Raw genomic sequence first — 274,620 nt, forward strand, 5'->3', positions numbered from 1 at the left:
CTCCCTGCCGGATTCAGTGGCGAGAAAAGGGGAGGGAAATAAAAAGGGCAGGAAAATAAAAATGAGGAATAACTCAGCATTTGGGGCCCAATAAAAACAGGGAATCTTAAAGCAAAAAGAAAAAAAAAAAATGGAAAAGGTTTACGGGTGTTGGAGGAAAGGTCAGATTTTGTTGGATTTCCTCCCAAGAAAGGTCGGAATTTCAAAAGATTGATCTACAAATGGTCCCTGCCTGGTTCTGCTGAGCAAAAAGTGGAAGTTGTGGGGTGTAGAAGTGGCGACAAATCCCATGAATTTTGTGGGGATGTTGGGATGGGGCTCCAGCTTGGGGCAGTCTCAAGACATCCATAAATAATTGGAATTAGGAATCGATTTTGCAGGTCCGGCTCCTTGGGGATGTGATGGGAAAATGGAAACACCAGTCTGGGGACAGGACCTGCAAGGCTTCCTCATCCCAAACATTCCTGAGGGGGATTGTTCCTGCTGTTATCTGGATTCTCCGTTTGGAGATCGTCGTGTCTCCGGCAGAAAAACCACTTCAGTCCGATCCAGTTTGTTCTTGATCCCTCCAAACCAAATCCAAAAATCCCATCTCATGTGGAATCATGGAACGATTCGGGTGGGAAGGGACACTGAGAATCATCCAGTGCCACCCCCTGCCATGGGCAGGGACACCTTCCACTGTCCCAGGCTGCTCCAAGCCCTGTCCAGCCTGGCCTTGGACACTTCCAGGGATCCAGGGGCAGCCACAGCTGCTCTGGGAATTCCAGCACTGGAATCCTCTCCCTTCTGGCAAAGCCCTGCTGAGCTCAAACACCTGGTCCAGCACATCCCAGCAGCTCCAGGAGCCCCTCCAGGCAAACCTCACCACAGGGAGAGGCAGGAGAGGGAATTCTGGGCTGCTAAAAATATTCCTGGGGGGAAGATCCCACCTGGGCCCTTTTGGTGACACGATCCCAACTCTGCACTTCAGCTCCTGCCAAAGGCTGAGCTGGAGCTCCCGCTTTGTGCTCCGCCTCTGACTTTTGCTGGTTTTCCTTGGGAGCAATCGGGATTTGCACGTTCAGACAACCTCCTGATGCTCATCTGGCAGCAGGCAGGCCTGGATGCAGCGTAGGAAAGTTCCTTTGTCTCCTGTTTCCATTTTTCTTGGAAGAGAGGGCAGCGTGAGAGGCGGCGGCCGAGGAACAACGGGCTCGGATCCGCCGGCCAGATTCCTGCATCCAGCAGCTGAAAGCAGGGAAAGGGATTTATCCCTGATTGGAGCTTTGGCCTGGAGGCCACAGCTCTGCTGGGTGCTGGCTGGAAAACTCCAGGGAGGATTCCCCTCCAGTGGCTGGATCCAGACCAGGATGGGGAGAGGGATGGAGCAGTGGGATGAGCACGGGAAGCAGCTGCCAGCAGGAATTCAGGTCTCCAGCTGGGACATGGCACCCCAAATCCTGGGACATGGCACCCCAAATCCTGGGACATGACATCCCAAATCCTGGGACATGACACCCCAAATCCTGGGACAATGCACCCCAAGTCCTGGTGCAGTGACACCCCAAGTCCTGGGACAGTGGCACCCCAAATCCTGGGACAGTGGCACCCCAAATCCTGGGACAGTGGTACCCCAAATCCTGGGACAATGGCACCCCAAATCCTGGAGCACTGGCACCCCAAATCCTGGGACAGTGGCACTCCAAATCCTGGGACATGACACCCCAAATCCTGGGACATGACACCCCAAATCCTGGGACATGGCACCCCAAATCCTGGAGCAGTGGCACCCTAAATCCTGGGACAATGACACCCCAAATCCTGGGACATGGCACCCCAAATCCCGTGGTACTCATTGGCTTCCTCCAATCCCCAGCTGCCAGAGATTCCTGGAGATTCCCAGGTTCATTTGGACTAAAAATGATGGAACTGGAAGCCCAAGGAAACGCTGTCAGAGTGAGGAGAGAATAGAAAATCCACCCTTTTTTCCCCAGTGGAATTATTCTGAAGGCAGCATCCCTTTGCCTGGCGAAATCTGACTCAGGAATTTTGCCTCCTTGAGGCTGGCAGGGCTGGCAGCGGGACAGAAACGTTTGCTCCAAGCAAACTTGGCAGAAAGCGAGATTTCCAAAAAAAAAAACCAAAAAAAAACCCAACCCAAACAAGAAATTGAGTTAATCCCTTCATTTTCTCCATAGCTTTTCCCTCCCGAGCCGCCTCTCGGGTGTGTTTCGGATCCCAGGTGCCTCCCAGCAATTAAAGGAGTTAAAATTCCTTCCTGACCTTGGGTTTATCAAGCGCAGCGCTCAGGTTTGGCATCTGTCAGGCTGCTAAAAACAACATCCCGCGTGCCGGGGCTCGCTCCCGAAGCCTGGGGGCACAGGAGGATCGGGAGCAGGTGGGACTGGGAACAATGGTGGAGGAGGGAGATGCTCCCGTGGAAGCGCCGAGCTGCAGGCTGCTGGAAAATCCAGCGGGAGGAGGAGGAGGAGGAGGAGGAGGAGGAGGAGGAGGAGGAGGAGGAGGAGGAGTTGGCAGGCAGCCACCCCAACAGACACTCCCAGGGGGTACCTGTCCCTCTGGCTCTGCCTTTGGAATTCGTCATCCCAAGGGAAGTCCATAGGTGGGGCAGCCATAGAATCATGGAATGGTTTGGGATTGGGAGGGATCTTAAAGCTCATCCCATTCCACCTTCCATGGGACACCTTCCACCGTCCCAGGTTGCTCCAAGCGCTGTCCAGCCTGGCCTTGGACACTTCCAGGGATCCAGGGGCAGCCACAGGAAAATGAAAAACTTCTGCCAGGGTCTCCCCACTCTCTCAGGTGTCCATTTGTCCTGGGAGACAAATCTTCATCCCAAATATTCCCCTGGCGGTGTTTCTGGTGGTGACTGGGACGGGTTTGCCCATGTGGGGAAGTGGAAAATGGGATTTTCCAGATGCCTGTGGTCAATGCCCATGTCAATCCCAATGGGATGACACCCGGAGGCTCGGGTGGGATGAACATCTCAGCTTTGTACGGCTCAAATAATCTTTAGATCTGGAAAAAGTGAAAGAAGCTGGGACAGTGCTCTGGGATTTGGCTGTAAAATCAAGGAGCTGCTTTAGATCCCCGTGTCCCACCTGATCCTCATGGCAGGTGGCTTCTTGTAAGGGAAGAGGGAGATATTTATCAGGAATAAAATAACCAGGCAGCAGAGGATGCAAAATTGGCCCGGATTCCTGGAATCCATGTAAGCCTGGAATTTTTTAGACTATGTGTGTGGGAAATGTCCTCTGCTCACGTGAGGGAATGGATCCTCTTCTCCCACTCCACAAAACCCAGCTGAGGTGGGATTTGTAAGCGAAAACCTCCTCTGACCAAACTCCACGTTTTCTTTTCCTCTGTAAAAACTGGGAAATCACCACATTTTTATCGGGAATCAACTGTTCTGCCCCAGCTTGGAGCAGAGAGTTCTCCCTCGGCAGAGCTGCTGCTCCATCCAAAGGGAGCAAAAATCCCAACCCAAACCTTTCCAAAATATCCCAGAAATGGCTTGTTTTGGCTGGATCACTCCCGTGAACTTGCTCCAAGCTGGCAGGGAAGCAGGGAAGATCTGCTGGAGCAGGGTGGATGTGGGCGAGCGCTGGAGCAAGGAGAAGCCCTGGAAAGTTTGGGTGGATTTGGAGGAGAGCGGCTTTTTTGGGTGGTGTGTGGAGGGAAAAGCCACTTTTCCATGGATCCAGCTGGATCTGAAGGCTCCTAAAGCCAACAGACCAAGATGCCACTTAAGGAATTCTCCAGTTCCTCCTGCCTTAGTGGATAATAATCCCATAGATAAACCCCTTTCCCTCCATGGGAAGCAAAGCAAATATCTTGAAAAAACACATTTTGTGCTGAAAGATTTCAATTCTCCAGCTTGGGCCAGCCCCAGAAAATCCTTTTTTTTTCCCCACTTTTTCCTTGATTCCTGTTCTTCCACAAGGCTTTTAAAGGAGATGATACCAGCAGCGGGAGAGGAGCCGAGCGGATCGTGCCAAGCCCTATCCAAACAACCCCACAGCCTCGAGCTGCTCCCGGCTGGATCCTGGAATTCTCTCCCGCTGGCTGATAACGTGAGCGTGATTCACGCTCTGGCAGATCACGGTGTCAGCTCCACTCGCGCCCTCACAGCTCCTCTGTAATGCAATTCCCTTGGGTTTTCACCGGAGTTGTTGGGAAAGCTGCCGGGAAAAGAGGAACGGGAGGGTGGGAGAGGCTGGTGGGGGTTGGAAACGCTCCGGGGTCGCTTTTTTGGGGTGGCTCTTTGCCATCCAAGGTCTCTCGGACAGCACTGGGATGCAGGAATGACGCCTTGGATGCAGCACTTCCCTGCACAGTGGCGTTTCCCACCTGGGGGAGACAGATTTTCCTTGGATGTCACGGTTAGGAAGAGTTTTAAAGCCGTGCAGGGACAGAGGAACCGCAAAAAATTGGCTTTTCCCAAAGTGTTGCTGCTGTGCTCCGATCCCATCGCTGGCTCCGGAGACTCCAGCAGGAATTCTGCGTCTGCTCAGGGCTGTGGCTTTGCAAAGCTGGGGCTGGCTGGCACCAGGGTCCCTCCTGCTTCCAAGGAAATGGATTTCAGAGAGCAGAGCTGGGAGTGGAGGTGCTCCCTGGGTTGTTTTATAAAGGTCACATGGCTCCAGCTGCCTGCAGGAAATTATTGTGCCCCAACTCCAGGAGTTAAGACAGGGGAAGGAGAAATCCCTGGGAAACAAAACAAAGGGAAAGATGAGAGTCCTGAGAAATCCAGGCTGTCCCTTAGCGAGGCAGCGTGGATGGAAGGGAAATTCTGGTCAGAACAGTTTTGTTGAAGGGAAAAGGAAGGACACAGATCCTCTGCTGCTTCCCTCAGGCACTGAAGGGAAAAATACCCTAAAATACCTGGATCATCACAGAATTCCTCTGGGGAATGGGAGCACCCTTGGTTTCCTTTGAAAAGGTCAAAATACCACAATAATTGAGATGGATTCGGGCTGGGTGAGGCTCTGTGTTCCCCAAAACAGGTTTTTCCCGTGGATTTTCAGCTCATCCAGCTTCCAGTTTATTCTCGGAGCTGCCCTCAGAGCTTTCCTCCCTCCAAGTTCACAGGAATTTGCAGTGAACCAAAAAAAATCCGTTTTTCCAGCCCCCCACCTGAGACTGGGATGATTTACTGTGAGTCTGGATTAGCAAAGTGCTGAGTGGTGATTTTCCTTCTGGAAAAGTCCCCTTTTTCCACGGGAATTGGGCTTCTAAGCAGGAATTGTTGGGAACAGCAAATCTTCCGTGGTTTATTGGTCTGTGCTGGGTTTGGCATCTCCTTGGCTGCTCCTGGGGGTTGTGCTGGGTCCCAGAGCTTGGAGATGATATTTCCTTGAACGAGGCATAAATAAAATAAAATTTAAAAAAATAAAATAAACCAAAACAGAACAAAATAGCCGAAGCAAATCTGGAACTATACTGTGCAAAACAAAACCTACAGCTTTTCCAAGCATTTCCCCATTCCAGAGTGATTCCAGACAAACCTCAGCAGCATCCCTACATCTTAGGTGATGGGAGAAAGTGAACCCTGGCATGGAAAAAGCAGGGGGAAAAAAGGCATTTCCAGCTTCCAAAGGGTGATGGATATCCAAAGAAAATTGGGCTGTGGCTGCTGAAATCGTGCTGGGAAAGTTGACGTGACCTGGCTGGGTCGTGGTCTAATCCTGTCCTTTCTCAGCCCCCATTGAAGGAATTGGAGATGCTTGGACAACATCCTGGGAAGGGGCTGGATCTGTTCCTCCATGGGGTTTGTTTACTTTAGTCTGGGGCGAAGCTTCTGGAGAGCTTTGGAAGCGTTTCCCAGCGCGTCCGTCAGCTGCTCCTCACGGAATCTGCATTTTTCCTGCTGACCCTCTGTACTGTCCGTGGCCTCCCCTCGTTCCCTCGTCCCCCTCCCCTTGGCAGCAACAAAACTCTGCTCCCAAAAATGCAGCCTGACCCTTTTCTGCCCGGTTTTGGGAGTGGCTTTTCCTCGGCTGCTGTCCCAAGTCGATGGATGATCGATGGATGATGGATGATGGATGGATGGATGATGGATGATGGATGGATGGATGGATGGATGGATGGATGGATGGATGATGGATGGATGGATGATGGATGGATGGATGGATGGATGGATGGATGGATGGATGGATGGATGATGGATGAATGGATGGGTGATGGATGATGGATGGATGGACGATGGATGGATGGAGGGATGGATGGATGGATGGATGATGGATGGATGGATGATGGATGGATGGATGGATGGATGGATGGATGGATGGATGATGGATGGATGGATGGATGGATGGATGATGGATGGATGGATGGATGGATGATGGATGGATGGATGGATGGATGGATGGATGGATGATGGATGGATGGATGGATGGATGGATGGATGGATGGATGATGGATGGATGGATGGATGGATGATGGATGGATGATGGATGATGGATGATGGATGATGGATGATGGATGGATGGATGATGGATGGATGATGGATGGATGGATGATGGATGGATGGATGGATGGATGATGGATGGATGATGGATGGATGGATGGATGGATGATGGATGGATGGATGGATGGATGATGGATGGATGATGGATGGATGGATGGATGGATGATGGATGGATGGATGATGGATGGATGGATGGATGATGGATGGATGATGGATGGATGGATGGATGGATGGATGGATGATGGATGGATGATGGATGGATGATGGATGGATGATGGATGGATGATGGATGGATGATGGATGATGGATGGATGGATGGATGGATGGATGATGGATGGATGGATGATGGATGGATGGATGGATGGATGATGGATGGATGATGGATGATGGATGATGGATGGATGATGGATGGATGGATGGATGATGGATGGATGATGGATGGATGATGGATGGATGATGGATGATGGATGATGGATGGATGATGGATGGATGGATGGATGGATGGATGATGGATGGATGGATGGATGGATGGATGGATGGATGATGGATGGATGATGGATGGATGGATGGATGGATGATGGATGGATGATGGATGATGGATGGATGGATGGATGGATGGATGGATGGATGATGGATGGATGGATGGATGGATGGATGATGGATGGATGGATCCCACTGGTGGAAAGCTGGGGTCAACAGCTGGAGCTGCTCCCCCTCAGCAGGGCTGTGCCACACGTGGGGAGAAGGGAGCTGCTGCCAGAAAAATTCCTCAAGGAATTCTCTCTGAGGTGGAGAGAATGAGGCTGGATGGGAGGACTGCGCTTTGAGGTCAGATCCCTGGCTTTGGGGTGGAGCTCCTGGATTACTTGGGAATGTTCCTGGATTATGTGGGAATGCTCCATGTGATGCTCCAACCTGCTCTTCTCTATGTGTTTGGATGATATTGGAGCATTCCCACAGGGATTTCCTTGGAGAAGCAAAGCTCAGCCTCTCAGTGATGGGCTCCCTGTCCATGTCCAAGGTTCCACCAGCTCCTTATGGCTGCCCTGGAAGGCAGCTCCACCACAGCATTCCCAAGGATCCTTCCATCAATCCAAGGATAAGGAGAACGGATGAGGGGTGGAGGCAGCGGATCCAGGCTCTCTCTGCTCCGGAATGACGGCATTGGTTGTGGGATTGAGAGGATGAGAACTGGGATGAACTCTTTCCAAGAGGGTGGAGGGAATGCCCAGGGGATGGTGGCAGAGATTTGGCTTTCCCCAAACAGCTGGGAGCAGCCAGCTCCACACACTCCAAATTATCCTGCTGGGCGACTTCCAGCACTCGGTTCCCATTGAATTCCTGGCCCTGGAGCGTTATTGTCAGGATGCTTTTGTCTGACTCAGGCCACTCCAATCCCACCCCAAAGTGTCTCCCAGCCTCTTCCCAGCCAGGAGCGCAGTGGCCGCTGGGTTTCGAGGAAGTCTCCTGCTTCTCTGTCCCTTCTCTGTCAGCTTTTCCTCACCCTCCCGCCTTTGGGGCAGGCTGGAGCCCATCCATAGGATCTTGGAGCCCATCCATGGGATCTGCTGGACTATTGTTTGACTGCTTCCTAACCAGCTTTCGTCTGGTTGCTCAGGCTCAGTGAGAGCTGTTCTCAAGGAGACACTCGGAGAATCCCAGAAAATCAGGAAAATGTGGCTGCTGGAAGTGCCAGAGCCCATTAACAGTGCCAGACGTGCCCTTTCTGCTCCCTCTCCTTCGCTATTCCGCTCGTGCTGGGTTGGTTTTTCCAGGAATTCTTGGAGCTTTAAATAACAATTGCAGAATGGCATCAGCTGGTGAGGAGCTGAGTCCACTCTCCATCACCCAACCCGGCTGCACTCCGTGGGAATCCCTGCAAGAGGCTCTTTGGGAAGGGCAGAGCTGCTGGAGAGCCACCAAGGAGCCCAAAGCCACCCCAGCCCTCCCCACCCACCAAGAGATTCCCAGCTTTAAAACTGGGAGGGTTGGTAGTTCCAAACATCCCTGAGGCTCACGGGTTCACCAAGGTTAGAAAAGAGCTCCAAATCACTGGATCCAACCTGGGACCGATCCCCACCTTGTCACCAGGAGACGCCACGGAAGGAATTCCTGCGGGAATGACTGGACCATGGAGTCCTCACAAGTGGCAGCAGAGGAATTTGCTCCTGGCCTCTCATGCCTGCCCCTCTCCATCTGCTCCCCCAGGAGACGGGACACTGGTCTTGCTGGGACAGAGGCTGTGTCCAGGAGGAACCCAGGATCCATCGTTTCCCAGCTTTGGGAAGGAGCAGAGGGCTCGCAGCTCCTCTGCAGACAACCCTTTGGAACCCAGGATTGAAAGGAGACACAAGGAGAACAGGCTGTGTGATGTCTCCTGCAGCCAGGCAGGATTTGTTCCATAAATTTTCACGTGGAAGGAGCCCTTGTGGAAGTGCTGGCACCACCGCAGAGCTCTGGGGGAAATGCAGAGGCAGTGACGAGACCAAGACCCCTCTGCAAGGTGTCACCTCCTTGGGACGCCCTGGAAGTTGTCCCTAAAACATTCCTGAGGATGGATTTTAGGGGAAGGGCTGGATGTGCTCCAAGACCTTGAAGGGATTTCAGCCACTGCTGCCCCGAGCTCACACATCTGGAGGGAGCAGCCCCAAACTGCAGAAGCCCTTCACCCTCCCAGGTGCCACCTTGCCCTTTTTTGGGGTCATCCACCCCAAATCCCAAGGCTGGGGTTTCTCCCGTGCCCTCTTCAGAGGGATGAAGCTCCCAGATGAGAAACCTCCAAGCTTTCCTGCAGTTTTCCAGCGCCACTGGGAGGCCGTGGCCGCCCAAAAAGGAGCGGCCAGTATCAAACATCTGGGTCTGATATCTCTGTTTACCACAGGCTCATTGGGAGCCACATTCATGGCACGTGAAGTCATCTGGCGTCCTCCGGAGATGCTTCCCTGCAGCACCAAGCGGCTCCCTCGGATCCGCAGCGTTCCCGCCCCTCATCCCACTCAGTCTTTGCATCCCTTTGGCTGCGAGGAGACGGAGGGGGAAAAAAAAAACCAACTGTGTTGATTTGAGCATTGTGTGAAAGTATTTTCCCATCGTTTTCCATGAAAAGCATGATTTAATTAACATTTTTAGCTGTTTGTTATTGAAGAAAGCCTGTGCTGCTGCTGTCGCCGCCATCGCCTGGGTTGGTTTTTTTCGCTTCCCTCGGTTTTCCCCAACTTGTGTTTGCTATGAAAGAGTTGAGTCACATTCCATGGGATAGCTGGGAGGGAGGGGGAGGGATGGATGGATGGATGGATGGATGGATGGATGGATGGATGGATGGATGGATGGATGGATGGATGGATGGATGATGGATGGATGGATGGATGATGGATGATGGATGGATGATGGATGGATGGATGGATGGATGGATGATGGATGGATGGATGATGGATGATGGATGGATGATGGATGATGGATGGATGGATGGATGGATGGATGATGGATGGATGATGGATGGATGGATGGATGGATGGATGGATGGATGGATGGATGGATGATGGATGGATGGATGATGGATGATGGATGGATGATGGATGATGGATGGATGGATGATGGATGGATGGATGGATGATGGATGATGGATGGATGGATGGATGGATGGATGGATGGATGATGGATGGATGGATGATGGATGATGGATGGATGATGGATGATGGATGGATGGATGATGGATGGATGGATGATGGATGGATGGATGGATGGATGATGGATGATGGATGGATGGATGGATGGATGGATGGATGGATGGATGATGGATGATGGATGGATGGATGGATGATGGATGATGGATGATGGATGGATGGATGGATGGATGGATGGGTGGATGATGGATGGATGATGGATGGATGGATGGATGGATGATGGATGGATGGATGGATGGATGGATGGATGGATGGATGATGGATGATGGATGATGGATGATGGATGATGGATGGATGGATGGATGATGGATGGATGATGGATGGATGGATGGATGATGGATGGATGGATGGATGGATGGATGGATGGATGGATGGATGGATGATGGATGGATGGAGAGCACCCACCCATCCCAACCTGCTCCAGCTGGGAATTTGTGGGGTGTCAGCTTGGTGTGGTTGGTGTCCATGCATGGAATAAGTCAGGAATAGCTTTAAATGCCCTGCAAATTCCCAGACCGGCATTTTTTTGGTCCATATTTTATGGTCCATAGACCTTCTTCCCATGGTTATCATGGAATCTGAGAATAGTCCAGACTGGAAGAGACCTTTCTGATCTGACACCTCTGGTTTAAGCAGCATTTCTTGGGATTAATGGTTTTTAAATCACTGATGCTTGACTTTAGGAAAAGGAACTGTTAGGGTACACGCTTCCAAAGGGAGATCACCCAAACCCAGGAGAGGAATCGAGGTCATGGTGAGGGATCTGATGTCCTCACCTCAGCAGAGCTGCTGGGAAAAGGAGATTTTTAAGAGATTTGGGACTGTAAGGGAGAGTGCCAGCCTGGTTCCTGATGGGATGTGAAAATCCAGTGGACAAACCCCTTCCATCCATCCATCCATCCATCCATCCATCCATCCATCCATCCATCCATCCATCCATCAATCCCAGCAGGATGAACTGAGGTGTCACCAGTGCCTTGGCAGTGGAGGTGGATCTCAGGATGCCAGGAGATCTGTCCTAGCTCCTAGGAGTTGTTTCCCAGTTTTACAGAAGGAACGAAAGGTCAGAGGAGGCGTTCTCACCTAAAAATCCCACCCAACCCAGCTTCCTGGGAAAGCCCCTGTGGATTTCATGGAGAGGGAGAAGGGAGTCCATTTGCAATCTTCTCTGAGTAGGACTTGACCTGATTTTGAGGGTCCACAAAACCCCATTCAGGTCCCTTTTGAGGGCCCAGCAAACCCTGTCCAGGCTCCTGACTCAGTTCTTCTGGAGACCCCTTGGTCTCTGAGGAGGTTGGTGACAGATTTTGTGCCAGTGTCTGGCCTAAAAGACACAAACTTGGGTATCGGCTCTTGAAACCAAGTAACATCTTCAGGTGAAAGGCTTCAGGTCTGGATCGGGGCTGTTTAGGGCCAAAAAAATCCAACACTGAGGTCCAAAGTCCATTTTTGTCTGTAGGGCTCTGCCCAAGGAGGGGGTGGTGGTGGTTGTGGGGTTGCCCTCATGTACCAGTCCCAGGGATGGGTTTTTTGCTGCTTTGTGGCTTTGCTTTAAAAAAAAAGGAAAAAAAAAAGGAGAAAAGAAAGAAAGAAAATCCATTTTTAGCCCTTTAAGCACATCCTTAACCTCACACCAGCTCCGGAGGCTCCCCCGCACCAGCGCCGGGGCTTTACTCATCAGGAAAGTAAACATGGGCTTTAGGGCTCTGAAACAGCTTAAATCCCAAAAAACCCGCCCTGGAGGACAGGGATAAACAGTGCTCCAATGTTATCGTTTGTGCAGGGGGTGCTGGACGCGGCCACGACCACAAGAGGTTCCTCCCCAGCCCGGGAAAGCGCCTGGGAGTTTGGCTGGGAGCAGCTGGAGCAGGGAGGGGATTTGTTTGGTATCGTCTGCCCTAACGGACAGCCCCCCATCTTCTGGGGGGCCCCATCTCAGGGCTGACTGCAGGGTGGGTGCTGGTGGCTCCATCAGCAAGACGGGTTTGGAAAACTCCCTCTCCCAATGCCCTGATCCTCCTCAGCTGGCGCTGTTCCCAGAGGGTCCCAAAAATGGGTCACAATCAGATCTGGCCAGGTGGGAGCCAATCCTGAGGAGGATCTTGGACTCCATGTGGGATTTTGTGCTGGTTAATGGTAGGGCTGGATGATCTTGGAGGTCTTTCCCAGCAGGAATGACTCTGGGATTCTCCTCTGTGCATCAATCCTGCGCCGGGAGCTTGCGCCGCTCTGCTGCGGGAGACGCCGTAGCAAGGAGGGAAGGTGTGTACACATATTTATATCCCAGAAAAATCCCTGCCCTTGGAGGCTGGGATTGCAGAGGGGCCCTCTCCTCGTCTCTCTCTGGGGCTAAAGATAGCCCTGAGTGCAGCTGAGCCGTGAATCAGGAGGAAAAAATGTGGGTCAGCTCCTGAACGGAGCAGGGAACGCTCCGAGACTCGGCTGCTCCCGACCTCACTGTGCCGGGGAGGAATCAGGGCTCAGCCCCGCAGATCCCACAGCTGCTCCCAATCCCACCCTGGAGGCTTCTGGAAAGGCTCCCAAACCCCCAGGACTGATGGATTGTGTGGCTGGGGTCTCAGCAGGGTTAACTGGGGGCTGTTCCCCAGGGATGCAGTTGGTGTTTGGAGCAGGGATCCGAGTGGTCAAACCCAGAATTCCCAATCCACGCCTGTGCTTGGTGTGACATCTGCATGTGCCGGGACATGGTGACCACTGGATGGACACACTGATGGTCACTTGTGTCCATGGACACATAGATGGACACACTGATGGTCACTCATGTCCATGGACACACTGATGGTCACTCGTGTCCATGGACACACAGATGGACACACATGTCATGGACACATGTGTCTGTGTGTGCCCTCTGGCCATGGGAGCGGGTCCCTCTTTGAATTCACTCTTTTTCCGATCCCACTGTTGAAAAACCCACTCCCGTTTTTCCTTGTCAAAGAAAAACCTGAGCTGGCCTCAGAACCAGGCAGAATCCCACAGGACAGGCAGGAAGCTGGAGCTGGGAGCCCTGGAAGTGTCCCTGTCCCTGTCACACACTCCAGGTGTGCTCACGGAGGAGTTGCTCCATTTTTCCCTGCTTTGCTTTCCCTCTCTCCTCTCCCAGGAGTGGGTTTCCCTCTTGAAGGCAGCTCTGCTCCCAAAATTCATGAGGAAGAGGGTGAAGGCAGCTGTGGTGTTTCTGGAGGGTGGCATCACCCGGGACCCGGCTGGGTCACAAAACCATGGAAGGAGTTGGGTTGGAGGGGACTTTTAGCTCGTCCCATTCCCTGAGCCACGGACAGGGATGCATCCCACCATCCCAGGCTGCTCCAAGCCCTGTCCAGCCTGGAATCACACCTCCCTACATGGGAAGGGACATTTGGTGCCGTGCCACAGGTTAATCTGCGCCTCAACCGCTTCACCCTCTCCCAAAACCCAACAATTTCGGGCTGGGAATCCCATCCCCGCTTTCCCTCCGTGGCCGCTGGACGGTCCCGACAGAGCTCGGGGGTTAAGGAGATAAAACTGGGACGAGCTCGGAGCCATGACCTGCAAATCCTGGGAGCAGGAATTGCCGTGGGTGAGCCGGCGCTCCTGCTCGGCTGTCCCGAGGATTTCCATCTTCCCGAAGCCCCGGCGCCAGGAAATAGTTAACCACTCCAGGATTTTGATTAGCAGAGCCTTAAAGTCAGTAAAAAAGACAGTCGGGGAGAACTCTCAGGAGCATGCTAATGAAGTGAAGTCATCCGCGCACACCAGAGGAGTATCCATGCCTGCTCCACGCCGGAGGATTCCCGGAGCCCGGCGCAGGTGGAGCGGGGCTGGCGGGGACCCGCGGCTCGCCCGTCCCGGCACCTTCGCTCTCCTCCCTTTGGATATTGCCACGCTTGCCCTGGGATTTTTTTTTTTCGCCTCACTGGAGCTTAATGATATTTCCAGCTCAGCGGGAGCTGCGGGAAGACTGGAGATAGTGCAGAGAGAGGCTTGGAAAGGCAGCGGAGGCAGCTCCCGGCTCTGCGGGAAAGGTGAGGGCATTCTCTTGGAAAATCCCTTTTTCTCCTGGAAAATCCCTCGGGTTTCTCGCTATCGCCGGCGCTTGGGCTGTGGCACTGCTGGGGGTGGGGAAAGGGGGAAGCAATCGGTGCTGGCGGTGCAGCTGCAAAGTTTGGGAAGCGGGGTCTGGGGGACGGAGATGTCCCGGCGGGTCCGGCGGTGTCCAGGTACGGAGCTGCTCGGAGCAGGAGCAGCCGCCTTAATCCCGCTTGGAAAAGTCTGTGGGCAGTTTTTAGAGCATTAAAAAAACATCTTTCTCCTCCTGTGGGGTTTTGCAAAGAAACTGTGCAAAGGTTGGATCTTTCCTCTCGGGATCGGCGCCTCACAGGTCCTACCTCTGCTGTAAAAATTGGATTTCTGGGAATAGCTCAGAAATTTAGGACAGAGCAAAGTTTTACTTAAGCCTGGGGGCTAAACCCGGTAACTCCAGCGTGGCCAAATCCACGGTGGAGCTGATGAGTCGCCAGGGCTGTTTAATTTATAAGCAGTCCCCCCACGAAAACATTGCAGTTTTGTTTATGGGAAATGCAAGAAAAATATGCAGACGAGGTTTTGCTCCTAAACAGCCGAGGTTAACCCGTTCAGGATGATGATTCCAGGATTGTTCCTGGGATAAGCTGAGCACAGATCACTTTGCAGTGGTTAGAAACGAGCTGGTGACTCAGTGGCTGCCTCGGGTTTAGCACTGTGCAGATCCTCAGTCTGGCTGTTCCCAAATTTTGTGTTTTCTGGCTCATGGAATTTTAATTTTCCTTTCGGAGAAGTGTCCAAGCTTGTGGCACTGCGAGGATTTCGAGGCAGGCAGACATGCAGGGTTTCAGAGATCTCCTGGAATATCCCGCTCCTCGCTGCAAAAAGGCATCTGTGGAAAACAAAATCTCCCGATTTTATCCATATGGGGTTTACGGGATATCAGCATTCACTGGATTTTTGGGCCTAGGGACTCCAAGCAGGGCTGGTGACAGGATTACATTTTTAATCCTCTGTGGAAGCACCGTTTCCTCAAATCCCAAAAAAGTGAGAGTCACTCTAAAAGCAGCATCTCTGTCCCAAAGCAGAGCCCTGCAAACCCCATCCCTGGAAAACAGCTCAGTGCCTGTGGGATCACCTTCCTGGGAAGTTTGTCCCTTTTCAGGATCCCTGTGCTCCCAGGAAAGGCACCTTGTCCATGTGCATGGCACGTTTAGGTGACATCTCTGCAACCCTGTGGTGGCAGGCCCAGGTGACTGGATTTGAGGAAGGAATTCCTCCCTGGAAGGGTGGAAAGCCCTGGCACAGGTGTCCAGAGGAGCTGTGGCTGCCCCTGGATCCCTGGAAGTGCCCAAGGCCAGGCTGGACAGGGCTTGGAGCAGCCTGGGGTGGTGGAAAGTGTCCAAGGTGGGACTGGATCTTCAGTGTCCCTTCCAATCCCATTCTGGGATTCTGGAATTCCCCAACCCTTGGTGATGTGTCCCATCTCCGCGCCACCTTCCCAGCCCAACTCCCCTCTCCCAGCTCTCGGGGTGATCCTGGCATTGCCCAAATCTGAGATTCCCCTGGTATGTCCTGCCTGATTTGGGCTCGTGGCTGTAGCGAGCTGCCCAAGGAATGAGCTAAAATTCCCAATTCCTCCTTTTTTCACATGGGTAGGAGCTGATCTCCACACTCAGCAGCGGGTCCAGATGTGGCCAGCTGTGGGTGGCAAAGCCCGAGCGCAGGGTCAGCTCTGGCTGCCTCGGGAGGGAGATGGGAGCACGTTTCAGAACCTGGAATGCTGGAATGCTCCTCTTCCCAACCAGCACATGGATTTTGTCCACCTCCCAAGCCCCGTTTTCAGCTGGAACTGCTCCATAACCTTCTGCTTGTGCAAATCCCATGCAAATATCCCGGCCACTCCTTGTGCTGTTGGGATTTTTCCTGCAGATTTCAGGGGGTTGCAGGACTCTGAGACCCAAAACTCAGCCGGGGGTGGGTGGGGAGCGCTTCCCGTGGGCTCCAAACTCTCTTGGAATGTCCCCCATCCCTTTTGGCTGGGAGAGCCTGGAGCAGAAAGGTGTTAAAGGGCCCGTGGCCACTACTAAGCAACAGTTACCAACAACCTCAGGCAAATAAAGTGCGGGAGATGATGGAAACAGGGAACAGCGGCCGCTTCCCAGCGGCTCCGCTGGGTGAGTCAGGAGCGGGTGGCTGCTGCTCCCTGCCCCTTCCTCGATGACAGCATCCACACATCCAGCCCTTGGAGACCGCAGATCCTGGGATATTTGTGATGATTTCACGTAGCGAGCGTTTCTCTGGCTGCCGGCAGAGCGGGAGTGAGGAGCTGGGATTTGCACGTTCCCGTCCTTTGGGCTGGGTTTTGCAGGCTGTTATGGGGTGTTCCTGATGCCATGTGCTCTTCTCCTGGGAATTTGGGGCTCCTTGGAGGTCATCGAGCCTTGACTCGGCACCAGCCGAGAGGGAAATCCGAGTGTGGAAGGAAAGGCGTTATCCCGGTGGTGCTCGACACAGATTCTCAAGGAATGGATCGCTCTGGGATAATTCTGGGGAGGCCCTGGCACAGGTTTTCCAGAGAAGCTGTGGCTGCTCCATCCCTGAGAGTGTCCTAGGCCGGACTGGAGCTAGTGGAAGGTGTCCCTGCCCATGGCAGGGGTGGAATGGGATGAGCTCTAAAAAAAGGCACATCCCACCCAAACCATTCCCTGATTCTATTCCACAGAATTCCCCCCACAGGGCTGAGCATTCCCAGGGAAATGCCTGGGCTCCATCCAAAGGTGGGAAATCATGAATCACTTTTGGAGGTGCCCATCCCACCGCTGATTCCCATTCAAGGGAATTCCAGGTAATTTACTCAAAACCTTGAAAAATCAGTGATGCTGTTCCCAAGGCAGCTTTCCCAGGATGGCCCTGCTGCTGCTGCTGCTGCTGCTGGAAGGGCTGGAAGCTTCTGGAAAGGCATTTTCCACATGGAGGTGGATTTATTTCAGCTCTGAGCTGCCATTCCCTAGCTCCATACAAATAACACCCATGGACATCGGTCCATCTGTCCGAGCCCACTTGCAGAGGCATTCCCTGGATTTCCTGGTGTCTTGTGCTCCCAGAATCTCCCAGGATTTGGAGACAGCAAAGGGAAGTTGCTGCAAGAAAAGTGTCCATGTCAGGGATGCTTTCCCGTCCCATGGGCTGTGTTGCAGGCTCTGACTTCCCAGCGATCCCAGCTGTGGAAAAAGGATGGGCTTTGGGGTGGTGGAGGGAACCTGGCTCCTGCAGTGGTGTGGTTGTGACCTTCCATGACTCCTGTGCCCTCTCCCAGACGGGAATTTTGGGCTATGCAGAGCCCAGCTCCTGCAGGAGAGGCACGGAAAAGCAGCAGAAGGTCAGGAAATCCCTGGGAGCAGGGAAGTGCAGCCGCTTTTCCCAACACATCCCACCACAGGGCCCGTTCCTCCTCACCCTGGGAATTGCTTTCACCGCTGCTTCATTCCCATCATTTCTCATCCTGCCGCTCCTCACCTGTCACCTGGATGCTCCCTCACCTTCCCAGCCTCTGTTGTCCCAAGAACTGCTGAGGATCCCCTGGAATTTGCGGCTGCCACCTCCAGCTTTCCCTGGGCAAAGGATGGAGATCCTTATCCAGGTGCCTCTGGAGCCGCTGTGCCTTTGCCCTCCATCCTCTGGCATCTCCCAGGAGCTGCAGGGACGGTCACCAGGGCTCGGTGACATCCCTGCCCGATGTCCTGCGGCGTGGGCAGGGCTTGGGAGCCTCTCCCGGAGCTTCTTCCACCTTTCCCTTGGAAGGATGGCGAGTAGGAGACAGATCCAGCGTGGGGATTTGGTTCAGAGATTGACCCCAGCGCCTTCAGGTTTGCTCCTCTGGGAAATCGGGATGAGGGGATGCAAAACCCTCGGAAGCTTCTGGTTTTGTGGGAATTTGGGGTCGCGGCTCTCTGCAAGGAATGTGAGGGCAGAGGTGGCGCTGTCCCCTCCGTGCTGCGTCCCTTGGGATCATCCTGGGAACATCCAGCACATCACAGGAGCTTCCTTCTCTCCAAGATGAGGAATTCCCCCGATGCCACAGGTCCGCGGGAGATCCCTCCATCCCCGGTTATATTCCCGCTGCTCCAAAGCCTCGGTGCACACGGATCCTGCCGAATTCCAGCCTGGGAAGGGCAGGTCCATGCTGTGGATGGGATCATCTTACAGGATGGATCTCTGCTTCCCTGCGGGAATTTTTCCCTCTGCTCGACACCCCCGTGTGTCCCGTCTTTGCATCCTAAACACAATTCCTGTGTCTGCATCCATGGGATGATGCACCTTTCCCAGAGCATCCTGACTTTCCTCTTCGCTTCCAGGCTCAAGGGGAAAATGCACTTTCAGGAGATTTCATGGAATTCTATCCCATGCCTTGATTAAAAGGGAATGGAAGGAGAGGCTTTAGCTTGAGTTTATCCAAATCAAAGTGCAGGATAAAGCTTGGGATCACCGCGGCACCGCTCTCCTTGCTTCCTAAAGGATTCCTGGGGGGAAGATGGGCCGGGGAGGCTCCGGAGCAGGTTTCGGACAGCAGCCGGCGTTTTGGGGCTGGAAGCTGAAATCCTGGAGTACAACATCGCCACCTGTTTGCCGCGCGCGAACGTACAGCGGGAAAAATCCCTGGGGATGGATCCCGGCGGGATGAGCTCCAGCGGGCAGAACCCGTCAGGATACAGCCCGCCGGGATAAATCCCTTCGGACAGCCCCAAATCAGGATGAGACTTCTCGGGATGAGAACATCGGGATATATTCCAGTGAGATGCAGCTCCAGCTGGATGCACCCATTGAACAACCCTCCACCAGGCTCTATCCCATCAGGATGTATCCCATCAGGATGCAATCCCAACAATGAGCCCCATAGCAGGATGCAGCCCATTGGAAAGTCCCAAATCAGACGTATCCCACCCCACTGGGGTATATCCCAGCAGGATGCATTCCATGGGACAGCTCTCCATCAGGAGGGCGTCAGGATGCAAACCCGAAGTTCAGGGTCACCCTCGTGTCGTGTGGAGTCGCTGAAAGCCCTCAGAGCCTCCAGATAAAATCCCGGGATTATTTGTGTTGGATGGATCTTAAAGCTGATCCCATCCCACCCCTGCCAGGGCACCTTCCCCTATCCCAGGCTGCTCCCAGCCCTGTCCAGCCTGGCCTTGGGCACTTCCAGGGATCCAGGGGCATCCACAGCTGCTCTGGGCACCTGTGCCTGGGCCTGCCCACCCTCACAGGGAAGGAATTCCTTCCCAAAATCCCATCCATCCCTGCCTTCAGGTAGTGGGAAGCCATTCCGTGTCCTTTTGGAACCCTGCTAAAAGCTCGGGATTTTTTGGATAGGTGGCAATAAACTGAGGATTGCTCCCATGCTGGGTTTATCCTCCTTCCCCCCGGAGCTCAAAGCTGTTCCGTGCCGGCACAGCACGTGTGGGATATCCCAACCCTTGGGATAAACAGCCCGTGTTCCCCCCGTTTCCATGGATAACGTGCTCATGGATTAAGTGTCGGGCTTTTGTTTGAAAGGAGCCTTCAGGAAAGTGACTCCACGAGACCTCCGTGTGTTTAAATTTGTCGGGATTTGAAACATTTGGATTCCGTGGATGAGTCCGGACGTTTAATGGGCAGCCCTTGAATGGAAAGCTCTGGCTGCTGCTGCTGGAGGGGGCTGTGTGCCCACTCCCACAGACCTCTCCCCCCTCTGGAAAACGGGAATGAGCCAATGGGGATTGTGCATTAATGGGGATTTATGGCACAAATCCGCTACTGTTTGGTCGGGACAAACAGCCCTAAGTGGGATTTTAGTGCTGGAAAATCGGCCCTGGGGCTGGGGCTGCTTCCCAGCCGCTCACAGAGGGCTGAATTCCCTCTTCAGGGGAGCACAGGGAATAACTGGAGCCAAGAACCACCGGGATTTGGTGTAGGAAGCAGAAATAAGGTCAGGTTCATGGACTGGGGTCCTTCACCTGCTCTGTGTTTTCTCCTGGGAAGTTTTGGTTGGGGAAGTCGCTCCTGGCATCTCCCCTTTGCTGTTTTCACTCCAAAGATGTGTCAGTGTTTATCCAAACACAAATTGCTCCGTGCCTGGGGTGGTCCTGGACCCAGCTGCTGAGGGATGGAGATCCCCCTCTCCTGGGCTCTCCTGGTGCTCTCCAGAAACATCTCAGGAGGGGCTGGGCTCTGGGGCTGGGCTCTGGGGCTGGGTGGCCCAGGCTGGTGGCACCCTGGGGGAGGACAGGGCAGGTTGGGGCCTTGGTCATGGAGAGACTTTGGGGCAACCCAAAAGTGGCTCAGTCTCCACCACCTGCAGATTCCCAAGTGGATTTTGGGTAGCTGGAACAACCTGGTCTTCATCCGTTTAGATGGATCCGTAGGTTTGTTCTCTCTTGGTTTGGAAGTCCAGGAATGTTGGCCAAAGCTGTGTTCCAAATGGTTTTCCCTACATTTGTGCTGGGATTGTGTCTGTGCCAGAGGAAATGGGGCATTTCTGGGCAAAGCAGCACCAAATCCCTTCCTCTTCCCACCGCCGAAGGGAAGGGACCTTAAAGCTCATCCAGTTCCAAACCTGGCACCTTCCCCTGTCCCAGCTCCAAGCCCCATCCAGCCTGGCCTGGGACACTTCCAGGGATGGGAATTCCAAACCTCCCTGGGCAGTTCCAAGGCCTGCCCACCCTTCCCATGCATTCTGGAGCAGCTGGGGGCATGTCCCTCCATCCCGAGCACCTCAGGATGGGAATGTAGAGCAAAGACCCAGACCAGGGCAGAAACCTCCTCCTCCTCCTCCTGTTTTTATGATTTTTTAACCCTCCAGCAGCTCAAAACCCTCTGAAAAGCTGCTTTTGATTCATGTACTCCAAAAAAAATTCAGGCTGAGCCACTGCAGCTCCAATAAAACTTTAAAGAGGGTCTAGACTTGTTGGTGGGAAGGAGCTGGGATGGAAATGGGAATGAAGGAAAGCCTGGTTGGTGTTAGGAGAAGTTTGGGAAAGCTCCTGGCTGTGGTGACACTGGGGGATGAAGCAGGATTGGATAGAGTATCCCAAATCCCCAGAGCATCCTTGTTCCAGCTCTGGATCAGCCATGATCCATCCAGAGTAGCTCTGGGATGATCCCTGTGGGACTGGAGCACAGCCAGCTCCAGGATAGGAGGAAGAGGAAGGTGCTGCTCCCTCCTCATTGCTCTTGTTCAACTCAAAAAAAAAAAAAAAAAGAAAGGGAAAGGATTGAATTCCAGCCAGGATTGGAGGGGCTGGAAGCAGGAATGGGCTCGGGGCTGCTCCAGCCTCTGCAGGTGACATCCAGGAGGTTTGGCTGGAAATGATGGAGCTGGAAAAATCTGGGATTAAGTGGGTTGATTGGAAATGGAAAAGGATAATGAGTCCTGTTGCTGTGCCAAGCACAGTCTGTGGAATCAAGGACTCTGGCAGCTGCCCCCGGGGTGGCCGGAGGGTGCCAGGACACCCTGCCTCACTCCTGGAACATTCCCAGCTTTTCTTTCCCAAGGACACTCCGAGATCTCCCTCGGGAATCCCAGGGTAGAGATGGAAATCCCACCTGGGATTCCTGCTATGGAATCCATGCTAAACCCTTGGGAAAGGTGGTTCCTGCTCCTGCCAGTGCCTGGAGCCACCTCTGGCCCAGGATCTGCATCCCAGCAGCCCTGGTGGCACGGGAAGGGAGCAGGAGCCGGCTCTGGCTGAGCCCCATCCCAGCTGGATGCTCCAGAGCATCCCTTCAACCCCAAGGGCACAGGAAAGGGGCACGATCCCAACCTTCCTGCATCCAAATAGCCGGGAAGTTGAGCCCTGGAGTTTGACATCTGCGAGGTCAGAGCGGCCCCGGAGCCCCGGGTGTGTGGTGGATTCCTGGAGGGAAGGGGGTGGCAGCCTGGGAGCAGGGAATGGGGACTGGAATTCGCCTCCTGGGTGGCATCGGGCACCAGCAGGATCCCACATCCCTCCAAACCAAACTGGAGCCCCGGGAATGGGGCAGAGCCACCCCCAGTGACCCCCAGAGTGCCACCAATTCCCCAGAGCCGCGTTGCCCTCCTGCCCATTCCCAGCTCCACTCCCGGCACAGGGTTGGAGTTTTTTGGCTCAGCAGGAGCAGAGGCCGGGCGAGCTTTGGTTGTTTTGATTCCAGTTCAAGAGGAAGCTCGAAAGCAGCCGTGGCTCCGTGTCCCAATCCCAAATCCGCACGTCCCAGCCGGGCCGGCACAGCCAACAGCAAAATCCTCACATCAGTGGAGCCGCTCCAGCTGGGGAGAGCCCGGGGGAGAGCAGCCAGATCCCAAACCCTGGGGCATCCAGCAGCCAGATCCCAAACCCTGGACATCCAGCAGCCAGATCCCAATCCTGGGGCATCCAGCAGCCAGATCCCAATCCTGGGGCATCCAGCAGCCAGATCCCAAACCCAGGACATCCAGCAGCCAGATCCCAAACCCAGGACATCCAGCAGCCAGATCCCAATCCTGGGGCATCCAGCAGCCAGATCCCAAACCCTGGGGCATCCAGCAGCCAGATCCCAAACCCTGGGGCATCCAGCAGCCAGATCCCAATCCTGGGGCATCCAGCAGCCAGATCCCAAACCCTGGGGCATCCAGCAGCCAGATGCCAAACCCTGGGGCATCCAGCAGCCAGATCCCAAACCCAGGACATCCAGCAGCCAGATCCCAAACCCAGGACATCCAGCAGCCAGATCCCAATCCTGGGACATCCAGCAGCCAGATCCCAAACCCAGGACATCCAGCAGCCAGATCCCAAATCCTGGGGCATCCAGCAGCCAGATCCCAATCCTGGGACATCCAGCAGCCAGATCCCAATCCTGGGGCATCCAGCAGCCAGATCCCAATCCTGTGCCAAGGGGCACTTTGGGAGCAGCCCCATCCCAGAGCTATCTAAGCCTGGGGCTCCCCTTTAGCCTTCAGCAGCTCCCTGGGATGGGAAGCTGGCCAGGGATTTTCCTGGATCCGTGCCTTGGGTCACCGTGAGCTGCTCCCAGTGTCTGGAAGGAGCAGCAGGAATGTGCCCCTGTTTAATCCCGTATCCCAACCCAGGCTGGGAGATCCCAGCCAGCTCCAGGAGGGATTGGTGGCTCATGGTTAATGTTGTGGATCCATCTTTCACCAATCCTGCCCTTTTTCCATGCAAACGTGCCCATTTCCAGGGGAATGTGGGGATGGGGAGCCATCAGCCTGTCCACATCTGGCCCCAGAAAACATCTCACAGGCGGGAGCTGCAGATGTTGAGCAGGGAGAAACATCTGGGCTGCTTTGAGAGAGGGAGCCAGAAATTCATGAGTGGGAGACAGTGCCCAGCAGAGCCAGGGAGCTTCCATGGGGCAAAATCCCACCCCAGAGCTGCTCTCCTCCCTGGAATCACCCTGCTCCGAGCTTCCTTTGCCATCCAAAAGCTGCTGAAGGCCCAGGATTGGCTCCCACAAAGATTCCTGAAGGACAAATCCGCAAGGATCCAAATCCTGGATGGCCACGGATATTCCAAACTGCAACTCTGGCATGGGACCCTCCACCCAACCCCCCCTGTCCAGAGCTGGCCCCCAATCCCAGGGCATCCCCAGCACAGCTCCTAAGAGCCTCGTGCCTCAGTTTCCCCTTCCGCAAACTGGGAATGTTGGGTCTGGCACATCCCCACTCTTGTGCCTCAGTTTCCCCTTCCACAAAGTGGGAATGCTGGGTCTGGCACATCCCTGGCCTCATGCCTCAGCTTCCTCATCCATAAATTTGGAATGCTGAGTCCAAAGCCAGCCTGGCTGGCACATCCTTGACCTTCTGCCTCAATTTCCCCACCCATAAATTTGGAATGTTGGATCTGGCACATCCTTGGCCTTGTGCCTCAGTTTCCCCCTCCAAAAATTGGGAACGTTGGATCTGGCACATCCTTGGCCTTGTGCCTCAGTTTCCCTGTCCATAAACTGGGGATGCTGTGTTCTCACCCAGCCAGGCTGGCACATTCCCGGCCATGCTGCTCCATCCAGGACTGACCTACTTCCCTCCAGCAGAACTTTCTGCTCCACTTATCTGACCCAGCACCTTCCTTGTTTGCCTAAAGCCGGGAGCGTTTCCCCTCTGCCGGGCCGGGCACGCACGGGGAATGTTTGCTGGAGACACACAAACCGCTGCTCTGTGCATCCCTGGAGGAATCCAGACCCCTTTCCCCACGGCGAAATCCACCCTGGAAAGCTGCCACCTTTGCCTTTGCCCCCTTTTCCCCCATCCCTCTGGTCCTGCCGGGGACAGGGAGGAGAAAGGTGACATTGTTCCGTCCTGGAAGGGGCAGCAGCATCCCAGCTCCTGGCCTCTGTGGCTGCCTCACTCATGGATGTTTGCATATGTTAAAAATATTTAGTCCGGTGCTAAAAAAAATATTATCCCCGAGCTTTTGGGGCCAGCAGAGCATAATGGCACCTATGTGTCCGTGGGGCAGCATTCCGGAGGCACACAGGGCTCCTCTTTGCCTCTGGAGCCATCCCGGGCTGCAGCAGGGATGCTGGGAGCCATCCCCATCCCGGAATGATGCTCTCCCCCTCGGAGAGGGGTTTGGACCAAGGGGAGCCCTGTCGGGATGTGGGGCAGGAGGGATGAAAGGTCAAACAAAGGTGTTTGTTTGTTTGTTTGTTTGTTTGTTTGTTTGTTTGTTTGTTTGTTGGCTCCAGGAAAAGGTAATAAAAGCTGGGATAAGCCTGTATTCTCAGCTGGTGGCACTGGGATGAGCAGGGAATGGCCCTGCTCCCCGAATCCATGGATTCAGGCCATGCAGGGGAGGGCTGAGACCTCCCCAGCTCCTTCCACCTCCTCCCAGCCTCATCCAGGCTTTGCCCGCGGTCTGGAGGTACCCAGAACTTCTGGGAATGGGGAGAAGCTTCCAGCTGAGCTCCACAGAAAGAATTCCAAGACGGGTGAGAGTGTGGGACGGAAAACATTTCCCTGGAGCAATCTCCCCGTGAGGAGCAGGAGAAAGGAGCGTGGAGTTTGTTCTGGCTGTAGGAGGAGGACAACGGCGAGCGAGGCCGCGGGATTTTTGTGCAGGAGCACTAAAGAATCATTTCCTCGGCTTTTTTCCCCCTCACATATTTATTTTTCAAGCGGGAAAAGGAGCTGGAGGAGGGCGTGGAGGTGAAATAATCCCGGCTGGAGAGCGTGAAGGGATCATTATACCCCGTCCTTGGGCTTTTTTGGAGCTTTCTTTCCCCCCTTTTCCGAGGGTTCTGGGAGCAGCCTGTGGACACTGCTGCCATTCATGGCTCGGCTGGGGGTGTGTGGGGCGCGTGGCCGGCCGGGAGACGGGAATAATTCCCGCACAATATGGAGCAGGGAAAAATAGGCCGGTTGTCTGAGGTGGATGGAGCTGGATGTATGGAAGTGTGAGAGCATCAATGCAGCCATTTATGAGCAGAGCTTTTTCCCCCCGCTGAATAAACTCCACAGCTCCGAGAAAAATGTAAATGTTCGGGAGCCCTCGGAGACAGGATTTCAGGAAAAAATAAGGACAGCTTTCAGGGCTGGGAGAGCAGCCCCCTGCAGCCCCCCACTGCTGCTCCAGGGATTATTTTTCCCCCCTTCCTGCAGCTCCTCCGTGCTTCTCCCTGTCCCCACTTCAAGGGATTTGTGTCCCGGTGTCCCACGGAACGTTCCCCGCCCGCTTTGGAGCTCGGGAATTCCTCCGGCTCCGGTGCCACCGGCTCCCCTGGAGCAGAGTGAAAGGTTCCATTCATCCCTGCCCTGCTTCCCTCTGGAGTCACCACACCCTGGGCCTCTGCCCCGCTGCTCCTCTGCGCTCCTTTCCACAGCAGCATTCCCGGGTGGAAGGCTGGGAAGGGCTGGGAAGGGCTGGGAAGGGCTGGGAAGGGCTGGGAAGGGCTGGGAAGGGCTGGGAAGGGCTGGGAAGGGCTGGGAAGGGCTGGGAAGGGATGCTCCAACACTGTGTTGGCGCAGGGATAATCCCCCCTGCCTTGGTCTCTGATTTCCAGCCCAGAGCTGCTTGGATTGGGGGTTTGAGGAGCCTGAAGGAACAGGAAAATGAGGAAGATGAGTGGTGCTGCCTCCAAAATTCCCATCCCTGACTGGATGGGCATGGAGCAGCCCGGGATAGTGGAAGGTGTCCCTGTCCATGGAATGGGATGAGCTTTTTTTTCCAGCCCAAACCATCCTGGAATTCCATAAATGAACCCCTGGCTGCTCTCTGGGATTGGATCCTCATCCCCTTCCTTGGAACCATCTCACTCCAGTGATGGGAACATCCTGGAGGAGCAGAGAAACCAGGAAGCCAAATCCTGATCTCTTGGCAATGATTCCCTGCAAATTCCCTGTCCTGGAGCAGCAGGATGCTGGGAGCCTCTGGAGAAAAGGGATCAAATCAGGGGGGAAATGTTCCGTGTGAACCAGCACTGCAGTGCAACAATGGTGGAGAATTAATATGTAATTATAATTAATTAAAAATAACACATCCAGCTGTACCTGGAAAATATTTTTAAGGATAAGATGAACATGGATTGGAGCCCACCTGATCCCCAGACAATTCCCATTTGTCACGGAAGAAATTCCGTGTGCCAGAGACCAGGGCACTTCTGTCCTGCATCCAAAGCTGATGGGATCGTCACCCCTTTGGGGGGAAAACCACAATTCCTTGGGAAACAGGGAATTCTGAGGTCTCCAGAGGATGGTGTGGGGGTTCTTTGAGTGCAGTTTTTAAGGAATATCGATTGGGAAGGTGAATTTCGGATCCATGAGGAGCGTCCTGGCAGAGGGAGCAGGGCTGGGAAGGGGGGACCCAGCCCAGGGGTTTTGTTGTGCGTGATCAGAAGCTGCTCTGGGATGATTCCATGAGGAATCAACCCAAATCCATGGATCCAGTGGGAATTCTAAATTGCGTCGTTTTGCCCTCGGAATGAGGCTTCCAAAAATCTCCAGAAGCTGGAGCCAAGAGCCAGGGCAGCTCCAAAATTCTTCTGGATTTACCTCAGGAACGTTTTTCCCTCCTCCATCCCCGCTCCTGGATGGGAGTGCCCCATCCCAGGGATCCCTGTGGAAGCTGAAATGCAGCACAGGGCACCCTTTTCCCTGGAATATCTGTGATGGATGCATGGATTTGCTCTTCAGGGCATGGATTGGGGTGTTTCCCTCAAGGAAAAATCAGGGAAAGAGCCCCACGAGTGTTGAACTTGGAAAAGAAGCAGCTAAACAAGTGCAGCACTGGGAGGGGACTGGGAGAACTGGGATGGCAGCAGCACGGAGAGCTCGGGATTGTTGGGATGTGCTGGAGGCAAAGTGGGGGGAAAAAATAAAAACCAATATTTTAGTTCTGGGTTTCATCCCAAATAGGCCTCGGATGGAATTGCAGAGGTTTGGGAGGGCTTTGGATCTGGAAAAGTGGCTCTTATTTTATGGATTTATTTATAAATGTATATATTTATATTTATATTATTTATTTATTTTATATATATATACACACCTTATGTATAATATATATTATATTATATTATATTATATTATATTATATTATATTATATTATATTATATTATATTATATTATATTATATTATATTATATTATATTATATTATATTATATTATATTATATTATATTATATTATATTATATTATATTATATTATATTATATTATATTATATCCCATATATATATATACACCATATTATATATATATTTCTTTACACATCACAGATTATATTCACCATCTTTTTCTGTGTACCCACACATCATTTATCTGTTATCTGTGTCTTCTCTTTTTAATATATTTAAATATATTATGTGTATTTTTAATATATTTAATATATTATGTGTATTTACACACTCCCCGTATTTCTGGAGGAGATTGGAGAGCGGGATTGGAGATTTTCCATGTCCCAGACATATCCCAGGAAATGTTTGCTCTCTTCTGGGGCTGGAAAAACGCGAATTAATAAGGGGGAAAAAAGTTGTTAAACTCCCAATAATTAAATGTGAGCAATTCAAACTCGGTCAGGAGTTGGTGCATCCCGGTTATCACCATCAAAAACGCCTTTTCCAAGGATCTCCAAGGGTTTCCAAGGATTTCCAAGGATTTCCAAGGATTTCCAAGGATTTCCAAGGGTTTCCAAGGGTTCCCAAGGGTCTCCAAGGATCTCTAAGGATTTCCAAGGGTTTCCAAGGATTTCCAAGGATTTCCAAGGATCTCCAAGGATCTCCAAGGATCTCCAAGGATCTCCAAGGATCTCCAAGGGTTTCCAAGGATCTCCAAGGATCTCCAAGGGTTTCCAAGGGTTTCCAAGAGTTTCTGCAGCTGCTGCTATAAATAGGGACCTACTCTTCCAGGAGCTTGGATGGACTCCAGGCCAGGGGTTTGATTGCAATTCCACTCGATTACCGGGATTGAAGGAGGGCTCTCCTGAGCTCTGGGAATTCTCCTGGGAGCCCCGGGAATTCTCCTGGGAGCCCCAGGAAGGTGGCACTGGGAAATGCGCTGACCCCGGCGTTGAACATTCCATCATTCCAGAATTATTTCATTCATTTCCCCTGAGCCACGAGCAGCAATGGGAGAGGGAGAAACCTCCCAAATCCTCCTGCCCGGAGAGGGAGCGTTTCCCAGAGTTTCCCCAGGTCTGGATCCGCTCCCCACATCAGCAGCAGCTTCCAGAGGTGGCTCTGGATCGACTCCGGAGCGCGGGATGAGCTCCTTTGATATCGGAACCCGAACCTGGCAGCGCTCCCTGCGCTGGCAGCGCTTTGGAAGCGTTGCCAGCAGAGCCGCTTTTCCAGAGGGGCCTGGAAATGCAATCCATTATCTGATAGTTGGGAGCAGCTTTTTTAATTAAGGCTCTGGCCAAGGGCTGATTGAAGAGGTGTGGGGGGGGTTGTCCCCAGGGATTTGGCACATCCCGGCCTCTGGCACCCTGGGCTGCTCCAGGGCTCGTTTTCCCTCCGGTGTCACATTTAGAATGAAGCCTTTTTGCCCCTTTCTGTCCCCGGTTTTTACCCTTTTCTATTTCCCCCCACCCCTTTATGCCCTTTTGATCCCCCTTCCTTTTTCCCCTCTCTGTACCATCTCCCCACCTTTCTATTCCTATTTGCCCCCTTTCTTTCATTTCTCTTTCCCCCTTTGTATCCCACTTCCCTCCCTTTCTATCACCTTGATTTCCCTTTCCACTCTCTCTCTGTCTACCCCCATTTCACTTTTTCCCTTTTTCTACCCATTTTTTCTTTCCCATTCCCTTCCCCCCCTTTCTACCCTTTTCCCTTTCCCCCTTTCCCTTTCCTACCCAATTTTTCTTGCCCGTTCCCTTTTGCCCCATTCCCACCCCTTCCCCCCTTTCCTACCCCGTTTCTCTTTCCCTTTTCCTTCCCTTCCTACCTTTTCCCTTTTCCCCTCCGTTTTCCCTTTTCTTCCCAATTTCTCTTTCCCGTTCCCTTTTTTTTTACCCCTTTTATCCTTTCCCTTTTCCCCCTTTCCCCCCCTCCCCGGTGCCGGCGGAGCGCAGCATTCCCGGTTTCCTGCGCTCCTCTCCTTCTCCCGTATCCCAACTTCTGTGCGCTACTGGCTGGTGCCGCTCGAGGGGCGTGAGCAGCTCCGTGCCTGTGGTCAGTGATGAAGACTTTCTGCTCTTTTCATCCCCACAGCACGGAGCCACCGCTCAGGGCCAGCCGGCAGCTCCTAATTCCCGACTTTCGCCTTTTCCAGCCCCTTTCCAGGAGAATGCACTCTTCCCCTCCGGCCGGCTTATGATGAGGTGAGTAAATTCCCTTTTCCAGCGCCGCTTTGCTGCCTGATGTCATAAAAGTGGGATTTTTTTGATTTTTTTTTTTTCCTGGGGGAAGCCTGGGGGGAAGGAGAATGTGCTGATTTCCTCACGCCGCTGCTGGGGGTTCACTCCAGCGCTTTCCCAGGGTTTCTTCCCCTCGGCATTCCCGGCTGGAAGCTCCTGCATTTCCCTCTGCAGACACAACTTTCCCCCCCACCCCTTTCCCCTCACCCCCCTCTCCGGCTCATTCAATGACTCAACGAGCTTTGTCAGAGTTAAAAAATGATGCTCTTCGCTCAAACTATTCGGGATATTTGTGTCATCCCAGAACTTTCAGAGGAAAATCGTTGTGATTCCCATTCCTCCCTCCCGAGGCCGAAGCTGCCCCCGGGCCCCCTCTCGGGGCTGCTCCTGCTCCGGGCCCCCCCGGCTGCTCTCTGCTGTCACCGCCCGCCACTGAGGTGCCACCTCTGCCGGGAAAGTGTCGCCGGTGCCCCGGCGGAGCCACCCCTGGCACAGCAGGAGTTAATCCAGCCCCCCCTTTCCCCCCCTCTTTCGACTTCAGCTGCAAAAAATATGAAGTGAGGATGGATCCGCTCATCTGCTGAGCAGAGGAGTTGCTTTGATGTCGGTCCTGCTGTCGGTCCTTCCTTTCCTCCTTCCCCTCCTTCCCCCCTTAACCCTTCTGCCGGTGCCTGCCTGGAATTGCGGCCCCCCCGCCCCGGGAATTCCGTGTGCGTGGCACACGCGGGGAGCTGGAATTTCCTTTTTATTTGTGCCCCACTTCCAGCCCCATTCCCGGGATGCGCATCCCCCCGGGGCTGGGGGGGACACCGGCGACAGGGGAGGGGGTGGCGAGCGCGTTGTCACCTGTGGTGGCCCGGGAGGGCTGAGCTTGGACGTGCTGGGAGTTGTCGGGATGGGATTTTCTCCATTTAAGGGGGTTTTAACCCCATTTTTCCGCCGCTGGAGAAAAGCGCCGCTGCCGCTTTAAGGCAGAAGTGTCCCTTTAAGTGACTTTCCATTTGCTGTTCTGGAGAGCCGAGAATTCGGTTTCCCAGATTTCCTCTGAATTGTGTGCAGGAGGCAGAGGGAGTTAAAAATGACTCGGGGAACCCTCAGCCACTGCACGGCAGAGAAAAGGAAAAAAACGGGGGGGTTGGAAATGAGATTATGGGGGGGAAATATGTGTAGGGCAAAAACTGAGATTTATGAGGGGAAAGATTTAGGGAAGGGGGGGAAAAAGAGGGATTTAGGGAAGAAAAAAGGTATCTGCTACTGTTTCGCTTTGGCTTCCTGGTGCTGTTCCCAAATCCCTGCCTTGGGGAGTGGAGAAATGGGATGGTGGGGAATACGGGGAGCTGAGAGGATGCAGCACCCCGGGCACCCAGGGGTTAACAGCCCTCACCAGCTGGGGAGCATCATAAACTGCAGCGAAATTAATTCGCACTTTCTTTTCCTGATGTTTGCCCCGGGACGAGTGAAAAAAAAAAATTGAAAAAGAAGGAAAAGAAGAGGAAGGGGAAAAAAAAAAAAGCCCCTAAATAAATAATCGGCCTGGAAGGGGCTGGGGAAGGCTCTGGTTCCTCAATTAGCTGGGAATTGCCTTCTCCCGACCAACGGAAGGCAGCAGCGTGTTGGAGCCTCTGGATTTGTGGAGCTTTCTCCAAGTGCCAAGTCTGGTTGTGCGGGACTTTGGAGGGGTTTAGGTGGAGGAATCCGAGCGGCTCGGCTCCCTTAACTCCTTCGGAGCCGAGCGGGTTTGGGAAGGCGGATTTGGGAAGGTGGATTTGGGAAGGTGGATTTGGGAAGGTGGATTTGGGAAGGTGGATTTGGGGATGCGGGTTTGGGAATGCGGATTTGGGAGCGCTGGCTCCGGAAGGAGGGAGGGTTTGGACAGCGGAGAGCTCGGGAGAGGAGATTCCTGAAGCTCTGGGAATTCACCTGCGCTGCTGGAGGAATGCCGGGAGGGATCAGTGACCTGGGGATGAGCTGAGCTGATTGTCGCGGTCGTTAATTGGGGACATTGTGTCATTAACGTGGGGCTGTGGTGACAGGCGGATTTGGGAATGTGCGGGAGGTGGGGGGGTATCCATGAAACGAAAGGGGAAGCTCAGGGATTTGGGAATGTGCAGAATTTCAGGGGGTATCTGTGATCCTCGTGTCTGGGATGGGGAGCTGGGGATTGTGCTGTCCACATCTATGTGGTCCACATCCCAGACTTTGGCAAATGTGGGATAATCATGGCAGGAATTGCTTTGGGAATTTTAAATTCCCCATTTAGGCATGGGAAGGGATTTTCCTGTCTCTCCCGAGGAAGGGCTGATGGGAAGAGGAGCTGGATGAGTCCTGGAGGGAATGGCCAGCGCTGTTCCCAAACACAGCAGGGATTGGTGCCTGTGGAGAGGGAACAGCCTGGCCAGGAGACCCTGCAGGGTTGTTTGGGGTTTCCCTCTGAATCCCAGCTGCTGGAATGTGGGAATTCCAGGGACTCCCTGTGGTCAGGTCAACACCCAGGAATCTGTGTCCCCCCTCTGCACATCCCGGAGGAGCTGGAAAAGCAACATCCAAGCCCAGGTGTGGTGATCCAGAGCCAGGATTCTGGGAAACCTCCTGGACAGCAGAATGGCTGGGAGATGGTCTGGATCACGTCAGGATTGCCTGGAGTGCTTTCCCAGGACAGCAGCCACCAGGGATGGGTTTCCCTTTGGAGCATCTCCTGATGCCTCAGACTTCAGAACAGAGAATCCATGGATGAAACCACTGTGGAAGAGGCTGAAACCCAGAACCTGAAGTATCCCAGAAGAGGATGGGTCCTTCACTTCCAGGAAAACCATCCAGATTTATCCCAACTCCAGCAGCAAAGGGAGTATCCAGCCCAGAGCTTTAGGATGCAGTTAGTGATGAGCATTCCCACGAGCAGGGTCCTGCCTGGAGCTCTTCCCACACAATTCCCTGTGGGATGCGCTCAGAGACACCGAGACAGACAAACCCAACGTGGGATGAGCTCTGCTCCGTGGGGACGCTCATCCCCTTCTCCAAGATCCTGCTCCAGAGGGATGGGATCCAGCAGGGCCTGGCCCTGTCCCCTGTGTTTTCCTTTGGGTTTGAAGCTGTTTTCTTTGGGTTGAAGCGTTGGTTGCTGTCACTGCGCCGGCGGGAAGCAGGATCCGGAATGTGGCACTTCTCCGGGAATGTGGCACTTCTCCGGGAATGTGGCACTTCTCCGGGAATGTGGCACTTCTCCGGGAATGTGACACTCCAGGAATGTGGCTCAGGAGCTGGCAGGGCCACGGACAGCAGCCTGCACTCCCACCTGCATTCCAGGTGGGCACAGGAGCAGCTCCGAGCCTTCCTCGGGATGCAGAGGAAATGGGAATCACGGCAGGGATGGTCGGAAGAGGGAAAATCACCCTCCTTCCCAAGGAGGATCAGCGGGGTGGGAGCAAGGCCATGGATGTGGGAATTGCCTGCCCCATCCAGCCCCTCCATCCCCGGCTCACAGGGATGCACAGGCAGGTTCAGGGATGCTCCAGCTCCTTCCAGCCCTTCCCTGCAAGCTTCCCTTCTTCCCTTCTCCTGCTCTTTTCCAGCCCTGTGTGGACAGGAAGGGGCTGGGCATGGATGCAGCTCCTCGAGGGAGAGGAGCTTCTCCAGAGGCTCCTGGAAAATGCAGCACCCATGTTCCCTTCAAAACCCAACCTCTTCTGGGGCTGAACCTGCTGCTTTTTAATTAAGGGGAGCTGCCTGTCCCTCCCTCTCCTGTGGATGTGTGCAGCTGCCAGGAGAAATGGGATGGCAGGAATTATTTAAGGAATTATTTAAGGAATTGTTTAAGAAATTAATTAAGGAATTCATTAAGGCCCCTTCCAGTCAAGCTGTGATGTTTGATGAGCATCTTCCCATCCCTGAGATCCAGCCAGGCTGGAATAGCACCCAAGGCTGGCCCAAACAGCTCCCTGGGAGGGACATTCCTCCTGGAATTCCAGAGAACCATGGAATGACAGAATGGTTTGACCCTGGCTGGGAATGTGTGGAAGTGCCCAGCTGAGCCTGAAGCGCTGCTTGGGAGTCAGGGATGGATCAGCTGGGAAGCTCTAACTGGAGCATCCATGGCAGGGAAAAGTTTGGAGGGAAAGTGAGGCAGCACTGATTCAGATCCAGGTGTTCTCCCATCCCTTTTCCATCTTTCCTGGGATCCTTTTGGCTTCCTTCAGCCCAACCTTGGCCAGGTGTCCTCAGCCTGGTGGCTGGGCCAGTTGTGCTTTTGGGTATTTTTTCCTCTAAACCAGGGAATTTGGCTTCCCTGGATGTTTTCCTGAGCTTTGCTGGAGTTCATTCCACCCTCACCCTTTAGTGATGGATCAAATGACAAACCCAGAGCGGGATTTCCACTGAGATCCCAATTCCCACTGCGATTATCGGGGATAAACACAAATCCCTGCCATGCCCTGGCTTGGAGCACCCTCAGCACTTCCTGACCTCCCTCAGAGGCAGGGATTTAGGCTGGGGATGCATCCCTGGAGCTTGCAGGGAAGGGCTGGAAGGAGCTGGAACCTGCCTGTGCATCTCTGTGAGCTGGGGATGGAGGGGCTGGATGTGGGATGAATTCCCACATCCATGGCCTTGCTCCCATCCCGCTGATCCTCCTTGGGAAGGAGGGTGATTTTCCCTCTTCCGACCATCCCTGCCGTGATTCCCATTTCCTCTGCATCCCGAGGAAGGCTCGGAGCTGCTCCTGTGCCCCGGTGCCTGAGGGACACAAAGAGCCGCTGTTCCTCCCTCGCTGGCTCCGGCTGCTCCCGGGGTTTTCCTTGGCCGGAGTCCAGAGGGAGAAGGTGACAGGGAGGATTCCCACATTTTCCAATTCCACATTTTCCCAATGTGCCCAACTCGGTGACGCTGCTGCCGAGCCCATCCTGGGTGCTGGAGCTCCTGGGAAGGGGTTGGGATGTGGGAGATATGGGAAGTGGGGTCTGTGTGTGCTGGGTCTCTGCCTCATCCATCCCGTTGCCATCCTCTTGGGAATTACAAAAATCCTGGATTTAGGGATGGAGCATTGATATGGAAAATTTGGGAATTTCTGTCCATCTCCTCTGGTATTAATCCATGAATTCCTCCAGCATTTGGGAGGAATAATCCTTTTTTCCATAATATTCTCCCCCCAACTGTAGCAGAGCAGCAAGTGGTGCTTCCCAATTGCATTCCCAGGAACACCAGGAGTTTATTCCACGTGCAAAATCCTTCTAAACAGGTGCCAGAGGCTTCTTCTCCCTCTGGCACAGGGAAGTTTCCTGGACATTCATTGTGATGCACTGGAGGACTGGGAATTGCAGGCAAGGAATTCTGAGCAGGGAATTCTGAGCAGGGAATTACAGGCAAGGAATTGTGAGTGGGGAATTCTGAGCAGGGAATTGCAGACAAGGAATTTTGAGTTGGGAATTTCCAGCAAGGAATTGTGAGTAGGGAATTACAAGTAAGGAATTGTGAATGATCCAGTTGGAAGCACGGAATTTCAAGTAAGGAACAGAGAGTGTGGTGGGTGTTCCCTGGAGATTCCTGGAGGGATCCCTTCCTCCAGCTCACAGCTTTTCCCGCTCCAGTGTATTTCTGGAAGCAGCACAAGCAGTGCTAGGGATGCCTAATAACTAATGGTTCTGGATCCTGGGAGTATCCATGGAAAATATCCAAGGAAAAAGCACCCAGGTGGCACCTGAGCCACAGCAGTGAGCCCAGGGCTTGTCATTCCCAGAGGAGCTGGGAGAGATCCTGTCAGGAGCTTAAATCCTGTTCTAGTGCAAAAACTGGGAGCCTCCGGTCCAGGATCCCTGCTGGGGGAAGATTCCTGGAGGAAGCGGCATTCCCATAACTCCAGCTCCAAGTGGAGCACGCGGGGAGGGCTTGGGGAGCAGGGATGAGGAATTTGGGAAGAGGTTATGAAATCCAGGGTGAAATCCCTGTCCTGTGGAGAGCCCAGAGCAGCCTGTGGCCACCGGTGCCAAATCCCTGCTTCCATCCAGGAATGGGAGCCATCCGGGATGAGGCCAGGAGCCCTCGGCCTGGCCAGCGCCGTGCCTGGAATTCATCCCATCCTGTCCATCCCAAAGCACCTCCCTGGCCCGGGCAATCCCAGCTGCAATCCCTTCCCTCTGTGGGATGATTCCTGATGGCAGCGGGAGGCAGGGGCAGGTTCCTCTGGAAAATCTCCTTTTCCAGCAGGGAGGAATCCTGGCTGGGGGATGCGGCCAGAGCTCCCCGGATGGGTTGGGAATGTGGGCCAGGGAAAGTTTCCCAGCTTGGAGTTCAGCCTGAGCTCCTTGGGAGGGTTACAGGGCTCCGACCCAGGCTGAATCCCGAGGGATTTTTCAATGGAATATCCCTCCCCCAGCTGTCAGGGTGTCACCACCGGCAGCACTGGAGCCATCCAGGGAATTTTGGAGCATCCAAAGGCAGCAGGAGCTTCCCTGAGCACCAGAGAGCAGCAGGAGCCGTGTGAGGGCTTGGCTTGTGGGGAATATCTCCATGGAGTCCTGCATCCCGGTGGGATGGCTCCAGGATAAACCCTGGAGGCAGGAATGGCTGGATACACATCCCAGTGTGTGCTGGATGTGGGAATGCACATCCCAATGGGAACTGGATGTGAGGGATGAAATCCCAACAGGAACTGGATGTGAGGGATGAAATCCCAATGGGAACTGGATGTGAGGGATGAAATCCCAACAGGAACTGGATGTGAGGGATGAAATCCCAATGGGAACTGGATGTGAGGGATGAAATCCCAACAGGAACTGGATGTGGAGGATGAAATCCCAACAGGAACTGGATGTGAGGGATGAAATCCCAATGGGAACTGGATGTGAGGGATGAAATCCCAGTGGAACTGGATGTGAGGGATGAAATCCCAGTGGAACTGGATGTGAGGGATGAAATCCCAGTGGAACTGGATGTGAGGGATGAAATCCCAATGGAACTGGATGTGAGGGATGAAATCCCAATGGAACTGGATGTGAGGGATGAAATCCCAATGGAACTGGATGTGAGGGATGAAATCCCAATGGGAACTGGATGTGAGGGATGAAATCCAAATGGGAACTGGATGTGAGGGATGAAATCCCAATGGAACTGGATGTGAGGGATGAAATCCCAATGGGAACTGGATGTGAGGGATGAAATCCCAATGGGAACTGGATGTGAGGGATGAAATCCCAATGGGAACTGGATGTGAGGGATGAAATCCCAGTGGAACTGGATGTGGAGGATGAAATCCCAATGGAACTGGATGTGAGGGATGAAATCCCAATGGGAACTGGATGTGAGGGATGCACATCCCAATCCAACACGTTCCATCAGAGCAGCACAGCTGAGCATCCCCTCGGATTTTGACCCAAGGGCTGAATTTCCCTGCAGCAGCAGCAGCAGCAGCTGATTTCCAGCAGCCGGGAATGCTCCAGAGGAAGCGATTTCATTTTCCCTTCCCCTGCTGGATTTCCGAGGACGCTGCCTTTGATCCCGGCTCCCGACGTTATCGAAGAGGAAGCTGCGGCTCTTTGAAGCGGGCCTGGAACCTCGGGCGGGTTTCAACCTTTGGCATCAGGGTTGGATCACCCCAGCTCCGTATCCAGGGATTGTGGCCACCGAGGGGTGTCTAGGGCACTGCTCACATCCCATTTTGGGAGGAAAGCAGAGGATTTAATGCCTGGAGGAGCCCAGATGTGGCTGGCTGGGATTTGGGTGTGCTGCTGCTCTTGGGAACATCTGGCCTTGCCTCTGCGTGTCCCGGGGCGCTGGAAATGGGTCACATCCTGATTCCAGAGGAGCTGCCCGGCTTTGGGATGAGGTTTTCAGGGCTGGGCCTGTCTGGGTCATTGTAAAACTCCTTTGTGCTTTGGGGCTGTGGCTGCCTGCCCTAAAATTCACCCCAAAAGGCGCCTTCTTCTTTTGGAGCTGCGTGGATGCGGCTGGGAGCTGCAGGAAGGACTCCGTGATGGGACCGGCCCTGAGGAATCATCACTGGGACCCTGGACTGGAATAATGGGAATGTGGAGGGGTTTGGGTCAGTTCCCAAACGAGTCCCACACCATGGAATGTGGGGCAGGCAGAGGCAGGGACAGAAGAGCCCCCATGGGTCTGTTTGGAGCCTTTTTGTTCCTTATTCCATTAAAAACTGAGGATGTTGTTGCAGAGGCTGCACAGAGCTTTGGGGGAGCCCCCCACAGCATCCCCCTGCCTGCCAGGCCTGGGAACTTCCCCCAGATCCCCGACTCCTGGGACACCTTTCCATCAGAGCTGTCCCCAGAGAGCTCCAGCAGGATGTCCCCAGGATCCCCCAGCAGAGGAACATCCCTGGGAAGTCATTCCCATCCCAGCCAGCTGCTCCCTCCTCCCACAGACCCAGCTCCCTGGGAGCCACCTCAGAGCGGCACAGAGCAAGGAGGAGCCCAGGACACTCAGGAATGGCCCCTCCAGCCCTTGGAGATTTGCTGTGCCAGGGAATTCTGCAGATGAGGAGCTCCCGAGGAGCCCCAGCAGGACCTGAGGAGTCCTCAGGGGACACAGGAGGTGCCCAGAGCGTGACACAGCTCAGGGCCAGCTCCAGGGATGCTGTGGGATGCTCCCAGCCCCAGGAGGAGCTCTGTGCCTCGGGAATCCTCACCCAGCACCAAGCACCGTCCGTCAGTCCTGCTCCATCCCGCTCCAGGGAGACTGCAAAGGCTGCAGGAGCTCTGGAGGAGAGGATTGATCCAGATCCAGTCCCTGGAATGCTGGAGCCACAGTGGAGGGAGTGATGGGCACCCAGAATTCCGGGGGCTCCCTCCCGGGAGCCATCACAAACCTTCCCCTGTGCCTCCCATGGGCTCCGAGGGATGCTCCAGGAGGAGCTCCCAGGAATGCTGGCCCAGCAGTGGGATTGGTGTCCTGGGAAGGGCAGGATCTGCTCCAGAGGATCGCCCAAACACCTGCCAGCATTGATTCCATGCCAAGGTTCCGTGATCCCGTCACCTCTGCCTTGCTCCCTGGGAGAATTCCCTCTGCTGGTGGAAGGATGCTGGACACATCCATGAGCCCACATCACTGCTGCTGGATTCCAGTCCCAGATTTAAAGCTCCAGGTGGTTTTTCAGCCCAGAAAATCCCGACTTTTCCCTCACTCCCAGCACCCTCAGCTCTGTCTGGGGCTGAACTTTTGCCCTGCAGACAGAGCCGGATTTAATTGTGCCCCACAAAGCAGCTCCAGCTCTTCCCTCCAGGAAGGTCCAGGAGGAAGATGGAAAATAGGCCCTTAATGCCCTAAGAATTCACTTCTCTTCCCCATCTTCCCTTCCATGAACCTCTAAGCTCATCCCAAACGCTCCACACATTGATGGCAGGGCCGGGATGTTGCAGCTTTGCCAGGAGGGCAGGATTTCCATGGAGTTCTAAGTGGAAGCAAATGGTTTTAAAGGAAATTAAATTTATGGCTCTATAAAAAAAAAGACATTTTATTGCTTTGCTTTGCCTGTCGGTCAGGAGAGGCAGGGGATAAAGGAACACTCAGAGGCTGGAGGCAAAGAGGAGCCGTGGATCACCAGGTGGATGGATTTGGCCCCTGGAAAATCCTGGATGCTTGGAAGTGATGCTTAGGATGCTTCATGGTCCTCAGTGCTGGCAGACACAGCAGCACCTCAGGGTTTATTTATGGGGGGAAATAGCAAATGCCTTGGATTTATTAATTAATCTCTTCATTGATTGGAGAGCTTGGAGTCAACAGGAATAAAACATGGATTAAATAATAATTAAATAAAAAATTGGATACCCATGGAAGCCAACAGGAATGGAAGGGCGAGGAGGGCTTGGTGCCTTCATGTTCCAGGCAGGAGAATCCTGTGGGATCCATCTGGATCTGTCTGTGCCGCGCCCAGAGGAGCTGGGACGATCCCGTGGGACAGGGGAAGGTGACAGCCAGCCTGGTGCCCATCCCTGGGGATGGCAGGAGCATCCCTGCTCCGGGATCCCTGCCTGTGGCTGGGTGCAGGAGGAGCTGAGGGCTCAGCTGGGCTCATTTTCCACCCTCAGCCGCAGATTTGGGGCTCACATCCCCCCTCCTTCCAGGCGGATCCTTCCCAGGGCTCCCCGCAGGGTGACACCTGCCCGCTGTCCCCGGGCTCAGGGGACGCTGTGGCTGTGCCCAGCCCAGGTGGATCAGGGGTTTTTCCTCTTCCCGAGCTCCAGAGCAGGAAACTCTCCCGGCTCCAGCGCTCCCAGCTGTGTCAATAGAGCAGGAACAAAGGGGCTCTGTCCTGGCCTCTGTTTGTGCAGGGGGACAGTGGCAGTGGCACGGGGACAGCAGCAGCGGGATGGAATCAGGGGGTCCAGGGGCTGTTTGTATCTTTACATCCATTATTATTTTATTATTATATAATATTTTCTATTTATAAAATATTTATAGTATTTTATTATATATATATAATGTAAATTATTATATATACCAAATTATTGCTTATTATGGGAGGTTTACATATAGATATATCTTTATATAATCATGGGAGAGTTAAGTCACAGCATCCCTGGAAGTGTCCCAGGCCAGGCTGGATGGGGCTTGGAGCAGCCTGGGGCACTGGAAGGTGTCCCTGCCATGGAATGAGATGAGCTTTGAGGTCCCTTCCCTCCTGTGATATTTATTCATATATATAAATATATATTTATTCATATATATAAATATATATTTATTAATATATATAAATATTGATTTTTTTTTGGGGCTTTACCGATTTCTTTTTGGGGCTTTAAGGTCCCTTCCCTCCTGTGATTCCGTGATATTTATTCATATATATAAATATATATTTATTAATATATAAATATATATTTATTAATATATAAATATATATTTATTAATATATATGAATATTGATTTCCTTTTGGGGCTTTACCAATTTCTTTTTGGGGCTTTAAGGTCCCTTCCCTCCTGTGATTCCGTGATATTTATTCATATATATAAATATATACTTATTGATATCCATATAAACAGATATTTATTAATATATAAATATGGATTGCCATTTGGGGATTTAAAGTCCCTTCCCTCCTGTGATTCTGTGATATTTTTATTTATTTATTAATATAAATATAGACAGACGTTTATTAATATATATAAATATGGATTTCCTTTTGGGCCTTTACCGATTTCTTTTTGGGGCTTTAAAATACCTTCCCTCCTGTGATTCCATGATATTTATTAATATATATACATATGTATTTATTGATATAAATATAAACAGATATTTATTAATATATATAAATATTGATTTCCTCTTGGGCCTTTACCGATTTCTTTTTGGGGCTTTAAGGTCCCTTCCCTCCTGTGATTCTGTGATATTTTTATTTATTTATTAATATAAATATAGACATACATTTTTTAATATATATAAATATGGATTTCCTTTTGGGCTTCACTGAGAGCAGATCACTGAAGGAAGGGAAGAGCTGTCTCTGGAGCCAGGATTTTTCCCAAATATTGTCCTCGTTGCCAGCAGGAGCTGGGGTGGCCGCACACTCCTGGCTCTGCTGGTCCATCCCACATTCTCTCCATCCCAACCTCCAAGGAACCTCCGGGACGAGGGACTGGGGGACACCACGGGGACAATGCCAGGCTCTGGCTGCTGCTCTCCCACCAAGTGATCCTGCAGGAGCTTCTGGAGAGCTTTGCAGGACTCCAGCAGCTCTCCCTGTGGATGCTCTCCAGAGCATCTTCCAAGGATGCTGCCGTTCCTGCCGGAGCTCCGCGGGGCTTTGGAGCCGATCCCTGGAAACCTCCAGTGCCCTCCCTGTGCCCTCCCTGTGCCCTCCCTGTGCCCTCCCTGTGCCCCCCAGCCCAGCTGCAGCAGCCTTGGGGGTTCCTGAGCTGCGCTTCCTCCTCCTCGGAGCTCCGGGAATCCTCTCCAGCGCCGCTGTCAGCTGTGAAAACAAGAGGAGCCCCTTCCTGGGGAGTGTCCGGCCCCTCCGGCACAGCCTCGGCTCCGGGTGAGGAGCTGAGGGGTCCCGGCACTGGGAGCACCGGGAAGCTCGGCTTTGGCCACTGGAGGATGCCCGGCCTCGTTGGCAGCTCCCAGATAGCGGATTCTGGGATTGAAGCGATGGAATGGCAGAGCTGGGTCGCTGTATCCATGCATTTGGAAGGAGAGGCTCGGACAACACCCCAGTCCTGGTGGGAACACGGAGCTTCTCCCGTTTTTCTCCTCAAATCTGTTCCCGCATTTTAAAGCGCAAATTTCAGGATCTCGTCCCTGTCCTTGGCTCTGCTGTCATCCTGGAGCTGTCCTGCTGGAGATCCCGACTGTGTTTTCCACCAGCCAGGCTCTGGACACAGGGAATGCGCTCCAGACCTGCTGCTCCCTTCTGCCGGCGGATAAATCCACGGAAGAGCTGCTGGGAATCTCGGGAAGCTTTGCTCCATCTGGAGCCCAAGGATGCGGCAGGAGGCTCTGCCCGAGCCAGTGCGCACCTGCCGGTGTCAGAGACCGGGAACAACCGGGATCCTTCCCTTTGGATCCCCCTTTCCTCCATCACCAGCGCTGGATTTGGTGGTGGCAGCGTTCCCGTGCTGTGACCCCCCTGCTGGGACCCCCCTGCTGGGACACCAGGCTGCTGCCTGTGACTTCCATCCCTTTTCCACGGGATTCCCAGCGCTCCGAGGATGAGTCAGGCAGGGAGGGGATGGAGCCGGGGGATGGAGCCGCTCCCGTTCCCGCCTGGCCTTGGGGAGCAGTGGATTTATGGGAGCATCCATGGGGATATAAATCAGCAGCTCTTCCATGTCCTCTCCACGCCTGCTGCTGATTCCCACACACAGATCCATGGAAATCTCGGGGCTGACAGGGACAATCATTCCTGGCTGCTCCAGAGGCAGAAGGGGAGTCCCAGGGAGAGGAGAACGTTTATTCCTCCAAAAATCCTCCTTGCATGGAGCAGAGATGGGTTTTGGCGGCTCCTTCCCCATCTGGATGCTCTGGATGCTCCGTCTTTGGCCCAGGGGTCACCTTTGGGGACAAACCTGTTGTCCCCCGAGCTCCGAGGACGCCGTGGATCCGCAATTCCCGGGATTCCGCCGCGGCTCCCGGTGCGCAGCCGCTCGGGCAGAAGAAAACAATGCTCTGCAATTAAAGAACCTCTTAATTGCAGCGCTACACGCGGCTCTTCCGCTGCTTTCTAAGTTTGGGGCCGTAATTACAGCAGCGGGGAGAGGCAGCAGCTGCGGCCCCGCCGCGCCAAGCCCTGCCTTCCAGGGATTCTTGGATTTGACCGTCTAAATCCTGGGCTGAAGTCTGGCATGGGATGAAAAGGCAAAAGCAACCCCCAGGCTCTGCCTGGGCAGAGCCCTCGCAGCCCTGCAGCCCCCGCCGGGCTCCCGGGGCAGCGTTTGTTCCTCTTTTTCCTCTTTTTCCCTCTTTTTAATGTTTTTTTGTTGTTGTTGTTTTATTTTTTGCAAAGAAGCTTTGAAAGAAAAAAAAAAAAAAAAAACAACTCAGGGAGGTCCTGCCCTGGTCAATCCTTGCAAGTCTCAGTTTGGAAACAGCGGCCAGGAAGATTAAAGGGTGCCTGGGAAGCCGGGCTGGGTGTCAGGATGCTGGGATGTGCTGGGAGCCAGGAGGGAGTTGTCCTGTCCTTGGCTGTTTTTGGGGAGAACCCACTCTGGTGAATCCGTTTCCCTCTGGCTTGTAGGGTCGGTTTATTTGGGATCATCCCTCAGCGCTGATCGCTCCAGCGCCGCTTCTGTGCCCGGAGCGGTGGGAAGTGCGGGCACAGCCACGGCAGGCAGACACCCACACCCAAATTTAATGGTTTCCTCATTTTTTTTTCTTTTCACCCCGTGGCTTTGAGGAATTCCGGGATAAACGCCACTCTCTGTGGCAAAAGGAGGATGTCTTGGGAGCAGGGGAGGGGCAGCTGAATCCAGGCTGTGTTTTCGGCTGGAGATGTGTCCCAGATCCCGAATGTTTTCCATCACACAGGTTTGTGTGGGATCACCTGGGCAGGAAGCAGCGGGGAAAAGCGATACCCCATGGGGAGGCCCTTCTCCAACACCCCCTTTCCCAAAATCCAGCGGCAGCCGGGGGTTTTAATGGAAGAAGCAGCCACTTTACAGCAGCTCCATGTGGGAAAATTATTACTTGCAACGTTTGTCTGGGGAAGGGAGGAAAAGGAGCAGCACAGATGAGAGATGCACAAAGTTATTCCTTATCCCACGTGACTTTTCCCTGCAAAAATCTCATCCCGGAGCTTTAAATCTCCAGGTGAAGGAAAAAATGCTCTTGGTCTGTGAAGTCACCGGGAAAATATGTGGGGTTTGGTGGCATTGCTAAAGGGCTGAGGGAAAGGAATCCGTGTCCATGGGATTAGGTATTGTCTGGGATTCTTTCTGTGGACAGGAAAAATATTCCTGGGATGAGTGTGGCCCTTCAGACAGGGAGTGATGTCCTGACCCCCTTCCCTCTCCTCCCAGCCTTGCTGGGAGTGGAGAGAAACCATTAATGAGTGGTTTTCACCTTTTTTTATTTTAATGTTTATTTTTTTTTAATTGTTGCTGTTGGGAAGAATTCCGTTTTCCAGCCAGGATATAAAAATATCCCTTTTTCTCCAGACTCCCAGCGGGTTGGGTTGTTTCATTCCTCCTTCAGTGGCTGAAGATGAGGAAAGGGATGAGTCACATGGATGGGCTGCCCACCCCAGGCCGGGGGAAATTCCCAAATTCCCTCATTTCTGTGCTCCCCAGCACCTTTTCCCATCCAGCATCCCTCAGCACTGGGATTCAGCTCTGGGAGCTGTGGGAAGAGCAGCAGCATCGCTGCCTCAGACCTCTGAGACAACACTTTAAAATCTCCCTGTTCTGCCTGAAAAGCACATCCCGAAGCAGAGGGGAAATCCCCAACCCTCGCTTTGCATCCCCAAAGAGGGATGTTGTCCTGGAGCAGCACCTGGAGCAGCACAGCAGGAACCGGCTCGGACTCCAAGAGCTTTTCCAGCTCATTCAGCACCAGCAAAAGGAAAATATTGACAGGATGCCATTCTTCAGCCCTCGGCTCGTTTTTATTTTTGCCTGATGAAAGAAGAACCCAGCAGCGTGAGGAAGGGGATTTTGTCGCTTGGAGTGTCTCTGGAGAAAACATTCCTGGGAGCAAACAGAGCCTGGATTTGTCTGGGCCGTGAGTATTGGCATTATTCGGCCTCGCTCGTGCAGGGATGGGGCCTGGGGAGGCGGAAAAGCAGGAAAAGCAGGAAAAGCAGCAGGAGAAGCGGCTCGGAGGGGTTTCTCCAGCTCGGGATGGCTCGTGCTGCAGCTGGAGCACGGGGCCCGTGTCCCACATCTGCCACCCAGCAGCTGGAGCAGCAGGAAGGGCTGGAAATCCCTGGGCGGGATGGTTTTCATTCCTGGCCCTTTGAAGTTCCGGGCATGTGCCGGGCTCGTGTTCGGCACCTGCGGACAAACCTGACCCGGCTTCGGGGCTGGAGGGAAAACCCACGGAAAACCGATGGAAAACCGATGGAAAACCGATTTAAAACACGCCGGGATTGAGCGCAGCTCCTCCCCACCCCAAACCCGGGATGCACCAGCGGGGGATGTGAACCCATCCCGCTTTGCCATGGCCTTGGCACTGCCCGGGGCTGGAGCCGTCCCGCTGCTCCCTCCTGGGGCTGCTCCCTGGATCCCGCCCGGCTGCAGCGGCATCCTTGAAGTTGTCCATGAATGTGTCTCTGTTCCCCAGACTTTTTATAGCTGCGGGCGTTTTTCTTGGCCCCGGGCTCTGCTGCTCCCGTGGAGAACAGAGAGCATCGCTCAGCGCCGGCGGCTGCGGCCAGCGGGGCCGCGGGGGCTGCAGCAGGACAGGTTTTTTGGGATTCTGCTTCCCAAAATTCAGCTTTCCCCCCCTGTGGCTCTGCCCTGGCACTGGTTTGGTTTGGGTTTTTTGGCTCAGATGTGGCAGCGTCCTGGTTTGTTTATCCATCCCTTTCCTCCACTTTTCCCTGCGTGGCACATCCCTCCTGCCTCCCAAGAGCCGGGGATTCCAGGGAATCACCGCGCAAGGTGATGGCAAACTTGGCTTCAGGCAGCAGCTCCAGCTGGAGGGAGCCAAACCAGGTCCTTCTCCATCAAAATCCCGACAGCTCCACTCCCGTCCCGGTGGCTGCAAATCCGCACGGGATGCGGCAAATCCCAAATCTGGGCTTAGCTCTACTTCTCCTTCGCTTCCAGAGCCAAGGGGAGCAGTGGGGCTTTGCAGGGACAGGCCGGGGTTAAAGCCGGGGTTAAAGCCGGGGTTAAAGCCGGGATTAAAGCCCAGCAGGGGACTGGGCCGGGGGTGTTTCCCAGCAAAGCCCCGCCTGGGGCTGCTCCCCCGGCCCCGCTCTCCTCTGAAATCGGAGCCGGCCCCCAGCAAGCGAGGGTTTGTCCTCGCAGCATTTTCGGAATGTTTCGAATTCGGGAGACACCCGAGGAATGTCTGCTGGGGAGGGGACAGAGCCCCTTCTCCAGGGCTGGTCCTGCTCGGGTCCGGCTGCAAAAGGCGCTCGTTCCCTGAAAAGAGCGACTGTGGCTTCTTCCAACGCCTTCCCAGTGGGATTGATATCCCCCGGAGCATCTCCTGATATCCCCCGGAGCCTCTCCCGGCTTCTGAACCTGCGTTATTTGGGAGAAGGAGCGGCATCCCCTGCTCTCCCCATCCCCATCCTCCTCCTCCTCCCCGAACCCCTCGCCCAAAGTTGGCACCGCGCGGGCGGCTCCTTTCAGACACCTTTGCTTCCCTCTGCAGGAAAACTCCATAAATTACAAGTTGGCCTCTCTGAATCCCGTTATCCCAAAAAAACTGGACCCCAGCAGGGATGGAAGTGCTGCCGGGGGGGCCCCAAGTTCATGTCTCCACAACTTGGCCCGCCAAAGCCACCGGCTACTTTTATCTCCATCACTTGACTATTATACTTAATCAGGAAAGGGGGGATATTATATTTTTATTTGAAATCCACTTTTCTTTTATAGAGAGCAAATTATAATCACTTTTAATTGAAAAAAAAAAAAAAAGAAAAAGAAAAGCTGATAATATTCTGCACCAAATTTCTGGCAGAGAATAATTAACAGTGCAATAAATCCCCAAAGGAAATGCTCATTAATCTTGTCTTTCCGAAGCAAATTTCAGAGGAGAACTGATTGAAAACATTGCTAATAATTATAGGAAAGTTGACAGCTTAAGAGCCCCCAAATCTGGCAGCAGCCTCCTCCTATCAGATCCTGTGGGAACTGGTTCAGGCTGGACGGGAGCATCCCCTGGGATGGGGACGGGCGGGATGTGAGGGATCTGAGTCTGCAGGGATGGGCTCTGGCTCATCCCGGGATTCTGGGGTGATGGGATCATCCAAAGCAGTTGGGTGGGTGGGCTCAGAGCATCCATGCTGGGGCTGCTGCTCTGGGCTGTGATGGTCCGTGGGCTTCCCATGGTCCGTGTGCTTCCCATGGTCCTTGTTCTTCTCATGGTCCTTCTACTTCCCATGGTCCGTGTGCTTCCCATGGTCCTTCTGCTTCCCATGGTCCGTGTTCTTCCCATGGTCCATGTGCCATTCATGGTCCTTGTCCCACCAAGAATCCTTGTGTTTCCCATGGTCCATGTGATTCCCATGGTTCTTGTGATTCCCGTGGTCCTTGTGATTCCCGTGGTCCTGGTGCCATCCTTGGTCCTTGTTCCTCTCGTGGTCCTTGCGCCCTTGTGCTTTCCACGGTTCCTGTGCCACCCCTGGTCCTCGTGCCATCCATGATCCTTGTGCTTCCCATGGTCCATCCAAGCCCCGGGTGAGATCCTGCCTCTCCATCACCCCAATCCCAGCTGTGTCCGGGTCTCTGGGCCTCTGGATCCCTTCAGCCAGAGCAGTTTGGGAAGGAGCACCAGGATTTCCCTGCCCTGGCTGATCCTTCTGTGCCTGTCGGGGCCCAGCAGAGACCACATCCCTGGGAACACCAGGATGAGACCTGCAGGGAAGTGGCTCCTTCTGTCCCTCTCCCACTCCAGGGGCTCACAGCATCCAAAAGAATTCCTGGATTTGTAATCCCATTCATCCCCTGACCCCATCTGAAGCCTGGGATGTTTAATTGCTGGGAGTCAATTAATTTCAGCGCTCGGTGTGTGCCCAAAGGCAGAACCACGCCCATCCCTGAGCAGCCCAAGGAGAGGAGCGGGATGCCAGAAGGACAAGGAGCTAAATGAGGCTTGGGTGAAAATCCCGGGATGTGCTCATCGCTCTCGGGTTTCCTGTCCCCGTTTGACCAGGGCTGGGAGCTTGGAGCAGACCCAGGCTCTGCCGGCAGGAAGGAAATGTGAGATTGGCCTGGGAATGCAAGCCTGGGATTTTTGGCTTTCTTCTCCCTTTTTTGGGGGGTCACGGGAGGCTGGGAGGGAAATGCAGAGCGGGGCCTGATCCTGGGATAATGGGTGAGGGAATGTGGGATCACGGGACACTGCTCATGCCCTGGTGATGCCCAGGGGCCAGGATTTGGATGGTCCTGGTGTGGCCTCTGAGCTCCCCTTCTCCCAAATCCATCCTTGATCCCCATCTCCAGCAGCACTGAATAATTTCTCCCCTCAGCATCCCGTGCACAGGGATTTCCAGATTTTCCTCACATCCAAAACAAAAGCGAAGCAGAGGGAGGAAAACCCTCCCTTTTGGCTTCAGCAAATTCCCTCCAGGATAGGGAATGTGCCCAGGTCAGGCAGCCCTGGGGATGAGGACGTTTCCCATCAGGAATGTTTAATACCTGTGCGAGGCCCAGGGAATGGGAGCACTTCAAGCTCCGTTTCATTTCAGTTCTGGGCCCTCAAATCCTGAGGGATGTGCTCGTCTCGGAGCCAGGGCCTGCTCAGGCACACTGCCCTTGTCCAGATACGCAGGAAATTTGGGGGAAACCTTGAACAGAGAGCCCTGCACTGCCCCTGCACCCTGAGGGACACCGAGCCCTCCAGATTTATCAGGGAATCCTGGAATGGGTTGGGTTGGAAGGGATCTTAAAGCTCATCTCGTTCCACCCCTTGTCTTCCATTACCCCAGGTTGCTCCCATCCAAGCTGGCCTTGGACACTCCCAGGGATCCAGGGGCAGCCACAGCAGCTCTGGGAATTCCATCCCAATCCCTCCCCACCCTCCCAGCCAAGAATTCCTTCCCAATATCCCATCTAAACCTCCTCTTTTTCAGTTTAGAGCTCCCATCCTGCCTCTGCACTCTCTGCAAAACTCTTTCATCACCCAACCGCGCATCTGAGGAGTTCATTGGGATTTTTTGGGATATTTTTGCCGGGGTTCCACCTGCTCCAGGCAGGTTCTGCCATCTCAGGGACCCCGGGGTCCCCTCCCAGCTGCTCTTTGTCACCCAGAGCCATCATTTCCATGAGGCAGCTGCTCTGCCCCTGGCTGCCCCTTTTATCTGGGCTCTGTTAAATGATCTCAAATATGTGATATGATAAAGACAAACAAACACCCGCTCAATTTAGTCCACCCTAATGCCAGACTCTACTTTTACCCAAGTAATTAAGATTAATGCAGTTGATAATTTAGGAAGTATTCTTAAATGTACCCTTCTGGCAGCATCTAACATGTAATTTTACCTTCGAAGATTTATCGGAGCACTTAGGTAACAGATAGGTCCTTAGCAAACAGGAGCATTTAGAAGGAAAATGAAAGATTAATATTCCTTAAATAAATGGCAGAAGAAGTCAGGCTTTATTCCAGCCCCACAAAGATGCTGCTGTCAGCCCCAGCCCCGCTGCTGATCCCCGGGGAGATTAAACCCAGCGCAGCCTCGGGCTCGGGAGCTCTCAGATGTCCGATGCCTCTGGATTTTTAGGGATGCAGACGCTCTGAAGGGCACTGAAAGGCAGCAGCCCTCATTTAGCGGGGATTTGGGAGCTGCCTCTCCCTCGGAAGCAGCAGCTCCTGGCTCTGCCCTTGCTCCCCCACGGAGGATCCAACCCGGATTTCCCTGGGGTGGCTCCACCTGGCAGCTCCGGCCCCTCCCGGCACATCCCAGCTGCTTTTCCCACTCCGTGCTGGGCCAGGAGAAGCGGAGCCGCCCCTTGGGAGAGCCTCCCCTCTCCCCATCTCCATCCATCCCATTTCCTTTGGAGAACGCCCCGGTGCTGCTGGCCAGGGATGGGATGGGACCGGAGCGAGCGTTCGTAGCTGACACCCAGCTTGGAGATCAGGGAATTGCCTGAGAGCTGGGATTGGGATCCATCCATCCTCGGGATCGGGATGGCCTCCAGCTGGGGCTGAGCCCTATCTGGTGTCTCCTCCTCTCCCCCCATCCCAGCCACCCCCGCCGTGCCGGATCCCAGACGTGCAACCTCCCCTGGAAGCGCCTCGGGGCTGGGAAGGGACCCTGGGCATGGAGCCGAGACGGTGGCTTGTGACAGCAGCCGGTGACACCCCTACCCCCCGTGGGGTGTCCCGAGAGCTGCCAGGCTCAGCCTGCCCTCCTCCTCCTCCTCCTCCTCCTGCTCCTCCCAGTCTGTGCATGACAAACCGAGGGAGGATCTCTGCAAAATCTGCATCCCCACTGAAAGCTGGATCCTCACCAGTCTGGACATTCAGAGCTGCTCCTCACATCCAGCCCATCAATTCTGGATCATCGTGAGCAGGAAAGAAGCTTTCTGAACAACCTCCCGATTTCCCTGGATCAGGACAATCCACTGGAAATCACTTCCTACCCCAACACAGCCCGACCAGAGCATCCAGGATAGTGTCCCTATGTCTCCCTGCCCCACTTTGTCCCTGTGTGTCCCTGGGTGGCTCTGCATCCCCAAAATCTTTCCCAGCCTGTCTTCCAAGGTCCTTCCCAAGCTCTCAGCACCAAGGCTTGGCTCCTTCCCACTGTGGTTTCTTCCCAAGGGATGCTCCAGCCCAGCCACCCCCCAGGTTTTCCGTCCCTTTGGGGAGCAGTCCCCACTCCCAGCTTCTCTCCTTGGGACCGAGCAGGGCTGGCAAGGACGGTGTCCCCACCCCCTGGATGTGATGCTCCCACTGCTGCCTCGTGTCCTGGCAGGAAGCAGAGCCCTGATCCTGCTTTTCTCTGTCTGCCTGGGAAGTGGGTTTGATGTGTCAGGATATGATCCACGGTTTCTTCTTCAGACAGGGGTCAACTCCAGGCTGGAGCTGAGGCTGGCAGGGAGGGAACAGTGAGCCTTTGAAATCCCCACTTTACCCACACTCGGGGAAAAGCTGCCTCTGGGGGCAGGGAGGGTTGGGAATGGCAGCAGCAGGAACGTGGGATCGAGCCCAGCTGGGAGAGGCTGGCAGCTCCCTGTGCCCAGAGCGTGCCCAGGTCTGGGATTTGGGATTTGGCCATCCTCAATTCCCCTTTCCTCCTCCTCCATCATTTCCTGCCTCCCAGGGCCGTATCCTGACCATGGATAGGATGAACCCCAAAGGCTCTGCAGGAGCTCTGCAGGACCCCAGCAGGATGCAGGGATGGAGCTGGGATGCAGCAGAGGTGGAGATGGGATCCCATCTCCTCCATTTCCTCATCCCCACGGCACCCAGTCAAAGCCACCCACCAGGGGGACCCGGCTGGGGGTGCCCAGGATGGGAATTTTGGGGTGGAATCCCCCCTTTTGGCACTGAGTGCTCCCCACACGCCGCAGCACCACAGCCGAGCCAAACACGGATTCCTGACATATTTTTCTCTTTCCTTCGCAGCCAAGAAATTCATTTTTCATGGGAGGTGAAAGTGAGACCCGGCAGTAGCTGAGCACGGAGGGTGCCAAGGTAGGGCCCAGCTGACAGCACGGGCTCAGGTGCTATTTTTGGGAGGCAGATTCTCTCCTCCCCATCCCAGATGGGCTCTGGGAATGCCTCTGGCTGCAGGGACACTCAGGGACCTTCTCTGGCCCTGCAGCTGCTCAGGGGAGGGAGGGAGGGAGGGAGTGCAGAAGGGGTCAGTTCACAAGGGAAGGGATTTTTTCCCAGCTCCAGACAAAGCCGTGCTGGTTTGGATCGATCATCTGGGTGGGATTTCAACCCTCTAGGCAGGGGTTAAAAGCCTCTTTTTGGGGACAGAGTGTGTTCAGAGTCAGCCTTGTGCCATGGGGAGCCTCTGAAAGCCCACAGAGCCAGGGGGTTCCATGTGGGATCACCTCATGGAATCCCAGAATTGTTCAGGTTGGGAGGGACCCTAAAACTCCTCCACCCCTGTCCTGGGCAGGGACACCTCCCACTGTCCCAGGCTGCTCCAAACCCTGTCCAGCCCGGTGTTGGACACTTCCAGGGATCCAGGGGCAGCCACAGCTTCTCTGGGCACCTGTGCCAGGGCCTGCCCACCCTCACAGGGAGGAATTCCTTCCCAATATCCCATCTAAATCCACCCTCTGGCAGTGGGAAGCCATTCCCTGTGCCCTGTCCCTCCATCCCTTGCCCTAAGTCCCTCTCCAGCTCTCTTGGAGCCCCTTGAGGCCCTGGAATGCTGCCCCCACCCATCTCCCTCCTGCCAGCACAGCAAAGGACATTTCCCTGGCAGTTGCCACCCAGCTGGCATCCTGAGTTTTTTCCAGCCACCCACTCCCACGCCTGTCCCTGATCCCTGAGCCTAACTGTGAGAGCAGCAGCTCCATGGAATCATGGAATATCCTGAGTTGGGAGGCACCCACAGGGGTCATCGATCCAACCCCTGGCCCAAACAACCACCCCTGGAGCTCTGTCCAAACTCTCCTGGAGCTCTGGCAGCCTCGGGACCATTCCCTGGGCAGTGCCAGCACCCTCTGGGGGAAGAACCTCTTCTGATATCCACCCTAAACCTCCCCTGACAGCTCCAGCCCTTCCCTGGGTCCTGTCCCTGTCCCAGAGCCCCATCCCAGGCTGGTTCACTCCCCTTGCAGGAGCAGCCCCTGAGCTCAGCTGCACCAAACCTCAACCGGAGCCCCTCACCCCGACCCCTGCCCGTGTGCCAACCCCGGCAGGGCTCCCTGGGCACTGTCCAGAGGCAGAGCAGGAACAGTCCCTGCCCGTCTAATCAGCTCTGGCGATAGGGGAGCGTTATCGGGCTGATTTCCAGATGGAGCTGAGTCACCGCGAGTAACCGACTCGCCAAGGTCAGGCAGGGGAGAGGCCGAGCCCAGCGCTGAGCCCGGCTCTGCCGGGCCCCGTCCCCCCTCTGCCTGCCATGGGGAGGAGAAATTCATCCCCTTTGTCGGAGCCTGGCGTTACCCGCTGGGATTCCGGCTTTTTCCCGTTCTGTTCGCTGGTTCCGCCAGAACGGGGCTTTTCCCTGGGGAGGTGCTTCCCCTGTCCTGCCCTGCTCGTGGTGGGCACCTGCAGGGTGTCCCACGGGAATGGCATCCCAGCTTTTCCCTCTCATGGAAAAGGAGCCTTTCCCCGTGCCCGGCGTGCTGTGCTCGCCCGGGATTCGCGTCCTGCGGGGGGATTGGGAAGCTCCGAGGTGCTGAGGGACCCTGAGCTCAGCCCTGCCCCGTGGGCACAGCGAGCTCCGGAGGCAGCGGGTGAATCACAACCCGCCTGGCACGTCGGGCTCCCGGCAGGACCGGACCTGCCCCGCCGAGCTCCAGGCACGGCTCTGCCCTGCCAGCCAGGCTGCTGCCACCGCTGCTGGCCCTGTCCCCTGTCCCCGAGCCGCAGAGGGGCTGCGGGAGGCCCCGGGTGAGCCCCGCAGAGCGAGGATGCTCCAAGCCCCCCGGCAGGGCACACAAATGCAGCTGGGGATGGCTCTCCCTGCAGCCTGGCGATAACCACGAGGGGTTTTTAAAATGCCAAACTCCCTCTGCCTCCGCTCCATCCCCTTCCACCCCTTCTCTTCCAGGAGCTGAAATGTCAAAATCCAAGAGGTGATGCCAGTGGTAACCCCTGGAGGAGCCTGGTGCTGAGGGCAGGCTGGGGCTGTAAAAACCAGCGGGAATACTTCCCAATTTTCATTTCTCCCTGGCTTTCCCATCCCACGGGGGGTGAACCGTGCTTGTGCCAGATCCATAACCCTCCAGGGGATGGATGCAGGAGCTGCCTGGGGAATATCACTTTAACTCAACACGCCCAGCCCTCCTTATCCATCGCCCCATCGGAGCCGCATGAGGCCCCGGATTTCCCTGCTCCCAGGGCTGCTGGGCCACCCCAGAGCGGTGCCCCGTGGCCACAGCCAGCAGGAGGGACCGCCAGGCAGGGACAGGGGACCCCCAAGCCCTGACCGGGGGGATTTTGGCGAGCAAATCCCCAATTTACACCTTGCCCTTATATCTGTGCACCATCTCTGATTTGCGTGCAGTAAATTCACACCCATTTCCTGCCCGGGCTCTGCCACCGGCAGCAGTGGGACAGTCCTGCGTGCCACCAGCCCTGCTGTCCCCACGGCCATCCCTCTGCCAGCACAGGGCTGTTTGTGTCTCCTGGCGCTCAGCATCGGCCCCCCAGCCCTTGCCATGCAAATCCCGCAGCTTTCCAGCCACACCGACGAGCCTTTCCCTCGCAAAAACAACAAAAAAGGCTCCTTTATGTGGCTGAAAAGCCCGACTGTGATAATGTAGCGAGCGCTGGCCTTGGGTATTTTATCTTGGCAAGGAGCCTTTGCAAATTTAAACAGGAGCGAGCGGGCTCTGGAGTTGTGGCTGGCTGAGGCATAAGTGGGGCATTGTTTTCCCAGCAGAGCCCTTTGTGCCAAAGGGCCGCGTGTGAGCTTTGGCCGCGGAGCCGGCACGCTCGGCCCCGACCCCATCGGGCCCGGATCCGTTTCACTCGGCAGGGTGTGAAATTGGGGAGGAATTCAGGCCTGCCAGCTCGAAGCAGAGAGGGGAGCGCTGCTGCATCCCTGCAGCCGCCTCTCTCTAGCCAGATTATTGGTGTTAGTGCAGCATTGGGGGTGCTGGGAGCTCATCCAGACAGATTCCAGGTGGGAATGGAGAAATGACCCACTGAGACCCTGGAGAGGTGCAGGGTGCTCCTCTTTTCCTTGGAAAATTTCCTTTTCTGCGCAGGTCGCTCGTGGGCAGGATGGGTGAACCCTGGGGGTTGGGATCTGTGGGGATTACACCCAGAAGGAGAGGAATAAACTGAATTTCCTGCTCCTCAACCTCTCCCAGCAGTGCCGTGCCTTGACCCACTGCAGCAGACGGTGAAAAAACATTTCCAGTGAGGGAGGAGAAAAAACCCCTCACTGTTTCCAGCAGACTTCTCTTAAAAAAAGGACTCTTTAAAGCAAAACTTCACCCTTCTTTTCATTAAAACCTTCTTCGTATAAAATCCTGGTGGCGCCTTTTAAGAGGCTGCTCTTGACTTGTGCTCCGTGCCCAACGCCCCGAGGTCTGGGTTGTAAAATCAGCTGGGAAATTTGGGACTCAGCTTTTCTGGTTTCGCCTCCTTAATAACACCTAAAATTGCCAGGGCGGTTCGCAGGGAGGGCGGTGAAGCCCTTCCCGCAGGGATTTCAGCTCCGCGGGGAAAGTGGTGGAACAAAAACCTTTCCCTTCGTCTTCCCTGCAGCAGCGGGGAGCTGGGAGCACGGGAACATGAGGACACAGGCACACGGGGACACGGGGACAGAGAGCCCTCCCCAGGATGCCTCTCCCAGCCCATCCCGACAGCCCTTCCCACTAATCCGTAGGTGGAGCTCTTCTGTCATCTTTTTCTGCTTATGTTGCTAAGAAGTAACCCAGAAATAGCTTTCCCGGGAGGGCAAAAGGAAAAAGTGCTTCCTCAGCGGCTTTTGCCAGAGGTGAACTGCTCCGAGCATCCTTTGAAGCTGCAGGGCTTCACCCCGGGGGGCTGCGCTGCCGCTTCCTCAGTGCAAGAAAAAGGGCTAAAACCCCTCCCGTGCCTCCCCCGACTGACATCCAGCCTTCCCCTCTTCTCTCCCGTTCCCTGCAGGTCTGAAAGGATGCGGCAGAGCCCCGCCGGCCCTCGGGACCCGCCCGCAGCCCGGCCCCGGGGAGCTGCTGCCCCGGTGCCCCTCGGCGGAGGAGGATGCCCATGAGCGGGCCACGGCAGCTCGCAGCGGGACGGGACAGAGGGGCTCTGTAGCCTTGTCCCCTCCTCGGTATCATGACTGGAGAGAGCCAGCATGTTTACACCATCGGCGATACTGAGGCCGGCCCCAAAGAGCCCGACAAGGACTTCGGCTGTGAAGGCTGCGGGGACGAGGATGGGAGGGCGCAGGGCGGGGAGGGGACATCGCCCTTCCCCGGCCACAAGGACAAGGAGCCCCACAGCCAGCGGGAAGCCGTGATCCGGCCGCAGCAAGCGGGGAAGATCGACTTCAAATCCCTGCAGTGCAAGCCCAAGTTCGGCAATGACAGCGCCTGGGGAGAGGTCAAGGGCGGCCCCCTGTCCCCGCCGGGGAAGGGGCGAGCCCGGGAGCGCAGCCGGCGCTCGGGGAAGGGCGAGCGGGGCCAGCAGCAGCTCTACCGGCTCAGCATCGCCGGCACCCGGCCCAGCCCCACCATCGGCATCGCCTACCCCCAGCAGAAGGTGACGCCGCCGAAGAAGCCGGAGGTGGCCCCCGCGGCCGGCAGCCACCGCTTCCACGTGCCCGGCATCCCCCAGCGCGACGCCGAGCTCCGGCCAGAAGAGCTCGGCTTCGGCCGCTGCTTCCCCGATGCTGGCCGGACCTCCACCAGTTATACCTCACAACCCGGCCCCAAGGGGCAGCCCCCCGCCGCCGGCATCCCCCTCAAGAGCCCCGGCACCCATGGGCAGCTACATTATTTAGAGTTCCAGGCAAACCGGGCCGAGTCCTGGCCTTCCCCGGAGAAGAGCTTTGCCGGTGCTACCTACGGGATCTCGGTGCAGAAGCCCAGCTCTTTCTCCGAGGGTGGCAAAGCCGCGGTGCACGGCCTGGGGGCTTTGCCGTGCCAGTTTCCCTTCCAGCTGCTGCACGATGCGGGCAAGGAGCCGTTCCAGGAGTACCTGGAGGTGGGAATCGCCAGCGCCGCTCCCACCGCCTTCGCCTTCCACTCGTCCCCCAGAGAGTGGCCGGAGGAGCCGCTGAGCGGGGGCTCCTACGAGGCCGTGTCCCCCGAGGGGAGGGGGCTGTACGGGCTGCCCCCGCCGCCTCCGCCCTTCCTGCACCCGCCGCCGCCGCCCGCCCTGCACCACGGCCCCTTGTCCTGCTGCAAGGGCAGGGCCGAGCATCCCGCCGACCCCCCTGGTGCTCTCCCCTCGTCTGGTGCTATCGACCAAAACCCAAGCACTTTCCAAGAAAACCAAGCTGTTTTTCCGTCTAGTTTACACTCGCCTACCATGCCAAAGCCGGTGGGGAAGAGGCAAGCCTCAGCCAAGGACGGCGTCCCCAGCCCGCGGCTGCTGGTGCAGAGCAGCCCCCTGAGAAGGACAGTGCCACCAAAGTCCCTGTCCCAAGTGCACTTTCAGAGCAAGGCCTATTGCAGCTCCCCCGCGGGCAGCAGCGGCGCGGGAGCCGTGCCTTTCGAGACGAGCGTTCCCACTACGGCACCCACCCACCCCAGGCTTGTGCAAGCTTGGGAAGGTGCCACGAAGGCGTTTTCTCCCATGGACCAGAATTCAGCACCTTATTCAAACCCTGTTGGAAACCAGTTCTCATTCGAGTGCCAGCCTGGCCCCGAGCAGAGGCAGCACAGGCAGAAAAATGCCAGGCTGCCTTGGCAGCAGATGCACCTCCCTTCTGCGGTGCCCGGTGCCAACAGGCTGGAGCTGTCGAGACACATCACCAGCCAGAAGCTCCCCTTCCCCCTGGGCACGTCGGACTGGCAGGGCAGCGGGAAAGCCCAGAAAGGGCCCCCCATAAGCAACTCTCCAGGGTATCACAGCAAAAAGCTGTTACCTGGAGAGAGCCTCCAGAGGGGAGATCCCGGCGTGACAGGAGCTTTCTCCTTTGAGAGCGGGAAGGAACCAGGGTCTCCTGCCTGCGACTCGAGAAGCAAAGCCCTGTTCTATAGTATGGCTCAAGCAGCTCCTCCTCCTCCTCCCTCAAGGAGCTCGTCGGGCTCAGGGCTGGTCCTGCCCCCATCAGCCTTGGTGGCTGCCTCCCCTGGCGAGTCCCCACTGCCGTCCCCCGTCCCCAACCCCACGTGTGGCAGCAGCTGCTCGTCGCTGTCCCCCATGTCCAGCAGCCCACTCAACCCCGGCTTTGAGGACAGCCAGATGTCCGGAGCGCTGACCCCCTCGCCCTTCTTCCAGCACCCCTGCCATGCCAAGGATGCCAACAAAGCCTTCCACCCCTCCGAGGTTCTGAGTCCCAGCCCCCTTCATTACCACCCTCCGGACTCTGTCAAGTCCTTCAGCTTCCCCCCGGATGCTCTGAAAGACGACAGCCTCCTGAAATGTGCCCCGGCCAGCCCGTTCCACAAACCCAGCGGGGAGGTGGCCAAAGGCTGCTCGGATGGGCTGGACGGGGAGCAGCCTCCACCACCGTACTCCTCCCATCACCTGCTGGCCACTTCCCTGAGCAGCGCCAGCCTGGACCAGCTGGACGTGCTGCTGACCTGCAGACAATGTGACCAGAACTACAGCAACCTGTCCTCCTTCCTGCAGCACCGCCAGTTCTGCGCCTCCCACCCCGCGGCCCAGGCAGAGCCCAAGGACGCTCCCCGGGCAGCCGAGGGGCGGAAGGTGCTCCCGCCGGAGCCCCCCAAAGCCCCCAGCCTGGCGCTCTCTCCAGACCCCCCGGGACATCTGCTGGCATTAAGCAAGAGCGACGACTTCTTGCTGGACGGGGAAGGCAAAAGCGAGGGCAAGGAGGATGCTCTGAAGGGCGGCCTCTTCCACGGCCTGGCCACCAGCTCCCTCCCGCTCAGCGCCTCTGACCTGGACATCGACGATGCCAAGCTGGACAGCCTGATCACCGAGGCCCTCAACGGCCTGGGATACCAGTCGGATAACCCAGAGATCGACAGCAGCTTCATCGATGTGTTCGCTGATGAGGAGCTGCCGGGAGTGAAGGCGGCTGGCGGGGGGACGGCTCACAAGGCCAAGGAGAGCCTGGCCCCGGAGAGTAAATCCAAGCAGGCAGCAGAGGGGAAGGCAGCAGGAGAGGCCAAGGCTGGCTGTTTTGGTGAAGATGGCAGCCCAGGTGGGGAGCAGGTGAAGAGGAGGGCAGGAAAGCAGCACCTCCACAAAGGGAGGGTGGCACGGAGGGTGGCACCGCAGGAGCCGGATCCCGCAGCAGAGGGAGCGGAGAGGACAGCCAGGCTGAGGGCAGGCAGGAAGAACAGCGTCCCACCAGCCACCACCTCCAGCCAAAAGCATCCCAGGAGGCTCAGCCAAGACCCTCTGATGAAGAGCGAGGTGGGGCCAGGCATCACCAGCAAGAGCTCCAAGCCACCGCGGTTCTCCACGAAGGACGCGAAGAAGCGGAAGCCCCGAAGCGGGACGTGGAGCAAGGAGCTCATCCACAAGATCGTGCAGCAGAAGAACAAACTCCACAAACTGCAGGTGAAGAGCAGCAAGCAGGCCCAGCTCCCCCAGGCCACCGAGAGGCTGCTGGCAGGCACCAAGGACGGCGGGCTGCGGGAATACGACTACGTGTCCGACTCGGACGAGGAGGGGACAGAGTGCAGCAAGCCCCGGGGCAGGAGGAAGCGTGGCACGGGGTTCATGGGGAGGAACAAGTACAGCTTCAGCAAGAAACGCCTGGGCAGAGGTGAGAGAGCCAGAGAGAAAGACCCAGCCTGGAGCTACAGCCGGAAAAGGGACAGTCAGAAAAGGGAGGCACAGGAGGACGGGGATGTCCCAAATCAGGAGGATGCTGAGAAAGAGGATTGTGCTGCCAGAGCCCGAAGGCGGAGCAGCCACCCATCTGCTGGCAGCAACCACAGCATGCCCAGAGAGATGGGCAGGAGCTCGCCCTGCGCTGCTGGGGTTGGTGACAAGGGTGGCACCCAGAGGAGGAGGCGCTCGGGCAGCCCAGCCCATGTGCCAAGGACTCCCCTGAGCCCTCCCCAGGACAGCAGCCCAAAGACGAGCCAGGAGAGCAAAGAGGACATTCCCAGGGGGAGCAGGAGGTTTGGCTCAGCCAAACCTTTGCTGGCAGGCTCCGGGACACGGCCGAGTACTGAACCAGATGTTGCTGCCATGGGCTGTGCACAGGAGGAGCCGTCACTGCAGCCCCAGGAAAGGCAAATGCCCAGCACGGCCACCCCAGGCAGGAGCCCTGCCAGCTTCTCCTCTAAGGAGGGGCTGGATGAGCCCAGAGGAGCAGCAAAGCTCCCAGCTGAGGCAGGAGAGCCCACCCTGCCGGCTCAGGGCTCTCCTGAGCTCACCATGGACCACCAGAGGCACCAGTTTTCCCCTTTCCCAAATGAAGGGCTGAAATACCACACAGAGGAGGTGATTGCCCCACACCCCAGCGGTAACAAATTGAGTCCTGGCCGTGGGAATGCCACCTGCTCAGAAGCAGGAATCAAATACGTGAAGGGACAGGGGCTCTGTGACGGTCAGAAGGATTATCCCACACCAGCTCCCACCTACGGGGGGGATGCAGTGGGAATGATGCTTGCTGCCAAGGCACCTGATCCATATGTCAGCAGTGACAATGCATTTTTTGATCCCAAAGGCCTTCCCAGTCACTACGAGGACAATCTCTTCCCAAAGCCCCCAGCCCTGGGCTCCTCCCACATGGACGACATGTACCTGTGCCGAGATGACATCAGCACCAGCTCCTTCGAGCAGAAACCCTCCAGCATCTCCCCTTTTGCCACGGAAATGCCGCAGGGCAAAGCGTCCTCCCCTCTCAGCTTTGACTCCTCGTCGATATTTGGAGAGCTCCCCGTCTCCGAGTTCGATCCGTACGAGAGCAAGGATGGATACGGGACAACGTTCCCGTGTCCCGGGAACGCCTCCCGCAAGCCGCTGCCGTTCGAGCAACCGTACCCACCCTTCCTGCCGGAGAAAGACTGGTCTCTCATGGAGGAGGTGGCTCCCATGCTGCCAGAAGACATGACTCAGTTCCACAGCCTCTCCGTGGAGAAGCCACCAGCCAAGAAATTCCCCGAGGAGGGAGCTGTCCCCAGCAGCCAGCTCTCCCTGCCGCTGCCAGACAGGATGGCGGATTACAACGTGACTTTCATGAGCAACATCTCAGATGACGAGCTGGAGATCAAGCGCCTGGTCACGGAGCTGGAAAGCCAACTGCAAACCAGCAAGTTGGACTCTGAGGTGTCCGTCAGCCTCCAGAAACCCGAGCCAAACGTGGCTGTCCACCTGCGAGCGCAGGGCGCCGAGCGGTTCCCAGTGCTGCCGGCAGAGCCAGAGGCAGGTCAGGAGAAAGGGCTGTTTTTGGCAGGTGAGCTGGGCAGATCGAGCCTCTGTGCTGGGGAGAGGCTGGCAGGGGAGAAGCCAGACATGGTGACCGCCCCTGAGGACTACGAGAGACCCAGGGAGGCCTGGCTGGAGCTGGGCTCGCTGGAAACCGGGATGTGCGTCCCAGCCCCGCTGGCCACAGATCATTTCTGCTCCAAAGACAAGAGCGAGCAGCTCCAGTCTGATGCGGCCACTGAGGAAAGAGACCTCAGGAAGATGGAAAATGGGTCTTCTTCCAACAGTTTACCTGGCTTAAGCACAACTGACCAAACAGAGGTTCCCATCTACACCGACCCTGTGGCTAAAAGCCCTCCTGTTGTCACCGACTCCGTGTTCCCCGAGACCATGGATGTGACAGAAATAACCAAAGATCCCCTGCCATCCCTGCCATGCCAGTGCGGTGCCAAGGGCTTCCCTGTGCCGGGGAAAGCAGACGCTGATGCTGCAGAGCTGGAGAAGTTTGATGCCCATCTTCCAAACCCTAAGCCTCCATTTGGCTTCCAGCAGGGTCCCACCCCAGCCTTGGATCTCGCCTTTTCACCTCATGTCAAAGAGGTCCCAGATACAGAAGAAAAACCCTTAAGCAGGACTGAGCCCCCCAAAACAGTGAAAAATGCTGTGGATCTCAAAGGGGGTGGCGGTGGGCCTCCAGTGGAGGAAAGGGAGGAGAGGAAGAGTCCCAACACCTATCAAAGCCCTGGACCCGGTGACAAAGCCAGCAAGCCCAAAGTGCTGCTGTTTGAGATGCTGAGCGTGCCCAAGGAGAGCGACCGCCCTTCCCAGGAGATGACGGTGGCATCCCAAGAGACCTCTGCCAACCCTCTGCAGCAGCTCCAGCTCTTCGTTGCCCGGACAGTGAAGAACAACGAGGAGGAGCTGTTGATGCCGTGCTTCCCCGGGCTGCTGGCTCCCAGCCACCCCTCTGCCACCACCCACGTCCACACGGAGCACAAGGAGCAGAGCGGTGATGCCTTGGAAGGGGAAGATCAGACCCAAGGGGAAGGGGATATCCCCATTGGAAGCAGCACTGGAAGTATCGCTGCTCCAGGGAAAGAGGCGCTTTCTCCCGGTGGATGCGAGCAGCTGGAGTCACTGGATGCAGAGGGCTCTTACCGTGCTAAACAATCCACATCGGCAAAGCCAGAGCTGCAAAATAATGTAACAGAGCCGCAGCACTTAGCAAATGAAGCCCCGGAGCCGAGGGACATTAATATCCCTGCAGATGGTGCTTCCCAGGAGCGTGATGACCTCTCACCACCCAGCAGCACCGCGGTGACCTCGCTGCCAGGGCAGGGAAGGAAAGCTGATCAGCTCAGGGAAGAGCAGGAGGGAGATAACACAACGGCCTTGGCATTTAGGAAACATGAGCAATCCCAGCCCAGCCGTGGTTCACTCGAGGAAGAAACGCTGGGCAGAGAAGAGGGAGAGAGGCTGGAAAGGAGTCGGGTGGGGAAGGGGGCGCAGCACCCGGGCAGTGCTCCCACAAGTCCTGTCAGCCCCCTTGGTCCCTCTGAGGGGGATCTCCACCAGGATCCCAGCTTGGGGACAGAGCTGAAAGCCACCACAGACAGTGCAGATGTTCCCAGAGAAGGGAACGGCAAGCTGTCCCTCAATGGCTGTCATTACATGGGCGAATCTCCAGCCAGCCTGCTCTTGCCAGCCAAATATCCCGACCTCAAATGCTTGCAGAGCAGTGGTGCTGAGGGGGGAGATGTCCCCAGCTTTGGCACTCAGCTCTCGGATGAGAAGAAACACGGCTCCTCCCTGCCTGCGACACCAAGTTCATTCGTCACAAAGAGTTGTCCTCCCGAGGCCAGCAGCCATCACATCCATCAGCCCATGAGCCCAGCAGAGCAAGGGACATGGGAAAAGGCACCCACCTTCCCTCCCTCACTGCACCACTGCGGGGCTGTGCCGATGGAAGCGGCTGAGGAGCATCCTCATCACCTCCCTGACGGTGTTCTGGGTAACTATGAATCACCTGGAAGAGAGGGGCCAGTGAGACCCTGCGCTCTGCGGCATGGTGATGCTCTGGTGGGCTCTGCCTTGGAGATGGGTGGTCCCCAAGAACCGCCAGGGGAGGACTGTTCTCTTCCCTGCTCGCCGCCTTTCCACCACAAGGGTGTTGGGAAAGTGGTCCCCGAAAACGCTGGTGCTGTGCTGCCAAATTTTAAAGGAAACCAAGGATGTGCCATCGCAGACACAGTCGTTAACTCCACCCCTCCAGAAACCCAGGATTATCCAACCCAGCCCACAGCGGATCTTCTGCCCGTGGAAGAAAGGGAGGTCAACCTGAACCAAGAGAACAAGCTTGAAAACTGCTCCCATGTCAGGAATAAGCATCAAAGTGAACCAGAGGCTTTGTCCAATGGTTTTGCTGTTCAGGACATGACAGCTGCCATCAGCAGAGGTCTTACAAGGGCTGGAGATCTTGGTCCTGCTGAACTAAATGGCCATGAGTTTTCAGGGGCAGCAGAGGTGAGACTTGGTCTTTCCAAAACCACAGAGAGTGAAGGAAAGGGTTTAAAAGGGGAGAAATCCAATAGCCATGGGACTGCAGAAGCTGGGGGTTGTGTGTTAAACAGCGTGGGCCAAGGAGAGGACTACACACCCAGCAGCACTCCAGAGCCATCCCAGAATGAACTCTGCAAAGGAAAAAAGCCCAACGGGCTCCCGGTGACCTGTGACATTTGTTCAGCCACTTTCCGGTCCAAGCCCGGCCTGACCAGGCACAAAGCTGTCAAGCACCAGGTGAAGAATGGTGGTTTGCCACAGCCCAGCAAGACTCTCAGGTCCCCTCTGATTCCTGCACACAAGACATCAAAAGCATCCCAGAAGGTGCCCAGGAGGAGCCTGAAGGCATCAGTCAAAGACAAAACCTGCAGCTCACAGGTGCCCACCTCCGTTGCTGAACACGTTCCCAAGAAAGCATTCCCAGAGCTGGAGAAAGAGCCCAGCACACCGATGCAGGAGGTGGTCAGCAGAGTGCTCAGCGACCTCAGCGTGATCTCCTTGGAGATGTCCCAGGAGCTGCACCGCACCCGCATCCTGCAGAGGGAGGTGAAGGCCAAGGGACCGCGCCCGGAGATGAGGGGATCGGGAGAGGCAGCATCTGGGAAGCTGGATTCGGGATGGCAGGTCAGGAAAGGAGAAAAAGGCAGAAGGAGACAAAGCAAAGATCTTGGAGAGGAGAGCAGCAATTCTGAGAAGCAGCTCAACAGGAAAGTGAGGCGAAGGAAAGCGAAGGTGTTTCCCAGTGGGAATGAGCCCGATGGTCCCTGTGAGCTGGGGAAGAACACAGGTCCTGCTGCCCTCAGCTCCAGCCTGCCCGGGATCATGGAGGGCTTGCACGAGCCGGATGGTTGCATCTCCACAGAGGAACAAAACAGGACCAGCACAGCCCAGCAGTCCCAGAAAGCCAACGAGTCCTCCTGTGCAGCTGAGCTTGCAGAAGACCTGGGCAGCAGGATGGGGTGTCTAAAGGAGATGGTCAGCACGGAGATGGGCACGGTCACCTGTCCTGGGGAGGTGGAAGATCCAGATGCGGTGGAAGATGCGCAGGCTTGCAAAAAATGGATTAGCGGGTTTGTGGAGCCAGTGACAAAGAGATGGGGCAAGGTGGGCACAGAGCAGCATTGCGATGCTGATGGCACAGAGGACGTGAATGCTGGGACAGGGGACAGTCCTGCAGCAGACAATGACACCAGGAGCTGGAGTGGTGCCCTGCAGGGTCCCACAGCTCCTGCCGAAGGGGCGTTGCTGCTGGAGAACCGTGACTTGGGAGCCACCCAAAGCGTTTCTGGGCATGGTGCTCTGCAGACCACGCCGGGGACCAGCCCCTCTCGTGCAGAGCCAAAGCGGTGGGTGAAGGCAGATGTGCCACCAGGCAGGGAGCACTGTGGGGACAGCACGGCCCCCTCAGACCTCCAGAGCTTTTTCGACGATGATTCCACATTCTCCCAGCTGTTCCCCAGGGATGACCAGTTTGTCCGGAGGAAGTGCACGCGGGTGTATGGCAAGCGCAGCAAGAAACCCAAACCTGTCCCCGAGGTCAGCCTGCAGCCAGCGGGGGCCATCGACCTCTTCACCATCCGCCTGGCTTCTGACCTCAGCGACACCAGCTCCTTCTGTGTCACCAGGCAGGACCCTTGCGAGTACGAGACCATCTCCGTTGACGATGCCCTGATGCTGAACATGTGCCAAGGCAGCAAGGCAAAGAGCGGAGATGCTGCTCCAAACGGATCTAACAGCATCGAGCTGAGGCTGGACCAGGAGGAGACCGACCAAGGGAAGGAGGACATTGACCTGGAGGACAACATGCTGACCTTCTTGTGCCAAAACAGCCACGCGGACAATGTCCCCAGCTTGAGCATCTGGGGCAGTCTGGAGAAGGAGGGGGAAAGCCTCTCTGCCGAGGACATGTTTGAGCCTCTGATGGACCTTGAGGATGAGCACTCGCTCCAAGTAGTAAACTCCGAGCCCCCCAACCTGGCAGAGGAGTCCTACAATGCCAAGGATAATGGGGATTCGGACTCCCCCGAATTTCACACCCTCGACGTTGAGATGCTTAACACAAAGCTGAAAATGAGAGACATGTGCTTCCTCAGCCCTTGCAAGGATCTTCCTGGCCATGGTGAGGACAGCGCTGTGAGTTTGAAGCCAAAGTCAGGCAAGCACAGGAGCAGGCTGGAAGATGGGAAATTGGGGAAAAACCGCGGGGAGATAACCATCAAAACCAAAGACAAGCAGTACAAATGCAAAGTCTGCTTCCAGTGGTTCCTGACACTGGGGGAGCTGGACTTCCACAAGCTGTCCCACAACCCTTCCCCTCCTCCTACCTGCTACATGTGTGTCCAGCGCAAATTCAGCTCCCGGGAGCAGCTCCGGGACCACCTGAAGGAGAAGCACGCCAGGAACAAAGCTGGGCTGTGGGCATGCGGGATGTGCCTGAAGGAGATCTCCGACGTCTGGATGTACAACGAGCACCTGCGGGAACACGCCACCCAGTTCGCGCGCAAGGGGCAGGCGCAGAAGTCGGTGATGGGCCTGCCCGGCTGCTTCGGTGAGGACAATGCCGCTGTCACCCACTTCCTCAACACCATCATGTATCGGAAACCCAGCAGGTCCTCCCGGCACGGCGACCCCGGCGGCCGGCATGGGGTCAGCAGAGAGAGCAGGAGCCCCAAGGAGTTGCCCCTTGAGCAGGAGAAGGTGATGAAAGACCCCTTGGAGAGCAATGTCAAAGTGAAGCCACCTGCAACCAGCTCCTCCAAAGCATCCTCCAGCCCATCTCCAGAGCACACTGCAAAAAGTGAAAGCACCCCAAAATCTGTCCCCATGCACCCAGACTGCAAGGATCCTTCCCGGGACTGCCATCACTGTGGCAAGCAGTTCCCCAAACCCTTCAAGCTCCAGCGGCACTTGGTCGTGCACAGCTTGCAGAAGATCTACTTGTGCCACAAGTGCCCCATGTTCTACCAGGAGACCAAAGAGCTGCGGAGCCACCTGAGCCAGGAGCACGGCGTGGTGGAGGAGCAGGAGATCAAGCACACCACCCTGTACGCCTGCGAGCTCTGCGCCGACGTCATGCACGTCATCAAGAAGTCCTTCATCTGCAGCATGTGCAACTACACCTTCTCCAAGAAGGAGCAGTACGACCGGCACATGGAGAAGCACCTGGCGGGCAGCAACAAGACTTTCAAATTCCGAGGGGTCATGAGGCCTGGCGCTGCCTGCAGGGAGAAGGTGAAGGAGGGCGGATCTCTCCGGGAGGGAATGCCACCGAGCAAGAAGCGGAAGGTGGCTCACCATGGCAGCTCAGTCCCACACAGGTCACCAGTCCACCTGGACCCCACAAGTGACCTTCAGCTAGTAGAAGCCAGAAGCCCCAGCCTGCAGGTTCCCACTGAGTCCTTCCCAACAGCACCTGGTGACCTGGGAGCACCCCAACCCTCCATGAAAGCAGAAGTGCTGGTGGGTGACTTCTCAGAGCTCCTGGCAGAGATAGAGAAGTCCCCATTTGACCCCTTGCCACCACCACCCTGCCTGTCCCCATCTCTGCCAGCGGCTGCTGCGGGCAGCCCTGAGCTCGGCCACATCGCTGGCCTGTCCATCGAGGAGCTGGAGAAAGGAGCCTTTGATGGGAAACCACTTCCTTTCTTGGACTCGCCCGAGTTTCCCATGGACCTTGCTGGCTTGGCTTGTCACCAGGCCACCAACCAAAAACTGTCCCCTCCCCTCCTGACCCAGAAACATGGCTGTGCCGATGGCCACAAAAAAACAAGCGCAGACAACAAAGATGAATACAGGGCCTGTATCCTGGGAAATCCCAGCGCAGACACCAACGCCGTGGATGGGATCCCTTTTCTCCAGCTTGCCAAGAAGGTCTCAGAGCTTCCTTCCCCTAAGGCAGAGTCTCCACAAACCACAGAGACCCACAGCTGGGGCAACCCCGGTGCCAGCGATGCCTGGGAAGGTGCAGCCAAGCCTGTGTCTCCAGAAGGTCCCCAGCAGCCCCTGCCCCCAAAGGACAGGACAGCATCACCCACACTCAGCAGAGCTTCCAAGGATTCGGTGCCACCAAAGAAGACCGTGGGCAGTGAGGCTGCTCCCGGTGCAGGCAGGCCTGGCAGCAGCACCGAGGAGGGTCAGCAGCCCATCTCAGGGAAGGAGAAATCTGTGCCTGAGGCTAAGGACAGCAGCACCAACGCCAAGGACCAAGGCAGCAACCCAGGCAAATCCAGCGGCCACCAGCCCAGAGGTGAGGTGGCCAGCAACACCACGAGACACGGCCATGTGGAGCCAGCCAGAGCCACCGGCAAGCTTCACCCCAAGAGGAGGAAAGAACACAAATCCTTGGGCCACCGGAGCAGCTCCGGCTCCCGGGAGAACATGGAAGGAGACGGGAAGAAGAAGAAAGCCCGGCCTCCTTGCCCGGCGAGGAGCGAGAGCAGCGCTGAGCTCAAACGTGGCAGCTGGAGCAGCGCCGAGGCTCCCGCCCTGTCCCCCGGCAGGAGGGACACGCACTGCAGCAAGCTGGGGCCCAAGCCCAGAACGGGCCCCCAGCTGAAGAAGATGGTCCTGGACCCTTACAACCAGAAGAAAGGGGAGCTCCGCCACGCCAACGGGGACGTGAAGCGCAGGAAAGCCATTCTGGGAAAGAGCCTCCACCAAGTGTTGGCCAAGGGGCCAGCGCCGTCCCCACGTGGCTCCTGGCACGGTCCCCGCGCCGCCCGCGCGGCCAAGGCGGCCGGCCCGGCCAGCTACCGCAGTGCCGAGTCCCAGAACAACCTGCTCAGCCAACTCTTTGGGCAAAAATTAACCAGCTTTAAAATTCCTTTAAGAAGAGATACTTCAGAATAATTTATGGAAGTGACTTATGGTGATCCTCAGCTGCTTTCATGGGGTTTGCAAGGGAAAAATTATCAAAGCATTAAATTCGTTTGTGTAGCATGATTTCTCTGTCTAGCTTAAATGAACTTGCACTGCAGCCTCTGTGAAATAGTTTGCTTTGTGTCTACTAATCTACTTTAATTCACCTGATTTATCATGCAAATGCTAGAACTTTGATGTTGCTGATGATTTTCATGAACTGAAATTGTAATCGCTTTGGGCAGACTGAATCGTCGAGAGCAATTGCTTTATTGCAGAAGTGCTGAGGTTATAAGGATACTTGCAAATCTCAGACCCTTTTGAGTCTGTGTCTGTGTTATCTTTGTACAAAGTACTTGAAGAGATGAACTTCATTCCGTAGACGTCTTATTCATAAGGTGCAGTACACTGTAGAAAGCAAATTTTTTTTTTTTTTTTTTTTTTTTTGTTGAAGATTTTGCACAAATAATCCCGTACAATTCATTTAATTGGGAGCTGGCCTAAGCGATGATACAATTTAAAAAATTAAATTAAGACCCAAGTGTCCTATATTTTGACAGCCATCCCTAAGAATTTTGTTTCTACATCGTCAAGAGAAGAACGACCCAGCTCTGGGGTTCTGGGGCTGTCGGAGCCCTCCAGAGGATGCTGCCACTCTTTGACCACTGTAGACGATGGGACTGGAGGAGAAGCGTCCCCGCGAGCAAACTGCACCTTGACACTTGTGACAAACTCTGATTTTTTTAGGGTTTTTGGGGTTTTTTTTTTCCTCTGTGTGTGTGTGTGTGTGCGTGCGTGGGGTTTTTTTTCTTTTTGTTTGTGGGGTTTGGGTTTTGGGGTTTTTTTTTTGTGCAACGAGAAAACTGTGCCAATTTACCGCAGCGAAAACCGGTACTGTCCAAGTGCCCTCAACGGTATCACTCCTAAACTCTCTTACTGTACTGAGGTAGTGGCTCTATAGGTATCCGCTTGTACTATGCAGTTACTGGTGCTATTCTTCATTTGTAATGTGAATACAGACTTCCTTGATTGCCAAAAAAAAAACAAACAAAAGGAGAATTGGTAGGAAGAAGCCGTTACCTGTCAAAAAAAAAACGGAGCAGGAAAAGAGAATTTAAAAAAAAAAAAAGCCAATTTGAGGGGAAAAACGTTTAGCTTTAGGGAGAAAAATTAACTTTAGGGAAGAAATCTAACTTGGGGAGAAAACACAATTTAGGGGGGAAATACAGCTTTAGGAAAAAAAAAAAACTTTAGGGAAAAAAATACAATTTTAGGGGAAAAACTCCTCTATGCTGGTACTCCATAGTGTCGAAAAGGTTACGTCACATTAAACGAGCACGTTCTACAACCAAACTTTTGGATCCAGAAAGAAATCTCAGGTGCAAATGAGGACATGGAAAGATTTTATTGAAATACTCCCAAGTCAAGGAGGTGAAGTAATGCACTGATGTGATATGAACAGTCAGAGTACTTTGCGTCTGTCCTGCAATGATTTTTTGTTTTGTTTTGTTTTAGAGTTAAAAGGAAAAAAAAAAAAAAAAAAGAGGCTTTATTCTGTTAATATGTATCTTTACAATTCTTTGTATTGTATAAAAAACTATTGTAGGTAATTTACCTTGGGTGCAATGTGTTCTGTCAAAAGTTTTTATTTTGATATTTTGTCCAGAGAAGCAGAGAGAGAGCAGAAAACGCCGTTTTATGATGTTGTCCATGTGCTTTTAAAGTGCCTCTTTAATATTGTTAAATAAAGTATGAGATAAAAATATGGGGTGGTACTTTAAGGTCATCCATGATTAATCTTTTCAAATATATTCCAATATTTTCACAGAAAATCCCTGTCTGCGTGATGTTTGTGGGATGTTTGAGGTGTCCTCTGTAAAGGGGCTGAGGAGGAGCTTGGTGCCACTGCTGTCACCTCAAGGGTTTGCAAAGTGTTGGAGCTTCTCTACAGTGAAGGTGCTCCTGCAGCTCCTCTTCCTCACAGGTCTTGTCCGAGTGCTGCTCATGGCAGGACAGACTTGTCCATGAGGGGAGAAACCCAAGGTGATGGTGATGGTGATGGTGGTGATGGTGATAGTGGTGATGGTGATGGTGGTGATAGTGGTGATGGTGATGGTGTTGGTGATGGTGGTGATGGTGGTGATGGTAGTGATGGTGGTGACCTGGTTTGGTGGTTATCAGCTGGTGATGGTGGTGATAGTGGTGATGGTGATGGTGGTGATGGTGATGGTGGTGATGGTGTTGGTGTTGGTGATGGTAGTGATGGTGATGGTGGTGATGGTGTTGGTGATGATGATGGCCCAGTTTAACCATCCCCCGTTTTTGATGGTGATGGTGATAATGATGGTGATGATGGTGACAGCCCAGTTTGGTCATCACCCATTTGTGACGGTGATAACGATGGTGGTGGTGATGGTGACGACTGTGACAGTGACAGCCCAGTTTGTTCATTCCCAATTGACGATGATGGTGATGATGGTCATGATGATGATGATGATGATGATGATGATGATGATGATGATGATGATGATGATGATAATGATGATGATGGTGAGGGCCCATTTTGCTCATCCCCGTTTGATGATGATGGTGATGATGACAGTATTGGTGATGGTGATGCTGCTGCCACCGCTGGTGATGATGAGGATGATGAGGATGATGATGATGGTACTGGTGATGACCCATTTTGCTCATCCCCATTTGATGATGATGGTGATGATGACAGTGTTGATGATGATGATGATGATGATGATGATGATGATGATGATGATGATGATGATGATGATGATGATGATGATGATGATGATGATGGTGCTGGTGAGGGCCCATTTTGGTCATCCCCATTTGATGATGGTGATGATGACAGTGTTGATGATGGCGATGCTGCTGCCGCCACTGGTGATGACAATGGTGATGATGATGATGATGACGGTGGTGATGATGATGATGATGATGATGATGATGATGATGATGATGATGATGATGATGATGGCGATGATGATGATGATGACGGTGCTGGTGAAAGCCCAGTTCTCCCATCCCCACTTTGTCCTCGAGCTGACCTCTGCGGCCCCGCTGGGCTGGGGTAGGAGCCGCCACAAAGGCGGTGTATTCCATCCTTTAATTACTGCCGCAATCACAACACGGAGCCGCTGTCAGTGAGAGATAGCTCGGCACCGCCGGCTGGGATCCTCGCCACTCGGGGCTTGTAACTAAAACTGCAGGATTAATTTGATTAATTGATAGAATTATTTTCCAAACTACTCTTTTGTTTATGGAGGCTTAAAATGCTTGCCGCCTGCACCCTCCTGGTGTGTTGCAGAGTGGAGATAAAGTGGCTGAAAATAATTAGTATGGCTTAATTTAGGGAAAAAAATAACCTCAAAAGAATTTTGCAGAAAATTTAAGGCGGCACATTTTACTTTGTTTTGGCAGGAAATATTATGGAGCTGGAAATGGGACTTTTATGTTTTCCCCGTGCTATATTTCACCAGGGCAGCAAACCTGCGGGGCGGAGGAGGAGAATTTCACGCCTGGTTGTTGCCAGAGCTCTCCCACACCTCCAGATCCATCACCTGGGCACCTGGAAATGAGTCTCCTGAGAGCCAGGGGAATGCTGCAGGGATGGGACCCGTCCCCAGGGCCCCAGGATGGGTGCAGAGACTTCTTCCCAAAGCTGCACCCAATTTATGAAAGCCCAGGGCATGAGTGACACCCACCTGGGGCTCTGCTCCCTCTGGAATGTCGGCATCGTCCCCACATCTCTGGGGGCTGAATTATTTAATTAATTAGTTCATTAATAATTCCTTTCCCCTCAAAATGTGAGTAGTTTTCCCCCCCATTCTTTCCCCCTGTTCTCACCCACCTCCCACCCCCTCAGTCTCCCCCAGCCCTCGGCTCCTCTGAGCTCCCTAAAGCCCCCGGGTTTGCTGAGTCCTGCATTATCCGGCAGCGTTTGTCACTTGGAAGATTGCAGGCCCCTGTCACTGTAATTCCAGTGAGGATGCAAAGCCAGGCAGCTTCTCCTGGCTGGGGATTAACTCCCTGCTTGGGGGGGCACAGGGGGGCTCCAGTGGGACCCAGCACAGGATCCAGGGGTCCCAGCCCTGCACCCCATGGGATATGGGGCCAATCTGCACCGTCCCCAGTCCGGATCCACATCCTCAGGGATGGGATAACTCCACAGCCGGCCCCAGGGGTCACAGGGAGGGTCTGACGGGAGGTGCCTGGCGTTGACGGAGCCCCTCGGGGGATTTCTTGGCTTTTTGCCACCACCCTGAATTTTCCTCAAGCTGTTTGCTCCTCAGCTCCCCCCCTCAAAATCCAGCCAGCCTTTCTTCCCTCAGCCCCACATCCAAGTTTCTGAGCCGGAGGTGCTTTAAGCCTCTCCATAAAGCCTGGAGGATAACGGGATCCACCATGGTTGTCACGCTGCAAGCAGGGGCTGAAGATTTAGAATTTTTTTTTTTCTTGCTTTTGAGACAAATCTGGCCGTTCCTTGCACAGCAGGAATTTAAAGCCCAGCTCCCACCTTCCTCCCCGGGGTGTGTGACAGGGACCACACCACACCAGCAGCATCCTGCACCCCTGATGCTGACTTCATGCAGGAAAATCTGGAGCCCTGAGGGCTGTGAAGGGTGGGAACAGGAGCACAGGAGCCATGCAGCCCCCAGGGATGCCATCCTGCCAGCAGTGATGCTCCTGAAGCCCAGGAATTGGTTGGATTGCTCCTTCTGGGAGTTAGAACATCATTCCTACACAAGGAGTTCGATAAGAGGGAGGGGGAAATAAGCACTGGGAAATCCCAGCCTTGGATTTGGGATGTGGGGGCTGCTCATCCACACATCCCCACCTGGTTTCAGGAGCATCCAGCATCATTTGTGCCAGGGGAGGTTTAGGATGGATATTGGGAAAATTTCTTCATGGAAAGGTTTGTCCAGCCCTGGCACAGCTGCTGAAGGCAGTGGCAGAGTCCCCATCCCTGGAGGGATTTAAAAGCCACGTGGTTGTGGCACCTGGGGACATGGGTCAGTGGTGGCCTTGGCAGTGCTGGGGCTCGATGATCTTGGAGGCTTTTCAAACCTAAATAATTCCACGGCTGTGATTTGTTTTAATCCCAAACCCTTCTACGCTGCCACCGCAGCTCCAGGGAGCGTGGAATTCCTCAGCAGCGTCTGTGCACAGGACGTGCCCAAACCGTGCCCAAGTCATGGAGGGACATGCCCAAACTGTGCCCAAACCGTGCCCAAACCGTGCCCAAACTGTGCCCAAACCGTGCCCAAACCGTGCCCAGTTTTCTTCTGCCGTGTCCAAGCCATGTCACATCCCTGCCCAAGCCGTGCCCAAGCCACAGAGGACCCGGGGCTGTGGCCACAGGCAGGTGACAAGTGGCACCCGGGGCCGGGTTCTCCTGCCAGCAGGTGGCAGGGCCCTTCTGCAGGTGGGGCACCGTCATGCCAGTCCTCCCTCTTGGGACAAAAAAACCCTAAAATAGGATATTTTGAGCTGGAAAAAAATCTGGTTTTGGAGCTTTGGCAGACCGTGCCAGCGGGCACTCAGCCCCCTCGGGGGGATCAGCACAGCCCCCCAAGATCCGCCCCAGCCATCCCAGAGCCCTGAAATCCGGCAGAGGCAGCGCCTCGGCTCTTCCCATTGACATTCCTGCGCCGCCACCTCCTCTCGCCGCGTCTCTAATAATATCAGGCCAGATTAATTGGCACTAATACAAATGTACACAGCTCCATAAAAAGATGTCACCTCGCTCACAATGGGGGGAACGGCTGCTCCCGCATTATCTCTGCTCTGCAGGCGTGTAATTCACTCCTCGGGAAAACACGCTATTTATTCGGCTCCCCTATAACAATCTCTCTGCAAACACCGCGGCATCGGGAAGGGAGCAGGGAGACACCCAGCCCTGCCGCTGGCACCGCCACCGTGACGCCTGTCCCCGCTCAGGGTCCCCCCAGGGGATGGGACAGCGGGATGAGGGATTTGGGGACATCCCCGAGCAAGGATCCGGCCCTTGGCTGGTGGCTGACACCGAGAATTGTCACACCTGGAGGGGTCTAAGTGGCTCTGGGATGGTGCCAAAGAGGGAATTAAAGGAACATTGGCAAAGAATGTGCCAGGGGAAGGATTGCAACCTGTTTACTTCGCTCCCCAGGGCAGGGCGGCAGCACCCACCGGCTCCAGAGAGGCTTTGGGGGCGGTTTTTTGGGGGGGAGGATGGAACCCCCGGTGGGTGTGACAATGTCCCCTCGCCCCCTCGAGATGCTGCGGCTGCTTCTTCCAGCACAAAGGGCCGGGGACAGCCCCCATTCCCTGCAGAGAGGAAATTTGGGCACCTCGTCGGTGTTCGATCACCCCCAGCCCCTCAAATCCACGCAATTAATGGTGCTGTGTTTAATTAAATGGTTGTCTAATTATCCTGGCATAAGCAAACACGCCGGGTGAATACCATGGGAGCTGCGGTGCCGGTGGGGATCCGTGGATGTGGAACCGGCTGGATCTGCGGTGCCCCCTGCCCCAAAACCCCTGGAGCCAAGCCGGAGGGAGGCTGGAGACCCCCGAAAGAATCGGGGTGGATTTTGGCTCCCCATCAGCAGCCCCCGATGGAGTCAGAGGCACAGAGGCCACTCCGGGCTCCTCGGGCCAAGCCGGGCTGGGAAGGAAGGGAAAGGCTCTGGAAGCGGAGCTGCTCCCCAGGGGGGTTTGGTCTCCAGGAAGGCGGCGATTCGAGGCCATTCGAGGTGAAAGGCGCCGCCAGGATCGTTTTGGGGGGTGGTCAGCCAAGGGGGGGCCAGCAGAGCCTTGTCCTCAGCAGCATCTCCCTCTTCCCATAGGGTTTTTTTTTTTCTCCCCTGGATCTTTTCTTAATTCCTAACTTAATTTCTTTTGACATCCTCATTGCCGGTTTGACCTCTTTACTGGAATCATGTGCTGCTTAAAACTCATTATCCCACCATTGAAACAGGAAGTTAATTAAAAACCCTTCAAAAGAAGAAAAAGAAAAGGGGGGACAAAAGCACATCCCGTGTCCGGGGATAGATGGAGAAGGGATATGAGCGAGCTGTGCCGTGTCCCCACAGCCCACCAGCCCCCTCCATTGATCCAAAAACCCCATCATCGTTTGGGGACCACCAGCCATCCCCACTGGCAAATCCCCCTGATCCAAACCAAGCATGGGCAAGGTCCGGTTTGGGAGAAATTGTTATTTTTCACAGGAAAATATTCCTGTCATGGATTCAAAATCTAAGTGGCTCCTGCTTAACCCACGTGTCACCCCAAAATGCTTTCATGCTCACAGGTCACCTGGCTGGGATGATGGCAAGGGGGGACCCCAGGACCCCTCCATCATCCCCAGGGTGTCCTGGGCTGTCCCCACCCTGAGCCAGGGTCACGGTGGCCATGGAAGTCACAAGTGGGAGGTTTGGGACAATTCATCTGGAAATGAGTGGGGTTCTAAGGGATCCAAAAGAGAGCCCCTGGGGACCCCACAGAAAGGTTTGGGGGGCCACATAAGAGCCTTTGGGGCTCTGCAAAAAGTGAATTTGCACCCGGTGAGGGCACTGAGGTCCCAGCGGAGGGAATGTTGTGAGTGTAGGAGCTTCCAGAGAGGTCACAGGGGATCCCAAAGGGGAGTTTGGGGACCACAAGGAAGGATTGAGAACCCCAAAGGGAGGGTTTGAGCTGCTGCTGATGAGATGCGGAACCCAAAAGAGGGGTCCGACCTAACGGGGTGGGCTCAGAGACCCAAAGCTGCGGGCGGAGCCTCCCGGGGCTCCCGGGGTGGGGCTGGGGACACATTTGGGGACACATTTGGGGACACATTTGGGGACCCCTTTGGGGGGGAGCGGGGCGCGGAGCCCCCGCAGGGATCGAGCCCCGAGGCCACGCCCCCTTCGCCGTTATCCCCGCCCCCTTTGCGGCCCCGCCCCTCCGCGCGCGCCATCCGGTGGGCGTGGCCTGCGGGGGGCGGGGGCCTATGGGCGGCCGCGGCGGCGCTGCTGGCCCCGCCCCCCGGAGCGCTCGGCGGGTTTGATCCGGCGCGGCGCCCATTGAGAAAATCCCGCGGCGGCGGCGGCGGCGGCGGCTTCGCTCCGCCGAGCACGGCCCGGCCCCGGCCCGGCCCCGGCCCCGGCCCCGGCCCCGGCCCCGGCCCCGGCCCCGGCCCGGCCCCGCGGGCGGGCGGGCGGGCATGCGAGCAGCCGGGGGCCCGCCCGCCGCCACCCACCTGCCGCCCGCCCAGCCGCCAGCCGGGGCGCCGGGCTCGCCCCTCGCCGAGCGATGTCCAGGAGGAAACAGAGCAACCCACGGCAGATCAAACGTGAGTCGCCGCTACCGGCACCCTCTCCCCTGTTCTGTGCTGGACGCACCGCCCCCTCCCCCCCCCTATTTTTTTTTTTTTTTTGTACCACCCTTTTGTCGGCAGCGCTCCCGCACCCCCCTCCCGCGGTCCCCCGGTACTCCCGGGACACACCCGGGACCCACCCGGGACGGCCGCCGTGGGTGCCCGTTCCGGCTGCCGGCAGCTCGCCCGCCTTGGTCTCTGTCCCCGCCGCTCCCCCTCCCGCGCCGCCTCCCCCCCGCCAGCGCGGTGGCTCCGGTACCGGCTCCCGATGGGGGCCCCGATAAGGCTTTAAAATATTCCGTTCTGCAAGTCCCGTCCTGATAACATCGCTCTGTCGGGACGGCCTGAAATTGTGATCTTATCTCCCCCGCCTGCCTCCCATCCAGCGCCGGCAGCCGGGGCCAGGGGCTCCCCAAACCCCCTCGGGGCTCCCCATCGCCGCCGGGCCCCGCCAGCCCCGCCTCGGGCTCCTCACGCCGCCTACGGGCCCCTCACCCTGCCAGGGGGTCTCCGACCTCCTCCCGGGGCTTCCCATCCACCCTGGGGCATCCCAGCCCTGCGGGGGGCTCCTCACCGCGGGGACAGCACCCTGACCCTGCCGGGGGCTCCCCTTCCCGCATGGGGACCCCCATTCGCCTGGGCGCCGCTGGACCCGCCGTGCCACCGTCCCCGTGTGCCACCGTCCCCATGTGCCACCGTCCCCATGTGCCACCGTCCCCACCGGCCGCGCTGTCCTTGTCCCTCCGCCCTGCCCAGTTCCCCCAAGTCCCGCTTTGCATCCCAGCCCAGGCTGGACGTGGCCATAAGGAACCCACGGGACTTTGGCCACATCCCTGTCCCTCCCTGTGGAATGGTGATTCCAGAGGGTCGCGCTGCCCACGATCCAGCCGGGCTCTTGTTTTGCTCCAGCGAGGATGTTCCAGCAAGGCACAGAAATCCTGCAAAGTGCTGGAAGTTTTTCGGTGCCGGGCTCAGCTTGGCTTTTCTCCTTCCTCCCCGGTGTGTGTGTGTGTGTGTTTTTCTTTCCCCCTCGAGTCGATGGAAGCTGGTGATAAGAGGGAGATGGGAGGATAGGGAAGGCTGGCCACCATGTGATAATCTACCTTTATCTTTCTCCTGAAATAATTGCAAGGCTGAGTTGCACCTACCTGTTTCCCTGCCTGGGGTGATTGCTGTGGTGATAACGCTCAGCTAGACTTTTACCCGGGGAGAGTTAAAAATAGTCCCAGCTGCCTCTCTTTTTTTTTTTTTTTCTGGGTTTTTTTTTTTTTTCGGGATACTTTTCTCCTTTGGCTTTATCCAACTTCCGCGGCTTTATTTCGGCAAAAAAGCCCTGCGAGCCGTGCCTGGGTAACTCCAGCTCGTTCATCCGGGAGCGGAGCGGTAGCGCTGGAATGACGCTGCTCCCTGCGGGAGCCTCGCCGCCGGTGGGATGCCCGACCCCAGCACCCACCAGAATGGACTTTTTGGGCCAAACTGGGGCAGGACGAGGCCGTGGCAGCTCGGCCGGGCGGCGGCGGCTCCTCGTATCTCCTTCCTCTGCTGCTTTTCTGCAGAGATGTGAAGAAATGATAAAAGTGGGAGGCTGATCTCAGGCCGCCGGCGATGGCCAAAACTGATTAAAAGCTGAGAGCTTGGAAGCCTTCCTGTATGTGTCAACATGAAAACAGTCATTAGAGGCGGCGAGCGCGGCGAGAGCGCCCTGCCGCTGCTCCATCAGGGAAGGTATGCATGAATCAGGGCTCCGGTAACCAGACTCCTCTCATGTACAGACCGGACCTGTTTCCACAAAGTCTATCCTCCTTATCATCTCGGCTGGAGCATTAAAAACCTCCTCCAGATTGCTATCTGCTGATTTTATTTTCCTGGGTGACGCGATGTTCTCGCTCTGGCTTCGCCTTCTCTTGTGGGGTTGGGGTTTTGTTGTTTTTTGGGGTTTTTTTTTGAAGCCCGATGCGAGGCGCAGATTAAGGCTCGCGGGGAGATCGCCGGGAGAGCGGGCGATCGCCAGCGCAGATAAGACAAACATCAGACACCGGACTATATTTAACCAGCTGCTTTAACCTTCCTCTTCTCCGTGCCTTTCCGGGCTGGGGCTGGAGGGGCCGGGGGAGCCGCTCCTCCCTCCGAGCCCCCCCGGCAGCGGCGCTGGGGAGGCTTTGAAAACCGATTGCATCGCGATGGTGGCTTTTGATAGCGGAGAAAACACCCCGAGCATCTCTCCCTTTCATTTTTGGGGGCTCCTGCCCGCAGAGGACAGTTTCTTTCCATCCCTGCCTCTAGCACCAACCTCCCTGCAGCTGCTGCTGCTGCTTTATGGGGCGGTTTATTTTTTTTCCCGTCTTTTTTATTTTTTATAATTTTTTTTGTGTGTGTGTGTGTGTGTCTGTCTTTTGTTCTGCTGGTAGATAGATGTGAGGGGCTGATAGGGAGCAGGAGCTGATCTCCAACCCAGATAGCCTGTTATATTTATTAACTTCAAACATGGGAGCGCGGGCGCCCAGCTGATGAGCGAGGCTCTGGCAGCTGCCGGTGCTTTCGCAGCGCCGGGTCCTGCGATGGGGGAACCTGATAAACGGGAGATTGATCTCATCGCGCTGATGTGCCTCCCCCTCCCTTCTTCTTTTAATACAGATATTTTTTATTATTTTATTTATTTTTTTGTTGTTGTTTCTAAGCGAGCTGGAAGCAAATGTTTTGTCATAGTTGCAGGGGCCTGTTAGTGGTTATTATTTTTTCTTTTTATGGTGTGGGGTTTTTTTGGTTTGGGTTTTTTTTTCCTTTTCCCTTTTTATTCTGCGCTCAGCTACAGTAGATCTGAGCTGCTGATAAACGCCGAGCCCCGATCTCCATCCTGATAGAGATTGCCAGGGCTGATAAGGACCACTTATCTCTCCCCACCAGACCGGAGCAGGATTCGCTACAACAACAAACACAGCAAAGAGGGGCAAAAGGGCTCCAACAATTTGTTCCATTGCAAATGTGATTAACGCAGGCACTTTAATTATCTGATGGGGGGCAGCTGCATGTGTGTTTTTATTTCTCAAGGTGCTAGGGTGGTTTTGCCCCCCTCCACGTGCTCTGTGAAACGAGCTGGGTTGAGAAGCCGAGCTCTCCCAGCTCCTGTTATCGGCTGCAGATGTTGCATTAGTTTGATGAGAGCTTTGACTTTTTTTGATGATTATCTCCCATTCTGCTCCGCCGAGCGAACGCACGGGCTGGGGTGGGGGCAGGGGGGGGGGGGTGTGAAAACACCGTCATATTTTTGCATGTGGATTTTCTCTAATTGCTATTAGATGGTGTCAGATAACGAGCCTGATCTGCGCTGCTCAAGCCGCCGTCTCTCGATGGGGTGTGTTGGGCTCGGTGGTTTTATTTTATTTTTTTTTATATTTTTTTTTTCCTTTCCTCCTGCACGCTCGGCTGCTCCGCGGTCCCGCGTGGGCTCGGAGGCGATGCCGGGAGGGGATCGTGGAGCCGGGCAGGGGGTGGCCGGCCCGTGGGAGCCGTCCTTCCCGGGAGCTTGGAAAATTGCGTTTCTTGTAAAGATGACAGTGGCCAACCCAGCTTCTATTTTTAGCGGCGGCGTGGTGAGCCGGTGGCGTGGGATGCTCCCGGCACGCCTCCTGCCCGCTCCTTCCCTCCCTGAGTCGCTCCTTCCCTTTCAGGTGACTCTGTTTCAACCTCCTCTGCTGGCTGCTTTTTTTTTTTTTTTTCCTTTTTTTTATTTTAATATTTTTTTCTGCTTGTTTTTCCCCCTGCTCTCTGATGCAGCTGCACTTTTCCATCCCCGCCACCTCCGTGCCTCAGTTTCCCCATCCGTGCCTCCGGGCCGGGGTGGGCGGGGGGTGTTTGGGGAGGTGTTCCGTGGGGTGGGAAGGGCTTGCTCCCGGGATCGGCCGGGTGCCGGCAGAGCCTCCCAGCTCCGCTCCCAAAACCGGAATTTTCTGCGGATCCCGGGGCTCCCTCAGCCTGGCAGCCCCTCCTGTACCCCACTCCTGGCATCCCGAGGGTGGCATCCCCGTGTCCCACATGTCTGCTACACCCACGGGCGCTGCCTGCCTGCCAACCCCTCCCCTCTTGTGCAAACACCCCGAGGCCTTTGCCAGTCCTGGCGCGGTGGCATCCGAGCGGCTCCCCGGAGCTGGCAGGGGTGAGGGTGGCAAAGCCCTGTGGCACCGCTGCCCCCGCAGCGGCTCTGCCCATCCCGGCTGGCACCGGCCCCTCGGGATGCTCCCAGGGCTGGGGACACATCGTGGTCCCCACGGGTGGGGTGGGTGAGTGACCGTGGGATACCGGTTGGATACTGGTGGGATACCGGTTGGATACCAGTGGGATGCACCTGGCAGAGCTCTCCCAGCCGTCCCCAGGTGTTTCCCACAAGCCATGTTCCTGCTCAGTAGGAGGGTCTGCACCTGCCTCAGGTGATGCTGGGAGAAGTTTCCCTCCTCTTCCCCAGGCTCCATGTGTGAGCATCCCTGCAGGCTCCAGGAGAAGGGCTGGCAGCTGGTGGCCGAGGGGACAGCTGGGAGCAGGAGATCCATTCCCCATGGGTAACGGAGAAATAGCGCTGGTGGCCAGTGCCACCAGCCCCGTGCCCTGCTGTGGCAGCCGTGGGCCACTTCATCCCTCGATGCCAGGGAACCCTGCGAGCCCTGGTGGCACCGTGCTGGGGGCATGTCCCAGGATGGCTCCTCCTGGCCATCCCCATCTGCACAGCGGGCAGGGAGGATGAGGGGGATGCTCGGGGAGCGAGGGCTGGAGCCGGGCTGGCCATGGCTGAACCAGTTGTGCTGAGAGCCCGGTGCACGGCCCTGCCGGGGCCGCGGGGTGGGAAAACGGCGCTGGAGCCGCACTGGCGAGGGAGGCTCTGGAGGCTTTGTCAGGCGGCTGCTTCCAGGGCCCATGGGTTGGTTTTGTGTCTGAGGCTGCTCTTCTGCCTCCTGAGCCCCCGGGGGATGCCCCCATGCCATGCCCAGCCCAGTGATGGACTGTCCCCAGCATCCTGGGGAAGCCACCTCCAGCCAGGATTTACACCTCGGCATCCGAAGTGGCGAGGTTGGGCAAGGTCTTATTTTCCATGGTGAATCACGAGGCCACCTAGCAAGCTGCAGCTTTCCCTTTGGCCAAGTTGTGATGCGGCCAGCTCGGCAATCAGGGCTTGGGAAGAAAGCAATCCTTTCCCCACGGGTGTTGCAGGAATTGTGCAAGGAAGCAGCGCCTCGGCACAGGTGATCCGAGGTTCCTGGAGAGGGGCGGCACCCCAAGGCATCACCGTGTCCGCATCCATCCCAGAGTGGGAATCTCTGTGCCCTGGGGTGTTCCCAGCCCTGAGGAGACACCTGGGAAAGGAAAGAACAGCGCTGCCCAAGCTGGGAGCAGCGGGGCTGGTGGATTTGGGGTCAAACGCAGCTGTGCTGGCCAAAGGAAGAGGATGTTTTGAGGATGTTTTCCATGCGTGCCGTCCATCCTGCTGCAAAGAAAACAACGTGATCCGCCTTGGAAAACACTGGATGGGGCGTTGGTGTGGAGGGAAAACCAGCCCAGACCTTCCAAAGAGACACAGCCAGGGCTGGGAGTCGATGCTGCCCGGAGAGAGGGATGTGAGCAACGGGGCCACGGCCGGAGCGACGAACCTGGAGCTTCTCAGAATCCAGCATTTAAGAAGATAAATTGGAAAAGGCCTCTGTGCCAGCCCTGCACCGAGCTCCACCTCTGCTCCATGCTGAGGGCACAGATTTTTCTCCCTGTGGGGCCAAGAAATCAGCTCCCCCGCTTTGGAGAAGAGCGGGAATGGGAGCAGGAGGCCAACATCTCCTATTTTTTTTCTGCGCCACATCCCATGACTGCTTTTGCTGCCTGACTCAGGGCTTTTGGCCGGGCTGTGTCCTGCTGCTCCTTTTATCAGGAAAGTTCAAGTGTTTCGGGGGTAATACAGTTCCCTCTTCCGATGGCTGCCCGGCAAAGGCTCCACATTGTTCCTGCAGCAACATGTTTTTTTGGAAGGGCTGAAATGCCGAAAGGAATGCAACTGCTGACCTTGGGCTGCAGTGGGGTTAAGGAGTGTGTGCCTATGAGTCACTCCAGATAAGAGCCTTCCACGGCTTTTTTCCTCCAAAATAATTCTTTATCTCCTCTTTCTCACATCAACATATTTTCTTGACATCTCCCATTCGATAGCGCGTGGAGGAAATGTGCTCCTCTAATTTGTTCATCTGATGAAATGTAGATCCATTGTTTTCCCTCGGCCTTGGCCGGCCGGGAGCGTGACCCCGGAATTTGGGGATGCGCCTCCGAGTCAGTGCCCAGGGCTTGGGGATGCTCGGTGGGGTCGGTGTCCCAGAGCTTTGGGAATGCTCAGTGAGGTCAAGGCCTGGAGATTTTGGGGTGAGTGCGTGGGGTTTTGGGATGTTCGATGGGGTCGGTGCCTGGAGCTTTGGCAGTATTTAGGATTGGTACCTGTGTTTGGGGATGTTCAGTGGGGTCAGTGCCTGGACATTTTGGGGATGTTCAGTGGGGTCAGTGCCTGGACATTTTGGGGATGTTCAGTGGGGTCAGTGCCTGGACATTTTGGGATGTTCAGTGGGGTCAGTGCCTGGAGATTTTGGGGATGTTCAGTGGGGTCAGTGCCTGGAGATTTTGGGGATGTTCAGTGGGGTCAGTGCCTGGAGATTTTGGGATATTCAGTGGAGTCAGTGCCTGGACATTTTAGGGATATTTAGGAATGGTGCCTGCAGTTTTGGGAATGCAAACCCAGGGTTTGGGGATGTTTGGTGGGGTCAGTACCCCTTGCTTTAGGGATGGGCTCGGTGCCCAGGATTTGGGGAATGTTTGGACTTTGGGGATGCCAAACAGATTCGGTGCCTGGGGCTTTAAGGATGCGCCTTGGGGTCAGTGGCCAGGAATTTATGGATGCTTGAAGGAGTTTGGGGGTGCACCTTAAGGCTGTGCCTGAGGCTTTGGGGATGCTCAGCAGGGTCAGTCCCTGTAGCTTTGGGATGGTACCCAGGGGTTTGGGATGCTCGATGAGACTGGTGCCTGCTGTTTTGGCGATGCTTCTCTGGGTCAGTGCCTGGGATTTGGGAATGTGTTTTAGGGTCGATACCCAGAGCTTCAGGGATTCTCGATGGGGTCAGTCCCAAGGCTTTACAGATATTCCTCCAGGACAACACCCGGGACCTTCCCAAACGCGAGACCGGGAGCAGCGGCGAGAGCATCCCCAACTCATCCGGGCACGGCGGGGAGACAAAACCGCTGTTCCCCCTCCCCTCCTCTCCCCGCTCCGCCGGGAAGTTTGGCCGCTCGCTCTCTTCTCCGTCTCCCAGCCGAGGCCTCTCATGCTACTCGCAGCTCCTATGATAATGCGGAAAGTTGAACTGGCCCCATTACTGCGCTGCGATGGTTGCCGCGATAAGGGCCCGATAATGGCAGCGATAGCGGCAGCTCGGTAGCCAATGGCTCCGCCGCTCCTCCCATTAACATTCCCCACCACGGCCGGGCTCGGAGCTGCCTATCTGCTCTCCATTTCCACTCCTCCGCTAGATAAGAATGGAAATACTGACTTCATAGCTCACTGATTAAAGTGTCTGGATTTCTTGATAATACACAGATAAATTATGTTTTTCAAAAAGAAGGTAGGGAAGGGAGTGCGAGGGGAGGGAAAAACCTCCAGTCCATTTTTATTATTATTTTTTTTTCTTCCTTCCCTCTTTCTGGCCGTGCCCTGGGAGTTTGGGTTTGTGCTGCTCCAAAATGCCCTTCCCAGCAAGGAAGGCAGAGCCCTGTGAGGTGCCCTCAGGAATTGGGGGGAGACAAAGGATTTTTGGGAGCTACGTGGGTGGGGTGTCGGGCACGTCCAGCCGCCTCCCTGTGCTGGGATGGAGATGCTGTTCCTGCTCCTTGGGCTTTGCCAGCTGTGCCACACCTGGGGCATCTCAGCTGGGATCTGTCCCCAAGCTGGCAGGACCCAGGGATGCTCGGGAAGCATCTCCATATCCATATATCCATATCCATCTATCCATATCCATATATCCATATCCACCTCCAGCCTGAGCCTCCCTGGTCCTGCTGCCCTGGGTATTTGGAGCAGCCTCATCCCACTGCCCCATCCATACTCAACTCCTTGACTTTCCTCACTCATCCCCGCTTGGAGCAAACACAGCTTCCAGACTTTTTGGTTTGGAAAAAGGTATCGACCACGAGCATCTGAGTTTGTTTCATCTAAATATAAAACTAAAGAGCAAACAGTATAAAGTTCATTTTTTAATGTGCTGCCCCATTCCAGTTGGGCTGCTCTCTTTATTTTTTTTTTTTAGGGGAACTGTGATAAAAAGCAGAGATAAAGGCAGGACTGTTTTGTGTAGGAGTCGGTATCTGCGTTATCTATCTCCCTTTTTCACTCTCCGAGCAGCTCTGTTGTTTTTCGCTCTTATCTCGCTCCACCAAAATGCCAAGAACAGGAAAAAAAAAAAAATTAGAAAAAAGAAAGAGAGAGAGGCAGCACAGGCACGTTTGCACGGAGCAAACTCAGCGTCCACAGAGCTGGGCAGGAGAAGGGCCTGGAGTTGGAGGAAGAGGAGGGTTGGGGTGCTGGGGAAGGCAGGGAAGGATTTTGGGAGCAGCGTTGTCCCAGGGATCTCCATGTGCCAGGATCGGTGCCTGCTGCTCTGGGATGGGCCACCCGGCCTGGCTGTGCCCACTGAGGGTCCTTCCCTGCCCCTGGAGCCCCCACAGTTCCTGTTTGTTGCCCTGGAGTGCTCCAGGATGGCTCTGGGAGCTGGGATCAGGCATCCTGTGGGATTGGGAGCAGCAGGGACATCCCAGCCAGAGCATCTTTGCTGATGTCCCCTTGTGTCCATCCCTTCAGACTGGCCTCACCCAGGGCTATCACAGATGGGAAGGCTTGGGGTGGACACTGGAAGCCATCCCTGTTCCCTTTCCATCGCTTTTGGGAGTGGGATGGAGCTGGCAGGACCCGGAGCTGCTGCCCACAGGAAGGGGATGGCTCCAGCTCGGCACCTCCGGGGTAATTTGTCTCTGGATTAGGCCAGAGCGTGACCTCTGTCCTCGCTGTCACCTGGCACTGATGTGCTCCCAGTGCTGCCTGAGCATCCCCACCCCGCCCGATCCTGCCTGGAATGTCTTTATTCCAGGTGGGAGAGGAAGGATGTGAACTGAGGGGCTTTCCCCCAGTTCCACCCTTTGGCAGGGATCAGGGAGCCTGATCTTCCCGGATGGAATTTCTTTGCCGTGTTGTTGCGTGTCCAGCTGCTCCCGAAGCGCCCACATCCTGGATCACCATGGAGACAAACACCTCCAACTGCTCTCGGATGGGGTTTGGATGGAGACAGCTGCAGGCCCCCCAGGAAGGACTGCTCCTTCTCCCCCAGTCTCAGCAGGTGCCTCAGTTTCCCTGCCGTGCTCTGAGCAGGCTCTGGCGGCTCCGTGCGCTCTCCAGCCGGGCGGGCAGGCCCACGTTCAGCGCATCCCTTCTCCCGGAGCAATCCCATCCATCTGCTGCGCCAGGGACGGCTCCATTCCACTCTCTCCTCTCTCCAAATCTATCAGGCCCTTATCGACCCCATCTGAAACCTAAAGTCACTCCATTGTCATTGTCCCTGGATTTCTTCCCTCCCTCGCGCGCGGTTGATCCGCCGGCCGTTCCTATTGGGAATGGCGGCCCCCAGAGCGCCCCAATCTCCCGGAATCTCTCGGTGGTTTATCGGCCCATCGGAGCCGGGGCTGGCGGGGCCGGCGCTGGCGCCGCTCGCTGCTGATAAAGTTTCAGAGTTCAGGCAGTGATGAATGTTCAGTAACTGCACCCGCCGCGATCCCGCCTGGGCTTGGCAGCGCGAGCAGCTCCGGCTGAAACCAATCCCTCCCCTATCAGCAGCGCTGCTTTTTCTCAGGCTCGGCCTCTCCCCGGGTCTGCTCTTCCCTGGGGGGCTCCCCTGGGGCACCACAGCACCCAGGGATGCTCCAGGGGGCTCCGTCCCAGGGGGGCTTTCTGGATTTCACCCTGCAATGATTTGGGTTGGGAAGGAACTTAAAGCTCATTTTGTTCCAGGGCAGGAACCTTGCAGCAGACCAGGCTGTGGTGGTTGGGATGGAGCAGCTCCCCAGCAGTGACTGGAGCATCCCAATCCCCATCCCCGTTCCCATCCCCATTCCTGTTCCCATTCCCATCCCTGTTCGTTCTCATCCTTGTCCCCATTCCCATCCCCATTCCCAATCCCCATTCTCTTCCCCATCCCATGATAAGAAATCCCAGCCTTTCCAACACCTCCATTCCCTCTCTATCCATTGTTTCCCTCCTGGAAAAACTAGGCCTAAGCATATTATAAATGTAATCGTTATTATAAATGTAATCATCATTATAAATTTAACAATTGTTGTAAATACCATCCCATGAGCAATGGCAGCATCACTTACCCCCTCCATGCCCCCCCATCGCTGTTCCCCTCCTGGTATCAATTAGGCCTAATAGATTATAAATGTAATAATATTAATCATTGTAAAACCCCTCTTGAGCAGCTGGAGCATCTCCCCATCAAGAATTACAGCATCACCCAGTTCCTCTATCCCCTGTTCCCCTCCTAGATAAATTAGGCCTAAATACAGAAATGTAATAAGTCAATGAATTTAAGGTATAAATTATTATAAATACCCCCCATCAGCAATCCCAGCATCCCTACCATCTCCTGGATAAACCAGTAATAATTTAATATCAAATTCTAATCAATACATTATAACCCCCCCCACCCCTGCATCTTCCAATCCTCCCACCATTCTTTTTTTTCCTTGCCCTTTTCCCCCAGGGCTCCATAGGCCGGGTCAGGGTGAGTTTTATCTGGAGGTGATGGAGAAGGGCCCCAAATTTGAGATAAAGCCCCCCGGGGCCGGCCCCAGCCGCTATCGGCTCCATGCACGGGGCCGATCTTTCATGGGGAGATATCCATGGGAAGAGCCCTGCCTGGGATGCTGCAGCCAGGCTGATAGGGGAGAGGGCTGATTTGTACTCAAAAAAGCCCCTTTTCCTCCCAAACTGGATCCCAGGCTATTGGAATTTAGCGCAGCATCACCGAGGGGAGATCTCCCGTTACCGAAACCTCGTTTGTCCCGGCTTGGCGTTCCCCATCCGCAGGGAACGGGCTCGGGAGCAGCCGAGGTCGCTGGTAAAACAAACATTGGTAGGGCCCAGGGAGGAATTGGGTGAGAAGAGCGGGCGGGTGGCCCATCAGATACCGGGATTTGCAGCCCGGGTTGTTCTCCGGGTGTTCCTGGCAGCGGGGCGGGCACGGCACAGCCCCGCCACCGGACCCTGGACGCTCCAGACCCCACCAAACCTCCTTGGCTACAAGGGCAGCTGGGACTGGCTCCAGGAGCATCTTTCCCTGAGGGATACCGGTCTGTTCCTGCAGCCTTTTGCTCTTTCCATAATTCAGGGGGAAATCAGGTGATTTAGGGGCAGGGAGGAAGTGATGCCTGAGTGGAATTCCTGCGTTTCCAGTATGAGGTGGTGGATGAGCATGCTGGTGTTGCTTTGTGCATCCTAAAACCTCGTATGGAGCCTTGCCCACCTGCTTTTTTGTTGGTTTTCATCATCATCATCAATATTATTATTATTATTATTATTATTATTATTATTATTATCATCATTATTAATGGTTTTTTAATTGGAAGAGGATGCTTCCAGCGCAGGGATGAGGAGGAGCTGGAAGGCTGTAGAAGGGATCCTCCATTATGTTGCCTGCCTGGTGGAGCTGGAATATCCCCCAGGATGCCCTGGCACAGCCGGGATGTCCCCACTGTCCCCCCCAGTGACACCCAGAGCCAAGGCTGAGCTGTGAGGTGCTGGAGAGGTTTGGGATGTGGTGGCTTCCAGCTCTGTCCCTCATTCCCTGGCTCTTGGAGCCTTCCTTGGACTCATCCCCTGCCCACTGGGGCTTGGAGGAATTTTTATTTTTAGAAATGAGGATTGTGGATTCCCAGGACGCTTTGGGTTGGAAGGACCTTAAAGCTCATCTCCTTCCTCCCCCTCCACGGGCAGGGACACATTCCACTGAGCCCAGGTTGCTCCGAGCCTCATCCAACCTGGCCTTGAACGCTTCCAGAGATGGGAATTGGAAGGAGTCGGATGGGAAATTTTATTTAAATTCGTATTTAAAAATAAACACTTGGACCTGACAGCAGCACCGAGCGCCAGCCGGCAAAGGCAGGTTGCCACCAGCCTGCACGTGTTCCCGATCCAGGACCTGCTTTCCACCACGGGAACTCCTCCTCCTCTTCCTCCTCCTCCTCCTCCTCCTCCCTGCTCCAGAGCCGGTGGGAAAGTCTGTGGCTGTTGCTATTTTCTATCTCTTATCAAGGCCTCTTATCACTTTGCTCTTGTCTCCGTGCCGGCTCTCCGAGCGCCCAGGGTCTCGCTCTTGGCAGCCTGGAAAAGTCCCTCCACCTCCTCCTCGATTCCCTATATTCTCTGGCCTTTTATTTAATTTACCAGCTAAGCACAAAGAATCAAGAAAAGCTTTATTGTTCCTGCGCTGGGAGAACCTTAATTGGAGCACAGTGATCAAATCATTACCTGGATAACGCCGGGTTTCCCTGGGAATGCCGACCCTGGGCCCAGCCCTGGTGACAGGGGCACATCGCCTCAGCTTCCTGCAAGTTTTTAGAGTTGCTATCTTTTTTTTTTCCTTCTTTTTTTTTGAGGAAAAAAGGAAGAAAAATAATTTTAAAAAAAAATAAAAATCCTTGCTCGTTATCAATAAAAAAAAAAAAAGGAGGGAGAAGGAGGGAGGGAGAAGAGTTAATCGTCGAAGCGGAGTATCTTGGAAGGGAGCGTTTTTTGGCTCTTCCCCTCTCTGTAAAACCAGCCTCAGTAATTCAGTTTTAAAGCATGAAAAAAGGGAGTTGATGAAATTCCACTATCAGCACTGAACCAATATGCAAAATATCTCGCCGAGAATCAAATAGCTATTATGTTTTCATTTCCATTTCAGCGTATTTGCTTAATGAAGAATAGACAGATCAGGCCAGCCGAGGGAGGCTGTGTGCGGTGATAACTGTGCAGGGCTCCCAGCAATCCCGGGCAAGTGACGCTCCGCTCCTGCTCTGCGCTCCCTCTCCCTCCCTCGCTTTTTTTTCTTTTTGCCTTTTCTCCCCTTTTTTTTGATTTTTCTTTCTTTTTCCCCCAGTGGTTCGTTTAACCCACACAGATGGTGGGGAGTGGGGTGCTGCAGTGGGGTTGGGATGCAGCCAAGGACACGATTTTGGGATGGTCCCCGTGGGCACTGGGTGACACCGTGGTCCCCAAAGCCCTGGTTTCACATGGTTGGGTTTATCTGGAGCATCCCCATCTCCCTTGTGCTTGGAGGTGTTGTGGGGTGGGGTGTGGGATGCGTCCAGGGACTGTGGGAGATGATTCCAGGATGCTGTTGGCCACCAATCATCCCCCATTCCAGGTTGGATTTGCGTGGAGCATCCTCATCTTCCTCACGGCTGGGCCTCGGTGTTTTGGGCTGGGATGTGGGTGGTCCCAGGATGCATCCAGGGACCGCAGTGACGGGATTCTGGGATTGCTGATTCCCCATCATCCCTGTGGGTGCCCAAACCCCAGCTGGATTTACGTGGAGCATCCCCATCTCCTTCCTGATGGGGATGGATATTTCAGGGCGGGATGTGGCCACCCCAGGATGCATCCAGGGACCCCAGGGATGTGGCATTGGGATGCTGCTGGCCACCCATCGTCCCAATAGGAATTTGGTGACACCACAGGACTCAGTTTTATGTGGGGATTTATGTGGGGCATCCAGTTGGATTGATATGGGATGTCCAGTTGAATTTATATGGGATATCCAGTTGGATTGATATGGGATATCCAGCTGGATTTATATGGGATATCCAGTTGAATTTATATGGGATATCCAGCTGGATTGATATGGGATATCCAGTTGGATTTATGTGGGATATCCAGTTGGATTTATGTGGGATATCCAGTTGGATTGATATGGGATATCCAGTTGGATTGATATGGGATATCCAGTTGGATTGATATGGGATATCCAGTTGGATTTATGTGGGATATCCAGTTGGGTTTATATGGGATATCCAGCTGGATTGGTATGGGATATCCAGTTGGATTTATATGGGATATCCGGTTGGATTGATATGGGATATCCAGCTGGATTGATATGGGATATCCAGTTGGACTGATGTGGGATATCCAGTTGGATTGATATGGGATATCCAGTTGGGTTTATATGGGATATCCAGTTGGGTTTATATGGGATATCCAGCTGGATTGGTATGGGATATCCAGTTGGATTTATGTAGGGCATCCCCATTTCCCTCCTGGCTGGGGATGGGTATTTTGGGGTGGGCTATGGGATGCACCCAGGGCCCATGGACGGTTGGCTGCCACCATCCCTGTTAGGCCATAGTGCTGCGGTACCCAAAGCCATCCCCATCCTCCTCCTGCTTCCCGCTGTTCCCGGGCAGGACCTGGGTGGTCTCAGCACCCTTGGGTGGGTGCCAGGTGCCCTCCTGGTCCCACCCATCCCTTCCCAGCCCCATCCACCCCTCCCTGGGCAGGCTGGAGGTGCCAAACCCCGGCGCAGGCGAGCGTCGGGTTAACTTTATCAGAAGCCCGAGAGCCGTGAAGGCGTGAAGGAAGAAATTAGCCTAACAATGTTTCATTTACAGCGGGAGAAACGATTTGTTAGCCGGCGATTGTTTCTGAATATTATCAGAGCCTTTTTAATTGTGCTGGAACTGAAATTAGCAGAATTAGAATAAATTGCCTTCCCTTCTCCGGCAGCCTCTTTATTCACGCTCATTGTTGTGTGCTTTGTATAGATTATGGGCTCTTTGTTCTGCTGCTGTAAATATACATGCCTGGAGTCACGGCGAGCAGCTGAGGTCTGCAGACGGGCTGGCCCCGCTCCGATCCCCCCTGTGATGCCCCGATCCCGGTTCCGGTAGCCCCCGGTAGCCCCCAGTAGCCCCCGGGCTCGCGGCGTCGTGCGGCGCCAGCCACATGTGCCACCGCTGCCAGGCCTTGCTGGGGCCGCTGCGTTGTCATGGCAACGGCCAAAAGAGCTGGCAGTCCTGAGGGGTGTCCCCTGTGTCCCCCCTGTGCAGTGTCACCCCCGTGGGGCTCTGTCAGAGAAGGGGCGGTGGGGACCATTTCTGGGGTCTCTTTTGGGGTCACGTCTGTGCGCACAGGACCTCCCTTGCTGCCCACGGTGCCCCAGGGAGGGGACACTGCAGCCAGACGTGGCCACCTCGGCAAGGTGACCCTGTGCCCCAGGGACACTGCACCACAGGGGCGGCCGGACTCTCCCTTCCTTCCCTGGGGGGCATTTCCTCCCAGCACCCTGATTTCCCAACTGGGAAAACGCCACCCCCCTGGCATCTTTTCCCTCTGGTTGTCCCCTCCTAACCTCCTGTCCGTGACCCCACAGGTTCCCTGGCAGCGATGGAGGAAGGCGAGGATGCCCCGGTGGGGGACAGGAGCCCCTCGGAGAGGGACGGGGCCACCTCGGACTGCGAGGGCTCTGCCGAGCGCGACACCTCCAGCCCCCCCGGCAGTGAAGGTGAGCCCTGGGGCTGTCCCCGCTGTCCCCTCCCCACCGGAGCAGCCTGCAGGGCGGTGTCTCTGCTCCAGGGGCAGGGTGTTCGTTAGCTAAGGAAGCAGCCTGGCCACCCCTCGGTGGGTCAGTGACACCCCTGTGTCCCTGGGGGGTTCCATCCCTCTGGCCGGTGGCAGGACACCCTGGGGACAGCCCAGATTGCAGAGTCGTGTCCCTTGGGGTATGGAGTGACCCCCTTGGGGTGTAGAATCACATAGGTGGGGGATAAAGTGACCCCTCAGAGGGCTGCAAAGTGACCCTTTGGGATATAAAGTGACCCCTTAGGTGCAAAATGACCCTTCCTCCTACCTTAGGGTGCAGAGTGTCCCATCCCAGGGATGCAGAGTGACCTCCTGGGGTACAAGGTCACATCCTTCAGAATACAAAGTTCCCCTCCCCACCCAAAATCAATGTCACCTCCCTCGGGGTGCAAAGTTCCCCCGCTCAGGGGGACCAAGTCACATCCCTCAGTGTACCAAGTGACTCTCCCAGGGTGCCAAACAGCCCCAGAGGCCACAGGTGGTGGCCCTGGCCGTGCCACAGCTGGGCTGGGGGCACAGGGCCGTTGGTGCCACCGTGCCACCCACGCAGCCGCCGTGCCGAGCCGTGCCGCGCCCCAAAGGTGGCTGCGACTCAGGGCCGGGCTGAAAAAGTCCCAGATATCCTTTAAGTTCCTTCCTGTGGAGGTGGGGGCAAATCCCAATCAGTTAATGTTTGCAGTGCCCTTTGAGATAACGGCGCCGGGGCAAGGCTGCGCCGGCTCCCGGCAAACCCCGCTGCCTCCAGCTGCCGGACCTGGGGGAAAAGTGTCCCCAAAACCAGGGCAGCCAGGCCACCATGCACCAGCTGGGGCAGGGAAGGGATCCTGATAGTGGGGATAGGGAAGGGACCCCAGAATTTGGGGCAGGGAACAGACCCTGATAGCCCCAAGAGACGAGGCAGGGAGGGGGACCCCGATAATGAGGGCAAGGAAGGGACCTCACTAGCTGGGGCAGGGAGGGGACCCCAGCATTTGGGACAGGCCAGGGACCCCAATAGCCAGGACAGGGAATGGACCCTGATAGCTGGAGCAAGGAGAGACCCCAGTTTCAGGGAAAGGACCCCAACAGCCAGAGCAGGGAAGGAATCCTACAGCAAAGCAGGGAAGGGAGCCTGATAATTGGAACAGGGAGGGGACCTGATAACCAGAGCAGGGAAGGGACCCCGGTGTCTGAGTCAGGGAGGTCTCCCAGGCAAACTTTGCTCGGTGGTGGAGGGAAGAGAGGGCTCTTATCTGATGGGGGAGCCGGGCTGGGGGCGAGGAGCCGGAGCTGGGGCGCGGAGCTGCACCTGGCACTGGCCTGCCTCGATAAAGAGGTGATAGCAGAGATAAGGCCGAGCAGCAATAACGGCCACTAAAGCTTTCAGCGCGATGGATAAAAATCGATATGCCAGGCACTTTGATTTATAGCCAAAAATAATAGGACTTTTATACCCGGTGATTGATTTATTTGATGTTAATCATTGCGCTTATCACCTGTATTAATAATCTCCAATGGCGGTGACGTCACCCCTGGGCGGCCGCGGTGGCGCCGATCGATTGGGCTCCGCGCTGCTCGATCCGCCCGGGACGCCAAGGCAAACATGTACTTTGGGCACTAATCTGCCACACTGTCATATGCAGATTGGCTTTATCAGCCCATCTCCAGCAGCAGTTAATGGAGAAAATAATTGTTATCAAGTTGCTATGAATACGCCACAAATAGAGCCGTGAGGGGAGCGGGGCTCGGCGCGCCGACGTGGGATGGCACGGGTGTGCCGGGGGTTTGGGGTGGCTTGGGAGGTCTGTGGGGTGGAGGGGCTTGGCTGGACTGGTGGGACGTTCCCAGGGGGATGGGGGCTCTGGGCACAGGGATGTGGATCCCCTCCCTGTGCCCGGCCCCCGTGGAATGCTGCCTCTGGAATTCCCTGCTCGTGACCTGCTGCCTTCCCCCTCCTGCTGCAGAGTCCAGAGATGCTCTGGAGAGCCCGAAGGAGCTGGAGAAGCCGGATCCTGGAGAAAACCCCCAGGAACCAGAGATCTGGAATGGGCCAGGTGAGTCTGTGGTGTGGGGCCGGTCATCCCGCTCCATCCCAGTGTCCTGACTGGATCTGCTGGAGCAGCTCCCAAGCACTCGCCTCCTTTTTGCAGCACCAGTATGAGGAGGACTGGTAGCACTGGGAGCTGGGCAGGCTGCAAACCCCAGAACTCCTGGTGGAGGGGAGGTGTGAGGTGATGGTTGTCAGCCCCAGCGTCTCTGGGGTGCTGTTGGGATGGTAAAACCTTGGATTTGGGAGCAGCAGGGATGCCATCCTCACAGCTGGCACCACACCCCCTGGCACTGGCAGGGTTTGGGCCCGTCCTGCGTCGCACCAGGGCACTTCAGCAACATCCTGGCAACCACAAGAGCGACGCTGGGGTGGTTTGGTGATGGTTATCAAAACCCCAAGGAGCGAATTCAGCCTCTATCTCCCCCTGGTATCTTCACACCGGGGCTGCGGGCACCGGGGCACCGGCGGGGCCGGGCTGGCCCTGTGGGCACCCCCAGCCCTATCACCCACTATCTCCAAAGCCACGGGGTTACAGACGTGTGCCACACGGATTCACAGCATGTCTGGGCTTGGAAGGGAGCTCTGGAGATCATCCAGCCCAAGGCAGGGGCACCTGGAGCAGGTGGCACAGGAACACGTCCAGGTGGGTTTGGAATGGCTCCAGAGACCCCAGACCCTCCCTGGGCAGTTCTGCCACCCTCCATGGGAAGAAGTTCTTCTTCATGTTGAGGTGAAACTTCCCGTGGTTTGGTTCATGGCCATCACTCCTTGATTGGGGTTGTGGATTGTTCCACTGGGAGCAGCTCCTGGCAGGTGGATGGGGATGGGACCAGGGCCACCTGAGACCCCCAGTGTGCCACATTTCGGGTCCTGTCGGTGCTGCCCACACCCTGCTCCTGCCAGGGGAGCTCCCAGAGTGTGGGGCAGTGGTGGCCCCGCTGGAGGAGAGCCATGAGTCACCCTTTGGGGATGGATGCACCGGGCAGGTCCCGCTGCGTCCCCAAGGCCGCGGGAGCGCTGGGAAGCGGCGGCTGCCAGCGCACGTGCTCCTGCAGCTGCCCAAATCCCCACGGCCCCGCGGGAACCCCGCTCCCCCTCCCCGCCCCGGCCGAGGGGAAGCTCCTGCCGACCCCGCTGATATCCCGGCCCTTCCTGCGTGCTGGGCAGGAAGAGCTGCGAGGCCACCCCCGGCTCCTCCTTATCTGCTCCCAGCCCTTTGCCCCCGGCGCTCCCGGGATGCCGGGGCAGGGCAGGATGGGACCGCAGCTCCAACCCCACAGATCCCCCCATTCCCTCTGGGGTCGCCCCACGCCGCATCCCCTCATCCTCCGGAACGGAGCCCGGCTGAGGCCGTGCCTCCCCTTCCCCCTCCCCTCTCCCAGCGGGTTATTTGCATTCTTTATGTAAAAGAGATTTTATTATCGGCCCCTGGCAGCCCATCTCTATTCTGGTAATTGGAGTGGTATTAATTTCGGTGTGGCTGGGAGTTGCTGGCGGTCCGGCGATGCCGCGCCGATAGGGTGTTCCTCTCGCACCAACCGCCGCGATAGCCCCGGCTATCAGGAGCTCTGCAGGCTCGGCACTTATCAGGGATGGAGCTGGCGAAAAGGGAAGCTCGGAGCAGCCTGAATTTTCTGCTTTATCTGGCAGGATCCGCCGGGTGTCAGCGATGGCGGCCGCGAGGATGCGCCGCGCCGGGGGGGCCTTTGTTCGCGCCCCACGGTGCCTCCCCATCCCCCAGGGAGTTTTGGGGGGTCACTGGGTCACCCCCGCTGGGGGTTGGTGTTCCCAAAGGTCGTCCCGCTGTTCCAGAGGGGATGTGGCCTGCCAGGACCTCACCCTGGGGCTCCCTGGCCCAGGAGGGAGAAGGAGGATTTGGGTTTGTCTTGTTCCCTGGAGGGGGCTGCAGCTCGTCCAGCTGCTGGGCAAGTTCTCAGGAGCTGGAGGCTGAAATCCTGAACTTGGGAGCCTTTATGGATGTGCCACCCCTTCATCCAGGGTGCTGAGACACCCTGGCTCCGGTCTGCTTCCCAGTGGGATCACGGGATGGAGCACGGCCACGCTTTGTGCTCACTCCATCCTCTGGTGGGGCTGGAGACAGGATGTCCATCCCAAATTCCCCCCAACCCTTCCATCCATGCCTCAGCTTTCCATCTTCCCCACTCATTTTGGTTTGCTCTGGAGAAGGGTGGGTAGCAGAGAATTTTGGGAGCACCCACAGCCTCCAACTCCCATCCCAGGGCTGTCCCATCCCTGCCCGGCCAACCTCAGCAATCCCAGCCGGATTTCCAAGAGGATAAGATGAAAAACTCTGGCAAAAGTCAGCTGGAGCTGGGGCAGGAATGCAGCAGAGGAGAGCCCTGCTGAGGGACAGGCTGCCCAAGCTGGTGATGAGCCACCAGAGAATTCCCAGCGGGAGCTGCCGGGAGGCTGCAGCCCCTGGGAATCCTGGATTCTCACCTTTCCACCAGGGGATGAAGCTGTTTGCTTTTGTCCTTGTGGGAGCACCGCAGGCAGGGACAGGATTGGAGGAGCTGTGACCAAACCCAGGGTGGCTTTTGCGTTATCCCAGCCAGTTGTGTCCTGCTTGGGAATTCCCAGGGAATTCTCCATCCCCTTCCCTACATTAGCATCACTGTTTGCAGCTCCACCTTGCTGAACCCCGAGCCCTGCTGCTGTTTTGCCTGTTTGGGCTTTATTTAATAATTAATTACTAACTATTCAATATTAATTTAATGTTTCCTCTGTGGTAATGATGGCTCTGGGTTGATGACAGAGCTCAGGCTCCTCTCCCAATCCCCCAAACCCATCCTCACCCCCCATCCTCCATATCAGGATGGCACAGAGCAACTCCTCATTCTTTTTTTTTTGGTGCATCTAATTAAAACTCTTGAGTCTTTTTTTTTTTCCCCCTTTTTTCCTCCCAGCTCCCCCTTCCCTCGTGCTCCCTCTCCCCTTCAGTTGTGTTTATCTCCCGCCTCAATAATCTCCAGCTGCCCAGAGTTTGTCTGGAAACCTCAGGGTTTATTATCGGGGTGAGCAGGACACAATGGGGGGGACAGCTGGTCCGGGGGGGCACACACGGCCCCATCCCTCCCCCTCTGCCCTGGTATGTGTGGGTGGGAAAAATTATCCCAGCTATTCCATTTTATCGCTGGGAGTGGAGCAGCAGGGAGTTGTGTCTGTGGGAGATCGCTGGGGGATGGGGGAGTTGGGATTCAGGGAATTGGCATCCCCATCATCCCAAATCAGGGGGTGCCCAGCAGCCTGGAATCACCCCCCTGGCCGGTCTGTGTCCAAAGGCAGCGGGGTGGGGACGATCCCAGCAGGGACAGTGGCTCCTGTCCTGGGTTTGGGACATGGATGAGTACCTGTCCCACGTGTCCCTGTGTCTGGGGACACTGCAGGGTGGAGGGGACAGCTTGGGGACACTGATGTGGTGAAGGGATGCTCTGACTGCTCTGGGGGATGTTGCTGAGTGGAAGGAGGACCAGACTGATTTGGAGACACAGCTGGGGTGGAGGGATGCTCAGGGATTTTGGGGACAGGGGCAGTGTGGAGGGATGCTCAGGGATTTTGGGGACAGTGACAGTGTGGAGAGATGCTCAGGGATTTTGGGGACAGTGACAGTGTGGAGAGATGCTCAGGGATTTTGGGGACAGGGACAGTGTGGAGGGATGCTCAGGGATTTTGGGGACAGGGGTAGTGTGGAGGGATGCTCAGGGATTCTCGAGACAGGGACAGTGTGGAGGGATTCTCAGGGATTTTTGGGGACAGTGACAGTGTGGAGGGATGCTCAGGGATTTTGGGGACAGTGACAGTGTGAAGGGATGCTCAGGGATTTTGGGGACAGTGACAGTGTGAAGGGATGCTCAGGGATTTTGGGGACAGGGACAGTGTGGAGGGATGCTCAGGGATTTTGGGGACAGGGGCAGTGTGGAGGGATGCTCAGGCATCTGTTCCCATTTTCCCTTGGGAAGGAGAGCAATGGTCCTCTTGTGGTGAGAGCCCTGAGGGCAGTGCTGCCAGGCCGGTGCTGATTGACAGCTGTCAATCACTCACCTTGCTGCCCTGGCTGAATTGGAGGACTGGTGGGGATTTGGGGCTTGGACCTCTGGGTACCCCCTCCCGAGGGTTCTCCCACCCCCACAGACCCCCCTGCAGTCCCCTCCCCTTTCCGGACGGGATATCTTCCCTCTGCATCGGCTCCGGGGCCCCTGCATTCCCCTTCCTCCCCCTCTCCGGCTTCCTGCCCCCCTCGGGCACAGCCAGGGGTCCCAGCAGCCCCAGGAGAGGGGACAGGGCAGGGACACGGTGTCCCTGGCACAGGGGTCCCGCCACCTTGGCAGCCCTGGGCAAGCCAGGAAGTTTTCCTCCTTCCCATCCTTCCTGAGTGCTTTCTGGTGTTTTTCCCAGTGTTTATTCCTGTCCCCTGCCCTGTGGTCACAGGTCCCGTGTGTTTCCTGGTTGTCCCTTGTGAGGAGGAGCCCTGGGAACAGGGATGGCAGCACCCCGGGCATGGGAACCCCTTGGGATGGGGTCCATGAGTGGGGACAGAGCAGGGACAGGGCACCCCTGGCACAGAGGTCCTGGCAGCTCTAGGAAAGCCAGGAAGTTTTCCTGCTTCCCATCCTCCCTGAGCCTTTTCTGATCTTATTCCCAGTGTTTATACCCACATCCCTGCAGGAACAGGTCCCAGTTACTCCCCGTGTCATGAGGGATGACACCCCTGGCGATGGCAGCACCTCAGGGATGGGAACCCCTTGGGATGGGAACCCTCTGGAGACAGGGACCCCCTCCCAGCCCCATCCCAGCGAGGCACAGCAACACCCCAAAGGCAAATGTCCCGGGAACGCTTATCAGCCCATCCTGCTGGGGCAGGGCGTCCGTGGGCCGATCCCGGGGAACGCGCGGCACGGCCGGCGCCTGCCAGCTGTGCCCCACAGCTGGCGAGCAGGGAGCGGGTCCTTTCGGGGTGCAGCCCCTGCTGGGTGCCCAGCCCCCTGTGCAGCCCCCCCGGGTGCTGGCTGGTGCCCGCTCCGGGCACGGGGCAGGGCCTGGCTGCTCCATTATCCAGGGGCAGGGTTCAGCCCGATAAGGAGTCGCTTTTGGACTCGGGCAGCAAACAATCAATAAGTGGCAAGCGATGGGCAGGAGAGATAAAGGCAGAAATCCCCCTTTGGCTCCTGCCCCACCGGGGCGTCCCCAGCGCCCCAAACCAGGGGGCAGAGCCCAGCTCTGCCACAGCAGTCCCCTCTCCATCTGCAGAGCAAGCCCAGGCTGAGCCCAAGCAGGCGCAGCCCAGCAAGGCTCGATTTAAACCCTCCTCACTCCTTTGTCATCCCCAAGGCTGCCCTGATTACTCGAGCACCCGGGACGGCAAAGCCGGGATAATCTCCTTAGCCCCTTTGGAGAGATTTCCCTTTGTGAGCGGAGGTGAAGAGTGGAGATGCTGCGTGTTCACAGCTTAAGACTCTTCCCAATCGGCTCCCTCCATCTTATCGGAGCGGTGCCATCACATCATTGCAGTAGTTGAGTTGTCAGGATTTATTCCTTCCGCCGCGCTCTCGCCGCTTCTAAAAACAGCAGCTGGGGCTGGGATGGGACTGCTGGGGGGGAACTGGGGGGAACTGGGGCTTCTCCAGCTCAGATTTCCCTGGGCAGGAGTGGGAGAGCCATGGGATGTTGGGTACCCATTGATGGATCCATCCATCCATCCATCCATCCATCCATCCATCCATCCATCCATCCCTCCCTCCCTCCATCCATCCATCCATCCACCCATCATCCATCCATCCATCCATCATCCATCCATCCCCATTTCCCAGTCTTTCCATCAGCCATCCATCCATCCATCCGTCCATCATCCATCCATCCATCCCTCCATCCCACTGCCAGGCCAGCTCCTGCCACCACCCACGTTTGCTCCTGGATGTTCCAGAGGTGCAGCCACATCCAGGCACCCACATTTGCTTTCCTTGCAGGAGGGAAGGGCAGAGGGGCCCCAGACAAACCCATCCCACCCCATCCCATTCCAAACTGCTCCTGCATCCCTTTGCCTCAACTACATCCACAGGACTCGAATCATATCCAAAGTGTTCGGCCCCTTGGCAGGGGTCTGGGCTTGGAGATCCATCCATCCATCCATCATCCATCCATCCATCCATCCATCCATCCATCCATCCATCCATCCATCCATCATCCATCCATCCATCCATCATCCATCCATCCATCATCCATCCATCCATCCATCCATCCATCATCCATCCATCCATCCATCCATCATCCCCCATCCCCATTTCCCAGTCTCCCCATCAGCAGGGCTGGTGCTGGGGCTGGATCTGGCCCGTGGCCCCCCAGGCTGGCACAGGGAGCTGAATTTAATGGGAGCAGGGCGGCTGATCCCGGGATGTGATCCCATGACACGCCGATAGCGGTATTTATCCTGATAGTATCCAGGCAGCTGCAAACACTGCGGGGACCTCCGGGCCCGGGTACCCACTGAGGGGCAGGGCGCTTGGCTTGGAGGTGGTTCAAGTCCTCTGGATGCAGCTGAGGCAAAGGGATGTGGGATCAGCTTGGAATGGGATGAGTGGATTGTCATCCCTCTGCCTTCGCCCCTGCTCGCTCCCACAAGGAAAGCAAATGGCGCTGCCTGGATGTGGTGGCATCTCCAGAGCTTCCAGGAGGAGCTGGCCCAGCTCCAGGCTGCTCCCAGCGGTGCCGTTCCTTTCCCTGGCCGTGGGAATGCTGTGGTCACCCGTGGGCTCTGGCTGTTCATCTCCATCACACCCCGTGCCTGAGGAAGGCTCAGTGATGCCCCCCTGGAACTGTGCATCCCCTCTGGCTTCCTCCCTGCCCTGTGCCCACCTGGATTCTCGGGATGGGCAGGAATGCGGGTGCCTGCCCGCCCGTGGGGTGGTGACAGGATTAATCTTTGCTCTGGGCACAGCTCAGCCGATTCCTTTGGAATCTCTCGATGGGAAGATAAGCCGGGAGCAGCCCTGTGTTCCCGGGGTCTGTGTCACACCAGGCAGGTGCACCTGGCTCTTCAGGGGCTTTTCCCTTCTTCCTTCTCCCCTCCCTTCCTCCCTCCCTTCCTTCCTGCTGCTTTTCTCTGCGCCCAGAGCAAACAGGCCGGTCCCTGCCCAATTTGGTTAATGAGCTGGCAGATAAGCCCTGCTCCGTGATAACGAGGGACCGATGGCCAGGTGAGATACCCGGGGGGTGTTCACCTGCCGGGGGATCCCACAGGGAGCTGCAGCTCCCGGACTTTGCTCCAGGACACCCCGGGGGCTGGCAGCAGCTCTGCCCAGCCTCGGGCAGTGGGATGTGGCTGATCCATGGTGGGATCGCTCCCTGCAGCCCGGTGGTCTCCACGTGCTGCCTTTGAGCTTTGTTCCCAATGTGGGACACGCAGCATCTCCCAGCTCTCCCCATCGTTTTCCCTGTTCCCACTCAGCACTGCTGCGTGTTTAGCTGGGAAAAATCATCTTTTCCCTCCTTTCTTCCCTCGCTGTGTGGAGGTGGGTGCAGCGCAGGGGCTCTGTCAGCATCCCCGGCTGGCACAGGGATGCTCATCCTGCTGGAGGAGCTCTCAGCACCACCAAGCAGGGGTTCAGCACCGTCGGTGGGGTTCCAGCACCCCATTTTTGGGTGGGTGGAGGCCGCGGGGCGCTGGCGGGAGCGGGGCCGGCTCCAGCAGCACTATTTTTGTCCCCCTGTCTGGAACGGTTTTCTCTTTATCAGCGCCTGCGTGTTTTCTCTGCTGGGGATTGATACACACAAGATGAAGTGCTCTGACATGGGAAGTGTCAGGCGAATGCTCTTATCTCGGAGACATGGTCTCCTGACCCAAACGCCGCTGATTACCAGTGAGACGGGGAAGGGGGGGCACCGAGGGGGGGCACCCACAGCGGGACGTGGCCGTTGGGCTCCGGTCCCCAAAAGCAGCCGGGAAATTCGGGGTGCCAGAGCCAGAGGGGAGCCAGCACTGCTGGGGCTCTCCTGGGGGCTCAGGGGTGGAAGGGAGGGGGCGCAGCTCGGGGATGCTGAGGCCGGAGGGAGTCCAGCAGCCCGGCAGCACTTTGGGAATCAGCTGGGAGGTGCTGGAAGTGTGGAACGGTGTGAGGGTCCGAGTGCTCCACTCAGCCCCGAGGCCACTCTGGTAGTCTCTCTGCTCCCTGCCTGCCTCCGGTCCTGCCGCTGCCCTTCCTCAGGCTCAGTTTGGGCCAGGGAATAAATCCCAACAGCTCCTCAAAGGCCCCATCCCTCCTCCTCCTCCTCCTCCTCCTCCTCCTCCTCCTCCTGGAGCTGCTGAGGACACGGGCAGGGGGCTGCAGGACCCGAGGATGGCAGGAATGTGAGGGATGCAGGGTGGGAGGATGCCAGGGATGCAGGGCAGGCACAGCCCGTGCCATGCTCACTCCCAAAACCCCTTTGAAGGGATGAAATCCCAGCTAGAAACAGCGCCGGGGTCTCCATGGCCAGGGTGGCTTTGGGAGCGCTCCAAGGGCTCTGGGAATGGGGAGGCAGGACAGGGCAGCTGAGGAGAGCCCAGAGCACTGCTGGGGCTGTGGCACAGGGATGGAGAGTGGCAGGGACCAGCCTGGTGACCCCAAACACCTCGGGGAGCCTGGACACCCCAGCGGGCAGCGGGTTTTGCCGGGTGCTCCCCCGGGATGTGCTCCAAGCAGTCCCAGGTGGCCCGGGCTGGACAGAGGGGACCCGTGGGTGGCAGTGGCACCTGGGCCACGGCAGGTGACACCACCCAGCGCTCCCAGTCGCTCACCTCAGCTCACCCCAGCGCCGGGAGGATCCAGATGTCAGCCCTGCTAATAAACACATCAGATTTCAATCTCCGCAGCCATGGGATCGCTTTATCCTCCCCGCGCTCCCGGCTCCAAAGGCAATTTTGCCTTCAGCCAGCGCAGCCTCCTCCCTGCCCAGGGCACCCGGGACCGGCCGCATCCCCTCGGGGCTTTAGGGGGCTCCTTGTGCTGCAGTGCCGGGGCGGGGGATGCTCCCGCCGTGCTCGGGCTCCGCGCACGGGCTGGCTTTGGCTCGCTGTCCCCCCGGAGCAGCTCGGTTTTGGGGGGCAGCAGCCGGCGAGGGGCAGGCAGCACATCCATCTGGGTATTGGTTACCTGCCATCTTATCTGCGCTCGCAAAGACAAAGGCACAGTTAAAACATTTTCGAGCAGCCTTCATAGCGTATTCACATGTTATCTAACCCATTAAACCGGAGCCTTATCAGATAATCAAAGCCATTAAGCCCTGAAGCTGCTGCGACTTTGGGTTCGGGGATGGGAAACGCTCCTTCCTCTCCGCCGAGCCGGGACCCCCGGGAAGGGGAGGGATCCCCCCTCGGGACAGCCAGGAGCAGCCCCCGGCCCCAGCCGGGTGCCCACATCCCCCAGGATTTGAGGTGCTGCAGGCCAGGGGGGTTTGGGGGCGCACCCCGCTGATGCTGTGCGTGTCCCCCCGCAGATGAGCTGGATCTGGAGGTGCGGGACGGGCAGAGACGGGTGCGGACCCGCAGGAGCCTCCCCGAGGGCTTCTCCTGGGGCCCCTTCCAGGGCAGCATCCACAGCGAGCCGGCATCGCCGGGGCACGGCGACACGGTAAGGAGCACCCCGAGGGGATGGTGGCGGGGCAAGTCCTGAGGAAATAAATTCGTTTAAGTCCCTGCTTGATCTCCTCAGCGCCGGGAATCTCCCGGTTTGAGCGGCCGGGAGGTTTCCCTGCCAGCCCAGAGCATTCCCACAAACCGGGGACGGGATGTTGCGATCCCTGTGCACGGGCAGAGGTGGCACCTGTCTCCTCACACGGGAGATGGGCTCTGGCTTCCCCAGCCCGGGGCTGCTCCCTGGGGACTCTGGATGTGCCTGGAAAGCACCAGCAGCGTGGCAAGGGGCAGGAGGGGAGAGCCGAGGGGACACCGGGGGGCTGTTGGTGGCCGTGGGTGCCATCACCAGGGGGAGCAGCAGAGGAGGGAGGTGTCCACGAGTGGCCACGAGTGTCCACGAGTGTCACTCTGGGTGCTTTTAGGCTCTGCATCCTTCATTCCAGCCACATCCTTCCCCCCACATCCCCCCCCCAGCCGCACACAGACAGCTCCAGCCCAGGATCCTCAAGCCCTGGCTCCATCCCCACCTCTTCCTCCTCCTCTCTCCTTTGCTCTCTTTTTTTTCTTTTCTTTTTTTTTTTTTTTTTAAGCTCAGGCCCGTTTATCTTTGCTGAATTAAATCCTTGATTAACCCTTATCTGCCCAGTTTGGCTCCCTATCTCCCGGTTGGCGCCGTGTGTCCAGACACCCGGTACAGGATGATTGATTTCCCGAAGATATGCGCAGCTTTTTTCTGATACTTCATTTATTGTCTAAATATTTTTGCTCCCATTTCAGCAGCTCCCTTATCGAGCCCGGCTGATGATTCCCAGCCCTGCTCTCCTCTGCCACTCTCCTCCTTCCCTATCTCTGCTCAGGGAAGGGAGGAAGGAATTGCAGCCCCATCCCTGATAGGGGCTGTCACCCTCAGGTCCCTTCCTCTTTGTTGCTGGCGGCGGTGGGGGGGTGTGCAGGGGGTCTCCCCCAAATCCTGCCCGGCTCTGCTCTTCATCTCCACGTGGGAGATGATCCCAGCCTGGATCCTTTTTTAGTGGGAGCTGGGAGCACTGGGTGGCTTTAATATTCCGTGGCGTGGAGCACCGTGTGTCCCCATCGCCTGCTGGTGGAGAAGGAGAAAGGAGGGAAAGGAGGAGGAGGAGAAAACGGAGTAGGAAGATTCCTACCCGCCCCTGCCTGATCCTACAGGGTTCTCCCAAAAGATCCTTGCTCGGGAAGGTGTGGAAACCCTCTGGCAGACAGCCCAGGGGTGCCGAGGGATGGTGAAGCCCCTGTGGGACTGCGCCCCCCCTGTCCCGCGGTGTCTCCCCGTGTCCCCCCGTGCCCGGCTGCCCGCGGGCAGGGCCGTGCGGATGCGGATGCAGAGCAGATAGGGTTTCCGATGGTTATCGGCTGCCGTGCAGCCCAGACAGCGACCTCTTTGTTCAGGGAGAACAAGGAAGGGCTTCAGGCCGGGCTGGGGCCGCCCTGGGGAGCGGGGTGCGCGCCCCGGGGTGCCGGGAGCACCTTGGGGTGCTGCGGGATCCTGCAGGGCAGCCAAATTCCGAAGGGATCCTCCTCTCCCGGGGGTGCTCTGCCCATGTGGCACCAGCAGTGCCCATCCCTGTGTCCTGTGTGAGGGTCCCAAAAGGGTCCCAAAGCCCCCAGCCCCATTTCCCGTGGCCATAGGGGCACCACTGTGAGAGGTGCACATGCATGTGCCAGTGTCACACCCCTGTGCCAGTGTCACACCCCTGTGCCAGTGTCACCCCCCCGTGCCAGTGTCACACACCCCTCTGTGCCAGTGTCACACCCCTGTGCCAGTGTCACACCCCTGTGCCAGTGTCACACACCCCTGTGCCAGTGTCACACACCCCTCTGTGCCAGTGTCACACCCCTCTGTGCCAGTGTCACACACCCCTGTGCCAGTGTCACACACCCCTGTGCCAGTGTCACACACCCCTCTGTGCCAGTGTCACACCCCCCTGTGCCAGTGTCACACACCCCTGTGCCAGTGTCACACACCCCTCTGTGCCAGTGTCACACACCCCTCTGTGCCAGTGTCACACACCCCTGTGCCAGTGTCACCCCCCTGTGCCAGTGTCACACACCCCTCTGTGCCAGTGTCACCCCTGTGCCAGTGGCACACACCCCTGTGCCAGTGTCACACACCCCTCTGTGCCAGTGTCACCCCTGTGCCAGTGTCACACACCCCTCTGTGCCAGTGTCACACACCCCTCTGTGCCAGTGTCACACACCCCTGTGCCAGTGTCACACACCCCTCTGTGCCAGTGTCACACACCCCTGTGCCAGTGTCACACACCCCTCTGTGCCAGTGTCACACACCCCTGTGCCAGTGTCACACACCCCTCTGTGCCAGTGTCACACACCTCTGTGCCAGTGTCACACACCCCTGTGCCAGTGTCACACACCCCTGTGCCACTGTCACCCCTGTGCCAGTGTCACACACCTCTGTGCCAGTGTCACCCACGTGTTGGGGACTTTATCACGCTGCCAGCACTCGGCTCCTGGCAGTGATAAGGCCCCAACTGGCTGCGACTGTCAGGCTGACTTGGAGGGGTTGGAAATATTGGGATGGATAATTAGATTTCATATCGTTACTGCAGCAGCCATCGGAGGATCAGGGAGATTAATTTCCCCCCCCTTGTGCTCATTAATATTCATTAGAATGCAGGGAGGCTGAGCTGGGCATGGGCTGAGTGGGGAGCGCTGTGACCCCCCTGGCAGCCCCTCAGTGTGACCCCCGTGCTGACCCCCTGTCCCTGCCCCACAGAGCCCCCCCGTGACGCTGGTGCTGGGGGACGAGAGCTGCTGGCTGTCCCGCCTGCCCCTCGTGCCCGGAGAGCCCGATGCCAACGCCGTCATCTACAGGAAGGGTTGGTACCGGGGGCAGTGGGAGGGGAGGGGTCCCCAGCAGTGTCCCCTGTCCCCTGTCCCACTGCTGTCCCTGGGCTTGTCCCTGTCCCTGCTTCCCTGGCTGGCTGCTGCCAACAGGGATGGGCACAGGGATGGGAGCAAGGATGGACACAGGGATGGTAAAGATGAGCACAAAGGCTCAGGGATGGGCACAAGGATGGGCACAGGGATGAGTGCAGAGATGGATGTAAGGATGGATGGAGGCAGGGATGGACACGAGGATGGGTGCAGAGATAGGTACAGGGATGGATGCAGAGGTGGGCACAGGGATGGGCACAGCGATGTTGCAGGGATGAGCACTGGGGATGGATACAGGGATGGGCACAGGAATGTCGCAGGGATGGATGCAGGGATGGGCACAGGGATGTCGCAGGGATGGATACAGGGATGGGCACAGGAATGTCGCAGGGATGGATGCAGGGATGGGCACAGGGATGTCGCAGGGATGGATGCAGGGATGGGCACAGGAATGTCGCAGGGATGGATACAGGGATGTCGCAGGGATGGATGCAGGGATGGGCACAGGGATGGGCACAGCGATGTCGCAGGGATGAGCACTGGGATAAGTGCAGGGATGGGCACAAGCCGGAGCGGCGGCTCCGGGCGGGCTCCGCGGGGCTCAGCACGGGCAGACACCGCCATCTCCAGGCCGTGGCCGGGAGGAAGCAGCGGCCGCTGCCGGGACGGCGGGGACAAGGCGGGACAGAGGGGACGGGCCAGGCCGGCGGCAGGGCGGGATCCAGCGATCCCCGCTCACCGCTGTCCCCCTTTCCAGACGAAGCCCTGTGGTGCCGCACGACGCGCCCGCTGCGGGAGGACGAGCCCCTGAGCGCCTTCGTGGTGGCAGAGCCACCAGCTGTCCCCAACCACGGGGTGAAAGCGGAGCCCGGCGAGTCCCCGTACCCCGCGGCGCTGCACTCGGACATCCAGCTGCTGCCGCAGCAGGCAGGCATGGCCGCCATCCTGGCCACCGCCGTGGTCAACAGTGAGTCCAGGGACACGCGGGGAGGGCGGCCCTGCCGGGGCTCCCCAGCCCGTCACACGAGCCACGTCCCTGTCCCTCGCTCTCCACAGAGGACGTGTTCCCCTGCAAGGACTGCGGCATCTGGTACCGGAGCGAGCGCAACCTCCAGGCCCACCTGATGTACTACTGTGCCAGCCGGCAGAGCGCCGGCGCCGGCTCCCCGGCCCTGGACGAGAAGCCCAAGGAGACGTATCCCAACGAGAGGGTCTGCCCCTTCCCACAGTGCAAGAAGAGCTGTCCCAGTGCCAGCTCCCTGGAGATCCACATGCGGAGCCACAGTGGTACGGCACAGCACGGCACGGGATGGCATGGCACCCCTCCTCTGCAGGCTTTGGGGTGGCAGTACCAGTTAGAGGAGGTTCAGCGCAGCTGAGGGGCAGGGAGGATGGAGGGAGGGAGGATGCAGGGCTGAGCACATTGAGCAGCGGGATGAGGTTCTCCCCAGCTGGGTCACTGGTTTGGCACAGCTCACTTGTAGGTCTTCCCCCGTCTCAGACATGGAGAGACAGAGGGAGTTTGGCCCTGTGGGGTGGCCCTTTGGGTGTCCCCATAGTCCCTGTCCCCCTCCCCTCAGCACTGAGTGTCCGTCTGTCCGGCAGGAGAGCGGCCGTTCGTCTGCCTCATCTGCCTGTCCGCCTTCACCACCAAAGCCAACTGTGAGCGGCACCTGAAGGTGCACACGGACACCTTGAACGGTGAGTGTCCCGTGGGGACAGCCCCGGCCCCTCCAGCACTTCCAGGGATGGGCGCTTGTCCTTCCTGCCCTGCCCGCTCATCCCTGTGCCCTGTCCCGTCCCCTCAGGTGTCTGCCACAGCTGTGGCTTCATCTCCACCACGAGGGACATCCTGTACAGCCACCTGGTCACCAACCACATGATCTGCCAGCCGGGCTCCAAGGGCGAGGTGTTCTCACCTGGATCAGCCCTTCCTGCTGCCAAACCCCTCGCTCCTGGTAGGTGCTGGGGCTGTGGGTGACCCGGGATGGCATTGTCACCAGGGCTTGGGTCTGCTGGTGGGAAGGGAGCAGGGCATGGTACAGTGTCCCTGTGCCAGGACACCGGGAATGGAGATCAGAGCAGGATCCCTGTGCCAGAGCAGGACGTGGCAAGCATCCCTGTGCAAGGATTCACAGAACAGGGCACGGGGTGAGGATCCCTGCCCTGGGGGTGTCAGTACCAGGGGGACAGGGCAGCATCCCCGTGCCGGTGTTCTCAGTGATCAGCACCGATCATCCCTGTGCAGCCGGGGCTGTCGGTGACACTGTGGCCTCTGTCCCCCCGCAGGGCTGAGCCAGCCGAACAACTCGTCCCTGCGGAAGTGCAGCCTGAGCGCGTTCCTGCCCGAGGCGCTGCCGGCGCTGCCGCAGCATGTGGTGCTGCCCGGCCCCGACCCCGCACCGCTACCGGCACCGCCCGCCTCGCCCCCCGACCCCAGGGCCGGAAAACTCTCACCCCCAGCCCAGCCGCAGAACGGGGAAGGGCCTTCATCGGCGTCCTCCTCCTCCTCTTCCTCCTCCTCCACGTCCGGCGAGCCCGTGCGCATCAAGGAGGAGCCGGCCGGCAGCCCGGGCAGCGAGGCGGAGGCGCCCAAGAGCGGGGAGGGGGCCGGCAGCCCCGACGCCGGCTCCCGGACCTCGTCCCCCCGCAGCCTGTCCTCGGCCAAGGTCAAGTCGGAGCTCGCCAGCCCCACGCCGGGCTCCAGCCCCGTGCCCAGCGAGCCGGGGACGGGCACGGCGGGCGGCACCGTCTTCCTCCCGCAGTACGTGTTCGGCCACGAGGCCGCGGTGGTGCCGCAGGCGTCGGAGATCCTGGCGAAGATGTCGGAGCTGGTGCACAGCCGGCTGAAGCAGGGCCACGGGGGCGCGGTGCCACCCGCCATCTACACGGGCACGCCGGTGCCCAAGGGGGCCACCTGCTTCGAGTGCGAGATCACCTTCAACAACATCAACAACTACTACGTGCACAAGCGCCTGTACTGCTCCAGCCGGCACCTGGCCGAGGACAGTCCCCCCGGGGCACGCAAGCTCAAAGCTGCCCCCGGGGCGTCCAAGGGGCCGCTGCTGTCCCCCCCGGCGGGGAACGGGCAGGGCCCGGCAGCGGGGGACGGGGACGCCGGGCGCGATGCCACCCCGCCTGCCGCCGCGCCGGAGGGCAAGGCTGAAGAGGGGGGCACCAAAGCGGGGTCCCCTGAGGCGGAGGGGGGGTCGGGGCGGTGCAGCGAGGACAGCCAGAGCCCCGGCAGCTCGGCGGGGGACGACGGGGACGAGGACCCCAGCAAGACGCTGTGCGAGGCGTGCAACATCCGCTTCAGCCGCCACGAGACCTACGTGGTGCACAAGCGCTTCTACTGCGCCTCCCGGCACGACCCCCCCGTGCGCCGCCCCGCCGCCCCCAAAGTGCCCTTCGTGCCGCAGCCGCTGCGCACCCGCAAGCGCCGCAAGCTCTACGAGATCCACGGCGCCGCTCGCCGCCCCGCCGAGCCCCCGCCCGCACCGGAGCCCCCGCCCGCGGAGCCGCCCGCCGCCGAGCCCCGCGCCAGCCCCGACGCCGAGGGACCCATCGACCTGAGCAAGAAGCCGCGGTGGCAGAGCGAGCCGGCATCGGCACCGGTACCGGTACCGGCACCGGCACCGCCTCCGCTGCTGCCCCTCGCCGATTACCACGAGTGCACCGCGTGCCGCATCAGCTTCAACAGCCTGGACGCGTACCTGGCGCACAAGAAGTACCAGTGCCCGGCCACGCCGCTGCAGCCCCGCACCCTCGAGCACCTGCAGAAGATGAAGGGGGCCATGGGCGCCCCCCTCAAGGGCCGGCACAGCCCCGGCAGCCCCGGCGAGGGGGACCCCGAGGGAGGGGTGCGGGTGAGGGCGGCCCCGGCGGGGAGCCCCGGCATCCCCTACCCCGGGGCGGACTCGCTGCAGCGTCACCCCAAGTGTCCCCTGCCGCCTCCGGGGGCCAAGGGTCCCCTCGCCGCCTGTCCCTACTGTCCCCTCAACGGGGCCATCAAGGGCGACCTCCTGGAGCACTTCCGAAACGCCCACGGGCTCTTCGTGGCCAAGCCGCCGGCGGGGGCCGGGCCGGGGCTCCCGGACGCGCTGGCCCCCGGTGGCAGCAGGACGCCCGAGCCCCCGCTGCCCGCGGCGTCCCCGCCTCGCCCGCCCGGCCCCCGCCTGCGCCGGGACAGCCTCACCGCCAAGGAGGGACGGGACAGCCCCCGGCCCCCCGGCTCCCCCCGGGCCCCCGCCTCGCCCGGAGCCCCCGAGGGACTGCGGGAAGCCGCCCGCAAGCCCCCCACGCCCCCCGCCTACACGGACAGGGGGGTGCAGACCCCCCCGGCCAAGGCTGTGCCCGGCCCGGTGCCCAACGGCAACCACAGGTACTGTCGCCTCTGCAACATCAAGTTCAGCAGCCTGTCCACCTTCATCGCCCACAAGAAGTATTACTGCTCCTCCCACGCCGCCGAGCACGTCAAGTAACCCCCCCAGAGCCCCCCAGAGCCCCCCGGCACCTCTCGGGGGGCTGCAGCGGCTGGGGGATGGAACCTGTGCCTGACACCCCCCCCCTCCGTGCAGGGGTCGGGGTGATGGAGGACCCCCCCGGGAGGCTCCACCGGGGCAGCTTTGGCATCTGGAGCCCCAAAGTTTGCCCGTGTTGGGGGTGAGGACCCTGGTGGTGGGGGGGTCAGCCCCCACCTGTGCCCCGGGGGGAAACTGAGGCAGGGGGATGGTGCACGGCCCTGCCCTGGGGGCTGCAGGGGGCTTTTCCCCCGGGTAGACACTACGGGGCTGCGGTGGGGGTGTGGGGGGCACGGGCTTGGCCCCAGCACCCCAGGAAATCTGGGGGTGCCCCCACCGCAGGGCGGAGCCTGCACGGAGCCAGCACTGGGAACTGTGTGTATAAGTGTGTACAGAAATAAATATGTCTGCTAAACACCTGTGTGGGGTGGGGGACGCTGCGGGGGCTGGCACGGCCACCGGGGCCGTGGGGACATCGGACAGCCGCGGGTGACAGCGGCTCTCTCGGGGCAGGGCACGGTGTCCCCACGCTGTCCCCTGGGTGCCACCTTCGGCAGCCCGGGGAGGTCACACGTCCCTGCCACGGGGCAAAGTCGCTGCTCCCAGATGGAGCTCAGCTGGTGCTGACGGCTCATTAATTATCAAGCTAATTAAGCCCCAGAGCGCCGGGTGGGGCTCAGCTCTCTGGCACCTGAGCAGTCCCTGCGCTGCAGCTCCAGACGCTGCAGTGGGGCTCAGGTCAGGTGTCCCCCACAGCGTGACAGGGGAGGATGGCCCTCAGGACCCCCAGAGCATGGCTTGTCACCACTCCACGGCTCTTCCCAGTGCTTCCCAGTATTCCCAGTGCAGCACAGGTGGGCAATAGGTTGTTCCCTCCCACCCTCCCTGGCAGGGGTGGTGCTTCAGGATCGTTCCGGGCTCCCCCTGCACACTTGGGGACAGTCCCCAAGGGCCAGGTCGCTGGAGCCCAGTGCCCCCAGCTCTGTTTGTTTCCCAGCTGCTCTCTCTGGAGCTGCCAGGCCCTCAGGATGCCCCTGGATGATGCTCCTGCCAGGCCAGCGCCAGGCATTGTGCAAGGCTGGTGTGGGCACAGTGACCACAGCCCTGCCCAGGGCTGCCAACGGGGACCCCAGGGACAGGAACACCCCCTCCAGGGCACGGGGGCTGTCCCTCTGTGCCAGCCCTGCACCGGCAGGGGCACAAGGGGCAGGGGGAGCTTTCACCCCTTTACAGGGAGCCAGGACAGGCGTGGTGCCAGCTGCCACAGGGCAGGGGCTCCGGGCTTTGCCCCATCACTCCTGTGGGTGCCTGCAGTGCCAGCAGCGTCTCGGCACTGCGCCAGGGGGTGGGAGCCAGGCTCTGGTGCCAGGGAGGAGGAGGATGGAGGCAGCAGCTCCCCTGGGGAAGAGCTTGCGACAGGTCCCCTCCTCACACCTCTTACAGCACCAGCTCAGGGTGCCAAGTAGTGCAAGGGCTGGGTGTGCTGGGTGTCGTTCCCCCCCCAGAAAGATGACACAAAATGCAGCTGAATTCAGGAGAACTTTACTTAAATAAATATATTTACAGAGCAGCAGCTATTCCAGAGCAGATTTGGCCACACTCAGCCAGCAGAGTGCAAGGAGAGGCTGTGCCAGGCACCGCGGCAGCCTCGGCCCAGGCATTGACCTAGCGGGGTGCTGGGACCCCCGAGGGTTGGGGGGACAGCAGAGGGGACAGGCCAGGCCAGCCAACCCTCACTGCGACATCTTCTTGTAGGGCAGGGCGGGGAGGCTGCAGGGCAGGAGGTTCTGAAGGGGCAGCGGGCTCTTCTCCTCTTCCTTCTGCTCCTCCTCGGTGGCATCCAGGAGCTGCTGCATGTAGCACGAGGTGCCCAGCAGGACGTGGCCCGTGGCCTGCATGGTGAACAGCCCCCAGCGCAGGGCTTCCCTGGGCGGGGAGAAAGGGGTCAGCGTGCCAGGGAAGGGCTGGGCAGCGTCCCTGTCCCCGAGCTGTCCCCACACTCACTTCACCAGGCGCCGGGCCCCGTAGCAGCGCAGGTCGTAGGACATGCTGTAGGTGCCATACAGGGTGGCTTTGACGTTGAGGCAGCCCAGGTCCTTCGGGTGGGTCTTGTACAGGTCGAAGGTGACGCAGGCGACGTCGATCCTGCGCGGGGGCTTGCGGGACAGGCTCACCTGGTAGCCACGTGTCTAGGGAAGAGCGGGACCACAGTCACCCACCTCCAGCGTGGGACAGACGGGAAAAACCAGCCTCACGCCCCTCTCAGGGCTTCCCTCACCTTGGGGGCAGTCCAGGTCTGTCCCTTGCTCAGGGCCATCAGCGCCGTGCCCTCCTCCAGCGTCCGGAAGAACGACTCTGTCTCCACGGCGGTGCCATCCTCATCCAGCACCAGCACGATGGGCGCCGGCAGGGCCAGGGCACTCTGAGCCTGCCGAGGGGCTGGGGGTGAGCGGGGCTGGGGACAGAGCCCGGACAGACAGACAGACAGAGCCTGGACAGACAGACAGACAGAGCCCAGACAGACAGACAGACAGAGCCCAGACAGACAGACAGACAGAGCCCAGACAGACAGACAGACCTGGCACAGCAGCTCGGCGAGGCTCGGGGCCATGACGCCCTTGCGCAGGCTGCGGTCGCAGTTGCACACGCGGTAGGGCCGGGACGGTGGGGCCGGGCCCGCCAGCAGCTGCTGGGTCATGGAGGCACTGGCAGAGACACATCTGGGAAGGGGTGCAGGGATTGGGATGTTCTGAGAGCCAGCAAAACCCCCTGGCAGCGCCAGCACCCAGGGAGGGCTCTGGTGGGATGTCCCCCCAGTCCTGGGGACAGGGGCTCCGTGGCACTTACTTGGACACGGGGGCAGCCAGGCGCTGGCTCAGGGATTTGGCGTAATCCATCTTCCAGGGAGCACGGAGCAGCCTGTGGGAGGAAGGACAGAGGTCCCTGTCAGCTCCTGTACGCTCAAGACCTGTTCCCACCAGCACGTTCCACTTAGCTCCAGGGGATCTTGCACTCCTTTCAGCTCCTGCCTGCTCCAGATGTCCCCACTGGCAGTTCCGGTGACAGAATTGAGTCTGAGCTCTGTCACCTCTGCCTTTAGAGGGGCTGGTCCTGCCCTTTGGCCGGGGCCAGGCCAGCGGTGGCCGCCCGGCCAGAGTCCCCTGCCAGCACGGCTCTTGCGTAAAGAGACACGTGGGAGCCTGAGTCAGCGCTGGAGCAAAGGTGAGACACCAGCCCTGGGCCAGGCCTGGGCTCTGGGACCTCGGAGAGGGCTTTGGGAGCCAGAGACACCCATGGGAGCACCCCCAGCCCTGCTGACCCACGGCTATCTCCAGCCAGGAGGGGCTCCACGGGTATCTCCAGCCAGGAGCCTCACAGTGGGGAGCTGCAGTGGAGATCCCCCGTTCCCTTACCTCCAACAAACACCAGCTCTTCTTCCCAGGATCATCCCCCTGAGCCGAGCCTCACCTTATATACCTGTCACAGAGACTCCTCCCCCCCCGGGCCGCTCCCCTCCTGCCCAGCCAGCCCCAGCCGGGGTCTGGAGCATCGCCCTGCTGAGGAGGCGCTGCGGGAGCTGGGCATGGCCCGCTGGAGAAGGGAATGCTGACAGGAGATCCCATCAATCCCTATAAATATCTCCACGGGCTGGCACAGGACGGTGCCAGGCTGTTCCCAGCGCTGTCCGGGACCAGGAGCAATGGCCACGAACTAAACCACGAGGAATTCCCTCTCGACGTGAGGAGGAAGCTCTGTCCATGGAGGGCAGCAGAGCCCTGGCACAGCTGCCCAGGGAGGGTCTGGGGTCTCTGGAGCCATTCCAAACCCACCTGGACGTGTTCCTGTGCCACCTGCTCCAGGTGCCCCTGCCGGATCTCCCTTCCACCCTAAATATTCCCTGATCCTGCGGCCCCCGCGTGTCCCGTCCCTGTGCGTGCGGGGAGCGTGTGCACATCTGGAGCCGCGCGTGTGCCCCCGCCAACATCTGCACAGCCTCGCGTGTGAACGGAACCTGGCACCTCCCTGCCCCTCCACGTGCTGCACACAGCCCCTGTCCAGCTGTCCACTTGTCCACCTGTCCGCACGTCCACCTGTCCGCACGTCCACCTGTCCACCTATCCACATGTCCACATGTCCGCATGTCCACCTGTCCACATGTCCACCTGTCCGCCTGTTCACCTGTCCACATATCCACCTGTCCACATGTCCACTGTCCGCATGTCCACCTGTCCACATATCCACCTGTCCGCCTGTCCGCCTGTTCACATGTCCGCCTGTCCGCATGTCCGCATGTCCACCTGGCCACCTGTCCACATGTCCACCTGTCCGCATGTCCGCATGTCCACATGTCCACCTGTCCACCTGTTCACATGTCCACCTGTCCACCTGTCCACCTGTTCACATGTCCACCTGTCCACCTGTCCGCCTGTTCACCTGTCCGCATGTCCACCTGTCCACATGTCCGCATGTCCACCTGTCCACATGTCCACCTGTCCGCCTGTTCACATGTCCACCTGTTCACATGTCCACCTGTTCACCTGTCCACCTGTCCGCACACCTGCGCTCCGTGCCCGCCGTGCGCGGCCCCTTTAAGGCGGGGCGGGGCGAGCGGAGCGCGCGCTCCCCCTCCCCCGGCCCGCCCCTCGCCTCGCGCCGCCGGGGGCCCGTCGCGCGCGGATGACGTCACGCCATGGCCGCCCTGCGCCGCCGCGAGTAGAGGCCGCTCCGCCGCCCCGTCCCGCTCTGCCGCCTCCGCCCCGCCGGCCCCGCCGGCCCCCGCCGCCCCCGGCCCGCCCCCGCCGCGCCCCGCACCGCGCCGGGCCCCCGCCGCCCCCCGACACCGGTGAGCCGCCGCCCGCGCCGCCGCGGCCTAGCGCCGGGGAGGGGGGGCGGGCCCGGGCCCGGCGCGGGGAGCGGGGGGGGGGAGCGCGGGGCGGGGGCGGCCCCGGGGAGCGGGGAGCGGGGACAGCCCCGGGCCAGCCCCGGGGTGCGCGGCGGGGAGAGCAGGGGAGCGCCCGGCGCGCTTTTCAAAGGGGGCCGGGGGGGAGGCTGGAGGGCGTCCGGGGACGGGAGAGCGGGGGAATCAATGAATTCCCCCCGTTTCGCTGGGATAATGAATGGGAACGGGCGCGCACGGCTGTGGGGAGCTGAGGGTGGGTGGCGGGGGACCGGCGGGGGATGTTGGGCGGGCGGGACAGCGGCCGGGGCTGCGGGGGCTCTGACCGTGTCCCCTCGGCAGGCAGCGGGAACAGGGACAGCGCCAGCAGCCGCGGCCCGGGGGCACAGCAGGAGCAGCCCAGCCTGGCAGGAGAACCTCGGAGGTGAGGGGGACACGGGGGGACCCGCGGGGACACAGCCTGGGCACCGCACAGCAGCAGCAGCTGCACGTGGGGGCAGCCCTGAGCTGGGTTTGGGGTCTGTCATCCATGGGGTCAGTTCTGAATGGGTTTGGGGTCTGTCATCCATGGGGTCAGTTCTGAATGGGTTTGGGGTCCATCACCTGCAGGGGCAGCTCTCAGGTGAGTTTGGGGTCCATCACCTGCAGGGGCAGCTCTCAGGTGAGTTTGGGGTCTGTCACCTGCAGGGGCAGCTCTCAGGTGAGTTTGGGGTCTGTCACCTGCAGGGGCAGCTCTCAGGTGAGTTTGGGGTCTGTCACCTGCAGGGGCAGCTCTCAGGTGAGTTTGGGGTCTGTCACCTGCAGGGGCAGCTCTCAGGTGAGTCTCCTCAGAGCTGTAGCAAGAGCAGCACCTCCAGGGTGTGAATTCTTTCTTCCTGAGATTTGCCTGGATTCAGGGGAAGGGTCTCAGTTTATCAGGACAGCTCTTTGCCGAACTGCTGATCCAAAATCAGTCTTTTGGGTGGGATTATCCCAAATCCTGCAGGATCCAGGTGTAACCCTGCTGCTTGTCTCTTCCTGAGGTCCTGAGAACTCAAACTCAGCATTTGCTGGGGGAGAGCTGCAGGGAGGAGCTGTAGGAAAATCAGCTGTGCTGGGAAAACAAACTGCAGCTGCTTTTCCCTGCAGGTCCCCAATACAAATCCGTGGGGAACATTCCCTGTTGGACCTCTCTGAGCTCTTCTTCAAACCCAGCTCCTGGAAATGCTTCTCACCACCAAACTGATCCCCCAGGGCAGCTGAGTGTGGGGCATTGAAGGCTGCCCTGAGATCTCCTGAGTTCCCTGGGCATCCTCCACCTCAGATCTCCCTAAGGATGGCAGAGAAATGAGGATTTTGGTTAATTAACCCTGTTAACAACTGGAATTCCAATCAGGGCTGCACACAAGTTCATCCTTTCAGTGCTCTGTGTTTTCCCTTTTCCTGGATCCTGAGGAATTTGATTTCCTGCTCCTGCTGTTGCTGCTCTTCCATGTTTTTCCCCGTGTTGGTTCCTGCCCTTGGTTTCTGCTTTGCCTCTGTTTTTGCAGTTCTTTGTTCCCTCAATCTTTTTGTGCTGCCGTTCTCTCCTCACCTGTCCTGTCAGCACTATTCCCATTCGCTCTCCTCATTGTTCCTGCCTGCCCTTAGACCCTGCTCCAGAACTTTTCTGCTCTGCTTTAACCCCTGCATTTCATGGATCTGATTCACAGGAGCTGTTTGGCTTTTAGGAAGTGGATTTAATCCTTTTATCCCAAAGGTTTCAGCCTGGAGGAAAGATCTTCCTGTCTTCTTTCCTTCCCACCTGTCCTGTGACCTCCTCCAGGGATGTGAGGGGGGCAGAAATCAGGAATGCACTTGGTTCTTTGTAGCCATGAAAATCTCTAGGATTCTAAGGCTGAAATGGATGGCTCTGCCCAGCTCCAGTTTTTTTTGTAGGAACTCAGTTCCTGGCTGGAATTTCTTCCTTTTTAATTGTGCACCTTTTTGTGCTGTTTAATTAGCAAAAGAGAAGAAATCAGGACTGGTTTTGCAAAAGGAGCTGCTGGGTAAAAATTCCTGCTCTGACTCCTCTGGCCTTGTAAAAATCAACTGCCTGAAGTGTGAGCTTCAGGATATTATTTAAAATGTATCCTAGCATTCCCTGGCAAGGTGGAAGTGAAGTTTTAAAAGCAACTTAAGTAGCAAAGGGCTTTTCTCTCCCTGCCTTTTGTGCAGCCAAGGCTGCTTAATCCCAGTGCTTTTAAGTTAAAAAATCTTGGATATCGTTAAGCTGTGATAAAAATACCTTACAAAGGAAGTGAAGCAGGTGAATTTAAATTTCTGTAGCATCTCCACAAATTTCTCCTCCTCTTTTTAGGAGGGAAATGTGGGATTTTAAATGTTTCTAAGAAGGCTTTGGTGGGAATAAATTGGCTCCTTCCTGGTGCATCCAGGCACAGTGTGGATGGCCAGGTAGGAGGAGCATCTCTGTCCCACCTTGTGCAAGCCATGGAACTCTGATAAATTCAGGAGCAGCTCATGCTTCATTCCCTAATTTGAAATATTCCAGAGCCCAGGCTTTGAAACTTCCGAGTCACTGATGTGTTGTGGAACTAAAAGCTCCTCATTCCTGGGGAGTTCTGCTGCCAGCTCCTCAATTTCTTCCCTGAGAACCTGTGACCTGCTTTGAAGAGGCTTCTAGCTCACTAAAGCATGCCCAAGTCATTCCAAAACCAGGGAAAAACACTTTTTTTTTTTCTTTTTACCTGAAAATGCCCCTTATTTATAGCATTTCCTCCCAGATCTCCCCGTGGAAAGGCTGGCCTAGCTCGTTTAGCCTGGGAACAAGAGAGGTTTGTGAGCCTGGATGGAATTCCCAGTGCCCTGTGCTGCTCCAGGCTGCCTGCAAAGGAATTTTTGACACACTTAGAGCAAAAGGAGCCAGCTTTGGAACAGAAATAATTGTGCAGCTGGGACCAAAGGCAGCTTTGCTTGAATTTTTAAGATTTTTGAAAGATAAAAGGCTGCTCAGTGAGAGGCATTAATACATCCCTGCCTCTTGCCTGAGCTGCAAGTCAAACAAGCTTATCTGGGGCTTAGGAGTTAATTTTTTGCTTTTATGACTGGTTTTGAATCAGGAAGAAACTGGCTTAGTTTTAAGGCACAAAAAAAGGCCAAGTTTATGATGAGGGAGGGAGGAAACCTGGGAGTTTGTGCTCTGCCACTTCTGTCACTGTTGCTTGCTTTAAGACTTCCATGGAGTCATTTATTCTCAGGTTTTTGTGATATTTGTCTTTATGTTTCCCTAAAGGACAGCAGAAAGCAATTTTTAAAAGGCCCAAATATACAAAACCCCCCAGACAACCCCTAAAAAACACCTCAAAAAAAAAAAAACCCTTTCAGGATTTCAAAGATTTGGGATAAATTGTGATTTGCAGATTAAAAAACCTCCTCAGAAAAACCTCTCACAATTCCAGAAGTTTGGGATAAATTGGGATTTGCAGTTTAAGAACCATCTCAAAACAAACAAACACTTGCAGAATTCCAAAGATTTGGAAAAAACTGATTTACAGATTATTTTAAGACAACACTTAAAACTGGAATTAAACTTACTGTCCTGTTTCATCATTAGGCAGTTTTCTTTTTAATTTCCACCTCCCTGCTGCTGATTTTACCTTTGGACATTGTTTTGGGGCATTTCCATGCAGGGTAAGATTGCTGCCAAAATCTGCTTTGTTGATTTTGGGGAATCTTGGAGTAACAGTCCAGCCCCCAAATCCAAGGAAATCCACCCCAAAAAACCCTCCCTACCTGGATTTTGTGAATCCTTCTCACTTGGGCCATCATTTATTGTGTTTCTTATCATTTCTGCTGATGGAAATTAATAGGAAATTATTACAACTGCTGGATGCTCTGGATTTTATAAAAGCTGCTGTGGAGGTCAATGTTTTATATTCCTCACCATCAGAACATATTTGTTTCTTCCCACCCTTCTAAAGGTCTCCATGTCAAACACATAAAGCCATTTGCTTCGCTTAAATACCATTTTTTTTCCCCCTTTTTTTTTATTTGCAAGAAAACAGAAAACAAATTTCCTGAGTCCACGTGCCCCTGGCAGCTCTGATATTTCTGGTGGCCTCTCTGGGCTGACCTTTGTGTTCACACAAATTTGATTCTCAGGCACTTGGGCAATTAAAATCCCCGCTCTGAGCTGGCTCTTAAAGCCAGTAATAATTTGTGCAGGAATTTATGAGCTCAGCATCAGGCTGGATGTGCTCAATAAGGAGATAATTTGCTTCAGATCTGTCCTGCTCAGAGCTGTTGGCACCAGGAGGCAACTTTCTGTCTTTTCATTTGGGTTTGACCTTGTCAGGGGAATCAGAACTTTGCTGGTGAGCAAGAACCAACTCCAGGGTGCAGAGGAGCTGGGAGGAAACTCAAAATGTGGATTTTCTGCTGCTCTGGGCCCTGCTGATGCTGAGATCATCTCGTGTTTATCAATTAAATGATACCAGCAGGGCTCTGAGGGCTTGGGGAGAGCATAGTCAGTCCTAAAATACAGCTTAAGGTGCTTCTGGGAGTGGTTTGAGTTTATTTTCTGGTTTAAACTCCTCTGCAAACCTCCCACAGTATAAGGAGCAGAATTTTCTGGAGTGGGACTTTGATCTTGGGAATTTGCAGCAAATTCTGTTCATTACCAAAAGATTTGGGGGTGTTCAGGTGCTGGGAAAGCTCAGTTTGCTTTCCATGGGGCAGTGTTTGGTGTGTCTGTGGTGGCTTTTTGATGGGAAATCACCTTTCCTGTGCAAAACCAGTTGGACAAACAGGGAAAAGTGTCAGGAAAAGGTGAAATAGCAGCTTAATAAAAGATTAATGAACTCTGATTTGATGATGGATGGCTGGGTGTGTTTAAAGGAGCAGCCAGTCTGACATTTGTAGCATTTCTGCTCCAAAGGTTTTAAAAATACCAGGTGAAACTCTGATCATTTGTGCCATGGTTTTGTGGCAGCACTAAATGAACTTGCAGAGAGCAGCTGGAGGAAAACATGGGACACGTTAAAATGAAGATGGTTTGTAATTCTGTGACTTTTCTTCAGTGTATTTAGAGCTTTTGTGTGGATGTGACCCAGTGAGCTCAGCCACTTCCAGTCAGGCACTTCTGTAATTTATGGGGTTTTTGTTTCTGGAGTAAAATAAATTAATGTATGGCCCAGGTTTTTTCCTTGCTTTTCACTCTGCCCTTTTCTGTTGTATTTATTTGATTTATTCTCAGCAGACATGAGGTTTTTAACATCTCCCAAGCACCTGTTTAGACATCTTCTAGAAAAGTCTCAGTGCAGGCAGCTGGATTTGCTGCTTGGAAGGAATTTTGGGGTCTTTACTGACCCCACCTGCAGAGCTGCCTCAGCACAGGGAGGAGCTGGAGGGAGTCTGGAGGAGGCTCTGGGGTGATCCGAGGGATGGAGCAGCTCTGCTGGGAGGAAAGGCTGGGATTGTTCACCTGGAGAGGAGAAGCTTTGGGGTGAGCTCAGTGTGGCCTTGCAGGGCCTGAAGGAGCTGCAGGAAAGATGGAGAGAGACTTTGGACAAGGGATGGAGTGACAGGACACAGGGAATGGGCTCAGGCTGAAGGAATGCAGGGATGGGTGGGATATTGGGCAGGAATTGTTCCCTGTGAGGGTGCCCAGAGCAGCTCTGGCTGCCCCTGGATCCCTGGAAGTGTCCAAGGCCAGGCTGGGAGGGCTTGGAGCCACCCATGGCAGGGAGTGGAATGGGATCTTTATGATCCCTTCCAACCCAAACCAGTCTGGGATTCTGTGAAATTCCAGCCTCAAGCTCTGCTCTGTGAAGGGCAGCACACTCCAGTCTGGGACAATAATGGAATCTGTTCTCTGTGCAGTTTGAACTCTGAATTTCCCTCTTGAAGGATCTATGAGAAAACATGTTCCTGAATTTACGGAATCCCAGAATGGTTTGGCTTGGAGGGCGACCTTAAATCTCCTCTCATTCCAAACCCCTGCCCTGGGCAGGGATGCCACTTACTGGACTGTGTTCCTCAGGGCCCCATCCAACCTGGCTTTCCAGGAATTCCAAGAACCTTTCTCTGGGAAGCAAAGCACAGGAGAACGAGTTCCTTCAGGGTGAGGCTGCCCTGCTTTCCCCGTGTGCTCCCCATAACCAGAGCTGTTCTGTGCCCTGCAGGCTCTCGGGGACTGATGGACGTTTCCGACAGCCCGGAGAGAAACCCCTGCTCTCCTGAGGAAGAGGACCAGCAGCTTTCCGATGAGGAGGTCCTGAAGGAGAGCGGCTCAGAGCGGGAACTCGATGGGGAGGGCGGCCAGGGGAGCCTCCTGGGCGAGGAGGAGGATGCAGGCAGGGCTCTGAGCCGGGGGGAAGAGGAGAACCACTCGGATGAGGAGGATCGGCTGAGCGAGGCCAAGTCGCAGGAATCCGACACCAACGAGCAGAGCGTGGAGCTGAAGAGCCCCCGGCCCCGCAAGGGAGAGGAGGAAGACAGGACAAATGACCTGGAAGTGTCCTCTGTCACCAGGGAGCTGGATGAGCACGAGCTGGACTATGATGAGGAGGTTCCTGAGGAACCCAGTGCTGCTGCTGCAGAGGAGGATGGGGAGAAAGCTGCTGGGGACGATGATGAGGAAGAGGAGAAAGGAGACGATGGCCCTGAAGACGAGAAGAAATCCAGCAGCAAAAGTGACGATGAGAAGGATGGGCAGGATCCCCTCAAGGAGAAGAAGAAAGAAGAGGACGATGGGGAAATTGATGATGGAGAAATCGATGTAAGTAGGAGGTGGGCAGAGCCCTGGGGGGGTTCAGAGCTGGTTGCTTCTCCCATTGCAGTTCCTTCCTCCTCCTGGTGGGAGTATCCAGGTCCCCAGTGTGCAGGGAACCCTTTTCCCTGGAGGGGTTGGGCCCTGGTGCCCTGTGCTGAACCAAAACTTTGTGCCAGAGCCATCAAAATGAGCTTTGTTCCCTCTCGTGAGAAGACTCCAGTGCTTTAAGAAGCTGCTCTGCCTCAGCTCCAGGAGGACTTGGGAATGATGCTGGCAGCAAATCCCATGGATTGGGTGTCCAGGATGAGGACAGATTGAGGGGCTGGTGCTGGAGGGTGTTCCCCAGGTGTGTGGGGAACCCTGATCCTGAGCTGCATCCAGCTGGATGTATGGAAGGGGAATGGAAGGTGCTGGGATTTCTGGAAAATACCCAAAGGCATGGTTTGGGGATGGGGTCAGGGATGTGCAGTGTTTCACTGTTCAAGATTTTCAGGAAAATCAGAAGTGGGGTTTAGTTGCAAGTGGGGATTAGGGGAAACATCACCTTTAGCCATGGTTGTGTTCAGCAGGGAGCTCTGCTTCGTGCAGCTTAACAACAATTTCCCTCCTTTTCCGTGAAGAAAACAGCAAATTCCAGTAAAAAGCCTCCTGTGGGCTCCTGGTCTGGAATTGCATCCCAATGGTGGGAGTGTAAAGAGAAATCACTGGTGCAGAGCACCTGGGCTGGCTCCCTGTGCCAGAATTCCACCTGCACAGGGTGTGGGAATATCCTGGGGACGTGCAGGGAATCACTGGAGTGTGGTGGGGTCACTGCTGGTGCTCCTCAGCTGAGCAGGGGAGATGCTCTGTCCTTCCAGGCCCCTTTCTTGTGGGTCTGACCTGGCCACAGGACCCTGGGAAGCTCCTGGAGCCTCACTGGACTCTCCTCCCTTTTCTTTAAAGAATCATATTTTGTGTGGTTTTTTTTACTCTTCATAGTTCATTGACAAGTTTAATTGCTTTCAAAAATGACATAATTTTTCTTCCTCGTGCCCATCCTGGCAGGTGATTTTGTTCAGCACGTGTTTTCCAAAGGTTTTGTGTATTCCTGAATCAGTCAGAAGGAATTCCAGCACGTTGTGGGCAGAAAAAAAAAAAAAAATTCCTGGAGTTCTGACTCCATGCCTGCTCCTTGATTAAAATATGAATGATCTCCTTTGGAGCTGGAGGCATTCTTGGGAGCTCTCCTCACAAAGCAGGAGATGAATCTGTACCCTGGTTTTCATACATTAACTCATAACAGCATTCTCAGCTGCCTGATTCCAAGGAGACCTCCCAGAAATAAATACTTCCCCTTTTGTTCCAGACTTCACACAGCTCCTTTGAAAGCAGCAGAGTGGAGCTGGTTCTCCCATTCATGCAGCACTGAAAGCCAGCCCCAGCTTTGGGGAAAACTTCAAGCTCTGCATTTTCTTCTGCTTTCAGCCTCCTGGCGTGGAGGGAGGGGAATATTAATGCAGATTTTAATTGGAATATAAATGCAGGCTTTTAAATCCCTTGCTGCTGAGGAGAGCTCTCTGTTCCTGGCTGGCTCAGGAATGTAGCAGGAGAGGCTCTTCACCCACCTCTCTTTGCTCCTGTGTTTGTCTACAGCCAAGGGATGGCTTTTTCCTTCTTTCCAGCTGCTCAGTGGATCAAAGGAGAGAATTTTCCTCATCTTTTCCACCCAGAAAACGGCTGTTGCCAGGCAGAGGGAAGGCCCATCCAGATGTTCCCTCTTCACATGTTTCACATGCTGGAAATAGGGAAATGCAGGCAGAGAGAGGGAAAACCAGGATGTCCTTTAGGATAAAATCCTGATTTCCTGGCCTGTGACACCTCTCTGGTTATTTGTACCTTTGCCTCCTGCATCCCAGCTCCTTTTGGCTTTTCAAGTGCAGCCTAACAAAGCCAGGGGAGGTTGTTTTTATTTCCCCTTGGAGAACAGAAGAAAATGCTGGTACTTGAAAGCTCCAATAACTTTTCATCTGAAGGTGTTTCATGGCTGTTAATTCTTAATCTTGGAGCAACCTCCAGCTACAGGAACTTATTCCTGGGGTTGTAGTCCCTGGGGATGAGGCAGAGTTTTGTTTGAGCTGGTTCCCAACTCCAGTGTGGAGCTGAGGAGTAGAAGGGAAGGTGGAGATGACTGGAAGAAATCCGTTGGACTTAACCTGAAAAGTTCATTTGTGAGATTGTCCCTAAAAAGGGACTTTGGACAAGGGTATGGAGTGATAGAACGAGGTGGAACTGACAGGATTAGGTGGGATATTGGGAAGAAATTCCTTCCTGTGAGGGTGATGGAGCCCTGGCACAGGTGCCCAGAGAAGCTGTGGCTGCCCCTGGATCTCTGGAAGTGCCCAAGGCCAGGCTGGATGGGGCTTGGAGCAGCCTGGGACAGTGGAAGGTGCTTTTACAGCCACCTGGAATCTTCTCTCTTCACCTTGTGAAGGTGCTCTGGGGCAATCCTTGTCACCTGACCTTGTTTTTGTCCCCTGGTTTTGCCCCAGGGTGGCTCTCAGTGACTGATACTGGAGCAGATGGGGAAATGTCAGGTCCTGCAGGGAATGCCCCACATGAAATGTCAGCTCTGTCTGTCTGTTCCAGGATGATGACTTGGAAGAAGGGGAAGTTAAAGACCCCAACGACAGGAAAGTGAGGCCACGGCCCACCTGCCGCTTCTTCATGAAAGGTAACCACGCTCTGGGGCCTGGGAGGAGCCAGACGTGCTGGAATTGATCCTGTTTGGGGATTTTTTTTTCTCCACTAAGCTGCTGTTACGTGATAAATTCTGCCCCAGGCACCCTCTGTGTCACCTTCCTGTTTCTTGGTGGCCAAAGCTGAATTTTCATGGAGCCACTACACAAAAAGGGCTTTGCCCTCAGCGTGGTGAGCCTGCAGGAGGTAAATAAAGGGAAACTTGAGGGGGTTTTGGAATAAAACACAGAGGTTGTGGCTGCCCCATCCCTGGAGGAGTCCAAGGCCAGGCTGGACAGGGCTTGGAGCAATCTGGGATAGTGGAAGGTGTTGGGATTGGAACTGGATGAGCTTTAAGGCTCTTCCAGCCCAAACCATTCCATGATGCTGCTCCCTGCCTCACCACTGTTTGTTTGGGATGCACTGTGGTGCTCTCAGGTTTCCTGTGAAAGGCAAAGCTCCTGATTGGAAATGTTTGTCATTAACAAATGAGGATCTCATGGGCTGATTCCTGCATTTAATTACCGGTGTATGTCCATCCCTCTCTCCCCGCTGGAATGAGGTTCTTGTACGTGGATCCATCCATGTCTGGATCTGTTTGTCCCCTCTGGCAGGTGGAGAGTGACAGATACCTCTCCATGTGTGTGAAAACAGGTAAATCCCAACCAAGCTGCAGAGGAGAAAACTCAGACACCTCACACAACATTACTCCTTCGAGGATTTTAAATGCCTGATGGGGTTTGAGAAAGGTCAAAACACCTCAAACAACGTTACTCCCTAAAGGGTTTTGAATGCCTGATGAGGTTTTTTGTGGCTGTGGGGCTGAGGTGCTGCTTGCTGGTGGAAGGCAGGGATCTAACAGCTGTGTGTTCCCACAGGGCACTGCACCTGGGGCATGAACTGTCGCTTTATCCACCCCGGAGTGAACGACAAGGGAAATTATTCCTTGATCTCCAAACCTGAGCCCTTCTCCCCCAACGGTGCCCCTCCCATCGGGCCTCACCCGCTGATGCCAGCCAACCCCTGGGTATGGAACCTCTTGTGTGGATTTATGGCTTCTGCAGCATCCTCCCCATCCCTGGAAGTGTTCAGAGCAGGGTTTTGGAAAGTGTCCCTTCCTCTGGAACGAGATGAGCGTCAAGGTCCCTTCCAACCCAAACCATTCCACAATCCTGCGATTTTTCTCCTCTTTTTTTGAGCTAATATCTCAGCAAAATTCAACCCACAGCTGCATGTGTGATTATTTTAAGTGGAGATCCTGGAGTTGCCAGTAGAGGGGGGTAATTTTCCACGCTTTCCCAGCTCAGCTCTGCCGAGACGACTCTGGAGTAACTCTGGGGTAGCTTTACAAAGCACAGCTTTGCTGTTTAAAACTAACTCGAGTGTCTTCTCCTGCTCTCCTCCCCTTTCCAACAGGGAGGCCCAGTGGTTGATGAAATCTTACCTCCACCTCCTCCAGACCCTCCAACAGAAAGTGCCTGGGAGAGGGGACTCCGGCACGCTAAAGAGGTAAATTCCTTCCTCAGGGAATCGCTGGCTGCCTCCAGAATCCACTGGGAAAGCTCTTTCTTGGAGCATGAGTGTCTTGCTCTTTCTCTATTCCTTTTGCCTTTTAACCTCTTAATTATGTTTTGTTGTACATCACAGTTGTTAAACAAGAAGAGCTCAAATGCAGGTTTGGGCGAGGTTATATTTTTTAAATAATGGGAATTTGTGGCCCTCAAGTCCAGCCCTCCACAAAGCAAAGCTTTAAGCTGATCCAATTTCCCTCCCTTCAATCCCTGTTTCTCCAGTTTGTGATCACTGCAGGGGGGAAACTTCTGTTTCCTGCTGTTCTGAGCTGGTGGAATAGGGAATTAATCAGGAAAAGTCCAGTATCCTGCACATTCTGAGGGAAGAAGGTGCTCTGGCTGCAGGAAATCTCCCGAGGGCAGGATTTTGAATATCACAATTTCTCCCTGTCCCAGGAACCTTCTCTCCTCACGCTGTTCTTTGTGCTCTGACAGGTATTAAAAAAAGCAACTATGAGGAAAGAGCAGGAGCCTGACTTTGAGGAGAAGAGATTCACTGTGACCATTGGAGAGGATGAGCGGGAATTCGACAAGGAGAACGAGTTTTTCCGGGACTGGAATTACCGCATCACCAGAGACGTCCGGGACCCCGCGTAAGAGGCACTCCTGGGTTTGCTCCAGGGATAGCTGGGTGGGAATGCAGTGCAGTGAGGCTGGATGGGGTTCACTTCTCCCTCCAAAATGAGGGAATGTCACCTCAAAAGGTGGGAACAGCTTCCATGAAGGGGGAGGTTAAGAACTTGAGCCGCCTCCGCTCGCTCTAGTTCAACCCCACCTCCCTTCCCAGTCTCCTTTAACCCTTCCTGCCTCCAATCTCCTTGGAATTCTGCTCCCTCCTGAGCTCTCTCCAGCTCTGCATTGCCTCCTTCACACCAGTGCATTCTTCCAGCTTTTTTTCTCCTCTTTTTTTTTTTTCTTATCCCAACCATGAGAATTTAAAAATATTCCAGCTGAGGCTGCGGAGTTGGAGCGTGTTCGGTGTGCAGGAGCTGCTGGCCCCAGCTGGGGCTTCCTTTGCTCTGGTGCAGAACTGGTTTAACAAACACCTGAACTGGTCCCAGTTAAACTGGGCAGAAGCAAAGCTGGTACCTGGCCACAACCAGCACCCTCCATTTAAGTGGTCAGGTGATTGAGGGTTCTAAGGTGAAGTTTAAAGTGTTGGAGGCCTCAAACCCAGCTCTGGGAAATTGTTTGGTAGTTCTCGAGCCAAGGAAAGGAATGGGAAGAGAATTTTTGGGAAAGAGGCTTGGAATCTGCAGGGATAGAGGTGGATTTGTCTCTCCTTGCTCGTGCATCCTCTCTTCTTCCTACATGGACAGATAATGGAAATATTTCCACTCCCAGAGGGTTTGCAAGGCTTAGTTCTGTTTATTTTAGAGTGGATGAATTACAAAAAAGCCTCTAGAAAGGAGTGGATTAAGCTTTTGTTCAATGTTCTTTGATTTCCTCAGGAGTGCAGTTCCTTTCCCTAATTTAAGAAAAAAATCAAACCCTGTCCTCAGTTCTGCAGCCTGAAAGAAAAGAATTTTCTAAAATATTAATATTTTCCTGAGTTTAATTAGCTCTGGATCCTGGCCTTGTGTTCCTCTCAGAGGCACCTGGGGTTTACCCCCAGTGTTCTGGGTGCTGTTCATCCATTATTTTTATTTTATGGCTGTCCTATAAAATGTACCAGCAGCATTTTGGGCCTCACTGATGTAGGAATTGTTAAGAGCAGGCCTGGTTTTCATATAGTCCATAAAACAAATCTATTGGACATAACAAAAGTCATCTAACAACTGGAATTCCTGAAAACTCAGGGCTGTGTGAGCAGCCTGTGGCATTAAAATATTGCCATATTAAAATGTAATCGTTGTGTGTGAAGGGAAAAGTTATGAATCTGCTGCTGTAAACTCTAGAAAATGCTGATTTTTCTCCCCCTCCACACAATTTATTGCCCAGTTGGACACTTTGCAGCCAACTGAGCCCTGGAAGTGCAGCTGGGATGTGGAAAATGCTTTCAGCACTGTCTTGTGACATGACTTGTCTCAGTAGTTCATGAATCCCTTTTTCTTTTTTGAATAACTATAGGGAGGTGGACATCAAAGAAAACATTAACTATGGGTAAGCAGGTCTTTGATTCCAGTACTGTTACAACTGTAAGAAAATTTTCCTTTGCCTTTTTTTTTTTCCATTGCAATTCCTCCAACTTCCGAGGCCACAGACCGACCGCTGTCCCCTCAGCAGCTGACTCAGTGGATATATTGGATTATTTTGGGGGTGATACCAATTATTTTCTAATGATTTAAGCACTGAATTGCCCAAACACACAGCAGTGATCCTTTCTGAAATAAAATAAAACCCTTCCACAGTATTATAAGAAGGGGAAATTTGGGCTTGAGGCTGTGTGAAAAAACAGTTTCCTTTCTGGTGTGGCTTGAGATGTTTTTCTGTCTCTTTGAACACCTGATGTCACTGAATCCAGGCTGGTTTGGGGTTGGCATCAGGAGTTTGTTACTGACTGAAGCATCCCAAATCCTGGTTCTCTTTTCCTTGGCTTATTTGTTTCAGTCCAAAAGAAAAATCCTAAATTACTTAAAAGCAGTGAAAGAAATACAGGTACCACTGAACTCACAGGACAGTACCTACATCTTAACCTGCTTTAGGTTATTTGGCACTTTGAAAATGCATTAAGTGACCCTTTATTAATTTTTTTTTTTTATTATAAATCAGAGTCTCATTATGGATAATGGGGAATTTGGGAGCACTTGCTGTATAATCTTAGCTCTGCCACCAGCTCCTCTGTGGCCCTGGAAGTTTCTTATTCCCTGTACCCACCTCCCCATCCTCACAGTGATCTGATATTTGCACTCCAGGTGGTTGGATGTTGTTGAGTTTGGGGAATTAAAACCATCAAACAAATAGAAATCAGGAAATGGAGGGAAGAGCTTTAAGGAAGGTGGAATTTCAATCCTTTTCCTCCCCAAAAAAAGCCTGAGTTCTGCAGCTGTGTGTGTGCCACGTGCTCACCAGCCCATGGCTGGGCCAGCAGCTGATTCCCACTGGAGAATATCAGCTGGAGAAGTGGTGCCTTCATTCCAAGGGATAATTCCAGGTGCAGAGTGTTGCTGACCTGCTCCCAAAGCTCCACTTCTCCCTCTGGACAGCTCAGCACCAGCTCCTGTCCGCTGCTGGTGGCACTGGGATGCAGCCATCACTCCAGGGGCAGGGAACTGGGGGGGATCTCCATCCCTTGCACTCCTGAGGGTGTTTGGGATGAGCTGTGGGTGCATGGGCAGAAATCCCAGCTCTCAATCCATGAGGCAGAGCACGTCCTGCTCCCTTTGCAGGCACTGGAAGTGGCTCTCCAAAGCACTTTGTGTGTTTGCACCGCATCCATTCGAAGGCTGCGCTTTTGGTAGCTCTTCTTTTCGGTGTTTATCAAGAAGGGTTTGTGCTTTTCTCTGATAAGCCCCACTTTCAAATGGCTGTTTGGTTGGGCTGTGTGGAAAATAAACATCTCTGTGCAGCCCTGCTGCGTTGAGCGTGGTGTTCTTGTGGCGGTGACTGAGCTGACCTAGAACACGCAGTTTTTGTGGTGCCAGGGTGCCGTCTCCCTCTCTAACATTCCCTGTTTTTCATTGTAGGCTTGATCCCTATGCAGATCCCTATTATGACTATGAAATAGAGCGTTTCTGGCGTGGTGGGCAGTATGAGAATTTCAGGGTTCAGTACACAGACCCCGATCCCTACCGTAACTACAGAGTAAGTAAGGAAATTCCCCCTTCCCCCTTTTTCCTTCCCAACTTTCTTCCAGGTTCTTCTGGGGCCCTTGGCAAGGTTCCAGTGCAGTGCTTGAAACAGGAGTTTTCAAAGAGTTAAATCTTAGCTTAATTCCAGCACAGAGCACACTGGAGGTGAGGGGATTGGAGGATGTTCTGTTCCAGCACCATGAGGGTAAAAGCAGCGCTCCAGGCTTGGGAGCGAGGTTGGGAAGCTGCCTGATGGAAAAGGATGTGGGGTGCTGGCTGGCAGTGGCTGAGAAGGCCACTGGGAACAGCCCTGACACGGCCACAGCCCCAGGGCAGGGACTGTCCCCTGTGCTGGGCACGGCTGAGGCCACACCTGGAGTTCTGGGTCAGGTTTGGGCCCTGCCAGGACAGACCCTGAGGGGCTGGAGCACATCCAGGGAAGGGAATGGAGCTGGGAAGGGGCTGGAGAATTCCTGAGGGAGCTGGGAAGGGGCTGGAGAATTCCTGAGGGAGCTGGGAAGGGGCTGGAGAATTCCTGAGGGAGCTGGGAAGGGGCTGGAGAATTCCTGAGGGAGCTGGGAAGGGGCTGGAGAATTCCTGAGGGAGCTGGGAAGGGGCTGGAGAATTCCTGAGGGAGCTGGGAAGGGGCTCAGCCTGGAGCAAAGGAGGCTCAGGGGGAATTTCTGGCTCTGCACAACTCCTTGACAGGAGAGGACAGCCAGGTGAGGGTCGGGTTCTGCTCTCAGGAACAGGGACAGGAGGAGAGGGAACGGCCTCAAGCTGCACCAAGAAAGGATTGGATTGGATTTTAGGAAAATTATTTCATGGGAAGGGTGTAAAGCATTGGAAAAAACTGCCCAGGAAAGTGGCAGAGTCCCCATCCCTGGAAGTGTTCAAAAACCTGTGGATGTGGCACGTGGGGACATGGTCAGTGGTGACCTTGGTGATGGTGCTGGGCTGAGGGTTGCACTTGATGACCTCAAGGTCTTTTCCAACCTTAACAATTCCATGTGTGAGATGTGAAGGTGGTGGTTCCTGCTGCTCCTGGGCTGCTCCTCAGTGTAGCAGCTGAGCAGTGCTCTCCCATCCTTGGACATCTTGGAGAGGGAGGGAGTTTCCAGGAAAGAGCCTGCTGAAGGAAAGGGTTCCTTGTTAGTTCTTGGGAAGGAGAGGGTTAGATTTGGGCAGGTGTGCTCTGTGTACCTGCAGAGGCTCCAGCCTGGCTGTGCAGTGCTGCTGGGGCTGCACGTTGGGATTGAAGCACAGGAAAGCAGCAGCCAGCTGCTGAAATCCCAGGAGTTGGCTGGTGTTAAACCAGGAATGCATCTGGATGAAGACAAGGCTCTGAACTTTTCCCTGCTCTTCCTTTTCCCCTCATGCAAACTTTGTGCCTCTGGAGCAGTGACCAAACCCACCAGTCCTGCTCAGGGGTGAGCTTTCCATCAAATCCTTTCAAAAGTAGCTTTTCCTTTGCTCTAAATCCTTGTTTTCTGCAGAAGCAGTGCCCAGACAGGAGCCTGGGCCTCACCGTGGCCACACATGACCAATTATTTTCCTGGTGTTCGTTTGCAAAGTTAATTAGCTGGTTATAGAAAGACTTGTAAACATCAATACATTAATTCAATAAGCTTAATAAACCAAATTAATCCAAGTGTTGCCTTTGAAAACAACAGTTGTGTGGGCTGTGATGCTGTGTTGTGTCCGGGTTCTGCTCAGCAGGATCCAGGTTATTGATTGATTGTCATTGATTTGCAGATTATTGATCTCAGTCCTTTGCTGAGGCAGGATGTCATTCCTGGCATTCCCAGGCTGGCTTTGCTGGGAGCTGCTCCCACAGCATCACCGTGGTTTCTCTGTTCTTTTTTCCAAGGAAAGAGAGCGAGAACGGGAGCGGGAAAGAGAGAACAGACAGCGGGAGCGGGAACGGGAGCGGGAGCGAGAGCGGGAACGGGAGCGGCGCCAGCGGGAGCGCGAGCGGGAGCGGGAACGGGAGCGCGACAAGGAGCGGCAGCGGCGGAAAGAAGAGTGGGAACGGGAACGGGAACGAGTGAAGAGGGACGAGAAGGACCGGCAGCACAGGGACCGCGACAGGGACCGCGACCGCGACAGGGACCGGGAGCGCGACAAGGACAAGGACAAGGCGAAGCCCCGGTCCCCGCTGCTCCCCAGGTAAGTGCGGGCTGGGATCCGGGCTCGGCGTTGCCACTGGTGGCAGTGAGGATGCTGGGGAGTGTGAGAGCTGAGGAGAGGAGTGGTCAGTGAGCCTCGTGGCCACTAAGTGGAGCTGAAGCATCAGTGAAGATGAGTGTGCATCACTCCTGAGAGCAGGAGTGGCTTTTGGTATGGAGATGTTCGGCTCCTCCCTCCTCCCTTCGGGCTGGAGAGGTTTTGGGAGCATGAGGGACTCCTGCAGGTTGGTTCACTGTGGTGACTCCCTTTGAGGAGTCAAAAGTCTTTGTCTAAAGTCTCCCTTTAGAAATGTCTGTCAGGAGAACCAGGGCTGCTTTGGGAGTTTGTGGATAGGAAAAGTATCTGGAGATTTAAGTACAACTGGAAAAGGTAAAGGAATTGTCCTTGGAATGAGTCACTGCTCAGTGGAATTGCAGCATGAGGTTGGGTGTATTTCCTCTGACCAGCCATTGTTTGTGGAAATCCCGGCTGTGACCTGTATGAAAGAGAAAATGGAAGCAGGCTGACTGAAAGTGCAGGAATGTGATTCCTGTTTTGTTCCTCTGTCCAATGATTTACGTACCCTGCCTTCCCAGCCTCCTCTGTCACTCGTAAAGCACCGGATAAATATCCCAGTGGAATGGAAGCTCTGACATCACAACCTCGTTCGGTTCAGAATCATGGAAAAATGTCACATTTTTTGCAGGACATCTTGGAGCAACCTGGTCTAGTGGAAGGTCCCTGCCCATGGCAGGGGGGATGAACCTCAGTGTCCTTCTCAACCCAGCCCATTCCACGATTTTGTGATCTCCAGGAAAACTGCTTAACAGTTTCTTGGGAAGAGTGCCAGGCAGAGACTCCCACAGCGTGTGGAGCACCTTGGGGACACACAGGCACGTGTAGGGCAAAGAGAAGTGCAGGGAAGCTGTTTCCCAAGATAAATTGGAGCTTTTCCTGCTGCCTGGTGTCTGTGTTGTTCCTCTGCACTGGAGGAAGGTGCGAAACACGACGGGCATGAGGAAGAGCTGGATCGATGAAGAGCAGGGCTAGGAATGGCAGGAATGAGGCTCCACGTGGAATCAGGTGGTTTCAGGTGGGAGCAGGGCTTAGTCTTGAATCCAACCCAGAATTTTTATCTTTTCATTGCTCAAAGGTTATCTGATTTTCGACCCTCTTTCCCAAGAGGAAGTGACAGTTTCAGAACGGTCTGGAGGAGCAGCAGCAGCTCCGGAGCAGTTATACTATAATTACACGTTCCGTTTAATTATAATCTTCACTTAACAACCACGATTTGTGCACCTTAATTACCACATTGCCCGGTGGTTTGTGCTCTCCTTGGCTTGGTGATGGGACAGGTCTTGTCCAGACTCATGTGATTGGAGATGATGTCAATGAAAGTGATGTCACCTGCTTGGCAGCTCAGGGTCATGAGTCAATGACAGTCACCGTGACCCAGGGCTGAGCCCGCTGCCTGCTCCTTCCTTGGCACTCCTGAGTCCTGGGGCAGGGCTCTGCTGGGAGAGTTTGGGCTGCCCAAAGTGCTGGGTAAGAGCAGTGGCCATGCTCACCCGTCTTGGATCCAGCTCATTCCATGAACCCACTGAGAGCCCAGAGGTGGGACTGACAGCGTTCATGGATACACATTCCCTGCTTCCCTCTTGTACAAGGGAGCTGGGGATGCCTCTTGTGTCTCCAAAACAGGCTCCTTGAGATGAGTCTTGGTCATTTAAAATTAATTTCTGATGCACCTCTTTTGGTTTTTTTTTTTGTTTTAAGTCTGCAATGGAAAGAGAGTTTTCAACAGGCATGGAGTGGCAGAGAAAGAGGGAATGGCCTTAAGTTTGAGGGAATGCAGGGTTAGATGGGATATTGGGAAGGAATTCTTCCCTGTGAGGGTTGTCCACGTTGGAAGGAACCCTGAAGCCCATCCCATCCCCTGCCATGGGATTTCAGTTCCCACAGTGGACATCCATGTCAGCATGACCCCGTCACGCAGCTCTGCAGGTGTCTGTGGAGAAAACAAACCTGCAGAAAGAAGTTTTGAAAAAGCTTTTTAACAAGTGAAAGCGTAATTCCAGCTTTTCCCTTGGAGGGCACATCCCTCACCCGTCACTTGGCGTTTCCCCAGGAGTCCCTGCCACGCTCGTGCTGTGACCTGGCTCTGGGCTGTGTCCCACGTCACTCTGTCACCAGCTCCCAACTTCCTCATGGCAGTGCAGTGGCTCGAGCTGTCTCACCTTTTCTCCAGATACCTCCGTGCCAGGCTCCAGAGGGGCAGCTTTGGCATCCTGGGATTGAGCAGCTCCCGAGCTTGCTGAACGTGTCAAACCTGGGATTGCTGGGCTCTTCCTGGGAAGCAGGATGCACACAGTGCCACGGCACACACCCCTGGCTCTATTTATAGACTCTGGGCTTTCCCTAATTGCTGGATCCCAGCTTTTGGCAGGTCCAGCCTCTGCGGGCGGTGCTGGGGGCTGGCTCATGCCACGGCTGCCCGTTAGCATTCCTGCCGCTTCCTGGGCCCACGCAGAGCTGCTCGCTGATGGGCTTGGAGAGCTCCTCCACGGGGCTTGGAGAGCTCCTCCACGGGGCTTGGAGAGCTCCACAGAGCTTGGAGAACTCCTCCACAGAGCTTGGAGAGCTCCTCCACGGGGCTTGGAGAACTCCACAGGGCTTGGAGAGCTCCTCCACGGGGCTTGGAAAGCTCCTCCACGGGGCTTGGAGAGCTCCTCCACGGGGCTTGGAGAGCTCCTCCACAGGGCTTGGAGAGCTCCTCCACAGGGCTTGGAGAGCTCCACAGGGCTTGGAGAGCTCCACAGGGCTTGGAGAGCTCCACAGGGCTTGGAGAGCTCCACAGGGCTTGGAGAACTCCACAGAGCTTGGAGAGCTCCTCCACAGAGTTTGGAGAACTCCTCCACAGAGTTTGGAGAACTCCACAGGGCTTGGAGAGCTCCTCCACAGAGCTTGGAGAACTCCACAGGGCTTGGAGAGCTCCTCCACAGGGCTTGGAGAGCTCCTCCACAGAGCTTGGAGAACTCCTTCACAGAGCTTGGAGAACTCCTCCACAGAGCTTGGAGAACTCCTCCACAGGGCTTGGAGAGCTCCTCCACAGAGCTTGGAGAACTCCTCCACAGAGCTTGGAGAACTCCTCCACAGGGCTTGGAGAGCTCCACAGGGCTTGGAGAGCTCCTCCACAGAGCTTGGAGAACTCCTCCACAGAAGTTGTGCAAGCAGCACTGAGCTTTGCCAGGCCAGAGCTGAGGATGTTGGTAATTCCAGGTCACTCCGTCGGCGTTGGGGCTCCCACAGGAGCTGGAGGAAGGAACAAACCAGGACCTACAGGATCAAGGGATGAGAGAACCCAAACAGCAAATAGCCAGGAATACAGGAACAAATTCCATTCTGCTGAAAGCAGGAAGGTTTAACCTGATCTCTGAACAGCAGAGGAGTTTAAGGCTGAAAGTGTGGAGAAGCCAGAGGTGTTCCCAGCAGGGCTGGGTGTGGAGCTCAGGAGGAATAGAATTTAACAAAGATTTAAACCCTGATGCATTCAGGAACAAGTATTTCTCCTTGAACCTTTGGAAAGAAGAGGCTGCAGTGTTTGGACTCCAATGAGATTGTCACATATGGATTGGCCTTTTTTGAAGGAATTAAAAAAATTTTCTTCCACTACCTGTGCCAAGAAGGAGAGAGAGGGACTTTGAACAAGAGCATGGAGTGACAGGACAAGGGGGAGATGGATTCAAACTGACAGAGAGGAGGTTTAGATGGGATTGTGGGAAGAAATTCTTCCCTGTGAGGGTGGGGAGGCCCTGGCACAGGTACCCAGAGAAGCTGTGGCTGCCCCTGGATCCCTGGAAATGTCCTGGGCTTGGAGGGTGTCCCTGCCCATGGCAGGGGTGGGATGGGATGAGCTTTAAGGTCCCTTCCAACCCAAACCATTCCATGATTCTGGGAATGTTCAATTGCTGGTTTAGGCATTGGGGTTTTTTTTCCCAAGCTTAAGATGATCACTCCAAGAAGTTTAAAATCTGAGATTGCACTGCTGGTAAAACTGTTCCTCCCCCTCCTCCTCCTCCTCCTCCTCCCTCCTCAGGCATTGAACACTCAAACAAGCCAGGACACTTTATGATCAATTAGAGGGATAACTTGGCTGTCTGTCCTCCTGCTCCCATCTCCAGAACGAGTTCTGATGCCCCAGGCTGGGCCTGATTTTTGCTGAGTGCAAAATTCCTTCTTTTTCTCTCCGTCTTGCCAGTGGAGCTCCCTGTTGTGCAAAGCCTTTCAGGGATAAAGAAGTGACATGAAATATGTCCTCTGAAGAAACTTAGAGCAGTGCAAGATGTTCTGACCCTTAGCTGGGGGCAAAGGCTCTACACACTGAAATAATTTCCTTTAATCCTTTCTGTTGTTGCCATAGGCCTTTATCCCACTGGCATCTGAGGGAATCTGTTTGTTCCAGGAGCTGATGAAGCAACCCAGTGTTGCAGGGCCCGTTGGTGGCTTCAGGACATCATTCCCAAGGGGCAAAGCTGGCACTGATGTCCCTGTGAGCAGGGACAGGGCCCAGGGAAGGGCTGGAGCTTTCAGGGGAGGTTTAGGGTGGATATCAGAAGAGGTTCTTCCCCCAGAGGCTGCTGGCACTGCCCAGGGAATGGTCCCAGCCCCGAGGCTGCCAGAGCTCCAGGAGAGTTTGGACAGCGCTCCAGGGGTGCCCAGGGGGGATTGTTGGGTGTCTGCAGGGCCAGGGGTTGGACCCACCAGGGACAGAAGGAACCTCAGTTTTGCTGCCCCTCAGCTGGGGTGGCGCTCGGTGGTGTTGACCAAGCAAGGAGGAAAAAGGTCCATGAGATGGGAATTGGTTTCTTTCCCACCTGGATTTTCTCTCCAAGGAATGCTGGGGGTTCTGGTGAGGAGCAGCATGGCAGAATGGAGTGAGACACTGTCATCTCCACTCTTGGAATTTGTCCCAATGTCTGACCTAGAAGCTCTTCCCACAAAGACCAGACAAGCTCCAAGCTGTGCCTGGGGAGGCTCGGGCTGGACATGAGGAGGAATTTCTTTATGGAAAAAGTGACTGGCCCCTGGAATGGGCTGCCCAGGTGGAGTCCACATCCCTGGAGGTGTCCAAGGAAGGACTGGATGTGGCACAGGATGTGGTTGCAGGTTGGACTTGATGACCTTGGAGCTCTTTTCCAACCTCAGTGATCCTGGGATTCTCATGATACGGAGCCCAAATTCCAGGGAACACCAGTGCCAGGTAGGATGAGGAGGAGGAGGAGGCTGTTGTCCTCGGAGATGTTCCCAGGAGGTGACAGCAGCTCCGAAGGTGCCAGGAAGGGTCTGACAGACCATCCTGTCATTATCACACACTTTTTGGAAGGAAGTTCCCTCCATCAGGACTAAAACCGATTAATGGAGAGCACTTAGGCAGCCATTAAAAACCAAAATAACCCTGGCAGTGAGGACTCAGCAAAGTCAGAAAGGACAGGTCATAAATCCACATAAAACCTTTCCAACAAGGAACATTCAGCTTCTTCCCAGCTGCTCCCAAGGTGTCACCTGGAGCGTGAGGTGCTGCAGATTCCAGGACAAAAGGTTACGTGATCCCATGGCCGTGCTCACCCTTGTGTTGTTTTCTCAGGCTGGTTCAAGTTGACTTTGTTAATCTCTGAGCACCTTAATGAGCAGGATAACCCAGGCTCTGGAATCAGTGCAGGTTATCCAGGGCCTGCAAGTCAGAAAGTGTTGGAATGAGCTTGATTAGATAAAGGAGTGGCAAAAAGAAGGGAATGCAAATGGAGTGATTCATGGTGGTGTGTGCACCACAAAGCAACTGAACTCGGGGGTTTTTTTGGGAAGAATCTCTAATTCTGAGTGTTCTTTGGTCGTTGTTATCTTTCCTAAGAGCTCCTGGTGGACTCCCAGTGCTGCCAGCTGGAGTTGTTCCCTGTTTTTTGGGTGTAGATGTGCTGAATGAAAGAAAGTAGCTGTCAGTCAGCTTTGGGGGGCTTAGTGATGGCATCTCATCCTGCTGCCAGAAGATGGGAGGATGGGGGATTTGGGATCCTCTTAGTGTTCCCTGTGGAAATCTGTTATTTCCTAAAAGACATCCTTCATTTGTTCTGTTTGTCCTGCCACAGGAGGAGGAGCAGGCAGGGCAGACAGCCGTGTGCCCTTGCTGGTTTTAGAGTTGGGCATTGGTTAAAACCCTGGAGTGCCCTGATTTAGTCTTATATCCATGAAAATTGAGTGAAGAGGGGGAAAACCAGCCTCCATCCAGGGGCATGGCTCTGCTCTGCAGGTGCCTGCACCTCCCTGGGCGGCTTCTCAGAGCGCAGGGAATTAAGGGAAGCATGACCCCGGGCTGAGATGGCTTTTATCTGCTGCAGCTGGAGCTGGACCTCTGCTCCTGCACACTCCAGCTGTTCCAGGACTGCTCAGAGAAGGAATTCCCTTCTTTTCACACACAGAACACACCCCGTGCCACTCCAGGGTTCTTTGGGATCCCAATCCAGTGCCCTGCATGGAAGCTCTGCTGTGATAAACACGATAACAACTTGTTTACATCCCCGTTTTTTGTGGTGCAGCTGCCAGCCAGAGCCATGGAACCTGCTTAGACAGCTCTGCTTTCATTTCTGCTCCCAGGACTTGGGGGAAGTTGGTGATAAGAACAGCTCTGCTCCAGATCCAGGCTGGGAGAGCTGGGGGTGTTCACTGGAGAAGCTCCAGGGAGAGCTTAGAGCCCCCTCCAGGGCCTGAAGGGGCTCCAGGAGAGCTGGAGAGGGACTGGGGACAAGGGATGGAGGAACAGGACACAGGGATGGCTCCCACTGCCAGATGAGATGTGATGTTGGAAAGGAATTCTTCCCCTTGAGGATGGAGGTTGCCCAGAGCAGCTGTGGCTGCCCCTGGATCCCTGGAAGTGCCCCAGGCCAGCTTGGATGGGACTTGGAGCACCCTGGGATAGTGGAAGGTGTCCCTGCCCAGGGACTGGATGAGTTTTAATGTCCTTTCCCACCCAAACCATTTTGTCATTGCATGATGATTAAGTCTGTGAATCAAACCAAGCTTTCCAAGTTCTCCACAAAAAAATTCCTGCTGCCTGGAGTTTCTGTTGGTTCTTGAGCTGCTGCCTCCAGCAGCAGGAGAAGAGTTTTGTCACCCTAAATCGAGAGGAAGGGCAGAGAGTGACTCAGATGTGGATATCAGGGAATGTGATTTTCTTTGGCATTTCAGAGATGGAGTTACTGGGAGATCCCCCAGCCTGGATTTTAGTGGAACAAGGTAATTCCAGGGCAGGATCTGTTCCTTCTGCTCATGGAGAGGAGGCTCTCCAGGCAAATGCTCAGCCCTTAGGGGAGATGCCATCTCAGATAGCTTTATCTCCCTGCTGGGATGATTTCATCCTGGAGGTTCAGATTGTATCTCCACTCTTTAATTTCCAAGCCTCTCCCCATCAAGCTTTGAAGAAATCCTTCCTTTTTTTTTTTTTTTTTTTTATTTTATTTTTTTTTTTAAGTGACTGATAACTCAGCTTCAGATGGTGGAAACATCTTGACAAAGGCATTTTCCCTGCTAATATTTCACCAAGATCAATGGGCAGCAGCTCCAAGGCCCTGTCCTGGACACACGTAGGTGATTTTCCGGGGCTGTTGTCCCTCTCCATTACTCCAAGATAGGAAAAGTTCCTGCGTGCTTGCACTCTGCTGGAATTTATTTTGCAGCAATTCCTGGTCCCTTCACAACTGCCTTGGCACATGGCTCCAGTCATTCCTCGAGTCCATTTCCTCTGGAAAATTCCACTTGCCACTGAAGGAAAAGCGGCGCCGCTGACGCAATCCCAGCTTTCCTGCGAGAAGCACAAACGCTGTTAAATCATCCCTGGACTTTCCTCCTGGAGAAAACTGAGCTGGAAGAGCAGCCCTGGAGCCAGGCTGACGTCACTGCTGCCCAGGGGTGATAAGGTTTGGTTCCCTGTGGGAGCTGGGTCCCATCCCACGGCATGGGGAAGGACAGGAAACGCTTTTTCCCCTCCAAGATTAGAAATGCTTCGGCAGCACTTGCATAATACATGAGGAGAGCTGGGCAGCTCTTTTTATCTCCCCCCTCCAAAGCTTTGTTGGGCTCAGTGACAAGCTTCAGCCGGGGTTTTTTTGGGAGGCAGGTTTTTTTGGGAGCTGGCTGAGCCAGGCTGGGGGTGCTGCCAGCTGGAGCTGCCTCTGCTCCTCCTCTCACTGCCAAAGCCACGTTCAGCTTTGCTTCTCCTCCTGATTGCTGTCATTACATTCCAGCCAAATGGGCATCAGCGTGTTCCTTCTGGAAAATTTTCAGTTGTTTTAAGGGTAAAATTGCCTTTGGAAGCTGCTGCCCAAGTGATTCTTGAGGATCTGGGTGGAAATTCAGGTGCTTTTGGTCACTCTTGTCTTGTCTCTTCTTCCCTCTGATGAATTTTTTTAAAACCTTGTGAAAGAAACTTAGGAGTTAATTCTGAAATATTTCAAGTGTTTCCTGAAAGTTGGAATCTGGTGAAAAAGATGGGGATGAACACGAGAGTGTGTTTCTGTGCTGAAGTGTGTGAGGTTTGCCAGCAGCCTGGGCAGCTGTGCTGAGGGTGAGGATGAACTCCTGAGCTGATCCCATGGCTCACCAGCCCTGCAATTCTTCCCTCCTTTTCACCATGGCAGGTTGATCTCACTGAACCAGCAGCAAACCATTCTTATTTTTTTTAATTTATTGAATTAAGGAACTGGGAGCTTCACCCAGCACCAGATCCAGCACAAAATGAGCTGGCTGTAGGAGTGAAAGTGAGGAGAAATCCTCCCCTCCTCGTCTCCCAGCCGTGGGACTCATCCAGGCTGTGATTGGGATGTTCCTCTAGGGAGCTGCTCCAGCTCCATTCCCATTCTGCTCCTGAATTCCACTGGAGAAGACGAGTCAAGCAGCCTCAGATCCCAGTTTTAGGTCGAGTGAGTTTCTTTGGTGATGCCACACATTGGAAGCTCTGAGGAGAGGCTTTGAAATTGTCCTGACAGGAGCAGCATCTTCTTTTGTAGCACTTAGTGCTGAGTCAAAAAGCCAAGCACACCCCAAACTGAGGCTTTCTGTTGTGGTTTTCCTGGGGAAAAACCTTTCCTCCAGAAAGTGACTTCATCCAGAGGGAATTGCATCAAACCAGGTAATAGGTGCAAGTAAATGAGATTTGCTTTCAGAGTCATCCCTGCTCCCAGCTGGCGCCCGAGCTCTGCAGTTCGGCTGGAGTCGTTCCAGCTCCCAGGATCTGCTGTTGGATGTGAATTTGAGGTGGTTTTAAGGGAGAAGAAATCCTGTAGGATGCTTTTCTCCCTGCAGACTGGTTCAGGAGAGACACAGGGGCATTCATTAGTTCATGGACTCATGGAATATCCTGAGCTGGAAGGGACACACAGGAATCCTCAGCCCAATGCTTGGCCCTGCCCTGGACACCCCAAAATCCAACCCTGAGCGCTGTCCAAGTGCTCCTGGAGCTCTGGCAGCCTCAGGACTGTGCCCATTCCCTGGGGAGCCTGGGCAGTGCCAGCACCCTCTGGGGGAAGAACCTTTCCCTGAGATCCAACCTCAACCTCCCTGCCACAGCTCTTGGCTTCCAGAATTGTCATTTTGGACACTGCAGGAGAAACTTCTCCAGAGGTTTTATCCTGGATAAAGCTGCCTCTCTGCCCGCCTGTGCCAGCAGAATATTCCCCCTGCACCTCCCAAAGCTTCCCACGGGAAGGGCCATTGGATCAGGATGTGGGGCATTATCTGTGAGCATCCTCACGTGGTTTTCTCTCTCCTTTCCTTGCTCTTTATCCTGCTGCTTCGTGTGAGGTGTGCAGGCTTTTCCCAGTCTTCATTTTCTTCTTTCTCTGCACTTGGTTGATTTGAGGATATTCCAGAGGTTAAATTGGCAATTCCAAATGGATTTGTAAAGGAGCCCTTGAAGCCAGCTCGGGATATTTAATGTTGTCAGGTTATAAAGAATAGGTCCAGTGTGCCTCAACCCCATATTCCAAGTCATGGTGTTCCTCCAAGATGAAATACTCATGGAATTGTGGCAATAACGTGGAATACTTGATGAATGCACTGCAAATCCCCTGTGCTGAGTTAACCAGTTTGTGTTGGAGCAGTGCTGGGAAAGGGAGAGGATGGAATGGGGCTGCTGGGGAATAAAGCTGAGCCATGACCCTGCCTGGGACTCCCTTCCCGGGCACTCAGCTCCTCTGTGTGGGATGGAGGCATCCAGTTCTCTGCTGCAGCTGGCATGAGATTTGTGGAAGGGTGAACGTGAAAGGAGGAGTTTTCCTCTGAATATTCCAAGGGAGTTGTGGGACAAAGAGTAAAGTTGCTTTTACATCAGCAGAGATAAGGACAGAGTCAGATGCTGGATTTTTAGGTCAGCACATCCCAGTCCTGGGTTGGGGAAGAGGAAACTCGGCCAAAAAGGAGGGGATGAGGATTCTGTGAGGTGTGAAGTCTTCAAAGGGACAGGCTCCTGACCAAGAGCTTTCATTATCCTGGGGTTGGTTGAAGTGTTCCTGGAATTATTAGAAAACTCAGAGGTGGCTTTTTTATCTCAAAAAGGTAGAGGAAGTTGTGTGGGGAGTGGTTGCTTCAGTGGTGTGAGTAATGGGGTGGTACTGGCTGCAGCCAGCGGGGAAGGGGCTGTTCCTTCCCCAAATTCCCAGGGAACTCACTGCTTTGAGGAAAGGAATAAATGCATCATTGTCCTGCCAATTTGGTGAGTGCAAGAGACTTCAGAAAGATTTAATCCCTCACAAACTCTGCCTGAAACGTCAGGGAGAATCCTGGGGAGGTTAGAGTGAGGACAAGGAAAAATTCCAGGTTAAATCACCCAAGAGATAAGAGAGGTAATAAAGCCTCAGCCTCAAGAAACTCATCCTGGAGTGCTTCAGGAAGTGTCTGGTGCAGGTGCTGAAAAGTTGGCCCTGAATTATTTTCAGAGGGTTGGAGAGGAGAAAGAAAAGCTGGAGAACCAAAAAAAAAAGGGGAAATGAAAGTGGGACCCTTAAAAGGGAAGGGAAGGGAGGAGATGGAGAGTGAGGCCTGGCTGGGCACCTCGTTTGGTGGTGTTTGAGCAGCCAGAGAATAACCCAGGGATAAAACAGCCTGGTTTGTGGCCAGCTGGGGAGGGAACTGTCCCCTTTGGAAGGGTGACAGGAGGTCAGCATGTCTCGGCCTGGGACAGCCCCACGGGGTGTCCTGGTAATGGGAACATCGGAGTGATGCAGGCTGGGCTTGCTCCAGCTCTGTGCTGCTCTAGGGAGCACCAGCTTTTCCATTCCCTTCCCTCTGCCTTGTGTCTGGTCCTTGGACAGCCAAGAGCTGAGCCTGGAATCAGCCAGGAGGTCACAGAGTGCTCAGTGGCACAAAGGAGTTCACAAAATTGGTGCTTTGTTGGTTTACAGAGCAGTACTGGTTTGTAACTGGTTCACAAGCTGAGAGTTCTTGTAACCCCTCATCACCCCAAAATGGTGCTGGGATCCCACAGGGGAGATTAGGAGCTGTAAGGAATTAATCTAAAGGATAAATTCAGGATTTTTTTCCATGGCCCTGTATGTTTATTTATCCATTTTATTATAATACATTTCTCATTTCTGCTATTTTTCCCTGTCCCTTGTGTACCCACCTTTCCAAACCCCCCCCAGAATCCCAGCTGCTGACCTGCTCCTTGTTTTCCCTGTCCCTTGTGTACCCACCTTTCCAAACCCCCCCCAGAATCCCAGCTGCTGACCTGCTCCTTGTTTTCCCTGTCCCTTGTGTACCCACCTTTCCAAACCCCCCAAAATCCCAGCTGCTGACCTGCTCCTTGTTTTCCCTGTCCCTTGTGTACCCACCTTTCCAAACCCCCCCCAGAATTCCAGCTGCTGACCTGCTCCTTGTTTTCCCTGTCCCTTGTGTACCCACCTTTCCAAACCCTCCCAAAATCCCAGCTGCTGACCTGCTCCTTGTTTTCCAGCCGCCAGCCCGAGCCACCAAAGAAGGACAAGGAGGCCACGGCGCTGGGCAGCGCTCCGTCCAAGCGGGCAGATGAGTGGAAGGATCCCTGGCGCCGATCCAAGTCTCCCAAAAAGAAACTGGGAGTGTCCGTGTCCCCCAGCCGGGCACGGAGGCGCCGGAAAACCTCGGCTTCCTCAGCATCCGCTTCTGGCTCCTCAAGGTGAGGCAAGGAGGAGAGCCTGGCACGTCCTGGGATGGGATGGGGCTCCTTCCCTGTGGCCAGGGGAGGTGTGGAGGTGTTTGGAATAGGTTGTCCAGAGGGTTCTCTATCCCAGGGATAGTGGAACCCTGCTCGGTGGAACTGGATGATCCTTAAGGTCTCTTCCAAACCAAAGCATTCCATGGTTTTATGTTTGGGAAAGCAGTGCAAGACTTGCTGCTCAGCAGATGTGTAGTGAGATGGAATCCAAAGCAGGCAGGGAGCTGTGAGTGTTGGAGATCAGGAAAAGGCAAATCCTTGGAAAAGCCACTTTTCCAGTGAATTAGAGCAGGATGCAGTCCTCATGATAGCAGCTCACCTTGATGGAAACTGACCTCAACAGGAGCAGCAAGAGCTGGGAGCTGTAAAAATTGGATCCTGGTCACTCTGGGATGGATGGAGGGAGGAGTTGAGCTCACTCCAGTAAGAGCAGGTTGATGCTACTGGGAGAACTGGGATTGTGGGGGTTTGGCAGAGCCTTGGAGGGCTGGAATGGAGCTTGGAAAGCAGCAGTGTAAAACAAGATAAAAAACACCTTTCAGAAAGAAACTCCCTGAATCTGGGAGCCTGGAGGCACAAACTGGATCCATTTCCTTTAAATGCTTGAAGCTCCTGAGAGAGGGGGGAGGTATCCAGGAGGAATGAGGAACACCTTACATTGGAGATAGACATCTAAAAGCCAGAGCCCTCCTGAAGCAGATTTTCCTGCTGGGATCACTGCACCCAGTCAGGTGATCTGTCAGGGGATTGTCCAGTGAAAAGGCACAAAATACATGGAAGCAGTTCCCAAAAAGGATGGAAAATCAGTAATTAAAGGAAGGGAGGCTTATTTAAGGGTGCAAAGAGAGTAGCAACAGCAGGATCCTCCCTAAAAGAAAGCGGGGATTTGAGGAGAGGCTGTAAATCCTGACAGTTCCCCAAGGAGAAGGCTGGTGGGGTTTGGAGCAGAACTTAGGGAGAACATCTTTGGAAACAAGACCTTGGGGGCTTTTCAGGAAGCTCTGAATTTTAATATTTCTTTTCAGGAAGCTCTGAATTTTAATATTTCTCTTCCAGGTCCTCTTCTCGTTCATCCACCTACTCTGGGTCCGGCTCCTCCCGCTCGCGCTCCAGATCCTCCTCCTACAGCTCCTACTCCAGTCGCTCCTCCAGGCACAGCTCTTTCTCAGGCAGCAGGTCCAGGTAGTGACTCCTGGGACTGGGAACCAACGGTGGGATGGTTTCCAAAGGCTTCCTGACAGTTCCTTTTTGCTCCATTGAAATAAACCATTCCAAGCACTTGGCTGAGCGAGGCAGGCTGTGGTTGTGGGGTGAAGGAGATCTGTCAGCCACCCCCTCCTCTCCCCAGTGCTCCCAGCCACGGGTGCAGTGCTGTGGGGCTCTTTCCCATGCCAGTGGTGGATTAACATTCCCATCATTTGCATTTTCTGATTGGAAGAAGTTCAGCAGCATCTCTTTTCTATGGCGCTGGAATTTCTGTTTCAAGAGGCAAATCTTGTTTCTTTATTAAAGGAGTTGTGTCTTGTGATAGTCCTGACACTTCAAAGTAGCAATCCAGTGTCCCATGCTGATTAAGATTTATTCCTCTGCAACTTCCTTGCCCCTGCAGACAGTTTCCCAAGTCTGGAATATCCATAGTAGGAGAACTGGCTCCTTAGATAGGAGCTGAGGCCACACAGGTACCCGGAGCAGATCCCACAGGTGATGGCAGAACACACACTGTCACTTCTGGAGGCTGCTTTCTCCTAGCAGAAACTCAGCTGGGAGCTGATTCCATCTGGGAAGCAGAAGGAGCTTCCCCATCCATCCAGGGGCAGGACAGTGTGGGTGAGACCCTGCCTGAGGTGGCAGAGTGAGCTGAGCCCAGCTGTCCCCAGAGGAGCTGAGGCTCTGGGGTCAATCACCCCAACACCAGCACGAGCTCAGGAAACAGCTCCTGCCCTTTGGGATGCACCACTTAAAGCATCTTCTTGTGTCCCAGAAATGACAGATCAGTATTAGGTTTGGGTGTAATTTTTTTTGTCTTTCTCCCAAGTTTCTTTTGGTTTTGTTGCTGTTTAAAGGATGAACTGCTCTAGGGGTTACGGGACACGGAGTGATGAACATAAAACTCCAAATCCTACTTCCTTTCCTGTGTATTCTCCCTGAGGAGAGAATAGAGAGGATGGAGGCAGTGGAATGTGGAATACCTGGAGTGCCTCTTCAGGCTGATCCTGGTTTTCTTCCGTTTCCTACTTTTCCCACTGTCTGACAACAGAAGTTAAGTTTTGTTGCTTGGAGTCCAAATAAAAAACCAGGAGAAGCTCAGGACAGGTTCCTGGGGAGGGGGGAGTGGTGGCTGAATGCCCTGAGAGCCAGGAAAAGCTCCTGCAATCCCAGAGCCTGAGCTGAGTGATGTCTCCTTCCTTTCCAGGTCAAGGTCCTTCTCATCTTCTCCCTCTCCTTCTCCAACACCGTCTCCTCACAAGCCACTGGCAAAGGCTAAAGGGGAATTATTGCCACCTCCTGGGAAAGGGTAAGGATCCATCTTCCTCTGGATAGCTCTGAGGAGAGTCCAGACAAACCCCTCTGACCTTCAGGGGCCTCAAGCTGAAGGAATGGAGGATTAGGTGGAATATTGGGAAGGAATTGTTCCTGTGAGGGTGGACAGGCCTGGATCCCTGGAAGTGTCCAAGGTTGGATGGGGCTTGGAGGAATCTGAGATAGTGGAAGGTGTCCCATGGCAGAGAGTAGAGCAAGAATTTTGTGGTCCCTTCCCATTCAAACTATTCTGGGATTCTAAACCTGACAGAGTTAAGAAAGGTGCAGAATACAACCTTTATTGAAGAGTTTTTAGCTTGGCAAATTTAATTAAACAGTGAGACTTTTCCTGATTAAATCCAAGTTAAACTGTACAAGTATCCTTAAATATTACCTGTACACAAGTGTTTGAACACATGGTTTACTGCTGGAACATTCTGTGTGTGCAGATATATTTGTGTGATCTAAATGTACCTAATAGGAGCTATAAGAAAGTTTTGATTCCTTCCTTTTTTGTGGCTTTGGTTAATTTGTTTAATCCACCTCAGAACGAAGAAATGCTTCAGCCTCATCAACTTTTCACGCTGGAGACAGATGAAAACAGGACTGGAGCTCTCTGCAGCTGGGTTTGGCACATTCTGACAGCCCTGCTGCTCTTTTAAATTCCTGAAATTGCTATTTCACAAACCCTGCAGTGGCAAATTACGGGGACGTTGGAGGGTGACACAACACTGTAGTGATGTCACCTCTTCTAAGCTGACCTGCAAATAAATGACACCATGGGAATCCCCCTGAATTCTCCAGAATTTAGGACAATCCCCTTTGCCACAATTCCTGTCCCTTGTTATCCTGCCTTTTGGGGGTTTTCCCCTCCACTTGGGGCTCAGCCCTCCGAGGCCCCTGCAGTGCTCTCTGGCAGCGCTGGTTTGGTGACACCAGGGCAGCCTGGCCCAGCACAGGGATTATTGTCACTGGATACATGCCATGGGCTTAATCCTGTGTTCTGCAGGGGATAACTGCAGATGCTGAGCACGGGAGGAGGAGGAATTACCAGTGTGCTCGTGCAGCCAGCACCTCTTCCCAGTTCATGGGTGTGAAATCAGTGCTGGCATGTTCCAGGGCCTGAAGGGGCTGTGGACAAGAGCCTGGAGGGACAGGACACAGGGAATGGCTTCCCACTGCCAGATGAGATGGGATATTAGAAAGGAATTCTTCCCCTTGAGGATGGAAGTTGCCCAGAGCAGCTGTGGCTGCCCCTGGATCCCTGGAAGTGTCCAAGGCCAGCTTGGACAGGGCTCAAAGCAGCCTGGGCTAGTGGAAAGTGTCCCTGCCCATGGCAGGGGTTGGAATGTGATCTTCAAGGGTGTTTCCAACCCAGACCATTCCAGGATCACACTTGGAGCAGTGTCCAGCTGTCAGAGCAGAGGTTGGAGTGCTCCAAGCCCCGAATTGGGCAGCACTGAGGAACCAGAGCCATTCCCATCTCATGCAGTTGGGTAACACCATGGTGTTCCCATCCAGTTCTCCACAGGGAACGCAAGCCAAGGGACAGATCCAAGGAATACTTGCACACACAGGCTGTTTTGCACCTTCCTGATCTGTGTGCTGGAGTTAAAAAGAGAATTTTTGCATTAACTGTGCACATTTCATTCTGAAGCCTGACTGGCAGATTTTAAGCAGGTGTAAGTGTCTGGGATAAAAATGATGGAATTAAATGGATAAGAAACATTTCCACCCAGTCTGCTTCAGGAGTTAATTTGCAAGTCAAATATCTCCAGAATTGGCTGTTGTACAGTAATTTGTCTCTGAAAAGATGAATTGACTGAGAATATGGGGAACAAATCCCTTTAGGGAAATCCGTGCTGTTTGTGTTTTGGTGCCAAGTGTTTGTAGCTACAGGCATCACATCAGGGCCGGGGGCTTGGAGTAACCTGGGATAGTGGAAGGTGTCCCATGGAATGGAGTGAGGTGATTTTTTTAAGGTCCTTTCCAGCCCAAACCATTCCAGGATTCCATCATCTCTAGACTACAAAGCAACAACAAACCTGAGCACATCATCTCTGGGGATGTCTGTGCTCTCTGTGCCCACCCCCTGGGATCACACACTTCAAATTTGTCATTTTTCCAGGGAAAAATCTGTGAAGAAACTCACTGCCCTCCCAGTCCCTCAGCCACTCACGAAAATTACAACAGCGGCCCCGGAGCCAGCCAAGCCAGGGGATAATCGGGAAGCAAGGAGGAAGGAACGTCAGACAAGGACTCCACCCAGGAGGTGAGAGAGCTGGGGGGTGGAGTGAGGCTTCATCTCTTGGGAGACCCAGCAAATCCCAGGTTTCTGTCTCCTGGAGGATCCAGCAAATCCCTGAGCACTGACTACCGGTGTTAAGGGAGAAATCCATCTCCCAGGGCAGGGAGAAAAAGGGGAGAGAGCTGGTGTGGAATGTTCCTGATTTGCCATGAGTGGCTCCTGCCTGTGGAGGCTGGGGGGAGGATGGAGTGGGTGGAATACAGGAAATGTGGCAAAATCAGGGTGGGAGTGGGGAAAAAGGCATTTCTGAGAGCTGCTGCTTGTGGAGGTGGCACAGTGAGGGAAAAGGAATATGTGGGATCTGTTTGGTCCCACCACAGAACATCATTCCCAGGAATATTCTCCACCACAGAACATCATTCCCAGGAATATTCTCCACCACAGAACATCATTCCCAGGGATATTCCCCACCACAGAATACCATTCCCAGGATATAAACTGGGAGAAGTGGTGGAAGGGGCCAATCATCCCTCAGGGAGGGCTGGGCTTCAATCAGAGGGTGCTGAGCAAATCTCTGGTTTTCTCTTGGGGTTTTCCCCTCTCCTCTCTCTCTCCCCCATTACAATTCTCATTCTGGGGGGGTGTTTGCTGCCTTGCAGGAGGACCATCAGTGGCAGCATCAGTGGCAGTGCCAGCAGCTACAGCGGGTCCAGCTCCCGGTCGAGGTCCTTGTCCCGCTCTCTCTCCAGATCTCATTCCAGATCATCCTCTGCCTCAGTCTCCCACTCTCCCTCTGGGTCAAGGAAATCCAGGTACAGCCCTGAGCCTTTGTGATCTTTATTTAACAGCAGAGATTGTGACTGTTGTGCGCTGCTTTGGTTTCTTGGAGTGGAAACTCTCCGGCAGTACAAGCTGCAGGTGCCAGGGAGGTGGCACAAGGTTGGGTTTGTGTTACAGATCCCAAGGTCTGAATTGTGATGGGAATGCAGTGCTAGAGAGGGCAGGGAGTGATAGAACAAGATACAATGGCCTTAAACTGATAGAGGGGATATTTAGATGGGTTATTTGGGAAAAATGCGAAGGTGAGGAGGTCCTGGCACAGGTGCCCACAGAAGCTGTCCCTGGATCCCTGGAAGTGTCCCAGATCAATTTGGACAGGACTTGGAGCAGCCTGGTTTTTTTGGTTTTTTTGGTTTTTGAACTGGATGATCTTTAAGGTCCCTTCCAACCCAAGCCATTCCATGATTCCCTGATATTTCCCTTGTGGTTTACTCAAGGAAATAATCCTGTCATGTGTGTCCGAGCACCCATTTAACCTAAATGGTGACCAGAACAACTCCTCCTGGCCAGGGTGATCCCAATCCTAATTAAACTACAAATGAACAGTTTCAGGCTATGGAGCTGGGCTCTCCTGAGCCGCTCCTACCTCTGGTTCCTGCGTGTCCTTAGGGGAGATGCTTGGCCTGTCCAGAGAGGTAGGTCAGAAAATCCCTAAAAGGCACAGCTAATATTTGTCCTTTGCTGGCAGAGTTGCAGGTCCAGTTCCTTTGTGTTTAGCCCCAAGTGAATAGTTCCAAGTCTGTTGGTCTGTGGGATGTGTAAACAGCAAACTCCTTCCAGCAAAGGGAAACAAACCACTCTCAAGTCATTCCTTCAGGTTCTTTTCATCTCTTCACACAGAGGAGTCCCTGAATGCTCACAGGCAGAGCCTTGAAACACAACAGCTCCCTGGCACAGGGGTGTAAGAGTAGTCCTGTGGTGTAAAACCAGTGGATGGAGCAGGACTGGGCTCTGAGCAGCTGCCAGTTCCCATCTGTGAACTCTGTGGAGCTCCGAGGCCCAACATCCGCGTTATTGTACGGAAATCCCGGCTTGTTTACACCGTGCTTGTCACGTTCATCAGCCCAGCCAGGGGTGATGCAAGAGCTTCAGAGAGCACCAGGGCATGGGTGGGAAGTGTGAGCACACAGGGGCTGCCTGTGCTGCTCCTGTGGGAAGGGGAGAGCGGGGGAAATGCCCTGTGTGCCCACACCAGCTTTGCTGGGCCAGCCTGGAGGAGTTCCTGGCTCGTCCTGGCACCGTTGGAACAATCCATGAGGCCTCTCAGAACTCAGCTCCTGGTGCCAGGGGGTAGAGGCTGCCACAGCCCCTTCAGTCATCCCAGTGCAGCTTCCAGGCAGGGAGCCTGGGCCCTGCTGGCAGAGCAGGTCGTGGAACAGGCTGGAGAGGCTCCCTGAATATTCATGGAGTGGGATGGTTTGGCTTGGAAGGGAGTTTAAGCTCATCCAGTCCAACTCTCTGCCACCTTCCATAGACCAGATTGTTCCAACCCTGTCCAGCCTGGCTTGAACACTTCCCAGGACAGGCCCTGGTAGGAGATTTCCATCTTGGAGGCATCTCCCTGTCGTTGTCCGTCGTGACGATGGATGTGTGCCAAGAGCGGAATCCCTGCCAGGGAACCCTTGCCCTGAGCTGTAACAGTGACCTGGATGTGCCAGTGCACTCCCTGCTTTCACTCCTCGTTTTCCTGGGCAAACAGTGACCTGTTTACACATTGCCTTAATCCTGCCTATAAATAATCATTACTTTCTAGGCCTGCACCCGACAGCTTTGGGATTTTTCACAGCAGCAGCACCCCGGGACACACGGCCTCTGTGTCACACCTGTCGAGCTTCCCAACATCCAGCCGTGCAGGGAAATGCAAAAAGGCCTCGTTGCCTTCCTGAGTGTGATGAGCTGTTGGTTCTTGGCAGGTCCCTGAGCGTGAGCAGCGTCTCCTCCGTGTCCAGTGCCTCGTCCAGCAGCAGCTCCGTGCGCAGCGCCGACTCCGAGGACATGTACGCCGACCTGGCCAGCCCCGTGTCCTCGGCCAGCTCCCGCTCCCCCACCCCGGCCCAGCAGAAGAAAGGTACAGGCACCTGCTTTGGTGGGATTTTATTCCTCTAGGGAGTCTTTGGAGAAGAAAGGAGGAGCAGAGATCCTTCCCTGGGAGTACTGTGGGCTCCAGGAAAATCTCTGAGCAGAGGTGACACAGGAGCCCAGAGGTTCTGTGGAGGAGAGAGGCTGTGGAGCAAATTTACATCCACATTCTTCCTTTCTTCCATCCCTGTGCCTCTGGTTGTCTCATCCCTTTTCCTGCCTGGCAGTTCTGCCTCACCCCGTTCTCCTTTTCCCTTGGAAGCTGACGTAAATCTGGACAACTCCAGTGTCACATTGTTCTTCTGTGCTCGTTCCAGACCTGTGGCAAAAGCCTTTTGTTCTTTGTCTTTTCTGTTCCTCTCTGTGGAAGTGCTGGCTTCCTGAATCCCTTAACCCCCAGGCCCACGAGCTAACTGCTGTGGGCTTTTCCATCCCTGGAGCAGCATCCTCTTGCCCAGAGGGAGAGCAGGCACCAGGAACCATTCCCAAGTCACACTTGTGCCCTCTGCTTTCAACAGGAAAGTCAAAAAAAGAAGACAGTGCTAAAGAGGAGAAGAGGAAACGGGATGTGCCCGCTCAGCTCCTGAAATCAGCCAAGCCCACCCCAGGAAGCAAATCCCAGCAGCTGCCCCAGGGCCAGCAGCCCTCGGCCCCACAGGCGCAGCAGGGCAGCTTCAGCGGGCACAAGGAGATCAAACTGACGCTCCTCAACAAGGTGGGATTCCCTGCTCCTGGCATTCCCTGCTCCTGGCATTCCCTGCTCCTGGCATTCCCTGCTCCTGATTCCCTGCTCCTGGCATTCCCTGCTCCTGGCATTCCCTGCTCCTGGCATTCCCTGCTCCTGGCATTCCCTGCTCCTGATTCCCTGCTCCTGATTCCCTGCTCCTGATTCCCTGCTCCTGATTCCCTGCTCCTGGCATTCCCTGCTCCTGATTCCCTGCTCCTGATTCCCTGCTCCTGGCATTCCCTGCTCCTGGCATTCCCTGCTCCTGATTCCCTGCTCCTGGCATTCCCTGCTCCTGGCATTCCCTGCTCCTGGCATTCCCTGCTCCTGATTCCCTGCTCCTGGGATTCCCTGCTCCTGGCATTCCCTGCTCCTGGCATTCCCTGCTCCTGATTCCCTGCTCCTGATTCCCTGCTCCTGATTCCCTGCTCCTGATTCCCTGCTTCTGGGATTCCCTGCTTCTGGGATTCCCTGCTTCTGGGATTCCCTGCTCCTGGCATTCCCTGCTCCTGATTCCCTGCTCCTGGCATTCCCTGCTCCTGATTCCCTGCTCCTGGCATTCCCTGCTCCTGATTCCCTGCTCCTGATTCCCTGCTCCTGGCATTCCCTGCTCCTGGCATTCCCTGCTCCTGGCATTCCCTGCTCCTGGCATTCCCTGCTCCTGATTCCCTGCTCCTGGCATTCCCTGCTCCTGGGGGCCTGAGCAGTGGTGGGGATGGATCCCCGTGGCCGGGGGACAGATCCTGGCAGGAGGGGAGCTCCTGGCTCGGCACTGTTGGGATGAGCTCAGCCGGGAAGCTCAGGGGCTGGCTCGGAGGGTGGCACACAGAACCAGTCTGGCAGCACACACCCTGTGGTGGCTTCACTTTGGGACTGTGTTGGCGGCTTCCCTGGGGCACATTCCTGCTGCAGCTTCCAGGCTCTTCCCCGCTTGCTCGAAGGTCCCGCGTGTGCCGCAGGTCCCGCGTGTGCCGGGGCCTTTCCCACCGGGAGATGCTCTGGGAGCGCTTCGTGTTCCAGCCCAGAGCGGGCTGGGAGCAGAGTCCGGAGGGAGAAGGGGCGAGTGCCTCAGTTTCCCGGGGTGCCCAGCTGGCTCGTGCCCTCCCCACCGATCCCGCTGCCCCGGTTTGGGGCCCTCGGCGCAGATCCCAATCCGTGTGGGGGAGTTGGGCCTCGTAGGTTTGCTGCTGGGGCAGGGTGTTGGCCCCATCACGTGGGCAGGTTCCTGCTTTTGATATTTTGCTCTGCCTGCCCAAATTCCCCAGCACGGTCTGAGGCTGCAGATTTCTCTACTTCCCTGTGCTCTGACGTGAGGAGGCTTTATCAGGCAGGAAGCTGCTCGGGAGGGAGGAGTGTGCAGTGACACATGACAGCCTGGAAAAGGCACGGCTCCACATGCCTCCTCATCTGCTATCCTTGGTGCTGCTGGAAACAAAAACAACATCCCAGAAAGCTGCTGTTTTCCTGTTCCTATTCTGAAATTAGTGCAGCCCTAACCCCGGTGCAGGGGGGTGTTGCTGTTGGCTTCTGGTGGTTGGGAATGATGTGGATTCAGGGATGGCTGGGACTGGCGTGTGTTTGTTGGGAAAGGTGTTTGCAGGAGCCAGGCAGCACAGCCCAGGGAATGGCTGTGCCTGTTTCCCTCTCCAGAGGGAAGTGGCTGCTCAGCTCCGTTGTTTGAATTCCATTGCAGGCAGCTGACAAAGGAAGCAGGAAGAGATACGAGCCAGCAGACAAAGAGAGGCCAACCTCTCCTCCAGCCAAACGGGCCAACCTGTCACCTGACAGAGGTGAGGCATCAGCCAGGCTCCTGCTTTCCAACAGCTGGGAAGATCCAAAACCTCAGAGTGGGATTGCCACCTGATCATGGTGGGGTACACATTGTGCCCAGTGTGACTCTGCTGTGTCCCTCTAAGCCCCTCTCCAAAAAGAAATAACCCTTTGGCTTTGAAGATGGGGATTTCTCACCTCCACATCCACCCCACAGCCTCCTGCTCACTGCTGCTGGCCTTGGATGTGGCTGTGGAAATCAGGTTTAGATTGGATATTAGGGAATGGTTTTTTTTCCCAGAAAGAATTGGAACAGACTGTCAAGGAGGGAATCCTCATCCCTGGAAGTGTTCAAAAAACGTGTGGATGGGGCACTTGGGGACAGGGTTAGTGGTGACCATGGTGGTGCTGAAGGTTGGATTGGATGATCCTAAAGATCACTTCCAAAGCTCAGCCATTCCACGGTTCCGAGTCACAGGAATTTCCTTTAGTGCATCCCGGAGTTTTCCCAGCCCCACATCCCGGGGGAGCTGTCCCTGCCAGCCAGGCTGGTGCTTGGAAAGGCTGGGCTGGAGGGATGCAATCCCTGCTGCATCAGCCAGCCTGGGAAATGAGCGGATTGCCCCACCTCGGGGTGACACAACCCGCTCTGCCCTGCATGTTTAGAAAGACCTGGGCTTTCCAAGTGTTCTCCTGGGCCTCAGTCCCCCCCAGCAGCAGGAAGAGCTCGGAAAAGCGAGCTGGCAGCCCCAGCCAGGGAGCTCAGTGCCACCCTCCAGCCTCTGCCATGGCTGCCAAGAGGCAGAGGGGGTGAGGGGGGAGTTGGCAGCCAGAGGTGGCCGCCGGTGACGTCGGAGCTGCCACGTGATGTTGTTTTCCCTGGTGGCTCAGCTGTAGGTGGATCTTGTTGACTCTGGGTGCCAGCCAGCAGAAGGTCTGTGCTAATAACCTGCAACATTCACCTCCTGCAAGGGCAGCCTGCGAGGGACTGCCCGAGGTTGAAGTTCACTGGGGTCTGGTTCACACACGAGTGACAGGGCCAGGCCAGCAGAGTTTCCAGAGACACATCCATGCCACCCTCTGCTTCCTGTTCAAAAGCAATTTTGAAGCTGTAGCAAATCACAGAAGCACAGATTGGTTTGAGCTGGAAGGGACCAAAAACCAGAGACACCTTTCCACTACCCCAGGCTGCTCCAAGTCCCATCCAGCCTGGCTGTGAACACTTCCAGGGACGGGGATTCCAAGCCACAGAGCCCCAAATCCAATGGCAAAGATGCCCTTGGCTGAGTTGGGATGGAGCTCCTCGGTATCCCAGCACCAAACTGGTCAGTGCTGGTGGCCCAAGTGTCACCTGTTGTGTATCCTGCAGCCGTGGGCTGGAGCTGTCCCAGTGTCCATCCTCAGGAACAGAGGGACGCCCTGGCACACACAGGGACTGGGCACCTCTGCTGCCTCAGCTGCTGCTCCAGCTGGGGTCACTGCAGGGTGGCAGCTCCACAGGCTGCCTTCAGCTAGAATTCCTTCTGTTCCTGGGATAACCCAGCTGCTCCCCAGCATCCCTGAGTGCCCAGGGCAGCTCCCTTTGTGGCAGGGCCTGGCAGCTGAGCCGTGCTGAACAAACACGGGGGTGCTGCTGCCTCGGGGCAGGCCCCGCTGGCTCCGAAAGCGGCAGAGCTGCCCTCGCCTGTCCCTGCTGGAGCCAATACACCCTGTGACCTGCCAGGGCAGAGCCAGCAGCCAAAATGCCATGGAAGAGCCTTGTTCCAGCAGCTGGAGGGTGAGGAAGGGCCAGTGGAAGGTGATGTGTACAGATGACCATGGGCCACAGCCCTGCCCGGCTTCTCTGCTCCCCCTGAGCTGCAGGGGGCACACACTGAGGTTTTCCAGCTGCTGCTGGACTCGGCATTGTTTGGGCAGGATCTGGTCAGTCACTGCAGGCAGGGGGTGACCTGTGCCTTGGTGACACACAGGAAAATGAAGGAATGTCCTTTTGTTCTCCCCAGGCTCTCGCGATAGGAAGGCGACTGGGAGACTCTCGTCCCCCAAACAGGAGCGGCAGCGGGGCCAGAACCCAAAACCTTCCCCTGCACAGGCAGACAGGTGAGTGCTGCTGCTTCTGCTGGGCCTCACAGCTCTCCAGGGCTCCAGCCCTGCTCCTCCAGGGCTCCAGCCCTGCTCCTCCAGGGCTCCAGCCCTGCTCCCAGGCTCTCCAGGCCAGCAGTTCCAGTTGCCATGGAGCACAGCGCAAGGAAGGACGCCTGGGCAGGTGCCAGGGGTGCCAGGGCTTCGTGCAGAGCCTCCAGTTGAGCTGTGCCAGCTGGGAGAAGAGCAGGAGCACCAGCAGCCAAGTGGGTCAGGAGAGAGCTCAGCCAGTGCCTCTGCAGCTCGTTAGCACGGTGTTAATGAGCAACCCCTTCCCCTTCTGCCCAGCTCCTCCTGGCACCTCTTCCAGTGCCTGACTCCCCATTTCCCAGCCTGGCACACCCTCAGCTGCTCCCCTTGCTGCTGTCACATACTCAGATGTGTCCCCTGCATGGGACAGTGCAGTGACAGCCCTGGATTTGCACCTTCCCATCCAGGTGCCAGGTGACCAGCTCAGCCAAATTCCTGTCAGGCTGTGCCTGCTGCAGCGCTGGGAATATCCCAGTGCAGGGCTGGATCTGTGCCTCTGGGGACTCGAGGATTGGGGATTGAGGGGATGCTCCAGGGCTGCTCTCCCCTCTGGGTCTCACTGCAGCCACACTCAATTTAATCTTGAGAATCTGGAAATCCCCAAGGAATAGACGGTTTTTTACTCTTGCAGCCAGTTTTCAACCCAAGGCCTCCACCCATCTCCTCTTTTCTCCCACCTGCTCCTGGAGCCATGGGTTACATGTGGCAATTCCTGATATTTTAGTTTAGCTGAGAAATTGGAGAAATCCTTCCCTGTGAGGGTGGGGAAAGCCTGGCAGCTGTGGCTGTCCCTGGATCCCTGGAAGCGCCCAAGGCCAGGCTGGACCAACCTGGGCTAGTGCAAGGTGTCCCTGGGCATGGAAAGAGATGATTTTTAAGGTCCTTTCCCACACAAATCCCAGCGTGGTTTAACACGAGCTCAACACAGAGCCTTTGGGATGCTCCCATCTCCTCTGACTCCCACCTCCCTCTCTCCCTGCAGGAAACGCCAGCTGTCCCCTCAATCCAAGAGCTCCAGCAAAGTCACCAGTGTGCCGGGCAAGGGCTCGGAGCCGGGTCCTGCGGCTGCCAAGGGCAGCAAATCCAGCACCCTGTCCCGGCGGGAGGAGCTCCTGAAGCAGCTCAAGGCGGTGGAAGACGCCATCGCCCGCAAACGGGCCAAAATCCCAGGAAAAGTATAGTGGGCCGTGCCCCTGTAGTGACTGTTGATGTTTTTATAAATAGTGGAAAACAAAAAAAAAAAAAAACAAACAAAAAAAAAAACAAAAACAAAAAAAGGCGGCCGCTTTGGGATTTTGCAGTTCCTCGTCTTCATTTTGGCCGCGGTTCTTTTTAAAAAAACAAAACAAAAAAACAAACCCCACACAACACACACCAAACAAAGAAAGAAACAAAAATTAAGGAAGTTTTTTGGCCAGCCAGGAAAAGGCTGGTGATGAACGGCTCCGGGAGGGAGCCGTGTAAATTGTGCACAGAGGACTCCGGCCCCGTGGGTGCTCCCACTCCTCCTGTGTCCCCTCTCCTCTTTGCTAGCCTCCAGTTGTATTCTCCTAGTTAGCCCTGCTGTGTGTTGAGTGTCTTCAGCAATGCAGTTCTAGTCCCGTGTGCCGAGAGAGCCGAAAACTGCTGTGAACTGCTGGCAACACCCCTCCTCCCCCAGGAAAAGAAATATATATATATATATTCCTGCCTCAGTCCCCTCGGGAATGACCTGTCGTTTCTTTGGAGCAGGGGATCGGTTCAGTTGATTTCCCAGGAGCCCTGCAGGTGTTGTGGGCGTGTCTGTCTGCCAGGAGGGCCCTTCTTCCTTTAATTTTTCTGTTTTGTTTTGGTTTTTTCTTTTTTTTTTCTTTTTTTTTCTTTTTTTTCTTTTTTTTTTCTTTTTTTTTCTTTTTTTTTTTTTTTTTTTTTTGGAGGGATCTCCCTGAAATAAAATATTTTGATAACCAATTTTACTTTTTCCTGCTCTTCTCTGCATCTCCCTTGCCCTGGGGTGGGGAAGGGCTGTAGCCCCCTCACTTTGGGGGTTTTTGGGGTGTGAGCAGCTCCGTGGAGCTGGAAAAGCTGAATTTCCTTGGGGAGCAGCCAGTGTGAAACCAGTGTGAAACCAGTGTGAAACCAGTATCCCACTGGTGTGTGATTGCCCTGCCTGGAAAAGTCAGGGGGTCCCTCTGAAGAGTCCCCCGAATTTGGGGAGCAACGTTTGGGAGCTCTGAGGGTCCCCATGGATTTCCCAGGCTCCTCGTTCCCAGTATGGAACCAGTATCCTACTGGTGTGAGGTGTCAGTGGGGGGACATCATCTGGGGGTGCTCCTGACAAACCCCTCTCCTTCAGAGAACAATTTTTGGGATCCCTGGAATTCCCTAACCCCTAAGATTCCCTATCCCCTGGAATTCCCTACCCCTGGAATTCCCCATTCTCAGGCCCTACTCCTTGTTCCCAGTGTGACCCCAGTGTCCCGCTGGTGCTGTCGGAGGCCACTGGGCCATCCCGGAGCGGCGCTGGCAGCCCTGGAGCCCTTCCCAAGGTTGCCCAATTTGGGATTTCTGCCCGGGAGTGCGATCCCGGTGATCTCACGGTGCCGGTGACACAACAGGGGGATGCCCGTCCCCGTGTCACCAGGGCAGCCCGTGTCACCCCTTCCCACCTCCCTCCCGAAATTCTGGAGCTGTTTCTCCCGGATTTTCGGCTGCCACGCGCAGAGTTCAAAAGGAAGTGCCGGCCCGCGGGGAGGAGGAAGGAACCTGGAGCTGGAGTTTCCAGGTGTGTGCACATCACCTGCCCGGCCCTATAAAAAGGCGGCGGCGGCGGCGGCGCTGCCACTCGCCAGCCTCATCCCTGGGGCTGCACTTCCCAAGGGCTTCCCCCCAAATTCTGCCGTGTTCCCCAAATTCGGGAGTGTTCCCTGCCAAACACCCCCCACCCCCCAAATTTTGGCGTGGTCCCTCGACACCTGGCTGATGGTAACGTGGGGTTTGGGGGGCTGGGGGATGTTGGGGGGCGAGGGGAGAGTGTGGGGTGTGCGTGTGGTGTGTCCTGGGTAGGGTCCTCTGAGTGTGTTCCACACCCTGAGCACGGCTCTGGGTGTGTGTAATTTATGTGTGTGTGTGTAATTTATGTGTGTGTGTAATTTATGTGTGTGTAATATATGTGTGTGTTACACACCCTGAGCACGGCTCTGGGTGTGTGTAATTTATGTGTATGTGTAATTTATGTGTGGGTAATTTATGTGTGTGTGTAATTTATGTGTGTGTAATATATGTGTGTGTAATTTATGTGTCGGTAATTTATGTGTGTGTGTGTAATATATGTGTGTAATTTATGTGTTGGTAATTTATGTGTGGGTAATTTATGTGTGTGTGTTACACACCCTGAGCACGGCTCTGTGCATGTGTAATTTATGTGTGTGTAATTAATGTGTCTGTAATTTATGTGTGTGTTACACACCCCGGGCACAGTTCTGTGTGTGTAATTTATGTGTGTGTGTTATACACCATGTGCACAGCTCTGTGTTTATGTGTGTGTGTGTAATTTATGTGTGTGGGTAATTTATGTGTGTGTGTTACACAGCATGTGCACAGCTCTGTGCATGTGCAATTTATGTGTGTGTAATTTATGTGTGTGTTACATGTCATGTTCAGGGCTGTGTGTAATTTATGTGTGTGTGTAATTTATGTCTGTGTGTAATTTATGTCTGTGTGTTGTACACCATGTGCACAGCTCTGTGGGTGTTCATTTTATGTGTGTGTAATTTATGTGTGTGTGTAATTTATGTCTGTGTGTAATTTATGTGTGTGTAATTTATGTGTGTGTGTAATTTATGTGTATGTTACATACCCTATGCACAGCTCTGTGTTTATGTGTGTGTAATTTATGTGTGTGTGTAATTTATGTGTATGTTACATACCCTGTGCACAGCTCTGTGTTTATGTGTGTGTGTAATTTATGTGTGTGTGTAATTTATGTGTGTGGGTAATTTATGTGTGTGTCACACACCCTGAGCACAGCTCTGTGTGTGTATTTTATGTGTGTGTGTGTAACTTATATGTGCTACGTGTCATGTTCAGAGCTGTGTGTGTAATTTGTGTGTGTGTTACACACCTTGAGTACAGCTCTGGGTGTTTATTATGTGTGTGGGTAATTTATGTGGTGTTACATACCCTGAGCACAGCTGTGTGTGTATTTTATGTGTGTGTGTTTATTATGTGTGTTACATGTCATGTTCAGAGCTGTGTGTGTAATTGATGTGTGTTATACACCATGTGCACAGCTCTGTGTTTGTGTGTGTAATTTGTGTGTGTGTAATTTGTGTGTGTATTTTCTGTGTGTAATTTGTGTGTGTGTATTTTATGTGTGTGTATTTTGTGTGTGTGTATTTTGTGTGTGTTTATTTTGTGTGTGTAATTTGTGTGTAATATGTGTGTGTGATTTGTGTGTGTGTGATTTGTGTGTGTGTGATTTGTGTGTGTGTGCATTTTGTGTGTGTGTAATCTGTGTGTGTAATTTCTGTGTAATTTGTGTGTATTTTATGTGTGTGATTTGTGTGTGTGTATTTTATGTGTGTGTGCATTTTATGTGTGTGTGCATTTTATGTGTGTGTGTATTTTATGTGTGTGTGTATTTTATGTGTGTGTGATTTGTGTGTGTATTTTGTGTGTGTGTATTTTATGTGTGTGTAATTTGCGTGTGTGAAATTTGTGTGTGTGTAATTTCTGTGTAATTTGTGTGTATGTATTTTATGTGTGTGATTTGTGTGTGTGTAATTTGTGTGTGTGTAATTTGTGTGTGTGTGATTTGTGTGTGTGTATTTTATGTGTGTTACAGACCATATGCACAGCTCTGTGTATTTTGTGTGTTGCACACCCTGAGCCCGGCAGTGCGGGTGTTTTCCCGCCTGTGTCCGTGCTGTTCCTGTGTGTGTGTCCGTGTGTCCGTGTGTCCGTGCCATTCCCGTGTGTGTGTCCGTGTGTCCGTGTGTCCGTGCTGTTCCCATGTGTGTGTCCATGTGTCCGTGCTGTTCCCGTGTGTCTGTGCTGTTCCCGTGTGTCCGTGTGTCCGTGCTGTTCCCGTGTGTCCGTGTGTCCGTGCTGTTCCCGTGTGTCCGTGCTGTTCCCGTGTCTCCGTGTGTCCGTGTGTCCGAGTGTCCGTGTGTCCGTGCTGTTCCCATGTGTGTGTCCGTGTGTGTGTCCGCGTGTCCGAGTGTCCGTGCTGTTCCCATGTGTCCGTGTGTCCGAGTGTCCGAGTGTCCGTGTGTCCGAGTGTCCGAGTGTCCGTGTGTCCGTGTGTCCGTGCTGTTCCCGTGTGTCCGTGTGTCCGTGCTGTTCCCATGTGTCCGTGTGTCCGAGTGTCCGTGTGTCCATGTGTCCGTGCTGTTCCCGCCTGTTCCCAGCGTTCCCCCAGCCAGGGTGTGATGCTGCGGGTGTGAGCACACCTGGCCACTGCTGCCTCGGAGTTCCTGCACATTTCTGGGTGTTTATATGTGTCAATATACAGAAATATATGTTTGTTTGTTTATTCTAATAGATTTACATATTATATATTATATATTATATATTTATATTATATAAATCTATACATATTATATTTTATATATTATATATTTTGTATTTATATATTATATATCTATATTTCTATATTACATATTTATATATAATATATTTATATATTAAATTATTATAACATATATTAAATACATTAATTCATATTTATTTTATAAATATATATTTCTATCCATGTCTTTATATTTATATTTATATTTATATTTATATTTATATTTATATTTATATTTATATTTATATTTATATTTATATTTATTTATAATTTATTTATATTTATTTTGTCTATTTAGAAATGTATATAGATATCAAAAAATATATATAGAAATATATATAGAATATATGTCAATATAGGAATATATATAGAATTCATATACATATAGAAATTTATATAGATATATAGATATAGAAATATAGATACAATATATGTAGATATAGAAATATACATAGAATTTATATAGATATAGAAATATAGATACAATATATAGATATAGAAATATATAGAATTTATGCAGATATAGAAATACATATAGATATAGAATTATATACATTTCTATAACAGAATAGCTATCTATAGATAGCTAAAATATATATATTGATATATATAAATATATATAGAGATATAGAGAAATATATAGCTATCTATTGATATATTGATATAGAGATATAGATATATAGATATATACAGAGATATATAGATATATCTATAAATATATTGATATATAGATATATAGATATATAGATATAGATAGCCTGCTATAGACACAGACACAGATATATAGATATAAATAAAGACAGATTTATGAATATCTAGATAGAGACACACAGAGATATACAGAGATGATCTACAGACATCCACATACAGATAAAAATATACAGATACTATACATTAGTATCTATATATATATTAGTATCTGTATATTTTTATTTGTATATGGATATCTGTATCACCATATGTCTCTCTATATATATCTAGATATCTATATCTATATCTCTATATATATCTATATCTATTTATCTATCTATATATATCTATATATAGATAAAAATATATAGATATAGATATAGATATATATAGATATAGATATAGATATATATAGATATAGATATATATAGATATATAGATATATAGATATATAGATATATAGATATCTGTATCTAGGCAGATCTCTAGCCATATAGAGATTATCCATGCAGGGAGACATGTGGAAATAGTTATTTGGGTAATATTAGCTAATTAGCTAATAGATATTGGATAATATTTGGATATTGCGGCACACGGTGCCCGGGCGCTGCGGCTGCACAATTGCACCCTGGGGAGGGCTCTGCTGGATCCCTGCGTGTCAAACAGCCCTGGCTGGGTGTGTGGCACTGGCACTGGCATTGTCACCGTCACTGTGTGTGTGTGTGTGTGTCACTGTCACTGTCACCATCACTGTCACTCTGTGTGTGTGTGTGTGTGTGTCACTGTCACTGTCGCCATCACTGTCACTCTGTGTGTGTGTGTGTGTGTGTGTATCACCATCACTGTGTGTGTCACTGTCACTGTCACCATCACTGTCACTGTGTGTGTGTCAGTCACCGTCACCGTCACTCTGTGTGTGTGTGTGTGTGTATCACCATCACTGTCACCATCACTGTCACTGTGTGTGTGTGTGACTGTCACTGTCATTGTCACCGTCACTGTCACTGTCACTGTGTGTGTGTCACTGTCACCGTCACTGTGTGTGTGTGTGTCACTGTCACTGTGTGTGTGTCAGTCACCGTCACCGTCACTCTGTGTGTGTGCGTGTGTGTGTGTATCACCATCACTGTCACCATCACTGTCACTGTGTGTGTGTGACTGTCACTGTCATTGTCACTGTCACTGTCACTGTGTGTGTGTCACTGTCACCGTCACTGTGTGTGTCACTGTCACCGGTACTGTGTGTGTGCGGCTGTCACTACCACTGTCACTGTGTGTGTGTGTGTGACCGTCACTGTGTGTGTCACTGTCACTGTGTGTGTGTGTGTCGCTGTCACTGGCACTGTGTGTGCGTGTGCTGTCCCTGCAGCTGTCACTGTCACTTTGTGTGTGCGTCTGTCCCCGTGGCAGTCACTGCCACTGTCACTGTGTGTGTGTGTCACTGTCACCGGTACGGTGTGTGTGCGGCTGTCACTGCCACTGTCACTGTGTGTGTGTGCTGTCCCTGCAGCTGTCACTGTCACTGTGTGTGTGCGCCTGTCGCCGTGGCTGTCATTGTGACTGTCACTGTGACTGTCACTGTGTGTGCCTGTCCCCGCTGGTGTCACTGTCTCTGTGTGTCCCTGCGGGTGTCACTGTCACTGCTGTCCCCGTAGGTCTGTCACTGTCACTCTGTGTGTCCCCACAGGTCTGTCACTGTCTGTGTGTGTCCCCACAGGTCTGTCACTGTCACTCTGTGTGTCCCCTCGCCTGTCACTGTCACTGTGTGTGTCCCCACAGGTCTGTCACTGTCTCTGTGTGTCCCCACAGGTCTGTCACTGTCACTCTGTGTGTCCCCTCGCCTGTCACTGTCACTGTGTGTGTCCCCACAGGTCTGTCACTGTCTCTGTGTGTTCCCACAGGTCTGTCACTGTCACTCTGTGTGTCCCCTCGCCTGTCACTGTCTCTGTGTGTGTCCCCACAGGTCTGTCACTGTCCCTGTGTGTCCCCACAGGTCTGTCACTGTCCCTGTGTGTCCCCACAGGTCTGTCATTGTCTCTGTGTGTCCCCACAGGTCTGTCACTGTCCCTGTGTGTCCCCACAGGTCTGTCACTGTCCCTGTGTGTCCCCACAGGTCTGGCTGGCTGTCCTGGCCCTGCTGGCGGCTCTGGGGCAGTGCCGGGGGCTGCGGCGCTCCGGGGGCGGCTCCGCTCCCTCTGCCGTGCGCTGCTACAGCGGTGCCGAGCTGGGTGCCGAGGCTCCGGAGCAGCTGCTGGCGCGGAGGCTGCGCTGGGACCGGCAGGTGTCGGTGCAGCTGGTGCCGCAGCTGGAGCTCCTGGAGGCCGGCGGGGCCCGGCGGCAGCGGCGGCACCGCCCGCCCGCCTGCCCCGCGCTGTCCCTGCGGGCCGGGCTCCGCAGCGAGCCCCACGAGCGCTCCATCTCCCCGTGGCGCTACCGGTGAGTGCCGCCCGCTCCCCGAGCCCCTCGGCCGCGTCCCCTCCCTGCCCCCACCGACACAGCCGAGCTGGCGGTGCGAGGGAAGGTGTCGCCGTGTCCCCGCAGCATCGACGAGGACGAGAACCGCTACCCTCGCAAGCTGGCCTTCGCCGAGTGCCTGTGCAGCGGCTGCGTGGATGTGAAAACCGGCCGGGAGACGAGCTCGCTCAACTCGGTGACCATCCACCAGACCATGCTGGTGCTGCGGCGCAAACCCTGCCCGCGGCCCGCGGGGCTGGGGCTGGTCACGCTGGAGGTGGATTACATCCGAGTGCCCGTGGGCTGCACCTGCGTCCTGCCCCGCACCGCCAGCTGAGCCCTGCCCCGGTGACCGTGTCACCGCCCCCGCCCGTGCTTGTTTTAGAGCACCCGACCCCGCTGGGGTGTCCCCTCCCCTGGTTATTTATGAGTTATTTATAAGCCTTGCTGCCGGGGGGCTTTTTGTACCCCCTATTTATTGCTGACCCCCCCCCCCCGCCCAGCCACGGCTGTGACTCCAGGGCCAGCATCGCCCCACGGTGCTAAAGGCCCCCCGGCTGGACCCTGTGAGTGCTGCTGAGACACTCACTGGTTATTTATTCCCCCAAAAAGCTATTTATTGTCTCCTCTCTAGTGCTATTTAATGCTGCAAATAAAAGCCTGGCACAGTGGTCGCTCTGCTCCCGGCCGGGGCAGTGTTGGGGTGTTGGGATGTTGGGAATTGGGACAGGCACCTCCACGGGTGGTGCCCGGCTGTGGGACAGCCCTCACGGTGGGCAGAGCACCAGTGCAGCAGGGCAGGAGGAACTGGGAGGTGATGGGGAGGCTGGCAGGGCACGGGGGTGCCCCACACCCCCAGCCCCGGGAGGACCCAGCCCTGGCACCCCGACACCCACACCTTTCCCATGGCTCTGCCCCCGGGCACCACGGCCCACGGAGCTGGTGCCACCTGCCAGGGCCACTCCACCTGTGCTGGCAGCACCTAGAGGGGCCCTGGGCCACCTGCACCCCCTGAGGGGCCAGGGTCTGCGTGGGGAGGGGGCAGAGGGGGGCCTGGAGCAGCTGCTGATCCCAGTGGGATCAGGGATTTGGCACCCACATCACACCGGGGAACTTCCTGCACCCACAAGTGGGACTGGGAAGGGAAATGCTCCCCACATTCCCTGCTGGGGGCTATCCCAGGTTTTGGGGGCTCCTTTGGGACTTGCTGTGCAGCTCCCAGTTCTACCCCACTGATGGCTCCATAAGGATTTTGGGAGGGGACCCTGCCCTGGCTATACTCTGCACATCCGCATCCTGGATTTGCCCATAATTGCACTGTTTGTCCTCAAAACACCTCCCCAGTCCTGTCCCAGCCACCCCAGGAGCAGGCCAGGAACGGGAGGATTCCCCCTGCAGCAGGAGCCAGGGGCAGCCGGTGCCTTTCCCACTTTTTATTGCAAGAGCAACTGCAGAAATGACAAAAACCAGGGAGAGCCAGAGCAGAGCTGCCTGATCCCCCCCAGGGCGCAGGGGATTCCCTGAGAGCTGGAGTTCCACAGGGATTTGGGGATCCCCCAGGAAATTGGGGGGTTCTTGGAGAGTTGGGACCCTCAGGGAGCTGAGCTTGCCCAGGGATTTGGGGTTTGGAGCCCCTGGCAACAGGAGATTCAGAGGGAGCTGAGAATCCCCAAGACTTTGGGGCACCCTTAGGAGCTGGGAAGTCTTTGGGAGCTGCAGATCCCACAGGAAACTGGACATCCTTGGGGATTTGGGGAGGTCCAGGAGCTGGGGAGCTCCTGAGAGCTGGACACTCCACAGGGAGTTGAGCAGCCCCAGGGATTTGGGAATCTCCAGAAGTTGGGAAGCCCCCAGAGGCTGGAAACCCCACAAGGAGCATCACATCCATGGCAATTTGGGAGCTGAGCATCTTTGGGGATTTGGGGACCCCCAGGAGATGGAGATCCTGCAAGGAGCTGAGCATTGCTGGGGGTCTGGTGATGCCCAGGAGCTGGGGACCCCACAGCATCACTGGGGAATCCCTTGGGGATTTAATGATCCCAGGGATCTGAGCATCACTGGGAGCTGGGGACCCACACCAAGGAGCTCAGCTCCCCCGGGGTTTTTGGGGATCCCCAGGAGCTCGTTCCCTGCAGCAGATCCAGGAGCAGCTGGGAAGCAGGAGCAGGAGCAGGGCAGTGGGGCAGGAGGATCCCCTCTCATTCTGCCTCCACAGGGATGGGGTTCACCTGCCCCCCCATCTCCAGCTGCTTCTTGCGGGCATCGGGGGGGGGTCGGGGCGGGGGGTTGCTGGGGGGCTGCTTGATGGTGCCCCCCACTTGTGGCCGCTCCCGGGGCTTCTGCTCGATGGGTCTCCACTCCTCCCCTCGAACTGCAGCCTGTGGGATGGGCAACAGTGCCAAGGAACAACCCCCACCCCAAAAAGGGGCTGTTTGGGGCAGGGAAAGCACAGCTGGGACCAGAGTGGGGGGAAAGGAGGATGTGACTCCACCCCGATCGGGACAGGGTTTTCCTGCAGCCCAGTCTAGGGATGCTCTTGGAATTCACACGGAAGTACAGGTCCATGGGTTTAGGGGTGCCCTCCTGCTCCCAGCCCCCCAAAAGCCCCTCTGCACTCACCAGCAGGTAGATGCCGCTGGCGATGCCCAGGCAGACGGTGCCGAGGATGGTGGAGAGGAGGAAACCGGCAGGGACAGCCAGGCTGTGACAGAGATTTGGTGCTCAGAGGGAGTTGGGGGGGCTCAGCTCCCAGTCCCAACCCTGCACCCCACTCACGCGGCGTGAAGGACGGCTCGGATGTAATAATTCCTGGTGAGGGGCCCGAACAGCTTCACCACGGCTGTCAGGTACTTCTGGCCACTGCAGGGGGACAGCAGGGGGTCACAGGGGCTGTCCCCACCCTGGGGGGACACCCAGCCTCCAGGGACCCCATCTCTGCAAGGATCACCCCAAGGAATACCCCCGTGTTTGGGGGTACCAGGACCCGGCGGCAGGGGGGACACAGCACTCACCACCTCTCCATGGTGGAGCCCTTTTTCCTCTTGCTCCTGGGATATTCGAGCAGGCAGACCAGGACCCCTGCCGCGCTGCCGGAGCGTCAAGGAAAAGGCGGAACGGGACCGGGAATGGCCCCAAGGAACCGGGAATGGCCCCAAGGAACAACCCGCATCCCAAAAAGGGGTTTGTGTAGGGCAGGGAAAGCACAGCTGGGACCAGCGTTGGGAGGTAAGGATGTGACCCCGGCCCGTTCACACTTCCCATCCCGATCGGGACGGGGTTTTCCCGCAGCCCAGCCCCGGGAATGCTGTCGGGAAGGATACATGGAATACGCCGCGAAGTACCAGCCCTTGAACTGCCCCGCCACGGCCACGATCCCGCCCGTCAGCAGGACTGCGGGAACAGCCGGGATGGAGGGGTCACACCGGGACTACCGACCCCAACCCGGGATACAACCCCCCCAAACCAGGACACCAACCCTCAGCCTGGGATACAGCCCCCAGCTCGGGATATGCCTCCCCCAAACTCCGGACACAGCCCCCCGCAAACCCCCAGAGCGGGATTTTGTCCCGGGGGACACTCGGGACCCCCCGGATTCGGGAGGGGAACTGGGGGTTCCATGGTCCCAAGGACTCCAACATGCGGGATGCCGGGGAGATGCTGCGTGCGGGACCCCCCGGGTCAGGGAACTCCAGGGCCCCGGGGGAGGTTTTTGGCCTCGTGGCCGGAGGAGAGCGGAGGAGGAGACGACGGAACGGAGAGGGCAGAGGAGGAAGAGAAAAGGAGGAAGCGGAGGCTCCAGCCCCGCTGGGCCGGGACTTCCCGGCGCCTCCCGCCCGCACCCCCCAGCCCGGTGGGACCGGGACCCCCCTCCCCTTCCCCGGGCCCGTGTCTGGGGCACCCCCGGGGCTCGGCATCCCCAGCCCGCCGGGCGTTCACCCCCTCCAGAGCCCGGGGACTTTCCGAAGTGTCCGGGGCGCCTCCGCCCTCCCCGCCCGGCCCCCCCAGCCCCCCGTACTCACTGAGCCCTGCGGCGAGCGCCTGCTCGTTCGCCCACATGGCCCACTCGATCTGCCCCATGGCCCGAGCGCCTTCGGCTACCCCCGGCTCCGCTCGGTTCGGTCCGAGCGCCTTCGGCCACTCCCGGCTCCGCTCGGTTCGACCCGAGCGCCTTCGGTTACTCCCGGCTCCGCTCGGTTCGGCCCGAGCGCCTTCGGCTATCCCGGCGCGGTCCGGTTCGGCCCGAGCGCCTTCGGCTATCCCGGCGCGGTCCGGTTCGGCCCGAGCGCCTTCGGCTATCCCGGCGCGGTCCGGTTCGGCCCGAGCGCCTTCGGCTATCCCGGCCCGGTCCGGTTCGGCTCAGCGCAGCGCAGAGAGTTGGGCTCTGCTCGGCTCAGCCCGCTCGGGTTCTGCTCGGATCGCACCGCCCGGTGGGGCTCGGCTGGGCCCGGCCCGTCCCGGTTCGGCTCCGCTCGGCCGGTCCCGACCCGGAAGGCGGGTGAGGCGCTACCACCGCTGGCCACGCCCCCTCTGTATTAACCACGCCCCCTTCACACAGGCCACGCCCCCGCAGGGACACGGCAGCGACCCGGGGCCAGCCCGGGGTCACAGGACATGGGGGGGACAGGGATGGCGCGGGGGGACAGGGACAGGCCGGTCCGGGGGGACAGCGCTAACAACAGGGGCCATGCGGGGGGACAGGATCCGTGTCCCGCAGGGACATGTGAGGGACACGGTCAGTCCTGCAAGGGACAGGGAGGGGACAGGGGATGTGCGATGTGCAAGGGACAGGGGCCATGTGGAAGGATCAGTGACAACTTGGGGGCAAATGGGACAGGAGATGCCGCACAAGGGACGCAGGGGTCGTGTGGGGTGACAGGGCTGTGCAGAGGAGCAGCTCAGCCCCAGGGACTGTCCCCATCTCCTGTCCCCTTTGTGGCTGGCGCTGTTCCCCCCCAGCAGCACACACAGAACCCGACACCCCAAAACACAACTGGAACAGGAGCCCTCTATTTCCGTAGAAAAGATTAAAAACCAGCCCCGGGGTCACATCCTGCCCCAGGGCTGGGGAGGATGCAGCAGGCCCGGCTCAGGGTGGCAGAGTCCCCCCGGCGTGTCCCAGAGTGTCACCGGGGTCAGGCGCGGCTCCGGGGCAGCCCATCCGCTCCCAGGAGGTGCTGGCTGGGGTCATCCACGAGCTGGGGACCAGGGCCAGGCTGTGGGGCAGGACACGGCTCAGGGACACTGGGCAGCCCCACTGCCTGCAGGGCCACCCCTGCTGTGGGCAGGGGGCACCTCTGGGCCCCCAAAAGGTCACCCCACAGGTTGTGCCAGTGGGAATATGTCCAGAAATGGGTCCTGCACACCCACCCGGGGATGGGGAAAAGGATGGGGTCCCTCACACGGCCCTGAGGAGGGGGACAGGGCCCTATACACCCACCTGGGGATGGGGACAGGGATGGCGTCCCTCACACGGCCCTGGGGATGAGGACAGGGTGCTACGCACTCCCTTAGGAACTGGGACAGGGACGGGGCCCTGGACACCCCTGGGGACAGCAGTGGGGTCCCACACCCCCATGGGGGCAGGGATGGGGTCAGAACCCCCCCACAGAGGCCGTGTCCTCCCGGTCCCACTCCCCCTGCCCCTCACCTTGGTGTGCAGGATGTACTGGACAGCCCCCGGCACAGGCTCACTGACCACGGCGGCCACCAGCTCCTGGGACAGCACGGCCGAGCCCACGGGCAGCCCCCGCACAAACCTGTGGCACAGCGAGCGCTCAGTCCCCACGTCCCCAGCAGCCTCACACCCTCCCCCAGTAAGAACTGAGATTCCCTTACTGGTCCCCGTTGGTGCTGGGGGGGAAGCTGCGCCTCACCACCTCCACAAACTCGGCCACGGCCTCGTCCAGCAGGAAGATGACGGCGTTGGGGCCGGCGTCAAAGGTGTAGGCGACCTGTGGTGGCATTGTGGGGACGTGGGGACCTGGGGAAGGGCCAGGGTGCTGTGACACGCCCGGGGCCCCGCCGGTACCTTGGTGTGGCCGTGGTGGGCGTTGTAGCGATGTGCCAGCGCGATGATGTGGCGCGACACGTCCGTGAGGTAGAAGATGGGCGGGAAGGTGTCGAGGCAGGTGGCGTGGAACTGGTTGCTGTCCCTCATGGCCAGCTGGCCAAAGCCCTCAAAGTCCCGGTCCCGGATGTGCCGCATCATCTGGGCCAGGCGCTCGGGGACCACCACCTCTGCCCGGTGCTGTCACACCAGGGGGGTCACCGTCAGTCCGCTGCAGTGACACCCAGGGCAGGTGGGTCGTGGTCACCCCAGGCAGGCTGTGGCCACCCCAGTCTAGTGACATCCACGGCAGGAGGGTCACAGCTACCCCAATTCAGTGACATCCACAACAGGTGGGTTGTGGGCACCCTGAATTTGGTGATACCCACAGCAGGAAGGTCACTGTCACCCCAATTTGGTGACACCCACAGCACCGTGACCCTTTGGGTGTCACTGCACAGCCTCCAGCCCCGTTCCAAGGGAAGGGGACCCTGTCCCTGCCTGGGAAGGACAAGTCCCGTGTCTCCCTACCTTCAGCAGGGGACTGGTCTCCACACTGGTCTGCATCCCCGCCGTGCTCCCCACCGGCTTCTTCTCCCCACTGACCTGGGGGGACACAGACAGTGGGACACGGCCCCTCCTGAGCCCCACAAGTCCCAAACCCCACCCAAATGCCCTGCCAGCCCCTCACCACCAGGACGAGGACACGGAGCTCCGGCCAATGCGTCTCGGGGGCCACTTGGAGGGCCAGGCTATCGGTGCCATCGGGGCGCTCCCCGCGCTGCCACTGCACGAAGCCCCCGAACATGCTGCGACAGGCACTGCCCGAGCCCCGCCGGGCCACCTCGGACAGCTCCTCCTCCAGCCCATAGAGCCGGGCCAGCGCTGACACTGCGGGGACAGGCAGAGGGGACACCCCTGTCACCCCTCCTGCTGCTGCCACCAAGCCAGGCCAGCCAGGGAACAGAGGGGACACCCCCACCACCCCTGTCAGAGCCCTCCATGCCATACTGCCACAGGAGGGGACAGGTGACAGCAAGGGCACGCACCCAGGCAGGCGTAGCCGGCGGCAGACGAGGCGAGCCCGGCGGCAGTGGGGAAGTTGTTCTCGGAGGCGATGTGGATTTTGTAGGAAAGGCTGAGCGTGGCCGTGTCCTCACCGCCCCCGCGGCGCTTCCGGGCCAGGCGCCGCACTGCGGGGACAGCAGGGTCAGGGGACACCGGGGACAGTGGGGACAGCCCCGGGCAGGGGACGCTCACCCTCGCGCAGACAGGCCTGGACCCGCGGGTGCCCCACGTCCGCCTCCTTCCCGTTGAGCCACAGCCGGTCCTCCGTGAAATCCCGGCTGGCGGCCACCGTCGTGGTGGTCTTGAGCTGTGGGGAGAGAGCGAGGGGGCTCAGCCGATCCTAAACCTGATCCTGATCCTGATCCTAAACCTGATCCTGATCCTAAACCTGATGCTGATCCTGATGCTGATCCTGATCCTAAACCTGATCCTGATGCTGATCCTGATGCTGATCCTAAACCTGATGCTGATCCTGATGCTGACCCACCTGGTCCTGGTGCAGTGTCACGCTCAGGGAGGAGTTGATGGGCAGGATGAGGTCGGTGTCTCGCTTGCCCCCTGCAAGAGAGCACGGCATGGCACGGCTTGGAATGGCATGGAACAGTTTGGAATGGCACTGATGGACACAACAAAGCATGGCATGACAGCGCCAAGAATGGCACGGCACAGGCAGGAATGGCATGGCACAGCCAGGAATGGCACGGCACAGGCAGGAATGGCACGGCACAGGCAGGAATGGCATGGCACAGATTGGAATGACACGGCACAGGCAGGAATGGCATGGCACAGCCAGGAATGGCATGGCACAGCCAGGAATGACATGGCACAGGCAGGAATGGCATGGCACAGCCAGGAATGGCATGGCACAGGCAGGAATGACATGGCACAGATTGGAACTACATGGCACAGCCAGGAATGGCACGGCACAGCCAGGAATGGCACGGCACCGCCAGGAATGGCATGGCACAGGCAGGAATGGCATGGCACAGCCAGGAATGGCATGGCACAGCCAGGAATGGCATGGCACAGCCAGGAATGGTATGGCACAGACTGGAATGGCACGGCACGGCCAGGAATGACATGGCACCGCCAGGAATGGCACGGCACAGATTGGAATGGCATGGCATAAGCAGGAATGACATGGCACAGATTGGAATGGCATGGCACAGCCAGGAATGACATGGCACAGCCAGGAATGGCACGGCACAGCCAGGAATGACATGGCACAGATTGGAATGGCATGGCACAGCCAGGAATGGCATGGCACAGATTGGAATGGCATGGCACAGCCAGGAATGGCATGGCATAGGCAGGAATGGCATGGCACAGTCAGGAATGGCATGGCACCACCAGGAATGGCATGGCACAGTCAGGAATGGCATGGCACCACCAGGAATGGCATGGCACAGCCAGGAATGGCATGGCACAGATTGGAATGGCACGGCACAGGCAGGAATGACATGGCACAGCCAGGAATGGCACGGCACGGCCAGGAATGACATGGCACCGCCAGGAATGGCATGGCACAGATTGGAATGGCATGGCACAGCCAGGAATGGCATGGCACAGATTGGATTGGCATGGCACAGGCAGGAATGGCACGGCACGGCCAGGAATGGCACGGCACGGCCAGGAGTGGCATGGAACAGGCAGGAATGGCACTGACAGGAATGGCACGCCATGGAATAGCTTGGAATGGCACAGCTCGGAATTGCAGTGCAGTACGGCCTGGCCCGACACGGCCGGACCTGGCCCACCCAGCACAGCCCGGAATCGGTGCCGCCGCCCCCGGCCCGTGTCCCCGGTACTCACAGTACTTGATGACCGCGATGTTCACGGGGGCCGTGCAGGTGGCCATGGCCAGCCCGCGCTCCGCCGCCATCGCCGCCGCCGCCGCCGTCCAGGCCCCGCCCCCGCGCCATGCACGTGACCGTGGCCTGCGGGCGGTCCCGCCTCGCCATTGGTCGAGAGCGCAGCACCCGGTTGGCAACAGCCAATGGCAGCGATCGGACCACGGGAGGCACCGCCCCCTGAGCGCGCTGGGCAGGGCTGGTGGGGCGCCATTTTTGAATTGGGCAAGAAGCGCGCATGCGCAGATGCTGCCGGTGCTCCCGGTACCTGCCCGCGGTTCCCGGTACCGCTCCGGTTCTGCTCCCGGTACCGCTCCGTGTCCCCCGGACACCTTCCAAATTCCCTGTAACCTTCACTTCCCAGCCCTCCCAATATCCCCAGTGCCCTCGGAGCCCACCTGGATCCCTTCAGTGCTCCCCCGCGGAGGCCAGGCGTGGATGAAACTGCCTTTATTGAGAAAAATGGTTTGCTACAAATACGTCATCGAGTTAATTCTTCAAAAAACAGGACGGCTCATTAAAAGTTCTAATTATGCTAAAAAGTGGTGGGTGATGCACTGGCGGGCATGGGCGGTGGGATCCATGGATCCACGGCCCTGAGGGATCCCCAGCACAGAGAGATCTCTGGAATAGCACAGAGATCTCTGGAAAAGCTCAGAGAGATCCCTGGCACAGCACACAGAGATCCCTGGCACAGCACACAGAGATCCCTGGAACAGCACACAGGGATCCCTGGAACAGCACACAGAGATCTCTGGAACACAGAGAGATCCCTGGCACAGCACACAGAGATCCCTGGAACAGCACACAGAGATCTCTGGAACAGCACACAGAGATCTCTGGAACACAGAGAGATCCCTGGAACAGCACACAGGGATCCCTGGAACACAGAGAGATCCCTGGAACAGCACACAGGGATCCCTGGAACACAGAGAGATCCCTGGAACAGCACACAGAGATCTCTGGAACAGCACACAGGGATCCCTGGAACAGCACACAGAGATCCCTGGAACAGCACACAGAGATCTCTGGAACACAGAGAGATCCCTGGAACAGCACACAGGGATCCCTGGAACACAGAGAGATCCCTGGAACAGCACACAGAGATCCCTGGCACAGCACACAGGGATCCCTGGAACAGCACACAGAGATCCCTGGAACAGCACACAGGGATCCCTGGCTCAGAGGGATCTCTGAAAAAGCACAGAGGGATCCCTGGAACAGCACACAGGGATCCCTGGAACAGCACACAGGGATCCCTGGAACAGCACACAGGGATCCCTGGAACAGCACACAGAGATCCCTGGAACAGCACACAGGGATCCCTGGAACACAGAGAGATCCCTGGCACAGCACACAGAGATCCCTGGCTCAGAGGGATCCCTGGCTCAGCACAGAGAGATCCCTGGCTCAGAGGGATCCCTGGCATGGCCTGGTGTGGCCCCTCACACCTGGGGCCTTAAAGTGCTTTACAAAAGCAGCTCTTGCTGCCCCTGCTCTGTCTCTGTGGGGCAAGAAGGAGGAGGAGGAGAGAGGGAAGGAGCCCGAGGTCAACAGTGCTGGCCCAGCAGCCAGGAGCTCTCATGGAGCAGCAGCTGAGGGTCCCAGCTGAGCACAGGACAGCTCCTGGGTCCCTCCTAGAAGATGGCAGTGCTCTCCATCCCACCAGGATCATCCTCCAACAGTTAAGATCCCATCCCTCCTCGCTGGCCTGGCTCCAGAAAGGGGAGCAGGGCAGCTCCAGCCCTTTCCCTGCCCTGCCCGGGGAGCTGAGGGTTCCCTGCACACTCCTCGCAGGGCTGCAGATCCCAAAATCAACCAGTACTATGAAAATCAAAATAAAACCCAAGCCAGTATTGCTAGAGCAGAGCTGGAGCCAGGTTTTGGATAAAGCTCTGGAATTCTCCAGGCAGGGAGACGCAGAGGGGGCTCTCCCACCCCTGTTCCCTGAAAATCCTGCAGGAAGGCTCTTGGAAATCAGCACTGGGAGCCTCAGGCTCATCTCCCTCCCAACCTCTCCCAGCCCTCCAGAGCCAACTCCACCAGCAGCAGGCAGGGCTGAGGGGAAGGGGCAGGGGGAACGGGTCACCAGGATGCTGTGGAGCACCCTGGATCAACACTGCCCCATTCCCAGGGAGGGATTACAACAGGGAGACACAATCCCTTATTTCTGAGGGGATAAGGAGCTCAGGGCTGGGATCCTGCATGGACAGACATTCCATGGGCAACAAGCACCAGGATCCAATCCAGCTGCTCCTGCCGAGTGCCAGCATGGCACAACGATCCTGCCTGCTCCCTCACAGGCAGACAGCTCTGGTGAGGGAAGGGAAAGGCTCAGAGACATCCAGGAAAGGCCCAGAAATATCCCACAATGGCCCAGAAATATCCCTGCACTTCCCCCCACCTCAGAGTCTGACCCACCGCTCTGGGATCCAGCTCCTGCCCCATTCCCAATCCACATGTTCATTTGCTTGGGTTGTGTAAAAAATAAACTTTCTTAATAATGTTCCATAAAAATACTCTTGTCCCAGGTGGCAGATATTGCAGTGTGAAGGGGAACAGCTTCTGACCCCGCTCTAGAAAACGTGGAAAAGGCTTCGCGCTGCTTCGTGTAGAAAAACACAAGGATTTGGTATTCCAAGAGCCGGTACAAAACGAGGAAGGGGAGGGTTTCCCTGGATGCTGGATGCCATCCTCAAGGGCTCCTCTGAGCCACTCTTCAGTCTCATCCCAGAATTCAGGTGAAGGAGGCAGCTCCAGCCTCCAGCACAGGGCGGTCAGGACAGCCTGACATCTCTAGAAAAATCCTTGGAGAGTTTAAAAAAAGATGCTCCGTGCTGCCTTCCTCCTTTTTGAAAGGATGTGGCTGACTCCAGTCCCAAATTAGGGTGTTTGGCATCCAATCTATCAGTTTCAGGCACCTATTCTGTTGCAACAGAGAGCAGGGAGGAGTGTGCCAAAAAGCATCTAATAATAAACAGATCTGGACACGGGGATATGCTCCCAACACGGATATGAAATGCCCATCCAAGGATTGATCCCAGCCCAGCGGCGCCAGCTCCTCTCTCCAGAGGTCTCTGCTCACTCACTGTGACAGCTGAAGAGGCTCCACCTTTTTAAACAAGGTGGGATTTGTCTGGAGAGCAGCAGGAACAGAGGCAGCTCCGAAGGGCTCCCAGAATGTGCAGAAGGAGCCGGGGCAGGGAGAAGGATCAGCCTCAGTTCTCAGAGAGGGACAGAGCCAGGGCTGCCTGCAACGCTGCCTCCTCATCGATGTTGTAATCCTGAAAATCAAACAGGGAGCTGAGGAGAGCTGGCACAGCCAGGGCACACCGTCCCCATGGAGCTCTGCCTGCTCCCAGAGCCTCCATCCCCCTGGCACACAGACCCCAGGAATGGCACCCGTGCTCTTTGGGGTGTCCTTTGTGCCTGCATCCCTCTCCTGCCTGGAATTTCCCACCTGGCAGGAGGGATGGAACATGCCCACACAAGCTGAGGCCAAAGGGTGAAGCTTTCTAGCAAGGCCAGGGGTTTTGGCAGAGCTCCAGGTCAGGTTTATCCACCAGAAGTTGGGATATTCCTCTGTAAAAGCCTGGAGGTTCTTTTCCCTGACATCTATCCAACAAAAGCAGGATGGGAAGAGCCTCCCCTGAGGCCAAGGCTGAGCCATCACAACTGCCCCCCACACAGGAGGGGTCAGGGACCCCCCACATGCAGCAACCAGAGCCCCCCCAAACCTCAGGGATGGGCTGGTCCCACCCCCTGCTCCCAAAACCTCCAAGAAAAGAGATTTTGTGTTAGAATTCCTCAGGGGAAGAGTTTCATGGAAAAAACCCATTTTGTGGAGCGCAGGAACAACTCCCTCTGCTCCTGGTGTGCGAGGACAACCTGGTGGGTGCAGGGGGGGTCTCATGGGTGTGCCCAAGGGGATGGGAAGGGCTGGTTTCACCTCCTGGCACGGAGCACAGGGAGGAGGTTCCCCCTTCTTTAGACACTCACCACGAAGGTGTCGTAGGAGAACTTGTGCCTGTGGAGCAGGTGCTGCAGGAAGTTTGCACTCTTGTAGCTGGGATCCCCCCAGGGCATGGCTGAGCACACCGGGCACACCTGTGGGGACATGGACAGGGAATGGTGGCACCTGCACAGGGACCTCCCACAGAGGTCAGTGGTGCCCCTCCTCTGACAGGCTCCAAGCCCCAGTGTCCAGCCTCACCTCAGACACTTCCAGGGATCCAGGGGCAGCCACAGCTGCTCTGGTAATCTGTGCCTGTTCCCTCACATGGAACAATTTCTCCCTGATATCCAACCCAAACCACCTCTCTGGCAGTTTGGATCTGTTCCCCCTTGTCCTGTCATTCCAGGCCCTTGCCAACAGCCTCTCTCCTCCTCTCCTGGAGGTCTTGGTCTCCCTGAAGCTTCTCTTTTCCAGACTGAACAATCCCAATTTTCTCAGCCTTTCCTCATGGCAGAGCTGCTCCATCCCTCTGCTCAACCTGGTGATCTCCTCTGGAGCTGCTCCAACAGCTCCAAGTCCTTCCTGTGCTGAAGATCCCAAGTTCCCCACCTTGGTGAACCCAGAGGGAACAGGGAGAGGAAATCCAGCACCACCTGGTTTGCAGGAGCAGGGGGATGGAGGCAGCTCATTCCAGGGAGCCTCTAACAGAGCAGAGACAGATCCCCACCTCCCAGAGGGATTTAAACCAGCTGGAACACAGAACCAGAACTCCCTGCTGGTGGCCTGGGATGCTGCAGCAGCCGGGGTGTGGCTGGATTTCCAGAGCTGTCCCACACATCCCAGCATCACTCACCACTTTGTTGGGGTCATTCCTGTGGTTTTCCATGCAGTGCTTCACCAGCTCCTGCTGGTCCAGGTTCCGGGCCCCGCAGTACGGACACACGAACGTGGAGCGATTGGGAATGTTGCTGAAGAGAGCAAGGATGAGCTCAGAGCTGAGGGGAGGCTGGATTGACTCCTTCCAAACTAACACAGCAGAGGTCTGGCACAGCAGGAGCCAGCCCAGACCCTTCCCACCCCACCTCCCCGCTCTGCTGGATCCTTCGTCCCTCCCCACGCTCCAAAACCCGGAGCAGCAGTGCCAGGAGAGAAAAGGTGCTGCTCTTCCTCCCACAACACACACCTGGATTTTAAGGCATGCAAGGAGGGACAGGTTTCCCTACCCGAGGCACAGGAATACCTGGGAATAGGCTGGGATGTGGGGACAACTGGAACAAACTTGGGGCAGTTGGCCATCTGCTCCTGCACCTTGGCGCAGGACGAGACGTGGGAGCGCATTTTGGCCAGGGTCACCTGGAGAAGGAGGACAAGAAACATTCCTGGAGGTGCAGGAGGTGCAGAATAATAATCCTATTCCAGGATAGAGCTGGCTCTGCTCAGCTGAGGTGGGATTGACCTCTGGTCCACACTGGATGACCCACAGCAGTGGGAATGCTGCACCCACCCGTCCTTCCTTGCAGGACAGAGATTTGGGTTGCAGGGATCCCCATAGGTTCTGTTCCTGTTCCCTGGGAGCCCAACCCTCATTTGGCTGTCCCCTCCTGGCAGGAACTTATGCAGAGCCAGAAGGTCCCACCTGAGCCTCCTTTTCTGCAGGCTGAGCCTCCCCCAGACCCTTCCCCAGCTCTGGACACATTCCAGAGGAGGATGGGGACGATGGGGACGATGGGGATGATGGGGACAGGCACTTTTACCTTCTTGCTGCAGCCTCTGCAGGGAGCCTTGTAGGACGAGAGCTGTTTCTCCACGCTGGAAGCCTTCTCCACCTTTTTGGGGTCGAAGGGCACGCGGCAGAGCGGGCACAGCGGGGAGGGCACCTGCAGGCAGGGCTGCAGGCATTCCCCACAAAACCTGGGGGCACACAGCAGCCCTGAGCACCCCGGGGACAGCAGGAGCCCAGCAGGGCACCCCGCTCCCCGGGACTCCCAACAAGAGCCAGGGATCAGCGTCCCTGCTGGGAGAACTGGGAGGTTGGGAGCAGGTGAGTCCCTGCTGGCACAGACAATTCCACTGCTCCGAGGCTGTGCCATCCTTTCATCCTCACTGCTGGCTATCCAGGCCAGGCAGGAACCTGGATCACCTCGTTCCCAGCTCCTTACATCCCCAGGGGCAAAGGAATCCAAGGGCTGAGGAGTCCCAGCAGCCCAGAGGAGGTGAAGGAAAACACCAACAGGCAAAGGAGCCCCGTCCCCAAAATCCGATTTATTCTGGCATTCCTGGCCCCAGCTCCAGCCACCAGGAGCTGGGAATGAAACTCCCCAAAGCCTCTGCCACTGCAAGGGGAGCAGGAATGGGGAGAGGGGATCATGGAGGGGTCAGGAATCGCCCCCAGCCCCAAACGAGCAGCAGCTCCAAACAAAGCCACAGCTCCTCGGGAACGTCCCCAAAATGAGATGGAAAACGGGAGCAAGGTGTCCCCGAAATGCTGCGGGGACACGTGAGCAAGGGTTTGGGGGGTCCTGGGGACAGGAGCCAGGTCAGGGAGCAGAGGGAATGGAAGGGGCGGGATGGGGATCCCGGTGTGGGATGGGATGAGGGTCCCGGTATTTGACTGAGGGCGAGAGGGGGGTCCCGCTACCGAACCATCCCCGGAGCCAGCCGGGCTCACCGGGCAGAGCCCGCAGGGATCCCACGGCCGGCACTGGGCCCAACCCCTCCTCCCGCCCGTCCCCGGGGCCGCCTCAGCCCGGGGGTCTCCGGGGGTCCCCGCCGCCCCCGCCCGGGCCCCGTCTCACGTGTGCCCGCAGCCCGCGATGCCGACGGCGCGGTGGAAAACCTCGAGGCAGATGGGGCAGCTGAACTGCGCCTCCAGCGCCTCGGCCGCGGCCCCGGGCCCGGGGGCGGCGCGGGGGGGCCCGGCCGGGCCCTGCGGCCGCTGCGCCGCCGCCACCAGCAGGCTCCGGAACATGGCGGCGGCGGCGGCGGCCGGCGGGGCGGCTGCGACGTCACCGAGCGGCGCCGCTGCGTCATCGCCGCGCGACGGGAGCGCGCTGGGACACGGAGCGGCCCGCCGGGACCGAGAGGAGCCGAGGGGAGCCGAGCGGAGCCGAGCGCGAGCCGAGCGCGAGCCGAACTGAGCCGAGCGGGACCCGAGCCCAGCAGGACCCACCGGGACCGAGCGGAACTCACCTGGACCCACCGGAATCCACCGGGGCGGAGCGGAACTCACCTGGACCCACCGGGACCAAGTGGCGCCGCCATGTGCGACAGGGCGGGTGACGGTGGTGGCTGCGGGGCGGACACGGAACCGCCGCGGCGCCGCCGCGTACCGGGAGACAGGTGTGTGAGTCCGGTCAGGCCTCGGAACGGACCCCCGGGGCATCCCCCCGGTATTGCCCCGGGCATCCCCCCGTGCTGCCTCCGGGACATCCCCAATCGGTACCGGCCCGGTGTCCCCCCGGTGCTGTTCCCGGTATGTCACCAGTGTCCCCCGGGGCTGCCTCTGGTGTCACCCCGGGACCCCCCCGGTGCTGCTCCCGCCGTCCCTCCAGTGCCACCTCCGATCCCCCGCTCCCGGTAACATCCCCCCGGTAACATCCCCCCGGTATCTCACCCGGTAACATCCCCCCGGTAACATCCCCCCGATATCTCACCCGGTAACATCCCCCCGGTAACATCCCCCCGATATCTCACCCGGTGACATCCCGGGTGTCCGCACTGCTCCCGGGGCCGGGGCTGCCCTCCCCCGGCTGGGTCGCGCTCCCGGTGACATCCCGGGTGCTCCCGGGGGCCGGGGCTGCCCTCCCCCGGTGACCGGCCGTGTCCCCGCAGCCACCCCCGGACCTGCATGAAGTGCGGGCAGGGCACGGCCGCGCTCGTCATCCGCGTCGGGGACCCCTTCTGCCGGTGAGGGACCGGGCGGGGACAGCGGGGCTCGGGGACACCGGGAACTGGGGGCTGGGAGCCTCCGGAAGGCGGGGGCTTGGGAGCTTTGGGTCTTGGGGACAGCGGGGATTGGGGACATTTGTTCTCAGGGATGTCGAGTGTCTGGAGCGTTGGGATGTTGGGGCTGGGGACCTTGGATCTCTGGGATTTCCAGGTTTGGGGACATCGGGGCCAAGCAACATCGAGGCTTGGGGACACTGAGTCTTGGGGACATGGAGGAGGGGGGACAGTCATGTTTGGGGACGTGGCTCACGGGGATCGCTGGATCTCTGGGGACGTTGTTCTCCGGGACATTGGTCTCGGGGACACCAAGGGGGCTTTGGGTGAGGGGATGTGGGGTCTGGGGGTGTCGGCACAGGCACCCCATGTCCCCGTGTCCCCCAGCGGCTGCTTCCGCGAGTACTTTGTGCACAAGTTCCGCGCCATGCTGGGCAAGAACCGCGTCATCTTCCCAGGAGAGAAGGTACCAGGAGTGGGGACAAGGGACCTGGGGGTGGCACCAGGGCCCGTGACCGTCCCTGCTGTCCCCACAGGTGCTGCTGGCAGTGTCAGGGGGCCCGGCCTCCTGTGCCATGGTCCGGCAGGTGCAGGAGGTGAGAGTGGGGGTTCGGGGGGCCTTGGGGGGTGCAGGGTTCGTTCACCCCCTCACCCCACTCACTCCTCACCCCACTGCTCTGCCAGGGGCTCAGCCGGGAGGCGGCCAAGAGGCTCCGCTTCGTCCCTAGCCTTGTCTATGTCGAGGGTGAGAGAGCCTGGCTGCTGCTCCCTGTCCCAGCTGCCCATTCCCTACCCCATGTCCAGCTGCCCATTCCCAGCCCATTCCCTGCCCCACTGCCTGTTCCCTGCCCCATTCCCAACCCGTTCCCTGCCCCACTGCCTGTTCCCTGCCCCATTCCCAACCCATTCCCTGCCCCACTGCCTGTTCCCTGCCCCATTCCCAACCCGTTCCCTGCCCCACTGCCTGTTCCCTGCCCCATTCCCAGCCCATTCCCTGCCCCACTGCCTGTTCCCAGCTCATTGCCTGTTCCCTGCCCCATTCCCAGCCCACTGTCCATTCCTTGCACATTCCCAGCCCCACTCCCTGCCCCATTACCAAGTCCCAGCACAGTGTCAGGGTGCTGCCACCCTGGCCCCAGGAATGGGGCTGGCAATGTGACAGCAGCCCTGGTGCTGTCCCCTGGCCCCAGAATGGGGTGGCAATGTGACAGCAGCCCTGGTGCTGTCCCCTGGCCCCAGAATGGGCTGGCAATGTGACAGCAGCCCTGGTGCTGTCCCCTGGCCCCAGGAACAGGGCTGGCAATGTGACAGCAGCCCTGGCGCTGTCCCCTGGCCCCAGAATGGGGCTGGCAATGTGACAGCAGCCCTGGTGCTGTCCCCTGGCCCCAGAACAGGGCTGGCAATGTGACAGCAGCCCTGGTGCTGTCCCCTGGCCTTCCAGAGGGAGCTGTGCGCAGGCAGAGCCCGGAGCAGCGCGAGCAGACCCTGGCCCAGATGGAGACCCTGCTGCAGGCCACCGGCTTCCCCTACCACCTGATCCACCTGGAGGAGGTATTGGGGTGACCTGGGGACAGGTGCCAAGGTGAGGGAACACATCTGGACAACTTCCCCTGTATCCCTCTGTGCCCCACAGGCGCTGGAGCTGCCCCCATCCATCTTACAGCCGGGGCCGGAGCGCGCCAGCACGTCCAGCCCGTCCGGCCCTTCCTACAAGGAGGCCGTGGACAGCTTCATCCAGCAGCAGCGGCAGGACGGGGACAGTGGCACCTCTCTGCCCGGTCACAGCTCCCAGGACACACCAGCAGGACCCCCGGCCACCCCCCGCCTGCCGGACGCTGCCCAAACCCAGGAGCTGCTCCGCGCCTTCGAGGCCGCGGGGACGGCGACGGCGCGGGAGGAGCTGCTGGAGATGCTGCGGTGAGGGACTGACCCCACCGGTGCCAGCACCAGCGCCAGGTGGGCAGGGTGGCTCTGATCCGCTGGCACCTCGTCCCCAGGACCCACCTGATCGTGCAGACCGCCCGGGACAGGGGCTACGCCAAGGTGATGATGGGCGAGAGCCTCACGCGCGTGGCCATCAAGCTCCTCACCAACCTCTCCCTGGGGCGCGGCGCCTTCCTCGCCGTGGACACGGTGAGCTGGGGATGGGCACCCGCACCCAGGGGGTGACACGACGCCGTGGGGGGCTTGGCTTGGTGGTGGCACGGTCCCCTGGCAGCCCTGCACCCACAGGGCTTCACGGACCAGCGCCACGGTGACGTGATGGTGGTGAGACCCATGCGGGACTACACGTCCAAGGAGATCGCCTTCTACAACTTCTTCTTTGGTGTCCCCACCGTCATCGTGCCGCCCCTCTTCACCAAGGTAGGGGGGTGCCGTGGTGGGGAGCCCACGCTCAGTGTCCCCAAGGCAGGGACAGGACCCCGCCAGTCCTGCCCTGCGCTCCCCCTTGGTTCCCACAGCGCCGGGAGAAGCCCAGCATCCACCAGCTGGTGGAGCGCTTCCTGCTGGGGCTGCAGGAGGAGTTCCCCTCCACCATCAGCACTGTGTACCGGTACGGGGGGTCCGTGGGGGGTGCTGGGGGTCTGGGAGGAGTGGGGTGCACCCACAACCCCTGTGTTGGCTGCAGGACGGGGGAGAAGCTGAGCCCGGAGCCGGCCAAGGCCAGCAGCGAGTCACAGCGCTGCCTCCTCTGCCTCTGCGGCCTGGACATTGATGGGGGTGAGTGGGGAGGGCACTGAGGGATTTGGGGAGCAGCCGTGCACCCCTCAGTGACCCCCTGGCTCTTACAGAGGAGGAGTTGGCTCTGGAGCCCACGCTGATCTTGGAGGAGCCAGCAGCAGGGTGAGCACATGGGCTGGGGACATCCCAGGGCTCCACAGCCGCTCCCAGGCACCGCTGAGTGTCCCTGTCCTCGTCCCTGTCCCACAGGGTGGAGAGCAAAGCTGCCTACATCCCCCTGCTGTGCTACAGCTGCCGCCTCACCTTCAAGGAGCTGGTGAGGCTTTGGGGTGCAGGGGGGTGGTTCTCAGGGGTGATGGGGGTCCCCAGGCTCACGGCCCCTCTCGTGCAGGGTCCCCTCGACACGCTCCCGCCCTACGTGCGCGCCGAGGGCCAGCGCAGGATCCGCAGGTACCGGGGCTGGGGGGCCCCTCCCCACCTGCTCAGCCCCGAGGCCGTGTCCATCCAGTGTGTGTCCCTTGCAGAGCTGAGATGGAGCAGAACCAGGAGAAGCAGGAGTCCAGCAAGAGCTGAAGGGGTTGGGGACAGCAGGGGACACGTTCCCATCCCACTGTGGCACTGCTGGGGCAGGTCCCGCTCCTCAGGGATACCCCAGAGGTTGGTGAGGACTCCTGACAGCCAGGCAGCTGCTTTTGTACCCTGTTTCTGTCCCAGCCAAGGGCAGGGAGAGCCCCCAGCCCCCGTTTATTGGGGGCTAGGGTGCAGGTCCCTGGTCCCCCCCACCTCCCTGCCCCAGCTGCCTGTCAGCCAGGGAGGACTCAAGTTTGTTTTATTCGCTATCTGTATAAATAAACCATTTGAATTAATAATAAAAAAAACAAACCAAAGTCACAAATGTCTAAAGTCCAACTGGGGCTGCCAGACCCCCTCAAATGTAGGGGGCCACAACCCAGGACCCCCATCCTGGAGCTGGGGGAGGGGGGGGCTATTGCTTGAGTTCAACCTGGTTCTGGAGCAGGGCTGGGGCCAGCAGGGAGGGGGCATGGGCTGGCTCCTGACTCCTCCCCATCCCCAGCTGGCAGCCAGGGGTGCCAGCTCCTGTCCCCATCCCCGGGGAAGGCACAACGTGGTCTGTGCAGGTCGGACGGCTTCAAAGCAACGTAAGAAAAACATCCAGAAAAACATCCTCCCTCCAAGGGAGCGCCCAGAACCCCACATCCCACTGCCTCCCAGGCCGGGATGCGGCCCCAGCTGGGGGGGCTGGTTAAGGCATTGGCGGTGATGTCCCTGTTTGGGGGGGCTGGAGCCCCTTCCCCTTAGTTCTTCTCCCGTGTCCACTTGATCATGGTCTCAGGCGAGCGGTAGAGGAAGATGAGCTTGGCGTAGAGCTCCTCCTCCAGCTCCAGCTCGCCCGTCTCCCGCACCAGGAAGATGTCCTGGCACAGCTTCAGGATGCGATCCACGCAGGGCAGCTCCTCGAACATGATGGAGTGGGAGATCTCGCTGAAGAAGCCCCGCACGAACTTGCCGATCACCAGCACGATGGACACGTAGAGCCCCATGATCCTGCAAGGGGTGGGGGCACATCCTGGATCCCTGGATCCCAGCAGCAGCTCCCTCCGGATCCCCCCACGCCCTGGCACCCTCCACATACCCGTAGCCAGCCAGGAAGCCCAGGCTGGGGGGGCTGACTTTGTCGTTGAAGATGATCATGGGGAGGATGTTGCCCTCCTGGGGTGGGGCGTCCTTCAGCCTCAGCACCCACCACTCCACAAAGTGCTCACCACGGCCAGAGCCCCTGCGCTCCTGCTTCAGCTGCACCTCCACGTCCAGGTAGCTCTCCACGTCATCTGGGGAGGGTGACAGCATCAGCACAGCCGCTGTGCTATTAAGGATGATTTTTTTTTTGCAGGAGTAACACAGTGGGACTCATGTCCTCACTGTCTGCAGGGGCTGGCAGCATCAGGGCCCAGCACTGGTGTGCTCCCAGTTCTGTTTTAGGCAGGGACACACTGGGACTCGTGTCCTCCCTGTCTTCAGAGAGGTGGAGCCCAGTGCTGGTTTTCTCGTGGGGGACACGTTGGGACCTACCTGGCAGCAGCTGCTCGACAGGTTCGGCTTCGAGCCCTGTGGGCGCCCGGATGTATTTGGGGAAGAGGTTGGGCAATTCCCTGCAAGAAAGTGGAGTGATGGGGCTGGTTAAAGCATCGCAGTGAGCACAGGGGTCCAGTCACCCCCCGAGGGGACACTCACACGGGGCGATCCCTGGTGCCATCCAGCAGCTGGGCCAGCTCCAGGCGCTGGCGCGCGCCGGGCTCCAGGTCGGTGTTGTGTTTGCCGTAGGCGTTCTCCACCGTGCCCCCCTTGCTCAGGTCCCTGCGGGCAGGAGAGGCTCGGTGTGGGCAGGGGGATGTGGGGCAGGGCTGGCTCCTCCCTGGCCGTGCCCCAGGTACCTCTGGAAGCTCCAGGTGAGGTGCAGGGTGATGGCAGAGGAGCCGTTCTTCAGCTCCTCCCACATCTGCTTGCGGCTGGGGGGGCTGATGCCCCACAGCGAGCCCGAGCTGCCCTCGATGCGGGCGGTCACGATGTCCTCCTCGCCATAAAGGGAGATGAACTGCATGGCCAGCTGCCACCAGAGGGGACACGGCTCAGCCCAGGCCCTGGGGACTCTGCCAGCCCCTGCCCCGGGCGGCCAGCAGGGATGTTCTGGGGTGGGATTTACCGGCTCGTTCTCGAACTCTTTGGTGAGGTCCTCGTAGTCCTGGGAGGTGAAGGGCTGGATGTATTGCTGCTGGGAGCTCGTGCTGAACAGAGGCTGGGGGGGGACAGGGGGACATCAGCCAGGCAGGGCACCCCGGTGCCCCATCTGGGACCCCCAACAGCCACCAACATCCTCACCTCGTACCCCCCCAGCTTGAGGTTGACGGTGACATCGACGGGGTGGTTGATGACGCCCACCACGGAGCGCACCAGGGACATGAAGAGCAGTGGGAACCAGATGATGCCCACGAGGAAGAGGATGATGAGGCCACCCATGCCGTACTTCACCACCTTCTTCTTCTTCTGCCCCTTGGGCTGGGGGTATTTCTGGGGTGGGGGGGAGACAGGACGCGGGGTAGGGCGTGCTCAGGGGGACCCCAACAAACCCCCAAAAAGAGTTTAGTGGGGGACCCTTCCTGGCACAGGGGCTGTACCTTCTCAGTCTCCCGGCTGCACTTGATGATGAAGATGTTGGCGTAGATGTCCTCCACACACATCCAGTTGGAGAGGGACAGCGTGGTGTCCGTCCACACCCAGTCCATGATGGCCCGCAGCTCCACCAGGAAGGGCACGAGGCGGAACCTGGAGGGACACGGGGTGAGGACGGTGGTACGGCACCCTCGGGTGCCTGGGGCTCCCTGTGGCCCTGTGCCCTACCCCTGGAAGAGGAAGAGGTTGAGGTGGTTGTATTTCTTGGTGAGGAAGTTGCCCAGGATGCGGGTGGGGTAGCCACAGCGGATCTGGTAGGCCGACAGTCCAAAGTAGATGCACTTCACAAAGTACCACAGCTGGGCCACCGTGTTGTGGCGGAACAACCTGCAGGAAGGACGTGTCACTCTCCAGCCACCAGCCTGGGCCACCACGTGGGCTCGGGGACACCGAGGTGCCACGCCAGGACCCGGCCGTGCCGTGGAATCCTTTGGGACGTACCTTTGGGTGACGGCCGGCAGGATGAAGAACATCCAGACGTGGATGCCGAAGACCAGGATGACCTGGAAGATGAGCTTGCCCATCACGGTCTTGCGGAGGTAGAGCGCGCGGTCGATGACCATGGTGGTGAACTGGAAGAGCACCATGACCAGGAAAGCCTCCGGCACTTGGTTTTCCGACAGCGAGGAGGTGATGTCAGCGGCCGCCGAGTGTTTCTGGGGTGCGGGAGAAGTCAGGATGTGGCCCAGCCTCACCCCGTGGCGGAGGCACGACAGTCAGGGCCCTGTGGGACACCCAGCTCACCCCAAAGGCCCAGAAGCCGAAGATGATGATGATGAAGTCGACCACATCAGCCAGGAACATGTAGGCGTAGACGTCAGTGGCTGCATGGTTCTGCGTGTCCAGGATGTCCTGGAAGAACTTCCACACTGGCTGGTACACGTTCTGTGCCCTGCAGGGACAGGGGGCACAGGGGACACAGGGGACACAGGGGACACAGGGGACACAGGGGACACAGGGGACAGGTGACTGGGACCGCACCCCACAGCCCCCGCCCCAACCAGCACCGCCACGACTCACATGGTGAGGAAGAAGCCCTTGACTCGCAAGCCAAACGCCTTCAGCTTCCTTTGAGCATGGTTCTCTTCTGATGTTTCCTCCTCCTCCTCCTCTTCCTCTTCCTCCTCCTCCTCCTCACCCCCTTGAAGTGAGGCACAGCGTGGGTGACAGCCAGGGTCCTGCAGGGCCACCCTGGGGGTGCCAGCCTTGTTCCTCACCGTGGCATGAGGGTTGGGAACTGGTGCTCACCTTCCCCTGGAACTGTCTCCATTGTCTTCCTCCTCCTCCTGAAGCGGAGCTGCGTGGCCCCGGTTCCCTCTTCCTGCTCCATGGACTCACCCTCCGGCCCCAGCTCCAGCTCCGGCCCCGTGACTGCTCCCAGTGCTCCCGGCTGGGCTGGAGCCTCCGGCCCTTCCACAGCCACCACCAGTGGTGGGGACACAGCTTCCTCTGGCTTCTCCTCCCCTTCCTTGCTCTCCTGATACTCCTCTGTTGTCCTCTCCTGGTCCCACAGCCCAAAAGACTGCAGAGGGATGTGGTCAGGGGTCCTGCTGCCCCCCAGCCGCACACACCTCTGTCCCCATGCTGCAGCATCAACTCCTACCAGCACTGGTGGGAAACCACAGCAGAGCCACCCAGCACCCACTGGGTTCTCCCCAGAGCCCCCAGGAGCAGCTCCAGCTCCCCCCAAATGCCCACCCACAGCTCGGGGCTCACCAGCAGCCGGGAACGATGGAAGAAGAGGGCCAGGAGCTGCAGGAGGTCATACTTGATGTAATGGGTGGACTTCTCCAAGCCCACGATGCGAGGTGGGAAGAAGGGCTTGCCCTCGTAGCGCAGCAGCGTGATGTAGCCATTCCAGGGGAAGAACCCAAACTGGAAGAGGTATTTCACCACCACCATCACCTGTGGGGACGCCGGGGTCAGTGGGTGGCAGCGGGGGCCGGGTGGCACCGTCCCTTCACTGTCCACCCCCTGCCCACCTCGGTGAAGACAATGGCAGTCATCCAGAAGCGCTTGGTGGGCCGGGGGATGGAAAGCATGGCCCAGAGGAAGATGAGGACGGGCAGGAAGAGGGAGATGATGGAGCCGGTGACCATGTTGTTGAGGATGATGACAAAGTAACAGAAGAGCTCGGAGTGGGCGGTCACGCAGCGGTACCCGGCCAGCAGCAGCTTCAGGAACCGGTTGTGGGATTGGTAGAAGCGCTCCGACGCCTCCAGCTCGTAGACGCACAACCTCCTGCGGGATGCAGGGCTGGGGTGAGCCTCCCCTGCCACCCCCAGCCCTCTGTCCCCACGCCCCGCTGTCCCCACGTCCACCTGCTCTTGAGGAGCTCGCTGGCAGTCCGCCTGCGCTGCTGCGGCGGGGCCAGGAACTGCTGAGCCTCAGCCACGTCCTCCTGGGACCCCAGGTTTGTCACCTGCTCCTGGCTGCCGGAGGAAGGGGTAGTTCTTAGGGGTGACAAGGACAAGGGTGAGCCTGTCCCACCCGTGGCACTGCCAGCAGCCCCCTCGGGGGTATCTATGCACCTGCCTGGAAGTGCCGCTTTGGGAATTGGACAGGTTCGGCTCCTGCGGGACCTCCTCCGGCGGCAGCTCGTACAGCTCATCCGGGAACTGCTGGTTTATCTCCTCTCCCTGTGGCGGGCAGGACGTCAGTGCCACCCTGGGACGCCACCCCCATGCCCCGCTGTCCCCCCGGGCTCACCCTGGCCAGCCGCTGAGCCATGACGCTCCTCTCGAGGCACAGGATGCGGGACATGTCCGTGTGCTCCCGGGTGCACGTGTCCAGCCACTGGGTCAGCCCGTCCACCAGGGCCTGGCACAGCAGCCACAGGAACCTCAGCGTGTTCAGCGCCCGCTGCAAGGCGTTGCTCCGCTCTGCCGGGGCACAAAGAGGGGTGGGGTGGTGCCCACTCAGCCCCCCCAGCGCTGCAGTCCTGCTGCCCACCTACCAGAACTTTCCACGCTCTCTTCCTCCCGGCCTTCAGCCCCCTCGGCAGCCTCCATCTCTCTCCCTGCGTCATCCCCTGCAAGGGTCAGACCCCAGGGAAGGATGAGCGTCATTTCTGGGGCTCTACCATCCACCACCCCATCCACCTTAAAAACCAGGGTGGGCATCAAAGAAGCTGCACAGCTCGTGCCCAACCCCACTGTAGCCACCTGAGAGTCTCCTCACGCACTGGGAGCGCCCTGCCAGGGCACACGGTGGGCACCAGGCAGGGCTGTGTCCCTTGCTGTCCCCCCCAGCCCTATTTTGGGGTGTCACACCCACCTGCAGAGCTCTGAGTGCTGGGTGGCTGCGGCTGCTCAGACTGCTCCTGCTGCTGCAGCACCGTCCTGGTGTTGGTCACCCACGCCTGGTAGGCAAGCTGGAGGGGGACAGGGGCCATCAGCACACCCTGGGGACACTGCCAGCCCTCTGGCTGCCCTGCAGTGCCCCAGTCACCTGGAAGGCGCTCGGCCTCTCCGGCCGCCGTGGCTCCTCCTGCACCTCCTCCTCCTCCTCGCTGTCCGACTCGAAGAGGAAGTATTCCCCGGAATGCAGGACTGCCGGGGGGGCACAGGGTGTCACAGCACAGCCGGGGTACAGTGTCACAGCCCAGGCTGGCCCTGCTGTCATCTCCCAGGGCTCTGCCTGGCACTGAGGACACCCACAGGGAACCAACAATTCAACTGCCGCGTCCCTCCAGTGCCGTGACCGACATCAGTGACCCCAAACCCAGCCTGGCACCCCCAGTCCAGCACCCCATTAGTACTGGGGAGCAGAGAAGCTGTGTTAGTGCCCTGTGGCTGAGCCTGGGGACAGGGGACATGCAGGGTGTCACCAGCAGGGGTTAGCGGTCCCGGCGGGGGGACCTCTCCGAGGGGCTGTGCCCTGTTATGCCCCGTGCCGGGGCAGTACCTGCGGCGTGGTCTGACCATGACCGCCACCACCGCTCCCTGTGCCGGGCCGGGTCTGCTGGGCTGCCGGGCGCTGTGGGATGGCAGGCGGGGCTGAGAACGGCCGTGCCCAGGGTGCCCACCCCGCCTGGGGGGGTTCAGGGTGGGAGGGGGCACCACAGTGCTCCACGGGGCTCCACCAGGATGGGCGTCGGCAGCAGGTCACAGCGCCACCCGTGTGTCCGGAGAGGGGTTGGGGACACTTGAGGGACCCCAGATCTCACCTGATCCGGCCCCTTCCTGCCCCGGGTCGGCGCTGCCGGGCAGAAGCTCCTGGTGGTACTTCTGCTGCTTGGCTCGGATGCGCTCCATCCTGGAGGCAGAGGATGCTGCAGAGCCTGCTCCCCGTACACAGGGGTGCCCCCAGGTGCAGGGACGGGGGTCCCAGTGTCCCCCCAAACCCACTCACTGCCGCTTCAGCTGGTCCAGCGACCTCTTCTCGGCTAGCTGGTGCGAGCGCAGGCTCTTCAGGATGCTGGCCTTGAACAGCGCCACACCCCTGGGGGACAGGGACAGGAGAGGGTCAGGGGGGCCCCCAGCTCCAAAGGGACCCTCCAGGACCCCAATCCCACCTGGAAGCCTGCAGGGCAGAGGCTTGGAGGTTCCACATGACGTGCAAGTAGTAGGAGCTGAGGAAGATGCGGCGCTGGAGCAGGAGGAAGAAGAAGCAGATGCTGTCCCAGATGATGCCGGCCTCCTCCACGGGCAGCGTGCAGTCACGGTCCTTGGGCATCGCCTTGGCTGGCAGGCAGAGGTGCAGGCAGGTCAGGCAGCAGCCCCAAGCTGCAGCCCCAAGCCGCCCAGATCACCCCCAGAGCAGCAACTCACGGTTGTAGTAGCCCTTGACGGTGCAGACGAGGCTGAAGAGCTGGATCACCCAGCAGAAGTTGCTCTGCATCTGCTGCACGAAGACGCAGGACAGGAGCTGCGGGCAGAGAGGGCACACACGGCCTCGTCACCGCCCCAGGGGACGCCCAGGGCGGCCGGAGGAGAAGCACGTGGATCACAGCGCACCGACAGCATGTTTTTGGAGACGATGACGGTGATGTTGTAGAGGATGAGGCAGTCCCAGAGCACGAGGCGGGCGCGGGCCGGCTTGCGCAGCATGGCGGTGCCCGAGAGCAGCAGGTAGAAGCAGGCCAGCACGTAGCCCAGGCCGAAGAGGCTGATGCGGTTGGCGCCGGTGATGAAAACCACCACGAGGACGACCCAGAAGAGGTAGTGGAACACCACCACCTTCACCATGTCCAGGTAGGACCTGTGGATGGGGCGGTCACAGCAGGGGCCTTGTCCCTTCCCAGCATGGTCAGTCCCCCCACCAGCCCTATCATGGGGGACAAAGGGCTTTGTCCCAGTTTATGGCACTGAGGGTCCAGCACCATCACCAGGGGTGTCCTGGACCACCTCATCTCCTTCCAGAAGAGCCTCAGGGTGTTCCTGCTCCAGCCATCAGGGGGGTCATGTCCAAAGGGGCTCCAATCCCATTCTCGAGGATCCCAGCCCAGCAGGTCCCACTGCCTGAAGGTCCCATCCTATCCATACCTCAAGAGCTCCCATCCCAGGGGATTCGCCATCCAAGGGTGGGATCTCATCTTCTCCCCACCCCAAAAGGTTCCATCCCAGGGCCCACCTTGTCCACACCCCAAAGTTTGACATCCCGAGGTTGGAATTCCAATGGTGAGATTCCATCCTGTCCATCCCCCCAGGGATCCCATCCCAGAGGAGACAGATTCACTGCCCACAGGGGATCCCATTCCCGTGGCCCCGGGTCGGGGTGCTGTGCCAGGGGCACCCACTTGCAGTAGATGAAGTTTGGGGTGGGGTTGTCGTGGTCCTGCTCCCGGTCCAGCCGCTCTGAGTTGTCCCCGGCCGCCTGCAGCCACGGCTCGGAGCGCTCGGCCTCGAAGACGCGCCACTGCTGGGCCGCGCAGAGCAGCAGCATGAAGTCATCTGAGGGAACACGGCTCAGCCTGGGCCACAGCGCTCCCCAAAATCCTGGTACCCCCCAAACCCTTCCCCGAGGCCTTGGGGCACCCCAGGCCACTCCTGCCCAGGCTGGGGAGCTCATTAATTCCCTCCAGGCCTTTGCCAGGTCCCACCTCCTCTTTAACCAAGTGTGCCTCTCTCCAGGCCCCTCCTTTTCCCAAAAGAGGGTGAGAAATAAATCAAGTTCCCCCACAAAGGGGTGGGGTTTGCCATGACTCCTTCTCCAATGGGGTGAGTATGATTCAAACTCTGCCTCCAATGGAGTGGGGCTCTTAAAGCTCCTCCACCCCTCCTTCCTGGAGGCAGGATGGGACCTGGGGAGGGACAGGGACTGGAACAGGGTGACAGAGCACACTGGGGCACAGAGGTGCCAGGGGATGGAACAGGGTGACAGAGCACCCTGGGGCACAGAGGTGCCAGGGGCTGGCACAGGGTGACAGAGCACCCTGTGGCACAGAGGTGCCAGGGGCTGGCACAGGGTGACAGAGCACCCTGGGGCACAGAGGTGCCAGGGGCTGGAACAGGGTGACAGAGCACCCTGGGGCACAGAGGTGCCAGGGGATGGAACAGGGTGACAGAGCACCCTGTGGCACAGAGGTGCCAGGGGATGGAACAGGGTGACAGAGCACCCTGGGGCACAGAGGTGCCAGGGGATGGAACAGGGTGACAGAGCACCCTGTGGCACAGAGGTGCCAGAGGCTAGAGTAGGGGGGCCAGGGGGCTGTGTCACCCCACGAGCAGGGGACAGGGCACCACACGGGCAGGGGGATACTCACTGATGAGGTTGGTGGATTTGGGAGCCTGGAAGAAGTCGGGCAGGTAGAGCCACTTGATGAGTGCCGAGTTGAGGGGAATGGTGTCGCTCCAGCGCCACGGATAGTCTGGGGGGGCAGGGGGCACAGTCAGTGCCAGGCCCCTCCTCCAGCCCCTTCCCAGGGCAGGCAAACAGTGCCCCACAGGAAAGCGGGGTGCCCCCCGTGCCCCTTACCCATGCAGAGGGCGGGCGGCATGCCCAGGCACAGCAGGTACTGGTAGAGGAAGAAGATGACGAGGAAGAGGCAGTACTTGGGCCAGAGGCGGGCGATGGCCGCGCGCCGCCGCCGCGTCAGCATCACCACGAGCCAGCAGCCGTGCAGGATCACCAGGAAGTTCATCCGCTGCCCGATCACGTTCACCATCATCAGGAAGCAGATCTGGGGGAGCAGGGGGGTGCAGGGCTCAGCACCGGGGTGCTGCGAGCGCTGGGACCTCCCCACACACATACACACAATGCTCCCACCTCCAAGCCAAACTTGTAGTAGAAGTAGTTGATGAAGTATTTGGCGCAGCTGACGAGGCTGAGGTCGAGGTGCTGGCGGGAGATGTCCTCGAAGATGGTCTCGGTGACGGGGGCCACCAGCTGGTGCTGCTTGCGGTGGTACTGCTGGCGCCGGTACACCACGGACTCGAACACCAGCAGCAGCAGCACCTGCACGTGGTTCTGGGGCAACAGGGCACACTCAGCACCTCAGGGCGAAGCCAAGAACCCCCCACGCGGTCCTCACAAAGAGCATCTCCCCAGGTTCACTGAAGAGACGCTCAGGACCGCGCTGTGAAGCCAAGAATCCCCCCCAGGTGGTCCCCACAGCTCCCCGGTGCCCACCCTGACGTAGGGCCAGTTGGGGAAGCCCTTCCGGATGCCGAACCAGTTGGCAGGGTCCACGGGGCCGCGGTACAGCGTGGAGTTGGCCAGCTCCTCTGGGGTCAGGTTGGTGCCGTTGGGCAGGGGCTGCGAAGGGGAGCAGCAGCAGAGGGTCAGTGCCCCCAGAGCCCCCCTCCAGGCAGGGAGCCCCCCAAAAACCGGCCCCGCTGGGCACACCTGGGTGCAGTTGCTGTAGTACTCGTGGGGCTCCACGACCTCGAGCTGGTAGAGCATCTTGCAGACGATGATGATGCAGGTCCAGATGGTGGAGAGGCACGAGGCCATGTGGCGGAAGCGGCAGTAGGGCATGGCCAAGGCCCACAGCAGCACCAGCAAGAAGTTCATCAGCGAGACCTGGGGCAGAGGCCGTGTCAGCACCTCGGGGGGGCCCGGCTGAGCCCCCCAACCCTGCAGCCCCAAGGGTACCTCCTCCAGGGCCACCCAGACCGTGTAGAGAGCCACCATCTTGACGACGTGGAGCTCCAGCAGGCGCCTCACGAAGACCTCCCCGCGCGTCACCATGTCCGAGAAGGTCCGGCCCAGCACCACCAGGCGCTCCAGCACCAGCCCCCATTTGTTGGGCCCTGTGGGACACGGACCCTCATGGACACCCCTGCAGCCTCCTTGGCTCTGAGGACACCCCAACCCATCCCCTGTGTCCTCCCTTGCTCAGAAAACACCCCACTCCATTCCCACAGCCCCCCACACCTGGAGAACCCAATCCATCCCTGCAACCTCCAGTCTCCTCCTGGCTCAGAGGGCATCCCAACCCATCCCTGTATCCTTCCAGGCTTGGAGAAGATCCCACTAAATCCCTGCACTACGCTGGTCCCACCCCAGTTTTCAGGACATCCCACTCCATCCCCATATCCTCCCAGACTTGAAGGACACCCCAATCCATACCTGAAATATCCCAAAAATCCATACCAATCACACCATGAAAATCTCTTCCAGGCTTGGAGGATGCCCCAATCCATCTCCATACCCTCCCACACTTGGATATCAACCCAAATCCATCTCCCTACCCTCCCAGGTCCCTCCAGGCTTGGAGGACACCCCATCCCAGCCCGGTTCCCATCCCTGCCCCGTACCCAGGGACTCGGTGTCGGAGTCTCCGGAGCGAGCGGTCTCGGCAGCGGCCGCGTCCCGCAGCAGGCGGCTCCCGTGCAGCTCCTCAGACCTGAGGGAAGGGGGGCTCAGAGCAGGGACAGGGGGCTCGGGGTGCAGGGGGCTCACCCAGCACCGGCTCCTACCTGGGGATGTGGCAGGGGGCCGGGGAGGGGGCGCGGATGTGCGCCAGGTCGGTGATGAGCATGAAGGGCTCGTGGAAGTAGTGGAGCTGGAGGATGCAGGCCAGCAGGAAGAAACCCGTGATGAGGATGCTGGAGAAGAGCTTGGAGACGCTGAACTTGTGCAGGCCCAGGTCACTCAGCCTGGATGGGGACAGGAGGGTCAGCACGGGCTCTCATCCATCCCACCCCAAACAGGCAGCCAGCCCCAGCGCCAGGGGCTCAACCCCAACCTGCTCCGTGCCTCGGTTTCCCCATGGCCCTGGGCCATGCCCTGGTGCCACCACAGGGCTGGTGCCAGCATGAACCCCACAGTGGGAAGGGGACACTCACTGGTCATCAGTGAGGCCCGTCAGGTTCCTCCAGTACATGGGGAAGTCCTCGAACTGGTAGGTGTAGGTGGCGATGAGCACCAGCATGGTGTAGGCCACCACCAGCCACCAAAAACCCTTGAGCACCTTGCGCCACAGGCTGTAGTACACCTGCGGGGACAGGGACATCAGCAGGGCCGCCCTGGGGGTGGCACAGGTCCCCAGGGATCCCCAGCCCCTCCACCTGGAACAGGATGAGGCAGAGGAGGAAGAGGAGCATGTAGACAATCTTGTAGACGACGAGGCGGCCGGTAAAGGTCACCACGATGAACTTGACAGCGCAGACGCAGATCCAGAACTTGGCAAAGAAATTCTTCACCACCTCCCCGAGCTTCTGCAGCACATCCCGCATCTGGCTGGTGTCTGTGGGGCAGGGAGGGGCTGCAGGAGCCGGGCAGGGGCTCTGGGGTGCCCCTCCACAGCTGTGGGGTGCTCAGCGTGCTGACACCGGGAGCCCTCACCTGTGTCCGTGACAGACACCTCCAGGAGCGGCGTGGCCGGGGCCCTCCTCGTTAGCACCTTCTCCATAACGAAGCGCCTCAGCAGCATCCAGAAGGTGAGGGTGAACAGGAGCTGTGGGACAGGCGGTGAGCGGGGACAGCCGGGCGCCGGCGGGGACAGGGGTGGGACAACGCCACACTCACCTTGGAGCCCAGGGCCAGGCAGGGGTACCTGGGCTGCGCCAGCCCCAGCAGCTGCAGCTGCATGAAGCTGATGCGGGTGGGCAGCTCGGGGGACAGCTCCATGGCCCAGACGTACTGCAGGCTGCACAGGGTGATGGCGTAGAGCACCAGGAAGGGTGAGCAGAGCATGGCGAAGTGCCGGCGGCTCCGCACGATCCAGATCAGGCACGCCCACAGCAGCAGCACGAAGGTCAGCCAGCTGTGGTAGGAGATGCTCCACACCTGTGGGCAGGGAGGATGGTTGGGGGTGCCCCCTCCACATCTGGGTCCCCTCCCCATGGCCCCTGCCAGCTCTTTACCATCATGGCAATGAGGGCGGACACGTAGCTCTGCTTCATCAGGACGTGGCCCAGGGTGTGCAGGGGCAGCCACGCCGCAGGATGCCTCCTGCCTGGCATGGGGAGAGAGAGTGTGAGAGGCAGGGTTTGGGGAGGGGGAGCACCAGGCACGCCCAGGCTGCAGGCAGGGTTTGGGGAGGGGGGCACCAGGCACCCCCAGGCTGCAGGCAGGGTTTGGGGAGGGGCTGGGGTCAGGCTTACGTGCGCTCAAGATGTGGGTGGTGCAGTTGTCGGTGCTGGAGCTCGGCTTCATGGTGTGAGGGAACAGCATGGGCTGAGGGCACAGAGGGGTCAGAGCCCACCCTGGCACCCCCAATCCCACAGCCATTCCCTGCACAACCCCCCAAACCCACCTTGGTGTCCTCAGCCACGTGGCCAGTGTCCTTGGGCCAACTCTCCAGCTCCACCAGGTCCCTCGGGTACGGCCGCGCCGGTGCCACAGCTCTCTGCCAGGGCCAGGAGCCAGCTCAGGGCCCCCAGTGCCAGCACTGGGCAGCAGCACCGTGCCCCTGCCCCCTGCCAAGGCACCCCACACTGTGGGGCAGTCCCAGCCAGGCACACATTGTCACGGTTGTCACCATCGGCCAGCGCTCACCTTGGCATAGCGCCAGCGCAGCTTCACCAGGGTGGCCACGGTGTAGTAGAGCAGGAGCAGGATGCCGGGGTTGGCATAGACAGGCCAGGGGTGGCTGTTGTTGAGGTCCAGGATGTTGGGCTGGGAGCAGTTGTAGTACAGGATGATGTCCTTGAAGCCGAACAGCCTGTGGGGGACAGAGAGGGTGACATTAACCACCCCCAGCCAGGAGCCAGGGTCCCATCCCTGTGCTGGCACCAGAGGGATGCTCTGGCTGCCCTCAGGGGGAGCCTGGGCACAGCTCCCTGCCCAGGGACTCACCGTGCCCAGAGCGTGGGGGGTGGGAAGAGCCCCTGGACGAAGGGGGTCTGGTAGGCATAGAGGCACAGCAGGTGGCAGGCGCTGTAGATGCCGATGACCACACAGAGGACGTTGAAGGCCTGGTGGCCACCAGGGAGGTGACAAGCCCACCATGTGCACAGCCCCATGAAGAGCAGGAAGTAGACGCTGGAGGAGGCGGAGGGCAGGATGATCCCTGGGGAGCAGCGCCCCACGGGCGGTCAGTGCACGGCTCCCTGGACTGAGAACATCCCGCTGCACCCAGCACTCCTCCTCAGGGCAAGCATCCCTTCCCCATGGACTGAGTTTTCCTCCTCAGAGCAAGCCTCCCTTCCCCTCAGACTGAGTTTTCCACCTTGGACCAAGCATCTCCCTCCTCTTGGTCCAAGCTTTCCCCCTTGGAGTCTAAATCCATCCTCAAACCACACATCACTCCTGCTTGGAATGAGCATCCTTGGGCTGAGTGTCCCCTCCCTCCACAGATCAAGCATTTGACCCTTGGAGTGGGCAGCTCTCCCCCTGGATTGAGATTTCTCCCTTGGATTGAACATTTTCCCCCCTTAGACCAAGCACCCCTCCTCCTTGCACTGTTTTCCCCTCTGGATGAACCATCCCTCCCTCTACTCTCTGAGCTTTCCCCCTTGGATGGAAAATCCTCCCCTCACAGACCAGGCACGCTTTCCCTCAGACTGAGCATGGCAAGCACTGAGTGTCCCCACTTTGCGCCAGCAGCATTCCCCCCGTGCCCCCCGTGCCGTGCCCACCTGCCAAGGCCAGCAGCAGGATGGCCAGCCCCTTGCCAGCCTCCCAGAGCAGCCAGTGAGCCTTGTCCCACAGCCGGCTCCTCAGCCTGCTGTCCCTGAGGGCCGCGTGCCGGTGCCGCCCCACATCCTTCTCTTCCCTCTGCCAGGGGAAACCACGGCGCTGTGAGCTCCACGGGCAGCTCCTGGCCGTGCCTCAGTTTCCCCACTGCGGGGAGGGCAGGGGTGGCCGGCCAGGTGGGCACGGTGCCCGGCACCTGGCCGTGTTTATCTCGTCAGCCGCCTGGAAAGCTCCTGCAAAGGGCGGCTGTTTTTCTTGGCTCTGGGAGCCGGGTTCCCAGCACTGAGCTTTTTTCCAGGCTGCCTCCCGCGCTGGCCCCGGCGTGCTCCGGTTACAGCCCGGCACGGCCGGAGCCCAGTGGTGCCACTGGGGTGTGAGTGCCACCAGCACAGCGTCCCTGTCACCTGCTGGCACTGCCAGGTGGGACACAGCACCCCAGAACTGCCCACCCCACTGTCCCGGCTGTTTGCCACCATCCCTGTGGCAATGCCACAGCAGGCAGGGCACTCCTCCATGGCTGAGCCACCCCAAGCTGTGTGACAATGACCAAACCCTCCGAACTGCCCCAGACTGAGTCCCCCTGACTGGGGATGTCCCCGTGCCAAGCCCCAGGCTGTGCCCAGGGAAGGGACAGGGACCAGCCACAGACAGGGATGTCCCCATGGCAGCGGGGGTGGCTCTCACCCCCTCAGAGGACTCCAGGAGCTCGGGATTCCGTCTGGAGGCGGCAGGGCTGAGGCGGCAGCACAGGCACAAGGACAGGGACGAGACCAGCAGGATGCCAACGTCGGGTGCCACGAGCCGCACCGAGTTGGGAATGTCACGCCAGTCCAGCCTGGGGGGGAGAGCAGGGCAGGGGAGGGCTCAGGGGTGACCCCACAGCCACTGGCAGCCCCCAGCCCCACAGCTCAGGGGGCCCTTACCTGGTGACCCCAATGTGGCGAGCAAGGACCTCCCAGGAGCTGCCTGTGGGAAGGAGGGGGGCACTGAGTGGGGCAGACCCCACATCTGAGCGCCCCCCACCACGGGGAGAACATTCCCATCCATGGGAGCGCAGGGTGGGCACGGCACAGGATGTCCCCAGGGCTGGCACGTGGCTGGGACCCTGCAGAGCCTCAGCAGCCCCCCAGCACGGGCAGGATGGGCCCCACACGTCAGCAGCTTGGGGGTGTAGCCAAGTGGGTGAGGGTGGGCACGGGCACCCCCTACTCACAGCTGGGCCCCAGCAGCTGGTCCAGGACGGGCAGCGTGTACAGGCATATCTGGAAAACCAGGTGGGCAAGGAGGAAGAGGATGCTGGTCCCCAGCAGAGCTTTGAGGATGCGGCTGGTGTGACCTGCGAGACACGGGCAAAGCTGTCACCCACCACCCAGGGACACCAGGAACCCCAGCAGGGACCCCGCACCCCCAGGAAGAGCTGGCAAGGACTGCACTGTGCCCAGAGATCCCAGAGCTCTGCCCCAGGGTCGGGATCCCACCGGGATCACCCAGCACAGCCCGAGGGCATCCCAAGAGCCACAACCCAGGACCTCCCTCCCGGTCCCTGCAGCTCGCAGCTGGCACTTCCCTGGCCCTGCCAGGACCACAGCAGGGTGCACTCAGCATCCCCATCCCTGCTGGAACATCCCGTGGGAGGCTTCCAGGGGCTCCCCCCACTCCAAACCCTGTCAGCCCTTCCACCAGCTGCAGCCTTGCCCCCATCCCACCCGGCTCTCCGGGCCCCGTGCCCGTTTTCCTGGCCAGGGGGTGGGGTGGGCAGCGAGCCCACCACAGCTGCGAGCCGGCCTGGGGGCGGCCCCGGGCCAACAGCTTTCCCTCCACTTGTTTTTTCCTGTAAATCCACGCAAAGGCTCTCGGCAGTGCCGGGATCCGGGGCCGTGCGAGCCCATGAAATATTCAGAGGGTAAAGCTTTTAGCTGTGGCCGTGCCAGGCGCTGGGGGTGGGGTCAGAGCCGGCCACAGGGGGCTACGGGCACCTGCCCCCGAGTGGGTGACCCTGCCCCCGAGTGGGTGACCCTGCCCCCGAGTGGGTGACCCTGCCCCGGGTGGGTGACCCTGTCCCCGGGTGGGTGACCCTGCCCCAGAGTGGGTGACCCTGCCCCGGGGTGGGTGACCCTGCCCGGAGTGGGTGACCCTGCCCGGAGTGGGTGACCCTGCGGCCACCGCAACACCCCGGGCAGGGCGGAGGCTGTGCCCGCCCCTCGTGGTGTGCCCACACAGCCCAGCCCTGAGGTTTTGGCTAATAAGGCTCCAAAGTGGCCGTTCTGGAGCAGGAGGGCTATTAATAACCCCGCTGGGCTATAATTAACAGAGAGAGGCTCCACACGGAGCCACGCTGCCCAGCCGGGGTGGAACCGCAGCGAAGGTGCCCGCGGGAGGGGGGTGGCAGCTCCCCACCTGTGCACCCCCAGGTGAGCCCCTTACCTGCGGTGTGGCGTGGGGAGGGTCCCGGGAACCAGGGCAGGAGCAGCAGGAAGAGCAGGTACACCAGGGAGAGGACGTTGTAGCGGAAAAGGCAGGCTGGGGACAGAGGGACGGGGTTAGGTGACAGGGAGGTGGCACAGGGAGGGCTCACAGCTGCATCCCTGTACCCTGGGCATCCCCAAAAGAGATGCACCCCCAAATGCCAGGTGGTACTGGGGTCCTGGGGTGAGGCCAGGTACGACAAGGGGGTCAAGCCCCAAAAATGTGCCATAGGAAAGAGGTCCCCAGGCAGGACCTCAGGCTGTGCCATTCCTGGTGACCCACAGGGGTGACAAGGAGAAGGGGGGACACCAGAGGTCCCAGACACATGGTGTGACAGGGGAACAAGAGCCATGAGAAAAATCTGCTGCATTTCCACATCATTCCCACAAAACCAGGCTGAGATTGCAGGGACCCCCACAGCCAGGCTGGGACCCCCACCCGTGACCCCTCCACGGCTGGCACAGCACCTGTCCCCAGCCCTGCTCTGGGTGTGACACCGGCTCAGCACCTTCCCTCTCACTTATTTTTAGATCTAAATTACAGCTTGTTTGGAGGCACAAAACTACCGGAGGAGCCAGACTGAGCCAGCGCCCCGCGGAGCTGTGACCGACAGGGACAGGGATGGGGACAGGGATGGGGACAGGGATGGGGACAGGGACATGGCAGGGCAGCTGCCACCCCTGTCACCACACTGACAGTGACAGACACCTGCAGATGCACCGGCAGGAGCAGGGAGCACACACAGGGCAGCCCCGGGGCCGAGGGGATGGGCAGCAGCACCGAGACACCCCCGGAATCGGGGCTGTGTCACCGTGCCCTGCTCCAGCAGCCCCGCGACACCCCTGCCACCCCCCCAGCAATGGGGGACCCCTCTGGGCCAGCCCGGGGAGGGGACAGCCACAGGGAACTGCTGGGGGTGACCCTGGAGCGGCTCCCCTTGGCACCCCAGGTGGGAAGGGGATGGCACGGGGGGCTCAGAGCGCAGCCCCGGCCCCGTGGCACTGGAGGGGGGTGAGGGGAGCCTGGCTGGGCGCCAGGGACGTGCTCAGCACCGCAGCCCGGCACGGCCCTTCCTGTGTTTACGAGCTTTCAATGGGACAACACATCCTGGGGTGAGGGACAGCGGCGGGGGGGACGCGGCACAACCCCCGGGGACAGCGGGGCAGCCTCGGGGGGCGGAGGGAGCGCCCAGGAACGCCCCGGGACACGTCCCAAGCTGGGGATAAAGGCGGCTCCAGCCCCTCGGCGGGGTCCCCACGTGTCCCCAAGGCTGCGAAGCACAGCCCGGCCCCGAGCAGGGCTGGGGGGCACCGGCACCGCCACCTCCCCGCGGTGACCCCGGGACGCGTCACCTCCCGCAGCCGCTGCCGAGGGCTCCTGGCTGTTTCGGCAAACCATGACCTCATGGAGCAAATATTCCAGCCGAGAGGAGCCTTCCCGGCACGGGGGCGAGACGCTGCTGCGGCTTCCGTGGGAGCCGGGCAGGGGCCCCTGGCCACTGGCACCAGTGCCCGGCCACCCCAGTGCCCACCTTGGGGTGACCCAGCCCTGCCACCAGTGCCCGGCCACCCCAGTGCCCACCCCGGGGTGACCCAGCCCCACCGTGAGCCCCCGGGCGTTGGTGGCATCGAGGGCACACGGTGGCACGGCTGGGAGGACACATGGGAACACGGCTGGCACTGCTGGGGGACCCACACGCTGACCCCATTATTTGGTGCCAGCAGCACCCCCGGGACCCTCCTGTCGGCGGCTGCACCGCTCAGGCATCACCAGGAAAGCTCCCAGCAGTGCTCCACGCTGGAAAAGGAGGGGCAGAAGGTGGTGCCAGCCCGGTTTGGGAGCACCCTGGGAGCCCGGCCTGGCACCCACCCGGCTGCAGCGGGGCGTGCCGTGCCCTGCTGCGTGGGTGCTCCGTCCTGCACAGTCGGAGGGAACCGGTTCCCCGCCGCGCTGACAGCGGGGAAAGTGCAGGCAACAGGGAGAAAAACCAGTCTGGCGTGTGGGGAGAGCAAACCCTCCCTCCGAGCAGCCAGCGCCTTCCCCACGGGCACGGCACCCCCGGGTGTCCCTCTCTGAGCGCTCCCCTTGTCCCCCCTAAATCGGGTTTGGCACCCCAATTCCTGCTTGCCCAGCCCCGTGACCCCGGGAGCAGCTCCCACGCTCCCGGCACCGGCAGCGTGTGGAGCATTAAGGACATTAACGAGCCGGGAGGAGGATAAATTACAGCACTGGGGAGCTGGGCGGGATGTGCCGGGGTTCCTCCGTGCCAGCCTTAATTGAATTTCCCCGTGGGAGGGGATTGGGGTCACTGGGCACCGCTGGCAAAGTGGGGGCAGCCAGGAGGGGTTCCTGGGCACCGGGCCGGGACGAGCAGCTCTGGGAGAGGGTTGGGGTCTGGCACAGCCCCCTCCCTCCAAACCAGGCTCCATTCCACCGCCAGCCAGCTTCCAGGATGGATCCACGGCCAAGTGCAGGGGGAAAGGGGGCTCCCCAGACCCCCCGAGCTGGGGGAGCCCCCCACAGCAGCCCTGCACCGTCTGCTCTGCATCCCCAGCGCGCTCGGCTCCGGCGCAGCCGCTGCTCTGCGGGGACCTGCGGCCGCTCGGGATTAATTAGCAGAGCTCTTTAATTCCCTGCCCTGCTCGCTCACACGGGCCCGTTACCCGCTCTCTGCCAAGCTGCTCCCAGCTCACCAACCCCAGCTGGGGACCCCAGGGACCCCGACAGGGTCCCCAAGGTGTCACTTTGCTCCCAGGACTCGGCTTTGCACCTGCTGGCTGCAAACCAGAGGCAGGGTGAGGAACCCAAAGGCCTCGTCCCGAAATCCCATCAGCGTGGCTCTCCCCATCCCAAATCCCATCAGTCCCGAAGCGACGAGCCCTTGGCTATCGGCACATTCCCAGCCCCTCTTTCCAGGAAAGAGCAGCCCCACCGGCTCACCCACCATATCCTGTTTTTATGGAAAGTTATCGCGGTCCCGCCAGCTCCCGACCCCGCTCCCGGGAATGCCGCAGGAGATGCCCAGGAGCGCTCTGGGCCGGGCGCCAGCCTGGCAAATCTCAGGAGCTCCTGCCATGGCTCAGGGAATGCAGCAGCTCGGGGGACAAGTGTCAGGGGCCACCCCCGTTCCCTGGCACACGCCGGGATGGCACAGGGCTCCCGGAGCCGCCGGCTCAGCACTGGGACACACCGGGACGCACATTCCCAGATCCACCAACATTCCCAGCGGGGCCGTGACCGCGGCTGCCATATGGCAGCGCCCAAACCCTGCTGTCCTCACCCAAAGGGGACCCGCTGCACCCTGGGGAGCCCCCCACGCTGTCCCCCACCTCCCTGGGGCTACGGGGCTCAGTCCTGGGCACCCTGGCCCTGCACCTCCCTCCCATCTTATCCTCCCATCCCTCCCATCCCCCGTGCCCGGGAGGAAGCTGCAGTTATTGCTCTTGGAGACAGCGGTGGCTTTGCTTTTTCTTTTTTTTCTAATTTAGGTTTTTTTTTTCCCCTCCTCTGTTTTATTTCCCTTGGTTTTATAAAAAGCACCTGACCGCAGGAGGCAGCTGCTGCAGCCCACGCTGGCACCCAGCTGCGCTCCAGCCCTGCGGCACCCGCGACCCCCAGGGACCCCCCCAGCACCCCGGCCGGGCAGGGGGGGCTGTGTCCCCACACCAGGGGGTTTGGGGGGCACCGCAGCCTCAGGGAGGGGGTGCCACCCTCACCCATCACTTCCAGGGAGCCACGGACCAGCGTGGCCACGACTGGCACTGGGGATCCCCCCTCGTGTGGGATTGTGCCCCCCAGAGCGGCTCCAGCAGCCCAGAATCCCCGCAGGAAGGATGGAGCCGAGTGGGGACACAGCCCGTGGCACGGCTGGGACCCCCCAGGCGTGTGCCAGCCGTGGGAAGCGGGGGCTGCCCCGAGCCCTGCGCCTCCACTCGCCCCGGGCTGGCCGGGAGCCGCGAGCAAACATCCTCCGGACGTTTGGGGAGAGCCAAAGTGCCAGGGAAGGAAGGGCCACAGGCGGGTCGTGCTCGGGGGCAAACCCTCCCCAACCCAGGTGCAACGGGACGAGCCACAAATCCCACACCCCCCCCCCGTGCCTCAGTTTCCCCCGGGCGCTCCTGCGAGACCCCCGGGCACTGCTGAGTCACCCCAATCCGCCGGGGCAGGACCGAGTCCCCGCCCAAGTGGGGCCCCAAATTTAAACAAGCCACCTCCAAACTCAGCGGGGGAGGGAGGGGGGGGACAGCAAGGCCACCAATGTCCCCAGCCGGGAGGAACCGGGGGTGCCCAGCATGTCCCCTGCCGGAGCGGGGTGAAGAGCCAAGCAAGGCTGGCAGGATTTGGGGCCAAAACGGCGTTGTTTGGAGCAGGAGGGCCCCACGGGAGGCAGCGCCCGGAGGCCACGTGTCGCCCCGGGCACCCATGGGATGCACCCGGCAGCTCCCGCGCCCCGGCCCGGCCGCTGCACCCCCGGCCCGGGAGCGCAGCCCCTTCTCGTGGGCTGGGTTATAATTAACCTCCTCACATCCTGCGCGATCATCTGAGTCACTGCCCCGGCAAACCGAAGGAAAAGCAGTTTTGGCTTTTTTTTTTTTTTTTCAAGAGTCACCCACTTCCTCCGCCAGCGAGGCTTTGGCCGGTGCCAGCACCCCGAAACCAAAGCCTGCTCCCCAAAACACAGCTGGGAACGGGGCTGCTCGGCTGGGTGCGCCTCCCTCGGCCGGGGGCATGTCCCTGTCCCTCCAGTGACAGTATCCCGAAAGTCACTGTAGGGCCACCCCAAAAGCCGCGCCAGAGCTCGGGCCCCCCCAGCCCGGTGTCGGTGGCCAACAGACCCAGCCCGTGCCCGGCACAAGGAGCCCCTTGAACAATCCTGTTTATAAAGAGATTTTCCTTTGCGTCTACGCAAACGCAGCGTCCCCGAAGAGGCTCCGGAGCAGCCGGGCTTCAAAGAGCCGATTCTTGTCCTGCGCGTCCCGGGACACGGGGATTTTCCAGGCCGGTGGCCAGCCGGTTGCCTCGGTGGGTGGCACATCTGCCATCAAAGGCCGACAGTGCTGGGAGTGGGCCGGTGGCAGCTCGGGGACCGCACAGGGGCTGGGGTGGGCACTCTGCTTGCCGGGATCCAGCGGGTGCCAGCTGCCCCCCGGGCATCGCCCACCCCGGCCTGGGCAACCTCCGCAGCGCGCACCTTGCGACCGCGGCACGGCGAGCGCGGTGACACGGCTGTGCCCCAACCGGGTCACCTGCACCCCAAACAGCCCCCGGGGGACAGGGGGGACACGCACCCTCCCGCCCTGGAGAAAATCGCGGCGTTACCCGCGAGTGGGCTCGGTCTGGGCTGGGCTCGGCGGAATTGAGGGTGATCCCCGCGGGGGGACCGCAGCTCCGCCCGTCCCGGCACCGGCACCCGCCCGGAGCCAGCCGCGGTTCCCGGCCGCAGGGACCCGCTCGCCCCCGGTCTCACGGCGCTCCCCTCGCTCCACGTGCTGGGGCAGCCCCCGCGACAGCCCCGCGATGTCCCCAGAGCCACCCTCTCCACGGGCGGGGGACGCAGCCGGGTCACCCCCGCGGGACCCCCGCACTCACCGGCGAGCAGGGCGAGCGGCAGCAGCAGCCAGTAGAGCCCGGCGCAGAACCCCCGCCGGTTCATCCCGCCCGGAACGAACCTCGGGGGGCGGGGGGGGGCCCGGCCCGAGCCGCTCCGAGCCGTTCCGCCCCGCCGGGGCTGGGCAGGCCCCGGTGCCGATGCCGCTGCCCGGTCCCGCGGCGCTCCGAGGCGCTGCCCCCGCCCCGCGCCCGCCGCTTTATAAAGCGGCACCGCCCGCCCCCCACCCGCGGGGCCGGCGCGGCCCCAGCGCCGCCCGCCGGCACCGCACCCTCCGCTCCCGCTGCTGCCACGAGCTGTCCGGGCTCAGCACCGGCCGCCCGCAGCCCCACGGGTTCCGCTTTTTGCCCTGGGAGAGGAAAAAAAGTCGACTAAAAAAAAATAAAAAAGGAAAGAAAGATAAGCAGATGTGTTTCTTGTTTATTTCGTCCGGAAGTGAAATAAAATTAAATAACGAAGTGGGAGCTCATTTTTGCCGAGTGTTTGTTGCTGGTATCAGGGCTGAGAGCTGGTGCATGGAGTGGAGAGCTCAGGAGTGCTCCCGCGGGAGATGATGTGTAGCCCTGGAGCTGGGTGCCGTGGCCCTGGCACTGGGGAATCATCCCGTGCTCCTGGAGCCGCTGGATCCACAGTCCCACGCTCCCAGAGCTCAGTGCCCACCGCAGAGCCAGATGCAGACCCACAGCCCCATGGAACTGGGAGCCCAGCTGTGGGGTCACATCTGGAGCTGGGCTGTGCTCAGTCCCGAATCCCGGTGGGAAGGTGCCAGGCACAGCTGGTGGCACGGGCAGCGTGGCCGGTGACACCTGGCAGTGCTGGTAACCTCCAGCCTCCAACAGGAACCATCGGCCCATGAAATTCTCCACATTCCTTGGCTTCCCGGTGCTTGTTTTCCTAACACGGTTAATAAACTGGCATCCAGCTGGCACACTGCCGGACTGCTCCCCACTCTCTTCTGGGCTCCCTCCAGAATTCCAGGGCCTCTTCTCCCCACCCCAGCTATCCAGGCACCCCCACCCACACCGTAACTCCCAAACCAGGCCTGATGGCTCCCAAATGTGAGTATCCGTGGGCATGGCAGGCACAGCCCCTCCTGGGAGCATCCTTATCATGGGGACTCAGCTGCATCCACCCTCATCGCTGGGCTTCTGTGAATTAAACACTCATCATCACAAAGATGTGAAGCTCAGCATTAACACCGTGTCCATGAGACGTGGAAACGGGAATTACCTCTGCCAACACCCCGTTTTCCCCCCGGCCAGCAGGGATCCAGGAAAGGCACCAGCCTCTCGCTCCCAAGGCAGCCCCGAGCGCCGCAGCCAGGCAGGGAATGGAGGCTGTGGAAGCAAATGGGCACCGGGAATGGCACCCCAGAGCCCTGCCCTGCGCGCCTGGATCCGGCCCCGCCGCACTTTGCCGGCCTCGCTCAGGTTTTACGAGGGATGTGGGAGATCCGCGAGGCTCCGTAAAGTGCAGCGGGCACGGGCTGAGTGCCTGCCCCGGCAGTGATGGGTCAGAGGCCTCTCCCAGCTCCGGGCACCGCCAGCAGCACAGGGCCGGGAATGGGGCTGGGAATTGTGGGGAGGGGGATGCTGCAGGTGCCTCCACAGCCCCTCGTTCCCATGGCCGGACCCTGGAGGGTCTCCATGCCACCATAGAGCTCTCGGTGGAAGCCAGTCAGGGCTTGGCACTGGGTGAGCAGAAGAGGGGGTGACCACCAGCCCCATTCCAGATGGAAATTCCCTGCTTGTGCCCCACTAGCCCCAAGTGGAGTCGGCAACTTCCATCCCTGCCCATGGCGCATCAGCCGGTTCCTGACACGGCAATCCCGGAGTCTCCCCTTCCCCGGAGCTGTCCCGGTCCCCCCGGAGCTGTCCCGGCCCCCCCGGCCCCCCACGTGCAGCACCGCTCCCGGGGACGCGGCCCCTTTAAGAGCCGAGTGGCGCCAAACCAGCCTCACGTGACCTCTTCCCGCCCCCGGTGGGCGGGGCCTCGGCGCGCGGGCTCCCGCCAGGAGAGAAGCGCGGGACCGGCCCCACGTGTTCCTGGGACGGGGATCGGGATCGGAACCGGGACCGGGACCGGGATCGGGATCGGAACCGGAACCGGGATCGGAACCGGGATCGGGACCGGGACCGGGATCGGGATTGGAACCGGGATCGGAACCGGGACCGGGATCGGGACCGCGGCCATGGCCCAACTCCGCCTCACCGACTTCTTCGGCCAGACAAAAGCGACCACCGGAGCTCCGGCCAAGCGTAGCGGCGGCCTCCGGCTCAAGGCCGCCCTCGCCGGTCCCCCGGTGCACCGGGAGGAGGAGGATGGTGTCCCGGCGGGGCTCAGCGCCCGCTCGCTGCCGCTGCCCGGCTCGCCGCGCACCCCGGCCCGCGGGGGCTCCCCGGCCCTGCGGGGCCTGGCGGGCAGGAAGCGGAGCCGCCGGGACATGGAAGCGGAGTCGCCGGCCGGGGCCCGGCTCGGGGAGCCGAGCGGGAAATCGGCGCGGAAGAGGCTGGAGCTGCCCCGGGATGCGGATCCGGGGTCTCTGGGAGCGGTAGGGAGATGGTGGGGTCGGAGATGCGCCGCTTCCTCTGGGATGCGGCCCTGAAACGGGATGGGGGAGGAGAAGGGCTTGGCGGAATGAACGGGGGGAATGTGGGAACATAAAACAGCAACTCCCGCAAGTGTTCGACCCCTTTTCCCAGTGCAGGACCCCCAGAACTTGCCCCCTTTTCTCCTGATGCATAAATCCCCCCCTCACCCGGACTTACCCCTGCCCCAAGTGCACGACCCCCAGAACTCGCCCCCTTCAGCCCCTCTGCCCCCGAGCCCGCCCCCTGCCCCTATTGCAGACCCCTCTATGGCTGCCCCTCCCCGTGCAAGACTTTGGGGGGCACAGGGGAAGGGATCCGGGCGGGTGGGTTCCCGGGACATTCCCTAACTCTTCTTTCTCTTGCAGGCCACCAGCTCCTCGCCTCTGGCCACTCCTCGACCCCCGACACCCCTGTCACGGGAGCCGGCCGTGTCCCCCCCGGCCACCACCACCAGCAGCGGCTCCCGCGGCCGTGGGCGGGACGCGGGGACAGAGCCCGGCCCGGCAGCCCCGGGCCCAGCCAGGCGCCTGCAGCGGGTACGGGCTGCTCCCGGCTCTCAGCTCCTGCCGGGGGTGGGTTTGGTGCTGTGTGTCCCGCTCTGACCCTCTGTCCTCTCCCTGCCCAGGAGGACTTGGCCGAGCTGCAGGGCCGCCTGCAGAGGATGAAGGAGCTGGGCCAGGTCCCCTCTGTCCCCAGCAGGACCAGCAGTGACCTGCGGAGCCGCCTGCAGCGGGTGCGGCAGCTGGAGCTGCGGGTGCGGCAGAGGAGAGCGGCGAGCGGAGCCGGGGACAGCGGGGCGGCAGCTCCTGAGGGACACACAGGGTGAGGAGCAGCTGCAGGAGGGATTTGAGGGGCGTCCCAGGAGCTGCCACAGTCCTGAAGTGGTTGTGTAGGGGTCTGAGGGATGTGGGGGCTCTGAGCATTCTGACACCAATGTCCCCCAGGTGATGTGACCCCACATCAGAGAAGGGGTTTGGGATGGGGGTGGGAGCTGGGCACTGTCAGCAGCAGGACCCTGACCCCTGTCCTGCCCTTCCTCACAGCAAGAAGCCCCCGGCATACCAGCGGTTCCACACCCTGGCCCAGGACCTGCCCCCGGGGCTGACGCTGCCCTACAAGTTCAGGGTGTTGGCAGAGATGTTCTGCAGCGTGGACACCATCGCCGGGATGCTCTTCAACCGCGCAGAGACCGTCACCTTCGCCAAGGTCAAGCAGGGCGTGCAGGACATGATGCGCAGGTGGGTGGCCTCTTTTGGGGTCCCAGCAACCCCTTTTGGGGTTCCCAGCTGAAGCTCTTGGGGCTGGTGACTCTGGGGGTCCCCAACCTCTCTGGTGCTGTCACAGGCAGTTTGAAGAGCAGCACCTGGGGCAGATCAAGGCCGTGTATCCCAGCTCCTACCGGCTGCGCCAGGAGAAGAACATCCCCACCTTCAGCAGCGGCGGGAAGAAGTCGGAGTATCAGCTCACACTGGAGCCACTGGTGGGGGAAGGTATGGACAGTTTTGGGGTGCCTGAGAGCTGGGTTGCTCAGTCTTGGCTGGTCCCTGAATGCACAGGGATGCTCTCTGCTTGGTCCATTAAATGGAGGCCCTGAGCATGTTGGAAGTGGGAAGCAGGTTTGGGACAAGAGGGAGAATGTCCAGGTAGTGACTGGCAGCAACTCGGCTCCACAGCAGGGCTCTGATCCCGTGCTTCCCGAGGCTCCTGTGGTTTGTGCCCCTCTGGGGTGCTGTGGGTGACGTTCCTGTCCCTCCTTGCAGAGGAGAAGGTGGATGGGCACCCGCATCTGTCGGCGTCGCGGCTGCTGGAGCGCCGGAGGGAATTCCACCGCAACCTGGTGAACATCGTCAGGGAGCACCACAAGGTGAGGGGCCCCTGGCAGCCCCTGCTCTGGGGTTCTCACTGGTGCCATCCAGGCTGAAGGACACGGGGGTTCCTGTTGGAGATGGGCTCTGAATTCGCTCCCTGTGTCACCGAGCTGCTGGGAGCGCTGGGCAGTGGCTGCCTCTCCGTTCCTGGTGCCATCACATGGCTCTCGCCCCTCTCCAGGCATTCCTGGCTGCCCTCAGCCCTCCCATGGTGGTGCCAGAGGAGAAGCTGACCCGGTGGCATCCCCGCTTCAACGTGGATGAGGTGCCGGACATCAGCCCCGCGGAGCTGCCGCGGCCACCGCAGGAGGACAGGCTGACCACAGCCCAGGAGGTGCTGAGCACGGCCCGGGGGATGCTGAGCCCCAAGGTGAGGCAGGAGGGGCTGGCTCTTTCTCTGCCACCTCTGGGAAGCTGTGAGTGGCTTCCCGCTGCCAGAGGTGGGATATTGGGAAGGAATTCCTCCCTGGGAAGGTGGCCCTGGCACAGGTTGCCCAAGGAAGCTGTGACTGCCTCTGCATCCCTGGAAATGTCCAAGGCCAGCTTGGCTTGGAGTAACCTGGCCTAGTGGAAGGTGTCCTTGCCCATGGCAAATAAGAACTTTCAGGTCCCTTCCCACCCAGTCCATTCCATGATTCTCTGAAGCAGCCCGGGGTCCTGTGCAGGCAGGATGGATCTGGATCACTGGGCTGGGATCACTGGGCTGCCGGGTGATGGCGGGGGCGGCAGAGGGGAAACTTCTCCTTCCTCCAGCCTGAACTGTAACCCAACTCCTCCTCCCTCTTCCACATGAGCAGATGGAAAAAGCTCTTGCCAACCTGGCCCTAAGAACGGCCGGAGCCGGTGCGGGGGAACCGACGCTTTCCAAAAGCCCGGCCCCTGCCAGCACCTCCAGCGCGCTCAAAGGGGTGTCCCAGGGGCTGCTGGACCGGGTGAGTCACCCTGTCCTGGCCCAAACCCGGGGCTGGGGGCGCTGTCTGTGCCCAGCCCATCCCCTCGGGGGCCGGGGGCACCGTCTGTGCTCACACAGCTCCCGTGTCCCGCAGATCCGGGCCAAGGAGGCGCGGCGGCTGCAGGCGCTGCTGACGCGGGACGTGCGGCAGGAGGAGCGGGCGGCGCGGCTGGCGCGGCTGCCGGCCATGGCGCGCGTCCTGCGCGGCGTCTTCGTGGCCGAGAAGAAGCCGGCGCTCAGCATGGAGCTGCTCTGTGCCCGCCTGGCCGACAGCTGCCCCGAGCTGGTGGCGCCCGGTAGGAATTCCAAGGGGGAATCTCGTCGGGAGGAGGGGGCCGGGGGGAGGCGAGCTCTGATCCCTGTGCTCCTCGCCGCAGGTGAGATGGAGAAACACGTGCGGCTCTTGGCCGAGCTGCTGCCCGACTGGGTGGGCGTCCACGCCCTCAGGACGGACACCTACGTCAAGCTGGACAAAGAGAAGGACCTGGGCCTCGTCACCGAGAGGCTCAACAAGGCGGCCAAGGAGGCCGGAGCCCTCTGAGCCCCTCGAGGGTTGAGGATTTCTCTGTGCAATCTCCTCGAAATGTAGCAAATCCCGGCGGTGCTCTGGGTTCTGGGGTGGGCTGGAGGGAGGCTCATCCTCAGGGGTGCCTTAATTTAATGAATTTCTGTGGTGGGATCCTTGAGGAGTGTAGGTCCCCGTGTCCTCGAGCAATCCTGCGTCCTGGGGTGATGATGAAAACCTGAGGAACCTTTTCCTCTTCTTTCCTGTGCTCTCCTGAAGGTTCAATGCATGAGGGGTCTCCTGAAGGTTCCATTTCAGAGGTTTCTTCCATTAACTGGGCCCTGGTGGGGTGAAGGCAGAACAGGGCAGGCTGAGAGGGTGACAGATGGGAAGGAGTGAGAGAAAAAGTCACAAATTGATGTTTTTGGAGCTTCAGGCCTCGTTCTGTTTTTAAGGGAGGGAAAATGCATCTTCCAGTCCTCGCTGGAAACAACTACAGGACTTGTCAAAACATATTTGTATTAAATGTTTTAAATATAGTTGACTCGTGTTAACCCAGTGCTCTTCCTCGCTGCCTGTCTCGTGGTTCTCCATGGCAATTGGCGCCGGGAAGGGCTGGCTCCTCATCCAGCTCCTGGAGAAAGACTCACTGGAAAAAGTGAGCGTGGGTTTGCAGGGAGCTGAATGCAGCTTTTGTAAATGGGGCTGGGGGAGCAGCTCCTGCGGGGACAGGGCTGACAGGAGGGGTCATGGGGGGGTTTTTCCCAGGGGAAATCCCAGGCCACTCGGCTGAAGTGGCTTGGGAAGAGGCACGGAGAGGGTGAGGATGGCTGCAGAGGTGCCGGGCTGGCAGCACGCCTGGCTCGGGGCAGCGTGGGCGCAGGGGAGGGCTGGGAGCTGCCAGGGCCACGTCACACTCGGCTCACGCTGCTCCCCGAGCCAGGCTGGGGCTGGGGACACCAAGGACCTGCAGGGAAAGGTGACTCCCTCAGCCTTTCATCCCACTCTTCAGTGCTGGAGTCTGGCAGCATCTGAGATCCCACAGCACTTCCCGAGGGAGCAAGAGGCATTCCCCCTCCTCTTCCTCCTCCTCCTCTTCCTCCAGGCCCGTGCTGGCCAGCACTGCTGGCAGGAGTGTGCCCAGTTTCCAGGGAGGAGGAGAAGGGATTGAACCCGGCGCAGGGGCTGGCTGTGAGGCTGGGGGGGCTCCTGGGGCAGGCTGGGGGCTCAGGAACCTCACCGTGGTGGAAAGGAGATGGATTGCAGCAGCTGGAGTCGAGCAGGATTGGAAAGGAGCTGGGATCAGCAGCCTGGCAGCCACACTCACATCCCAGGAGAGCTCCCAGCGAGCTCCCGTTCTGCTCCTCGGGATAAAACCTTTCTCCCACCTGGAAGCCCTGCCCAGCCTCGCCTCTCCAAGCAAATGACATCAGGGGCTGCTGGCAGCCCAGCCAGGGCCAAGGCAGCGTCCCCACGTTCCCTGATGTCACCTGCTGGCACTGGCAGGGCTGACGCTGCTTCCCCAGCACGCAGCTGCTTTCCATGGCTCCTAGGGGTGGAATTTCCCTTCTCCCCCACAGCAGGGACCCTCTCCTGGTGCCAAGGCTGTGAGGTGCTGCCTCCCCTGGCTCCTGGGAATTGTGTTCCTCGGTGCAAACTGAGCAGCACTGAAGTGGGGATGAAAACAGCTGCAATAGTCCTTCCAAGTGGAGCTGGGTGGGAGGCGGCCCCAGGTGCTGGATGGGGATGGGGAGCTGAGCTGACCAAGCCCCTCCAGCCAGAGGTTGGTGCAAAGTAAAGAAAAGGTGCCTGAATGCTCCCTGGAAAACTATTCCAAGCATTTGGGGGATAAGGGAGAGCTCACACCACAGCCCTGCTCCACTGACCCCCCAGGGCTGCAGGGAGACACTCCCAAGAGTCATTAACAGCTTCAGCCACTGCAAGAACAGCTCTGAGACAGTTTAGGAAACATAAAAAGACATCAATATTTATTTTACCCGTGAGTCCAGTCCCTGCTGGGCCAGTCCCTGATGTTTTCAGGCTTTGAGAAGTTTTGGCACACAGGGATTTAGCTGTGACCAAACTGAACCGTGCTGGAGGAAGCATCTCCAGAGCCTCATCATCCATCACACACCTGAGATCTCTGCAACACCTTTCCTGTGGCCTCCCCTGACACCCAACTCCCACCAAGAGCAGGCTCTGAACTGGCAGAGCACCCCAGCAGAGGGACAGCAGCAGCACAGGGAGTGGGATGTGTGCAGGAGATGGGGAATTGGTGCTGAACAAAAGGTGTCTGTGGTTTCCAGGGAAGGAAAACACTGACTGAGCTCATCCCACAGCAGCACCATCCTGATTTAAGGACACAGCAGGCACTTCATTCTCCTCAACAAACCCTGGTGTAAGAGCAACTCATTCTGGTGTGACAGCACAGAGCATCCAGACCATCCCCTCAGGCCAAATACAGCAGGATTTATCCCTTACAGAAATAATTCCTTTTTGCCTGTTTCCTGTGTTTCTTTGGGAATTTTTCAGCAGGTTCCTGGGAGGCTGACAGGCCCAGCTCAGGGAATGCTGGTGCCCTGTCAGAGCTCTCCTGCCTCAGCAGCAAAGTTGTCACTTTGGTCTCCTAAAAGCCACAGATTCAGTGAAGCTGCATCTTGGTCTCCACACCCCCAAACAATCAGCCTGTTCCTTCTTCCCCATAGGATGAACTCCAAAAGGGATCATTACACTCAACATGGTGCTTGGGAAATTTAGGACTGAAGAGCATCTGGCCATGCCCAAAACCTGTATTTAACCCCCTCACCCACCCCCTTGTGACATCCAGAGTCACTAAATAAAGCCCCAGATTTGTTCCCAGTGCTCCCTTCTGCCTCTCCTCAGTCATACTGCAGCAGGGAGTAGAAGGGGATGGAATTGAGCTTTTCCAGCCCTTTCAGGGATTTTAACTCTATGATCACCAGGCACTCCAGGATTTCAGCCTTCAGCCTCTTCAGCAGCTCGCAGGCAGCACACATGGTACCTGTGGAGGGGAGCACAAACATCCTCACTCCAGGGCCTGTGTCCAGCCCCACAGCCACCCCTGCTGCTGCCAACAGGGCAGAGAGGTGTGGATACCCCTGGAAATGTCCAAAGCCAGCTTGGATGGGGGCTTAGAGCAAGCTGGGCTAGTGGGAGGTGTCCCTGGCCATGGCAGGGGGTGGGATTTGTCCAACCCAGCCATTCCATGACTCCAGGAATGCAGGTGTACGTGGCTCACACGTGCTTTCCTCACCTCCAGTTGCCAGCAAGTCATCCACAATCACCACTTTCTGTCCTGGCTCCACAGCATCACTCTGGATTTCCAGTTCAGCCTGCAGGGAGCAAAGAGCAGCTTTGTTTTAGTCTGGCTTTGGAGAGAAACCCCTCACGAGCTGCTGGTTCATGCTGGAACACAAACAAGTCCTCAGCGACATCAGCCTAAACACTCAGCACCTAAAATCCCAAAAACCCCAAAAATTCCAGCTACAGGGGAGCGCCACAGAAACACAGAGCAGGGAGGGGATTGCTGGGCCAACCCTCTGGCATGCCAAAATCCTGAACTTTCATCGTGTGAGTTATGGTGGAATCTTATCCCAGAGCAGTTCTCCGGTGAGGAAAATCTCCTGTCACGCACTGGGGAGCTCTGCCTAGAGCCAGATCCAAACTGGCACCTGTTTGGATGTGTCACATGAGCTTGGTTGGCCCAAACAATCCTCATGGCTTAGGCCTGGCTTTGGGAGTTCTGCTGCTGTTAGTTCCTAGTGGGAGTAGCACAGATTGAGGCCGGGTCCTCGAGCAGCCGCAGGGTTACGGGATGGTGGGAAGCCATGCGGGAAGGCTCTGACTTACAGCACTTACTGCCAGAGTGGGGAACACTCTCCATGGTCATGCCCCTGAATTCAAGCCAAAGAAAGCCATTTAGCACCAAGTCTGAGCACCAACCCCCTCAGAAGAATCACGGCACAGCACCAAACATCACCCGTGGGCACAGACGGAGTGACCGTGGCTCGGCTCAGCGCCACTCCCAAGGCTTGTCCCGTGCCAGATTACCCAGTCTGGGACCCCCTCCCCACGGTTCCAGCAGCCCTGGCCCCCCCAGCCTGAGCCCCTGCTCCTCCCAGGCCTCACCTTGCCATATTCCAGGCTGTAGGAGATGGACTCGGTGGCACCGGGGAGTTTCCCCTTTTTCCGCACGGGCACGAAGCCGATCCCCAACCTCTGTGCCAGGGGGGGCCCGATGAGGAACCCACGGGAGTCCAGGCCTGGGGGCAGAGCAGGAATCAGGGAATCATTCACGTTGGAAAAGGCCTCCAAGACCATCAGGTCCCACCACTGAGCCATGTCCCCAAGTGCCACAGCCACATGTTTTTTGGAATGGTGACTCCCCTACTGCCCTGGGCAGCCTGTTCTGATACCTGATCAACCTCTCAGTGAATTAATTTTCCCTCAAATCCAAGCTAAACCCCCACCAGGTGCAACCTGAAGCCTTTTCCTCTTGTCCCACCACTCAGATCGGAGCCATTTCACTGGGGCAAGGTCTTAGCACAACCCCACCTGTTTTATCCTCCCATTCAGGGAGGCTCAAAAAGCAATTTGCTCTTCAAGTCACTTCTGAGGGTTGAAAACACAGCCCACACTCCTGTTCTCACCCAGCTGTGCTGCTGCTGGGCCCCAAGAGCCCATTTCCCTCCCCTCTGACCCTTTTCCTTCGAGATAAACCCAGCAGGGCCCTGGTATCAGTGCAGCCACACAAGCAGGAGCTCTGTACCTCTGGGCAGACTTCAGTTATCACAGGACACCTGGGGCAGGTTTGATCTGTGCTCCCTGGAGCCTGCCCAGCCTGAGCACTGCCTTCCTCAGCGCTTTGCCAGGTGAGCTGAGAGGTGTTCCAGCCACCAAGGCCACTTGTGCTGGCCTGGAAAGGCTCCCTGAGGAAAAGAAGCTGGGCCAGGGTGTGCTGTGCCCTGGGGACAGAGCCTGCAGCACAGCAGGATTCGTGTGCTCCCTCTGTTTTTAACAATCAATTATGTAATGGCACTGAAGTGTCACAGGGCACCTGCCACAGCCCAAACCAGAATTTCAGGAAATCACAGGGGAAGTGAAGGCTCTAAACTGTCCTGGTGTTACCACATGACAGAGGCCAATGTTCGGGTGATTTTCGTGTCCAAGGGCTACAACATTCCCAAAGGGTCACCCCACACTTCCCACCCGGGGACACGCTGCTCTGCCCTGGCCTCGGGGATGTTCAACCAACACTCACCCACGATGAAGTCGATTTTAGGGAAAGACGCCCTCACATGATCCTCCAGAAGATCAATCAAAGTCCTGAACGCCACAGGGTCCTTCAGCAAGGGGCTGATATCGCTGCAATGAGGGAGGGTGGGGAGTGAGGGTCCTGCTGAGCTCCTGAGCGCAGGGAAGGCTCCAGCCTGGAGCAGGGATGGATGGGCAGCGGGGACAGGAGCCGGCAGCGAGTCCCCGGCCCCATTCCCACCCCCCGTCCTGGTTCCAACCCCAGTTCTGGCTCCAGGCTCGGTCCCGGTTCCCTTCCGGATCCCATCCCTGGCCCTGCTCCCGGTCCATCCCTGTCCCCGTCCCCATCACCGCTCCCGTCCTCATCCTCGCCCCCATCCATGCCCATCCCGGTGCCCATCCCGGCCGCACCGGAACAGCACGCCGGGCTCCGGGAAGTCGGGGAAGGGCCGGACGCGGTCGCGGACCCTCCGCAGCCGCTCCTGGCTCATGGCGGCCCCGGCTGCGCAGCTCCGGCTCCGCCGGGCGGGACGGGGGCGGCAGCGGCCGCGGCTCCGCCCGCCCGGGGCGGCACCGGAGCGGCCGGGCACCGGGGGCGGGGAGCTCCGCTAGCCCGGTGTTTGGAGCTCTGGTATCCTGGAGCATGGAGCCCCATTCCCCCGGGGCGCGGAGCTCCGGTGTCCCGGCATTTGGAGCTCTGGTACCCCGGAGTGTGGAGCTCCGGTGTCCCGGTATTTGGAGCTCTGGTACCCCGGAGTGTGGAGCTCCGGTATCCTGGAGCATGGAGCATCAGCCCCCCCCCAGTATTTGGAGCCCCGGTACCTCGGAGCGTGGAGTATCCACCCCCTGGTATTTGGCGCTCCAGTACCCTGGAGTGTGGAGCTCCGGTATCCTGGAGCATCACCGGGCACACAGAGCTCTGGTATCCCCGTGCACAGAGCCCCAAATTCCCAGAGGTTTGATACTCCAGACATGGAGGTATCCCAGAGCCCCCAGTGCAGGAAGGTTTGGTACCCCAGGACATGAGGCATCCATACCCCCGGTGTGTGGAGCTCGGACACTTCATGCACAGAGCCCAAATTCCCTGTGTGTGGAGCTCTGATAACCCTGGTGCATGGAGCTGCAATCCCCAGGTGCATGGAGCTCTGGCAGATGGAGCTGCAATCCCCAGGTGCATGGAGCTGCAATCCCCAGGTGCATGGAGCTCTGGCACATGGAGCTGCAATCCCCAGGTGCATGGAGCTGCAATCCCCAGGTGCATGGAGCCCTGGTGCATGGAGCTGCAATCCCCAGGTGCATGGAGCTGCAATCCCCAGGTGCATGGAGCCCTGGTGCATGGAGCTGCAATCCCCAGGTGCATGGAGCCCTGGTGCATGGAGCTGCAATCCCCAGGTGCATGGAGCTGCAATCCCCAGGTGCATGGAGCCCTGGCAGATGGAGCTGCAATCCCCAGGTGCATGGAGCTCTGGCATGGCCATGGATGGAGCCCCAGGCTCCTCTCTGGAGAGTTCCCAGGTACCTGCTCTGTGTGGAGCTGGATTTCCCTGCCTGGCCCCAGCTTCAGAAAGGAGGTCCCTGCCTGGGGGTTCCATTTCCACACCCTCACCCTGCCCAGCCTTCCAGGCTCCTCAGGACTTTACTATTTCCTGCTTTTCCATCCCTCATCACCTCGTGTGAACTCCTGGAGTCGCTCTGTATTTGCTAAATCCGTTGGTTGGGATGAGACCCACGAGGGATGATAACACAGCCCTGCGTCCTGGACCAACAGCTCCTGGTGTCACCAAGTCCTTGGCACATCAGGGAGCTCCCATCTCCCATCTCCCGGTGCTGAATGTTGTTTGGCCTTGCAAAATCCACCAAATTCAGTTCAGATCTCCTCTTCCATTAGCAAATACACCTTGGATCTGCTCCAAACCCATCCGGGCACGGCTCGCTGCGGAAAGCAGAAGCAGTTTGAGCCTGTAACAGCCCTGGCTGAGCTCAGTTGTGACCGGGAAAACTTCACCCACACCCTCTGCAGAGCCCCTGCCATGGCAGGGACACCTTCCACTGGTCCAGGGTGCTCCCAGCCCTGTCCAACCTGGCCTTGGGCACTTCCAGGGATCCAGGGGCAGCCACAGCTTCTCTGGGCACCTGTGCCAGGGCCTGCCCACCCTCACAGGCAGGAATTTCTCCCTGATATCCCATCTAACCCTGCCCTCTGGGGAAGCCATTCCTCCTTATCTTGGCCCTTGTCTAAAGTCCCTCTCCAGCTCTCTCAGAACCCCTTCAGGCACTGGAAAGAGCCCTAAGGTCCCCCTGGAGCCTCCTCTTCCCCAAGCTGAACAATCCCAACTCCTGCTAAGGTTAATTCCCTCTACTGCCAGAGACAGCCCGTGCTCCCTTCACAACCATTCCCTCACAAACTCAGATTTTCCCTGAACTCAGATTATCTCTTTGGCAGCAGAAGAATCCTCCTGGGCAGCTGTTCCAGGGAAGCAAACATGGAGGAAGGACCTGGCCTTGCAGTGGAACCCAGGCTCTGCAGCACTCTCACTCCCTGGGATGAGCTGGAAGGGTTTTTCTTGTGACCTTACAAGCACAGCACTGGACAATGAGCTATTCCAGCAACTCCTCTTCTTCCTGGCAGATGGAATTGCTGATGGAATTTATCTGCCTACTCGTGGAAATAAATAAGCAGGAGCTTATTTCCTGGGAAAAAGGATCTTTTCAGCCTGCCAAGCAGCTCAGCTTCTGCTTCTCACTAATGGAGGGGCTGGAACGGGGGGTCTGTGTCACCCCTGTCCTGTTTGTGACCCCCCACAGTCCCACCCTCACTGCAGGAGACTCCACCACATGTTCCTGGAGGCTGAGTGAGGTTCCCAGGCCCCTCATCCCAGCCAAGCCCTGGCAAACCTTCACCAGGATGAGCTGCTGAGTGCCCCCACTGCTCCACCCCACAGCCAGGGATCTCCTCCTCAAATGTGGGATCAGTCTGTCTCCATCAGTTCTGCCGGGAAGGGCACAAAGGTTAACCCAAAAATCATGGTTAAAAATTCCTAAGATTCCTGTCAGAACTCCTGATTTATCCCCCTTCTCCAAGGATTCCAATTGCACCTACCGGCACAGACCGGACTGGAACACCCCAAGGAAATCAATTTTCCCTGTGATTGTTCCACCTTTCAAACAACACTGCTGACTCCTACTGCAATTTCCATCTGCAAAGAACTTTCCTAGGACCCCTTTCCAAATGTGATGTCAAAGGGCTCTGGAATATCACCCGGGAGGTGACTCCACATCCGCTCGTGGCTCGGAGAGGTTCAGTGATCCGTGCCTGGCAAAGGAATCACCACCTGGAATCTGGATTCTCCCAGCAGACTCTGGATTTGCCCCTTTTCTGGACACCGAGGCCATCAGTGATTTAAAAGTGCTTTGAGATCTTGATAGGAGAGCTGTTATTAGCCAGGGAGCACAGAAACTGGGAATATAAAAGTTTGGGAACTAACTTTAATCAGCTTAACCAGGCAATTAAAGAGCTGTGCTGAGCCTGGAAGTTTGTGTTCCGTTCAGGATTTTAACACTTCAGTGTGAAGTGGAACAAAATGCCCTGAATTTCAACATCTCCCTTCCATGAAGGAAAATGAGCACAAAAATTTCCCTGCAAATCCACTGGAATGCTTCGTTTCAATCTCAGCTGAGGAAACTCATGCACTTTAAACCCTTTAAAAAACAAAACCACAACCAAAAACACACACAAAAAAAAATCCAATTTGAAACATCTTATTTCAACACCAGAAGAATGCAGCTCCCCAGCCAGATCCCTGGCTCAGGATAGAAACCTTGGAGCTGGTTTTGTCCACCTAAAAGAGGGAGAAATGTCGTGATCCAGCTGTGCCTCCCTCGGAGCCCAAGGCAGCACCTCCTGCCTGCTGCAGCAGGTTGGATCAGGCCCTTGGAGAAGACACAAAACTCCTCTCTCTCCCCTGGCCAGCCTGGATTTTGTGTCTGATCCAGAACTAATGGATTTGGCTCGCATTCCTCGCTGCTGGCTTTTATCTGCTCTCCCTTTCAGCTGGGAATTGTGCTACCAACCTCCTGTCACCCAGAGGGTGTTAAGTGACTCCAAGAGGGACAAAGGCCCGCAGAGCTGCCAGATTGCCTCTCTCCAGAAGCTGGAAGGCAGAGGCTTTTTCTGCCTCCTAAAAGACCACAAGCTTCTGGCTACGGATCCACCTTTATTTAGGATTTATATAATCCCAACTAGACTTCAAGCAACAACAAAACTTTAAACGGTGGAAGGGGATATAAAGAAATCAGGCAAATGGAGCCTTGGTGTTTAAAATAGCCATTTTCCAAAGGAAAAAAGAACTCCAAATGGGATTTCAGTTCTTCCCTTGCAGCTGTTCTTAAAACCTGACAGTTTAATTCAAGGGGCACCACAGTGTCGCCTCCTGATAACATAGAAAAACATCCAATGCCACCAGAAAACAAAAGGAAAAGTCGATTTCCAAGTATTCTAACTGTTAGGAGAGATGAAAAACAGGCCATTCTAACTGCAGAACAGTTATCTGGAAGCTGAACAAGCAAAGGAACTCTTATGAGGGTAAAAGTGTGTTTAGTTTGTAAAGTTTCCCAGTGCTGAGGACAAGGGCAGGATCCCTGGGGAGGGATTTCTCTGGATTTTGCTCCAGAGGCTGCTGGGGACTCTGCAGCCAAAAATCACCTCCCAGCACCCCAAACCTTCATCCCCCACAAACTCCGTTCAGTTCTCACCTTCCACAGGTCCTTCTTCAGCTGCTGCAGTTCTTTCATGGGGTTACCTCAAAGCTGTTGTCACTGGGGAAAATAAGAGTGTGCAACCTTGAGGAGATCCTTGATGTGAAAGCAGGAATTTTGGGATGCTGTCCATGAGGTCTGGGAAGGGCTGGAGGTGACAGATACAGGAACTGCCACTACTGTCCCAAGTCCCACAGCCTCCTTCTTGGAGATGTCAGTTCCACTTCTTTTAGTCAAATCCCACTGTCACTGCCCCAACACAGCCCCCAGGTTTTACCAGCAAATCCATGGGATTCTCTCACTTCCCTTGTCCCAAACTTCCCCGTTTTCCCTTTGACACCACATTCCTGAGGCTCACCTCGGGCAGGCAGAGCCTTGTTCTCCTTCTCTGCTGCACTCCAGGCAGTTTGCAGGGCATTAACCTTGGCTCCAAGTGTTGGGAATTGATCTGCTGCTTCCCAGTTCCAGCCTTCAGCTCCCCAAATTGTTGGTCCCCAGGGACCAATTTGCCACCGAAATAATCCATTTGTCGCTGCAGGATTTGAAATCAAGGCTCCACTTTTGCAGCCAGAGTTTTTCCACGATTATTAGTTCCATCCATTTCGGAAGCTTCTCTGCACGGAGGGTGGGATGATAACAGAGCCTCAGGGGCAGAGCTGGGAGGCTTGAGAGGCTCAGCTAATTGGAAATTAAAGGCAAGAAAGAAATTCTTTGGACTCTTAGGCCAGGAAGATATTAAGCTTTTAGCGTTCGGCATAATAAACATAAAGAAAGGAACATCACAGCCCTAAACTCCAGCATTCCTTTGGCATTTCTGTCTTGTAGCTCGAGAACAGAAGCCACCACCACCAGAGCAGTTTGGCTGCTGCAGGTCCCTGAGTGGGCAGGAAATCCCTCCAGCCCCATTCCTGCCCCAGTTCCCAAACTGGGAAGCTTCAAGCCAGCAGCTCAGGATGGTTTTTAAGGGCAGATGTGGCCACTTTGTGCCCTGAGTGGGTAGTGGGGGCTGCAGGCACCATCCCCACCCTTGTGCTGTTCCTCCCCAGCCTCTGAACTGCACCTTCAGGACTGGGAGATTGATCCATGGTAAACATAATTCCGGGAAAACAAACTAAATTCTTTTTAACCCCAGTCAGTCCAATGATCCTGGAGGTGAATCTGGGAGAGTGCCCCAAAGCAAGGTGTTATCCCCTTGGCTGACAGGTGAAATCACAGACTGCATTGCTGATAAATTAGTTTATTTCTCCTCAATAGTTCTTCACCTCACAGCTTTTAAATCTGTACATTTTTAGGAAAGGCATTCATTTAAAATTCCTCCTATTACCCAGCTGTAAAACAACTATTCCTATTTAACACAGAAGCTTTGTCACATTAAACCCTGGTTATTTATTATCTGCTTCGTGTCCTTTTATTCTAAACAGACACTCCATGCTTTCAAGACACTAACTTGCTTTCAAGTGCAAAATTTCCCTCCAGGATCCGTGTCCTGAGATTATTCCAAGGAGGAATGAGGGTTTGCTGTGCTGGGATGGGGGGGACAAACCCTGTAGCTGCTCAGAGCAAGTTCCAGGGGCAAAGCAGGATCTTCCAAAGTGCAGCTGGGAAAGAGAAAAGGAGGAAGCAGCAGGCAGGGGGCAGGGAGGAGGTGTCCCAAGCAAATTCTGGGGACTGAGGAGTGTGGCCAGGCCAGGCCCCAGCTCTGATCCTGGGGGAACTCTTCCTAAGCAGCACAAAACCCCACAAAGTGGTGTTTCCTCAGCAGGATTTGAGGGCTGACACGACTGCCAGGGAGCTGCAGCCATGGACTCCCTCCTCTGGTGGGAGTTTTATAGTGAATGCAGGGCTCTGGCATTCCCAGAAACAAAGTCATTGAGGTTGGAAAAGACCTTGGAGATTATGGAGCCCAACCCTCAGCCCAGCACCATCACCACGGTCACCTCAATGCCACATCCACATGGTTTTCAACACTTCCAGGGATGGGGATATCACCACTGCCCTGTGCCAATGCTTTTCACCCTTTCCATGAATAAAATTTCCTGATATTCAACCTGGCACAACTCTCCTCCTGTCCCTGTTCCCTGGGAGCAGAGCCCTCCCCTGGCTGTCCCCTCCTGTCAGGGAGTTGTGCAGAGCCACAAGGTCCCTCCTGAGCCTCCTTTTCTCCAGGCTGAGCCCCTTTCCAGCTCCCTCAGCCTCTCCTGGTGCTGCAGCCCCTTCCCAGCTCCATTCCCCTCTCTGGACAAGGAGAAGCACTAAAGCAGAGGTGGAACAGCCCCAGAAAATGGGGAGCTCCTGGTTTTATCTGTGCTGACAGACCCACAACTGCTCCCAGCCCTCACCTCACCACTGAGGGAGCTGCTGGCCGGATCTCCCAGGCCTTGAGCTGTGTCTAAACAAGGAGGAACGTTATGGATGAGCTGGAAATGCCAGGATACACTTGAAGGACAATTAGGAACATCCTAAGAAATGTGGGCTATAAACAAATGTCACTTGCAGATGTGCAGGGATCCCTGAAATGCTGGCTGGGATTTGTGAGAGGTGGAACAGCAAGAGCTGACTCAAGTGCTGTTCTTATCCCAGTTTTATGGGGTTATCCAGCTCCATGAGACACACACCAGGAATTACCTTGGAGGGGATTCCAGGTACATAAACCATGGGGATGGGGAGAATGGCAGTGTTGGGGATTACAGGAGGGTAGGAACAAGCAGCTGAGAGCCTGGAGCTGGTGGGAGCACAGCACTTGGCACAGAAGCAGAGCTCTCAAGCAGCTCCAGGCTTAGCTTGGGAAGGAACTGGAGCTGTTTCCAGGTACAGAACACCTGGATTTTCCCAAGGCAGCACAAGATCACATGGAGAGGGCACATGTACTGTGGAAAACACTGGAGGGTGGAAGGAGAGCTGTTGGTGGGACAAATGGAGAATCATGGAATGGTTTGGGTGGGAAGGGATCTAAAAGCTCATCCAGTTCCACTCCCTGCCATGGGCAGGAACACCTTCCACTGTCCCAGGCTGCTTCAAGCTTCTCTGGGCCAGGGCCTCCCCACCCTCACAGGGAACAATTCCCTCCTTATATCAAACCTAAATTTCCCCTTTTTTCAGTCTGAACCCAAACAAGCCCAGGGCTCCCTCCTGCCCTGAAGGCCCAGAGGAGCCTGGTTTTGCTGCAGACAGGTTTCCTGGAGACAGGGAAGGGTGTGGAACGGGCTCCAAGGCAGAGCAGGGATCTGCCCTGCGGAGTTGAGCGAAGGCTCCACGTTCCCCAGGAACTCTGGCTAAAGGAGAGCTACACCCAGGCTGGGGAAGGTTTGCACAAGGAGAATTCCTTGGAGAGCGTGTGCTGGAAACGGGGTCAAGAGTTAAGGGCTGATGCAAAGAGGCATTTATGAGCCTGCACTTGGCTGGGCCCAGAGCACGAGATGGGAAGCGAAACTTGGACCAGCTTTAGATCCAGATTTTTGGAAATCAAGGAAAGCCCCAAAATGAACACCTGACACCCAGCTCCCCACAAATGTCCTGCACCAACAATCAGGCAACAGAATCCTGGACTGGTTTAGGTTGGAAAAGACCTGAAAGCTCATCCAGGGCAACCCCACTTCCACTACCCCAGGCAGCTCCAAGTCCATTCCAGCCCAACCTTGGACACTGCCAGGGATCCAGGGGCAGCCACAGCTTCTCTGGACACCTGTGCCAGGGCCTCACCTCTCCTACAAGGAAGAATTCCTTCCCAAAATCCCATCTAAGCCTGCCCTCTGGCAGTGGAAGGCATTCCCTGTGTCCCGACACTCCAGGTCCTTTTCCACAGTCCCTCTCCAGCTCTCCTGGAGCTCCTTCAGGCACTGGCAGGGGCTGTAACCCCAATCCAACACTTACTTGAACACAATCCTCACCTTTCCTTAAACACTGACCTAGGGAATATTTGCACATGGAAGGAATTCAGTGTGTTCTCCCTGGATCCAAACCCCTCAGCTGTGAACAGGAGGGATCCCTTGTTTGCACCCAGAACTCACAAATTTCGGGTGAAAGGAAAAACAAGTTGATGTCCAGAGTTCACAACGGAAATCAAATGTTAAAACAACAAGTTACAGGCAAACAAAACATGGGCAGTTTGGGCAGGGCTGTCTGGCAGCTCTGAGTTTCCTGACCTGTCCCATGGCTCCTGCTGGAGTGAGCGAGGTTGGGTGGAAGGAGCAGGAGTGATCCATTTTGGAGCTGATGGCAGAGTCGTGGCTGTCCAGAGAACTTTTACAGCTGAACCCATCCTCACTGGAGTTACCATTTAGGGAAAGAACTGGGAGAAGAGAGGAGTAGAGGCTAAACCCTGAGCATGAGGAATATAAACACTGGCCCTTTTGGAAGAGCAAGTGATGATATCATGCACACATCACACCCTTCCTGTGTAAACAGGAGTGCCAACAGGAGCAGGCACTGGAAACTCCATGTCCAGCTGCCTCTGGGTAGCTCTGGAGGGCTGCAGCCATCAGTGAGGCCAAGAGCATTTCTTAGGATCAGACTCTGGCGCTTTCAGGCACTTCCCAAGCTTCTCACAGCCTGGAGGGGACCAATTCTGTTAAAAACAAACAGAAATAGACAGAAAGATGATTCACACCAAGTATCTGCTAAACTCTCACCCCAACCAGCTCTTAATGATGCTCACAAAGACACTTTTATGTGCTGCTTGAAAAATGGAACTCCTCTTGCAGCCGAAGCCTCTGGGCTCATAAACTTCCCCACTCCAAACACTGCTCAAATAAAAGCTGGGAAAGGCTACAAATCCTGTGCAGCAGATGATTCCCTCTCCTGGGATATGCCAGTCCTTCCTGGCCTCTCCCAGTCCAGTTTGCTGGGATGCTGGTGACCCTCCTCTCTCTCCTGTAGCAACACAGAGCAACCAGACCAGGAGGTTTTGGTGACACCCCCAGTTTTCCTGGGATTCCTGGGGAGTTCCCAATCTCAGCACTGCAATATCCAGGCACTTTCCTGAGGAAGCAAAAGGCAGCAGAAGGGTGTGAGAGAGATAAGAATGCTGGTATTTTAATGAGTGTTTTGATGGATGAATCCACGGGCAGATGGAGCAGGAAGCATTCCTGAGACACCTCTTCCAGTGCCTGCACACCAGAACAGAAACACACAGAAAGTTTTCCACGTTTTTTGAGCTACCTGAAGTGTAGAACAGAAAAAGGACACCAGCAAGGAGATCCACTGCCAGCTTCAGTTTCCAGAGGGATTAATGGAAGAAGGAATTTGGATAAATGAACATTTTTCATTTCATTGAGGTTCTGCCATTTAAAATTTGCGACTGTGGTCATGGGAAGGGCAAATCACAATTCCCATTCTGCCTTCAGGGATCTTTTGTGCTCATTGTCTGTCCCTCCCTCTCTCAGGCCTATCCATCCATGGGATATTCCTGCTGTCCCCTACTGAAGGCCAGTTCAACACTGCCCTCCTGCCGATTTCGTTTTGCTGATTTTCACCCTGCAAGTATTTATGTTTTCTTGGGGTTAAATTCCTACGGAAAAGAAACGCTCAACCCCAGGAAAAGAAACCGCTGGAGCAGGTTTTTGTTCCATGGAGCTGACAACAGATGGCAGTGAGACACCAGCTATTCGTGCAGAGGAGCAGCCACAGAGGGAGCTGTGCTGGAGACACCTCTGCACCGAGGGCTTTCAGAACAATTAATGACGTTTTCTAAATCTGTTCCTCTGGTTTAAAATGTGCAGCCACGGCTGGAAAATTCAGAGCAGTCTGCAGAAGGAATTGAGAGCCAAAGGAACAGATGAAATGAAATGTTTGTTCTTTTGAAAAAGCAGAACAATAAATGGTTTGTGCTGCAGTCCCGGTCCCGTTGCTGGTCTGTGCTGGGAGCCCTGGGGACACCACGTGTGCTGTGAGCCAGGCCAGCCCTGAACTGCATGGAACAGCTTCTCCCACACTCCCACAGCAGGAAAACCCAGCAGAGCCGGCTCTGGGGGAGCTCCCTGGACGCTGCTGCTGGGATCCAGCACAGATGGGCTGCAAACACCTCCCCTGCTCCGGTGCTTCCATCAATCCTCAGCTGCAGGAGGTGCAGAATGATCCATCTGCTCTCCTGGAATCCTGCAGTGCTTGGGTGGGAAGGGACCTTAAAGCTCATCCAGTCCCACCCCTGCCATGGCAGGGACACCTTCCACTATCTCAGAGTGCTCCAAGCCCCATCCAAGCTGGCCTTGGACGTTTCCAGGGATGGCACAGCCAGAGCTTCTCTGGGTACCTGTGCCAGGGTCTCCCCACCCTCCCAGGGAGGAATTCCTTCCCAATATCCCATCCATCCCTGCCCTCTGGCACTGGGAGCCATTCCCTGTGTCCTGTCCCTCCGTGGCCTTGAACACTTCCACAGACTTTGTTTATGTGTAAGTAAAGACAATTCTTCTCCTCTCTCCCAAATACATCAAACACCCTTATCACATAAACAGGTGATAGGAGATAGTGTCAGTGTCTCTATCTCCCAGCATGCCCCAAAACCAGATTTAGGCCCCAGTCCACCCCACCAATATAATCTCTCCCTAAAGATTTGCTTATCTTCATTTCTGGTCTCCACAGGCAGCAGCAATCTGGTGCCTGACATTTTGGTGTAGTGACCATGGAGTTATCTTGTGAGGAGTGTACACAGACTGGAAAACTCACCATGTTTCCTGCTGGGATTGAAACATTTCTCCTGGGATTAGAATCCCCCCAGCCCATTTTCTGCCTCTGATGGCCTTCAATTTGTGAAGCAGTTTTGGAAGAAATGCCTTTGCAGTGCAGGGCTCTGGCAGCAGCCAGGCCCTGGGGACAGTGCCTGAATCCAAAAGGTCCCAGAGGAGCAGAGAACAGTTTTTATTAAGGGAAAAGTTGAATAAGGAAAGAAAACAACACAGAAACAATGGGCCTTCAAATCTTTTTCCTATTTAACATCCAAAAATAAAGAGATGGGACAAAGCTAAGGGACATCTTTGCCTTGTTTCTGAGAGGAACTGCTCCACATTTTGTTCTCGGCTGGTGACAGACCAGAGGCAGCAGGTTCTGATTGATTCAGAAGATTATTTCTGCATCAGGAAGATTTTGCCTGTTACTATTTTGTAACAGCCTGTTACAAGATTTTGTCCCTAAAAAGATTTTGCCTGTTACTATTTTGTCTGTCAGCCCCCAGACACATTCCCTCAGACTACACAGCCTCCTGTCAAGTGACAACCTCCCCCAGATTATCCAGTTTCTTTCCCAGGTTCTCAATAAACCAAGCAGTGTTTGACAGGGAAGCCAAACTGTAACTTTCCAACAGGAGACTTGAAAGAGAAAACAGCACTGGAAATGTTCAATTTCAATAAAGACTTTGGAAAATTCAGGCATGAGGGGAATTGGAGGAAACAGAGCAAGACCAAAGACAGATCACTGAAATAAGGCACTGTCCCATAGAAGACTCAAAACAAAGAGGGCAGGGATGGATGGGACATTGGGAAGGAATTCCTCCCTGTGAGGGTGGGCAGGCCCTGGCACAGGTGCCCAGAGCAGCTGTGGCTGCCCCTGAATCCCTGGAAGTGTCCAAGGCCAGGCTGGACAGGGTTTGGAGCACCCTGGGACAGTGGAAGGTGTCCCTGCCCTGGCAGGGGTGGGACTGGATGAGCTTTAAGGTCCCTTCCCACCCAAACCATTGCAGGATTCATTATGTGATTTCAGGATTTTGAGAATTGCAGAAAGGGATTAGAAAGGAGAAGGAACTGCTCTGTCTCTAAGCAAGGAAGCCACCAACAGGTGACTGTGATCTCTTTTCCATCCCTTCCCAACACTGACATTGTATGAAACATTTACAAAATGTATTTTAATCCAAGGATTCCCCAGTGCATTTAGGCACTCACCATGACAGCCTGGTCACACACGTTCAGCTGGGGCTGGCCTGGCACCAGGGCAGCCTTGTGCTGCTGGACCAGCCCCGAGATGCGCTCCACGGCCCGCTGGTATTCCTCACTGGCAAAACTGCAACGGGAAAAGCACAGGGGTTACTGCTGGGGCTTCACTGTGCTGTCCATCACCAGGCTGGGCCACAAGGAACAGATGTGGAAACATCCTGCCAGCTGGCTGCGGGTCTGTAGGGAATGAAGTGCAGGCTGGCAGGGTGGGGCTGCTCTGCTCAGGGCACCAAGGATGGCAGTGGCTTGTCCTCCCCAGAAATCACCTGCCTCCAGAACAGCTCAGCTTTCCAAACTGCTGCTCCAGGGCCCCAAATGTTTCCTCCTAGCGCAGATCTGCTAGGAGCTCATGTGGATTCCCAAGGGAATTGTCTTAGCAAATAAAAAGGCATTTCTGGGTTGTCCTCGAGCTATTCCTTAAATGATTATCAGGGGAGGCTTCCCAGACACAGGACAAACATCTTCCCAGACAGCTTAGGACAGAAATTTCCCAAGGCAACTCTTCCAGTGTGTCCCACCTGAGGTCAGCAGCTCTCCACACTCATCTCCCCCTCTTCCAAGAGCTCTCCTGGAACACCTGCCTCGGGTGGAGGCGTTTGTTGTAGGGAAGCGAAGGGAATGTCAATATTTTGTTTTACAAGAGTGTTCTCAGGAAGGGTTTCAAACACAACCCCGGGCCAGTTAAACTCCACAACCACCAAGGAAATGAACTAAAATTATGCAAACAGAGAGGAGAAGAATAGAAGGGCCTTGTCCAAGAGGAGAATACCTCCCCCATTCCACAACACGCTGAGGTTCTGCCCCATCCACATTTTTCCATTACAGTTTGATTATTCCAAGCTGGGACCCATCTGCCATGCCCAAACGTGGTTATAAATGAGCAGATCCTGACCCACCCCATTCTAGCAGGTATTTGTGGAGTGGCTCAGGGTAGGCTTCACCAATATCTCAAGTATTTCTAAAAAGCAGGATTCCTAACAATGATCTCTCTTTGTCCATCACCTTAAGAGTCACTTAAAAAAAACACCAAAAACCCCACTGAGAGCGGCAAATTCCTTCTGAAGATAAAAGAAACAATGCAGCTGGGTCCTGACCTCGGGCTCCCTCTGCTCCCAGGCCAAGCTGGCCACCAGCCCCACACTCCAGCTAATTTCCTTCTTTGCAAAACAATCACATTTCGAAGGCCAGCGATGTGCCAAGCGTTTCCAGTAAACCCTATAAATATCCCAGCTCGGCAGGCAGCCAGGCAGAGGCTGATTGTGGAGCTGGGCTGAGCTGATAGAGAGCTGCAAGGGAATGGGGGATGAGGAGCTGGAGCTGCTGCTCTCACACCCAGCTGGCTGGATCCTGGTGGAGAGAGCTGAAGGACCACCCTGAAATCCAGAGTATCCTGAGAAGCTCCCGAATTTCATAGAATCTGACAATCCCGGGATGGTTTGGGTTGGAGGGGATTTAACGCTCATTTCATCCCAGCCCCTGCCATGGCAGGGACACCTTCCACTGGCCCAGGCTGCTCCCAGCCCTGTCCAGCCTGGCCTTGGGCACTGCCAGGGATCCAGGGGCAGCCACAGCTGCTCTGGGCACCTGTGCCAGGGCCTGCCCACCCTCCCAGGGAGGAATTCCTTCCCAATATCCCACCTAACCCTGCTCCATGGGGTTTGGTTTTCTTTTCTTGACCACGTGGATATATCCCCATTCCATGGAGGTTGATTTTGCTGCCTTGACTCCATGGCTCAGTTTTTCCTCAGATATTTCTGTTCAGCTCCACAACATGCCCCAAAATCCCATATCCGTGGATTTGCAAAGTATTTACTGACTGCACAGGAGTTAAAACTGCCTGCAGCCCTAAGCAAGTGAATTTTGAGACAAAATCTGCAAGAGTGCCTGGAATTTGCATGTAAAATGGGGATAATTACCTCATGGTAATCAGTCTGAGCTGTTAGGGGAGCTGGGAACCTCTCCTACCTGGAGTCCCATCCTTTCCTGGAGTGCATATGGAGAGCTGGGCTGCAAGGCCAGCTTTGCTGCATTCCCTGCTCCAAAAAGAGGTGGAATGAGCTGTACAGGTGTCTGGGCACCATTGTCTGTGAGGATGCAGCCCCGGCTGCCTCCGGGGCGAGCTGCATTTCGTATTCCAGTTGAGCAATCCCGGGAAGGAGAGCTGGGAATAGCACTGCAAGAATGAGAGGGTGAGCAGGTGGTGTTGTGAGGAGTTTGCTAAAAGAGATCCCCCAGCGTCCATGAAATTATTCCACGCTCAGAACGAGGGAGCAGAGTGGACAAAGTCCAGGGTCATTACACTAATTGACACTTTACCTCCGGGAAGTCCCTGGAGATGCAATCAGGGCTGGATTGGAGCTCGGGGTCCCAGGCACAGGTGTGGGCTGTGCTTCCTTCATTTACTGTAATTGTGCCTTGGCAATCTGCTCCCATCCTCCCCCCACAGCTCCTGGAACCTGCTCTGCTGCTTAACCCCAGCGTGCCCTCCCAGCAAATCCAGCTCTGCAGGGAGCAGGGGTTGTCTCACACACAGCTAAAACTCCGCTCTAATCCTCTGCTCCTTGGGCTTTCACCTTCGGGGATGATTCTCTGCCATCCTTAAATGCACCCTCAAATAGATCAGCACCCAAACAAATCCAGGAGCATTCTCAGAAGGATTTCAGGATGTTTTACACCTCGTCCCGCTGATTCACTGTGTGGTGGCTGTCCTGGGAGTGATGGGGCCGTGGTGTAACTGAGAGGACTGGAACAAAATGGGAATGATAGATTATAAAAAATCCCATAATGGGATTCACAGAAACCTGACAAAGGGCTCTAGAGCAGGCTTGGAGCAGCCTGGTTTAGTGAAAGGTAATGAGCTTTCAACAGGATGAGCTTTAAAGGCCCCTTCCGATCCAAACCATTCCAGGATTCCATGATTTTAGGAACAGCAGCCCTCAGATTGATATGAAGTTATGGGAAGAGCATAAAACGTGGCTAATGATACTTTACTTCCTTCTCTCCTGGAATTATTTTAATTAAAACCATTATTTTTAATTGTGAAATACACCCAGATTCTGATAATTTGATTTTATCTGTTATCAGTGCTTTGAGGCTTCGCAGCACCGTGGTATCCAAGTCTTGATCTTGTCTTATTATTCAGTCTTCCTCAGTTCCTCTCTTCTATTATCAAGTTTATTTGCAATTTAAGGTCTGCACAATGCAGGAGGCTGAGACAGGTTAGGGGCTCTGCTGCTGGAATTACTGGAGAGACTCAGGGGAGCCAAAGGAAAACAAATGAGGAATCAAAGGGTGAAGGTGGCCCTTACCCCAAGTCACCTCTGGTCCAGCAGCATTTTGGGGCCCATCCCTGGAGGCATGAGGGACATGTGGCCACTGAGCCACAGGAAACCTTGGAATTCCAGAACCATTCAGGTTGGAAAAGGCCTCCAAGATCGGAGAGTCTAAGCTGTGATGATCAGCACGCTCCTTGCAGCAAGGAGATGTGATGGTGCTGATCCTTCACCTGCTCACCTATTTCCACAGAAGTTTTCCCTGCCCAGCTCCCAGAATCCTGCCTTTCTGCTGGATTTCACTGCCAGGAACCCCAGGACTGAAATGGCAAAGGGGATAAAGGTAGAGTGAATAGTAAAGCTTTCATCTGGGTGTGAACAGGTGACAGAAATAACAGCTGTCCACTGATCCTCCTGCTGGCTGCTCCTGTGCTATTCCTCAGGTTTCATTTTCAGTGGTATTCCTCAGGTTTCATTTTCAGTGGTATTCCTCAGGTTTCATTTTCAGTGGTATTTCTGAACCACAATTTATGTACTGTGTTCTTCAGGCTGCTTTCTTGTGGCTGCAGTGTTGCCTGGTCCTGTCTCTGAAGAAGATGATGGCATCCACTTCAAACTGCATTCTGCATTTTTTGCAGCTGGTTCATGCAGCTTTTTTTCTGCCAATATTCCTTTTCATGCAGCATCACTGCACCCAGAACACCTGAGGGCTGTGGGCTGATGGAGCACGAGTTCCAGGTTGGTCCCAGAGACTGGGAAAGGGCAGCCAGGGACCCAGATGTGTTTGTGTCCATCCCCAGTCTCCAGGCTGATGATTCTCCTCCACAGGGGGATTTTATTTCCCCCTCTTCCCTCTGAGCTGGCTCTGTCCCACCTTGCTGCATCCAGCCCTGGCGTGGTTGGTGCTCCATGGTTTTTATTGCCACCTCTGAGGCTCCTCAGCCACAATTTCCACACTTTTAGTGTCTCCTCTCCTGTGGCAGCTGTTAATTCACCCCTGCAATGCAGCTGGTACCATTTCCCTCTTTTCCAAGATGAGGAGTCAGCATCTCCCCTGGGCACAATCCTTGCTCTTTGCTATTATTCACATTTTTTGCCCTGTTTTGTACCTTTTCTCTCTTCCCCACAGCCAGGTTTGTGCCCTGAGCACTAAGGTGAGACTGGCAACTTTTCTATCAGATCCTTTCCCCTTTAGCTTCCCTTCAGGAGCTCCTTCCCTTTTTTTCTGGCTCCATAACCACTGCAATTACCTCTCTGATGATTTCCTGAATTTTCCATCTGCTCGAAATAGGCACTTGTGAGCTCTCTTCTTAATTAATGTGTTCTAAAATCATTATGTTCATCAACCAAGCCTTATCACTTCCATTTTCTTCCATAATAGTAAAATCCATTGCCCTAAGTAAAACACAGGAATTTTGATGTTCATAATTCAATAAACTCATTGCTCAGAGCAGAAGCTGCTACAAACCTGGAGTAACAACAAGGTGTGAGCAGGCTGTACTTACCCTGTCCTCACTTGTTATCAAGCTTTGCACCTCTGGCTCAAACTGGCAGCATTTCAGAGATTTCTGTTATAAATTCTTTGGCTTCAAAACACTTTTTCTACTTCAGGCTGCATTAGGTATTTTAGTAACTGTAGTTTTAGCTGTGCCAGCTTTGCTTTTTGTATAAATACACATATATATATATATATATATATATATAATGTGTTCTTCTTGACTGGTAATGCAGTATTTTAGTAAATATCTGTACAAACAATAATCTGACTCAGATAATAAAACTGACAACTGCTTGTGAAGATGGTACCAACAGATAATTTTACTGAATTTGTCACACTGGAGAAACAAGTTCCCTCTGTGGTACTTAGCACACACACACCACAACCCAAAGATAACAGAATCTGGCCAAGGAAAAAAACCTATCAGATCTCTTAGTTCTGCATTTGGATAAATTTGGTAACAAGGGCAGTTATTGCATCCAGGGAGGAAACAAAGCCCTGCTCAGACTCAGGGAAATGCTTCTGCTTTCTGTGCTGCCCAGCACACAGTTATAGTTATAGTTGAAAGCTGACAGCTCTAAAGAGAGATTTTCTGTCCCCCAGCCTGCACTGATCTGGGTGACAAAAAGGCACAAAGGGTTCACTTCTCACCACTGAGGATGAGGTAACTCCTACACAAGGGGCTCCAGGAGAGCTGGAGAGGGACTTTGGGCAGGGGATGGAGGGACAGGACACAGGGAATGGCTTCCACTGCCAAAGGGCAGGGATGGATGGGATATTGGGAAGGAATTCCTCCCTGGGAGGGTGGGCAGGCCCTGGCACAGGGTGCCCAGAGAAGCTGTGGCTGCCCCTGGATCCCTGGAAGTGTCCAAGGCCAGGCTGGACAGGGCTTGGAGCCACCTGGGCCAGTGGAAGGTGTCCCTGCCATGGCAGGGGTGGGACTGAATGGATCCTTTAAGGTTCATCCAATGAACCCATTCCAGGATTCCATGATATTTCAAGGCAAAGCAGCAAACACAACCGTGTCCCTTGGCAGAAGATGGGGGGCAGGGGGGCTCCAGCCAAACCCAGAGGGGCAGCAGCAGGAAGAGAAGGGAGGGGCTGTTCCCAGAGCAGCTGAGGGCAGGGATGCAGCACAGGAAGGGAACACACGGGCAGGGTGCTCAGCAGATGTGTCCCCAGCACGCTGCAGGACCTGCCTGGAACTGCCTGAGCGGTTTTTCACTGCATGGAAAGCGCTCCTGTGGGAGCTCCTTCTGCTGGCACTGTTTGCAGGCAGGCTCCAGGAAATGCAGTGAACAGTGTGAGGAAGAGGAAGGACTTAGCCTGCCTCACCAAGAATCCCAGGAGCTGAACATGTTACCTGCTGCCTCTGGGTCTTGCAGCACTTGCATCTTCAGGATCCCTTTAGCAGCCACTTCAACTAAGACTCAAAAGCTTTGTTTGATTTTTGGAAAAATAGGTTATTTCTATCCACTCATCCTCCTAATACAAAATAACAATCATGGAATGGTTTGGGTGGGAAGGGACCTTAAAACTCAACTTGTTCCAACCCCCATGAGATGAACCAAACAGGGCCAGGTTAATGGCACGTGATGGTCCTAAGGGTCCAATCTTAAATATTCCCTGAATTTATAGAATTGCAGCCTTGAAGAGCTGTCTCTGTGTGTCCTGCACGTGCAGTGTCACCACCCTGCAAGTCAGAGGTGTTGCTGCAGGTGACTGAACTGCTGATTCCTGGGATTCCCTGGCTCTGAGATCCCAAATATAGAAGCAGCAAATCCCTCTGGAGGTGCCATGTGATGCCAGGCCCTCCTGAGGAGCAGTGACACCCACTGCTGGTGGCTTTGCACGTGGCCCCGCTCCAAACTCGTGTAAATCAAGAGAGATGACAGATTATTAAAATCATTTCAAGGGAGAAGAAAAGGCTGCACTAAATAAGGAATAAATGTAATAAAAAGTGAGCAAAAGCAGGCAGGGAGAACAGAGCCAGCACGTAGGGACAGACAGATGCAGGCTGGGAGCAGGATGCTGGATTCCCTTTGGAGAAACATTAGTGTCGGGACTCCCAGCAGGCTCCCTGCCAAGGGGGATAATTAAGCTAAATAAAAATACACACCAGGAACAGCTCCACAAATGAGGATAATTTAATTACCACATTCGATAGAGGAGACCCACTTCCCATGAGTTTTCCATTGTGACCAGAGAGGAGACAATAGAAGCAGAATGTGCTGCAGAAAGGAAGAGTGGTTTGCTAAAAAGAGGGTTTCTATTAGGGGCTGCATAATAAACACCAGCACAGCTCTCCATAATCAGGTCATAATCTTGCCATAAAATTCAATCAAAGCAACAGCTTGTGAATATCCAAAAAATCAATGCAACCATATGAGAAATGATTGCAGTTGGAACCCTGGAATTTATTTCAGTGCTCACTCCATGGTGGTGGGAAGGAACAGTGGAATCACAGGGAAGCAGGTGCTGCAAACACCTCTGAGGGGAGAGCTCCTCTGCCCCAAATCCAGAGGAAACACAAACAGTATCACAGAATCCCAAAATCACAGAGTATTTAGGGTTGAGAGTTCAAGAGATCATCCAGTGCAATCCCCTGGCAAGGCAAGGTCACCTGGAGCAGGTGACAAAGGTGATACACACAGCAGGCAAGCTACAGTTCAGTTACTGCTACCCATTTTTCTGATTTTTGGAGAAAGAGGTTATTTCTATACACTCATTTCCTAAAACACAATCACAGAATCCTGCAATGGTTGGGTTTGAAGGGACCTCAAAGCCCATCCAGCCCCACCCCTGCCATGGCAGGGACACCTTCCACTATCCCAGGCTGCTCCAAGCCCCATCCAAGCTGGCCTTGGACACTTCCAGGGATCCAGGGGCAGCCACAGCTGCTCTGGGAACCTGTGCCAGGGAGGAATTCCTTTCCAATATCCCATCTCTCCCTGCCCTCTGGCAGTGGGAAGCCATTCCCTGTGTCCTGGCACTCCAGGCCCTTGGGAAATAAAACAGTTGTTAAACTGCCCAGCTCTCACCTGGAATCCCAGCCCGGTTTAGTTTCACTGAGCTGTATTTACAGCCCTGGAGCTGCAGCTGTGCTTTGTTCATTAGTGCTGGAATGCACTGGCAGCAGAGCTCCCAAAGAGCTTTACCCACTGCTGATGCACCTCTAAAGTGCTCTGTTAAACGAGAGAAAATGGAAATATTTTCCCTCCCCTCCTCTCTCCAGTGAAAACACTCAGTGGACAGCACAGGCTCAGTTCCTCTGGAAGGAATGGGGCGAGTGTGTCCACTCAATTATTCAAATCAGTTGAGTAATTGTAGCCCTGTCAGCTCAGGAAACATCTCTGCCTCTCCAGGCTGCTGCACAAACCCAGTTCTGGGCAGGCAGTACCAGCAGCACTTGTTCCCTCTTGATTTATTTCCACACTCTCCCTGTCAGAGCCACTGGTGAGGGATGAGGCTGCGAGTCGCTGGATTTGCTGCAGGGAGGGAGGGAAGGAGGGAGGTGGGGACACCTTGGGAGCATTTTTGGAGGTGGCAGGGTTCTTTGTGGGCTCTGCTGGCTGCTGACTGCATAAATCCTTGCGGGAATCTCACAGGACATGGTGTGTGCCAGAGATAAATATTACAATAGCAGGCTTAGAGGAAAATGGATTCAGACAGGCAGGAGAGCCCAAGGAAGGAGCAGGATTGGGCACAAAATCCTCTTGCTAAAGACCCTCTGGAGAAGTTCCCTTAGCTGGGGTAGGAGACTGGAAGGTTACCAGTCTGCCCTCCAGAGATTCCAGCACCACACAGCACTGGCTGTTTCTTCTCTAGCCCCAAAACTCCCAGCTCCAAGGCACAGCTCCCCAGCAGCTCTGTTTGAATGTGCTGCACTGAGCCCTGTTCTGTCCAAAAAATTGGTATTTTCCTGCTCCCCAAGGGGCTGCAGCACACAGAACAGGAACAACCAGGCTGACAAGTCCATGTGCACACCCATCTCACCTGACCACCTGAAAACAAGGTTTGGTCCTTTCCTCCTGAGAAAAAGCCAGCAGGAAAGCCATTATTTCCCAGCATGGCTTTCTGAGACAGTTTTTAAAGCAGATTTCAAGAACTAGCTACAAAAGCAAATAAATTCTGAACACTGACACTGCTGAGTTTTCATGAAACCCCATGAGGTGGCTCACCTTAATGGGTACTTCTCACCAGGGTCCCTGCCCAGGTGGAAGAGCAGGGGCAGGATAGTGTGCTCCTCCTGCGTGTGTGTTGTCACTCCAGCCACACTCTGGCCAGGACAGAAATCGATGCCCTGCAGGAAAAAGGAGAGAGGTCATCAAAGGTGATGCAGGGCATGCAGCAAATCTTGAGTTGATGGCACTTTCTCCAGCAAAACCAAAAACAAACCTCAAGATTGTTTTAAACCAAGAGTCCACTTCAATCTCCAAAACACATTCTGAGCTGGTGGGGTAAAATAAGGTGATCAAGTGCTGTTGCAATGACATAAGAGCTGAAGCAAAGCCGTGCATTCTTGTCTTATAAAAATATAATCCCAATAAAATATTCATTAAAATGAAATGGCAGAACAAAAGACAAAGAGGTGGAAGCATTTAATCATAAAAATTCTGTACATGGAAAGGATTTTCTGGCTGATTTTTATGGCTTTGGAAGGCTCCAGGAAGATCACCTGACACTTCTGATCAAAACCAAAACCCCAGGAGAGACATCCAGACACCCTGAGAGGCAGCAGGCACCTACAAACTCCCCAGCCAGCACCTGAAGGATCAATTTCCCTGAGAAATGAAGCAAATCTGGTTAACTTTATAAAAACTGATGTGTTTTCCATTTGATTCATGGCAAGCTGGCATTGAGGGACTCACCTGGGCATGCCAGTGGGGATGGAAGTACTGCAGGAAATGGAGACATTCCCACATTCCTGTCTCTGACCATCCGTGGGGGCACAAGGTGGGATTTTCCCTGCAGCAGAGGTGGATTTGAAGGGCACAGCTACTGGGAACCTCCTGGGGAAGCAGCTGGGAGCAGCAAGGGGTTAAGAGCTCACTGGGCACCAGCCCTGCCAGCTCCCCTCCCTCCCCAGCCCTGATCTGCCAGCTGGGAGCTCCCTAATCCCTGGCCTGCAGCCTCCAGGGCCACCAGAGCCCATTTAAACCCCAGCAAGAGCCAAAAAAGCAAAACCACTCATTTCCCTGGGCAGGCAATAAAGCAGGGCCCCCCAGCCCAGCCCAGCCCAGATCAGCTCAGTCCCAAATGGACTTGTTAAAGCTGGGTTTTACAATTCCAGCTCCCACGCTGTTCCTCACAATCCCAAAGTGCCCCGAGCCACGGACAGAGACATGGAGAGCAGGTAAATGGGAATGTTTCAATGGAAGTGGGAAAGCAGCTGTAGCATTTGCTTCTAAAACAAACTGAAAAGGCTCTCTACAGATGTTGGTAGGATTTGATTGGCAAACAATTTTCTAAAAATATCCCGTGTTTTTAATGGACAGCTGGTCAGTGGAGCAGTTAATATTCTGCTTTTCAATAAAGCAAGAAGTTTAGAAGCCCATGAAATCCCATTTATCTGCACAGGGCTATAGATTCCTGAATCACTGACTGGAAAAATAAGGGAGTTGCTTGATAGGCTGGAGTGGCCCTACCAATAATGGACTTTAAATGGATACAAAACTGATTGACCTTCCCACCCTGTGATGCCACAGGCCTCTGAAACACACAGGGAAAAGAAATTTTTGTGTGGTTTTTTGGGTTTTTTTCCCCACAAAAGGACCAGTTAATGAAAAGGTATCAAAGCCTCCATAACATCCAAATTATAATTTGGATGCAAATCAAACAAGCAATTTAATTAAGAGCCTGCTAATTGGTACAATGCTCCTCGGCTGCAAATGCTTCAGTGTGAAAGATTTTCGTCTCTCGGGTGTTTGTTTAGACATTGCTCTGTTTCTGTTTTATCTTGTGTTTCCTAGGAAATCCTTGTAGCCCAGACTCCAACAAACAATCCCAAAGATTCCCAGGAAAGAAAGTGCTGGGACAATTTGCTTGATGCCACCAGCCCAAAGCTATCTGTCATCATAATTTAAGCTCTCAGTGCCCTCTTGAAAAGAAGTTTAGTGGAGAAAACTCAAATAAATAAATAGGCAAATAAATAAAAACCCCAAAATACCATTTCAGGACATTTCTAAGGCATTCCAACTTTATCCCTGCAAATAAAATAGAATATTGCTATTTTTATGTATTGTGTGAGTCAGTATTCAACCTGCAGAGAGAGTTTCAAGGATTTTTCCATTCATCAACAAATGAGCAAAATAGAAGATACAGATATAGAAAATTCAGTATTATTTATTTTGTACAGGTAGGTTTGGTGATGTCTGGAGCTGGAAAAGAGCCAAGAGCTGCCTAAGCCTGTCCTACCCACCAGGATAACAGAACCCAAATCCACTCTGCTGTTATCCCTGCGAGCTGTTTATTGTCAGACTGTTCACACCAAGGTGCAGGGATCAATAATTTAAGCCCATTCCTAATTTTTGTCCCTGCTCCCTATCCGGTGCATGGAGTCCCCATCCCTGGAGGTGCTCAGGGAAGGAGTGGATGTGGCTCAGTGCTCACACCTGGCCATTGGTCACAGCTTGGACTCCACGACCCTGGAGGGCTTTTCCAACCTGCAGGATCCTGAGATTTGCAGGGTTCACTGATCAAACACAGCACAAAGGTCATTCCTTGTTTGTGTTTCAGCAAACTCTTGGAGCTTTCCTGCTCTGTCACAAAAGCTTGAAGGCCAAACCAGAAGCTCCTGTCTGGAGCATCTCCTGCCTTCTAAGGGAGCCCATACAGAGCATCAAGAACAGCTCAGCTCCTGCCCAGCCCCACCACAGAAACCTGTTTGCTGCAGAAGAGATTCCAACAATCCTTTCTTTCAATTATTCTGGTAAAAAAGCAGCATTCCCTGCCTGCCAGGTGAGCCTTCCAGAAATCACCATTCCTGTCCTTCTCAGCAGTCACCTAGGCTGGGTTGTTTTTCCATCCCTGGGACGCAGCAGCCTTTGGTTGCACAGCTTTAATTTCCAGAGCAAATGGCCCACAGATGCTGTGTCAATATAGACATGAGACAAACACAGCCGGTTGCCAGTTTGGGCTCCCTGCCAAGAGATGGAATCACCACTTGTGTTAACGGGAGCCCTCTGGCAATTCCTCAGCCTGGCTCCAGCCCAGCAGCTCCGGCTGACAGGAGCCACCCCAGCCCAGCTCTGCCTCCTGCTCCGGTCTCCTCGCTCCACCAGCACCACCCAGGGCACCAAAACCAGGTTCGTGCTGCGAGGAGAAAAGCGCAGCTGTTAATTAAAGCCTGAGATGTCGTTTCTTGCTGATTGCCACAACACAGGTGAACGGTGTCCTTGCCCTCCCGGCCATTCCCGGTGAAATCCTCCTTGGGATGAGCAGTCAGCTCCGAGTGTGGGTGCCAAGCTTCAACCCCGTGCACCCAAAATTGCTTCTAATGTGTTAAGAGGCTGGAAGAGCCCCCGGAGATGGGCAGCGCAGCGAGCTCCGATCGATGCCTGGTTCATGTGCTCAGAGGACCACAATCAAATGTCATTATTTGTGAGGTTCTACTTGACTTCACATCCCCGGCGCAGAAAAGGCTTTATCGATCCCTTCACGTGGAGGAGAAGGGCAATCACAGAGCCTGACTGGAATAACCCCTTTGGCATTTTGCATTAAAACAATAGCGGCTGCTGGCAGCCTTTAAAGTCACAGGAGCGCTCGAGGAATCCCACTGAAGGCTCCCAACAAGCTGACAGCACAAAGGTTGATGTTATCAGCCCCTCTCCCGAAAGCAAAGGGTGTTTTCCAAGTTTTCTCCTATTATTTTTTTTCCCCTTCTTGCATCAGTGCTCTTGGGAGGTACAAGGGCTGTTCTCTGCTGGGTACTCTTGGTGGCAGGCAGAGAAAAGCAAATTTCCTTTCTCCTGCTACCTCCCATTCCTGCCTCCTCTGTGCAGCACTAAATTAGAAAATTCCTGAGGACGTGCTGCCTACTCTGATAAATTTATAGCAAACACCTATTTTTTTTACCCTTTCAGATCCCTACTTTCAAAAAAGCCCAGCATTTTACAGGTGACTGCCAGTAAAAGTCCTGTGTGTTTTCACTGTCCAAGAGGGATCTCCCCAGGTTTATCCTCTCTTTGCTCCTGCACACGTGGCTATTTTTATCACTGCTGATTTTTGCTACAAGGAAAAAAAAAAGGTGAACAACAATGGAAAAGCTTTCTACCCACCAGTCCTAGAGCAGCAGGGACTCAGCCCGTGTGCAGGAGGGAGATTTTTCTGCCCCTATCAAACTGTTTAAAAATACAAACACATTTTTCAAGCCAGCCTTCCTTTCATCTCTCTCTGTCCCATTTATCACCCCTTGAATGTCAGAGATGTCAAATTATGTAAACATGAGCCACCTATATAGATGGAAGGCAGGTAAACAGCTCCAAATAAGCATCCTCTGCAATCCTTAGGGAAAATGTCCCACAAAATGCTTTCTCCCCCTTGATTCTGTGAAGTAAGCCTTCCCCTTATGCTTTCAAGAAACCACCCCCTCAAGAATCAAGAAATCCAGTTAATCCAGCAGAAAAGGCAGCATCAAGGTATCCTCCAGCACTGAGAGAGAGACTACAAGACTTCCTGACAGGAGTCAGACTAGAAAAAAAAATTTGCTTGGGGGTTAAAAAATAAACAAACAAAACCTGGGCAGAACAGAACAGCACAATTCATCTGCGTGTCAGATGACAAGTCCTAATCCCAGGCCATAAGGCAGAGGATGCAGACCAGTAAGGGCATACTGCTGTCATGGGACTGGAGGATGACTGTAAACCTGTGTGCTGCCTGCATGGGATGTTTCCAGAGTAAATATTCCGAGTGCCAGATGGAGAGGAGCCTTCAGAGCCCTGTTCTGCTTTGCTGGGCTGTGCTTTCTGCAGGCTGTGTCTCCCTGGTACATTTTTATTTGTGTGTACATCCTTTATTACTGAAGCAACTCACACCCCAGTCAAACACAGCTTTCCAGGTGAGGGGCCACATCCTCCCTCACCATCCTGCTCATCCCAAATAGACCCAGGACAGGCACCAGCCCCCCATTTTCCACTATCAGCATGGAAATGGGGTTCTGGCTGCTTCAATGAGATAATCTCCTCTGAAAGTTGAACAAAATTGTGGATTAAACCCAGGGCAAGTTTTCTGTATCAGCCATTTCCCACACAGTCAATTACCAAGGGAAATTCTGAAAGTGAAAGAGGGGCTGGCTAAACCCCGTCTGTCCAAATCATGAAATATTCACCTACCCATAAAACAAACCTCTTCAAAATGTGCAGGCAGCAGTTTTGCCACATCTGGCCAACTTCAGCTCTCTTTCCAATGGATGACAGGACAACCACATATTCCAGGTGTGAGTGGGGACCTTCACACAGAGAGGTTCCTATCTGGAAGTCTCACTGGATTCACAATGAGGGAAGACCTCTAAAGATCATACAATTAACAAATCCTCATTAGTTGGAGTTCTACTGGGATGGCAACTCAACCTTATTGAACAAACAGGCCAACAGTCAGAATTCCAAATGCCACAGATGTGCATGGATTTATAGCTGTTTTTCAAATGGAATTAGCAAACAAAGTGGCCTTTTTGATTCCAGAGTCCAATATCAACACAGCTGGGAAGCCCAGTCACTGAAAGAGGGAACTGTGTTATAAGGTGAGCTTAGAAACTCTTCCAGCAGGGCTGGGAACTGTGGAACTGCTCTGCATTCTGATTTATTTCTATTTTTAAACTTGCGAGGTTTGTAATTAATGGCTCGAGGACATGAGGAGAATTGGAACAAATCTCAGCCTCAGCTTCCTCTGCATGTTGTTAATGGCTGCTCTGGCCACTAATGTGCTCCAATTTTCCCCACATCAAGCTCATGTGATCCAAGCTGCAGGAAAGAGAGTGGATTTGTAATCGTCTCTCTGATGTACAGGATAATTGCTGACTTTTATCAGACAGCAGTTAAACAAAGACTTGGAAAGGAATAAATATTCCTTAATTGCAGCACTGCCACTGCTCACAGTGGGAGAGCCTCTGGAAGGAGTAGCTGGTCCCCATTACCACTGTTCCACACTCAGAAATGTAGGAATGAGCTGAGTTCCATGCAGGGGTTTGTTTATTTCCCAACTGGAAGTGTGGGTATGTGCTTTTATCACCACAGAGAGCAAGAATTCCTGTGGGAATCTGCCACGCTTGTGGGAAGAGCAGGAGGCCACCCTACACCCAAACACACAGAGGAGCTCCCAGTTCCTCCCACCCAGGGAAAACCCTCCAAGGGTGATGAACAGGTTTCACTCACACACAAGACAAATGAATGATCTCATTTTATCTGTGTGGAATTAGCACTGAGAGCATAAAATACATTTCTAGAGCCAACTTTCCTTTCCTCCTTGCTCCCTGTAAAACAAGGTTTGACTCCTGAAGCACTGCAGTCTGAAAAGAGACAAACACACACATTTACAGCCCTGAATGGAAATGACTCCCTTGGAGCTGACGCTTCTTTCTACCCCCAGGACATCCCAATGAAAGAATCCCTGCACTTTTATATCCACAAATGTCACCAGCATTTAGTTCTGCACCTGTGATGCCTTGAGGACCTTCCATAAGTTAAAAAAAAGAACCACAAAAAAGACCCAAACAAACAAAAAAACACACCCAAAAAAACCAAACAAAAAACCCCAAACCATAAAAAAAAATAAATCATGCAAACAATCCCTCTCCAAGCCCAGGCTGCTGTCAGGATTGCTGAGAACTTGGCCTTAATGCTCTGGGTTCCTGTCTGAAGGGATCTGCAGCAAGGCACACGTATGAAGCTGCCACTCAGCAAATGCCCCAGAGTTTGGAGCCAAGAAAGACACAAAAAGAAAAGGAAATAATAGTGCTTAACATCTAACTGTGAGGAGATCAGCCAGGAAATAAATAAAATAAATAAAATGTTATACACAGTGTGATGTGGGCTCAGGAAAGTGCTGGTAAGAGATTAAACACCTTTATTTTGCTGTTTTCAACCGCTGCTGTATTTTCCACTATGCCTTTCCTGCAGCTTTCCTTTTAAATGATCACAAACCCAACAAGCTCATCCCAGTCCCATTGGAATAGCTCAGGGCAGCAGGTGTTTTGTGGCAGGAATTTGGAGAGATGTGGTCAGTGTGGCATCAGGCTCCAGACTTCCCCAGTACCACAGAATATCCTGAGTTGGAAGGGACCCACAAGGATCAGGGAGTCCAACCAGAGGTGAACATCCAAGAGCTCAGAATTCAGCAGGGAAGGTTTAATATTAAGGGGGATTAAGTGCTGATTAAAGGGAGCATCCCTCAGAACAACTTGGAATTTGCTCATTTTCCTCTCTTTGTCCCCAGTTTCAGGAGAGGGAGACCTGAGGTTATTTTAGGATCATAGAATTATTTGGGTTAGAATATCCTCTAAGATCATTGAGTCCAACTGTTCCCCCAGCACTGACAAGGCCACCACTGACCCATGTCCCCAAGTGCCACATCCACACAGCTGTTAAACAGAGGGACTGGGACTGCACCACCTCCCTGGGCAGCTGGGCCAGGGCTGGACAGCCCTTTTGGGGCAGAAATATCCAACAGAAACCTGCAGAGCAGCTCTGGCAGCTCTGAGGAGACTGAAGCACGGTGACATCCCCCAGTTTAAAGGGTGTCTGTCCCCAGGATCCCAGTGACTCCAGGACAGGTCCCTGTGCCATTACCTTGCTGTGCTCCTCCCAGGAGTTGCTCCAGGTCCAGTAGTGAGCTTTGTAAAGCCCAGCTCTCACTGCCATCAGCTCGTTGCCACGATAATAGAAAATGGGCCTGGAAGGAGAGCAGAGCTGCATGAGAAACACCAACAGCCCTGTCCCAGCCTCCTGATAAGGGCCACAAACCCCTTAATGGCATCCCACTTCCCATGTGGATATCAGGCAGGAACAGGCTGCCTCCTAATAGTCTCCTCTGCAAGGTTTTCAATTAACATTTCTTAAAGTGTTCATCAAGTTGAGAGCTCACACGGTGCAAGAATGAAACATTATCCAGCTTGGCTGCCAGTGATTGTTAATCCTTGAACTCTCAGCCCCTGGGATTTCCTCTGGAGCGTGGCGGTTTCAACGTCAAATGGCTCTCAAGTGCCTGGCTGGGAGGGAAAAGTGGGATTCACGGGCTCTGGGATGCTCAGGCCCCTGTTCCCACAGCTCTGCCATGGAGCTGGCAGTGTCACACGGCCAGGGTGGCCAGGAGGACACCAGATGCCGGCGTGTTCTGGATGACATCTTTGAGAAACTCCACATGGAAAAACCTGGCAGGCAGACATGCTGTGATGTTTAATTCCTCTCCGTTCTTTCCCCCCAAACCTCACTTTGCAGCATGTAAACATGCTGCTAAAGCTGCATTTGTTCCCAGAGGTTTCCCTAATTAATAATTCATCCAGGAAATGCATCGCACTTGCTGCATCTGTGATGTTCCCTGGGCATCCCAGCAACGTTCCTGTTGGTTTTCCCAACAAAACATTCCTGGTTTGTTTGAGGGAACAGCACAAAATTTTACTGGAAGGGATATCTGCAGGAGAGGGGGCTGATCTGTCAGTGCAGCTCTTCTCTCCAGCTCTTTTGGGCTGCTGACAGGACACAAGGGTGGAGCTGTTTGTCACTGTCAGGGGGAGCCTTTGTCTTTCCTTCTCAGGTGCCACTCCAAAAACGACTCACTCTGGTGACACCACCTGGAAAAACCAGTCCCTAAATGCGAGGTGAAATTTAAATATCCCTGTCTGAATGACAGGAGTGGCCTCAGAGCTCTTTTAGCCTCACAGAAACAATGAGCCTCCCTCCTTTGTCACCAAGAGCTGTCACCAGGAACAAAGGGAAAACAACTTGGTCCCCAGGAAGAAGGGGAAGCTGCTCCCAGAAAAGCTCCTTCCTGCATCCTTAACACACCTGGAAGTGAAATAAAGGCAGCAAGAGAGACCTGCCAAAGTGCAGCACCTGATCTAAACCAGTGCCATCAACAAAACCTCCCACAAATATTCCACACAGCACTCCAGTTTCCTTTTCCTTGCCATCAACAGCCAATATCTGACCAGGTATTATGTGTCCCCCTGACTGAAGGTTTTAGGCTTTTCCTTTTAAAAAAATACATTTTCTATTTCAAAGGAGGATTCCAGCTTGTACTCAATATTCTGATATAAATCATTTCTTTCCCCCCCCCATTCACTTTTTTCTTTTTTAAGCTTGAAAGAACACAACAATTGCATCTCCTGGAAAGTTTTTGGTGGGCTGTGAAAACTTTGCCCTGGTCATGTCTAGGGTAAAAAAAAAAAAAGAAAAGAAAGAATGAAAAAGCCACAACGTGCTTTGAGTGACTGTTATTGTAATACAAACAAGGGGTTGGTGACTGCACTGAAATTCCCTTTTAAAACAACAAAGGAACTTTCCACACTTCCAGAAGATGGGCCAGGCTGTGTTTGAGGAACCTGCAAGGCTCCAGTCAGGTAACACTCAGGTGTGCTCCTTGCTTAACAGGCACAAAAGGAATAAATGGAATAAATGACTAAAAGGAATGTTAGCATTCCTTTGCTAACAGCACAAAAGGAATGTTACAGCACAAAGGCTCTCATCCAACAAGGAAAAGAGCTCCAAAAATGTTTCTCATGCGTAAGTTTCCTTGCTATCTCCCAAAGAATATGACTGTAGTCAGATTTCCCAGGCTAACAAATTCCCCACCAAAATCCCAACTCCCAAGACCTCTCCTGACCTCTAATGCTTCCAATAAAATATTTGTTGGCAGAATTTGCTGTCAGATCTTGGTGCCTGTGCCCAAGAGCTGACAGTACATAAAGATTCTGGGTCTTTCACCCATATCTATCCCTGCAGAAGCATTCCCAGATCCAGGACCTTGGGAAGAGGATTTTCCTGATGTTTCCAGTCCCAGCTCTGCCGCAGGACAAGGACCCAGCACGCTCTGGGCAGCTTTTGCAGTGATAAATAATGGATTCTCCCCTAGCCAGGCTCCAGTTCTCAGGCTTTTATCTCCCCTCCTGCCATATGTTGTTCCAGGGATCCCTGCTAACCCTGTGACATTTTCATCTGTCCCCAGACTCCACTGTATGGCAACATGCCACATGTCAGGAATTCCCACCTCGGCTTGTTCCAGCGGAGCAGGAGCGCAGTGGGAAGCTCTGCTGCTGCATCCATTCAGTTTATATTAAATACTCTTGAGCTGCTGTTAAAAAAAAAACAGCCCCAAATTTGGCATCCCTTCAGCCAGGAGCAGGGCTGGCAGCTCTGGGATAATCACTGACCTGTCAATTAGCTTGCCCTGCAGGATGGCAGGTAAAAGGTCGATGCCATCAATCTGTCTGTCACTGGGAGGCGGCAGATTCGCCAGGGAGAGGCTGGTGCTGAACAGATCCATCACACTGCCCAGCTGATGGCTGACCTGCAACAAAAAAAAAATCAACAGAAACACTTTTCCAAAGAGCCCTTCAGGAAAATCTATATGGAAACGGGTTCCCTCCAAAGCTCCCTGAAAGCTCTCCCTTTACACTGCTGCAGTCACCAGCAAACTCCTCTGAAAACAAGAAGGCAAAGGAAATCATCCCTATTTCTCTGCCTCCAGGGAGAATTTGCATTTTGATTCTTTTTTTTTTTCCCATTTTCCTCTCCCTCTCCTCACTCCTGTGTATCCCTTTTCCAGGAGTGTGTTGTCACAGGGCTCAACTTAATTTAGCAAATTCCAGCTCATTTGTGGATTGAAAAATCAGCACTTACACCAAGGGGAAAAAAAGTCCTTGATTTGTTTCCCTTCTCCAGGTCATCTCTGGAGTCCAGAATACCCTGAGAGAGTTCCCAGAAAGCACAGGGATAGATGGATAATAACAAAAAGAGCCTGATGACTTCATCTGCAAACCATTTCCAACAATTCAAGAACTATAAAGTTGTGGTATTTTTAGTCCATATTTTAATAAGGGAGAAAAACATCTGGATTTGGCTTCAATGGAGATGTGCAAGGGTTGTTTTTTTTTTTTTCCCCTTTTTCCTTACTTGGAAGCCATACTCATCTCTCTGCTCTTAATTATTTATATTTTAAAACCCTACAAAGTCTGTTCTGCCTGATTGTTTCTGAGTCTTTGCTCCCTCCCTGATTGTGGGAGCTGTTGTAGGGTATTTAATTAGTCAGTGACACACTCAATTAAAGCAGATGCTGCCAGCTCAGGAGCACCAGGATGCACCAGCATAAGATGTGACAGGGAAAGAGCATTTTCAGCCACAGCACTTGTTGGGAAACAAGAAACCATTGGATACAACCTCACAGCTGTGAGTACCAAAGCACTTTCTGACTACAATCCAAGTCCAGTCCCAACAGAACAATGCATGAACTATCAAAGACTTTTTACCTCTGATTCCTTCTACTCACAAACAGACCCCCGGCCTCTAAGCTGACACAAATTATTTAAATGCAACAAATGATGACATGATAAATGAATTTTTGTGAGATGCTGGCTCAAAAAATAAAGGAAAAAAAAAAAGGGATACTAAACCTTGTATTAGGAGGCTGGGCTGAACAAAGTGAATACAAAGGAAGAATTAAGAAATTAAAAAAAGAACTGGAGAAAGCAACATGCAGGGGCCTAATTACAAGTTTAACATTACAATATCACATTACTTGATTACAGTAATTTCAATCTTTAATGGCTTTCATTCATCAGGAGGTGTTGGCAGGAACACATCTTATTAAAGCTGCATGCAAGAATCCTGCCACAATTCCTTGGGAGGAAACAAAGTGCAAAGCTTGAAACACAAGGAGAAACCTGGCTGTGGAAATCCTTGGGAAAGCAGCTGGATCAGCTGACCAAGACCAAGAGGCCCTTGAGTTCAGGATTTATCCATGGCCACTGCCTGGGAAAGGTCCTGCTCAGCCTGGCCCTGGGAGCAGGGAAAAAGGGAGATGCTTCCCAGAGAAGCTGTGGCTTCCCCAGCTCTGGAAGTGCTCAAGGCCAGCTTGGATGGGATTTGGAGAACATTTATTCCTTATTTTAGAGCAGCCTATTCTTCTCCTTAAAATGATTTTAATCATCCAGTCCCACCTCCTGGCCCAGATCACAGGATGGTGTCCAGGCACTTCTGGGATGTCTCCTAAGGAACCTCCACACTCCCTCTGGGCACAGAGGAAAGAAGCTCTGCCTCATGTCCAGCTGGAACTTCCTGGGATCAGTTCCTGCCCATCCCTCCTGTGCCACAACTGGGCCCTGGGAGCAGAGCCCGGGTCCTGCTCTGTGCCTGTCCCTGCACAAGGACGTGGCTGAGGTCCCTCTGTTCCTGCACAAGGACATGGCTGAGGTCCCTCTGTCCCTGCACAAGGACATGGCTGAGGTCCCTCTGTCCCTGCACAAGGACATGGCTGAGGTCCCCTCTGTCCCTGTCCCTGCACAAGGACATGGCTGAGGTCCCTCTGAGCCCTGTCCCCCCAGGCTGGGCAGCTGCAGCTCCCCAGGGCTGAAGTTCAGGCCATGAGCAGCCCCTGCTGAGCTCCTCCCTGGGCTCATTCCCACCTGCAGAGCTCCAGAAGGAGCAGCTCCAACCCCTCCTGCTCCCCCCACCCGCTGCAGGAGCCAGCCCCTGGCTGAGCCCTTTTGTAATCAGAGCTCTCACAATTTCTCCATCTAATCCAAAAGTCACTTTTCCTGTTGTGGCTCCGTCCCAGCGCCTCAATCTTTTGATAAGAGGCAATCACTGACCCTGGGCTCGTGCCTTTAATGTCACCTCATTTATCCAGAGCGTGGGGACAATCCTGGGGAGCCACCACGCTCCCCTTGTCCTGGCCCTTATTAACCAGCACCAGATGTAGATGACTCTCTTTAATCATCCAATTACGTTTCTGGTCTCAGACAACATTTTTGCCGTGAAGCAGAGAAAACTTCTTAAGGAAATTAAATGCCCATGCCACAGCCACTTGGATTTATCTGTGCTCTGCAGCACCACACTGAAGAAGGAAAAAGGGAAAAAAAAAAAAAAAGGTTAATATTTATATAAAACTTTGAAGTATTTTCAGAGAAAAAATAAAAAAAATTACCATTTTTCTCCTGTCAACAGGGCTCTTTCATTCTAGTTGCCTTTCCCTTTTATTTATTTCTTTTTTTTTTTTTTTTTTTTCAAGAAAAGAAAAAGAAAAATCCAGAGAGGGCAACAGCCCAGAGAAAATAAATAATATATAAACGGAGGGAGATCAGATATTGCTGTATCAGTGAGGAACAGCCGGTATTACGCACGTAAGGACGGATTTTTTTCCCCCTCCTTCCCTCCCTTCTTTTTAATAAACTCTCAGTATCCACACAACGTCTTTAAGAAAATGAAATCCTTTTGCTGTGGGCCACGGCGCTGGAAGAAATAGTCCCCAGCGCTGTTATCAGCGCTTTCAAGCTTTAACTCTGAATCAAAGGCGACAATTAATAAAGTCGCCCCCGCCAGGAATGGAAAGGAGGAAAGCTAAATATTTGAAACTGGGTGAACAAATGTCAGGGTGTTTTTAAATAAAATCCTTTTACAGTTATCACAGCGAGCAGACCTGATATCCCTGTCTAATTCAATTTCAATTTGCGCCCCATGGGAGATAGGGAAGAAAAGGTTGCAATGCTGTCTTTGGGTTGATATGTTCTTTTCTCCTTCAGGAAGCAGGCACGAGAGAGGAAGGGGAGGAGGGTGAGGGGAGAGAGGAGGAGGATTCAAATACCAATAGAATATGATTTTTTTTTTTCCAGCTGGATCCTTCCAGAAGGCAGATGTGATGTGGGGAATGTTGAAACGCTGATTTGTTGTGAATTCACCTGGAAAACGGAGCCGAGGAGGGAAGTGCAGCGAGGCTGTTTGTGTGGGAATAAATATTCCTGGTGGGGGAGTAGAACTCACTGAGTGTTGATGCCAAGAGCAACACACACTCCTGAGGCATCTTTCCCCTCCAAAAACCTGCAAACCAGCCAACTGCACCAATTATCCCGAGCTCCATGGAGAGCCTGGCAGGTGCTCCCACCCTGTCCCCCTCACTCCTTGTTTAGATCAAGATGCTCCTTTATTCCAGTACATTAATGTGCTCTTTAATAAAAACAACCCCCCCCCAGCCTTATGTATCGATAAAATTATTAACAAACTGCCAGGAAGAATCATGGAATGGTTTGGGTTGGAAGGGACCTGAAAGCTGATCCAGTTCCATGGGCAGGGACACCTTCCACTATCCCAGCTTGTTCCAAGCTCCATCCAAGCTGGCCTTGGGCACTGCCAGGGATCCAGGGACAGACACAGCTGCTCTGGGCACCTGTGCCAGGGCCTGTCCACCCTCAGAGGGAAGAATTCCTTCCCAATATCCCACCTAACCCTGCCCTCTGGCAGTGGGCAGCCATTTCCCCTTCTCCTGGCACTATCTGTCCATATAAAAAGTCCTTTTCTCTGCTTTTCCCAAGGCATTGGAAGGCTGCAATGAGTTCTCCTTGGAGCATTCCCATCAGGAGACAGAGCTTTCCACACAACAACTGGATCTCACTGGCTAGAGATGCAAACTCTGTTTTCCTGGCTGCACTTGTTCCACCTGAAACAGCTCCTGGCCCTTCCCGTGCTCCTCAAATTGAAAGAAACAACCACTGCCCTGGGAGCAAACCCAGCATGGGAAGGACTTGACCCTTCAGCTTTGTGCTGGAGTTCAGATCTCCCAAGCCTTTGTTTCCTTCAGCTCCTGAAAAGGAGCAACAAGAGAATTTGAAGCAGCTTTCCCACATTTTACAGCTACTTGGAGTGCACAGGACGGGGATGAGCAGTTAAAACTCCTCCAGAGGATGGTGAAGCTACAGCAAGGTACAGAAAAAAAAAAAAAAAGCCAAAAATGTAGTGGTGGACACAAGTCTCTCACCTGTGGTCAGGGCTGCTGAGGGAGCAGTGCTGGAGCCTCGAAGGCAAGAACACAAGCAGAAAACACAGGTGAGTTTCTATCACAGTTACTGAGCAGCAGCAGCAGCAGCAGCAGATAAGGAGGATTTGAAGTTCAGCATGTGCTTAAGGGTGATACTGGCATGGTGGAGGAGGGATTTTGGGTGCATCTCAAAATCTGGGAGCTCCAGGCACAGCTCAGCTGCCCAGCCCACCGTGCACACACAGCTCTGCACAGCAAATGCCTCTTCCAAGGAATTCAAGCAGCAGCTCACAAAAACTACCTGGGAGAGGGGTCCCAGCCAGGCAGAAAAGAAGCAGGCACAAGGATTTCTCTCTCCTCCTGTTCTTAATTATCCTCAGAGTTACTACAATGGAAAGAATTTTTAAATTTGGGCATTTTCTTGTCCCCATTTATAATGCATGTTTACTTTTAGCACATTATTTAGTTTGGACCCAGCAAACAAAACACTCAGCTGCAGTTTCATGTTCTCCTTTGCTAGCCCAGGGCTGTTGTACTTGGCTTGCAAAAGCTTTATGGAAATGTTTAAATTTAAACAAAAAGACTGTTTTCATTTCAAATTAGAAAAATAATAAACCATCCTTGGTAGGTTTGGTGAACTCTCGAAAAATAATGAAACCAAACCACCCTCCTGCCCTCAGCTGCAGATCTGAGCTGCCTCATGGTCCCTCCTAAATGTAAATGATAAATTATCATTAGCCTGCCTCAATTAAACCACCCCAATGGAATGCAACTTCCACAAATGTTTTATTTATGACCAGTTTGCAGGCTGGAGCACAGTGCCCAGTTAATGAAGGATCACTTTCTGCAGGGCTCAGAGATGCTCACCAGGGGGAGGGGGCTGTGCTGTCCCTGTGATCCCACAGCAGGATTGATTGCATCCTTCTGTAATGAGAGCTGGGACAAGGGGGGCTGGCAGTGCCACTGGGGGGTTATTTTGAAGTGATCATATCTGCATTTGTGTGCAGGCAGCACAGAGCAATAATGTGGTGTCTAAACCTCCCTGAGTGGAACTTCCATCAAGCACCAAAGTGAGAGATGTGAGGGTCAAACCACCCGGTACCTCAGAGCACGGAGAGTGTGGGGAACAAATTCCTGCTCTTCACACACCAATTTGTTCCAACACATGAAAAATATCGAGGTCCAAAAGAGTAAAGGGTTTAAAAAGATCAGAAAGACAAGAGCAGACCCTGGCTGCTCACAGCAAAGTTGAGCACAGACCCTCTAAATGCAAATTTGGAATAAAACGGCACCATTATCTGGGGCAGCAGCAGCTCCTTATTCACACAAACACCTGGACTTGGGGCACAGTAAAAGTGTGAAGCAAAACCCCCTGAGCCCAGCAAGGAGCTCTGCACTCCCTGCAGACCCCCAGGGCTGTGTGAAGTGCCCAAGGCACAGACTCACCCCTCCTGCAGGGATGTGGCCAGGCCACCAGGCGATGGCCGGCTCCCTCATGCCACCCTCGAAGGTGGTTTGTTTGCCACACAGGAAAGGCCCATTGCTTCCTCCTAGGGACAGAAAAGAAGCTTTAAAACCACACAAAACACCAGCATTTCAAAAAGACACTGTCACCCAGGCTGCTTTGAAATGAATTCTCATTTCTGCATGGTTGCTTTTTCAAACAACACAGCCAGAGTTGGGTTTTTTGTCATTATTTCCTTGTTTGCTGTGTTGTGGTTTTGTTGTGTTTTTTTTTTTTCAATATCCATTTGTGATGAAATTTTAGGAGTGTCTTTTAAGCACATGGAGAAAGTGACAGATAAGCACACCTTGCCATCAACAACCAAATTAAAAACAAACCCCAAACAAACAGGAAATACCTCACTGGTGTTTGCCTTCTCTCTAAGGGTGTTAACTGCTGTCTGTAACCAAAGGAAATCTGATGCTTTCAGGCAGAAATAGTGTTTTTTCATTATGATTTTAAATTTTACAGTACCAGAATATTAGATGAAGGTATAAGAGTGCATTCCCTGAATGCAGGTCACTCTCAGAGATGGCCAAGGCTCTGCAGGAATATCTGGAGTTTCAACCCAACCTTGGAGCTCAGCTGGCCAAGGAACAACCAGGGAGGTCTCATAACTGATTCCAGGTCACACAAAGTCAAAGGCAGTGGCTGAGCTGAAATCAGAACTGAGGTTACTCCCTGCTCTGTGGTTCAATAACCACAAGCCAAGCCTGGCTCCAAAGAGAAGAGAGCAGGTTCTAAAATCAATTTGCAGTGATTTGTTTCAGAGAAACTATCATTTAAACAAAAGAAAATTTGTTAGGTAACAAAAATCTTTTCTCTTCTTGATATTTTTCATGAGAGCTAAAGAATGAGGGACTCTTGAACTCTCTCTAATTGCAGAGAAGGCTGAAATATGCATTTGGCAGACAGAGAGTAAACACCCTGCTAAGTTACTGAGCCTGGTTCTCAATAAATTACAGAATATTCCCTCCCTGACAGTGCAAATACACACAGGTAACAGCAACACTGGGGCAGGAAAAATTCCATTTGGCCAAGGACACCTCCTCCAACAGTGACCAGAAGCACTGAACATAAATTATTCCAAACATAAATACTCTTGTCTTTTGAGGCTTCTCCTAACTCCTAACACAGACCCCACACACAGGGGTTTTTTCTCCTTAGAGAGAGAGATTTAAGATCTAAGAGAGATTTCCCAAGGCCAGGTTTGTTCAGTTGAGCCTCACCTTGTTTGGGAGCTGAAATGAGAGCAGCCCCATTATCAGAGGTGAAAAACACAAAGGTGTTCTCACTGATCCCCAGCTGCTGGAGGTGCTTCAGGATTTTCCCAATGCTGTCATCGATTTCCCGCACAGCATCCCCATACCTGAGGCAAAAGGAGATGCAAAACACTTAAAGCAGCAAAAAAACAAAGGGTCAGCACAACGTTCAGTGGATTTAATTTGTACCTGTGCTGCAGAAATCCTTCTCATGCATCAGGTTTTCTGCTGCCACTGCAAACTTTTGTGTCTCTGGCCTGCAGAGAGCAGCCCCTCTGGGGTATTGAGGGTCAGGGCTTGGACAGAGAAATTCAGCCATAAAATTCACAAACAGAGGCAAACCCACCTTGTCACACACTGGGAGGCATTAACACAGCTTTCCTTATGGTTAGAAACTTTTTGAAGCAACACTCCCAGCGTCTACAGAGCTCTTTGCCTCCTCCAAACTGCATTTTTAGGAGTGCTTTTCTATTTGCTGGTCTGATTTACAGGCTTTTAAAACAGGCACTAATGATACAAAAGCCTTCTAAAAAATCATCTGTGCCACAGACAGCATTTCATTCCTCACACAACCAGCAAAGGAGCTTAGAGCCCCCCTCTTCCCCCTGGGGTCACGTGAGCTTCAGTTCAGATTAAAACCAAATAATGAAAGAACAATCCAAGCAAATAATGCATTTCAGCACACACACTTGAGGAGTGATCCATCCCCTTGGATCTACCAACCACTGCTCAGGTTGGCTGCTCCAGCTGCAGGAGGTATTCATTAAAACAACCCCAAAACCAACATCCCCAAAAGCAGAACTTACAGCCCTCTCTGACTTGTGCCCAGGAACTGTTTGGAGGCATAAACAGGAGCGTGGGTAGCATCAATTGCCCAGTATAAAAAAAATGGTTGCTGGCTGGCCTGCTGCTTGCTAATAAAATCCAGAGCTTCCTGTAAACAGCAATAAAAATGAATTTATCCTCTGCTGTCGAAATTTCTCAAAAAAACAAATAATTAAAAAGCATGAAGTCACCTTGGCTTAGAAGCCAGTACTAAAATAGTACCTGCAGGTAGAGCTGAGTCAAGTTGGCTTCACCTGTCTTCAGATCAATTTTGAAATCTTCATAGTATCTTAAGATAAAAGGAATCAGAGAGGGAAAAAAATCAATCCTAAGGAATAAACATCACAAAAAGTTTTTTTTTTCCCCTTTTATGGATTTTTTTTCTGCTGTGTAAGGAGGTGACAAACAAGACACAGTTAACACTCAGCAAATCCTCTTCAGTATTAAAAATATGTCACCATAATTGTTCTTATGGGAGAAAGCAGTGACACAGCTTGGTCCAAATTAATGACTTCAAGTTTTGGACAGACCTGAGGGACTGGCCTTTTGCTGTAAGGGGCAAAATCCTTAAAAATCCCATGGTGATTCATCAAGAGCTGGTTGAAATGTGAATAACATTCCAGAAGTACACAACAACTTTCAGTGAGACAGAGAAATGCTGAAGCAGAACTTGGGCTGCTTTGGAAACATTATTTTAGAGGGATCTTCAGCCACCAGTAAAGCAGAGAAGGGCTGGGGAGTAACAGCAGCGAAATGAGACAACACCAGAGGGAAAAATGAATGGACAAGAAGGGCCCAGACTACAGACTGGGAGTTATGCAAACACACAAAATGTTATTCCAAACAGGAAGAGAAGGAACAAAGAGGTCTTTCAGCACAGAATGGGAGCAGCTTCCAAGAGTGGAGTGAAAGGCTCACAGGAAGGCTTCAGGATGAGCAAACAGCTCTGGGAGGGCAGCTCCACATCCCTACACCATCCACATGACTCTTCCAGGTTGGTCATGGTGTTGGATCTTTATTAAGCACAGAATTGTGGAATCCCAGCATGGTCTGGGTTGGAAGGAACCCTGAAGCCCCTCCAGGTCTGCAATGCCAGCAGGAAGAGCCCAGACAATGCCAGTGGCAGGCAAGGAGCTGGGTTACCTGCCAACCATCTCCCAGTCCCTGTACACGGGGATGTTGGGGCGCTCTCTGTTGTCGTAGGGCCCAAAGTGGCAGTTTGGGGACCCAAACCACTCATGAAAGCCGTGCCTCAGTGGGTGGAACTGGGGCCGGTGCCCCAAGTGCCTGGGAACAAGAGCAACAGGTCAGAGTTGCAGTTCTGCAAAGCAGCAAAACCTCAGCTCATCAGAACAGCATGCAAGAACACAGTCTCTACTTAAGAAATCAAAACTCAAAGCATTTCAATCACAAATTACTCCAGAGCAGTGTCTTGAGCTCTCTCACACTTGTTGCAAGCACAGCCATGCAGACTCACCCCAGTGCTCACTTATATTCCATTTTATTTACTCTCCAATCATTGTTTTCCACTTTTTCCTTCCACTGGTGTCTTCTCCCATGCTGCCTGATGATCAGCACTGATGGACTACACTGCCCCAAACCACTGCAGAAATGTATATAATGTTTTACTTGAGGATTCTGATCTATGACAAGCCCCTTTCATCCCACTGAGCTGTAAAAACACAAGGCAGAGCTCATGAAATGCACCATTCTATCCTCATTCCCTTTATGGAGCATTCACACTGCCAAAATGGTACAAAGAGACCTGAATGGAAATGAAATTAGGTTTTTGTGTGCACATGTGGACATAAACCACGTTTAGCTACTCCTGATGACAGCTCCTCTCTAGTGTGCAGCTTGAAAATCTTCCATCCTTAACTTCCAGATGAAGCTCCTCTCTAATCTCCAGGTTTTGTACTGCAAATTCTACATTTCCTGCATTTATAGCACCCTGAAGACAGAGAATTCCCATCTTCTCTGTCTCTAAAGGGGATCTTGGTAGCTCAATGTTTATTTAATCATTCCACCTTCCCCTCACGAGCCTGGATCTGCCCCCTGTCCACTTTGTGCCATCCTCCTCTGCACCTTCTGAACAAAAAAGGCATAAAATGCATTCCCTTGGAATCAGAAAATGATCCTTGGAGTTACTCTGAGCTATTCCAAACTGAGTTATTACAGAAATAATCTTCATTTCAGCTATGATTACAGCTCGATGATGTAACTGCCACTGCAGGTCTGACCTGCAGGATTCCACCCTTTCCCCACTTGTACATGTGGGAACACAAAATTATTCTTGGCTGTTTCTACAACAGGGGAGATGGAAAAACACCTTATTCTAATAAAGCCCTGAAAGAACTTAGAGACATTGAACAATGACTGAGATCCAGACCAGTCTCTGCATCTTACAGCACAAAAAACTGAGATTTAATGAAACAAATTTCACACTGGTTGTGGGAAATACTTGACTTGCAAACTTATAATTAAACCATAGAATTTACTGTCACAGGACACCCTGGAAAGTTTTTAGAAGGGATGATGAAACAATAAGAAAATTTTCTGCTGGAAAACCTCTGTGAGGCCAGGGTGAGACTCCAATTTTACCTTGCATTTCTTTACACCTTTCCAGGGAGCGGGTATCACTCCCAGCCCTGTCCAGGGGAAGTTTTTTGGAAGTACAATAATGCCCTGCACATTTCTGCTTGGTCCTATTCCTGCTAACAGCTGCAGGTCCTTCCAGATTTGCTTCTTTTTTTTTTCCACAGAACTGGCACCAATCTGCATTTGCCTTGTTTATTCCTTTTCCCTGGGTGTATGAATTTCCATTTATTAGCACTGAACTGCAGCTGATTGCACCCAGCCCACTGAGCTGATCCTTCAGAGCCTTCATTCTCCTGCTTGGATTTCTGCTGATAAATAATTCACTGTCTTAGGGTTGCATTGCTTTCTTCCCAATTCCAGCAGGTGAATCCAACCACAATTGAAACTCACCCTCCTCCAACTTACTAATGAAACTGATAAAGAAATTCCTATTACTTTCCACAGGAGTTTAGTTTATTAATAAAAACCCAACATACAGCAAGAGTCAAAGATAAAAACCATGTAGGTGCTCAAGGCAAATTCCAAGAGAATATCCTGGTGTTTTCTGATTAAATAAGTGGTGTGAGGTGTGGATAAAAGCACAGAGTTGAGGAGTTTATAAATACAAATACACATCCAAATAAAACCCCATCAACTCTTTGTATGAAGATCTATTAAGTACTTGTAATGTGAACACTCAAGAATTGATCCCAGCAGGGGGAAGATCCATCACACTTTCCAAAGTTGGACATTTGAGCTTCAAAACAGTTTTTTTTTCCCCTGTAATTCTGTTTTTTCTGCTGCTCCTTCCCAACACACAGAGAGTGAAATCTCAAAACAAGAGATCTCCAAATCAATTTACCATTTGCCAATGATCTTATTGGTGTAACCAGCTTTCTTCAGGAGCTCTGGAAGCAGCAATTCGGAATCTTGGATTCCTCCTACTATATCCTGTGGTGTGTAAGCTGTGGAAAACAAATCAAAACCATCCTTCTGACTCTTCAAAATATTACAGCAAACAGCTCATGTACTGAATCAGAAATAGCAACTAGTTTGGAGTCCCAGCAATGCCATTCCTTGGAAGTCCTTCCATGGGATAGGGAGAATAAATTGATCCAGGGAGACCAAAGGGAGATTTCCACCCACCGGTGAATGAGGGCAAATAATAAAGGGAGCTGCCACCCCAGAACGGAGGTGAGGTCCTTGAAAGGGAGATGTCCTAGAAATTCAGGTTGTAAATTTGCTTTGTGTTTTCTAAAATGAAGGCAGCTTTCTCCTAAATCAAACAGCCAATAAAGGTTCTTAGACTGCAAGAGCTGATATATTACAGGTTGGACCTGATGATCCCAAAGGTCTTTTCCAACCTAATTCATTCTGTGATTCTGAAAGAAATGAAGAGTCTCTCTCGGCCCCTGAGGCTCTCAGGTGTGACTTTGCTCTGGGAATCAACCCCTGGCTGCTGATTCCTGCCCAGCCACGTCCCAGCATGTGGTATTTGTCACTCTGGGACCCAAATCAGCCCAGGGATCTTCCCTGGAAGCACCACAGGCACAAGGGATGGAAAACTCCTCTAAAACTGGGTAGAAATCTGCCTGCTGAACAGCCAGATCTCCCCTCTGGGTATTAACACCCCCACCTTCACCAGACCACAACTCCCCTGCCCAGAGGAAACGATTCTCAGCCAGCAGAAACAAATGGCATCAAGCAGCCTGGTTTATCCTCTTAATTTGAGGAGATTTTCTGCTTGATGAGGAGGAAGCAATAAAATTCACACTTATTACCAGCACTTAACAGGGTTTGGTGACACACTGCAACATCCATGGGGAAGATCCCCTTTGTCCAAAGAGAAACTTCCTACAAGGCACAGAGGGAAATCAGGAGAGGAAGGGAGATCAGGAATGAGGCTCCTACCATTCCTGGCGTGTCCATTTGTGGTGTAAAAGCCATTCCTGACCGGGAGCCGGCCCGTCAGCAGTGCTGCCCTTGCTGCAAACAACACAAACATTTATTTATATCCATTCTCTGCTCAATATTCAGATTATTGTAGGAGGATGAGGCCAGCACACTGACTGGAGTGTGTCAGTGTCCTCTTGTCACAGCCAGCCACTAAATCACTCACAGTCTCCCATGAGTCATGGGGAGAATCAGCTCTGATGCATCATTTGAGTTATTCCAGCTGAAATTTGGCCCCTTTATTAAATTAGCCACACTGAAGAGTCATTCCTTTGAATAGTCAATGGAACAGCCCTTATATCTCAGTTATATACATATACTTATTATGTATTTAAGAGGAAATCCTAGCATAAACTGATGAGATGCTCAAGGCTAAGCTTTCGAGCTTGACTGAACAAAAATCATGAAATACAAAGAAAGAGCTGTCCAGCTTTGACAATAAAAGTCAAGTCCTGTCTGCAGGGAATATTTAAACAGATGTTTAACTTCAAGCATATGCAGTGCCACCACTGGATTAGCAGGATTTCAGCATATTTTAACTGCCTTTTCTGAGCAAGGACATCATCAACACACTGGTAAGTGCTATCCTAAATGAGAGCCCAAATAAAAAGCCCCTGTTATTAATTTCTGCTTCAGTTCTTGGCAGCTAATCAGGTTTGAGGGAAAAAAAGAAAGCAAAAAATGATACCACCTCACATTAAAATAAGGAGAAAAATATCTGCCTCTCCCAGACCCAAATGTTCCATTTATCTCTTGTCCCTGTCCCAGGAGGCTTGTGAGACACCAGGGTCAAAAGCAGGACACAAACTGCTGCCTTTCCTTTCATGAAAGTCTCACCAGAGCCAACAAAATCAGACCAAATATGCCCAGCAACAGTTCAGATCCTGCTTTGTTTAACCCAAAATGAGAAAGATGAAAAAAATGCAATGACTGGGACTGGAATACTGAACTGAAATGGTATAAAAATCCTTTAGCTGGACTGATCACGGAACCAGTGCTTTGTACAAACTGAAAACTGTCGGTTTTCCAATCCAAACATAAATAAAAAGGGAGCAAAATGCAAGATCAAAGCAGCAAATCCAATCTCCGGCCTGAGGGCAGTCACTGGTTTGGTTAATTCATGTCAGAGGCTGGCAAACACCCCAAGCTCCTCAGAGGGAGATGTTTCTCATGCTTACATGGTTCAAACTGCAGTTTACTTACAGGGAGAGCAGAGGGGGTTGGCAGTATAAAAATCCAGGAAAAGCATCCCTTCTGCAGCCATCTGGTCTAGGTTAGGGGTTTCCTTAGAAGGCTCTCCGAAAGCTCCCAAATCCCCCCAGCCCATCTGTAAAAGGAACACACCACAAGATGTCAAAGTCCCTTTCCACAAGCACATTTTTGGGCCCACATAACACATTCACTGTGTGCCTTAATTTATAAATTTTTACAGTGCTCATCTCCCTACTCAGCACTTCACAAATGTGATGAAAATGATCTCTGCCAGCCCTGTGGAGCAGGGAACTCTTCCACTTTCCCCTGGAGGGTGGGAAATTGAGGCACACGCAGGATTAAATGACCTATTAACAGGTATTAAAGCACTTGGAAGAAGCCCAGTGCCTTCACTCTTACTCAGAGGCCTGAAGCACACCCAGAGCAAGGAGGAAGAGGAAGTTTCACATGATTCACTCAGGGTTGTGCAGCTGCCATGTCTGAGCATTCAGTCCCTGCCCTGCTGTCTGTGCTGGAGCCCAGAATTCCACCTCAGCCTCTGATCTATCCCTCTGCAGGACTAGAAACACAAGGAAAGGCCTGAACTCAGAGGCACTGCAGGAAAAGCAAGGAAGGGTTTTAAAAGTCAGAGGGATCTGCCAGAAGCATCACAAATCACTGTGTTTATCTGCAGGACTGTGGTTTCATCCTGTTCTTCCTCCTAATTCCAAGGGATCACACACCAGGAGAACAACAAAATCCCATCAGGGCGTCTGTGTTCACTGCTGAAAACCATTCCTGGGGAAAACACAGCTTCAGGCAGAAGGTTCTAGAAGGGAGCAGCTTAATGAGCCATTAGGTGCTGGGGATTCTGTTGTGCTTTAGAAAAGGCAAGAGGTTCCTTTGATCCAGGTGTGTGTCAGGTGAGCCATGGATGCACAGGGTGGGATGCATCCAGATCCTCAGGAAACCACCTGGTGCCATCAGTTTGGAAAAGAAAATCGTTTAAGAGTTGCAGAGATGGTTTCTGAGTTAAGAAGCAATTAAATGTCTCTCCCTGACACTGGGATGAGGAATTAAAATGGATTCACCACCAACTTCTTGAATTTTCTTCATCATCAAGGAAGAAAGACAAAATAATCTCACGCTGCTCTAATTCCAGAGTCCCAGGGGATCAAGGGGAAAAAAACCCAGGGAGATGTATTTTTAATGAACATACGAAATAAATCAGTAGTTCACAGAAACTGCAGGCTTGTGCCTAACCAACACTTCCAGAGTGGGAGATTCCCTGTCCCAGAGAGCTTTCCTCTGGAAAATTACAAATGTCAGCTTGGGAGGGGGAAATATTCCTGAAGGGAAAACTGAGATCACAAGATCACTGAGGTAGGAAAATATTCCAAGTTCAAGCTGTGCCCAGTTCCCACTTCATCCCCAGCCCAGAGCACTGAGTGCCACATCCAGTCCTTCCCTGGACACCTCCTGGGGTGGGGACTCCAAACCTCCCTGGGCAGCCCCTTCTAGAGACTGCCAGAGGCTCAGCTGGCTGGAAAAGAGGGAATTATCCTGCTCAGGAATGTAGGAACAGCATGGGAACAACGAGCAGGATAAACTGGGAAGGGTTTGCCCACCCTCATGAGCTCCTTGTGTAGTTTCAAACAGCAACAAACACATTTCCACCACAAACACACCTGGAAGGTGACAGGAAATTATTAGGAGAGAAGCAAACCAGGTAGATGGCAGCAACCCAAATGTGTTGGAAATGAATATAATTCCTTATCCATGTGGCTGGGGGTGCAAAATTGAAAAGATTTTCAGATAGAAATAAATCTGAAACTATTTCTGCTCTTTAATAATTTACTGTCTTTTTTTTCTTCCTAGTTCAGAGAGCCAAAACGAACAGAATTAGCAGAAAATAAGCAAATGAGCAGAATTAGCTAAGAAAGCAGAACTTTTCTTCTTGGTTAGTTTTTCAGGAGGTACCAACTCTCTCCTTGTGACCAACAATCATTAGTGTTGGAAGGGAGATCATCCAGCCCAGGGCAGGGGCACCTGGAGCAGGTGGCACAGGAACACGTCCAGGTGGGTTTGGAATGGCTCCAGAGACCCCAGACCCTCCCTGGGCAGCTGTGCCAGGGCTCTGCCACCCTCCATGGACAGAGCTTCCTCCTCACGTCGAGAGGGAATTCCTCGTGGTTTAGTTCGTGGCCATTGCTCCTGGTCCCGGACAGCGCTGGGAACAACCTGGCACCGTCCTGTGCCAGCCCGTGGAGATATTTATAGGGATTGATGGGATCTCCTGTCAGCATTCCCTTCTCCAGCGGGCCATGCCCAGCTCCCGCAGCGCCTCCTCAGCAGGGCGATGCTCCAGACCCCTCACAGCCCTTCCCTCCATGTCCCACCCCCGCGGGGTGACTCCCCCGGGGCGACACCAGCCCCGCGCCCGCCGGCACCTCCCTGCCGTGCCCCACTCACGTCGTCCATGAGGAGGAGGAGGATGTTGGTGTTGGTGGCGGCGGCGGCGGGGCCCAGGGCCCAGCAGAGCCACAGCGGGCCCAGGGCCCAGCAGAGGCACAGCGGCCTCAGCGCCGCGCTCGCCATGGCAACCGAGCCCGCGCGCCACGTGACCGCCCCGCGCGCCGCACGTGACCGCGCGCGCCGCACGTGACCGCGGGCCCGCGGCGCCACGTGAGCCGGCGGGAGGGGGCGGGGCCAAGATGGCGGTGTGCATCGCCGTGATCGCCAAGGAGGTGCGGGGACACGGCCGGGCCGCGGGGACACAGGGGACAGCGGGGACGGGCTCTGCGGGCTGAGGGGGACAGCGGGGACGGGCTCTGCGGGCTGAGGGGGACAGCGGGGACGGACAGCTGGCGTCATGCGGCCTGAGTGCGGCCGGGTGGAGCAGCGAGGTCTGAGCAGGGAATACAGGCCTCAGGTTGAGGGGAACAGGGGGTCAGTGGGGTGTGGGGAAGGGTGAGGGGAAAGAGGCTGGGGCTGTGGTTTTGGGGTGGGAGCAGGACTGGGGCCGGGGAGAGGGGAATGGGCAGGATGTCAGGTTGGGGGATTGAGAACAGGGGGTCACTGGGGGCTGAGGAAGGGTGAGGGGGGCTGTGGTTTTGGGGTGGGAGCAGGACTGGGGCCGGGGAGAGGGGAATGGGCAGGATGTCGGGCTGTGGGGTCTGGATAGGGGTGAGGGCAGCACAGCAGAGCCAGGGGCAGTGGGGCAGACACTGGGGTGAAATGGGCTGGGCAGGAGCAGGACGGGAGCAGGGCTGGCACAGCCAGCACGGGCACAGTGTGAGGGTGCTCCGGGCTGTCCTGCTGCTGGGAGAGAAGGGTTTTCCTTGGAAGAGACAGGCACAGGCTCTGCCGGGACAGGAGAGCAGACACACCTGAGCCTTGTGCGGTGCCTGTGGAAATGGCTCTCCTGCCGTGGGGACAGCGGTGCTGCAGCGTGGGAAGGGGGCTGTGCTGGGAACATGAACAGTTAAACTGCTCTGACAGCAGCAGATCCCAGCCAGTGTGATTTGTTCTGCTCCCAGAATTACCCCCTGTACATCCGGAGCGTCCCCACAGAGAACGAGCTGAAGTTCCACTACACTGTGCACACCTCCCTGGACGTGGTGGATGAGAAGATCTCAGCCATGGGCAAAGCCCTGGTGGACCAGAGGGAGCTGTACCTGGGGCTGCTCTACCCCACTGAAGACTACAAGGTGTATCTTTGTCATGCCTTTGGCCATTGTGGGTTTAATTGAATCACAGGATATCCTGAGCTGGAAAGGATCATCCAGTCCAACCCCAGCCTTGCACAGACACCCCAGCAACCCCACCCTGGGCATCCCTGGCAGCACAGTCCAAAGGCTCCTGGAGCTCTGGCAGCCTCAGGGCTGTGCCCATTCCCTGGGGAGCCTGGGCAGTCCCCAGAACCTTTCCCTGATCTCCAACTAAACCTTCCCTGGCCCAGCTCCAGCCCTTCCCTGGGTCCTGTCCCTGCTCATAGGGAGAACAGCTCAGTGTCTGCCCCTCATGAGGAAGTTCCCTCATGTTTCCTCTCAGTTTGGGCACATTCCAGCCTGGTTTAGTGGCTGTGTGAGAATCCTTAACCCTGCCCAGGTACGGCTACGTGACCAACTCCAAGGTGAAGTTTGTCATGGTGGTGGATTCCTCCAACACAGCCCTGAGGGACAACGAGATCCGCAGTGTGAGTGCGCCAGAGCAGAGCCACCTCGGTGGGTCTGCTCCTTCCAGCTCCTCAGGAAGTGCTGAGAAACAAAAACTTAATGACTTCACCCCCTCTCCCTTTTCAGATGTTCCGAAAGCTGCACAATTCCTACACAGACATCATGTGTAACCCTTTCTATAACCCCGGGGACAGGATCCATTCCAGGTGAGTGGGTTGTCCACATGGATCTGTCTCTTTGACACCTTTCTGGAATTTTCAGGGCACCTCTGATGCAACAGGACTGACCCTGTGGTTGGCCAGTTCAGGTTTGTGTGCTCTAAGTGCTTTAATGAGAACAGTGATGTTGGTTTTGGGCCAATCTTACTAAAAACTGATGGTGTCATAAAAAATTATATTGAACTCACTCCTGCCTCAGAACTGAGGTCACAAACATTAAGGCAAGAAAATGTTTGTTTTTTGGGGGGGAGAAAAATTACCTGAAAATAGAGGTAAGCAATATTGATGGACTTAGAGGTCTTTTTCTAATTTAATAATTGTGAATATTAAAATGTGACAAGAACACGTTAAAGAGTGAACAAGTGCCTTGTCTAGGGTTTATCCTCAGGTAAGGACAAACATTCAGCACATGGAATTCCTTATCTATGAGGGTCAGTGTCCCTGTTGTCCCATTTTAACCTCACAGGGAATTTTAATAAATTGGGAGTTTCTATGGCCTAGGCAAGAACAACTTTGCAGAGACAGGGCAGCAGCCAGGGTAAGACCTTTCCTCACTTCTGCTTAATTAAAATTCATCCCTCAACAGCATGTGCTGTAAAGAGTAAAACCCTGTGTCCAGCTTAGGGAAAGCCAGGCAGAGGCAGGGTGAGAAAGTGATTTTGTTACAAAAGCTGTGCTGTGCAGAGTGAGCTGCTTCCTTTAATAATGAGTTTATTTTCCTCTCCAGGGCTTTTGATACCATGGTGAACTCCATGATGATGCAGGTGTGCTGAACCCCTTCCCACCCCCCTGGGAAACATTCCCTGTGTGAAGGAGTGTGCCTGCAGTGCTGTAAATATTCTATTCTGTACAATAATTTAAATTTATTCTGTGTAAAATAAACCTGACACCTGCAAGGTTTGCCTGGATTTGTACTCAAGCAAACAGAAACCACTGCTCACAGAATCATGGAATGGTTTGGGTGGGAAGGGACATTAAAGCCATCTCATTCCATGGGCAGGGACATCTTCCAGTGTCCAGGCTGCTCCAACCCCCTGGAACAAGAGGAGCTCTGAGGCCCCTTCCAACCCAAACGATTTTAGGAGTTTCCCTGCCTGGGCTGATTTCTGAGTCACTCAGTTTGCTGTTACCACTTTGCACCTCATCCAGACACACTCCACAATGATTCCCAGCCCAGGTAGAGCAGCTGGAATAAATCCACCCAATCCAGCCAGGGATTAAGCCATCAGGATTGCACAGCTGCCTGGCTCATCCCAAATTAATTTCTATTAGCATCTCCTCCCCTGCAGCTCCCTGCTGTTCTAATTACAGACTCCCAAATCAGTAGCAGGTATTTATATGGAATAAAAGCACAAATTGCACTGGAAAAGCATCCCAGCTCCATCACTCCTGCTTCAGCAGAGGAGATGCAAGCAGGAGCAGGCACACACACCTCCACTGCAAAGCAGTTCATCAGTTAAAAACCACAGAAACCAGCTAAAAATAACAGATCTGCCCAGCCCCAGGGGATCCCAGGAGCCTGGAGAAAGCCAGAGCTGCACACCAAGTTCACACAGCAGGATCATTTATTTTAAAAATAAGTAACAGTTTCAAATACTTTCTCAAACAGAACTTAAGTACATTTCATGAGCAACCACCTGGAATATCATGGGAGGTTCAAGCCTCTCCCACCACCTCCACAAGGCACAGCTGTGCACTGCTATCCACAAACATTTTCATCTAAAAGACTCGGCTGTTTTCACTCACAGAGATGGCAGCTCAGTGTTGCCTCTTCCACAAGAGAGTCTGAACATCCCAAAGTGGTTTTTTATTAAAAAATAAGCCTCAAAAATTATAATCCTATCAAACAGAAGCCCTAGAAAAAGGTGGTTTATATAGTCTAAGCCTAAGGGTAGCTGAAATCAAGGTCAGTCTCAGCTCTGAGGACCATATCAACACAACACGAAGAGTTAAGGACCCAAGCTTTAAAAAATACCTATAAATCTTAAAAGGAAAAAAAAAGAAGTTGGATTTTTAACCTGGCAATGCCCCTGAGATCTGAAAAGCTGCTTTAGGAGTCAGTTGCATCTGGGTTATTAGAATCCTAACCAAAGATCCCATAAGATTAGTGAGAGAATTACATAATAAAACCTATTTAAACATAAAACATGCAGAACTTTCCCCAGGAATGCTGTCTGCAAAGGTTCCCAGCCTGTCTCTTCTAACACAAAGTTTTTCTTTTAAAAACACATGGCTTCAGAGCTCATAAACACAAAATCAGCAGGAAAGGGCAGAGCCAGGAACCTTCTTCCCTGGTACCCAGCTCCTGTGGCGCTCTTTGGTCCTGAGCCTCCAGCAGGGCTCACACCATCCCCAAATGTGACTCCAGAGCAGGAAGGGTGATGGGAATGAAGAGGGAGATCAGACCAAATTTTCACCCATGAAGATGATTTTGAAATGCTGCTACTGCAAGAAATAAAGTCAAATGAAGAGTTGCCAGAACCCTTTGGCCCCTGGAGCTTGGAATGAAAGCAGGAGGGAGGGAAGAGGGGTTTGCTGACATCCAAAATTAAAAAAGAGGAAGGGTTTTGTGACACCCAGGTCTTGGTTAACTACCACAGAGATACAGAGGCTTCCAGAGAAACAAGGGATGCTTCTTCCCTGTTCTGGATGTGCAAATACAGCAAACTAAAAACCAGACCCAAACCACATCAGGCTTCCCAAGAGGAAGGTCACATGCATAGGGCTGATGAAGGAAAAGCTCCCCAGCCACCAGATCTGGAGCTGCAACCCAAAACTCCCCATGGATGTGGGAAAGGAAACAGTCTTTAGGATCTTAGGAGAAGAGAAGGCAGAGTCCAGCTGCTGTAGGAAGAGCTGAGGGAGGTTCATGGCCAAGCAGTAGCATGGAGGGCATCCAGCCAGCCAGGAGCCAAAACAAACCCTCCAGGACAGTCCTTTTCCATGGGATAAGGAGACTTGACGGTCTGGGAGAGCTCTTCCTTTCCCAGGACAGTGTTCTCTGGAACGAGCCCGTTCTCCGTGCAAACGCAGTCCCCTGGGCAGAGCTGAGGTGGGATGAGCTCTCCTGGGATGCTGGCAGGATGGAGCAGATCCCATCTTCCCTCCTGCAGCCCAGCACAGGGCTCACCAGTAATCCTCATGGCCAGGCAGATGGCAGTTTTAAAATTCATCTGGTTTTTGGCTTGGGTAGGTGTTTTTTAAATCTCTCCAATCCCATCTCCTCGTCTCAGTCCCATCGGCATTGCCAGGCAGTCCAGTCCTTTCTAGTATGGAAAATACCAAGGCAGCAGCCTGGCCCGACCCCTAAACAGGAACAAAACCAACATCCTGAAGCACAGGGGCATGGCTCCCTGCTCCTTCAACCCTTCCCAGGGCAATGCCCACCCACCACTCCCCAAATTCCTGCAGGGACAGGGTGACAACTCCAAATTTCCAGGCATTCCTTCCTCACAGAGCCCTTCTCCATTCTCCCAGCCATGTCAGGAGCCAACACAGGGGAGAGCAGGGAACCCTGCTCCATACCTGGGGACTCCCCCATGCCCACAGACTCACCTGTAGGTCCTCCCTCGCACCCTGGGCTG

General features: G+C 55.6%; 14 protein-coding genes across 23 annotated transcripts in view; 6 read left to right on the top strand and 8 right to left on the bottom strand.

The window, feature by feature from the left end:
* The first annotated feature begins 55,990 nt into the window (after window positions 1-55,990).
* ZNF469 (zinc finger protein 469) lies at window positions 55,991-70,681 on the top strand. Its single transcript, XM_058846254.1, has 2 exons — window positions 55,991-62,973; window positions 63,265-70,681. The coding sequence occupies exons 1-2, from the start codon at window positions 55,991-55,993 to the stop codon at window positions 68,582-68,584; spliced, it is 12,303 nt and encodes a 4,100-aa protein (XP_058702237.1). The 3' UTR covers window positions 68,585-70,681.
* Window positions 70,682-76,751: 6,070 nt separating this feature from the next.
* Window positions 76,752-111,820, top strand: ZFPM1 (zinc finger protein, FOG family member 1). Its single transcript, XM_058845728.1, has 10 exons — window positions 76,752-76,919; window positions 92,408-92,539; window positions 94,560-94,649; window positions 104,135-104,268; window positions 107,044-107,146; window positions 107,962-108,171; window positions 108,261-108,491; window positions 108,810-108,905; window positions 109,013-109,162; window positions 109,494-111,820. Exons 1-10 carry the CDS (start codon window positions 76,880-76,882, stop codon window positions 111,683-111,685), a joined length of 3,378 nt encoding a protein of 1,125 aa, XP_058701711.1. The 5' UTR covers window positions 76,752-76,879; the 3' UTR covers window positions 111,686-111,820.
* Window positions 111,821-113,250: 1,430 nt separating this feature from the next.
* On the bottom strand, window positions 113,251-115,216 carry CIDEC (cell death inducing DFFA like effector c). Its single transcript, XM_058845735.1, has 6 exons — window positions 115,138-115,216; window positions 114,572-114,643; window positions 114,303-114,444; window positions 114,003-114,152; window positions 113,729-113,913; window positions 113,251-113,650 (listed from the first exon to the last, which is right to left on the bottom strand). The coding sequence occupies exons 1-6, from the start codon at window positions 115,170-115,172 to the stop codon at window positions 113,458-113,460; spliced, it is 777 nt and encodes a 258-aa protein (XP_058701718.1). The 5' UTR covers window positions 115,173-115,216; the 3' UTR covers window positions 113,251-113,457.
* Window positions 115,217-116,538: 1,322 nt separating this feature from the next.
* ZC3H18 (zinc finger CCCH-type containing 18) lies at window positions 116,539-160,017 on the top strand. 2 transcript variants are annotated; one of them, XM_058845729.1, is made up of 20 exons: window positions 116,539-116,567; window positions 116,964-117,045; window positions 122,783-123,378; window positions 125,998-126,082; window positions 126,966-127,114; window positions 127,504-127,596; window positions 128,094-128,251; window positions 129,729-129,761; window positions 131,285-131,402; window positions 133,260-133,558; window positions 145,557-145,757; window positions 146,853-146,978; window positions 148,210-148,311; window positions 150,445-150,588; window positions 151,224-151,376; window positions 153,318-153,472; window positions 154,002-154,198; window positions 155,901-155,997; window positions 157,981-158,077; window positions 159,132-160,017. In XM_058845729.1, exons 3-20 carry the CDS (start codon window positions 122,797-122,799, stop codon window positions 159,328-159,330), a joined length of 2,988 nt encoding a protein of 995 aa, XP_058701712.1. In that variant the 5' UTR covers window positions 116,539-116,567; window positions 116,964-117,045; window positions 122,783-122,796; the 3' UTR covers window positions 159,331-160,017. The 2 variants fall into 2 exon arrangements, with proteins under 2 accessions (XP_058701712.1, XP_058701713.1); XM_058845730.1 differs by lacking the exon at window positions 129,729-129,761 and having other exon boundaries at window positions 116,540-116,567.
* A 556-nt stretch (window positions 160,018-160,573) lies between these two features.
* Window positions 160,574-168,128, top strand: IL17C (interleukin 17C). The gene is made up of 3 exons (XM_058845734.1): window positions 160,574-161,113; window positions 166,504-166,826; window positions 166,932-168,128. The coding sequence occupies exons 1-3, from the start codon at window positions 160,751-160,753 to the stop codon at window positions 167,179-167,181; spliced, it is 936 nt and encodes a 311-aa protein (XP_058701717.1). The 5' UTR covers window positions 160,574-160,750; the 3' UTR covers window positions 167,182-168,128.
* Window positions 168,129-168,262: 134 nt separating this feature from the next.
* Window positions 168,263-171,051, bottom strand: LOC131582483 (cytochrome b-245 light chain). The gene is made up of 6 exons (XM_058845736.1): window positions 170,864-171,051; window positions 170,165-170,234; window positions 169,856-169,930; window positions 169,620-169,703; window positions 169,464-169,545; window positions 168,263-169,222 (listed from the first exon to the last, which is right to left on the bottom strand). Exons 1-6 carry the CDS (start codon window positions 170,919-170,921, stop codon window positions 169,043-169,045), a joined length of 549 nt encoding a protein of 182 aa, XP_058701719.1. The 5' UTR covers window positions 170,922-171,051; the 3' UTR covers window positions 168,263-169,042.
* A 778-nt stretch (window positions 171,052-171,829) lies between these two features.
* MVD (mevalonate diphosphate decarboxylase) lies at window positions 171,830-175,929 on the bottom strand. The gene is made up of 10 exons (XM_058845732.1): window positions 175,771-175,929; window positions 174,446-174,516; window positions 174,151-174,265; window positions 173,940-174,083; window positions 173,582-173,781; window positions 173,422-173,496; window positions 172,873-173,091; window positions 172,680-172,795; window positions 172,492-172,600; window positions 171,830-172,057 (listed from the first exon to the last, which is right to left on the bottom strand). The coding sequence occupies exons 1-10, from the start codon at window positions 175,838-175,840 to the stop codon at window positions 171,977-171,979; spliced, it is 1,200 nt and encodes a 399-aa protein (XP_058701715.1). The 5' UTR covers window positions 175,841-175,929; the 3' UTR covers window positions 171,830-171,976.
* Window positions 175,930-176,738: 809 nt separating this feature from the next.
* RNF166 (ring finger protein 166) lies at window positions 176,739-183,349 on the bottom strand. The gene is made up of 6 exons (XM_058845733.1): window positions 182,559-183,349; window positions 181,518-181,674; window positions 181,004-181,116; window positions 180,617-180,731; window positions 179,808-179,915; window positions 176,739-179,092 (listed from the first exon to the last, which is right to left on the bottom strand). The coding sequence occupies exons 1-6, from the start codon at window positions 183,143-183,145 to the stop codon at window positions 179,027-179,029; spliced, it is 1,146 nt and encodes a 381-aa protein (XP_058701716.1). The 5' UTR covers window positions 183,146-183,349; the 3' UTR covers window positions 176,739-179,026.
* Window positions 183,350-187,199: 3,850 nt separating this feature from the next.
* PIEZO1 (piezo type mechanosensitive ion channel component 1) lies at window positions 187,200-209,923 on the bottom strand. The gene is made up of 51 exons (XM_058845727.1): window positions 209,719-209,923; window positions 204,088-204,183; window positions 202,877-202,999; window positions 202,587-202,629; window positions 202,348-202,498; window positions 201,606-201,744; window positions 200,824-201,037; window positions 200,524-200,689; window positions 200,282-200,374; window positions 200,130-200,202; window positions 199,890-199,981; window positions 199,552-199,812; window positions 199,369-199,480; window positions 199,092-199,270; window positions 198,870-199,018; window positions 198,501-198,680; window positions 198,339-198,427; window positions 197,674-197,831; window positions 197,425-197,601; window positions 197,209-197,334; window positions 196,846-197,046; window positions 196,555-196,759; window positions 196,343-196,447; window positions 195,377-195,530; window positions 194,595-194,838; window positions 194,409-194,505; window positions 194,153-194,321; window positions 193,990-194,079; window positions 193,805-193,893; window positions 193,543-193,614; window positions 193,087-193,187; window positions 192,913-193,009; window positions 192,593-192,667; window positions 192,346-192,518; window positions 192,168-192,275; window positions 191,958-192,064; window positions 191,619-191,877; window positions 191,353-191,541; window positions 190,885-191,158; window positions 190,657-190,777; window positions 190,381-190,528; window positions 190,078-190,292; window positions 189,805-189,963; window positions 189,582-189,729; window positions 189,286-189,474; window positions 189,110-189,202; window positions 188,841-189,013; window positions 188,641-188,763; window positions 188,479-188,558; window positions 188,042-188,237; window positions 187,200-187,953 (listed from the first exon to the last, which is right to left on the bottom strand). The coding sequence occupies exons 1-51, from the start codon at window positions 209,780-209,782 to the stop codon at window positions 187,704-187,706; spliced, it is 7,389 nt and encodes a 2,462-aa protein (XP_058701710.1). The 5' UTR covers window positions 209,783-209,923; the 3' UTR covers window positions 187,200-187,703.
* Window positions 209,924-210,113: 190 nt separating this feature from the next.
* On the top strand, window positions 210,114-216,278 carry CDT1 (chromatin licensing and DNA replication factor 1). The gene is made up of 10 exons (XM_058845731.1): window positions 210,114-212,288; window positions 212,694-212,864; window positions 212,954-213,150; window positions 213,372-213,566; window positions 213,673-213,818; window positions 214,089-214,192; window positions 214,378-214,566; window positions 214,994-215,128; window positions 215,243-215,444; window positions 215,526-216,278. Exons 1-10 carry the CDS (start codon window positions 211,470-211,472, stop codon window positions 215,687-215,689), a joined length of 2,322 nt encoding a protein of 773 aa, XP_058701714.1. The 5' UTR covers window positions 210,114-211,469; the 3' UTR covers window positions 215,690-216,278.
* Window positions 216,279-217,630: 1,352 nt separating this feature from the next.
* APRT (adenine phosphoribosyltransferase) lies at window positions 217,631-221,489 on the bottom strand. Its single transcript, XM_058845738.1, has 5 exons — window positions 221,339-221,489; window positions 220,935-221,038; window positions 219,803-219,936; window positions 218,928-219,006; window positions 217,631-218,675 (listed from the first exon to the last, which is right to left on the bottom strand). Exons 1-5 carry the CDS (start codon window positions 221,416-221,418, stop codon window positions 218,533-218,535), a joined length of 540 nt encoding a protein of 179 aa, XP_058701721.1. The 5' UTR covers window positions 221,419-221,489; the 3' UTR covers window positions 217,631-218,532.
* A 2,970-nt stretch (window positions 221,490-224,459) lies between these two features.
* On the bottom strand, window positions 224,460-269,245 carry GALNS (galactosamine (N-acetyl)-6-sulfatase). Of its 9 annotated transcripts, XR_009278390.1 has the most exons (15): window positions 269,113-269,245; window positions 266,653-266,776; window positions 265,408-265,482; window positions 264,359-264,461; window positions 262,063-262,206; window positions 261,142-261,208; window positions 260,901-261,028; window positions 260,062-260,201; window positions 258,775-258,878; window positions 252,734-252,870; window positions 250,155-250,257; window positions 242,553-242,674; window positions 233,551-233,668; window positions 229,825-230,246; window positions 226,326-226,360 (listed from the first exon to the last, which is right to left on the bottom strand). XR_009278390.1 is itself a non-coding variant. In XM_058846362.1 (14 exons), the coding sequence occupies exons 1-14, from the start codon at window positions 269,236-269,238 to the stop codon at window positions 226,154-226,156; spliced, it is 1,698 nt and encodes a 565-aa protein (XP_058702345.1). In that variant the 5' UTR covers window positions 269,239-269,245; the 3' UTR covers window positions 224,460-226,153. The 9 variants fall into 9 exon arrangements, 7 of the variants coding, with proteins under 7 accessions (XP_058702345.1, XP_058702348.1, XP_058702346.1 ...); XM_058846362.1 differs by lacking the exon at window positions 229,825-230,246 and having other exon boundaries at window positions 224,460-226,360; XM_058846365.1 differs by lacking the exons at window positions 229,825-230,246; window positions 269,113-269,245 and adding an exon at window positions 268,329-268,440 and having other exon boundaries at window positions 224,460-226,360.
* Window positions 269,246-269,255: 10 nt separating this feature from the next.
* Window positions 269,256-271,932, top strand: TRAPPC2L (trafficking protein particle complex subunit 2L). Its single transcript, XM_058846377.1, has 5 exons — window positions 269,256-269,387; window positions 270,180-270,352; window positions 270,751-270,838; window positions 270,945-271,024; window positions 271,764-271,932. The coding sequence occupies exons 1-5, from the start codon at window positions 269,355-269,357 to the stop codon at window positions 271,807-271,809; spliced, it is 420 nt and encodes a 139-aa protein (XP_058702360.1). The 5' UTR covers window positions 269,256-269,354; the 3' UTR covers window positions 271,810-271,932.
* A 664-nt stretch (window positions 271,933-272,596) lies between these two features.
* The window catches only part of PABPN1L (PABPN1 like, cytoplasmic), a 4,406-nt gene continuing 2,382 nt past the window's right edge, over window positions 272,597-274,620 (bottom strand). The window contains exons 7-8 of the mRNA XM_058846255.1: window positions 274,592-274,620; window positions 272,597-274,342 (exon numbers count right to left, since the gene is read on the bottom strand). The exon at window positions 274,592-274,620 is cut by the window's right edge and continues 114 nt beyond it. Coding sequence (XP_058702238.1) covers window positions 274,303-274,342; window positions 274,592-274,620 — 69 coding nt within the window. The 3' untranslated portion in view covers window positions 272,597-274,302. The remainder of the gene's footprint in view (window positions 274,343-274,591) is intronic.

This window comes from Poecile atricapillus, chromosome 10 (assembly GCF_030490865.1).
Source record: "Poecile atricapillus isolate bPoeAtr1 chromosome 10, bPoeAtr1.hap1, whole genome shotgun sequence".
In the NCBI taxonomy this organism is placed as follows: Eukaryota; Metazoa; Chordata; class Aves; order Passeriformes; family Paridae; genus Poecile; species Poecile atricapillus.

Bases quoted from the DNA above. Each gene is read 5' to 3' on its own strand.
- LOC131582483 (XM_058845736.1), bottom strand. From the start codon at position 170,921: ATGGGGCAGATCGAGTGGGCCATGTGGGCGAACGAGCAGGCGCTCGCC. The intron at 170,235-170,863 runs GTGAGTACGGGG...CTGTTCCCGCAG, and splicing joins GGCGCTCGCCGCAGGGCTCA to TCCTGCTGACGGGCGGGATC. The intron at 169,546-169,619 runs GTGAGTGGGGTG...TCTCTGTCACAG, and splicing joins CGAGCCGTCCTTCACGCCGC to CCTGGCTGTCCCTGCCGGTT.
- ZC3H18 (XM_058845729.1), top strand. From the start codon at position 122,797: ATGGACGTTTCCGACAGCCCGGAGAGAAACCCCTGCTCTCCTGAGGAA. The intron at 127,597-128,093 runs GTAAATTCCTTC...GTGCTCTGACAG, and splicing joins GACTCCGGCACGCTAAAGAG to GTATTAAAAAAAGCAACTAT. The intron at 155,998-157,980 runs GTGAGGCATCAG...TGTTCTCCCCAG, and splicing joins CAACCTGTCACCTGACAGAG to GCTCTCGCGATAGGAAGGCG.
- APRT (XM_058845738.1), bottom strand. From the start codon at position 221,418: ATGAGCCAGGAGCGGCTGCGGAGGGTCCGCGACCGCGTCCGGCCCTTC. The intron at 221,039-221,338 runs GTGCGGCCGGGA...CCCTCATTGCAG, and splicing joins GAGCCCGGCGTGCTGTTCCG to CGATATCAGCCCCTTGCTGA. The intron at 219,007-219,802 runs GTGAGGCCTGGG...TGCTCCCTGCAG, and splicing joins ACAGCCTGGAATATGGCAAG to GCTGAACTGGAAATCCAGAG.
- ZFPM1 (XM_058845728.1), top strand. From the start codon at position 76,880: ATGTCCAGGAGGAAACAGAGCAACCCACGGCAGATCAAAC. The intron at 76,920-92,407 runs GTGAGTCGCCGC...GTGACCCCACAG, and splicing joins CAACCCACGGCAGATCAAAC to GTTCCCTGGCAGCGATGGAG. The intron at 104,269-107,043 runs GTAAGGAGCACC...CCTGCCCCACAG, and splicing joins CGCCGGGGCACGGCGACACG to AGCCCCCCCGTGACGCTGGT.
- IL17C (XM_058845734.1), top strand. From the start codon at position 160,751: ATGCCCGTCCCCGTGTCACCAGGGCAGCCCGTGTCACCCCTTCCCACC. The intron at 161,114-166,503 runs GTAACGTGGGGT...GTGTCCCCACAG, and splicing joins CCCTCGACACCTGGCTGATG to GTCTGGCTGGCTGTCCTGGC. The intron at 166,827-166,931 runs GTGAGTGCCGCC...GTGTCCCCGCAG, and splicing joins ATCTCCCCGTGGCGCTACCG to CATCGACGAGGACGAGAACC.
- RNF166 (XM_058845733.1), bottom strand. From the start codon at position 183,145: ATGCCCCGGGGGTCCGTTCCGAGGCCTGACCGGACTCACACACCTGTC. The intron at 181,117-181,517 runs GTAAAAGTGCCT...CTCCTTCTCCAG, and splicing joins GCAGAGGCTGCAGCAAGAAG to GTGACCCTGGCCAAAATGCG. The intron at 179,916-180,616 runs GTGAGTGATGCT...ATGTCCCCACAG, and splicing joins GGAATGACCCCAACAAAGTG to GTGTGCCCGGTGTGCTCAGC.
- GALNS (XM_058846362.1), bottom strand. From the start codon at position 269,238: ATGGCGAGCGCGGCGCTGAGGCCGCTGTGCCTCTGCTGGGCCCTGGGC. The intron at 264,462-265,407 runs GTAGGAGCCTCA...TGTTTTCCACAG, and splicing joins AAATGGACACGCCAGGAATG to CTTACACACCACAGGATATA. The intron at 261,029-261,141 runs GTACTATTTTAG...TGCTGTTTACAG, and splicing joins TGACTCAGCTCTACCTGCAG to GAAGCTCTGGATTTTATTAG.
- PIEZO1 (XM_058845727.1), bottom strand. From the start codon at position 209,782: ATGAACCGGCGGGGGTTCTGCGCCGGGCTCTACTGGCTGCTGCTGCCG. The intron at 193,188-193,542 runs GTACTGCCCCGG...CCCCCCCGGCAG, and splicing joins ATGGTCAGACCACGCCGCAG to TCCTGCATTCCGGGGAATAC. The intron at 189,014-189,109 runs GTAAATCCCACC...CTCTGGTGGCAG, and splicing joins AAGAGTTCGAGAACGAGCCG to CTGGCCATGCAGTTCATCTC.
- CDT1 (XM_058845731.1), top strand. From the start codon at position 211,470: ATGGAAATTCCCTGCTTGTGCCCCACTAGCCCCAAGTGGAGTCGGCAA. The intron at 213,567-213,672 runs GTGGGTGGCCTC...GTGCTGTCACAG, and splicing joins GTGCAGGACATGATGCGCAG to GCAGTTTGAAGAGCAGCACC. The intron at 215,445-215,525 runs GTAGGAATTCCA...TCCTCGCCGCAG, and splicing joins CCCCGAGCTGGTGGCGCCCG to GTGAGATGGAGAAACACGTG.
- ZNF469 (XM_058846254.1), top strand. From the start codon at position 55,991: ATGACTGGAGAGAGCCAGCATGTTTACACCATCGGCGATACTGAGGCC. The intron at 62,974-63,264 runs ACACGGCTCCTC...TCTGGTGGGCTC, and splicing joins CAGCTCTCGGATGAGAAGAA to TGCCTTGGAGATGGGTGGTC.
- CIDEC (XM_058845735.1), bottom strand. From the start codon at position 115,172: ATGATCCTGGGAAGAAGAGCTGGTGTTTGTTGGAG. The intron at 114,445-114,571 runs GTAAGTGCCACG...ACCCCTTCCCAG, and splicing joins CTGGCTGCCCCCGTGTCCAA to ATGTGTCTCTGCCAGTGCCT. The intron at 114,153-114,302 runs GTCTGTCTGTCT...GCCCCTCGGCAG, and splicing joins TCGCCGAGCTGCTGTGCCAG to GCTCAGAGTGCCCTGGCCCT.
- MVD (XM_058845732.1), bottom strand. From the start codon at position 175,840: ATGGCGGCGGAGCGCGGGCTGGCCATGGCCACCTGCACGGCCCCCGTG. The intron at 173,092-173,421 runs GTAGGGAGACAC...CTGGTGTGACAG, and splicing joins AGACCAGTCCCCTGCTGAAG to CACCGGGCAGAGGTGGTGGT. The intron at 172,601-172,679 runs GTAAGGGAATCT...GCTGTGCCACAG, and splicing joins CCCAGCACCAACGGGGACCA to GTTTGTGCGGGGGCTGCCCG.
- TRAPPC2L (XM_058846377.1), top strand. From the start codon at position 269,355: ATGGCGGTGTGCATCGCCGTGATCGCCAAGGAG. The intron at 270,839-270,944 runs GTGAGTGCGCCA...CTCCCTTTTCAG, and splicing joins GGGACAACGAGATCCGCAGT to ATGTTCCGAAAGCTGCACAA. The intron at 271,025-271,763 runs GTGAGTGGGTTG...TTTCCTCTCCAG, and splicing joins GGGGACAGGATCCATTCCAG to GGCTTTTGATACCATGGTGA.